Below are 254,286 nucleotides of genomic sequence, written 5' to 3'. Positions count from 1 at the left end.
CAGCATCTCACCAGCTGGTGACACCTGAGGCTTTCTTCTTTTTAAACTCTGCTTGCTGTTTTTGCATCTGCCAAAGGCAGATGATGCCAGCAAAGGGCAGCACTTTTCCTTGCCTTTAGGCCAGCTGCTGGGTACCAGTGGCCATCTGCATCAGGGGAGTCTTTGGGAGAGTGGTGCCAGGATTCGTTCTTGCAGGTGATCCAGTCCACTTTCAGCAGGGGAGCAGCAGTCCAGCAGGGATGGGTTGTGATGTCGGAGTTCCCTGTAGCTCTGGGCCTAATGGTGGTGTCTGAGTGGAGGTGCCCAGCCTTTGCTGTTGGTAGAAATTAAATACCCTTCTTGGCATTTTATGTTTAAGGTGTGCTGGCCCTTGCTGAGATGCCTGGGGGGAGGCAGAGCCAGCCCATCCATGTGAGGAAGTATGAAAGTGCCACCCATGAAAATCAGCAAGCAAAATAATCTCATTTCATGATTAGCCACAAAACCAGAGCGTTACACAGGTGATTGACTGGGCATTGGGCAAGCAGGGCATGCAACTGAAACAAAAGGTGCAACTCAGCATCTGAGATGCTTTTCAACATCCTCCCCTTTTTCTCAGTAGGAAGTCCCAAAGTTAAAGCCAAGATGGTGAACATTTCTCATCTCCCTGCTGTCATCCATATTCACCCACAGTTCTTGCTAGTTTTGCTACCAAAAAAATTTAAAAAGGCAAGTTCCCTCCTCTTCTCTTGTACAAACCTCACTTTGTGTGAACTTTAAAGATACTTGATGGTGCAAGAAAGAGGCACCACCACCCACAGTTACACCACCACTATGATTTCATGTAGTTATCTGAATATGTCTGCCCAATGGAGCAACACATCTTTATTCATCAATGACAAATTCCTTGTAAACCTGGGTCGCCTTACCCTACTTGACCAGGCACAAGATAACAAAGCAGTGCCTTTATATGAGTAAAACCAAGTTCTGAGAATCTCTTTTATTTTACAGCTGAATGGGTTTTGGACATGTACTTCTGCTGTGCTCGCTCTCGAGCAAACCTTTTTTCTGGCAGAGTGGTTCACAAAATTGGAAGTCCTAGGGATGAGTTTTCAGGAAAGTGGCCAGCTGAGAGCACATTCCACCCACACCATACAGCCGCTTGGGTTAAATCCTTGTCACTGGATTTAAACAAGACTGTGCAGTTGATTGGGCTGGTAGGGAGCGATTGCTGTCTGACATCTCAGAAAACACTGGCCGGCTTGTGCCCATCACTGGCTTTGAATGTGTCTCTTAAATATTTGGAGTCCTCTGCTGAGATGTGCTGGGCACTGAGGGGGTTAAAACTTGCAGCTCTCAATTAAATTTATCAGTTCTGTGTATGCTGCAGGAACCAAAAGCAAAATCATCTGGGGGCCCACTGTCTTCCACTTCTCCCTGGGGCTGCCCTGCGGTCCCATGAGGGGTCTGCCTTTTGGGGTGCAGAGCCAGTCCTGGTGTTTGGCTGGTCCTGCTGGAGACCTTTGCACCAGGAGAGAAACGATGATGCCAGGAAACTCCCAGCATGGGAGATGTGCTGAAGGGAAGGAAAACATGGGGTGCACCTTGGAGCACTTTGGGGTGAGTGCTGCCTTCCCAAGAGCTGCTTGTGTTTGTAAGGAGCACTGACAAACTTTTCACTTATGCAAAACCCCTTGAAGCAGGCAGGTGCTGAGTTCATCAAGATGCAACCCAGCCCTCATCTGCAGACTGAGCTTTGAGGATGGACCTTCCTGCCTCTGGTGGTGGGGAGCCTGGGGGAAAAGCATCCTCTGGAGGTCTTGGGCGGATGACAGGCATTTAGGGTCCTGCAGACTTTCCATGCCAGCACTGCCCTTTGTTAGGAAAAGAAAAAACCAGAATCTGATGGGTCTGTGCTACCACTATCAGTTTTTACCTGGTAATTGCTGCTTTAGGGTGAAGGGCCTTAAAAATGTGTATATACTGGGTTCAGCCTGACACTTAGCCAGCCCCATCTTGTGGAGGGAGCACTGGAGGGAGGTTGGTCCTGTCCTGGCTGGGTGGATCTTAAACAACATCGTGGTCTGGCATACTTATGGCCAGGATGCTGATGATAGTCAGGGCAAGAAGGGGCTGAGGACTCAGTGCTTTGGGTGAAAAGTGGGTTCACCTAATGAGGTTCAAAGTGGGAAGTGAAAATCACTGTCAGTTGGGGACAGCACTCTTGGCTGGGGCCAGTGCTCATTCTTTAATGAATTGAAGGATGTTAAGGGAAAAATGGGAAAGCAGTGCTGTACCAGTGTGGTGGGCTGACCTTGCCTGTATGCCAGGTGCCCACCAAAGCCACTCTATCACTCCCTCCTCAGCTGGACAGTGGAAAGAAAATATAATGAAAGGCTCATGGGTTGAGATAAGGAAGGGAGATCATCAGTTACCAATTACTCACCAATTACTGTCACAGGCAAACCAGCCTCAACTTGGGGAACTTATTGTCAGTCAAAAGTCAGAGTAGGATAATGAGAAATAGGAGCAAACCTTAAAACACCTTGCCCTCACCTCTTCCTTCTTCCCAGGCTCAACTTCACCCCCAATATTCTCTCCCTCCTCCCTCCCAGTGGCTCAGGAGGACAGGGAATGGGGTTTGTGGTCAGTTCACTACCTGTTCTTCGTGCCGCTCCTTCCTCCTCAGGGAGAGGACTCCTCACACTCTTCCCCTGCTCCAGCGTGGGGTCCCTCCCACAGGACAGTCCTCCATGAACTTCTCCAAGGTGGGTCCTTCCCACAGGCTGCAGTTCTTCATGAACTGCCCCAGCGTGGGTCCCTTCCCCGGGGTGCAGTCCCTCAGGAACAGACTGCTCCAGCGTGGGTCCCCCACGGGGTCACAAGTCCTGCCAGCAAACCTGCTCCAGCGTGGGCTCCTCTCTCCATGGGGCCACAGGTCCTGCCAGGAGCCTGCTCCAGCACGGGCTTCCCACGGGGTCACAGCCTCCTTCGGGCACATCCCCCTGCTCCGGGGTGGGCTCCTCCCCGGGCTGCAGGTGGAGATCTGCTCCACCATGGACCTCCATGGGTGCAGGGCACAGCTGCCTCACCATGGGCTGCACCACAGGCTGCGGGGGAATCTCTGCTCTGGTGCCTGGAGCACCTCCTCCCCCTCCTTCTGCACTGACTTTGGTGTCTGCAGAGCTGTTGCTCTCACATACTCTCACTCCTCTCTCCGGCTGCTGTACAGCATTTTTTACTCTTTCTTAAATGCAGTGGTCACAGGGGTGCTACTAATGTCTGTGATGGGCTCAGCTTTGGCCAGCATGGGTCCATCTTGGAGCTGGCTGTCACTGGCTCTGTTGTGGTGGCAGCTTCTGGTGTCTTCTCACAGGAGCCAGCCCTCTAGCCCCCCCGACTACCAGAACCTTGCCATGTAAACCCAATACACCAGGGAATCAGTCTAGTGCTTTCCATGCAGAGTTTGTCTGAAATGAGTTCCTGGAAATGACTAATGTATGTCTTTCACCCAAGATGAGGCTGCTCTTTGTTGTATGGGTAGGACCCAGTTCATCAGAGAGTTCCCAGGAAATCAGCAGGGCCCCCCAAGGACTGGCAGGTCTTGCTCAGCATCCGCCAGCAGTGCACAGGATCAGTGTCGTGCCTGGATGCTTTGTAAAGCAATGTAGAGAAGTTGCAAGCTGTAATTATGCTTAGCTGCCTTCTAAAAGCTCAGTAACAGCCCGAAAAAAATCCATATGCACTGGAGGTGTGCTCCTGTGGTTTCAGTAAGTGTTTGCTCTGGCTGTGACCATTCAGATGTCCTCACATCAAGCCTGAGTCTGATCTCCCGGGTGAATCTTACTGGTCTAAAGCCTTTTAGCAGCCTGCTGCAGCAGAGCACGCTGTGCTGTTTGTGGGAAGCAGTGTGTGAGAGTGGCATGGGGAAAATGGAGGTTCAGTTCTTCATTTTGCTTTGCATCACATTCACATTACACACTGGTGCCAGTGGCAAACTTTGCTTTTGACTACCTGACACTCAAAGCTGTTTGGTTTCTCACTCTTCAAACTTCCCCTCCTGCCCGCACGGCCTTGCTTTTTTCTTCATTCCTGACCTCTGCTGGGATTCTTTCCCCTTTCCTTATCATGCTCTGTTTCTCGTAATCTGGAAGTGGAATACTGAATTTCTGAGTAGTCTGAATCTGCTTCACACACCTCCACTTACTTGCACAACCTGCAGGCTGAGGGACGTAGATATTGGTCCTTCAGGGTTTTCTTCTGCACAAGACACAGAGAGAACTGGAGACTTTGACCTTCAGCAGCGATGCACTTGCCAGGTCTGATTGAGAAAAATATGATGTGGTTTGTATGCTGAGGCCAGACGGTTGTCCAGGACCTTATCAGGAGGATGTGGGGCTGACATCCTCCCTGTCCCTCCAGTGTTGAACACTCCCTGGGCTACTGGAGGGATTAATTTGGTCCCAGGGTCCCTAAGCTCAGAGGGCTGCTCCAGTGCTCTCTGTGGGAAATGGCAGCCCCAAAAACTCAGAACGGATGCTGGGCATTGGATCATCTTCACTAGCTTCAGAAGGGCAAGTGTGGTATCTCTCTTAGGAGCTCCATACAGCTCTTAACTTTCACGCTTCAGTTGGGACCCTGCAGTGGGCTGACCTGGTGTGTGGGGAGAGCTTAGCAGGTGCAGTAAGGAGATGCTGTTGCCCTTGCACAGTTTTTCCCCCTTCTTAAATATGTTATCACAGATTTTCTACAACCACCACTTGTGGGCTTAGCCTTGGCCAGTGGTGGGTCCATCTTGTAGCTGGCTGCCATTGGCTCTGTCAGACATGGGGGAAACTTCTGGCACCTCCTCACAGAAGCCACTCCTGTAGCCCCCCCACTACCAAAACCTTGCCATGCAAACCCAATACAACCAGCCAAAAGAGAGAGCAAAGGTGTATGAACCTTTCCTTCCACTCTGTCTAAGGAAGAGTTTGCTGAGTGGTGGTGTTGACCTGCTAAAAAGGCCATTCCACAAAAGTTTTTCCTTTCCCACTTGAGTATTTTGGTGGTACCACATGTCTGAAGTGCTTTTGCATGTCTGACATATATCAGAGCCATCCACTGAGCCTGACAGTCACATCCTGTCCTGCTTCATTAAACGTGTGTTGCAGGTTATTCCTGGAGTGTGCAATGACTGTGCCTTCTCTGCTAGATATGCAGTAGCATGATGGTTATGCTCCTGCCCTGCTTGTGTTGGGAAGTTTGTGAGTGCCAGTGCAGGAAGGCTAATGAAGCTCATGCTTGCAAGTTGTCTGGGGTAAAAAGTACCAGCAGGATATTCATGCATCGAGGGAGCATTGGTAAAGTGGTACCTCTTCCCAAACACACCATTTTGGTAAAGACTAAGGATTGTGTTTCGCAGCACCCTGTCCTTTCAGTATTGCCAGTGTAAGACACAAGGTCAGGCACTCTCATTCTCGTAAGTGAAGCCAGGCAGCTGAACTTCCTGCTAGATTACCTTGTTTGCAGTGGGCTGTTTTAATCACGTTGGGGGCAAATGCATGGAAATGGGGGAGAAGAGGCAGCTGAAACATGTCTGGAGTTTACTACCTGCACCTTCACTCAAGCAGAGTTTGCAAGCCTTCTATAGCAAAATGTATGTTCAAAGGATATGAACAAGCAGGTGGTGTTCCTCTTTTGAGGCTGTTTCATTGTGGAATGCCTTGGGCAGACCCAATACTTAAATTTGTGCTTTCTGTGCTATTTAGATGTTCATGTGCATGCCAAGAAATGACCAGTTTGTTGCTACTTGTTAGAAGTGTATTTTCCATAGAGAAAAACAATTTTAAAAAGAAGAGTGGAAGCTCTTTGTGTTTCTTTCCTGTCTTTTTTAATCATTCATACATGCATGATTTCAAATCCGCAGCCCAAGCAGATCCACTGCCAGTCCCAGTCAATATAGTGGTAGTGTCCTGTGAGACTCAAAGTGAAAAAAAAGTCAGAAGCTTTTGGCTCTGGAAGGGCCAAACTGGTTAATGCTGTATTTGCATCAGTCTTCATTTTGAGGTGCAGGCTGCATTTTTGAGCTAGGTGTTAAACAGCAATAGAAGCAATGAGATCTCAGCCAAGAGGAGGAGAGGAAGAACCCACAGCTGTTAGACATTTACAGGTTGTGATGGTCTGAACATATTAATCTTCAAACAGTGCAAGAGTTGGCTCGGTCAATCCCAGAACTATTTGAAATTATCACTGAAAATTTATAGAGGGCAGCCTCAAAAAATGCACCATGGCACCTGCACAGCAATCATGACAGGTTGTACTACACCAGTCTGATTTTCTCCTGTGATGAGGTAAGAGGTGATACTGACACACAGGACCAGGACACTTGGCACATTCCATGGCACTGCCAAGGCTTTTTACACCTTCTCTTATGCAGTTCTCCACGACATGGTTTAAATGAGATTACTAGAAGGTGGGTGCAGACTTTGTTGGATGATTGCATCTGGTGCCAATGGGTTTGTGGGCACATTGCAGAGATACTTCAAGAAAGGTTTAGGATTGTTTGTTGGGTTTTGTTTTGTTTTGTTTTTTTGTTTTTTTTCCCAGTCTGGTCCCATTTGGTATGTTTATAATTGACCTGAATGCTGGACTGTGACATGTGCTTCTGACCTCTGCAGGTGATGTTAAACTGGAAGGCACTGCCCTGGAGCACAGGAGTAGGCCTGAAAATGATCTTGGCAAACTGGAAAAGTGGTTTGGAAAATAAAAGGGATTACTCTGAAAAAGGACAGGCATGAACACTTGTTCGTACAAACAATGCCTTTGCATTCCTGCAGCATGTCTGGGAAACTTCTTCCCCTTCTGACGGCTGACAAGCTGCTCCTGGGCACATGGAGTAGAAAAGGAAGAAGATAAAAACCACCCTTTTCAGCACAGGACATGAAATAATGGTATCTCATACTGCTCGTATGCACTGGCTGGAGATGGCCTGGAGATGGCCTGGGGCAGGGGGCCAGGGGGAATGAGGGTGAACATTGTGGGTGCTCAACCATGAAAAGGCAAAACACAAGACTGCTTTTGGATGTTGAGTCCTTGGGTGCTGAGTGGCTCTGAGACCATCTGACTCTGGAGAGGTATACTTGAAGATGTTTGGACTCGGAGATGTTTCTCTTCTTCCTGCCTCTTTATCTCTTCTCCTTCCTTTCCACCCTCCTTGTTTCTGTGCACTTAAAATTAATACAAACAGGAACAAAAACACCCCAGGAGACCATGAACAGATGGGGTAAAGAGGAGGAATGTAACAAACATAGATTATTTTGGAAGGCAAGGGACCCTTGCTGTCCTCCTTCCTATGGAGACTGGAGCCCTGGGGGAGACTGGGGTTGGGGACTCTTTCCCCTGTGCTGTGCAGGGACACTGAGGCTTTTAAGTATAAAAGACTCCTGCGTGCTGCAGAAAAGAATAGTAGAAAGTGGAAAAGTGTGTTTACAGCTGTGTTTAAGGACAGGATGGCACATCTAAACCAGAGCTTGTGTGCTCTGGGCATGGCAGCCATGGGGGGATGCCAGCACTGCAGGCACTGTCAGGGGCAGCGGGAGGGATGGAGGGACAGACTGGGAGCATGGGTTAGGTTTTAGCCTTTAGCTGGGGCCCTGCTGCCAGCAAAGAAAAGGCTTTTCCTCCAGTGCAAGCCCTCACGCAACCCACGATTTGGTGTATGTCTGTCTGTGCCTGCCTGGCAAAGGCAACTTGTGTCCAAGGTCCACACAAGGTCTGCATGGAAACTGATGGGGATGAGGGGTTTGCCCAGGCACATGCCATGAGCCAAGAGCGGGGCTGGCAGGAGCCTTGGGAGCCCAGGTCCAACTTGCCAGACTGCATTACTGCCCTGAACAGTGGCTGCTGAAGCATTTAGTGGGGATGCACAACTGCTGATACCACAAGTAAAAAAGCTCTGGATGGATACAGTTGCTGGATCTCATGGGGAAAGAAAAGCAGAAGCAGGATAAAGGTAGAGGAAAAAAACCCAAAAAAGCTGTACGAGATGTTATTGAGATGAGGAGAAATGTACAGCTGAAGCTACACACATCACAGAGAAAGCCAAACCATGCCTTGGGCATTCCTTCCTCAGCTGCAAGTGCAGTTCAGCCCTGGCATGGACAGACCAAGGCAGTGGGGTGGGAAGGGGATGCTTCAGACAGTGGCAGGGCACAGGCAGCAATTTTGGGCTCCCAGGAGAGTCATTGCCCTACGGTGAAGGCGGAGTCCAGGAATGTGACCAGCTCACAGGAGCATTTTATTTGGACATATCAGTCAGACTGCATCAAATCCTGGCCTAAACATCACAGGGTTGGCAAGGAAACAGAGTCATCTTCATCTGACTCTTTTGGCCAAGCTGGAGGAGTGTGCAGCTGCTTTGCTCATATCATAAAAGCTCTCCTTCCTCCCAGAGGACACTTTGAAGGAAGAACATTGAGAATAGCCTATTCTAGGAAAAAACCAGTAGCTGAATGTCAGACTGTTTTCACCAAGGCCAGAGCAAACATCCTGCAGAAAAGGACCCTCAAAAGACTGTTTTACCCAAGGTAGCAAAGCTCCTCAGGTCCCCTTTCAGCCCAGGAGGACCCAGCCCAGCCCTGGTGTTCCTCTTTTGGCCTCTCTGGGGTTAGCCGCTGGGCTTGTAGGCAGCGGGGGTTTTGGTGTCTGCCCTTGGAATGCTGCTTTGCTGGTGCCAACACCAAAACTGCAAGCAACGGGCTCACACCTGGGGGCTGATGCAACCTGCTGTGACTGCAGCCTAGCAGCTCCCTGGGGAGCCTATTTGCCAACGGTGCCTAGGCGCAAGCCCTGCTTTTGGGGCAAAGGTAGAGGAGCCTTCCATTGGATGCTTCTGTTCCCTGCACTGACATGGGAGCAGTGCATTGCTTGGCACGGATGCAGGTTCCAATCCCGCACCAAAAATCTCCAGGAGCCATGTGGGGAGTCCTCTGTTGTGGGACTGCCAGGCTGGTTTGAGTCAGGAGCTGTGCCAAGCAGGCAAAACCCAGGCTTCTGGGACTCCCAGTAGTTGGATACGGGGTTGTGTGGTTCTGGGAAATGACAGCAGAGCTAAAAGCCTTTTCTCACGCCTGCCACTGTTTCTGTGCAGGGTGGGTGGGTGAGGGTAAGGGTGGCTGCTGCCTGAGCGCCTCCTCACAGCAAGTGGGAATATCCAGGTCTGACCTGGATCTTTTCAGACAAGCCTGAACATCGCCAAACTTCTGACGCAGCTGGCTTCCACTGAGGTTTTTTTTTTCCCTTGTTCATCTATTCTAATATGTGTTTTCTTCAGCAGCGGATATGCAATTGCAGTACTTCCTGTCTGCTGCATCAGTCTTGCAAACTGATCTGGTGGGCAGTGCTGCTGATGCAGTGACTAATAAGCAGGCCTGCCACTTTCCAGAAACTTTGCAAAGACCAAGCAGCTGAGAGCCTCCTCTGGCTGTCAGACTGCAGAGCTGTGCCAGGGGAGGGGCAGTAAGGAAACAGTAGGAAGGGAACAGTAAGCCTCAAAGCCTAAACCCACTGCGTCCCAAGACTCCAGTTTTTTACCCATTTCAGATCTTTTTAATTTTCCCTGCTTTCAGTTATTTGCTGCTTTTATGGTCCTGGTGATTCCTTGTGTGATCAGGCATGTGACTGTCCCAGGGTTTCTTGCATACTCCCCTGTCTGCCTTTGAGGCAGACGGTACCCTGGTAGTGGTGATGTGTGGGACTTTTCTCCTGAATTCTCACACATCCCACCACACCTCTGAGAGCCCCAGCAGCCATAGAGTGCAAGATCTGCTTGGCAGTCACGGTCTGGCAGCAGTACAGCCTGGGAGAGGAGCTGGAAAGTCTCAGCACCAGCCCAGACCGTATCTCTCCATCTCCAGTGCATGGCTGGGAAAATTACTCAGTGCCTGTGCTTTAGTTTCCCCATCTTTGTAGATGACATCAGTACCTGCAAGCTTTGCTATGAAAATTAATTACATGTGGTCGTGGTCTGCAAACAGGCCAAGGTCAAGCCCATCTGCAGAGGATCTGACTGGTAACTCTTGCAGCAGCAGCCTGGCATTGCAGTGAGCGACATCCACGTGTAGTGTTGACAGCAGGAGCATCAAACCAGCCCAGCTGCAGCAACGCATCAGTGTGGGCAGCACCAGAGAGCGGCAGCAGTACCTGTCTCATTTACACACCACATCTAGGCAGAGATGGCAGAGGAGCTGGAGCTCCTGGCACCCCTATGTAAAAGCCTGGGCTGCTGCACTGACAGCCAGCTCTGCCTTTGGATGTAGGGGGACCGAGAAGTGGTCCCAACATGGGACAACAGGATGCCACACAGGACATGCTCTTGGAGGCCAACCCTGGGTTTTGACATGACAGCTGCATGCTAGTTCAAGAAAGAGGGGTCAGTGTAGCTCCCTGTCAGTCTGCAGAGGGACGCCTGCTTTGTTGCCCAGGGAAGGCTCATGACTCTCCCCACTAGACCCATGAGGTTATCTCTCAGAGTCTCACTTGCCCCACTCCCCAACGGGTGCATGCCTGCAGACTGTGTGACACTCACTTTTGGCCCAAAACCACCTCTCTGGGAAGCTGGTTGCACGTGAGCACTATGGGGATATGCACCCTGTATACAGGTCCTCAAGGCAGCCGAGACAATGTGCTGGGCATTGCTTCTCCGTGTGGCTGCTGTGCGGAGCAGCACTGCCCCTGGAAGTGGTCCTGCCATGGGGCAGGGCACCGGCTGCCGTGGGTCTGACCCAGCGCTTTGAATCCCTGGAGATGCCTGTCTCTTTCACCATGTCTGCATTGCAGGGCACGACTAAGCCTCCCACCAACAGGTTTTCACTGTTTTTAAATCAGGAGGTTACTTTAACCATGGGCAGCTGATCTGGATCATCCCCTGCAGCCCACACTCCATCTATGCCTCGGTACAGAGCTGGGAGACATGGAGCCAGTACAAGTGCTGGTGCTGCTTCCCCACACACGGCAGACACTGCGCCTCTGTGTACACACACGTGCAGGAGGGAGGTATAGAAATAGCTCACAGGAGGGAGAATATCAGCCATGCAGATTTGCTCATAGCAGAGATTTTCTGGATTGACGCTCAAGTCTGATGGGAATTTTTGGGGTGTTGGACAATGTGGAAAATCCAGTTGTGCTTTGTTGTCCTTCAACAGGTATTCACCCCAGCTGTTATTTCCTGCTCTAGCCCACTGATACCTCAGATCCTGATGCTCAGTTTGATCTGAATTTCATTAAACTCCACAGAAGGGCTTTTGCCCAACTCTGAACATCAATTGCTGGGGATATCTGCAGCTACTTTTGGGTCCAACAGCACCCACTGGTGATGAGAACAGGGCCAAGGGAGATGGTGCACCCAAAGACGCCTCAAACATGACAGGGTCCTGAGCCTTTTTGGGTCACAGTGGGATCCTGAGTGTGGCACTAGTGAAGGAGAGCTCTTGTGCAAGCCTGCACCACCTGCACCTGAACAGAAAGCTTTGGCTGGAACTCAGGAAAAAAAGGAGAGTTTATGACCTTTGGAAGAAGGGGCAGGCAACTCAGGAGAACTGATGTCATAATGTTATACAGGGAGAAAATTAGAAGAGCCAAAGCCCAGCTAGAAGTTAATCTGGTGCCTGCCATAAAATGCAATAAAAAATTGTTTCTATAAATACATTAGCAACAAAAGGAGGGCTAAGGTGAATCTCCATCCTTTATTGGATGCATGGGGAGACATAATTACAAAGGATGAGGAAAAGGCTGAAGTAGTTAATGTCTTCTTTGCCTCAGCCTTTAATAGTATGACCAGTTGTTCTACGGGTACCCAGCCCCTTGAGCTGGAAGGCAGAGATGGGGAGCAGAACGAAGCCCTCATGATCCAAGGGGAAACAGTTAGCAACCTGCTACACCACTTAGATACACACAAGTCTATGGGGCCAGATGGGATCCGCCCAAGGGTACCGAGGAAGCTGGAGGAAGTGCTAGCATTTTCCATCATTTATCAGCAGTCCTGGCCAACTGGGGATGTCCTGGTTGACTGGAGGTCAGCAAATGTGATGCCCACCTACAAAAAGGGCTGGAAGAAGGATCTGGGAAACTACAGACCTGTCAGTGTGACCTCAGTGCCAGGAAAGGTTATGGAGGGGCTCATCTTGAGTGCTGTCACACAGCCTGTACAGGACAGGCAGGTGATCAGGCCCACTCAGGGTTTATGAAAGGCAGGTCCTGCTTGACTAACCTGATCTCCTTCTATGACAAGGTGACCTGCTTAGTGGATGAGGGAAAGACTGTGGATGTTGTTACCTGGACTTTAGTAAGGCCTTTGACACCATTTCCCACAGCATTCTCCTGGAGAAATTGGCTGCTCATGGCTTGGACAGTCATACTCTTTGCTGGGTTAAAACCTGCCTGGATGGCTGAGCCCAAAGAGTGGTGGTGAATGGAGTTAAATCCAGCTGACAGCCGGTCACAAGTGGGGTTACCCAGGGCTCAGTACTGGGACCAGTTCTGTTTAACATCTTTACTAATGGTCTGGATGAGGGGATCGAGTGCACTCTCAGTAAGTTTGCAGACAACACCAAGTTGGGTGGGAGTGTTGGTCTGCTTGAGGGCAGGAGGGCTCTACAGAGGGATCTGGACAGGCTGGAGTGATGGGCTAAGGCCAACTGTACAAGGTTCAACAAGACTCAGTGCCAGGTCCTGCACTTGGGTCAGAACAACCCCATGCAATGCCACAGGCTTGGGGAGGAGTGGCTGGAAACCTGCCCGGCACAAAAGGACCTGTGGGTGTTGGTTGACAGCCAGCTGAACATGAGCCAGCAGTGTGCCCAGGTGGCCAAGAAGGCCAATGGCATCCTGGCTTGTATCAGAAATAGCATAGCCAGCAGCACTAGGAGAGTGATCATCCCCCTGTACTCGGCACTGGTGAGGCTGCACCTCAGATACTGTGTTCAGTTTTGGGCCCCTCACTACAAGAAAGACATTGAGGTGCTGGATCATGTCCAAAGAAGAGCAATGCACTGGTGAAGGGTCTAGAGCACAAGTCTTATGAGGAGCAGCTGAGAGAACTGGCGTTGTTTAGCCTGGAGAAAAGGAGTCTCAGGGGAGACCTTATCGCTCTCTACAACTACCTGAAAGGAGGTTGTAGCGAGGTGGGTGTTGGTCTCCTTTCCCAAGTAGCAAGTGACAGGACAAGAGGAAACAGCCTCAAGTTGTGCCAGGGGAGGTTTCAATCGGATATTAGGAAACATTTCTTCACCCAAAGGGTTGTCAAGCATTGGAACAGGCTGCCCAGGGAAGCGATTGAGTCACCAAGCCTGGAGGTATTTAAAAGATGTGTAGAATGGCGTTTAGGGACATGGTTTAGTGGTGGACTTGGCAGTGTTAGGTTTACGGTTGGACTTGATGATCTTAAAGGTCTTTTCCAACCTAAATGATTCTATGGCTCTATGATTCACTTTTGCTGCTCAGCTTTTATCTCTGTTGCCCTAAGGCCCAATTACGGATTTTCTTGGAAATGTAGGTGGAGGGAGATGGCTCCTTCTTCTAATTCTTGGTGCTTAAGCATTTGATGTTTTCCAAAGTGCCAGTGTTGGTGCAGCCTGTCATGCACCCTCAGGCAGACTGTCTGCATTCTTTACTACTTTTGCATCTTTTCATGAATACCCTGAAAGACTCAAAAAAACACAATAGTTTTTTGAAAGCAGAAATATAAAAAGCTGTTGAAGTGAGCTCTCTGGACTGTAGTTTGTTTAGCATGCTGTATCATGCCTAGTTTTACACTAACTGAACTGATGAAGTCCAGGATTTTCTCAGAGGGAGCCCAGCCCACAGGTATCTTGAAAAGCCCGTATGCTTTTTGATGCAATGGGATATCTGCTCTACTTATCATTAGTCCTGTTTTTTTATATATCCCCAGAGTCACAGTCAGTGACTCCTCTCTGAAGCATCCTCAGACATGGTGTTTGTATGTGGCAGCCACTTGTGTCTGGCTTACGTAGCCCTGCCAGGGATGAAATCAGGAGCACCTCATACTTTTAGAACATGTAGGTTGCAAAGTCACACTCGGAGCAGGAGGGAAATGCTAGAGCCAAGGTTCCCAGCAGGAGCTGACTTTCCCAGCGTGCTGTGCAGTGTGATTGTTGGTGGCACGACCAGGGCGCGCTTCCCCTGCCTGGCTGTATTTATCTTCCCTTATTTATCTGCTGTTTCAGAGCCCTGCACCTCCAGCCCTTGCGACATTCCTGCTCTTTCCACGTGGACACCAGCTGCCAGAAGCCACTAGCTTCATATGCCAGCACACCCAGGAATGGCAGCAACATTATCTCTCTGGTGCTGGCCACAGAGAAATCATAACCTTGCTGGCTCTGGGTTGAACCAAAACAGAGATGAACCAAAAATCACACAGGCTGCATCACCGCTGTGCTGTGGGCTTCTCTATTTTGCTCTCCTCTCTCATGCCTAGGACTCTGCCAGTGTTGCTTCTTCCCGAGCAGGAAACCCACACCTGGTGTGTGTGGGAATACCCAGGACACCAGCATGCCTTCACACATCCCTCCCTCCCCAGGCGTTTTTTTTTCTCGGGAAGCACCAACTTGTCATTTCACGTCATTTCCCCTTAATATGATTACCCTTCCTGTATGTAATTTATTCCCACAGGTACTTAGAGCACCTCCCTGCATATTAGCAGCAGGATTAATTAATGAGCTGTTTATCCCTTACCCCAGATCGTTAACCAAGCTATTTAATAAAATCAGACCAGACATCTGGCCTAGCAATACCTGACTGGACAGCCACCTCTTTTATCAACCTTCTGCATTCAGCTGAGAGCAAATACCCAGTGCCAGGCACTTAGCAGCCATCTCACCAGTGTTTACAGGGCAGGCACAGTTTTTCATATTTATTATAATCCCATAATGACTAAGGCTGCAGTCCAGAAAAATGTTTAAGCTTGTTTTTAACTGCATAGGTGCAGCTAAGTGCCCTTAATGGTTGTATGACATGACCATATACTTAAGCGCTTTCTGAACTGCAGCTTTATGGAGATTTCCGTTCTTGTCATACCACACATACTCCCATTTTGTCATCCCTTTTTCCCAGCATGGAAAAAGGGCATTTGCAGGGTGTTCGCCTTACCAGAGTTCTCCAAATTATCCATGCTGGGTGAGTCGGGTCTGGAGATGAGCCCAGGCTCTCCCTGGGCAGAGTTGCAAGGCTGCCACTGTTCAACAACATCACAGATGACTACAGGCGTTTTTGCCCCTACCCCAGTCCCAGGGGTGGAAGACGGCCCTTCCTGGGCTCCTGGGCTGAGCCTGGTGCTCAGCGTTAGTGCCTGCCTTCACCCTCTTCTGGGGCGGACAGACAGCGGCAGATCCAGGACAAGGTTCCACTGCAAGGTTTTGGTTTCTGCAGAGGGTGCTGCCGGCCTGCCCTTTGCTTGGGCTCAGCCGAGGATGGTGGTGCAGCCTGGCTTTGGTGCTCTGTGTGACTTGGAGGCCCCCCAGCTGACATTGCAGACCTGCAGAAAGAGCCAAGAGCGGCAAATCCCTTTATAATTCCCTTGTCACTGAGCAGTATCTGGGACCTGCTCACTGTGCACACAGGAGGCAGACGGGGTCTCTGCACGTTGCTGGACTCCTCTGCCCACTCGCACCAGCCCAGGACCCTGCTCATGGCTCTGTCTATGAAGCAGCGGCCCTGTGCTCAGAGCTGCAGAAGCACAGGGGTACAGATATGTTGTGAGCCACACCGGTGGAGTGGGTGCCAGGGAAAAGGGAGATCCCAGGCTTCTATGGAGCAGGAGCAGAAGGGAGCAGCATCTTCTACCCACCTATTGCAGACTGATCTGGATATGCCTCTGCTCCATGCTGTAGGTGTCTGCCTGGCAATGCGTGCACCAGTCTCCACCCCAGGCAGCTGCAAGCATAGTCTGTATCTGTAAAACGAGGGACAGCAAGGCCAGGCAAGGCAGCAGCAGCTGGAAGAGTGCTCCTGTCCACAGGGCTGCCGCTGCGTGTCGCAGAGGCTGCCAGCCCTGCCTGCACCCGCAGTTGCACAGCAAGACCACCCTTCCCACTGCACCTCCCCTCCAGCCAGTGAGGCTGCTGGTTTCACGTTCAGTGAATCCTGGTCACTTCTGAGTTAGTTGCAAAAATCATGCCACTCCAAGAGCGATGGAAGTATTACAGCCAGGATATTGAAAATAAAGCAAAATAAATGGACCATGCTGAGGAAGCAGCTAGGAGGGGAAAGGAGGGGAAGGCATGACTAATAGCCAACAGGGAAAGCCCTGGATTTGTTTGCAGGGCATGGATGAGCAGGGAGTGGCAACTACAGTGATTGTTCTTTGTCACCCGGTTGCATAAGGACAGACTGATTTCCTGAGGCTGCTGGGATAAAGCACAGCACAATTATCGAGAAGAGTGCTGGGCAAGGGTGCAGAATCAGTCCTCACCATGCTCCCAGACTACTAGATGGTGCAGGCCAGGAGCATCACAAAGCCAACCTGTCCCTCCCCAGCAGCCTCTTTTTCTGGCTGTTGCCATGCAAGCAGGCTCTGGGTGCAGTCACAACTGGTGCTAGTCTGGGCTGGCTGACACTGTCATAGCCTCAAAGTTTCTGGAGATGAAGAAGGGACTTGACCTTCCAGGAGGATCTGCTCAGCAGCTGTTGCTTGCAAACCACAGTCTGAAGAAGGAAGACTGACACTGAGCAGAGACTAGACTGGGAAGATTGAGGTTAGTACTGGTCCACTGGGCTATCAGCAAGGTGTATGGATGGTATTTGCAGAAGGGCTACCATTAATAATGATGATAATTTTGCTTAGATCTCATCTGTCTGCTTTCATCTGCAGCACCCTGGAGGAGAAGGAAAGGCTCATCTGGCCTGTAAAATGGTAAGACTTGAAGTGACTTTCTTGTGGTGACACAGTCTGCCACTGGCTGGGGGAAACTCAGTGTCCTATCCACTAGGCCATGCATGGTGCTTCTTGTAGCACAAGGCAGCCACGCTGGTCCATCCACAAGAGCAACATCTGGCAGGATGGACCAGCCTGTGCCAAAGAACCACATCAATAAGCTTGTGAAGAGCACCAGATTTTATACTGCTTCGAGATCAGCTGGGAGAGGTGGCAAGCATGCAGACCTTGATATTGGCAGGCACTAGCAACATGTCTGCCTAGAAAGCAAGAGTAATGGAAATGCAGCCCTGGTTCTGCGAGAGGAGCTCGTCATAAATGGGACCATTTGTGAAGAAGTGCTCTGCTTCATGTGCGTGAGTGGAAATAACCTTAGAGAAAGAGATGGTGCTGCATATTCCACCCGGCCTGCCTCTGGGTACTGCAATGCTCGTCTCTCACTGCTGGAAATGCATGGTCAGGGCGCACTCTCCCAGAAAAGTATCTGCAGTGCAGTAAAAGCAGCAGGGATCCTCTCCAGAGTGAGGGTCCAAACTGCTGTAAGACGAGTCTGAGATGCACAAACTGTTCCTGCGCTGAGATGCAAGAGACTCAAACTGTCCTCACAGCAAAAAGGTAAATCTTCACGGTAACAACCACTGGCACACACTGACCCTGTCCAGTGCACCCGAGATCAGAGCTGACACTCATATCTTTCCCACTGTACTGCCACAAGCAGAGAGACACAGGTGTTAGCAGACTCCCTTCATCATTTCAGCTTGTTTGGTTTTCATGGCAAAGTGGACAGGGCGAGGGAGAGATCGTGATTCTTACACTTCCTTTTAAATAAGGTAGTGCTCTGTACCCTGTACAGCGTGCACAAGATCTGAGTCCATGTGCAAAGGCAGCCCAGCTGTTCCCACTCAGGATTATTACCAGGATCTGGAGGATTGTAAATTTGAGATGTAAACTTGCATCTTTTCTATCAGATGCACATCAAATTTCAGGGCTCCATTAACAACAATGCCTATAACCTCACACCACCTTTGGGCTGGTGGCTAGGAAACATTGACTGCCTTTTGCACTTCAAAGTCTCTACTTACACCTATGTAGCAAAACATTGAAAGGCTTACTAACGTTACCTTCAAAAACCCCACACCCTTAATCTTTTGACTGCTATGCCATATATGCTTGTTTGGAGGAGTAGTGTTTGAGTTATAAAGTTTTATTTCTGCTATAGTACATTTTTAACTCAACTGTCTTTGAATATGGGTATCTCCATAGCTTTAAAAATTCCAGTACTGGTGCAGAATAAAACAAGCCGTATCTCTATCTGGTATAAGTAGTGAGTGAAGCAGGTTTTAATGCATCTGTTTATGCCAGTGGTAAATCTGGCCCTTACAGATTTTAAAATATGCTCTAGCAGCAGAAAGGATTTGAAAAATTATGTGCTAACTGCATTGTTATTCAAAGATCAAACCTGGACCAATCCAGCACATCCTTTTAAGATTACTGGCAATTATTTTGTCTTTTCCCTTGAGTGGAGTTCCATTTCCCCAATACCTGGGCTTTGTCAGCAGGTCCTAAAGGGTAGGCCGATATTTTTGTTGTGAGGCATTAAGAGAAGAGCACAATGTTGCCTCTATATGGGTACTAAACAGGGTGCAACTTTATTTACAGTGTAAAGTGCATCACACAGAAGTCGTTTAAAACACACAACAAGCAGTGACATAAATGACAATACAGTACTGGGTAGGGAGGGGAAAGTGTTCCAGCAAGTATCAAAACATCAACAGCATTAATATAACAGCCTCTAGTTCCAGCTGCTCTGCCCTACCACCACGTCTCCTTATGAAACGTGTTGACTGGGTTGATCCCCGGACTCCGTGTACTAGTCACTAGTGTGAAGCTGTAGTGCTAAAAGCCATCCCACAGCCCTGAAGTCTCGAACAATGTCCTGCCAGCTCTATGCACTGTCCTCACCACTGCCGTTCTGCTCTGGAGATCACCAGGGCAGAGTCAGGGCACACACCAGAGAAGCACCCTGGAAAAGGGTGACATGTAAATAAAGATCTGCTTTTCTCAGCCATGCACTCTTTCCCTTGAGAAGCCCCATGTTGCTCGCTGCAGCTTCCATTGATACACTGTTGAGGCAGCCAGGAGGTCAAGGTAAAAAGCACCTACAAATGGTGGTGACTATGGGTTGAAATGCAGACATTATTTACCAACCACTAACTTCAGTCAAAGCTGTAAACATCAATGGCTGTGGAGCTGGGAGACAGAAGATTGTTGCTACGTGCTAGCAGAGTCCATTAGAAAAAGAAGGTTGTGGGAGCTGAAACAACAACTTTTCAGCTGGCTGCAGCTCCCACTGGGAAGGAATCTACATTCACATTAATCTGATCCCCTAATGACTCCTATTTTTTACCTATCTGTTTTTCTTTTAATTGGCTGAAAGCTCTTACTGGCTCACAACTTTACTTGTTTCTTTCTTTCCCATTTCTGGTCTTGGGCTAACAGCCATCAGTTGTCAGTATTTATTACTGTGAGCTTATTTTGGTGTCATATCACTTTTCTGTGTCCAAATTCATGCATTCATAAAAGGAAGGTAAATCTATAAATGGGGGAAGGGTGGGGCAGGTTGTGCACACTCTTAATCCAGGGGGTAACTAAGCAGGAATGCTACAGAAGGTAAAATTCATTTCTCATCCTTCTTTCCCAGTGCTGACTGCAAGTCACACTTTTCTGTTATTACTGGGAAAAATGGAGATTCTGATTAATGATGCTCAGGTTCTCACTCTAATGTCTTCTTTCACAGATCAGCCTCTTTGCTGACGATAAGTACCAATCACTGGACCTCAAAAAATGCATCTGATTTCCACCTTGTAATTCCACCACCCTGCTTAACCACAGGAAAATCTTACCATCTCAGTTCATTAGAGCATGACTTGATGGCATTCAGGTGTGTGTTATACTCAGATGCAGTGGGAACAACGGTGTGATAAAGAGAAACCTGACAGCAGGTGTGCTCTCAGTACTTCTCACTCAGCTGAGCATTTCTGCCTGTGTGCGTACTCAAGAGAGGCATTTTCCAGTTCTCTGAGGGTTCTGCATAACATAAATACAACCCTTCTGTAAGCAAAGTTTCACCTATAAACTTAACTGGTGCCTTCTCCCTCCATCTTAGGGGCAATCAAACTTTGGGACCCAAATCCCATGCATCAAAAGCATTCACCTAGCAGACAGCTGCTAGACATGTGTTTCACAATTTACACAGGAAAGGGATGGTGGTTACAGGCAGGTGCTGAGTCCCATGGCAAGTGGGAAGTGCAGGGTTCCATGGTTCGCCTGCTTCCCACTGCTGGATCCTGCATTATCCAGCTTTAGACCTGAACTGCTCACAAGCCAAAAAGTCTCAAAGGCTCTTGTTGACTAGACTCAATCCACCTTTCTCTGAATCACAATGTTTTCTCATGTCTTTTACATTTTTGACTACTTTACCGATACATCTCAGGTAAAATTCATGCTGATGCCTTCAGTGAAGTCACTCTCCAATGATGTTAATGTCACATAACATACATTACAGAATCTTCTTCTTATGCCCACCAGAAACTGTGGTTATAGCATGGACTTCATCACATGTACTTCTAATTTACATCAACATGAGTTCAGAAACAGGCCCAACACAAAGTTTAGCGGCTCTGTTAGCCTTGTGTAACTATTCTTTACTGTTGAGTTGCTGGAGAGCAGTATGCTTTGGCAGATGGTAAGTAAAATTGCCACATTCTGTTTAATCACAGTTGGCAGTATAGTATGGTTTAATTAGCTTACTCTATGTAAGAAATGGGAAGGACTTCACTTTACACAACCACTTCCTCAGTGGACAGTAGGAATCTTTACATTTGTATGTGTATGTGTGTATGGTGTGTGTGTAGCAGCATATATTTGATAATACTTTTGTAAATGAACAATACAGAGGATTTCTTTAAAAATTGAAAGGTATAGTAAAAATGTATCACAAAATAAAATATAAAACAAGGGAGCTGTGGGGGGAAGGGAAGCAATGGATTTGATTTACAATGCATTGGATTCCAAGCCCTGGTGCCTCGGCTGAAGAAAGGTATCTGAATGTAGAACTGCTGCTCTGATGTTAAAAGGGATAGAATCCAGTCTTCCGTTTCCTGTGTCAAAAAACCCAAACAAAATAAAATCAGTGCTGCACTGAACATACCAAACAAGATCAAGAGTGAGGCACAAGAGGGGGGTGTCTGAAAGTATACCAGGGATTAGAGAGCCACAGCTCAAGACGGCGTGTTGAGCGGGGCAGAGGGTGGGCCTGGGGAATAAAGGCATCTGGCATTTAATGCCTCATGACTCATCACAGAGTGGTTTGGAGCTAATCTTGTCCTGGATGCTGATAAAGCCTTTGACCCTTTTAGCTTCTCCTTGTAAATCACACCTAGTTAACCTGCAACAGAAAATCTTTGCTACTATGGCATTTACTCCTGTTCTGCCTGTACTGTTTTTGGGTCTTCAGACAGGACTGTACACTGTAAAGAGTCACCAATGGCTAAGGCCAAAGCTTAACAAAATCAGATTAACAGATCTCAATGCTTGTTTCTGTCCCCTTCCTTCCACCCTGACAGTTCTGTGTGGGAAACTTCCTCTCAAACAGCTCTTGAAGGGATGAGCTGCTAGACCACAAGCCTGTAGGGCTGATGATCCACCTTCCCTCAGACTTCATAATGCTGCACAGAGCTGTGGACTTGGACCAAAAAAAACAAACAAGGAGAGTGCAGTTTGGTAAGAGCCTGAAACTTTGCTCTGCTTCAGAAATAAACTCCATAAGTTTTGACTGCTAAATCCACTGGATTTGGGCTTCTCTGTTTCATGTCCTAAATGGAAATACTATCAGACTTTAGATGTGTAGCTTTCAGTCTAAAGCTGGATGCTGTTTGTTGGCAGTACATTTAAGTTGCTTCACTTAGGCATAAATAATCACAGCTGACAAATTAAAACTATTAATTTTGGACAATTTCTCAAACAAGCATCTTTTCTATAGCTTTAAGATAAACAGTGTATCAGAGAGACAGGGAGGAATGTCTGTCACTGCCTGTCCAGAAAGTACACAAAAAATGTACAATGTCACAGGCTTTGTCTGTATCCCAGAGAAAAATATTAATATTCAGCTGTTAATTTATTTAGCTCTCCAGGATAATGACCAATGTGTTCAGCAGGAGCCTATGTGAATTGAGGTATAAATATTTCTGCTAGCATGTGTTTCATGGCGCTCGTTAATATTCCATGCAGGAAGCAGGAGAACTCATGCTGCATGTTTTGTTACTGTATCTGATTCTTGACCACAACAACATCATTACCATTCCACCTGCCTTCCCTCTTCAGGGATGTAAATGGCTCTTAATGGCAGCATGAAATAAAACAGCTTTCCAATGAAAAACTGAGTCCTGTTCAGACTGCCCTCGAAGTCAAACACCCAAACTTCACAAGTTAACTTTAAAAAACAAAGCTACAACTAAGACTTGTACATGCTGCCTTGCATGGTGATGGGGCTCACTGATTTGAAAACCCAGTCCACTACTGGTCCCATTGGACAAGATCATCAAACCAAAACACAAGCACCGGTAAAACTCTCTAAAACAGAGCACAGGAGAACCAGATCCTTGGGGCTCTTGATACAGGGACCACACTGCCAGGTGATTTGAACTGGGACTTGACTCTGAGGCACTGTGTTGTACTCTTTAAATGATTACATCACTCAACACCACGTGCAAGAAGAGCTATTATTTATAACACCTGTTGCATGACCCTGGTCTTGAACCTGGAGCCAGCTGAGGTATATACAGTTCAAAATGAACACTTGTACACAGTAGGCCACCCAAATTTCCTGAAGAACATTCTGTATTACATCACAACAGACATTTCCATTCACATCATTAAAAATAAGGCTACTTAAAGAGGACTCTCTAAGGTCTTTCCAGATTGCCCATGTATCGTGAGGCATCCAATGACCACTGATTTTCAGGATCTAGAGATGCTCAGAATGTGCAAAACTAATTGCACGTTCTTCAGATTTAGTGTACAGTAGGGTGTGCTTTGGTGTAGCTGTGGGACTCAGCAACACTTACCTAGAGCAGTCATGTCCAGTCCACGATGAAGGACAATAGCACCGATTTGGACGTATGCACTTCCCACCATTTAAGCAAGGCAACTGGCAAACAGCTGCATACAAATACAAACACAGAGTTGCATTAATGAGCACACTTAGAACAAGCTGATTAAGGAACAGGGCATTGAAAATTCAGCCTGCATTATTCTGTTAAGAACAGACTACTCTCAAAGCGACAATATTAAACATCAGCTGTGAGTCTGTTGTGAAAGAAGGTTTGCTCTGAAAAGAGCAGCCTTAGAAGCACATCTGTGCTGAATGTGATTTGTCCCTCTCTACTACTTTTGCTATCTGCTGCAGTGTATGAGCTGCATGAAACAGCCAGTGTATTATTTTACGTTGCCTTAAAAATTCTCTTCTTTTTGCCTCAAGTTGAGGCAATAGAAGGAATGCTAGTGGAAGCAGGAGGAGAAACTAGAAGAGAAGAGGCAGAAGATCAACAGGAGAATAGGCCTTATTTCTAGGAAGAAAATGTGGGTGTTTAAATGTTGGTGTTTATTTGAAAGGAATATGACAGCTAGACAATAGCCAAGACAAGCAGACACCAGACGTGGTAAAAAAGTATAGAAAGAGACAGCATAAACAGAGGAAGTTAAAGGTCAGAAAGCCATTTACAGATCAACAGCAAGGAAGGAGTACTGTATGGAGGTAAGGAAAGGAAGCAGAGAGTAATACAAAGCTCCTGAAAGACACTGGATAGCCGTAAGAGTTGTGACTGGGTGATACAGGACATTTGAATTAGAGAACAAACACTAGCTTCCCTGATCACGTTGTGCTGGGATAAAGGTGAAATGGCTGCAACCTGCTTTTGTGTAACTGCCTAACTGAAGGACACCAAGTAACCAAACAAGAGTCAAAGCTTCAAGTTTTCCTATCAATTTTGAGACTAGATGATAAAGCAACATACAATTTACAGAACATATTTAGAGTCCTTCAAACGCAGGTCCTTCAAATGCAGATACTTATATCACAGGAAAGCTGAAAGACATAAAGTCTTTTAAGCCGGTAACACTAAATCTAGAGGACAGACCTAAAGATACCAATGACCACATCTGCGGAGTATTATTTTTGCAAGGAATATGCATCAGGAAACACTGATTAATATGGAATTACAGAAAATAGGAATAAGTAATCACAGAAATGCAAAAGGAGATGGAAATACACTCCTCCAATTTCTCTGGGCCAAATACAAACAAACAACAGAACGAGGTTATAGAGGTGGACCATCCCTGTGCAATTAAGTGCACCAAGCTTCTCATGTTGAAAATGACTTCTGATTCTGGAATAGAGCATATGAATGAAACATCTTTAGCTCTCCCTTTACGCACATAATTATTCCTCTGAGATCAGCAGTTAATCCAAGTATTTCTCATTTCACTTTGCTCTGTCATGGCAAAAGGTCAAGACCAGTAACTAAAATGAAGAGTGGTTTAATAACTTCATGAGCAGTGGTTATGAGCTTTTATGAATGGGTTTGGCACAGATGCAGTAGCTCACTAGAATTCTTTTTGTAGCTACTGAAAAACAAGTCAGTCCAAACAGATTTGAATTGCTGGCCCAAAAGTGAAAAAGCCATCTATCCTCCTGAACCACCTATGCTGTTGTAGCTGCAAAGTTTGTGAAATATGAGAAGGAATGATGCATTATATGCTAGGTAAGTGTCCCTTCAAAAGACAGTAGTTCTGAATTAAAATGTTCACTGTAATTTCAATTTGCTGCAGGATGACTGGGTTTGCAGTGTGTCACACAGCTTATCGCCCTGACTCACTATTCTTATCAGCTGAACAAGTAATATGAACATTCATTAAGAAAAGCACATATTCCTCCTCCAGTTCACGCTATCAGCCACTCCAGAGTCTTGCAGGAAGGCAAAACTGGGATTTCATGTTAAGGCCCTGTTAACAATCAGTTAAGGAGCACCTGGACAATAAAAACACAGTGAACAAACTGTAAAATAATTTTTAAAAACAGTTAACATTAGTGATTGAGATTTAATAATGATTTAAAGACATTTCAATGATCACTCAATTGCTCTAAGTTTTACTGACTATTTCCACAGAGACAAGCCTTTTGAAAACTGACATTTGTTTAGCTTTGATGTGGAATCATATAGCCCAAACTCGGGTTCAAGTAATTGCAAACCAGTCTCATCTGACAAAGGCTGACTTGCCAGGACATGGGTCTGGAGCCAAGAATCACTCCCCTCACTATTTTGGTGTGCTACATGCCCTTCAGCCTTGGTGAGGTGCAAGTAAGAGATCTAGTAAAATGCAGTGCACGTTAAATTTGTTCAAAGAACTTAAATGATACCTGAAGTAAGGTACCCAGGTACCATGTACATAGTACCTTACAGGAGTACCATGTACCCATTAAAATCAACCATCCTTAAACAAATCCTTGCTTTGCTCTGCCCTCCTGCCTAGCTCAGAACTCAGGCAGTAAGTGGGAATCTCCCAAATCATACAGCTATTTGGTGAAAAACCTCTGTTGTACCTGCGGCTTGTTTATGAGTTTAATGGTGACCTGCATGTGCTGAAGATGAAAATGAAATTCTAACTCTTCTTGAAATTGACAGTAGTTTTATTGTTCTCTTTGGAAATCCTCTCTCCTCTGCACCACTTTTTGCAGAGAGCGCTCCTGTGAATGCTGTCTGTCCTTTCTGTGAGCAAACTTTTCTGAGGATTTTGAAGACTCATCAGGGGCCACTCTGAAAATAGTTTGCAGCTGGGGACAGCAAATACTCCAGGAATACTATTGCAGGCCTGGGTTTTCCTGTGAGAAGCTTAGTAGTTCTACAGAGTCCTTATTGAACTGTGCTAGGTATTGATAGTAGAGTCACAAAAAGTGAGAAAAGAATGCAGGTGAAAGGAGTTTTACCCATATGGCAGCGCGATCCAGTCCATCCAGGGGGGCAGTCACACTGGTAAGGGGCTACACAGCGACCTCCATTGAGACACGGCAGAATGCATATTGCTAAGGAGAGGAGAAGAGAACCAGTGAAAGAATTATCTTCCATGAAAGCAAAGAACAAAGTGTGCAAGAAATGAACTTATGTTTAATTAGAAACTCTACTACCTCTCTAAGTGTTTGCATGCAGCATCAGCAGCGTTGAGTAGGATCTACCCAGAAGGCATGAGCAGCAAATATGACTGGCATGACAGCCAGAAATGAGGAGGAATGATGACAAACAAATGGACAGACTGGAGCAATTGCTAGAGTCCTTCAGATGCCTGTAGGCTCTGTGCTCACTGGAACTGAGCAGGGCTGTTTGCTTGTTTCTCACATGTCATATCCACAGACATTGCCCACTTCTGTGACAGTGGCTAACAAAATCAGTTCATGCTTTAATTACAAACAACTGCATTGATTGTGGATTGCCTGGGGTCCCACAATGTGACATCCAAAATAAGTTAATCTTTGCCCTGCCCATGGAAAAGCACTTGGTCTGGGCCAGTGAAAACATGCTCAAACAGGTGACACTACAAGCCCCCCACGGAAAGACAGCTTTGATACAACGCATTTTTGGTGCAACAGGCTGACTGTAGCTGGAAGCTTTGGGGATGAAACAAAGCAGTTGATGGCCTCTGGACTGAGAACCAATCAAACTGTAAGGCTCCTGTGAGCAGATCTGCAAAACTGTCCAAGGTGCATACTATTCATGACTCAAGTACCTTCACAAAACCACCATTTCCACTACCCTAACTGAATGGAATACTTGTGTGAACATGCTCTAATAAGAGCAAGAGTTGAGCTGGGTCTCAAACTGGGACCCCTGAGTGGCACTTCCAGTGAAGCTTTATACTGGAAGGGTGGATGTGGGCTGCAGAGGACTGATGCAGATGTTCTTCCTGTTCCGCTGCACAGCAGAGGTCAAGCTGAGCAGGTGCAGTCAGCCTGGATAAGAAAAGAATAGTGAACTTCTATGGAGCTCACAGTACTAACTCATACCACCAAGAATCACTTGTCTGTATCATTAAACTAGTAGTGCTCTGCACGTTTTTTAGGGTGGTCAGGCCCCGCTCAGGAAGATGACTCTGATTATCTGAAATGTATTGTGAACTACAAGGTGAGTGAATTCTGTCAGAGCTCTGTGGCCTTACCTGTGGCCTGATCCTGACAGATCAGTGCTCAATGCTAGCACTCAAAAATCACTTTGACTTCCAGAACAGGCCCTCAACTCCAAAGAGTAAACCTATCTTTTCTGTTCACCAGTGCACCTTGCTTGACAAGCAATGCTGAAAAATTGAGGTGGCACTAACCTGGCAATCCCCTTCCCCTCTCCCCACTACCTATGCCAAACTAAACAAGAAAAAAAAAAAAAAGAGAGCTAGTGCCTATATCTGCATGAAGTGTGATCTTGCTAGTCAGCTGCCTATTCATTTTCCTCATACAGGAAAACAGGGTCTGAATTGGGATGACAGACCAAAATGACTGGGGGCATAAAATCTGTCCTCTCATCCTGAAAAATGCATTAAATATCATTACTAATGGTAAGATAAGGAAGTCAGTTGTGGCATACCAAACACAACTCTGCCACACACAGGGCTCCGTCATCTTCTGCTGAAACTGTGAAACATACAGGGCTGAGTTTGCATGTCTGGCTATGGTGGTACTGACAGACAGAGGGACGGAACGGGGTTTGTGTGAATGCACCACATAGCTGGAGTTTCTCTAAATGCAGAAGGACAAAACTTCCTGAAAACCTCTTCTCCTCATTCTGTATCTCCAGCTAATATGTGCCCTGTGGAACTGACACTACCACAGAGAAGACCTCAAAGCTGCAAAGGCAGATTCAGAGGACCGTTTTAAGATGTGATACATTTACCTAGCAAAATGCTTGAACCACATTCCTCTTCATAAACTACAGGAGGAGGTGCCACATCTTTTTGTAGGTCTCCATGTATACTCAGAGCCAGGGACAGTGACACCACCTCGGCTGCAGGTGTTCTTGGACACATTAAAGCTTTGCATCAGGGCCATACAGAGTACTAAATACAGTAAGGGTACTTTCCTTTTCTATCCATGCAGACCCATGCCTAACTGTGTACAGTAATAAGGCTTCTCATGCAGCAGCTATGCCACCATGAAAGGGTTAACCCTCCCAAATTCCTTGTGCTAAGATCATCACGAAAAAAATGGGAAACATGGCAAAAACTGGCATTCCCAATGCCAACCAGGGAATCTCTGACAGACCCAAGAATCAGATTTAGCTCTTTTCAACCAGAACAGATCCAGTTCTCTAACTATTCAGAGATCCAGGCCAGCAAAAGCCAGCCCAGAATTTGCAGGGTACAGGTACACAGGTCAGGAAGGACAGCATGGAAAAGGTGACACAGTTGCATTATTTGAACATGTATTGATCAGGTTCATAATCACATACTATTAAAAGAGAAAGCAAAAAACCAGATGCAGCCACGATCAGAACACTCACATCTCTTCTGTTCTAACCCCTGCTCCTTCCCCCAAACTATCATGTTTTGCTATTAGAAACAGACTTTGGAGAACTGAAGCAGGTTGTTCTTCAATCATAATAAAAGAGCACCCACAAACAAAATTGCATCAATTAAAAAAGTGCTTGTTTTGGTTTGGAGATGTCAGGGGATGGTCATTTGTCTAGAAACAAGCAATCAGTTTTCTGTTCTCTCTAATTCATCAACCCGAATAAAGTAATGATTTTTATGTTTTTGTCTCTTATGCCTTTAATTTTCCCACCTGGTTCACTGCAGTAAATTCACTTGTCTTACCTAGAGCATCCTTAAAATTACACTTAGGGATGATATACATACGCTCTTCACAGAGACGACCCATCCAGCCATCTGGACATGAGCAGGCATTTGGTCGCTCACAGATGCCACCATTCTGACATGGGAACCGACAGACAGCTGAAAACAATACAATTCCATGACAAACTCAAGATGGTTATTTAGAAGCTTAGTAATCCAGCATCTTGCACAGATATTTGCAGTTGTAAAGTTTAGAGTAGAATAAAGTAAAGTTCAGAAACAGAAGTTTTGATTTCAAGGGCTGCATCGTTTTCTGGCTCTGTTGTGTCTGACTAGGTACTGTGAGCAAGAGCATGGGAACCATTTTCCATGGCAAGAATGAAAACTCAGAAGTTTTTAGTGTAGTTGAGTAAATTATTTGGACAATGTTTCAAGGCTGACAATATGCTTTGTTTTCTTCCCCCCCTGATCATTTTTGTAAAACAGACAAAGCAAAACACCCTTAAAAAAACTATTACTATTTCCCCCCCCCCCAAAATTAACTCCAAAATAAAATCATGCTTTCTTCTAACCTTGGTATGAAACACCAAGATAATGCTGTCTGGCATAATACAGGATTTGTCAAAAGTAAGATTAAACACTGTGGTAGAACAAGCAATTGTTTTTGTGCTATCATCCAGTGTAATGAGTGACCAACAAGGGTGCAGCAGTGGTACAGTGAAGTGTTTACATGTGGAACCCAAAGTGTGATTACAAACTTCACTTGGCATTCATGCTGACTGGTGCTCCTTGGCTCTCACACCTGTTAATAAGTACCTGATCATAAAAGTGAGGAATTTGAAGTGGGGTCTATCATGCTAGCCCATGGCTAGCATGGACAGACTTTGGACTTCATCATTGTTTCTATGACATTGCACCCTATCTTGGCTAACACATCCAGGGAAACCAGAACTGCTTTACAAAATTGGGTGGCAAGCTAAGTACAAACATGTTAGACTTAAAGATCATTAGAGGAAGTACACTCCTTGTCATGTTGGTGTACATACTACATAAGAAGATCAAAAATTGTGGCTTCAAGTCGATACGACAGAACAAATAAGTAATCAGACTAACTTCTAATTAGTGGTAGTTATGAGCACAGAGTAACCTCAGGAAACTCAGTCTGAACTGTTAATTGCATCCTATCTTTAATTAGTCACTAGGTGAGCAAAATATGAGTTTAGGCTCTGAGTGTTTCAGATCTTGTTCAATGTTACTATTAAATACAAACAGTGGTTTAGCACACTGAAACACTGTTCAGACCTGAGCTCCACACTGGAAAGAATGCAAATCTTCCCCTGATAGAGCCAAACTTGAGTCACTCATGCAGCTAAGCCATGCCAAACTGCAAACTACAGCTAGTAGTCTGTTGAAATGAGGCCAAAGCTTTTGCCATTTTAATTTTCAATCTCAGAAGCCTCCCTGTCAAATGTTAGGGAGATAATGATAATGAGAATGGGAAGAGTCCTTAGGCCCCGTCAGGTTCACAGAAGTTGCAGTATTTTAACAGGTATTTTGAATAATTTTTGTTGTAAAGATATCTACAACTACGCAGACAGCTTGTCTCTGCATGTTGACTAAAGCAGAATAGTGTGCCAAACAGATTTCCTTTGTGCAATGCAAAATTACGAAGTTGAATCAAAACCCATTTAAAGCTTTGTGTGATCCACACCACTTAAACAATATCCCATGAATGTGTAATGGGATGGGAGGTAAAAGGTTTGTGTATAAATGATATCCTACGTTAAATTCAAAGCCCATGAAAAATGGTCTCTGAAATGTATTTTCTCTCTGTCAATGGAGAACATGTGGATATTTCATGAGTTACAGAACTCGCTTTTGGATGGCAACTCCATTCTGCTCAGCGATCCAGGATCTCAGGCAGATAGGCTTTTTCTGCACTTCTGCCCAGGCCCTGCTTGTGCAACCGAATGAGTAAGACAGTATCATCCCTAGGTGTGCACTTGTTATATACCAACTTAGGCAGGCAGAGACTCTGTGTCTGTAGCTGTGGGGATTATTTTTCACTCAACAGTCAAGAACAGAGAAAGGCTTAGGGCAGGAAGTTAAGCTGGGATCTCATTCTCTTTTTCTGCTATTGTAAAAGCGAGCAGGGCAAATGCAGTCCTGATGTGCTGGGGAGAGAATGAGGACCATTAGCTGTGACTTCAGTTAGTGGCAGCAGCTCTCACATCCATGGTATCAATCTTAATCTTTGAGATCCCCTTGTTAATCCACACCTGAGAGTTATCTCCACAGGACACAAGAGCATTACACTGCTGCAAGACAAACCGGGGTAAGAAGGGGAAAAAATAACTTCTGGTATCTGTTCTCAGCTTTGCCAAAAAGCTTTTCTGTGGTTGCAAGTGAACAATTTCCTCCATGCTTCAGCTGTCCTCTCATAATGCTTGTTTGCTGACAGGGTATGAACTATTTGGTTGGCAGCGCCACACTGACCACTCCCAGTCTGCAAGATGTGGGCAGAGAGCAAACAGACAAAAAACCCACAGATTTTAGAGCATTTCAGAGAGAACAAATTGGGAGTCAGACAAGCTGTGTGCATCTGTGCAGCCTGCCGAGTCCTGCAAGTGTTTATGATCGGCAGATCCAGGCTAATACTTGTCACCCCTGAAACTCAGATCAGAATCTGGCCTGCAACCTCTAACCAGCAGTGATTCAGGCAAGTGCAGCTGTAGTGAGAGCTCTCCCAAAGAGGCTAATGACATCTGCTTTTTAATTATAATATTTACGCTAACGAACCTGTTCAACCGGGCCAGAACGTTTCAAGCAAGCTTAGGACACATTAATAATCAAATCACAGAGCCAAAAACAAGAAATACAGCATGAGTCATTACAAAGAGTGCTTTCATGTCACTTCTGATGTAGACCACAAAGGCTTGCGTCGTGTAGGTCTTTTGTTAGGCAAATCCCTCAAATGAATTATAAAGCAGTTTTGAAAGATTATTTTGACATGTGTCATGAAAACACAGGTTTGTGTTTTCACGTGTTTCTCAGAAACATCTTTGGGCCTTTTTAGTTCCCATTTTAGGTGAAAAGAGGAGGGGGAATTGTTATTCCTCTCCCTTAATACACCAAAAGACAGGTTATTCTGCTTTGTTTTGCTGTACTACACCCTGATCATCTGTCCGCCTCATCACTTCATTTTTTGAAAGAATTTTCCCTAATATTTATTCCTCTGAACAGTCCCAGTAGACTCCATGGTGTAGCAAACAGGACACATGTTTGACAGTGCTTTGTAAATCAGACCTTCCAGCTTTCTAGTAACCAGTAGCAAGAACCTCTCTTAGCAGAAAGCTAAAGCCCTTGGCATAGAGTAGGGTTCTGTGTAACAAATATTAAATAATAATAAAAAGTAAAGTTGGCAACCTTAAAGGGGCAGCTGAAGAATCTATATGTACACAAATCGTTTTGCTAATGAATTCTAGCTTAGGTAGAGTAGCTATTATGCAGCCATCCCTCGAATTCTCTAGCCACCACAGTTTAGAAAGAAATGATGAGATACTTGGCAAACTTTTCAGAAAGGGCTCAGTGCTTTGCAATTGTAAATTTCTAACAGGACTTTTGGATACCTCTTGACAGCTGAAGTAACTCATGTGCTTTTACTGTAAATCTCTACTTGGCTACTTGACAGGTGATTCTTCATGGCAATGGCAAGTCATGGTCACATAACCAGGAGAAACTGTTTTTTCAGGGGCAGCTTCTCTATTCCTGAAACATTCAGGAGTTACAAGCCCACTTGTCTGGCTTTGGGTCTCCTCAAAACGATCTACTGATCTGTGATTTTTAGGCAAGGCAATTATAACTATCAGATACAGAATTTTAACAGAGTGCCTGCTCTGAGGGCAAGTCATCTTGATTAGGTCTTAAAATTCAAGATATTTTGCTGCCAGAATACATATAAAGAAACTGATGGGGGTACCTTAATTAGTCAGGCTTGGCACAGTATAGAATCCTCCATCTCCGACGGGCTTCTGACCCAAACAGAAAATCCCCAAGGAGGGAAGTAGTATTGTTGCTTCTATTTTGGACACAAGGAGATGAGACTTGTAGGAGGAGAGGCAGACCTGAGAACTTTGATGATGGGTCTTATGTTCCTAGATGAGCGTTCTGGCACCTTCCCTCTTCTGTGGGAGTTCTCGAGCTTAGGGAATGCAGTGGCTTGTGACTGGTCACTGACGTGCCCTAAGGTTTTTTGCTTTTAATACTCATGTTTCTAAACGAAATATGTAAGGCTCAGTGTATAGTATGGTTGCTGTTATGCCATCTGAGATAAGACTTCAAGGTGCAGCTAAGTCATTGCTCTATAGCTACCCATCAGAAGGCTAGTCAAGCTTCTGACAGGGAAACGGCAGATGACAAGGTCTTTTCCATCAAAGCCCTCTTAACCCTTTTCCTATACCTCATCCCTGACTTTAAGTTAAGTGTTTGAAGATGCTTATATCTGTTTTTAACTGTTTTGTTTATCATCTCTTCTATGTTTTGTGTTGGTTTCTCCCATTTTCCATTTAAAACTTCAGTGTGAAAGAGTTAATTTTGTAAATTAAACAAGGGAATTTTTTAGCTCAACAAACCAAAAAGTGACATTTTCCTGCTGATATGCCAAGGGTGGAAAGGCTACACTTTATCTCTGGTATTTTGTTAAAACCATGAATTTCTGCAGTACTTAGTGTGTATTCTTTAGTGAGCTGTATCAACCTATCCTTAAGTATTTTATTGCAAAACAATTTTCAGGAGCTGCCAAGCTCTAAACACAGTGAAAGAATAAGCACCCATTGGATCTCTTACTTTTGTTTTCTGCAGTGCTTGATCTTTGACTGTGAAAAACTGTCTGGCAGTGCTTAAAACAGCACAGCATGTCAGAAAGATGACTGTCACTTTCTCACAAAAGATGCAAGAAGAGAGGAACTTAGGTGTGGGATACAACATTGTAGCAAAAGAAACTGTAAGATTAGCAAGGACTAAAGAGAAAAATTGTGGAAGCCCTCTCTTGCACCTGAAAATAAAGCAATACCCTGTACTTTATATGCCCCAGGTGAAACCATGATGGCACTAAAACTAGCAAAAACTTCACTTTAATTTTAATTGCAGCTAGGATGACACCTCCATGCTTATGGCAAGTTAAGATATGCTTCTGTTCATGGAAAAGACTCACCTTTGCAGGTAGGTGGTGTTGTCCATGTTCCATTTTCTAAGCAAATGCTTCGCAGTGGCCCCTCCAGCATGTACCCACTGTAGCATGAATAGGTGATCATGTCTCCATACTGATAGAAGCTACCACGAATCAGAGCATTCTCTGTGTGAGCTGGGGGGCCGCAAGATATCTCTAAAGAAAAGAAATGACCCAGAGGCTGGTGAGCTGCAATGCCTACACAATACAGTTTCTAACCCTGGACACAGTGCTTTGCACAAAGGACCTGGGAAGGGCCAGAGAGACACCTCTGATGGGAAATCAGGAAGTAGGGTTTCTTCATGGTGTAGACACTCACAGGGGGAACCTGTACATACACCCAGTGAGCAGGGAGATGGCCGGGAACATTAAGTAATGCAACAGTGGCTATATCCACCACACAGACCAGAAACTTTCAGATGGTCCCAGGATATACAGGAGACTGGGGTTGTACAGTGAGGTGATGTTTGTAGAGGGAGGTGATGCCATTGTCTAAACTAAACAATATTGCTTACAAGAAGCCAAAAAGCCTGCAAAAGGACACTATGCCTTCTGTCAATGTCAATAAATACACTAAAAGGCAGCACCTCTCCCTACAACCCTCATCTCATCACCTGTAATCTCATAGGAATCATTCTCAGGATATTTAGGGTATCCAACAACCAATCCCAGCTCCAGTGCTTGCAAAAGGTAAATCAAAAATAAAATTAGAGTAGGGCCTAGTACACAGTAGCATGAATGCTCCTGGGGCATCAACCCACATAGACATATTCTGGATCCTTTTAAAGAAACAACTCAGCTAGAAAGAAAGAAGAAATAGCTCTTCTGTAGAACTTCTTTGGTTGTCTTTATATGCCTGGATCTCTCAGAGTGACCGACCTCTCCAAACAGCAGTAGCAGACAAAAGCTCTCTTCTTCCAGAATACTTGCATCTAGGTGGAGAGCTCTGCTGACACGTCTGTGCTGTCACGCTCCTGTGTGGTACAGCTGAGGGTTCCAGCCCTCTGGTAAGTACCAAGCCCCTGCAGAACTCTACCTCATGTACTTACTTTCACACTTCGCTGTTGCTGGAGTCCAGGTCTCGTCAGCATTACAGGTGATCACAGACTGTCCTTTCAGCTGGTAGCCTTCCCTGCACCTGATGGATACGTTCTGACCAACATAAAAATCCACCTCGGATAGAAGGGCATTCTCTGGGATTATGAAAGGCACAGGACAAAGGTTTGCTGTTCAAAGAAAGGGTGTGAGGGAAAAGGAGAAGGGAGGAAAAATGGATGGAAGGAAGAGAATATTTTAGAATAGTTTCTGCAAATTTCAAAATCAAATAGTATGAAAAGCAATAGAAATGGATGCTGCACACAAGTCCAATTTGCAATTTGATGTAAAGTTGTCAGATTTGGGTCATAAAATAGTAATAAAAGGTTTGATTCTCTGTCGTCACATGGCTTGCTACCATACTCTACTAATGCCCACAGAAGACATACTAAGAGTTTAAGTGGGGAATATCCTACTTCTTACTATTAAACCATTCCCTCTTGTCCTTTCTGCTACCATAAACTTACTATAGCAAAGAGCCAGACCTACCCTACTTCTTGTTCTGAGGGGCTGGACCAATAAAGAGCAGCAAAAATCCAGGTTTTTGAGCAGAGACTTACAATAACAATCATTAGAATTTAGAATTTCTCTGATAATCTTATTTATTGTTGGCTGTAAGCTTGCTGAGCTATTGTTTGCATGGTCTATTGATCTCATCACAAATGTGGAAAAGTTTGGACTCTATACACAGCAGGGATTGATGCCAGTTTCCTGAAATCAAAATCCTATGAGTCCTTTGTAATACAGAAATTAAGTATCTCAATTAGCCACCCAAAGACTACAGTAGATCTTAAAATTAGTTACAGAGACATACAGCAACAAGGAAGGCTATTGTGTGTGCGTGTGTGTGTGCATGGTGCACATGTGTGTAAGGTGCATCTTTTGCAGAATCACAGAATAATTTATACAGTCATTTAAGTCCAACCTCCTTCCCAAAGCAGGGCCAAGTATGTCAGAGGTGGCTCTGGGACTTGACCAGCTGAAATTTGAGTATCTCCAATGATGGAGATTTCATGTCCTCTCTGGGGCCCCATTCCCGTGTTTGACTGCTACGATGATGAAAAGTTTCTTCAAATACTTAATAGGAATTTTCTTTGTTGCAGCTTGTGTCCATTGCCTCCCATCCTACCACTGTGCACCTCTGAGAAGAGTCTGGCTCTTTTTTCTTTACAACCTCCAAATAGTCAATTGTAAACAATAAAGTCTCCCTTTTGCCTTCTCCAAACTTTTCTCTCACCTGCTCCTCATACATCATGTGGTTCACTACAATTGGCTCCATTTTATGTCAGCTTTCCAACTAAAGGGAGCTATGCAGAACACAGCTCGTTCTTTTACTGTCACAAAAATACACTCAGACAAGTTAATGCTTTAACATGTCTCGGTAACTGCTCCCTTTGTTCCTCTGCAAAAATGGGATGCATGCCAACAAATCTCCCAATGTAAGCCAAAACAGTTTTTTAAACTACAAGTGACAAATTCTGCTCGTGCTACTCCAGAAGAAAATTAAAGTACATTTCCACAAAGATCTGCAGAAGTTGCTCTCGTTTACTGTCAGTTTAAATGAAGAGCAGCCTAGCTTTTAGTGCTTACAAATTGAGACCACTTTTTCATTACAAAGCAAACACACACGTTTACAGAGAGGCAAGGGATTACTCCATCTTCCATCTCTTGTGCACTCTGCTGTGGGTTCTCCTTCCAAGCTGTATCCCCTCTTGCAGAAATATGCTATTGTACTGCCAACTGTATTGTTTTCATAAATCGCCTTCCCATTCAGCAAGGAAACTGGAACTTTGCATCTGGTCTCTGCAAAGGAAGAGCTCTTATCAATTCAGCTTGATATTAGAGGTAAAGTAGCAGCCACAAACTAATAAATCATGAAGAGCATCCAGGGAGAGTTCAGTAGCCCTGGGAAGGAAATGTAGCCAAGCCAGGGAAGGAGCTCCTCCCAGCGATGGAGAAAAGCCACAGGTTTTTCAGGTCAGCAAAAAGTGGCAGTGCTGTACCGAAGAGGATGCATTTATGACTTCATACTGGTGTCAGTGGGCCATAACATGGAAATGGATCTTTCTTGCCACTGAGACATACCCCAGAACTTTGTAGCCCTTTGCACATTCCTTTTCACCTGACAAGAAATACCAGATGAGATGCAGGATGGGTTTGGTGCAGGATGACGACACTTATGTTACTAATTGCTCCCCTCAGGATTCTGACCTGTGTTTCTGAAGCCAGTAAGCAGACAGTCCAAGTAGGGTTACCATTGCTACCCAAGGGACTCTGTTCTGCATCACACTTTCCATTTGATTTTCCTAGGTGGTCTCTGTAATGGGATGACTGAAGATTAAACTTTCAGACAGACACAAGGCTGCCAGGCAAGACGAAGAGAGGAGCTGGTGAAGTGGCTGTGTTCAACCTTGTCCAAGATGATCTTCTTAACATCTGTTCAGCATTGCTAGTGTGTGACTTAAGTACCTGGCTAGGTACTAGAGATCTCCTCTCCGATGTGGATGTCCTCTGTCAACTTTCTAGATTGCTATTACAAGGTCTGCAAAGTGTTAGGGCACTGTAGTGCTGTGATCTGTGCATTGTGTGGTTGCCTAACACTGCCATCTGATGGTCCCTAGCCCTCATGAAGTTTTCATGGCTCTGGTGACAGGAACCTATCACTTGCCTTGAATGGAAGATCATTATCTGTCTTACTTCAGTGAAGCTGTCACAGCATGCTGCTCCACTCTGAATCTGTGCACGCAGCTGGGTGCGGAGTCATCAACATGTCAGCTCCATGTAAGAATACCAGGGGCAACTATGAAAAGTGAGCAGGATGCTGGGTCTATAGTCTAGCTTGGGAGACCTGATGTATATGCAGCAGGGACAAGAACAGCCTGAAAGGAAGTGTTATGGGCAAGAAATGAGCTAGTGTGTTTCTGAGAGGGAAAGTGTGAAGCCCAGACTTTGTCTTTCCACAGCAAAGAAGCCAGGAATGGAGAACACTCAAAAGTTTATGAAACTGCTTCTATATGTTTTATTTTTTGAACAGAGTCATCCAGCAATACTGGCTATCTGTTTGAACCTGGGATCTTAAGTTTTTATTCTCTTCCAGTGTTGACAGCCTTGTTTCCACCCATTACAGCTCAGTCCATATGACACAGACAGTTCTTGCTCAGCCCTCATTCTGCTTTGTGGCATGAGCAACAGGATCTACTGAGGGAACACCTGAAAGCAGTGATTTGCAAAATGGTACGCATCATGCATTTGTGGTGTTTATTCATGTGAGGAGTGTGGAGGTTAAAGGCTGAGCTGTTGAGACTGTCCTTGAGGCCCAAAGTTCAGAAAGAGAATATCAACTTAACAATTGACTACAGAAGGGTGCTGGGAGAAAAGTTACTTGTCCTTGCAGTCCATCACCTTTTGTTAGGGGTTTGATTTTCTGAAATGGCAAGGGACCTCATCTCTCATTAACCTTTTTAAACTGCAGATTAAAACCTTAGGAAAACTGCTGTCTAAGCTCTTTCTGGCTAGGTAACATGCAGTGCACCTTGTGGTGCATTTAATTTTCCAGGCACCATTTTCAATGCACATTACAGAATTGTTTCCTGAAAGCAGCTCAATCCCTGGACCATATGATACACAAGCATAAGGGAGGAGCTACTGCTCATCCCAGATCGGAATGTGTCAGGCCATGAAACCAAACAGTTACCTTCACACAACGGCAAGGGTTTACTCCAGCTCCCATTGGCAAGACACGTGATATTCTGGGGCCCAACAAGATGGTATCCAGAGGTGCACACAAAGGTTATATTACTTCTGTATGTGTTTCCTGTAGAAATGGCCTCTGCTTTTTCTATTGAGGGATGCAGCCCACAAGTAATTCCTAGGAGAGGAGAAAACTTTTTGGTTTTATACAGACAAAAAAGGCCATTCTGTCTGTCTGCTACACAGTCTGACAGCTCTGTTCACACACTGAATTATTGGAAAGATGGGAGGAAAGAAGCTGTGAAGTATTATACGGAGAAGTGTTATACAGTGCCTTGCCTGCTCTCTCTCCTGCGGTTCAGGCTGCAGACACCTGAGAGAGAATGTGTCCAAATGTATCTGATGGTGTTATAAACTATAAGGTGTGTTCAGAGTGATCCAGAATATTTCTTCTGAGCAGGCCAGAGGCTGCATTTGCAGTCTCCTTTGCTTCCTGTACAGTGCAAGGTGATCTCAAGATGTCCCCAGGAAAAATGACAGTAGTTAAGAAGGATCTTGTCCGCTGTCCCACGCTTACTGTGAAGACCAGGCAAACTGGTCAAAGGTGAGAGAGAAGAATGCAAGTGGTAGGACTGTGACACCACCATGAGAAGACGGGAAACGATTTATTGGTAAAGATTATAAACTCCTGGCATTTGATTTATAAGCTGTATGAAAGAAGTCATAAATCCTTCTTTCCATGCTCCCACAGTTAATCATCTTCTGCTGCACAGAGAGCCAAGATTTGATTCTGAGGAGCAGAGTCTTGATCTCCATACATACAGAGTGGCCAGGATATATTAGCCTTGGCATGGCAGAGATGAACCATCCCAGCACAGGATGTCCAAGGCCCTGCACACCACAATGCAAGGCAAATCAAACACAGCAGGCCACGCTCTGCCCCTACCGACCTGAGCATGATTCTATGCATGTGCCATTTTAATGTGTCAAAAGGAGCTCCCTTCAGATCAGAGAGGAACTGCCAATGACAACTTCTCTGATGGCTTTTCCTCTGGCTTCTCCTGTTACAGCCCTCCAGCTGGAGGGGGAGACTGGGAGGAAGCCAGCAAAAGCACTCTCTCAGTTTGTTCTCCAGCTGTCCTGAAAAACTGTCGCCATGTTGCTCTGCTTTCTACTTACGCTTGCATGAAGGGGCAGAGGGGCTCCACTTTTTGTCAACATGGCAAATCCTTCGGCTTGGTCCCTGCAGCTCAAAGCCAGGGTCACAGTTGTAAAACACCTCATTGCCAAACAGGAACTCCTCTCCCTGAACAGATCCATTTTCTATCATGTCTGGGGGTCCACATGATACTCCTGTAACATAAGGAATATGTTCCAATCAGACATAATGCATATGGCCTGTCCTGTTCACAGCTCCTCCATAGGTTTTACTCTGAGAAACAGGGAAAGAACATAGCATTCATCTGGGCATTCCCAGATATTTACTCCTGAGTAGCAACACAGTATCATGCTCGGTGCTTCCAGTTCCTGCTAAAAGATAAAATCTATTGCAGCTGTGCTGGCAGGGAAGCCTTGCGAAATTCCACTGTTGCCACTTACAGTCAATAGCTGAAGTCCATATAAGTATTTATGTAGACAACTCCTGTTTCCACACTGCAGTCAGTGAGCATCAGACATCTCACAGAAGTGAAGTCCCTTTGAGAATGAGTATCCCCAGAGTTTCATCTGAGGATGCTAAGTACCTGCAACTCCTGGCAGCTAGCATCTTCAGAAATCATGACTGCAAGTGTCAGAACTATTTAAACGTGGAAGCTGTCTGCACAGCTTTCTTAGGGATACAGGAGCAAGGCAGAAAGGTGTAGTGATTTCCTTCTCACTGTTACCTGCACACACCAGCAATTCAGCAAATCTTCCAGGCTGTTATCAGTGGTACTTACCAAAAATTTTTAGGCAAATGCAGACAGTATGAGTTATAAAGCAAAATGAGCATTAGTGTTTTCTGTTGTGTAAAATCACCCTTGACCAACATGAAGTGACAAACTCAGGTGGAACATACTTCTGCACACTGGCACTGTGCCACTCCAAAGCCTGTCTTCTTGGCAAGTCCGTTCTGCATCACCCTGTGAAACAAAAGAAAATGTTCAAAGAACAACTTTGCTTAGTCAACTCTTTTCTCCCATCAACTCTAGTATTCAGCAAGGCCAGGATGTTTTCCCTCCATGAGCAATGCACACAAAGAGACAGTTAAATGCTACAGCCCAAGTTTATTAGCAGAGTTTAGGGTAGAACTCCTTCCTGCAAAATGATGGGCATTGTTTAAAACCAAAAGTTTGTGGGGCCAGTTAGTGAGTTCTTCTGTCCTTCTCCCATGACTATCATCTTTCTTGTCAGTTTTATCATTCTTGTTCCCAGCAATGTGCTATGATGACAAATTTTCTCCTTCCAGGACACACTTAAGAGAAAATCTAACTAGCAATTTTTCAACAACAGTACAAGTTTGTGTTTTATAAACATAATGGACTGATTTTGACCACATCCCAAACACTCATTCTTTAAATCTGCCTATAAAGAATGTTATTTCTCTCTTACATACAGGCTTTATAGACAGTCTAATAGCCCAGGATTTATTTCTTATTTTATTCCAAGACATGAAGAACAACATCTAAATTTGTCCCTTGAAGTAATACTTTCATTACAAAGCAAACCCATTGACAAGGGCAGCTGTTTGACATGAGTGTTTTATGGCATCACACCCAATAGACATTGCTTCCCAAAGGAAAAAAGCAGGACTTCTCTTCAACAGCAGGGAGACAGATTGACGCTAGGTGGCGAAGCCGGAATACAAAGTCAGGAAGGACATTTTACTGTATGAAAGCACTGGTTTACTACCTCCAAAAATAACTTGAAACAGCAACTCTACCTATCTGTCGAAATACCAACCCACCCTTCTGTCTCCAGTGATATTACATACGTGGCAACATAATGCAAATTAAATCTATTTTTACCTAAGCATTCTCTAAACTCTCCTTACTTTTATACTGAGTGACTGAGTGAAATTCACTCCTGACTGGGTGAATTCACATGCATGAAGTTCTTAACGCATTACTGGTGTTACGACAGTACAAAGGAAGCATAATCCTGCATTCTGCTTGGTACTTACAAAACATGGTGTTAAGAGACAGCCTCTGTCCTGGAGATACCTCACCACCCCATGCCTCTAGACCCGACTGTGCCCTACTCTGCCATCCCCTGGGGATGGTGGAGGCCATGCTGTGCCTCAGCAACATATGTTCTTTTCTGTTAATTTCAAAAGCTGAGTGCAGCTCTGGAAAACATACCTGAAGCAACTATGAATTGGACAGCCTGAGTCCTGATAACGGGACAGCAGTGCTGCTCCAGAGCTCAGGTGGATAAAAGCTCAATATTCATAATAAGAAAAATGGACAGGAAAGAACTCTGTTTCCTCCTCCAGCAGGGAATAAAGCTGCCATTGAACAAACTGGAATCTCTCTACCTTACTAAAACAAGAGATACCAGTTCTATACCATCTAGCAGTATCACAGAAGTGAGGGCAGTGGGGTTTATCAGGACCTTTTGAGTCTGAAAGGCACAATACAGCAGACATAATGCTTGGGCCACCATGAAATCAAGGGAAGAATGCAATCTAACTCTGGCCAGAGAACCAGTTCAAAAGAGCAATACATGAAATTTAAGTCTTCCATGATTTAAGGTCACAAGCACATATAATGATGTTATTTGCAGAGGGCTGAAACAACCTTCTGTTAAAAGAAGTACAACACTGAAAGGTTATCTGCTGAACATGTATCTTGAACAGGATGCTTATATTTGCTTCAATTATATGCCCAAGTAATTCAAGGACTATTCTAGACATACCAGGAACATTCTACAGATAATAACAACAACAACAGCAGATGTCCAAATTCTGTGGCAGTTAAGGGAATATATCAATATGAACCAGACATAACATACTCTTACAGTCATCACATAATAAATGAAAATTGACAACTAAATGTTTAGAGTGCTGGAGATTTGAGCTTGCTTACTTGTAATTCATAGCCAGAATCACACTTATAAAGAACTATGTCTTTGTAATTGTATTTAGTGCCAACCATAAATCCATGCTCTGGAGACTCTGGGGTCCCACAGGACACAGGAATGCAGACGTCATCAGAAAATGGTGGCACCCAAATGCCACTCTCCTGAAAAAGAAATGTAATTATAACTGTGAAGGCACCACTTTATATGCTTAACCCCTATTTTAATGAAAAAGCTAGGAAAACCATAGTAGAAGCATACAATGGCTGTGGGTGTACAGATGTGGTTAATATAATATTATCTGTGCAATCCTTAATAAAACTCAGTAACTTAAGTAACACTTTTAAGATGTCAACATAGACTGGAACTCAGCTTTGGCAGGAATGTTCAGCTTAGACTTACAGGACAGAAGAAACACAAAGTAAACAGGGCAATAGAAGCTTGGAAAAGCAAGTTCACTTGTACAAGGTCACCTAATATTGCTCAGGGAACACATCAGGAGAAGAATAAGAACAGCTGTCTGACTGCATGTTCTGTACTTCTCTCCTGGCTGAATGTCTAACACCATGACTATGCTTCAGCTGCCTTCCCAGACTCTCTAAGGGAAGTCTGATACCTGAAGAGAGAGCTTTTCTCCTATGAGCAGACGTACTGACTTAAGGAGCCTAAGCTTAAGTCAAGGTTGTCCACACCTAATGTGACAAGAGGTTACTAGCAGAACTGATGAGGATGTTTACTCTTTAACATACAGAGGATTCAAGTTTCTACAGCTGCACAGTGGATTAAAATGTGTGCTGCCTGTTATTCTGCAGAAAAAGAGCTCTGCACACAATCCTCAAAATACATTAGAAATCTCGGGCATAATTTTTCTAAAATCTTGGACATGATTTATTCCCTAAAATGTGATAAAAGGAATGCTTTTCTAAAGGACAGCATTAGTTTTCAATGCAAGAAGGAGTCAAAAATTTCTAGATCTGAAAGTCTATACACAGAAAACTAATAATTGCTCTTACTGGGCAACAAGGAAGCATATTATATTTTTTAGTCCACGCTTTACTTCTTTTGTTACGTACAACTAAGGGCCAAAAGCTAACGAGGGCATGAGGAGGACTCTTCAATTCAAGAAAGCTGGCAAAATAAAACTGTGCAAATAACACTATACCTTGCATGTAGATGTGCTTGCTCCCAGCAGAGTATAGCCTTCTACACATGATAGTGTGATGTTTGTGTTCACAGTGAAGTTGTCCCCAAGTACGATTACATGGGTGGTATTTCCTGGGAGGGGACACTTTCTGGGGCAACAGGAAATACTTTGAGGAGACCACTGTCCATCTTCCTGGCAAATGCATACATCCACCTCTGTCACCATTGTGTAGCCTTCCAGGCATCTGCAACACAGCATGAAGACCTGACCACAGAGACACAGCTAGGGATGAGCTAACCCATTAATTACAGTCAGTCATTTTTCAGCATTAGTTTTTCATAAGCACACTTTGGGATTTCTCTATTATTTCAAGGCAACCCTGTAAGAAGCATGCCTGGACTGAATTTATTCTTTTGCAAGAGCTGGAAGCTTCAGACTTCATCTCCAGCTGCTTCATGCTGCTGCAGCACCACAATGGAAAGTGAGTTGGTGGCTTTAGTGCTTGGAGGGTACTGAACGCTTTACTGCAGTTCCTGCACTGCCCTTCCCTTTGGAAGGAGGGCTTTTGGTTAGGTAAACAGTGTGTGAGCACCAAGCAATTCTAAAGATGATCTCACTTTCTTCCAAGAACAAACCAACCCTTAGGCTGAGCACAGGCTTAGACATTTGCTTAGACATTTAAGGCTGATTCGCTCTGTTCCACATGGTGCTTCACCAAGAGCAACACAACTGGCTCGCACAAGTGGGTTCACTTGTAGAAAGGCAGACACAAACACTCCCTTGTTAAAGCTGCATGGAAATGACCTATACTGGTAAACTAATCCACATGCCATCTCCCAGTTCTGTCCCATACTATTATTTACTTTTACTGCCAAAAACTCATCTTCCCTTCTGACAAGGAACTCCTCACTTTGGAGAAGAGATTGCAGTGTGCACACTTCAGTAAAATAACAAAACCCCCTTTCTCTCATACCTGACAAAGGAGTAACTTTGCATCAGGAACACCTGCACTGTTGCAGTACAGAAAATGGGACAAGAGGGAGATCAGCCCTTTTGTATTACAACAGGCACCTGAAGCCAGAGGAAAATGTAAAATGGGGTATCAAAAGGCAAGAAAAATTGCACACCCTGCTGACTGTTGCTGCCACCTGCTAAGAAAACCTGAATGTCCAAGACCAGTGTTTCAGAGGTGGAGAAGAGAAATGCAAAGGGGAATGGGAAACTAAAAGCAGTGGAGGAGTGCAGCCCAACAGGCTGAAATACCTCGCTGGAGTTTTGACAGTGGTTCAAGTCATACTTTACAAGTGCATGGGAATGTGGGCTTTGCCAGTCTGACCATGTGATAGGGCATAACTTTTCTTCCAGGTTTTTTAAAAACTTGCACTAACTGAGGGTGTATAAACCCTTCCACCTTCATTCCTTCAGAGATTTTATGGAAACAGAATGGCAGCAGCATTCTTACCTGTACTGAACCTTGCTCCCATAGGTGTAAGTGTTTCCAAGAATCTCTGCATTTGGAACAGAAGGTGGTGGGCCACAGCTTAACAGCTCACAGCTTGGGTATGGCTTCTTCCAGACACCAGTCTCCACACAAGTCAGTTCTGGACTCCCCCGCATGACAAAACCCGTCAAGCAGGTATAGATGATGGTGTTCTCATCTGCAGAGCTGCTCCCATTGATAAATGTGTTGGGGATGATGGGTGGAGAGCCGCAAGAAATCTGCCCGCAGCGAGGAAACCCAGAACTCCACTTGCCAGCTGCCTCACAGGTGACTTCAGAAGGCCCTAGCAGTTTGAAGCCCTCCAGGCACTGAAACTGGGCAATTTTCCCACAGCTGAAATCTGTGCCAAGAATGACCCCGTTCTGAATCTGTGGTGTAGGACACAAACAAGGTACACAAGATGGAAGGCTTCCACTCCAGGAGCCATTGGACAAACATTGCCTTAAAGGATTGCCATGCAGCTCATAACCAGGGAAGCACACATACAGGGCAAATTCCCCATAGGTAAAGCCTGAGCCATTCAGAAAGCCATGGGAGATGTCTTCAGGAGGTCCACAAATGACTGGTTCACAGTGTGGAGCATCTGAATCCCAGGTACCATCACTCTGACAGGTAAGTGTAGACACTCCTTGCAGGCTATATCCTTCGTTGCAATGATAGTGCACTTCTTTCTTAAAGCCAAAGTCTGAGCCACTAGTTCTCCCATTGGAAAGAGGCAGTGGCGCAGGACAGGTCACAGCTTTGCAAACTGGAGCGATTCCACTCCAGGTTCCATTTGCAAGGCAGACTCTACTCCTGTCCCCATCTAACAGGAAACCTTCATTGCATTTGTACTCTGTATGTCTCTGGAACGTGTACTCCTCTCCAGTCACCTGACCATTCTCCAAAACTGGTGGTGGGCTGCAGGAAACAGGAATGCAAATCGGTTCACTGCCATCCCACTTCTGGTTCTCTTGGCATCTCCTCTCTGTGGGGCCATTTAACTGGTATCCAGGATCACACTCATAGTAGACAACACTCCCATATGTGTAGTTTTCCCCTCTTATGTTTCCATTCATAATATGGGTAGGTGAGCTGCATGTTATTGCGTTGCAGTATGGAGCAGTGTTACTCCACTGCCGACTTGGCAAACACAGACGTGTGTCGGAGCCCATGAGTATGAACCCTGGCTTACAGCTGTACTGCACAATACTACCAAGTGTGTTCTCAGTGAAATGTAAAAAACCGTTCTCTGGGGGTGACAACAAGGTGCACTCTATTGAGACGCAGGCAGGGGCAGTGCCGTTCCAAGTACCATCTTCTTGGCAAGCTATAACAGGGTTTCCCAGCAGCTCGTAGCCAGAGTAACATGTGTATAAAATTACAGTTCCAAATAAGAAAGTGGTGAGCTGCATTGCACTGTCCTCCTTCAGGGAACTTTTGAAGTCTTTCAAACTGTCAGCCAGTAACATATGCGAAAGGGAGGGGCTCTCTGTTACACTCTCCTGGTCAGAACGTCTTTCCCCGTGTCTCACCTGCACGTACTCCCCAAAGTCTATGTGAGGAGGCAGGCCACAATCTGTTGGGAGGCAGGTTGGTGTGGAGCTAGACCAGCCTGATTCTTCACAGGTCTGCATGGCAAGGCCAGACAGCTGGAAGCCTGGCACACAGCTGTAAATGACCATGGCCCCATAGCTATAATCTGCACCCTCCACAAAGCCATTCTCGATGGGCTGGGGGGGCAGGCAATTTATGGCTTTGCAGGAGGGAACATCTGTACTCCAATCCCCTGTCTCTAGGCATCTCAGCGTTTCCTCCCCTTGGAGCTGGAAACCTCTGTCACAGGAATACCTAACGGTCTGCCCATAATGGAAGTTTGTGAATGAGTATTTGCCATTGAGGATCTTCTTAGGCCTTGGGCATTGAATAGGTTTGCAAGATGGCCTTCCTCCAAGCCACTGGCCATCTTCTCCACAGAGGATAGTTGTGTTCCCCACCAGTTCGAAGCCTGGTTTACATGTATAGAGGGCTGTGCTAAGAAAGGTGAGGCCCTGCACATCAACAATGCCATTGTGAATTTCTTCTGGTTGGGGGCACTCCACGGGAATACATTCTGGCAAAGGCAAGCTCCATGTGCCATCAGCCTGGCACCTGATGGTAGACTCACCCTTCAGTAAAAACCCATCCACGCAGATGTATTTCACGGTGCTACCAAAATGTAGAGATGAAGTCAAGGGGTCACCAAAGGGGATGTATGGAGGTGCAGGACACTGTACAACCTTGCAGAAGGGAAAGGAATCATTCCACTGTTGTGAGGGCAAGCATTTCAGTATAGAGGAGCCATGCAAAACATAACCCTCCTTGCAGGAGAACTGTACAACACCAACTTGGTAAGACACTTCCCTCAAGACCAGCTGGTTTTCTGCCAAGGGTGGTTCTGGACATTTTGTTGGCACACACTTCGGGCTTTGCTTTTTGCTCCATCTCCCAGACTTCTGACATGTCCAGGAAACATCTCCAATTAGCTCATAGCCTTCATCACAGAAAAACTCAACTCTGGAGCCCATATCAAAAGTTTCTCCTTTGGAGTAGCCATGCTGGATGGGTGGTGGTTTTCCACAGCTGAGGGGAACACAGGAAGGAGGTGATTCACTGTACCATTGCCGATTGGCTTGGCAGATAAACACTGAGCTCCCAACCATCTGGTAGCCAGACTCACACTGATAATTTGCTTGATTCTCAAAGAAGCGTCCAGTTGTTTCCTGCAAAACAGGTAAGACAGGGACATGTCTGAAATGATGCATGGTTGGGGCAATAGGAGGCTGATTTTACTTCTTGTGTTCTTTTGGTCTAGCTTCTAGCTGAACCCACACAGCAGTGAAGGCTGTCTGCAAAGGAATGAATGCAAATAACTGACAGAGAATGTCTTGCCTCAAATGATGCCCCCTGCTGTCAGGAAATCTTGAGATCACTATCAAAAGAAAACAGAAAATTCAAGGCTTAAAAGGTAAAAGGTAGAAACTGTTTTCTCTGCTTTCCCCCTTCCTGACCCATGAGGCCAAAAGATGTGTAGACAGCAAGACAGAAAAGAAATGGGTCAGGAGAAGCTGCCATGAAATGGCCTATTGCTGTTATGATTCTTTAGCTCACAGGCATATTCAAGGCTGGAGCCCTCAGATGTACTACTAGTAGGAGACATTTATAAGCGCCACATATGCAGCTGCATGGTCTTGAGTTGCAGGCTGAGCTCTGACTGAGGTATTAAAAAATGGCTCTAACAGGAAGGAGTATCTGGAGGAGAGATCCTACCTAAGGAAGACAACACAGAGTGATATGCATTAATTAGAGGATGTACTTGTGTGGGAGTCTGAACAGAAATTGTTGCTATTACTGATGGAAGCCCATGTAGGAACTGGGATGCAAACCTTCCCTCCCCCCAATGATGTTTAGCAAATGCAGATTCCCTGGTGACTAGATTTAAGGAAGGAGGGGGGATATTCAGAAGAAAAATGCCTTAAAAATTTAAAGTTAAATCTTTACAATAGTGTTTTTGATCTTCCTTACCACAGTATTACCCTTGTGCATCAAAGCACAACACAGGTTAAGTAGTTGTTACAAGTCTGGGCTGACACATCTTCAGGCATTGTTGCAATGTAATTTGGTAACGAAAGGGAAGTTCTAACTTCAGTAAAGAAGTGTGCTTGCATTGAAAGGAGAGAAATTATCCCAAGGTGATTTATCTATTACAAATCAGTTTTTTTCATAACACTGAAAAGAGCAAGGTTTGTGAACTGACAACAGCACTTCATATGTCTCCAGATGGCACTGGAAACCACCCACGACCAAACAAATGAAGAGTTAAGACATTAAGGAAATCAACTGATTGTCACATGGCATCTTGAGTCTCCTAATTGAAAACCCACTTTAAGATAGGAAATCCCATGGAAGTGTCCATGCTTTTCAGACGTGATTCTCCTGCAAATCCTCCCATTTTTCCCTTTGCTTATTCCATCCAGTCACGTACTTCCTCAATTTTAACAGGAGAGCGAAACAGGAGAAAGAAAACCCCATTAGCGGCAATTGTGAAGACATACTCAGTTTGCTATAGTACCAGGCAGATGAGAAAACTCAGTCTGTACCTTAATAAAGCCATTCTCAAGCTGCGGAGGTTCTCCACAGGACACTGGGTGGCATGTGGGCAAACTGCCACTCCAGTTGCCAGTGGCCTCACAGGTCCGCTTCTTCTCTCCCTTGATGTAGAAGCCCTTGTTGCAGCTGTAAGCCACCACTGCTCCAAAGCTGTAGTTGGCCCCACTGGCATAGCCATTGCTAATGTGGGGAGGCTCTCCGCAGCGAATGGGGATGCACTGGATGCTCAAAGGAGAAGGATTCCACTGGCCCCCTCGAAGGCACTCGATCTTGGCTGAAGTGTTCAGAACAAAGCCTTCCATGCACTTGAAGCTCACGATGGAGCCAGCTGCGAACCTGGCTTTACTAATGGACTCCAGGATGCTGTATGAGACAGTGGATGGCTTTTCACAGAAATCAGCAATGCAGTGGGGCATCTCCCTGCCCTCTGGAGGCACCCACTTCCCTTCCGCATTGCAAAGCAGCTGAGAGTTATCAGCCAGGCTGTAGCCATCTGAGCAGAAGTAATAAGCTATATCACCAAAGAGGCGGTGGCCACTCTCTGGTGATGCATTTTCCACATGGGGTGGTTCATCACAGGATACTGCCAGGCACTGCTGGTGGCTCACACTCCACTCGCCGCTGGCTAAGCACTCTATGGTTGCAGGGCCAACTAACGTGTAACTGTGGATAAGGAAACCACATAGGAAGTCAAAAAGACAAGCATTGTCAAACACTGCCTACAGTTTCCTGAAGCCCCAGCAGCACAAGCTTGCTTGCTAACACCCTGGAAGAATAGGATTCTTTACAAAAGCTACGATCAACTTCAAAAGGAAAATCTTAAAGCCTACATGTACATGGGTGAGGTATCATAATGAGCGATATCCCAGCACACCTTGTGTATATTGCTTCTCTCTTGACTGTCCATCTGATTGCCATTCCTGAATTTCTTTTGGTTGAAATTATTACAACAGACCTAGTACTGTGCTGTGACAGTCCATACAAGCCTCAAAGAAATGATCCCACCAAGAAATTCTTTCCCTTTAGCAAAACTGAATGGAAAAGAAAGAGATGAAAAGCCCATAAAGACCTTTTGAGTTCCTGTATCAGTCACATCGATCTATTTTCACACTTGCAAACAGAGAGAAACCCAGAAATGCTCTTGCGAATAATGCACGTGGCAATTTTTAATTAATTGGCAATTAAATGGCAATTAAGAAACCACTGTAAAAATTGTTATAAAAGCCAATAAAAAAATTAATGCTGAGTTAAAAAAACCCCATCTTTTATGATGAAATTCTAACACATGATTACTGTTAGTGTAGCTGTATTTCTCTAATCTGTCTCTGGGATGTAGTGACAGGCATTATTCCATGCTGCTCATTACCCCACTTAAAACCCTGCTGCTTAAACATGCAACAGTATAGTCACAGTACCTGTGACTATCTTCTTCCTCAGTTTTGAAATCTCACAGAAAGCAAAAGAAACAATAACTACTGCAAACTTCCCAATGACTCTTTCCAGCTGTAGGCTGAAAACCGGTTGTTCAGATTTTGATGGCAATATTTGTAAAAGTGCTTTGTCTTGTTTGCAGGGTTTGTTTTCAAAGCCTCATGACTGGACTCCAGAAAAAAGAGCCTATCGTTCCAATGTTTAATATGATCCACTCTATTCATTGTCACAGACATCTGAGACCCTCTTTAAATGCTGCTATCCTATCCTATCCCATTTAAAATGCTTGCACAAGAAAGAGAAGCAGCTTTTAAAATCATAATACAGTCAAGAAAACAGAGAAAGGATGCTTTGCTTCAATTATGTTTCAAGTAATATTGCAAAACCAGTTTATAAGAAAAATGCTGGCTTATCAATCTACCTTTTTACATCAAGAAGGAGCAGAAAATCCTCCACTCACTTAGGGCCTGACCTGGCAAAAGCTCTGCATACATGCTCTGCCTTTTGGACAGAACAGTTGCAAGAAATTCAATGGGACTGCTCACAGGCTATAAAGATAAGCATGTGCAAAGGTTCTTGCAGGATCAGAGTCCAGCATTACACTCATGCTTGACATTATCAAAACGGAGCCTCATCTTTGGTGAAATACAGTCTGAAAAGGTTACTACACCAAATAGACAGAAATCAAATTAAAACAATGCACCTCAATAAACAAGGAGTCAGAGTTTTAAGGAAGCAGAATTTAGAGCACCAAAACAGACAGTTCTCAAAACACACCAAACCCGTTTCCTATAGCCTGAAAAGACATAGGGAATTCTTTATTATCAGGGCCTTGAGTTTACCACAGAAGTACTAGTTCTGTAGTAACTCCAAGGGGCAGGGCTTGAACTGGTCTATCATTCCCCATGACCCTTCTCCATTCTTCTTTTCCAGAGTGTATTCAGCTGCTGTGAAACTACTTTAAGAAATGCCTATGTGTCCCATACTAACTTGACTGCTGACAAAAAACTTCTATCACATTTAATTTCCAGACAGTTAAGACGGAAGCAGTAAAAATGAATTAGTGTGCAGTTTTAAAGGACTTGTGAAGCAGTGCATCAGATTTACTGATCCTGACTATTAGTCCAGTAGTGCTAATCTACATACCCTTCCTTACACGTGTAAGAGACAGTGTTTCCAAAAGTAAAGTTATTTCCATTGATGACGGCGTCTTTGATGGCAGGAGGGGATCCACAGGAGACAATGTTGCAAGCTGGAGGTGTGCTGTTCCAGTTCCCTGAAGATGCACAGACAAGTATAGAAGGACCCTGAAGACTAAGACACAAAGATCATTATTAAGGCTGCCATTTCAGTCCAGGTGAGGAACAGAGAGGGAAAGAGGTGTTTTGCTTCTCACTGACTTCCTGGCCCCAGTGAAACCAAGAGGAGTCTCTCTCACTGACTTCACTGGAGGCCACAGTCTCATCCTCTGTTCATGAAAAAGCACTGCTGATGCTGCCAGAAAAGCTGGTCTTCAGATGATTTTGAAGAGAGAGCTGGTGAAATTCAGGTGGGGCCTCAATGCGCTTCTGCTGTAGCTTTGCCCATCTTTGAGCCACAAAAGAAAGTTATGGGGTGCTTAAATATTTATTTAAGCTTAAAGATTTACTGATACACCATCAACATCACACCAATCCAGAGACTTGCAACCAGGCCTCAGTCTGAGACCTGATTCACTCAACGACTTAAACTTCACTCAGAAAACTGAAGGAAATGCTCCAGTTCAGGTTTGTTTACAGAAAGGCATTCAGTTCCTTCAGAAGGTAAAGGATTTTGCTTGAGTGAATGGCCACATACATTTGAAGTTGATGGTGTTTTTTGGTTTCCAGCAATGCATTGGTACAAAAAGTGTGACTCAGTTGTCTAAACAGAGGTATTCAACACCACCCTGAGATGCAGTGGATAAATCCCCTGGCCTCCAGCTGCTGTGTCAGCTGGCTATGGATTCCCAGTAGGTTCCATGTCACCTGAGAGCCCTACACATGTGTGTCTGATTCCTTACAATTTAGTCTCAGGAAGTATTAGACTCCCACATTCTGTTGACTGAAATGAGCTCAGGGGTTAATGGAAGAGAACAACATTGACCTGTAAAGCCCTTACAGATAGGCCACAGGCCCTTATCTGGGCAGTGGGCTCTGCCTACCTGTGGAAATACGTTTAAGAGAAAAAGCACGTAAGAGGTGCTTGAAGGAAGAGACTGGGTCCACACCTAGGTCCAGAAATAATGCATAAGAGGGGCACTGTTTGTGAGGGCTTCCTCTGAGTGGTGACCACAGGAGAGAGGGTTTCTCTCACCAAGTTATGCTAGACAGTTAAAGGGAAAGAGTCGCAACTGATGTGGTATTTCTTGGCTATACGTCCTAAGTCTGTGGTGAAAAACCTCACTGACACTGGTAAAAACACTGCCTGGTTTAGTGGGGTATAGATAAGCCCACACTCTGGATTTATGACTTAACTCTACACTGGACTGCAGCTGAGGTATCCATTTGTATTAACACGATTAAAACATTCACCAGACAAGCACACCTCACCTACCTGCCTGCACCTGGACAAGGAATGTTTGCAGCAGGAAAATACAGAAAAAATGCAGACCTAAACAGGTCCATTAAGACCGCTTATGTCAGAGTAAATCTGGTAGAGGTACAAGCAGATATCAGGAGAGGCAGAAACCTGCACTTAAAGCCACATCCTTGGATATAGCATTACTGGATATAGCATTATATTAAAAAAATGTTTCCAGTATAATTGCTTACAAACATAAACCAGAATAAAACCTGGAATAAATAACTACTACAAAGAGTTCAAGGAGTAAATTACTAACTTTTACAAGGTTCTTTCACCAAAGCCATTGTAAAACAATAACAAAAATAATATTGGCTATGTGCTAAAGCTGTAGGGGTGTGATAAGTAAGAACTTTCAAAAATAAAGACAACTATTTTTCTGAACATTCAAAATATGTCTTTGACCTTGATGGTAAAATGAAAGCATTGCATAGATATATATAGCAAATCTTGAATGACCTCCTTCAACTGCTCCAGTTTAGGATGAAATACAGAAAGAACCTTCAAGATATAAAGAAGCCTTTTTAAATTCTATTTCAGTATTTTATCTTTCAGAGCAATGACCCCAGCTTTGTCTCTTTCAGACAGAAGTTAGACCTTCTAGCAAGCATGCTGCCTGCATTTGGCTCAGGAACATTCCTGCACTTACCTGTATCCATTGTCACAGATGTATGATACAGAGGAAAGGTAGGTTGTGCCAGTGAGTGTGTATTTTCCATTGCTGATATCCTGTGGGCTAGGACAAGTCACCATTTCACAGGAAGGAGGAGGATGATTCCAAATGCCACTAGCAAGGCACAGAATTTCCTTTTCACCCACCAAATTGTATCCATCATTGCATCTGAGTTAGAAGAAAAGAAGTGCCATCAAACACAGAGCCTTTTATGCACAATGTATCAGTCATCCTTCTTCTCTCTTCATCCACACCTGCACACACCATCTTTCTCAGCAGGGCAAAGAGAGGTAGTACTGGAGTAAACATTCAGTTCTGCTAGTGCATAGCCACAGCTATAACCAAATGTCTTTCCACTACTTTAATCTCATCTTGCTCCTCTCCTTTATTTCAATCACTCTCTCAATTCAGCCATACTCTCATTTTTTGCCAGCTTCTCAGTCAATTAACATAGCACTTCAAACATACTGAATTCCTACCTGTACACCACCTTATTGTGGTATGTAAAATTTGAGCCCAAAATGGCACTGTTCTCTGGAATAACTGGACCACCACAGGATATAGCTTTAAAAAGACAGGATCACAAGAGAGGTTGATACAACACAAATAAAAAAGAAGTGAAAATCAGGATTTGCTTTGTTTTCTCTAAATAGGTTTGAAGAGGTGTAAAGCCCTAGGTAACACTGGGTTCTTGACTAAGGTATAACTGACATTTAGGGCTCTATCTGACTTCACCTTACTGAGAAATTGGATTAACTGGAAATAGGTAGTTGGAACTATTCTATGAACAACATGCTTGACTGTCAAGAGGACTCCATATCCGACCCTCCCTATGGACAAAGTAAGTGGGTTTTTGACATTGTCTTTGTCACCCCTTCACCTTACCCTGTTGCTTCACCTTACCCTGTTGCTTCACCTCACCCTGTTGCTTCACCTCATTAGTTCTGGTTTTCTAAAGAAACAATTCCTGCAATTACACCATATATATGTACGTGCACCAGGCTGTCCTCTCTGGTTGCTTTTTATCCACTGAAACACAGTTAATGATCTTTAAGATACTAAGTTCCCACAAGTTCCTTGAAAACGGGAGGCTGGGTGGAGGAGACACTTTTAATACTTGCATTAAAATGAGATGAGTCTGAACCTTTGACACTTTGGAGAATCTGCATAAAAGAGTACCACTATGAATATGACAACTGTCGGAAAAGCTTCAGTTGGTGCTTTCATCTCTTAAGACAACAGAAGATTCAACACTGAGACCCACGTCTGCTAAGACAGGGTTTCAATAGCTGCTGTGGTCTCTAAAGGCTCTACATTACTACTTCCCCCTTCCACCTCTCTAACAACACACATTACAATAAGCATTCTCCCTAGGAACCACACCTTCACAATATGGTATTGGGAAGCTCCACTCTCCAGACTCCATGCATGTAAGTTTAGTCACTCCTGTCAGCTGAAACCCTTCTTCACAGGAAAACGTCACTTCACTGCCAACACTGTAAGTGTCCCCATATAAATGACCATGCTCTGGACTTCCTGGATTATGGCACTTCACTGGTTCTGAGGAGGAAGAGAAAAATTAACAGTACCATAACTAAGTACCAGGTTTTATAAACAAGTTGCAGGAGATAGTCTTGGGAATTTTCTGAAAGTAGGAAGGCAAAGCACGTGGAAAACACTCATAAGTAGTTTACAGACTTACCAGCTTTTCTCTGTTCTGTATGTAAGTCACAGGCACTGAAGACTCCTGCAAGCAAGCTAATCTTGATATGGAAGAGCCCTCTGTAACTGAGTTTGCATTCGTGTCAGAAGCAAACACATCTCGCAATCATTTTTCCCCTCTGTGAGGGAAAGCCCATTCCAGCATGTCAAGCCTTGGACATGAAATCAGCTCAGCTACCTTTTATCCCAACCTATGCCACTGTCTTGTCATCTTCATGCAAAGTTACCCTGCTTAATGTTTCCACAGGCAGCTCAATGCTTGTATGCAGGCAGATGTCTGTATTAAAATATTTCTTCATTGCACAGCTCTGCTCTAAGAAGTGACACATTGCAGCATGCGGCCTTTCCATGTCTTCAGCACATGTGTTCCATGTTCAAGAGGATTCTGCATGTGTGTAAGTCTTGGAGCAGAATCCCAAGGACAGCTGTCTCCACAGTGAGAGGTGAGTTCTCAAGACACTTCATCACAGCCTCATTCAGGCCAAAGTGACCTGGAGATGAGAGCATGCCCGCCCTGTCCCTCCCTGTACATCAATTAGTGTCAACTGTTTTCCACAGTGGGAGGCAGTATACTGGCCTATACAGAACTTTGGAGAGGCTAGCCTGATATTTTTCTTTCCCATACCTGTGCATTTTTTACCATCTCCTGTGTAAGGAGGGATGCAAGTGCAAACATAGGATCCGTTTGTGTTGAGACAAGATGCATGTTCATCACAGTCTGATCCAACAGCGCATTCATCAACATCTACAAAAAAGAAACACAAAGAAGATGTCTCTAGGGTGTTATTTGTAACAAGCATCTGCTTTAAATTTCTGTCTCACTAACTGTCAAGAGGAATTGCTTTAATTAGTATAACTGAAAATCACTCTTACTTCAATTACATTTTTGATGCACTAGTAAAAATATGTAGTATTTAAATTAATATTTATGCTTTCTATGTAACTTACTATACAGCATTGTGAAACGTGAGAAAATCAGAGACAAATCCTACTAACCTTCAATCAATATTTCCACAAGAAGTATCTAGTTTCCAAGCAGTAAAAGAACAGAATCAGTACAGATGTACTGATTTACAGTAGTAAAAGAACAACACATTAGTAACATGTGCTGTTACTAATAGTATGGACAGAACCTATGAGGGAGGACTTCTGCATTAAACACTTGGTTGGGAAATCCTCTATATCTCACTTTCCACCAGAAGATGGGAAAACTTAGCCAAGAGGGGAAACACTCTGAACATAAAATATAATTAGAGCCCCATCTTTGCTGAAGAGAATTATATTGGTCTAGCAATGAGAAGTGCCTGCAGTTGCCAGAAAAGTTAAAATGAGTTAAAAATATATTAGTTATTATAATTAACTGTTTATACAATAGTAGTGCCTAGAAATGCCAATTGAAGATTTATGCTCCATGTGGCTTGGTATCATACAGTAAAAAAAAATCCCTTACTCCAGAATACTTCATATCAGCTTTCAAATCCTGACTGTACAGAAGCGTTCTTGGTATGTAAACAATGAGTCATAAATTGCAAAGGGTCAAAGTATCTAATTGAAAAACGCTGGCATCAGGGATTATTCTTTACATAAACCAGACTGTTAGAGAGAAAGAGAACAATTTTTCATTTAAAAGCCCTGCTACAGGACAGCTGTTGAACTAGGTATACCATGCAGACATATAGCTGCAGTTCTTTGCTCATTTCCAAGGCAAAAAACCAACTTGGTTAAAAAAGCAACAAAATTTACTGAATTGGTGTGTTTATTCTTCATTGCTGCATAAGTCTGGCCAGCATGAAAAGAACCCAACAATGTTCTGAAAAAAAAAAAAGAAGTTTCTTTCTGACATGCACATTAAAATCAAAACAGTTGCCAATTACACAAGCATCAGGAGAATGCAAAGTGCTACCACTGCAGAACTGGAATGACTGCTCCTCCTGTAATGTCTTATAAAGCAAGGAAGAGTGGAAGGACACTAACCATAACAGAGCAAAAAGAATGAAAGCCCCCCAGGGCCCAGGTGTACCAGGCTTTGTTAGCACCTGCCTGGAGCATGAATCAGAAAGGTAAAGGGTGGGTCAGGGTGCCAAAGACACTCTTATTTTCATTTTCCCATTAGTCTACTCCGCTTTATGAGAGACAAGGCAAGCTGGAAAGTGCCTTCACACCATCACGCTTCCTACTGCAGACATTGAACTATTTGGACAGCCTTGCAGCTTCTGCTCTGAGCCTGCTCATCATTGAGGCCTTCGTATAAAGTACAAAGGAAAAAGGCAAAGAGAGGAACAATGGACTGGATGGTCTGGAGGTTGTGAAGGAGTCCTGGTAGACAGGATGCTATGAAACCAGATGGATCCTACTCCAAAGTGAATTTTGGCAAGAGTAAAAGACTGCTGGCTTTTCTTTTGCTTGTCTTGACTGAAAAACTTATGTGCCATACCTACATAAAGAGTCTAATCAAATACAGATCTTGGCAGGTTGTTATCCTACAACTCTCATGTTAGGCATGACTTGACTAAGACAGCAGCAATCCAAGTGCTACTAGTACTGGATTGCAGCACCGATCTGCTGGAGACATGGCCCTACAAGAACAGTCACACCCAGTCCTCTGTACACAGTACAATGCTGGTCTGTCTCACCTTTCAACTCCTGCAGCTGCATCTGGTACATCAGACCCAGCTGACCAGGAAGTAGTTATGGTGTGGCAACTATGTGAACCTGTGGCCCTAAGTGCACTCTTAATGCTGCAGCTCCTTGCTGACAGGCGTGTGTGACAGACCAGTGAACCCCCACAATGGAAGAAGGCTCAGAGGAAATGGGCAAAGGTGATTTGCCCATGACTCTCAGGGAATAATGCAGGGTGTGGCTGATCACTGTTGCTACAAAGAAGCTGAATCAACACAAGGGGACAGGAAGGTGGCCTCTGGTTTAGGTAAACAGCTATCAACAGTTGAGTGGATCAACTGGTGGTGTAAATGCTTCTCCCCAGTTTGTTAGCCAAACCAGCATGGGGCGGAACTGAATACATGCCTCAGGCCAACACAGAGTATAAAAACCAGACAACTAGCAATGGACTTGTCCTGGCTTCAACCCACGTATCCATTCCCAGCTACTGGGGAGGCCCAGAGTCATGATGGTGAGCATATTGTAGAGACTGGTAATGGGAAACACATTGGTATTGTGATTGAACTTGCTATTATTTTGCCAAGTGTAACTTGTATTTATTTGTACTGTGCTATGCAGTATATTTTGTATCACTCTGCTAGATCAGAAATCCTGTGAGCATCAACTATCTTCAAGTAAGTACATTTGATATTAAACATCACAACCTCCAGATGTGGAACATCTAAAAGAACCTGGTCAGAGAGTATGGGACACTGACAGCATGCTGAAGCACAGGGAAATATGCAGGTTAGAAGCAGAGTGCAAGGACTCCAGGACTAAATGAACCTGGAAGGAGAGATGATGGGAGTGCAATGCAGGCTTATTATGTATACGGGGTGGGGCACACGAGAGGACTGACAGAGAAAGGTGCCAGAATACAGTTTTGGTTTCATATAATGCTGAGCATGGTATTTCAGAAATGTGAGTATTTTGGAGTGTGATTTCTGAGACTCTGGTCAGCCTTCACAATTTCAGAATGAAATCCCACCCAAACCCAAAGACACAGGAGAAGTGCAAGATTGGCAGCTCACGCTGACACACGTATAGGACATCTCACCAAGGCAAGATGGTGATATGCTGTTCCAGCTCCCATTGTCCAGACACAACATCCTGGAATCGCCCAACAAGTAGTAGCCATTGTTGCAGTGATAGGTAACGGTACTGCCAGCAAAAAAGTCCTCAGCTGAATAAAACCCATTTTCTAAAGGTGGAGGCAATCCACAGCTGATTCCTGCAACATGAGTGAAAAGAGTGCACAGACATTAGCAAAGCAGACACAGATCAACCTCAGAATAATTCCACATGAGAGTGACCACCAGAGATTTTTTCTCTGCAACTGTGGAATCCCATCTGCAAGAGGGGCCTGACCTTTTCTGAGGTAGCTAATTGATTCCAGGTCCAGTGGAGGGTCTTGTTTTGGGGGCACTTGTCAATCAGAGACTGAACAGGAGTCTCCAGCTCCGGCTATTCTGCTAGCTCTAGAGAAGACATCTGTGACTAAGATCTGAGCAGATGCCCTTCAGTCACAGGACACTTCCCCTGATAATTAATGATGCTTGGTGAGTTTTAAGGAAAAAGGAAAAGTAAGTTTGCCTCCATGGAGGTTCCTGTTACTTTCCTTCACTGAAAAACAATGTTACTGGGTTTGAACACTGCAAAACTAGCTAACAGATTACTGCTAAAATGGTTACAGTACTGGTCTGAGACCAGTGAGTGCATGAATGATGGAGATTGGAACTGACCTCACACACGACCTTGGGCATCACTTTAACTATAGTAAATAAGCCCTTCTGATCCTAGCTGTGCCAGCAGAAGGCATCACTGTACCTGCCTGCTGGAGGCTATTTATTCTAGCAGACCTGTTTCCGTGCATCTTCATTTCAATCAAGATGACATGAACTTATTCCAACAGCTACACAGCTCATCTTTGTAACTACATGGATTGTAGCAACCCCTTGCTCCCCAGCTGTGTGCAAGGATCACACAATAAGACATTGTGAAGTGTTTATAGAGTCTGTGGTAATGAAAGCCAAGTACTTGCTGTAGAGGGATAGAACTGAAGAGCCTGTAACAAAAACAGGCTGTCAGAGGATGGGGACCTGTGGTTTTTGAGGGTCTTTGGTAGCAGGAAAAGGATCCTGGTGGGTGAAGGCAGTGATTACAATGAGCCTGATTCAGTTCAGAAGAACCTCTTCTGTACCATACCTACTGCTATAAACCCTGCAGTTCCTTATGTAGGAAATAGCTATCTTCAACTTGCTCTCATTCATCAGTTACTTGTGAACAGCCCAAGAAAGGCCAGTGGGTGAGTCTGGCCCTCATTCACTCAGCATGTTTGTGGCAGGTCAACCCTGTTCCATCTGAGCTCTGTGTTCAGCAGGTAAAACTGCCTGGCCCAATACAGAGAAATCAGATGACAACACTAAGGGGATTCTGGTGGCTTGTCACTGATAACACACCAAGAAAGAGCAAAGCTGTCTCTACCAGTGAACTGCTCTGCCCAGCAGGACTTGCTTTTGGGTAAATCCTTATATACATGCTATCCTTTAGGCAGAAGAGGAGACAGATCCTGGATTTATGCCATGAAAAACTAAATAAACAGGAAGACATGAAAATTGCATCAAATCTAGACCAAACTATCTTTTAAAAAAATTTGATTAATTTCCCTAAACTACTGATCAATTTTGGGATCATGCAATACCTACTTCTGGAGATAATTTACTATTCTGCTGAAATGAAAAATATAGTCATCTCCAACAAATGCAACTGCAGTCACATGTGCAGCCACAGCAGAGGGGAACCAAAGGAAGGGAAAAGGCAGGAACAGGAAAAGAGGAATCAAAGAACCTGAATGCATACAGTCCAGTTTATTAGAAGAAATCATGTAAGTCTTGGAGCACTTCTAAGTCCTGACAGAAATATCCGCTGCCTCTAAAGAAATTACTCTGTAACACTAATGCCAAGGCTTTTACTTCAAGCCAGACACTCTTAGTGACACTTAAAAATCACAGAGATATTCCAGCATTTCTTGTGCATCTTCCACGCTCCTGGTGCCACTGGGGAGGAAAGTCTGGAGTATCAGATTGCTGGTCCAGATAGATTAATTTCTGCCATGGGCATTAGAAACTGACTGAAAAAGGTGGCAGAATCTGATCATGATGTAGTCCCTGCTCAGTAAAACATGAGTTTAGTTTTAAGCATATATGGATATGTTGTAATATGGATGGATTCAGGCGCATCATAGCGGCAGGGATAAACAGGCCATAAATAGTGATAGGGTCCAGATAAAAGCCAGGGCTTCCTAATCCTGCCAGCCCACTGAGATAACTCACTTTCACAGCGGGGAAACGGCCGTGTCCACTGTCCCAGGTTAAGGCAGTGCTGAACAGAGTTTCCCACTATCTGGAAGCCTGGGTCACAGGAAAGGCTCACTTTTGACCCTGGCTTTAAATCAGCAGACGAGGCCCGCAGATGTGGTATGGATCCTTGCAAAGATGGACAGTCTGTGGACAAAATATATGCATACAGTAAGAGATACAGCTATGTGCTGAAACAAATAAATTTGTTATCTGATTGATTGACCCTGTGTAAGTTTATCCAGGAGAAAGCTTTGGGAAGTGTTATGTATGCTACATCCTTGCTTGGGTTCAAAGGGTTTTGGGAATCACAGAATCACAGAATCAACTAGGTTGGAAAGGACCTTGAAGATCATCTAGTCCAACCATTAACCTAGCATTGCCAGTTCCCATCTACACCATATCTCTCAGCGCTATATCGACCCTACTCTTAAACACCTCCAGGGATGGGGACTCCACCACCTCCCTGGGCAATCCATTCCACTGCCTAATAACCCGTTCTGTAAAGAAATACTTCCTGACATCTAGTCTAAACCTTCCCTGGCGCAACTTGAGGCCATTCCCTCTTGTCCTATCACTTGTTACTTGGTTAAAGAGACTCATCCCCAGCTCTCTGCAACCTCCTTTCAGGTAGTTGTAAAATCATCAACATATAACATCAGAAAAGGAATCTGTAGGAAAAGAATTGAGGAGGCCGTAGGTATTTTAATACCATCCAATTATTTTTAGAATAAAAGACAAGAAAAACTTTCTGAGCCAACACCATCTTCACTCTTTCCCCATCTCAATTCAGGAAGCAATAAATCTCTGACAGAGATTCCAATGAACTTTTGTTACAAACCCCTGGAATTTGAGGAATGAAAGACTGAGCGTTCTAACTGTCAAATTATCAAAATAATTTATCCAAGGTTAGTAGGGCAAAGGCTGCAAGCTAGCATATTTGACCTCATAAATGAGTCTTATAATATTCTTCAGAAGAAAAGGGTTCTAGGAAATAAAGTTCTAACCAGCACAAAATATACTCTTGTAATCTATCTTCACTCTTCCAACAACTCCTGGCAGGAAATCTGGCCAGGCTAGTACATTTCCTTTTTGGAGTTCTTCTGGACAGGATGTAGCCAGAGATTTTACCTATGGATTTAAAACAGTTGATTAGGTGCTGTTTAAGGACCACGTAGGAAAAGAATGTAAAAAAAAATTCCTTCCATGTCCGCATGCAACACTAGAACAAATCATTGACTAAGCAATGTTCATCCTTTCTAGAACAAGAGGCTTCTGACTGAAATACTTGTTATTATGTACTCATAAAGCCAGTTACCTAGCTGTGGACGAGCATGTACTGAACCAGTATCTGAAGGAATACTTGTCATACAAGCAAAGTATAAAACATAGTTCTTGAAATACAATTGCATTTGTTAGCGTGAAAGAAAAATGTATTTATGTCACAGAAAAAGGCAGGTATGAGTATGCAACCCAAAGAGAAAACCTGATGTATTTCCAGAAAAATGTCAAATAGCAGCCAAAAGGAACCTAATGTTGAAGATCTGCATTCTGCAAACTCTGCTAGCACTGCACCATGTATAAGGAACAGTAACACAAAAAGGAGCAGTTTAATAAAGCAATTTGTTTTTTCTAGGACACGAGCTTTGTGAATTTAATGCACTATGATCTTCAAAACACTGCAGGCAAGGCCTACCCACACCAATAATAATAGCAGTATTGGAACTGACTTCAACCAAAGCAGGACAGGGCTACAACTAATCACCTACTGACATGGGAATTATACAGGCAAATTAAGGATAGGAGAAAGAAAGGAACACACTGTTAAATCAAAAGCAGATTAATATCTTGAGAGCAGATCTGGTCAAAAATCTTTGATGGAGAAGTTTTCCATTTAAAACATAATTCCTTTAATGGCACACTAGGTGTTTCTTTTGCATTCTTACTACAAGAAACTGAAATGCCAATCAGAATCCTTAAGCTGTTTTAATATTACATTTTAATGTAAAATAGTATTATTTCAATAAGGTAAAAATACTTTTACTTCTTCACTGTGACTTTGAGACTCTATTAAACATAGTAGCATTACTATATTTCTATCTGGCCACCAACAGATGGAACTTGGGGACCACAACTCCAGATGGCACAGCACTTTTAAGCTATTCAGACACCAGTGGAAATTATGTGCAATAGTGAGAATATGCAGACAGACTCTTAATGATGGGATGTCACATGAATATTCCACAGTGATCCCTTGGAAGAAGCTCAGATGTCCCAACTCCAACATATGTAAAAAAGAAGGCCATCTAGTCCCACTGGGTGCTCAGGGAAATTTCTGCTACATGGAAGTGTTTTAAAACTGCAAATGAAAGACAAGGGCTTTGGATTCACTCTGCATTGCCTCTGTTCACTATAACTTCAGGAACAGAAAGGAAACATAGTCCCAGAAAGTGACTGGGACTAAGGTGTATATTGCCACAGTACACCCCATTATGTTTCTCCCTATCAGGGCAGACACCATCATATCTCAGCCATTCAACTGCTGAAAAAAACATATGTGCCTTGAGGAGAATAAATGCACAGTAAAGGGATAATTAAGGATTTCCTCTTCAATTAAGATATCAGAGAGAGAAGTGGTCTATGGAGAAAAGATGGTTATGTAATTAAGAGAACATATCAGTAATTAGGCTACTGAGACTACTTCCTATTCTTTGGGTTCTCTGTGCTGGAGGGTCATTCCAGTAATTCCCTGGCAGGGAGCAAGGAATGTTCCCTTCAGCAGCATGAAAAAATGCATTAAGAACAGCAAAGATGAGCACCCCAGTGGGCTGTGTACATCTCAGCACAGCCAGCATACCCATACAACACATGCAGCATGGCTTCAGGGCACAGCTAGCTGGGTAGAAAGCACAGGTGTGCCTAGTTCATGCCCGAACAGTTGGGAAACTGCCTTTCTCAGGAGGGTGACTGGCTTCTGTCAAGTCTCCGGTGGATGAAATCGACTACCCAGAACAATGTGCTATACTGTCTGTCTTTGTGAGCGAGGAAGGTACACCACAAAACTCAGACTAGTTTATTCTCGCATTCCCCCTACACTGAACTCCAGGGAGGCAGATCAGACTCTATTCAGGAGTCAGCTGAAGAAGAGCAACCTGCTCTGTTTATTCTGATGTCATTTCAAAGATCTCACTTCAATAGGACATGCTGATGGAACTGCTTAGGCCAAGGGCTGCAAACAAACTGCAAGAAATCTGTAAGGAAAAATTTCCAGTGTGGGAAAGGCAAGTTTGGGAATCAGCCCTTCCAAGCCATATGATGGAGAATGGAGGGCCAGAAAGGACCTCACAGTCCCATATAGACAACTCATATTTCTACTGCTGTCTACTCAGCAACATAACAACCAGACTGCTGGTTTACCTGTACAAAATTAATGTGGAAGTGGATAAGCAGCTAAAGTACACAAAGAAGAATCTTAAGGAGTGGATTTCACCTCTATGTTATTCACTGGGCAACACATTCTGTCACCCTGCTTTCCTTTGTGGCTGAGAATAGAAAGGCAAGACTTACTGAGTAGTTCCAGCTAGCCACAACAAAACTGGTAACAACAGATAACGATAGTGATTTACTATCCCAAGGTCTGAAATGAATGAGGTGAAAATTTTATAGGAAGCTTACTTGGCTCAGCTCCCTGTCTGGTCTCACAACTGTCTTTTCAGATGAGTAATATGGATACCATAAATGAAGGGCAGGATTTTCTTCCTCGTCCTAACTGTATTTCATTCGAAGCAAATGGGAATTTAATCAAGCCTGTCATTAAAGACAGGCGACTACTGAGAATGACTCAGAAAATCGCACTTAACCTCTTCATCAGTGTGTCCTGTAAAATCACACGTATACTTATCAGCTTCAAAACTGCTAGTGAACAAAAACCTGAAGATTTGACTTAGCAATTCAACAACCGGTGACCCCAAAAGCCAAGAACACTAGCAGATTTCTGGGAAGTTGTGAACCTAGCAAAACGCCAAAGTAGCAAAGAAAAGGAGAAAGAAGCAGAGGAGACATTTGGATGCTGGAAGCACAGATTCTGCTTTACTTCTATTTTCTGTTAATTTTATTATTTCTTATTTGGATCATAAATAACAAACAGTGATAAACCACCAAATTGTGGTAAAAACTTAAAAAACCACCAGGAGTAGACCAAAACCTTTTAACCCAAAGACCCTTCCCCCAAGAAACGCTGCTGTTCAAGTGATACCAACAGATTTATCATTTCCAACCTTCAGGACTGAAATACTTATGACCAGGAAATGGTGATAGAGCACACTGTCATTGGGTTTGCAGGTGATATCAAACTGGGAGGCCCAGTCAGTATGCTCAAGGACAGAGCTGCATCCATAGGGACCTTGACAGACTGGAGGAATGGGCCAACACAGACTTGAAGAAATTCCACAGGAACAAATGGAAAGGAAAAACCTTTGAACGATGGAGGCTGGGGAAAGCTGGGAGAGGAAGCAGCTCTGCTGTAAAGGACCTAGGGACTCTGGCAGGCAGTGAGCTGAGTATCCACCAGCTGTGCACCCTGGCAATAATGAGGACCAACAGCATCCTTGGCTGTGCGAATAGGGTCACAACCAGAAAACCGAGGAAGGGATTATTCTCTCTTCTCAGTGCTTATTAGATGACATCTGGAGTATTGCATTCCATTTTGGGCTCCTCAGTACAAGAAACGCATTGACAAGCTGGAGCAAGTTCGGGGAGAGGCATCAAAAAGGTGATGTGCTGGAGCATTTGCGCTGTGAGGAGAGGCTGTTGGACTAAGGCTGGTTCAGCCTGGAGCACAGACAGCTTTGGGGACACCTAACAGCAGCCCCCAGTACCTATGGGGAGGTAATCAAGTATATAGTCAGGCTGTTCACAGCAGTGCATGGTGAGAGACAGAAACAGTAGTCATAAAAGGAAGTGGGACGTCCCAACTAGATAAAAAGGGAAAAAATTCACTCTGATAACTGAGCACTGAAGCTTGTCTCCCAGAGAAGTGGAGGGATCACTGTACTTGCAGACATCTTTTGATTTTTTAACTCTGTGAAAGTTTAAGTGTCAAACCTTTATTTTTGGTACCTGAATAAAAGTAGCCTATTAGTCATGCTGGCCATTCCGACTCTTCCTGGGACTACACAGCTCAGATTTTTCATAGTGTCTAATGCACTGACAGAATTCTGATGCCTCCCCTTTGAAGTTTTACTAGTGCCTTCACACAGCAGGACAAGGGAACCTTAGCTCATTTCACTGGGTTTTCTCTCTCTTCTAATGGAACTGCTAGCTTTTGTGTATGTCTTCATTTCTCTTTCAAAGCTACATAGAACAGGAAGGCTCAGTCAAAATAGAAGGTGACTCAGTGTTGATTCTAGCACACCTAGTTTTCAGTAAAGCTACTCTACTTACTACGCTAAGCTTATTACCCTAAGCCAAAGCTTCATTTGGTCTCCACTGACTTCTGTGGGAACAGAGGTCTAACCAATATGGTAACCTGGAATGCCTTTACAAATGTTCATCCTATGCTCATAGTCCTGCACTTACCTGCTGTGGAGACAGGACATGGTCCCAGATGTTGAGCTGGCTGATGGAGCCCACAAAAGATTCAGCTGGGTTGAAACCTTCTCCCTTCTGATCTTGCTCTTGACCCAGTACAAGTGCACCACCACCTAAACTCAGAGAGAATTAGAACAGGGATAGGAAACAAAGCCTTACAGCAGGGATCCCCCAGGAAGATTAAAAACTAAGCAAAACAAAACTTTTGCTACCCTATGTTACTAAGATTTTTGTAGTGCAGGAGCCCAGCCACCTTCAATAAATCCTCTCAGAAAACCTCTGGGAAGCCTTATGCTAGACTGAGGTAAGTGAGCATAACAATTTGGAAGTGACTCTCAAATAGGCATTAATACTAAACTCATGCTGATGAGAGCAGAAACTTTACATGGCTGCTTCAGGAATGGTATTGGCTCTAAGAGACCACTTCTAGCTCAGCATTTGAAGTCTATTACAGAGCAGTGCAAAACGCAGTTTTGAGCAGGTGGGGCCTATTTTACAATGCACTTCCTGATTTAAACAAAAGCTTAGAAAGTCAGACAGAACAAATTTGATTCCAAACCCTCAGAAACACATTGGTGATTAGACAGTCAATGTTCTCACATGCCATATAAGTTAAATTTCCTCTCTTCGACCAGTAGCACAGATGATGGGGACACGCATTTTGTATGTCCCAGGGTGTGTGGACCAGGGCAAAAAGTAATGAAGACTGCACACTTCCTTAGGTCCTGCCTCTGGAGATAACTCCAACGTAATTAGGAAAGACAGAGGCAAGCATAAGGTACACAGACTGAAATGCTTCATTATTTTATTTTATTTTTTAATATGATCTTTTGAAACTTTATGTAAATTCAGATGGTGGTAGTAAGAAAACACGATCAAAACCAAATCTCTTTGCAGCAATCTAATGTCAGGCCTTTGACAGCTCTTCAGTGCTGAAGGTATTTATTTTCATGTCTTCTGATATTGCTGGAAAGACTGCTGATCACAGGGAACAATGAAATAGCAAAACCCACCTTGTTAGGAAAGAATGCAAACGTAACTTTAAAAAGATGTCTGAAAGTAACAGGAGAAGGCTAAGACATTCAACTCTGAGCACCCATTTGTAAGGGAAATGACAGTTAAATTTAAGTTTGTTGTGTGAGAAACCTACTCTCACAAAACCATTCCAAAATCAGCTCAGCACAGGCTCCTTTGTGGACTAAACTCTGTCACCCCCAAAACAAGTTACCTGCTAGTTTACCCTAGAAATGTACACTTTGTCTTCAGTGAGGCTGAGTGAGGGAACTGTCCTCATGAACAGGAATAGCAAACGTGAGCACTACATATATGTTGAAAATGTGAAAACATATTAAAACCACCAAAATAAACATTTCCTTGCAGGCATAGAAAATCCTGCAGAAAAAATAGAACGAAGGCAACAGATCTGGTGTAATATAAATAAAGCATACCAGGGATTTTTGAGCCAACAGAGAGCCCGCTGCCTCCATCAGACAGTTTTCCATCGATGTACACTTTCCATGCCCCATCTGTGCATGTCCATGTGACTGCAATGTGATGCCAGTTACCATCGTTCACTGAAGGACAGTCTGTGATCCTCTCTTTGCCATTTACATAAAGAACCCAGCTGTGTGGAAGGAAGATGAAGGTTCAGTTGCCTGCAACAACTTCAGAAGCATGGCCTGTCCCACATGACTTAAAGAAATGTTATTTGCCAAATGAGGTAACTGTGTCTACATCACAGAAAAGAATCTCTCTCGAAAGATCATCATATAAGATACCTCTCAGAGAACTTGGAAATTACGGTTATCACATGCAAAGCAAGTGCTTCTGTACCAAAATATGAAGACTCAAGTCATGCCTGCATAGTGGATTCTTAAACTTGCCCCTTGGGTCCATCCCTGCTTTTGGAGTCACACTACAAGTACTCTGAGTGCTGAGGTCCATTTTATCCAATCATTGTTGCAATGTGTTGTTTAAATATGATATAAATGTAGTCCAGACAAAAAAAATAGCAGTTTTCACTGCTTTCTTGCCATTACTCTTTTATTTGGCAAAAAGTGAAGGAAATCAAGCAAGGAGAGAAACAAAACTAAAAGACATCTCCAGCTACGGAGTTTGGATACAGATTTTTCTCCCCCAAAGTAGGCAAAGCTGATATTCAGACTTCTGGTCTATGCTCTCCCTATCAATTCAAGACATCTGTAAGATGACATCATCTCTCACAGCTACAGAAAAGCAGAACTGTGATTTACCCATTGTAATCAGTCAGAAGAAATGCATTATCACTTCCATTCTCCACTGCGTAAGAAATGGGAGTCCCATAGTTTGTGGTGTCAGTGGATTTCATCCAGAATGTACAGGTGATGTCACCAAGAGATGGCAAAACACCATCAAGCATGACGTATCCATAGATACCAGAGACTTCAAAATCAAGATTGAAACCAGAGGACTGTTCTGCAACAAAGACAAAAAGTTTTCAGAGCTACATTTCTGAAAACCCAGAAATAGAATCAAATGGAATCTAAGCAAATGCAATAAAATGGAACGCAACCCATCTACAACAATTACCCACTTTAAATTGATCAGAGGTAGAAAGAACGTACAGCAATCTAACATCAGCCAGCATACAGAGCCTTCCAAGGCTAGAAAACACACAGAACTTGAAGACAAACGACTGGAAAAGAAGCTGATTATCTAACAAACCATGAACATGAACCTTGTTTTTCAATCCTCTGTCAATGAAATGATATATCCGTCTGCCATCCAACAGCCCAAAGACGTATGATCAGCTCGTTCCATTTTATTCACAAGAGTCAAGATTAAACAAAAAACCAAACCCACCAAGATTTTTTCTGTTCTGGACTTATTGAAATACACTGCACTGGTATGGAACAGCACTCCTGTGCTGCTCTTCAATGTAGAGTGACATGCTTTCAAGGATAGTGCATGTAAATGTATCAAGTGGAGCTCTCCTGAAAGTTGGGTGTTATTAAACTCTGACATAGGATGGTAGGTCTAAATGACTTGTATGTCCTCTACTGTCTCTGTAAAATCAACATGGCTTCTTCAGCTTCTGTTTTAAAGATTCATCAGCTACTGGTATAACTCTTTATAATTTTCATGGAGTGGCTAAAATACAAACTGATTTGAGTTTCATGATTGTGTGGCCTAACTTCAGCATCATCCAGGAAATTGCATTAGGTGTGACTCATTTTGCCCGATCACAGGGAACTTGATGCCCTTTTGCCCATATGGAACTTGATGCCTTTAGGACTTCTGAAGCTGAGACTACCACACACTAATCTCTAACCCTGTGATGCAAAGCCCTACATGAAGTACATGAAACAGAAAGAACTAAATAACTCAGATGTACAGAGCAAAGACCTATTAGGTATTAAAAAGATAGAGCTGTGCCTTAGAGAAGAGAAATATATAAATATGACATAGCACACATGCTGCTATTTGTCTGCAATTACACTTATTAACACTGCAGTCACACAGGCTCCACTCAGCCTCGCAGGAGTCCCACCACCCTAGCTGCTTTCTGGGGAAGCTGTATGAAACCATCCCAGCCAGCGCAAATCCTGCCCAGAGACAGAAAGGTGTCAAGCCACCTTTTTCTGACACTTGGTCCTGTGTACCTGTTTCACACCTGCTGCCTGTAAAGCCAGGGGGACATTTACAAACGTACGAGTTCAAGGCATCCACACAGGTGGCTTGGTTTAAGCAGGGACTGGAATCACAGTCATTGATGTTCACTTCACAGTTTAGTCCTGTGTACCCTGTCACACACAGACACCTACAGAGGAAAAGAGAAGCACACTTCAAAGATGGCTGCTGTCACGACAAAGAATCCTGGCCATGAGGCCAGATCTCTACAATGACCTTAGATATGACACTGCTATTGGTATTTATAACTTCTGATCTGAGTTCAGATACTCTAAAGCATAAAAACAAGTATTTGGAAGATTCCATCGGTGTTTGTATTTTAATCTCTACATTCTCAATATGTACACCTACTCTGTCTTCCGGGCTATAGAAATGTAATACTATCAGGTACATAACTGGTCATCACCTATTCTTCTACTAGAAAGCAAGACAAGCCCTTGAAGCTTCATGAAGTGGATTTCTTTTGGAAGATCAATATTAAAACCATGCTTATACGTCAAACTCTGCAAGTTTTCTTTGCTGTCTACCTTAGAAGTTTTTAAGAGTGAGGACACTGCAATTCATTTTCTTGCATTTTAAAATCTCCTTTAGGGTCCATAAAGGAATCATTTCTATTGGATCAAGCTGCCAAATGCCTTGCTGAAACCTAAGAAGGATGAAGCACCACAACATATCTGACTTTCCACACTGTATGACGTTAATAATCTGTTTTTCACCTGAAGCTGTTGATACCATCTCTGCATGTAGCTCCGTTTCTACACGGTCTGCTGAGACACTCATCGATGTTTCTTTCACACAAGATACCAGTAAAACCTGGGAGACACTTGCAGAAGAAACTGCCAACTCGATCTTCACAAATAGCCCTATTAAGACATGGGTTTGAAAGGCATTCATTGATCTCCATTTCACAGTGAGCACCTGAGAAGAAAAGAACAAAGTCACAACTCTGCTTTGAATTAACCTGAGAAAGAAGATTACTAACCCATCTCTGTTTTTCAAGGACTGTTGCCTATCTTCTGGGAAATGGCAAACACCAAGCTAGACATGCAGGTTTGGGATTTACTCCCTTAACTGAGGTTAAGTGGTCATAGAATAATTACAGGAAAAACCTTTGCAGTTGCAGAAATTAACACTCAGCAAAACATGTGGAATTTAACAGGATATTGCCCATCATGCAAGTAATTTGGGCTGAATAGGGAAATCACCTGAGAAACTACTCTGAGCAAGTAATAAAAAGCTGCTGCAAAAGACATTTAGCTGGACCTTAACTCTAAGGGGAAAGAAGAAAGCCAGAATCATGATTCTGGGATTTTTGCTATGAAAGAGGCCCTATGTTAAAAGCTCCGAAGAATGAAGAAACTGCATGTGATTTTACAGTGGAGCTCTTTGGCAACATGATAATCAACAGATAGGACTAACTGGTCTATGAAAGCAGTAGGAAGCCAACTATGAGGATGGGGAGTAGTTTTAATATAGACCATCTTGTCTACTGTTATAACACTTTTCTTTTTTAAATAAAATCAAAAATAACAATTTGCATCTGTGTGAATGTCCCTATTCTTTCCTCAACATCTCACAGTAAGTTCATGGCAAAATTTGCAGCAGACCGATCACTTAGTAAATCCTTCTGAAGCCATGCTTACACTACAGGGACTCTGAGAGATTAGATAGACCTAAGGAATCTAGTACATCCGTATCAACGTATAATGTAATACATAGCAATGAGGCTGAAATACTTTGGATGGGGTAGGAAGACATCTTTTTTGGTCAGAAAGACTGAACGCCAACTTAAACAGAAAAACGTGTACCTGTGAACCCTTTTGCACAAGTGCAGTGGTAACCATTCTTGCCATCAACACAGTGGGCTCCATTCAAACATGGATTGGAGCTACATTCATTTATGTCTTCCTCACACAAGAGACCTTCAAACAGCAAGGGTTACAAGACATAATCAAGACATAGTCAAGGTGTGCATGCTGCAGTGACTGAATGTGGAAGACAGAACAGCACCACACTGCTTGCGTAACAGAAGGCTACTGAGATCAGGTGAGAAAATTCCATGTTTGACTGCACAAATGCAAACATCTACAGAGATCATGTGTGTTATTTAGATGCTGGGATGTGAAAGATGTAAAGTCCATGGTTTGTCTTTAAGTTTAAAAAATATCCAGCAAGTGCTGCTGTCGATAAATGTATAGCCATAAACATGAAAAATGAGGAAGACCATTTCTGGTAGAAAACACAAGGCCTTTTTTTTAATCACACAAAATTATCTCCTCAATAGTTTATTTTAATATTCAGAAATTAGGTGCTGTTTTGGCAAAGTACTCAAGCATGTCAGTTTCCCCACAGATTTCAATACCTTCAACACGCATGCAGGTGAGAGTTAAAAACACTGAGAAAAAAGATAAGAAAAATCCCACTCACTCACTCATAGGGCTGCAGTAAAGCAACTGCATAAATGCTTTGTCTAGTCAGGCCATATTCAGTCTCACAGGCATTTTCCCTATGAGTATTTACTAATTCCCTAAACTTAATTTCTTTTTTTTTCAGACCAGAAATGTCACAAAACAGAAGCATACATGCACACACATGCACACAAGACTATCCTTGAATGCTCATTCTTTTATTTCAAAACCTGCTCACATACAGTAGAACCTTACTCTAACCTGTAGATCAAATTGCCTTCCTGTTATATATGGATGTGGAGTTATATAGCCCTTGTGTTTTGTGTTATCTACTTGGCACAGAAACAGAAGAGCTATGAAGTGAAACAAATTACCTGTATAGCCTGGTTGACAATGGCAAACAAAGGCCCCAATGCCATCTTTACACATTCCGTTATTGTGACAAGGAGATGATTTACACTCATCAACTTCTGTTTCACATTTCAAGCCTAGAATGCAAAATAAAGGACTGAGAACATGGAAACAAAAGTTTAAAATTGTTCAGAAACATAGAAGTCATGACTACTTGACATAGGAAAACATGATTGATTAATTACATACACTACCAGACACTCAGGTTTATTATCGTCTCTTTAGATCATGTTTTAACACAGACCTGAGACAAAATGATTTTAGAAAGGAATAATGCACATTGGGCAACAGACTAATCAGTTCCAGACAGTGGCACTTAACATCTATCATAAGTAACAGAGATCACTTCTTGATAATAGCTGAATAATAAGTCATCTGTTTGCTCTGAAGCAACTGGGGAGCCCACACTGAAGAGGAGTACAGGCAGATCTGGTGGAATCAGCTGTTTAGAGTGCAAATATCTGGCTTTGCTAATCATAAATATTGCCAGGTGATAGGATTGTCAAATCTAGTAACTCCACTAAAAGTAATCCCATTCAAAATCCATTTCTGCTAAACACAATATAATTCATCAAGAACATGAGGAACTATTTATTTTTTTAATACTTATGTATGGTAAATCTGTGATGGATATTTCAATGAGTTAAGCCATACTCTTGCACTGAAATGTTTTGCTCTTTTATGCCTGCTCATGTTAAGGGCATGGAGACATGTTAGCTCCTCCACCTGCTTCTCAATTTTTTACCTGTATACCCAAGTGGGCATATGCAAATATATCCACTTCCCAATTGTTTACATGTCCCATTGTTGCGGCACGGTTCCAGGAAACATTCATGAAAGACCTGCCAGAGGCAAGAATGATACAATTACAGTAAAGGTGTAAATACTGTGCAACAAAATATTCTAATTTTAAACCCCACAGTCACTTTGGAAAGCTGTGAAAAAAAAGTCACTGGCATTAACTTCTAGCTTTTCCTCCTTGTCCCCTCAGCATACCAACCATTCTTTTTTCTAGCGAACAATACCAGGAATCTGAATTATTATTTTAAAATGACCTTTTGCTTAGCAAAATGTGATCATCACAGTTGTTGCCTTAGAACTTTCTTAGCTATGACTCACAGGTGACATTTTCTATTATGCTATCTTACATGAGAGTTCTCCACTTTGCATCGTTTCACACTGGCTAATCACTTCCTGCCACTGGTCATCAGGTTAGCTAATGGAGAACTTCACTGTGTGACATCTTTTCTAATGTAGCAAACCTGAATTCAGCAAGCCCTTGAGTCGGGTCAACTAAAACCACAGATCAGTTTGTCACCTGTCCATATGTTATGTAATGGTTCAGGCCAAATTTATCATCAGTCATTTTTGCTCCTGTTTACACAATATTCTAACTTTAGATTCAAACAAAGCACTCTTGTCAGAGTCACAGAGTGGGAGGGAGATGGTAGGGGTAAGGAGGCATCTCTGGCAAACATTGTCACTAGAGCAGTTTCACATGAGGACTTGCCTGTATTTCAAAGGGGGTACTCACAGCAGAAGGGAGCTCTGCTGGCCTCCTCTCAAGTGTATCTATGTTGCAGTAAGTAAAACAAAGATTTAACAACTGGGACTTAAGATGCCTGGTAGCATTTTCTGGAATTCAGCATATGGAAGACATCAGATGACTGAGTATGGTCAAACTACTTTTTATAGATTGGCTGAATCTCCTCCACGGAGTTTACATTTCTTTTATAAGTGTGATAAATATTTCATACATCAGATGAAGGCTTCAAGTCCAGAACTTAAGACTACCAATAGCTGATGCAGCCTCCTTTGTTCAGCAAAAGTGCTTCTATGATTACAAAGTAAGTTTGAGTGTTCCCCTCATGACCATCACTCTCTGGAAATATAGTCAGCATAATAGTTACATTTAAAAAGGCCTTAGTCATTTACTGCTGCATAAGGCACTCTTTCATTTGAGATAAGATCGGAAAATATATCCTGTCCTTGCCTGACTGCTGGCTTTGTACTGCTTGCTGATATTTTCTGGAGAGGCTGGTACCATCATTACACTTTCCTCGGCTGCTGAAAACGTAGAGCCAAAACCTAAAGAGGAAAGATATGAAAGTGCTGTTAATAACACTGTATGGCAAGGTCCCTACTCCATGAGGGCATAATAACTGCATGTTAGTAACGCATCTGAAGATATGCTGAAAAAAGTGCATTTGAGGGAATAAAGAGTGAACTTTACAGTAACCACATAGATTTTATATAATTTTACACAAATATGTATTTGTAAGCACATACATTTCTGAAACACATATATGTGTGTGTACATATATCTTACGTGCATTTATACACACACATACATGCATAAATATATTTGTATATAAAACTCTCTCTCTAGTGTATATGTATATATAGTATACATATACAATGTATATGTGTGTGTGTGGATATATATACACGCACTCTGTATATGTATACTCTGTTATTGAGCTTTCGTATGTATTATACGTTCACTCCTTCTACATAACAAAGAGGCAACACCAGTAGGTAAAACTAGTTGTGAATTTCAGTGGTTGAAATGGAAGGTCTACATTTCTTAGGAGAGTAAGTGGGATGTTTTCTGTCAAGACTACTGCCAGTCATCCTTTCAATATTCCCTTTATTTACTTTCTCCAGCAGAGATGATTTGGCTTACTTGAACAATCTGTGATGGATCTGGCACCAATGACTGTTGTTGTTCCATAAAAGGGACAAGACAAGCAGTAGGACTTTCCTGGGTCTGGCTGATAGTAGTCTCTGGGACAAGGGTAGCAAGGTGTCAAACCTGTACGAGAGAACTCGCCTGCAAGACATGGTACTGCAAGGACAAAAGGACAGGTTTTTGAGTGATCACTTGTACCCCCAGCCTACCTCTCCCCACCTCTTTCCGATCATTTTCTCTTCTCCCTTCATAGGCTCCCCTCAAACTTAAAGGAATAGGATGAAACCTGCCAGGAATTCACAACTCTAGGAGATGCTTATTTAAATTTTAGTGCTGATAGGTGACATGTGGTTCTCAAAGGACTACAGAAATATCTGGGAAGTATTTCTATCTATTCCTTTTGCTGCTCTGGGGGCAGCTTTCAAATGCAACTTCCTTTCCCTTTTCTCTCTCACACCTGGTTTGGTTTTGTTTTGGTTTGTTTTGGTTTTTTTTCCTTCAAGGAGGAGTAAAGACAAAAGACAAGTCTTTTTTGTACCATTAATCCCTGCAGACTATTTCCCATGGGAATCTGTCTGGCAAAGCTTCCCAAAGACAGTTGAGGACAATTTCTTGAAAAATGTTATGGAAGAAACTGTGTTAAAATTCAGTATTTTTGTACAGAAGATGTGGAAACTGTTCCAGAGATAATAGTGACAAACATCCTGTCATTCCCTCTCTCTACTGTAAGGAAAAAGGTTTTATTTTCATGTAGGTAGCCATCACATATTTCATTTTATTAATCTTTAGATAAGAATCCATCTTGGAAATCAAAAGGAGGTCATTTTAAATAATCAGGGTATCAGGAAATGACCTATCATTTTGCTGGGAAATGTTGCTTGGTCCACACTTAACCAGAAACAGAATTCAATCTCAGGCAGATGAGTTGGATTACATTTAGACATTTTTAGAATTTAATTAAAAAAATTTCATAGCCTTTTTTGTTACAAACCTCCACAAGCTGAGGCATCCACTGCACCTCTTTTTACTGTTGATGTATTTTCCGGACAAGAGATGCAGTTCCTGGATCCAAATGCTGGTTGATATGTGCCAAGCGGACATGTTTCACAGGTCTCAAGACCATTAGGTGAATATGTTCCCTGCTTGCACTGAGCTATAAGGCAGAAGAATTCAAAAAGTTTAAGCAATGTCCAACAGGAAACATGTCTCCTGACCTCTGAAATCACAATACATATCACAGGGACTTTTATTTCTAGAGTTTACTCTACTCTGAAGGACTTCATTGGTACAAAGGGCAAAAAAAGGTAATTGTGGTGAGTTACTGATAGTGCATTGTGAATTATTAACCAGTTAATTCTCTTCCAATCAGCTTCACAGATGCTTTATTGCAACACAGTTACTCATTTTTAATCAACAAGATTAATGATAAGATTATAAATAGGAAATAAAACTAGCAACTTTTTTTTTTTTAACAAGTCATAAAGAGATAGTGGTGCTGAGGTGCTCAGCGCCACAGCACTGAAGTAGGATGCAGACATTTTATCTTTGACTATGGTAGGATGGAGAGGGGCTGGCAAGGACAAGAATGGCATTATTTTAAGTGTATTAGTCCCTGCAAAATCAGCTCCCAATCTCACAGAACGAAGACAGAAATGAAACAAAGCTTCAAAGGCCAGCTCTTCTTAAAACATCTGCCCAGGCATCCTGCGTGCCACAGCAATGGTGAAAACCTGGATTTTTCCTTTACATATGCATCAAGGGGCAGTTAGGACTGCTCCTCATTGCACAGGCTAACCTTATTCCAGTACTCCCACCACAGGGACCAAAAGGATGCCACCAGACATGCAGAAGCGGCTGTCTGAAGAAGACAAAGTTCTCACCTTTGCATTCAGAGATGCTTCGAGAGTGTAGATACTCAGTATAGCTACCAGATGGACAACTTTTGCATTCCAGCTGCCCTTCCTCATCTTGGTAGGATCCAGTCCAGCAGCTTTCACAGGTATGATGCTCCAGGGAGTAATAGGTACCCAAAGGGCAATTGACTGTAATGTTGGAAACATAAGGTTCCCCTCAGAGTGCACAATCATACATATTTGTCTTGCCTCTGGAGTTCCCATTTAGTCAAACCCTGTTTATGTGAAATGTGACTGTTCCTCAGCAAATGGGCTATCACTCTGAAATACTTCAGAAATCTCACTACGCACAGGAAATGGAATCCAATTCCATATCTTAGCTACACATCACCCACAAGACTAACAGGGTTAAAAGACTGCATACCAAGCACTGTTTTCCTGTGTATCACCAAGTGTGGATATGTCTGATTTCCCCATGGGATTGGAATCCTGGGTACAAAAGTGTCTTTTTTCCAAAGGCCTTGGTTAAGAACATAAACATTCTCTGGAAGTCAAACTGTGCAAAGCATTTTTGCAGTTTATTGTTCTGGGAGACCACAAGCACTGGACTGTGTCAAACCATAACCCTCTGCAAACATCCTCTAAAACCTTGCTTTTCAAAAGGATTCTAAATACATGTAAGGAACAAGTCATCTGGCTTACCACACATTCTTCCCCTCAGCACAGAACCGGGCCTGCAGAACAGAAAGGCCTTCTCAGTCTCCAGTGAGTTGCTGTCAGCTACAATGAGTTCAGATGCAAACTGAAAGGAATACATGGGTTCCTTATTGAGAGTCCGATTCAGCCTGTTCGTGATTGTCTCCAGAGTTTTAAGGAGCCGTCGCTGGTTTTCCAGTTCCAATGTATCATTCCTTTCATCAGGCAGTGGCACGCTAGCTGGGATATAAACAGAAAACACAAAAAGCGCAGAGATTTTACAGTCAGCACTTCCAGTGTACTCTGGAGTATACTAAGAGTGCAACACTCAAGCTTGCCTGTGCACTCAAGCAGGCCAGGTGCACAAGGCTCTCCGTGAACATGAGGCTGAGATCTTTTCCCCAAGCAGAAAGTCTGTGATGAAATGGGGATATGTCTCCAGAAAACTGTCATCTGCACCTCCAGCAGGCTTTGTGAACTGAAGGCTAAGTTTTAGTGAAGGTATTAGAAACATGTTTTTAAAAAGAAGGAACAGGAGAAGGATGATATTTTGCCTTTTCTCACCTGTGATGTTAAATATTAACTTGATTTTGTGGTCAGTCATTGGAACATTCAATTTATGCCTTTTGACTCGAGCAGGTGCTGCCTTTACAGAGGCAGAGAGATGCTTGGATAAGCTGTCTTCTTGAGCTGTATCAACAAAATCATCATAGGAATAATCCAGCTGGTTCGCTGCCCCCCAGCCAGCAGGTCCTGTGAGGCATTAAGAAAGAACAAAGGAAGCAACACCATGTGGAAAATAAGTGCTTGTACTTATTTCTAAAATACATCCCCAATAGAATGCAGCCTGTTTGAAGATCCAGATGATGCATGATGGCTTTGCCTCCACACAAGTGCCTATTGTACGAGCATTCTGACTGAAGAAGAAGGAAGAACCAATCTCACTCCTAACCAATATCCTGGAGATTCTGAATCTTATGCAGTTAGCCAAAACTTTAAAGAAATACTGCCATAAAAGAAGTTGCAATTCCTTCTCCTCCCCTGTGTTGAATGGACCCTCACCTGTCAGCAACATGTTCTTAAACAATTCCATATTGCTCTCTCTTCCTCTTCCTGCTCAATTACAGACAGCACGGCCTACACCACATGTCTCCATTGCATCTTCTCACAGCTCCTGAATAGTTCTACCATTGTCTGCCATCCCAGAAAAGGCTGGTAGCATTACCTTACACGTTTATTCACCCCAGACAGGCATCTCCTCTTAACACATAGTGATCAAATTCACCCCCTGCATAATGTCCTTCACCTATAACATGCTTCCAACCAGAAACAATTAAACAATTGTGTCTGTAAATAATCTACCTTTTCATAATGACTAAATCTAGAGGTGCGTGGTCTATATCATCAATCTAGCTCTTTTTTTAGAAACATGAAGATAGAAAAAAATTCTGCCCACTACCTGTTACCAGTCACCCAGATTACGCTTAATTTACAGTGGAAACTAGGACAAGATAACCCCACAGCTTTGTGGTTAATACCATGTGAGTACTCCACAACTAGTTTTCTACACTGCTGTTTCTTATGATTTGAGGAGAGTTCTCCTGCCTCCCCAGTGTAAAATCATGAGAAACTCCAGAAAAACAGCAACACAGTTACTCTGGTAAGAGGTTGACATGAACCAGAAGAGACTAGGACCCTACATCCCATGTCCTCAACACTGTTTCCAAGTGCCTTTACAAATTAGCTCCAGCTGTCATCAGTACTCATCCTTACCCTGATGACAACTGCAAACTGAACATGCAGCCCCTCCGCGTCTGATTACAAACAAATGTGCTCTCAAACTCAGTGAAGCATGTCTAGAAGGGGAGAATAAGCAGGAAGTTCTACCAAGTAACTCCACTACAAACCTGTAAAAGAGTCACAGTCCTATGATAGAGTACATATTCTGATGTTGATCTGCCAAAATGCCTCCTGCTAAGACAGGCAATGTAAGTTATCTGGTTTTAGCCCTTATGCTCTGAGCACTCCCATGGGACTCAGAAATGCCAAGGACAACAGCAGTACAACATGGACACTAACCTGTTTGAAAATGGACTGAAAATGATAATTTACTTGGCAGAAAGCAAAGTGGGAACGATCACTATGACTGTCACAGCTTTCATTCTGATATAGCTACAGTCATCCTGCAAAATCTGTCCTTGCACAGAGGAAGTAATTTCACAGCTAATGGGCGGACTTAAGCTTGTATAGCTTTACACTGTGAGGGTTCTGTGCTGATCTGAACCAGCACCAAGGATGCTCCTTGTTTTCTTAACAATCTCCAGAACCATCTATTGTACTTTTTCAGTATTTTGGTTTGAAACTGTATGTTACTCAAAAGTTGCTTTCTTCCAGGCTAACCAACCAGGTTTGTAGGATGCTGTGTGTGTGGGCTTTCCCCACCCCTCTCCACCCATCACGAGGCATCTCAGTAAACTTTTCCTCTATACTGTACAGGAAACTGTATCAAAACAAGACAGCAAACAGTTCCATAATATTGTTATAAAACAGTTCCATAATATTGTTATAATTGCTTACTATCTTCAAAGTTCTACAGTTATTTTAAAACAATGTTTCACACAACACAATGTGTACTTCAGACCAAAAGTAATCATGCTGCATTAAACCTGGACGGCTAAGAATCTATGCAATTGATAATTACCAATGGCAAATCCATTTTCATAATCATAATTATATTCCAAGCAATGCTTCTGTGTCTGATCTTCTAATCTGCAGTCAATATCATCAACATCATTACAGAATGATGGGACCTTCCAACATAAAGAAGAAAAACATTAAGTAAGTAAAACCACACAGCCCCCTCCCCAGACTTATAAAAACTTCTAGTTACAATGTAAAGCACTGGTCCTTGTCAGTGACACTAGATTTCCCCTTTCATGTCTCTTATACCCTAGCAAGGTCTGCTGAAAGAACTATGTTCTATTTATACAGCTGGGAAATAAGACGGCAACTTGTAGGCATACAAGCTCTTTGTTATAGAAGATCTTTTTTATACGAGAAGATGTCCATTCAGTTAACCCCTCTTGCATGTGAAATCCCAAAATACAGAAATAAGTTCATGACTGTTTCTCCCTGCTGAAGATGACAGGAGAACTTACACGTTTGAAAACACCTGCGTTTTTTCCGTCTATGTAACTTGTAATTCTGTCAGGTTTACAACAATGCTGACACTTTGTTTCTAGCTTTCAAACCTTATTTCTTCATACCCACCCACCTCTCCCTACCCATGGAAAGGGACTCATGAATTCCACTAAGAGACCTCAGAGGACAGAAAATCATCTGAGAAGGACAGAAACCACAGAACAGAAAACTCGACAGAAACATTTCTGGTATTATTACATTTCTTAATTTCACCAAAGCAGTGGAGATTAGATAAGAACAGATGAATGTGTGATTTTTGAGAAAATCTGTATTTCTTGCTTTTTCCAGAAAGGTTTCAAGCAAGTTGGGTCTAGGTCATGTTTTGGAATTGTTTTGCTTTTTCCACATGAATTTTCATTGGAAAGATGGCTCCTGCTGATTCCTCCCCCCTTTTCAGATCTCTGCTAGAATTTCAAATTCTTGGGAACAGGAATAGCCATATTCAAAACAGCCTTTTTGACTGTTTTCCCAGATTGTTGCATTTTTATGTAATTGCTTGGGCAGGTCACTAAGCATTTTTTCCCTATTATCTTTTGCTTGCCGATAGTAACGGTCTAAGCACTGGAACCTGGTGGGGTAGCTGGCTCTTGGGGGAAAGGAACCAGCCAAGATTTCTCCACTGGAAGAGAACAAACCTGGAGTAAGGTAAGAGAGTAACAGATATTTAGGTCCAAGTGTCAGAGATTGCCTGAAGCGTTATGTAAGTTTTCAGTCATTTGACATGGGCTAGTGACATATATTCCAAAGTTGCAGGTATTGCAGGAGCTTTTAAAATACGGGCCTTGCTTGTGCTGCAAAAAAACTGTAAATGCCCAGTGTTTTCTTCTGGGTCCCAAGGGAACTGGTGGATAAAGTGGCTAAGCCACTACCCATCATATCTGAGAAGTCGTGGCTGCCCAGTGAAGTTCCTGCTGACTGGAAGAGGGAAAACACAACCCTCATTATTAAAAAGGGAAAATAGGAACACCCAGGGAACTACAGGCCAGTGTTACCTCTGTGCCTGGAAAGATCATGGAGCAGATTCTCCTGGAAACTATCCTAGGGCACATGGAAAACAAAGAGGTGATTGGTGACAGCCAACATGGCTTCACTAAGGGCAAATTGTGCCTGACAAAATTGGTGGTCTTCTACGATGGGGTTACACTGTTGATGGATGAGGGAAGAGCAAATGACATCATCTGCTTGGACTTGTGAAAAGCTTTTGATGCTGTCCCACAAGACATCCTTGTCTTTAAATTGGAGAGACATGGATTTGATGGATGGACCACTTGGTGGATGAGGAACTGGATGGATGGTTGCACTCAAAGAGTTGCGGTCAACGGCTCAATGTCCAAGTGGAGAGCAGTGATATAAGAAGGACACAGACCTGTTGAAGCGAGTCCAGAGGAGGTCACGAAAATGCTCAGGGGGCTGGAGCACCTCCCTTATGAGGACAGGCTGAGAGAGTTGGGGGTGTTCAGCCTGGAGAAGAGAAGGCTCCAGGGAGACCTTATAGTGGCCTTCCAGTGGTTAAAGGGGGCTACAGGAAAGATGGGGAGGGACTCTAGGGATAGGATGAGGGGTAACGGTTTTAAACTGAAAGAGGGTAGAGTTAGATTAATATAAGGAAGAAATTCTTCACTGTGAGGGTGGTGAGACACTGGCACAGGTTGCCCAGAGAGGCTGTGGCTGCCCCCTCCTTGGAAGAGTTCAAGGTCAGGTTGGACAGGGCTTTGAGCAACCTGGTCTAGTGGAAGGTGTCCCTGTCCATGGCAGGGGGTTGGACTAGATGATCTTAAAGGTCCCTTCCAACCCAAACCATTCTATGATTCTAATGCTGTCACAGTAGGCCTGGACATGCACTCCTGAGACCACAACTCAAAGTCCTGCTGCTCCTGCTTTGCAGCTGGGGACAGACTCTTGGATTAAGAGGGGAGATTGTGGTATTGAAGTCAAAAGCAAGAGATGCAGTGAGAAGGAACATGGTACTCCTTTAAATTCAGTGCCATGCAGTTCTTAATGGTAAGAGTGAGAACTCAGAAACTCAAGAAACCTGAGCAAATTATTTAAATCATTACTACTGGATTTAAGTGCTTGGACTTACACACCAAGTGTGGAATTAATCTATTTGTATACATATATATTAATTTATATTATATGGGTATATGTTATACATATTCTATATAAGATACATATATTTTATAATCACACCCAACTTTCAAACTGCACAGGTTCTCTTCAGAGGCCTACTGAAAATCTGTTAGTAGCAGGTGCCTGAGCTACTTGGACACTTCTACAGATTCTGTCCTATATAACTCTACATTGAAGACTGAACTGAACTACATTAAAATGCCAGTGAATCACCTTTATTTTTAAAGGAGACTTGTCATCTTCTGAAAAAGCACAGATTTCATTTACGGGTTTCTGTTGTTTTTTCCTTGTATGAAATTAGTTAGCTTGGAGAAGTAACAATGAGGTACATTTTTTAAAAGGTATGTAAAAGGAAGGAGTATTTACTAACCTACCATTTTACCAAGCGCACTCTGGAATGCATCAGTAAAGCTATTCAGAAGATTGCTGTCATCACACTGTGTTGCTTTGTAGAACATCTCAAAGGATTTGAACCCATGATTTGCAAAACGATTTACTGAAAAATGTTGGAGAAATAAATTTTCACTGGTCAGTGCAAGAGTTTCAGAGGTAAAAGCAAGATCACTCAATCTAAAAATGGAATACACTAAGCTAAGAAGCATTGTCTTTAAATCAGCAAATCTAAATTCCTGGTGTTGTGTACATGAAACTGGATCACTCATACCTCCGCCAATACAGTTGAACATGACCCTTTGGCAGGCATCCAATTTATTGGGAAAGGTAACAGACACTAAAAAAAGGTCTGTTTTATCTATTTCAGCATTTTCTTAATGGAAGAAACCTGTGAGCTGTCAACTAAACTCCGTACTTACTTTTCACTGAGAGAGAGGTACTAAATATTAAGTCCTATCACTAACGCTGCTAGGCTAAATATGAAAAATTCTCATGCAGAATTTAAGCAAATTAAAGTTTCTAAGTGTCCAAGTTACAGCTTTTGAATTAATATGTTATCTCTGAAACGTTACTTTCACTTCCTCATAGGTGAAACAGTTGCTGAAACCAAGAATCCACTCTGACGGAAGTGGATGCAACATGGTGCCAAGAATGGCTTCATATGTAGCTCTAATACATTTATTAGTAGTGTCACTGAAGCTGGGAAATTCCACAGCTGAAGTTTTGCATGTGTCCATCTCAAAGAAAATACATAAGCGCTTCTGATGTGGTGATAATTAGATACGCAAGTACAGCATGCACTGTGCATTTGGATCAGTAAGTTGCAAATATTGTTGAAATTCCTATTGAAAAGACACTGTTAGTGTTTTTAAACAAACTGTGTCAAATACCAATTCAAAATAATGACAGACCTTGTCTACATCACCATCTTTGCTACTTCATGATTCCCAGGAATCAAATTCTCAGCTATTGTTGTGTTTTAGAAAGCTTCTGAAATAACACATTTAGGGACTTCTAGGCATTCTTTCACAATATTTGTAACGATTTGGAGGCAGAGGACAGAGAAGATTTGTCATCATTAAATAGAAGTAATAATTTCTGCAATATTTTCATGTGCTTCCTTGTTAAACATAGTGTTTGATGAGTTGCAGATTCATTTTAGTAACAATAAGACTTACAAGAGCAGCCAGGCCACTCTGGAGAGAAAGGCGGCTTCCAGACACCATCCTCATATGCACAATAGTAGTTTTCACTTGACCCTTCTGAAAAGCTATAACCCTCTGCACAGTGCAATGTGCAGTTAACTCCCACTTTATCTGATGTGCATGTAAAATCACCATTCACAGGCTCAAAGGAGACTTCACAGGGAGAACCTATGAAAAATGCAAAGATTTATAGATTGATGAATGTAGTGAAGTAAGTAGGCACACAGGAAAACAGCACTGATAGCATTTCCAAAAGTACCTAGTATCCACCTGATCTTGCCGCTGTTGAAGTCTGTGGAAGTATTATCGTTACTTCCATAAAGGCGAGGTCAGGCTACTGCTAAATTATTCTCAATATGACGCTGGAATTTGAAATCCAGAAACATGAAGACTTCAAAAATTTGTGATACATATAAGAAATTAAAAAAACCTCAGAAATGCAAGACCCAAACCCTTCTGTACTTCTGCAAAGGTGCATGCTCGAGCATATACTTACTAAAACAATACAAAATATTAATTAAATTTTTACATGAACTTTCATACAATGAATTCTAATGAATACAATGTAAACTATATTACATCTTGAATTCTGAAACTAAACTTTATCCATTCTGCACTACTACAACAACACATGGACTTGTCAGAATCATCTTAGGAGGGACTGACTGTAAACCCTCAGTTATGATTTATTTTACAGGTCAATTGTGAATGAGATTGTGAACGTCTGAAAACATTATGTCATAAACACTGAATGACAGAAAGTCTTTGGTGGTGCAGAACTTGAAATAATGCTAATTCTAAGAACTAGCTTGTTCTTGCCAAGATTTACAGCAAATCAGAAATGAGCACATCCATTTGCAACTTACCTTTTCTAAAAGCTATAACCAAAATTCCAGTTCACGTGATTTTAAATTTTCTCTTCACTAACAGATTTTTTAATACAGACATCCAACTGAGACATAAACACTAGAGATTAGAGATGAAGTAGAATTTTCATCCTTAATACTTGATCTGCCAAATTATTCTTTGGCCTTTAAAGAAGAAAGTGAACTGTGGGGAAAAGATGCTAATGCAATAAACACAAATGTACCAGTATATAGGTACACACAGCTTCTAAAATCTAGAGTGTTCTAGTATCTGTTACAATATTTGTAGGTAATATTTCCATAAAGTTTTTCTTTTTAACTACAGATTTGCCATAAGACTTCAGTAACGTGTATTATTTCATTTCACCTGGTATCTGTCACTGAGAAGAAAATGGATTACCGTTTTACTGCTGCATGAATCGTAACTTCAGTGCTTTTACACCTAATTTGAATTTATAGGACCAAATTCACTGCTGTGCTGCTTCAGTCTTAGACAATGTATTCATGGGTACTAACAAACATCCTGACTGCCTTGAAGTTACTCCAATATAAAATGGAAATAACTAAAAGAAAAAGTAGGGTAGCATTGTATCCTTTATTATATTCAGTTAAAACAATCCCATACACTCTTGACCAAAAAACTAAGACGACAAACCTTTGATGACAATGTGGATCTCACATGTCCTGTTATTGCCAGAGGGATCCATGGCTGTGTATTGAACTGTTGTCTCTCCTTTGGGAAAGAGATCTCCAGGTGCATGACTCCTAGTGACAGTCAGTGGAGCACCTAGAAGAGTTAAAAGACAACCTAAAACATCAATAAGTAAAAGAAGGTTGCTCACACCCAACCTTGTCAAATGGAGAAGGAAATGGCAGCATGTTTTCCAAATTATAATTCTAAAATAAATTATAAAATGTATAAATTACAAAACAAAAACTTAAAAATAAGTAAGAAAACCCTCAAAAAATCCTTAACTCCAAGGGACCAAGGGTGGACAGGCTGGAGTTCCCTAGCCTTCCACTGTTGCATGCATGGTTTTGGGTGCACTATCTCACCTGAATTGTCTGAAAACTGTGGTTCTTCCCATGTCGCTGGGTAATCATTCTCTACTGCTTGCATGGGTGGTGGAGATCTGCATTTGTCAATTACAGGAGGTTCTGCATCTGCAGAGTTTGAAGGGATGGCATGACATTAGCTTATGGAACTGTCACCACATTCAAATGAAATCTATAACGAGAAGCAGTCAGGTAAACAGCAGTTTTAAGTTCACATCAGAAAATACAACAAAGTTAGATGCACACTTGTAAACCGCTGCAACTGGTAGATGCTTAGGGATGAACAGGACTAGTTATTCTGCCGGACTCATGGTTTCTGCATTCTGTTTGCTTTCTACAGAGCAAACCTTGTTTAACAAGTCTGACAAATAACACAACAATCTCTGACAGAGCTACTTGAACAATGGTTTGCATCAGCAATGTGTGGGAACCTTGGAAATTTTGCTGGAGTCTTTAAAGAAGGAAAAAAAAAGATATATATGATGAAGGCAATAGGTGACAACACAATAAAGCACCTAATCTACCACTATGAGGAAAAACCTTAACATTCAGAATGAACAACAGTACAAAGAACAACCCAAATTGAGCATCTGGGAGCAACGATTGCACACCATGCAAACTATGACCCATGATCAGCAAAGCATTTATGGAGATGATATTACTCCTGGGCTTATACCTGCAAACATAAAGGCCACAGTGACTCACAGTCTCTTTCTGCACCAAATTAAGAGGTTTCAATCATGACAGACTCCTTCCCAGTGATTTTTACCAGCACTTACCAATAACCTTGACACTGAATGTACAGCTTGCCTCATTGCCTGACTTATCAGCTGCTGTGTAAGTAATGGCAACTTCACCAATTGGGAGAAGAAACGGTGGTATGAAAGCTGGGGTAACGTGAACTGAGACCTTTTATAGGAAAACACTTGTTATTTAAAAAACAAAGCTGGTTAGTAATCACAACACTCATGTTTCAAGAAATGACCACAAAATAGTATCCTTCAGTGTCGAGCCTACTTAATGCTACTTCTTAATGCAAACAGCCTCTTCAAGTAATGAGGACAGACTTCGTAACAGAGTGCTCTGCTCCCCTTCTCAAGACTGACTTCTTTAGAGTAACAGGGATTTACTCAGCATTTGGACCCTGACCTACTGCAGTTCACAGCACGGTGCATTAAGAAAACTCAGGACCAACTCTTGTTTGCCTCATTGCACTGAACACACACTATGTCAGCTCAGAACCTGCTTTGCCTGCAGTTCAGCTCTTCAGCTGCAGGGCAGCAGACCTGGGAGATGAGTGGAGCACAGTTGTGGGCTGTAAGTACTTACATACCCAGTTTTAATCTACATGTTTATGAGTCAATAACTCACAGATGCTTCAAAACATTCTGGCATGGCAAAGGAACCCTACATTTGGAGTAAATACACTTACACACCGTCTGCTGCTCTTTCATATGGGTTAGAACTCTCTTAAGGAACTTCTCTTTAAAAAAAAATGTTTTCATGTGAACACAGCAGTTTTCCTGACAACTGTGGCTTTGACAAACCAGCTACAACTAAGAGCTAAGGCACTTGGTTTCTAAGTTCAATGAATGACCCCGTGTCAACAAAGCTACAATACCTGACCATGGCTATGCTACAGCACAAAATGTGTGAACTTAAACCTCTTTTACTGGGATAGTCCACGGTTTCCAAGTGCAAAAATCTCCTGTGTTTGCAGCAAATTAAAAGCACACACAGAGTCACTGTTCCTCTGCTGACTCATGATAAAGCATGCAGTTGCTGTAACTTGATCACGTCTGAGCCTGTAGGGAATGTTACTCTTTATGAAACAGTTCTGGAGCAAGTTTTCCTTGTAACTCCATTTCCAGACCTCTGATATCCATAGCAGTCAAAGGCCCATGTCTGAACCTTTCATTGGATAAGAAAATGAGATTTTTCTTTCTCCCTTGGGAAGCTGAAGTGAGTTTTTACTTATCACAGTGTGTTCTTGTTAGCCTTTTAGATTAATGAACTGGTTTGCTTCCTTCTGAGAAGAGTTTATTAAACTTCTTCACATTCTAAGAGCTCATTTTTAAAGCAGCTGTCTCCATCTTAAAAACAAGGGCACATTCTTTCTTTGGACCACATAAATTAACTGTATGAGATTTCATGCACTTAAACACCATGCAGTGTCCTGTGACTGCATAACCCTAATGAAGACAGAAAATGCTGAATTCTTAAGATACAAGCTTTTCAGCACATTTTCCTTCTACTTCTGCTTCTCAAAAGAAAGAAATTCTAGTGGGTCATAAAATTAATTTGAAATAGCTAGCTATAGAAAGACTGCCTCCAGACAAATGTATAGATTTTAACTTGCCTCATCTCCAGAGTTATCCTCAGCTGTCGGTACCTGCCAGGTGATATTGGCAGAGTTATGATGTTCCAGAGTCTCAGTCTCAATATTTTCTGGACAGTGGATCCGAGGAGCTTCAATATCTGATCCAGAAAAAGACAAATTAGTTTTGTATGTGGGATTATAGAAATAAAACCTCTATAATGGTTAGACTGTAACTTGTTATAATCACTTTTTTTTTTTTGCGCTGCCTGGAATATAAATGCACATGTTTTTGCAAACTTCCTGTCTCTGATCTTTTTTAATTCTTGCCTACAGGCTCACACATAAACAGTAAATTCTCCTGGGGAAGGGACTATTTTTTGCTGTACTTTTGTACATCACTGAGCACAATGAGACTATGGTTTGTACATGCAACCATAAACCAAGGAGTAAAAAAGACAGAATGAATTTGTTTCTCTTATTATTCATCCATTCATTACACACATATGCTCATTAAGAAGGAATGGCTTCTCTAACCTTTCACTGCCCACACATGACACATAAAGACGAAAACACTTGTTTCTGATAATCAGTGACTTAAAAAAAAAAAGTATTTGTGACATGATATATGTACTATGAACAAGACAGTAGTGACTCTCAGATTCCCTGGACCATGGTGTGGAACTGACTTGAAAGAAACAATGGCAAGATTTCTGGCACCAGCTGCTGGAAATGTGCCTTAATAAACTCCTGCTACAAGGTATTGTATAGGACAAATGGAGTCTTCTTGTGACAATGTGACAATGCTGGATGGTTTCAAAGGACTGTGGTACAACATGGGTAACTTCACCACCAACATTTAAGCCTCAAGTTTCTCTGACAAACTTAAAAACAATTCTTCATTTTCCTGGCACAGGACCTCCCAAAACATTTGTGGTCCGGTTATTTTATTGCTATAGTATTGTTTGATAAATGGTCTCTAGACTCATGAGACAAGGACACATTCAGCTCTGAACTCATCTATGCCCAGGAGGCTTTAAAATAACTCAGAACTAATATCACTTGTATTTTTATTACTAAATAGTTCCAGTAAAGACATAACTCAGGCAATTAAACCTCTGCAATTAAGAGTGCAAAGCAATAAATACAAGTGATTTTGCCTTCCTCTGAACTCATTCTGAAGAAAATGTTATTAGAAATGCACTCTTTTAAATAACTACCAGTTATGGTTCACACTCCCCTGACCACAGCCTTCAGGCTGAGGCAAATTCCATTTGAAAGTGAAATTCTTAAAAAGAATAATAAATAAGTCAAAAAGAAAATGGCTATTTTGAACTGGCCAAATATGTTGGCAGAAAAACAGAGACAGAGCAATTGAAATGCAACTGTTCATTTTTACTAGAAAAGAATAACCCTCAGAGTTTCTTGGTGACTCTTATTTTAGGGTTTTATGTACTGGTAATACCTAAAAGCTTGAACCCAAGCCATGCTGCTTTATCTTGATCCAAACACTTCAGCTTGCAGCCTTATGCTGGGATCCCATCAAATATTAAAAACTGTGGTTTGGCACAGGTTTACACAAAAGATTCAGAAAAACAATGTGGTACATCACAGGGTGGGAAATAATATGTTTAAAGAGGGATAAAATCTTCCTGGCCATTACAGAGAAAAAAGTTCTACCTCCGTTTCTGTAGTGACCTGGCATGATGACTGCCATGACTGTTTTCTGTATTGTTCTTTAACCCAGTGGCTGGTAAGAGCCCCAGCTTGGGGTGGAAGCATTAGTTCTGGGAGCACAATAGTTCATGAAGAGGTGAATAGCATTTTTGCTTGTATCCTCCTATAATCCAAAGTCCAACTCCTTCAAACTCGGTGTGCCTGCGTGTAAGGGAATAAATAACCCTGAAGAGGTGGGTAAATATGGCAGAACCATATTAAAATGCACATGACCATCTTCTGTCCACCTTTATACTCCGCGCACCTTGTGCCAGCCAATTTTGGCCTTAACTCTTGTGCACTGTTGCTCAGGGCATGTCAACAGTCACAGTCAGTTCAAAGACAGATGAAATGAACCATCCCTCTATAGTCTATCAACCAGGGTTTACACAGTATTTACAGATTTGCTCCAGGGCTTACATAAACCTGTGCTAAACCAGTAATAGTATTATTATCATTGTTGTTTTACTAGGAGTGTGGGTTCCACTTTGACTATCTTTAAGCTAAGAGCTTTCACTTCTACTTTAAAATTTTGAATTTACCTGCACATCAGGCCTTTTAGCAGGCAGCTTCGCAACAACAGACTTATGAGATGGATACCAGGAGAGACAGTTCATGATGAACACTAAGATGGCACTCAAGGAACCTCTGAACTCCACACTTTTATTACAAACTACAAGTAAATCTAAAAGACAAGCTATAATGGTACAGGCCACACTTCTTGTAAACTGTGTAAATCACGTTTTCCCCAGTTCAAACGTGTCCTCACTCAGTTATTTGCTGTGTGCTTCCTTTCAATTCTGCACACGTGCACACAGGAATGATTTTGTGCTGGTCTCTACCTTTACACAGAGCCTCCTGGATGTTTGCACTCCATCTCCCAAACGAAATGCACCTCAGTTCTCTAGCTCCTGACAAGATGAATCCTTGGGAACAGCTCAGCTGGCACACAGTCCCAGAAACGGCAGGCTCCAGCCCACATCTGGGAGGGAGAACTGTTACACCTGCTGGTTTCTGGAGGATGGGACAACGCATTTCTACAAGAGACCAGTAGAATATGTCTTTTAACTGACATATACAAAGTATACAATCAAAAAAATCTGCAAATAAAGTTATACAGCAACTCAGAGGGAACACAAAATACACAGACTTTTTAAGAGTCTGCATGCACTATGAGTACATCAAAACAGTAAGACCTGCTGAAGCTCTGTACTCCAGTCCTGACTGAAGTAAGCAGCATCCAGGATACCAGGTCTTCTATTTTCTCATGCTTTCCACTGGGACAGAAAAACAGTATTTGTCACACAGCTCTACTGTATCTTACTCTCTCTGTTTTTCACTTTTCCTTTAAAACTTCATGGTTGCTTTGTAGCTGCATTCCCTTGCCTTCTATGGAAACCAGACTTACAGCAGGAGAGAGGTAATAGTCTTGTATCTGTTGCCTTCTTCAGCTTTTACACTGTCTCTTGAAATAAGAATGAGAGATGAAAAAGGACATCCTGCCATGAGCTCACTGTAGGTTATGGATATGGCATGTGATTTTGCCTACCACATTCCAAAAGGAATGAAATTTGGCTTGGTTTTGACTGTGCTCAAACCCAGATGCAAAGACTCAGGGTGACCGTAAGTGGCAGTGGACCTTCTCTGTAAGGCCAGGAAGGGCCAATGGTTGCCTTAAGGCTTAAAATGGAAGTTTTGAACTATTTTATTACTAGAATTTACTACAAATTCTGAAGACAATTTGCATCGAAGTGTAAACTTCCAAAAACCACAATGTGTATGAACAGGTTCAACTGTCATGAAAGCTTTGTTTCACTTCTGAGCTGTTGTTTTTACCATGTGAGGCAAGGAATGTCATTTTTACTTCAAACATGGAGGCATTAACAAACAGGGCAAAAGGGGTATGCTGTGAATGCAGTTCATAGATTTTCAGTAGTGTTCCTTGCAACAGATAATAGACAAACAATCAAGAAAAATGCTTCATTTTTTATAGCCAATGAGAAGACTTGTAACTCTTTAGCTAGTCAGCAAAGTAAGCAGACAGGTCTTTACACAAAGGGCACACAAAGAACAACCCAACCCAGCTACAGAATGGAAAGCTCTGTTCATCTCTTAGCAATGCTTTAATGACACAGAAGTGGTTCACATTCAGAATACTTCATATTCTTTTTCTCTCCTCTCCTAAAACATGCAGCAAATAACTGAAAACAGGTTTTACTGCATGAAACATAATTTAAAGATTGCAAGCGTTCTAAGTATTTCCTGCCCTTTAAACTCTCAATACTGAAATAATGTTTAAAGTCCAACCAATTAATAACTGCACTTCATTTCAACAGGATGCAAAGATCACAAATGTTAACACATTTGTTCACTTCAGGCAGACACTGTTGGCTATGAAATGTAAAACAACTCCATCAGAAAAAAAACCCCAAACCCTAACGTTTGGTTGCTTGCCACAGGAAGGTAATGGACAAATACCAGAAAGATCAGAAATTGCAGAAAACAATGCTTGAAAAGACAAGCTAAAAGCATTAAAATGTATACTGTTCAGGGAACAAGTAGAGGAAAAGCTGTGGAATGTGTACGCATGGAAACCTGCGAAAACTGCATCTCTTCGGGAAGCAGTAACAACCCTCCTGGGTGAGATGCTTCCAACTATATTAGCAAAATCCTACTAAAGCACAATCCTGAAACATCTGACAAACATTCAGGATAACCTTTGGTAGACGTAGCCCGAGGGAATCTCTTCTAAGAAGTGGGACAGATTTTTACCAGAAAAAAAAACCTGTAACAGTGTTATTGAGCCTTTTTATCTCTGCTCAATTCCAGAATTTGATCAAGATGACCCAGGAAGTCTGGACTTCATGAGGAGCAGAGTGATATCCATGATGTTAGACATATGGACAGGGAATTAATAGAGAGGAAAAAAGTACTTCTAAGGAGAGACAAGAGTCTGCTTTTGTTTGCAACTGCCTGGGATGAACCACAACACTGTATGATGATTCTTAACATCAAGAGGAACTTCAATATTGTAACAAAAGAAAAGACTACCAAGGAAATCATGCGTCCTTCCATCAATCCCTTTGCAAATACAGTGTTTCAGTGAAAGAATTGGCCAACTGCAATTACAAGTGTGGAGTAGTAATTCTTTCAACACTAGATGGCATCAACACGCTGGATGCCATCTGTACTTTCACCTTCACTAAACCTTGACCAAAGCAAGAACTATATCTTGCAAAATTAATTTTGCAAAATTCATTAATTTTAACATGCTGGATATTAACCTTTTGCCAATGGGGAAGAAAACACAAGAACATGACTGTGGAATTTTTTTTTTCAAATTGGACAAATGACAAAGATTCCCTTTTCAGCAGATACTTTGTTTGCAAACCATCTAATGTGTAACCTACTCAAAAGCAACTCAATGCTAACAGCATCCTTCATGAAAAATATAAAAATTTAAACATATGTAATAGCTGAACTTGCATTAACTTCCAGTCTCTTGGAAAAAGATGCATATGACAACAGACCTCACAAAAGTGACTGTAAACAATCCAGGCTATGTTATGGTACAGTGTCAGTTATGGTTACAGATGGTTGTAGTCTCAGTGATCTAACTTTTAAATATGGTAAACTTTGCACTGCTGCACATTCAAACTGAAAAGCATTCAGAAAAAGATCTAGGAAAGTACCCCGAGGTCCAAGAAATCTGTTTCAAGGTAAGAGACTGAACCCAATTCCACTTCATTTTTGTAATAGAGGGGTAAGAAATGAATAAATCATCACTTACAAATGTCTAAACACAGCAGGATTTCTGGTACCTTTTATGTAGTAGATGACAAATAATAGCTAGGAGCCGTTCAGACTAAAAATAAATGGAGAATACCTCCATGACAATGATGAACATTCAGAAAATGAGTACAAAAGGTAGTTTTTGAGGAGGACATGACATTAGTCTTCTCATCTGCATCCTTTCCTGAATAAAATTCCACACATCTATATTGAACAAGAATCTCAGCAAGCTTGTTCTGAACACCAGCCACAACAAGAAGCAGCAGAGACATTTTCCAGCTAGCACTCTTCCCTCTGTGACAATCAAAGTTAACTTTCATACTGGATATTCAGACTCAGCAGAAAGAAGCTATTGTCATGGGTAATCCAGGAATGGAGGCAATATTGCATGGTGTGAAGAAATCTTCTGCTACAGAGTGGAGCTGGATTTTAATAATCAAAATGCTAAGCTAGGAAGGATGAATTCAACTGATGAATACAGTTAATCTTCCAATTATAATCTTCCAACAGGATTTCAGGGTCCCTTCCTTTTGAAGTTAATTGAAGTTCTTCCACTGACTTCAACAGAATAAAGATCAGGATCCCTTAACAAACTGTCTTGATAAATTAATACTTGTGGATTATTTTCATCATTTTAGAGATATCTACAGTTAGAAATGTCTTCTTGTCTCATGCAAAGCCCATATTTTTAAGCCTGCAGTAGAACAGTAAAAAATAGTCACAGGTTCAAGCCAAGTCTGGACCCAGGTAACATATACTTCACCCTGACTTTAGTCAGCACTGGATCAGCTTCTGAATTGCTGGACTTTAAGCTTGTGCTTTTTTTTTTTTGCAGTCTACCCTTTGAAGTGTTTCAACTGTATTTCTTCCTCTTACCTTTCTAAGTTAATTTAACACCTGTCACTAGTCCTAAATGGGTACTTCTGAAATCTACAATCTTCTGTTTCTGAAACAGCAATGTATACTTACCTATATCTGCACAGCTGGTGTGATCTCTGAATCCTGCTTTAGAGGTACCTGGTCCCTAATTTGCCTAAACTCTTATTTCCTGCTGGGAGTTCAGCAAAAGTGACAACTACCACCTCTCTACTTGGCACTCACAGTGACTGGCTAACACACCTTAGTCTTTGTCTGGAGGTCATCTTTAGCTTTAAGATGGTAACCCAAAACCCTGGTTGCTCACATTTCATCTACAGTATAGACCCATAACTTGCATGTTTCCTACAACACATTGTGTGACAGTGTCTTAACACTCACCGGATGCAACAACCTTTTAGTTATCAGCTGTCTGTGCTGGATTTCAATGATAATCTGTCCACTCCCTCCACTTACAAATTCCTTTGTCCCTCCCTAACTTCTAAGACCTGTATAAAACATTCATAGACAAATCCTCATTCCTTCTTAGTACCACCAGATAACAAAATAGAGAGAGCTTCTCACTTGTGACGGCATGTCAGAGAAGGCTTCACTCTGACATGAACAGACAGCGTGTGATCATATACCTACCCACACACTTCGGCTCCTTTGAATCCCACTGTGAGGTTCCCTGGCAGGTGAGTTTGGTGTTTCCTTCTATTTCATAGCCCTCACTGCAGGTCACAAAACATACTGTCTTATAGGAGATATCAGCTGTTGAACAATTAATGTGTCCATTTTCAGGAGCCCGAAGTTTGGGACATGTTCGAACTGCAAAGGGAAAAAAACACCAGTTCACTCTGCAGCACTGAGAATAAGTGGAGTTACACTAGTTTGCCCAGGTTTTCAGGGGTGGGACAGGTACTGGCTTGTACACTAGTTACAGTAGTTTGTACAAATTTAGGGAATAGGGCTGGAACAGGGCTGATTTTTTCAAAGGCTTGATGCCTTCCTCTTCCTGAAACAGTCTTACATAGCATGTGTGAGCTTGAGCACACATTTCCAAGCTCACCTAAGTTCTGATGTAAGTCCAGGCTAGCAAACTAACTGTGCTCAGAAACATTCCTAGCCATTGAAGGCATCTGTCACAGTGTGTGGCTTGTGCTAGTAATGTCTATCAGCCTTCAAAACGGGACAGGAATCCTGTGGAAAAGTGTGTGTCTTTGGAAGTTTCTAATCCCCCAGCCGTGCCTGAGAGTTCTTTGGTGGATTTCCAACTGGCAGTCTGGTACGGGCTGAGTGCACGCCAGGAAAGAGACTAAGAGCTTATTAGCAGGGCAGATGACAGTGTCCCAGTGCTCAGGAATATTGTCAGGCACTCTGGAGTGTATTGATGTAGACACAGGCATGTGTGAGCCTCCACAAATCGGTAGACATTCACCATGGCTGGGGGGGAGAGAGGGAGAGGAAGAAGGAATACATGGGATTCATAGACAACAGGACAAGGAGAGATGAAAAGGAACAAATTATACTGTTGCTGAGACAAAAGAGACCCTTTCAGTTTCAGGTGTCAGGCTCCCCATAGAGGCAGCCCTGGCTGCTGCTTGGCACAGAGGCCTTTCTCCTGCTGTGTCTCATGAACACTGCAAGCAGTGTGGTGCCAAGGAGAAAGCAGTCCTGTGCAGGATGCATGTGCAGAAAGGGAAGTGGACCATGAAGGGTGATCCTCAGATTGTCTTATCGTTTTGTTACCAAATCTTGATGCTGCAATTTAACACAAAGCTACACTGTCATTAAGACTGATCCCAAAACAGCTGAATGATAGTAAGAAGAAAGAAGTAGTAGCACTGGTATGCCTGGATTTATGTTCTTTGTTTCAGTGTCATAACCTCAAGCTCTTCTACTAGGACCTCCTTCCTTTGCACTGCCTCCAGCTCTCTTGCTCTTCAGCCAGTATCTTCTGCATTTGTCCCCTTGCTCCTCTCTGGACAAGACTCTGAGCTACATACACACTGCCTAGTCTCTGGGCTCCTCAAACAGCTAAGCTGTACACACATACTGTCTGGCCATGACTATGTGATGATGATACATGTATGACAACTGGGTGGTATCAAGTCCAAATGTGTAGATGCCTGCTGTGGTCCTAGTGCACCTTTTCCTTCAATAATTCATGTCTCTCTTCAATAACCAGCTACTGATTTTCCAAAACTAGTAGCGGAAAACTCGTATGGTTGAAATCCCTGCTCTCAACTGAAGCTGGCAGATACTGTTCAGTATGTTCAATAGTTATTAGGAGGAGAAAAAATACACAAGTGTAAACAGTGTGACCGCTCAAAAACACAGTCAAGATGACTGCAGTTCCCTAAACTCTGTTCTCCCTGGATTGTTTTCCACAGCTTCTGCTGACCTTGCTGGCAGGTGGGCAAGTTCTGATGATGGCTGGCTTCAGAGATCTGGATGACTTCTCTGCTGTGGTTTGGGATGCCAGTTTTTACCAAGTAACCCATCCTTGCTGCCGCCAGGTAGGAGGCAAACCATGAGCTACTCTCCAAATGCACTTGGAAGTAAGCCAACTTGGCAGCTTCCTCTCCTTTTCCCAGTAGTTGTTCACTCTGCACACTGATGAGACAGGACACGCCTATATGGACTGAACAGATCACTAGACACCCTCAAACTAATGAATGGGCAGATACCGTGAGAGCTCCTTCAAATGAAAGACAGCTGTACAAATGCCAATAACTTACAAGACCCTCAAAGCTACAAAAATCACGCATTACGTAATGTCTTTTTAAAAAACAGCTATAGTGGTACTTGAGTGAAAAAAAAAGTAATAAAACCTATGTATATTGGATAGGAAATAAATAAAGGAAAAAAGCCACTCAGATACACTGGATATATCTTTGCATTACCACTGTCTCATGTTTACACTCTGAAATTACTATTCCTCTTGTGCTTGCACATACACAGGCATCCTCTACAAAGTGCTTTTAAGAGTATAAAAAAGATCCTGAAACTTCCATCTTGCGAGAGGCACTCAGAGATTCAGAGCAGCTGAATCTCTGTTGAGACACTGTGTCTCAACTGTAGTCAAGTGAGTAAGAAAGACATTTTTACAGCTGAATCACACATGTTTATACAGAAGAGAACAGTCTTTCTCTTAAGGTTTCTATGGAAGCCTTTAATACCTGATCTGTGGTAAAAGGAAGCAAATTCTACCAAACTCTAAGGCATTGTTGAGGAAGCCTGAATGAATTAAGAGCACTGAGGAGGCTCTCAACAATGTTAACGTGCTTACAGAGAAGGTACTCCCTTCCACTACCTGGTAAGTCTAGCCACCTCTTCTGGAAGGACTGCACAACGGTAGTGCTCCTGCCTCCTCAGTGTTTCAATGTTCACTCTTATGCAGTGTCTCCGTACGGCTCTGGCAGAAGCCTGTAAGTGAGCCCCTGTTATCCTGGTTATGGTTCCATGCATTAAACACAAAACCACCCACTTGTCAATAAGGCATTTTCCATGACCAAGAAATATTTCCATAAAGCCAGTGAAAACAACAACGGTATATTCTGCTTGCTCTGGGTTTTCTCCCAGTACATTTTTCTGGATTAAATACAAGCTTTGTAGTGGTTTTTTTCATCGGTCACTGTTAATTGCATGACACGTCTGGATTCATCACTTTCCAACAGCACAGCAGATTTTAGCTAGCAGAACAATTGATGAGTGTTTAATGTCAAAATCCAAAGCAGTGCAAAGGGATTTCCTTCAGTCTCCCTTCCTAATTTATGTGATAAAATACTCCTGGGATTAACAAGACAGCTATAAACTGTGCCTTTGATCTTGCTCCCTTTCATAGCTGAGTGAATCAAGACTAGCAGATCCGGCGCATGTAAAGGTAGGATTTTGTAATATACTTTTTAAGTAAGTCTTCAGTATGATGGAGAATGGCACAAGAAAAACAAAAATATATCCTTTCAATGCTTCAAAGGATATTAACTCAATATCAAGACAGTATCTCATGGCAGACTTTTCTCCCATCTTCTAGACAAATCCTCTGTTAAAGGAAGATCATGCAGCAACACCCAATAGATGAATATTTTTAAATGCCCCAGAAAGTTTTCCAAGTACTAGAATCTTCTACTTCTCTACAGACAGTGGAGATGAAGGATCCTTTCTTCGTGGCTGACTGCAGCTTTCCCCACATTTTTTGCACTGGACGATACTGGGTGACAGAAGATTTGACTGACAGGTGCTCTTTCCCAGTATTCCAGTCTACCTGAAGCAGCATGTATCTTTGGTCTATATTTTGACTGCTGGAAAGACAACAGCTCTAAGTCAGGCTTCTCAAGATACCCTCATGGTACTGGCCAGTAATTTATTTCTGTTGAAAGCTTTTCCTTTCTGCTTTCTGTCACTGGAAGCTATAAAGGAAGACTAAGTTTTCCAGGATTATCTGAAGAAGAGTCCTGCAATGTAAGCAGAAATGAACTGCTGTATAAGAATGTCCTGAAGAACTGATGTCTAGCTCAGATCTCTCTTTTCAGAACCACGACTTGCTGTTTCTTTAAGGGTTGCAGTGTTTGCTCTAGTGGCATAAAGTGCTAATGCCTTCAAGGATCTATCCTGTCTCTTTCCCTGAACTCAAGGCCGGGGCAAGAGTTACAGAAGGAACTGATGAGTTCTTATTTACTAGCTTCCAGTGTGGCATACTAATGTCAAGAGCACCCAACTCAAGTTAAACATGTTGAACTACAACCTGTGTCTGTTGAGGAGATGAGGGCTGCTACCTGTTTTTAAAAGCTCTCTTTGGAAGACATACGGGACAGGACTACATGGGGATGCAGCTCCCACCCTAAATCATCAAGAACCCAACCTCGGGCAGAGACAAGTGATAACAAAGCAAAACTGCATTCCTATGTAATTGTAAGAGCTCCAGGAAAAGCTTTTCAGGGTGCTCCTCCCCATGACTCCTCCCTTTCACACCTTGTTTGTTTCTTTTCCAGCTAACATTCTCTTACAGTGAACCTCTAGGATACTGCCAGGTCTTCCTAGTGAAACGTCACTCAAAATTCTTCTGAAGACTATGCTCAAGGCCCAAGCTTTCTTATTTTTCATGAGAAGGAAGTGTAAGAAAGCAAAATGGAATTCTTCCATGCTTGATGTCTCTCAAAGCCAACACATATCTACGCCAGAAGTCTGGTGGATATTCTAAAACACCCATGTCGCAAGGTCTTGTTATGTATTTGACTACTTGCTAGGTTCACTGGATCTACATAATGCGGATACAAAATTGTCCTGGTTTAGCCAGGATAGGGTTAAGTTTCCTCAGCAGCAGTGGGGGAGCTCTAGCCGGGTTGATACCATGCGGATGTCACATCCTGGCGTGGAAGCGGGACAGTCAGTTACCGCGTGTACTGTGGGATTTGCTCTGTTCTCACTGCTGTATTGGTAGATATTTCACTCTGTTCATTGTTATTACTGTTACTGTTATTGTTATTGCTGTTGTTTGTTGTGTTGCTATTGCACTGTTGTATTAAACCTTTCCTTATCTCAGCCCCGGGGCTTTGTATTTCACTTCCTTTGTGGGGGAGGGGCAGCGGCCACGTGGTCTCAGACCCCGGCAGGGGCTAAACCACCACAAAAATTCACAGACATTAGGTGGAGAGAGGTTTAAGGAAGGAGAGTGTAGATTCACTTGCAAAAGACTGTCTGTCTAGTAAATATTGCTCTGCATTCTCTATTGTAGATGTTCTCCTTCCATTTTAGGAAGGAGCGAAACAGTGACTGGAGTTGGAGTTTACCTTTGGAACATTATTTCACCCACGAGCTACCCGGATCAGATCTGCATGCCCAACTATGTAGTGAGCAGAGAAAACCACTGTTGAGAACAAACTAATCCAACAGAAAAAGACTTTCCAAACACATGACATCCATACCTCTGCAAGTAGCCTCTGATCCAGACCACTGGCCATTTGGCTGACAAAGGCGGATGCTGCTTCCCACAAGATCAAATCCTGCTTTGCATCGGATCCCGCAGGCAGCATTAAAGTAATTGTTGCAGACATTCTGGACAAAGTAACCATTTTCAGGGGGCTTCAGTTCAGGGCAGTGAACAACTAAATAATTAAACAACCACAACAGAGTTATGATGCTAGCTGGAGTACAACAGGCTACTGAAGGAATACAGTTTTTTTCATTTCCAACTTGACTTGCGTCTTGGTACTTCTGTTGTTTTGGAATGACACAGAAAATCCTGCATGCAATTTGACATGTTCTTCAGAGTGCAAACACAAATAGCAAAACTGTCCCAGCACTGCATTGTGCATTCCAAGGGTATTCTGCTCCTGGATGGAAACACTTACCTTCACAGGTTTGTCCTACAGCACGATATCCCTCCTGGCATGTACAATCCTCAACAGAGGTACTTCCTGGTGGAGAAGTATGATTCTCATCGGGACATGAGATGCAAGTGCTGATTCCACCTGGTGAACCTTCAGGCTTGTATGTTCCTGGTGGACAAGCTGTTGATCAAAAGAAAACATGGCAGCAAGGAGTTCAGGATATCCACCTTTCACAGCTAGCATAATTTTTCAGGTGTATTGCTTTGTCTTTTTACATTATTTTTTCTGCCTCATACATCCAGTGTCCCTTGGGGACACCTGGGGACTGACATTAAGTCCATGATTATTCTTGAAAGGAACCCCAGTCCCAATAGACACACCAGGTTTTCACTGTGCTTACCTCATGAAGACTTTCTTGATTTAGAGGTGTAAAAAATTAGTTCAGACAAAATCCTTGCCGTTCAAAACTACACTGAAGTTTAATGCATACACATTCTTAGTAATGAGCTAGCAAAAAATCCTGCCCTGAATTGACACATTATAGATGTTCTACACACTATACTTGCTAAAATGTATGAACCACGAACAATGAAGCAATCAATCAAAGCAACTGCTCCCTGAAGCTTTTGGACTCATTTATACCCCATTTAATCTTTTTAACTCTGTGCATCTACATGCACAAGCCTTAAAAGAGATTCAGATGTCTTCAGAGGCAGGGAAAATGCATTGGGAAAAGGCACCTCTCACGTAAGAACTTCCGACTGGTTGGATCAGTCTGAGGCAAAACTCCCCGCTCTAGTGAGACCCAAGGACTACTACCCTCTCCTGGTTTTTCAGGTAGGTAGTGACGACATTACTAGGAGAAGTCCTTAAGCAATGAAGAGAGATTTCAGGTCCTTGGGGAAAGTGATTAAGGGGTCGGGGGCACAAATTGTGTTCTCCTCCATCCCTTCAGTTGGGGGAATGGATGAAGAAGAATACCGGAGAACTCAACAGATGAACTTGTGGCTCCAAGACTGATGTTACCAGGAGGGCTTTGGAGTTTTCAATCATGGGTTGGCATACAGGGCACCAGACCTTTTGGCGTTAGATGGGATGCACCTGTCCCAGAGGGGGAAGAGGATCTTGGGGCAGGAGTTAGCTGGGCTCATTGACAGAGCTTTAAACTAGATCTGAAGGGGGAAGGAGGCAAAACATCAGCCCATCTGAAGTGCATGTAAACCAATGCACACAGCATGGGTAACAAACAGGAGGAGCTTGAAGCCATGATGAAACAGGAAAATTATGATGTCGTGGCTATTACAGAAACATGGTGGGATGTCTCCCATGACTGGAGTGCGCCTGTTGATGGCTACAAGCTCTTTAGGAGGGACAGACAAGGAAGGAGAGGTGGTGGGGTGGCGCTGTATGTTAGGGACTGTTATGATTGCTTTGAGCACAAGTGTAGTGAAGACAGGATAGAGTGTCTTTGCGTTAGAATCAGGGGGAAGGCCAACAGGGCAGATGTTGTAATAGGAGTCTACTATAGGCCATCCACCCAGGACAGAGAGGTGGATGAAATATTCTATAGGCATTTAGGAGAAATCTCATGATCGCTTGTCCTTGTTCTTGTGGGAGACTTTAACTTCCCAGACATCTGCTGGAAATACAACACAGCAGAGCGGGACCAGTCCTGGAGATTTCTGGAATGTGTGGGAGACAACTTCCTGACACAGCTGGTGAGAGAACCAACCAGAGAAGGTGCCCTGCTAGATCTCCTCTTTGTGAACAGAGAAGGACTTGGTGGACAGTGTGGCGGTCGGAGGACGACTAGGGCACAGCGATCATGAAATAATAGAGTTCTCTAGTCTTAGAGAGGCCAGGACAGGGGAAAGCAGAACTGACATCCTGGACTTCAAAAGGGCTGACTTTGTCTGGTTTAGGCACCTGTTTGAAAGGATCCCTTGGGAGACGATCCTGACGGGTATAGGGGTCCAGGAAGTCTGGGCGCTCTTTAAGAAGGAAGAGTTAATGGCTTAGGAACAGGCGGTCCCCAGGTGCTGTAAGAGAAGCTGGTGCCAGAGAAGACCACCCTGGCTAAACAGGGAGCTTTGGCTGGAACTCAGGGAGAAAAGGAGAGTTTAGAGTTTTTGGAAGAAGGGGCTAGCCACTCACAGTGATTACAAAGATGCTGTGAGGCTATGCAGGGCAGAAATCAGGAGGTCCAAAGCCCAGCTGGAAATTAATCTGGCTTCAGCAATCAAGGATAACAAGAAATGTTTCTATGTCAGTAGCAAAAGAAAGACCGGGGAGAGCCTCCATCCCCTGCTAGATGCAGGAGGAAACATGGTAACAAGTGATGAGGAGAAGGCTGAGGTCTTTAATGCCTTCTTTGCCTCAGTCTTTAATAACAAGACTAGTTGTATTGAGGGAATCCAGCCTGCTCAGACAGAGGACAGAGACTGGGAGAACAACCCCCTGCAATCCAGGAGACAGTCAGTGACCTACTGCATCACATAGACACACACAAGTCTACGGGACCAGACGGGATACACCCGAGGGTGCTGAAGGAGCTGGCTGGGGTGCTCGCCAAGACGCTTTCCATCATTTACCAGCAGTCCTGGCTGACCGGGGAGGTCCCGACAGATTGGAAATTGGCCAATGTGATGCGCAACTATAAGAAGGGTCAGAAGGATGATCCGGGAAATTACAGGCCTGTCAGCTTGACGTCGGTGCCTGGGAAGGTGATGGAGCAGCTCATCCTGAGTACCATCACACAACACATGCGGGACAACCAGATGATCAGGCCCAGCCAGCAGGGGTTTATGAAAGGCAGGTCCTGCTTGATAAACCTGATCTCCTTCTACGACAGGGTGACCTGCTTATTGGATGAGGGAAAGGCTGTGGATGGTGTTTACCTTGACTTCAGTAAGGCCTTTGACACCATTTCCCACAGCATTCTCCTGGTGAAACTGACTGCTCAAGGCTTGGATGGGCACACGCTTTGCTGGTTAAAAAACTGGCTGGATGGCCGGGCCCAAAGAGTTGTGGTGAACGGAGTTAAATCCAGTGGATGGCTGGTCACAAGGGGTGTCCCCCAGGGCTTGGTTTTGGGGCCACTCCTGTTTAACATCTTTATTGATGACCTAGACGAGGGGATCGAGTGCACCCTCAGAAAGTTTGCAGATGACACCAAGTTGGGTGGGAGCGTTGATCTGCTCGAGGGTAGGGAGACTCTGCAGAGAGACCTGGACAGGCTGGAGCGATGGGCTAAGGCCAACTGGAGGAGTTTCAATAAGGCCAAATGCCGGGTGCTGCACTTGGGCCACAACAACCCCAGCAGTGCTACAGGCTTGGGGAGGAGTGGCTGGAGAGCTGCCAGTCAGAGAGGGACCTGGGGGTGTTGATTGACAGCCGGCTGAACAGGAGCCAGCAGTGTGCCCAGGTGGCCAAGAAGGCCAATGGCATCCTGGCTTGTATCAGAAATAGCGTGGCCAGCAGGGACAGGGAAGGGATCTTGCCCCTGTACTTGGCACTGGTGAGGCCGCACCTCAATTACTGGGTTTAGTTTTGGGCCCCTCATTACAAAAAGACATTGAATTACTGGAGCATGTCCAGAGAAGGGCAACGAAGCTGGTGCAGGGTCTGGAGCACATGTCGTACGAGGAGCGGCTGAGGGAACTGGGGGTGTTTAGTCTGGAGAAGAGGAGGCTGAGGGGAGACCTCATCGCCCTCTACAACTACCTGAAAGGAGGTTGCAGAGAGCTGGGGATGAGTCTCCTGAACCAGGTAATAAGCGATAGGACAAGAGGGAATGGCCTCAAGTTGCACCAGGGAAGGTTTAGACTGGATATTAGGAAGTATTTCTTTACAGAATGGGTTGTTAGTCATTGGAATGGGCTGCCCAGGGCAGTGGTGGAGTCCCCATCCCTGGAGGTGTTTAAGAGTCACGCTGACATAGCGCTGAGGGATCTGGTGTAGTTGGGAACTGTCAGTGCTAGGTTAACAGTTGGACTAGATGATCTTCAAGGTCCTTTCCAACCTAGATGATTCTGTGATTCTGTGAGTCATATCTCTGCCTTGAATCCTATTCTTCAGGAAACCATCATAATTATTTATTTCAGAAGGATGATGTGAGAAACAGGGGAGTGACTAATCAACAGGTGCTAATAAAGTGAAGTATTGATTGATCTGATTACCATTTTAAACAGAACTCAAAGACACTTGTGCTGATAAACACACCTCTTGATGTAAAGTTCAGGAAATATTTTGAGAAGGTTAAGTAATATTAACACTGAAACTCAGCTAAAATAGCTCTCATGTCATTAATTTCACCGTCTACAAATTTTCCTAGTGGCCACACTCTCTTGCAGACTGCAAGTCAGCCTCTCATTTCCTCCCCTCAGTACAGTCATTTTGTAGCATCTGATGTAGCTCTAGATGGTACCCTCGAGTGCCTTCTACCTTACAGAGTCAGGTGTGCTCTGCTTCTGGAGCAAATCTCTCCTACTAAGGTATATTTCCTAGAGTTCAGGGATTCTGTCAGTATCAGTCCTTTCTTTGGTAGATATTGGGCCAACTCTGTTCTGTGAGTTAGGTGCTAAAATACTCTGACTTTTTTTAATAAAAACAATTTCCTTCTTTCTAGGCAACTGTGAAAAAAAACCTCCAACAAACAAACAAACAAAACACCTAAAAGAAACCCCAGCTTCCTTTTCCTTCATCTGTCATGGCAGAATTGAATTTCGTAAGCCAAATTTTACGGATTATACCTTAAAAAACCAACCCATATGAACAGTTAGCACTTATTCTTTCCAGAAGGAGCATGATCTTTTGAATAGCTTCCAGTCATAATATTTTTGTTTCCTCTTCAGAAAAATTTCAAGTTTTATTTTGAAGAAAGCAACCAAGTGGCTAGCAGTTAAGAGGTGATTTTGGGTGCTGTAAATTGGCTTCACAGATCTGTATTTTAAACACACTTTTAAAAATGTCTAAGCAGTTAAGGATGTAAGTACAAATCAAAGCATTTCAGGAAGGAAAAAGTGGAGAAAAATCCAAGCAGAATTAGAGCTGAGAATTTTTCATTTTTGTTTTGGGACTTTCAAAAAAGCTTTTGCAAAAAAAATCCCTTTCTTATAGGTCACCTGCTTTTTCCGTCTGAGACATTACTTTTGGACTACTGCTGCTTCTTTCCTCTCTTCTGTGCAGAAATCCCCTCCCTGGACATCAGGTCTTTCCGAAATATACTTTCATGCTTCAGATGACCACCTCCAAACTGACTAAGTATCAGAGGTATTACTCTCAAATCTCTGAAATACTTTCTTCTGGCACTTCATGGAAGTCTCTGTGCATCCTTGTTAAAACTAATCAGTATCCAGCAACAAAGTGATGACGTGCCTCCAAAAGGATACAGGAAAAAGTGCAAGTTAAGTACCACAGGGGACCTGCAGTATGACAAAGCTGCCCTCCATGTGCCAGTGAAAGTAAATTAGTCTCTACTGTTCTATGGGTGACATATAAAATTACTAAAATAAATGTTTCATTAAAAAAACAACAAAACAACAGAAACTCAACCTAACTTCTCTCTTTCTTGCAACCTCACCTTAGAGGAAGAAGCAGCAGCTCTTTTCTGTTTCTGTTTTGAGAACTATGGGATAAAAATAATCACCCATTTTATGACACCAGCATTTTTAACAACAAACCCAGTAATTTACTTAGGGCTTTGAATCAGTCTGGCTTTGACAAAAATTATTCATTCTGAAATTATACTTACAATTTGCTCTTTCCAGTGAAGCAGCAGGAGGTAAATAATAGTGTTAAAATGGTTATTATTGTCTCTACTGGGAAAGACAAATTTCCCCAAATGCCCTGATTCTTTTTGTATGCTTCAAATGCTTCCCACTGCCCTTCTAAAAAGTTGAACTATGTCTTATCCTGGCCTTTTACATAGAATCTTCTCCAAGCCTGAGTCCCTGAACTGCTCATTGACCCCACATCTCCCCTAGATGTATTCAGCTATGGAACTCCTCACAAGCTACATTCAAAATTTCCACAACGTAACACTACATTACAGAGCTATTTCCAAGCATGTGAGATCATGCAGTCTATCCTGTGATGACAAGAGATGGTTTAAGAATGGAGCATAAGCCTACTGATTGCTGTGACGTCCCTCTCAGACAAGGGGGACAAGTGACTCAGACTCACAAATCCCCAATGGAGCGGACAACAAGTCTCCAAGTCTAAACATTTATTAACTACTCACAATGTACTAATTGAACACACGATAGTTGGCTAAGTATATAGCAAGTTGTGGCAAGCAATATAATATGCCTTGCATTTCTTAATGGGAAAGGGAAAAGAGGGAGATAGAGGGAATGGGGAAATACAGATCACTGGTCTGGGTTTCTGCGCTGATCCTGCCAGCGAGGGTTCCAGGAGGCACAGGAGACATCTGTCTTTTTCGCTGGCATCCGTCTTCTTCGCTTCACTGCACTCTCTCTCAGGCCCCCCCCCACCCCGATTTATACCCACTTTCCTTGGGTCCGTCCCCTAGGTCAACCCACATACCTACGTATCCCATGTACGGGGAGGGGTAGGGTGTTTCATGGGATGATGTAATTAGCACGATCATGTTAGCCCTCATTAGCATATTGAGGGGTGTTAACTTTAATATGCATTTCATGGATAAAGAAGCAAAGGTCATTCACCGGACAGATGGCCCTTGAAGTTTTGGCCAGGTGCACCAGAGCAGAGCCGTCCTGTCTTCACAGGGCTCCCTCCTCCAGTCCCATCTTGTGTTATTGGGGCAGCCTTATCAGCTTCGACCTCCACAGAACGCACCTTGTGACTCATAGTTTTGTCTTGCGAGTGTTTGAGGCATTTCTTTGATCAGCCTCAACTTTTGCTTTCTCAGGCTGGTTTTCTTAGTTTCTTGCAGGCCTGGTTTCTCGTCTCTCACAATTGCTGTGCATTTCCATCACGGCCTTAGAGATTAGGCTGGCCACAGTTTAGTTTAAAACCCTTCAAAATCAGCTGTGGAAGTGCAGACTGGACTTGCCCATACGTGACCCAGCTAAACTGCAGACCCAGGAGGGACCCAACTGAGGACAGCACTACAGCATGGCCCAAGTCTACACACAGCAACACATTCAGAGGCAAGAGAGAACTTGCGGGGCAAGCAGATCTGGAGAGTACATGTGGCCCCATCCAAGACTGATCGTACAGGTGTCTCTCTGGGGTCGATTGTGAGAATCAAGCAGTGCCAAATTTTCATTGCATTCTAGTCACCAGTCTGCACTCACCAACGAGCCCCCTATACCTGCAAAAAGAACTGCAGGGAGAGATCATCTTCTCCAATGCTAATCTGTAAAAACAACTTGAATTTTTTTCCAAGGCTTGCTTCCCTTTGTCAACAGTGTGGTGGTATAAAAAGGCTCAAAATAGTGTGTGAATGAACCCCAGTGTAAATAAGCATCAATCTGACACTGGTCAAGAATGATAAAAAAGGCAAGAATTTTAAAACGGGGAAACAATTTTAACAGTATCAGCCTTTAAACAGAGGACACTTATGTGCACATTTGCATGTACGATCTTCTCATCAAAAGATTTAACTACTACTGACTATACGTGAACCATGTTGTTCTTTACCCAGAAGCAAGGGGAGAAGCGAGGAAATGCTTTTTGTTTAATGTAATTCTCCTCTTGAGACCAGAATAGTGAATACTGAGTTACACCAGAGGATTACCTCTTTGTTACGAGAATGAAAGGTTATCTGGAAGCAGGGATTAGTGTGCTAACTCAAACAAGCACAGGCCCCAAACTCCCCAGGCACGCAAAGATATCTCACATTGAAGTTGCCATCAACTACAATCTGCTTTCATAAAATGGTAGATATTCACCAACGATTCAAATTCAGATTCTACTGTCTGTGGTAATGACAGTGCAATAACCTTCTGATCAGAAATGGGAATGAATACATGCTTACTTCAGCATGCCTCTTGCATTTTCCTCCTCGGTTATGCTCTCCTAGGGTATATAACTAACTGAAAAAATGTAAGGAAATCCAGCATGTCTTTTCTGTTTTTGAACACTATAGGGCTTGATAACTTCTTAGGCCACCAATGGAACACACTTTCCTACTACTTTATCTATCAAAAAAAAAAAATGTGCACATAGAAAATAAATCACTAGAAAGGAAATATGACATAGGTTTGCTAGAAAAAAAGAGCCACCGGGTAGGCATAAAAACATTTCAGTCAATGCACATGTATTGACAACATAACTGTACATCAAGACACTGCCAGAAACTGAACAATGGACGTGGAAAGTCAGGAATGTCCATCAAAAAAATCAAAGGACAGACTTTCAAATTCAGTAGGAATTCTTCTGCTCTGCCTGTCTACAACAAATGTCAACTTTGATATTTTAACCTTCAAGCTAGAAGAATTTAACATTGCAGAAGTGACAACGTAAAACAAGGTATATTTCAGAGATTCACCACTCAACATGTATTAGCCAGTATGGCTTTTTTTAAACTGCAAACACTAAAGCCAGTGGCAAAGTTACGGTACTGAACCCACATGATGGGACAAAGACTCCAGTCTGGATTTAAACAGGTAGAGATCATGTATCAAAGGGTTCTACTCTGTGACACAGGGTCACGATTCTTCCTCTGAATGTACGAGTACAAATTTTAAGGATAAACAGCTCTGCCTTAAAAATGTAAATCTTTTAAAATCCTGGGAGAGCAGGCAAGCTCAATTTCCTCTCCAACTACACTAGTGTATCTAAGTCATTGAAATGGAATTATTCTTCATTTATCCCAGAGTAAGAGAGTGGAGAGTCAAACTCCATGTATTTCAGAGATTAATTTGAGGGATTTTGTATTTTCTTCAATGAATAATTTCTCCCACTAACTACATTTACTAAGTAATCCCTGGTATGATCTGTTTTTTCCACACTTGATGCTAATGAAGGATCCGATTAAGGGTTTATCTTTTGCAGGATATGACAGGAATCAGCTAGGCAATATCCTGCTCCCTCCTGCATCAACCTGAGCTCTATTCGTACACTGCCACTGTAACGATTGTAGTCTCTTAATTCTCATTTTTTCCCCATATGTGTAAAGCCTAAATGAAATGACACTTGATGCAAAATAGTCTTTATAACTCAATCCCCAAACTTCTTAAATGAGGAAAGAAAGCTAGTTTTCCATTTAATTGAACTGGTTTTATGCTACTGTAATTACTTTTATGACAGTGATTAAATGGATACTCATTCGACATAATGAAATAGTGAATCTGTCCCAGAATCAGAGTACACCATGAATACTATTCTTGTTTTGGTTTGCTGGTGCCTACTAAGAATGATGCAATTCATAGGCCACAGAATCTTTAAACAATGATCACTGGATGTTTGTATTCAATTCTTTCCCTGTCTCCTCAGGCTTTGTTACTGAATATACATGGACAGAAGATTGTCGGTTATGTGGATCTTTGACCTGGCATATGTGGTCTTGTACTTTTATTCATTTGTTGGAAGTTATGTGGATGATCCAGTGTGTGTCTAGAACTACTCTGAATTATAGTCCACAACATCTGGACAACCAAAACCTCAAATTAACTTACACCTATGCCCTTGGAGGAGAACTACAGCCTGAGATTCTTGAGCCTTGGCAACTGCTAAAAAAAAAGAAAATTCGAAAATATGTCACCCTGACCTTCATGTGCGTGAAACAAGTGCTGTGGTAGCTGTATTTGCCATCTGTCATGTTTTAAATTTGTCACCATGGGGCTGACTATAAAAAACCTTCATGAGGAAGGAAGTACAAAGAAGTTACAATACATTATCCTGTGCTACATCTTTCTACCCTGGCATGTGCATCTCTCATCGTGACAAGGTACTACACGACCAGATTTGACTAAGGGTCGGGCTAGGCGCAGCCTCTATTAGAAGAAACTCTGGGAACAAGGGTGTGTTATGTATTCCCTGTGACAATGGCCTGCCAAATAAAATATACTTTACAAGGATAATGCATGGTGTCACGGAGGAAATGGCAATCCCCATTCCACACCAAGCAGCCACCGACTTCCTGATGCCTTTCCACTTACTGCTGCAGCGGAAGAGTTTGGGATGCCTTGCAATATTAGTATGCAGTGCTGCCCAGCCCTTCCTCCTGCCTCCAAAAAACATTCTGCTTCTGCTGCACAGTTTGTTTGTAAGTGGCCTCTGCAAGGGAAGAACGTGAATAACATGGGAGCCATACTGATGGAAATCACGACTGCAGGAAACTCCTCAGTCCCCTGTCCTCTCCACGTATTTCACAGTGGTATCTCTTGGCTCTTGCTGTAACTATTGTATTCTGCAAACCTGGGGCACCAATGTGCTCCAGGATTCTGTAATTTTCAAGTATTCTACTAAACCAAACAATAAACCATGATTGTGGGTCTCTCTCCTGGTGTTTACAAGCCAAAAAATGCTCAGCTTGGGCCAGTGGAAAAACAGACTACCCTGGCCTCTGAAAAGTATCTCAGTGGACCTTCACATGAAGATCTTTAAGCCAGCTTCTCAAAGACCTTCCACACCCTGGGTCTCCACTATAGAGACTGCATCCAGAAGTTACAGCTTTTCCTGTCACATTTGAAGTTATCTGGGAAGATGGGTTTTTTAAAAATCTCCTATATGGTAGATTTGTCAAAACGGGCACTTTGTGCCTATGAAATGCCTTTGGAAAGCTAAGAAGAAAAAAATCTAAACCTCTGGCAGATACTGTAATCCACCTTTCTGCAGTTTGCAACATGTATGGTGCCATAAAAAAAACATGAGTTAGGAGCATGCTAGGATTACAAAAAATACTCAAGGAAGTGGCTTTAGTTAAACACATTTGACTTGTACACAGACTGCAAAAGAAAACTCTGAGCCTTCCTTTAAGTGTAGGGATCAGAGAAGGATTTTTGCTAAGTCCCACCATGTTCTCCAACTCTTTAATATCTCCTGTTATCCCCAGCATGTGCTCTGCATTAATTTCTGACAGCACTGAACCTGCTTATCCATCTGCTCTTTGTCAACATTCCTTAAGAACCTTCATGGCAACATGATTAGCAATTTAACAAGCTACATGTCTTCTCTGTTCCTATTTGGTATATTTTGCTCCATCTCCTTACTAGATTTACAACTTTCCTCTCACTGGGGAGAGCACGCTGAAACAAGTCAGAAGTTTAGCTACTTCCATACATGATATATTGGGGAGGGGTTCATGCACACTTTTTTATTCAGTTTATAGACATCAAAACTGCAATATTCCACTACCAAGTAGGCTGCAGCATTTGGAATGACACTTTTGAGATGATCTAGCTCTAGATTTTTAAGCACTTCAAACAGTCATAACAAACTTTCAGCAGAAATAATTTGTTCAAGACAAAAATGAAGATCTGGGATCCTCTGCCATGGGGCAAAAGAAACGGAAAGTTGCCTGGAAGGAGATGCAGTCCCTTGGGTGAACATACCATCTCAGTACCCCAAGCATACACAGTGTGGGGAACAATCTGCCTGCTGAAGAATATAAGCCCAAGAGCTCTCACAGTTTGTAAAACTTAGGATGCCCACAAGGACCTCCTTCCACAGGGAGGTCTGGATGTGAGCCACAACTCTGCTGAGCATCCCCAGGTAGGCTTGAAGCCAGCACATTTAGATAGGATTACTGCAAAGCAATGATTCTCACTGCAAAATATCCTCCTCAGTAATAGCAGCAGTATTGAGAATACGTAGAAAATCCATTTATGCCTGGTTTTAAAACTTTTTAAAAAGCAGACCAACTATTATATGTTAAAAACATGTTGAGTGCCTTAAACAGATTCATACTTGAACCACACATGTGCATTGCAAGACACAGAGCTTTTAAAAGTATTTTAAATGTTTTACAATCCTAAAGACTACTATATACACTTTTACAGAGGGTAACTTAAAGAGGAAAATCCTGATTCCATGTACTGTATTGTAACTTAAAAAGAAGCTTATTCATGCTTCATTCAAGCTACAAGTTCACAAAATACATCCTGACAACTTCTGCAATTTGTATACACAGAAATGGCATTCATGTATTGAAATGAAGCTCTTTTAGTTTAAATCTCAGTGGCATTTTAGACAGGTGGGGGGTTTGCTGTTTGCATAGAATCTTTGCCTTAATGATCAAGGCTAACCTTGGTGATACATTTGGAGGGCATATGCAAAACAAACATAAACATGTCTACTAACTACGGGTATCAGCTCATACCAGCACTTTTGGTACTTTGAGCCTATATACTAATTTATGCCCTCACCCCCCTGCATATTTCTAAAAGTGTACAACAAATTCTGAAATGACAAAAAGGTCTTTCTGGGAAATTAACTTTGTTGATTGTGCAAAGTTTGCCATGCAAATAGATTATTTATGAATTTATTTATGTGCAAGTGAAGGTTTTGTGTCCAAAACTTTGCATACCATCAGGCCCTTACTTGAAAGGGGAAATAAAACTAATTCTGAAAATACTTTGCTAAGACCAGAACTACTATACAGTAGGCTTCTCTGGACATGGTCCTCACCATAATCACAGACACGCACTCCTCAGTAAGTCCTGATTACTGTTGATGTGACAGCACATGCTACTCTCAATAGTACTGCTCTAAGTGCCCTGGATCTCTGGATAGCTTCCTTCAATTTAAATACATAAAAACTGAAAAGGAACCTCACCATCCTGTTCTTATTTGCCATTTTAATATACTTGCTGTGAAGTTATATCTTTTGCTTTTAGAAAACTGTAAAAAATACAGACAGGGTGAAGTAAAGAAATTCCATTAAAAAGAACTCCCAACATTTTGTGCCACTCACAGATGAGCAAATACCTGTTTCAGAGATCTAGTATCTGTCTCATCAGAAGGCACTGGAAGTCCAGTTTTCTCTAAGCCTGGTCCCACCATCATACCATGTATCAAATAACTCTTCCTTTAAGCTGACAGAAAGGGTTCTGGATTAAGAAGGAAAAGGGAGGGCCAAGGAAAGGACACATTTGCAGAGGGGGATTACAATCAGATGCAGGGAGCAAAGTCACTCCACATTTTTTCTTACTTTTTCATTACTCCTCACTGTACCAACAAATCCACCCCATCACTTCCCTAACAGGATGGACTAGTAAGCAGCTACTAGATGTCCAAAGGGCCAAAATTATTGCTAGACCAAATGCCAAGTGATGGCAGTTAGATATATCAGAAGAGTGAAAAAGCCCCATCTGGGCTGCACTATATGCTGCTTGGTTAACTTCTGCATGGGCTAGAGGCACACACTGGAAAGGAAGAAATAGCCTTCCTTTACCCACAACTGGAAAGAAGGACTACTTGGAAAGAGAGAAGTCTGAGCTGGGGCTTGGGAAAAAAAAAAATGGTTCCTTAACAACTTCTGATGTGCTACATCCAGAGAAAGCTGGACAGAAGTGAGAATCTACTCCACTGCCTGCAACTCTTGGGACACGCTGAAATCACAACTCAGTCAGTGCTTGTTCAGCACAGCCTACAGTTTCTTCCAGAAGCAGGGAGCAAGAGCCAGTGGCTAAATCAACAGATCACCTTCTCCTGGGATTCCTCAAAGGTAATTTTAACCAAAATAACAGATTTGGGTTTAGAAGTTAAGAAAGCATGCACCCCATGCATCACAGCACTGATAGGTTTCTGCAGTGAAGAACATGCCTGGTGGTTCAAGATCCATCTGCATTGTATTCACCTACTCAACAACATGAACACATTTTTGTGTTCAATGATTCTTGGGACCTGAGTGTAACTAAAAATGACTCTCTGGTCAAACTGAAGGAGTGAACTGGCTTTCCTGAAAGCAGCAAGTTGCATGAGGATTCCACGAGGACTCAGACTTCACATCCTCAGATTTTCTCCTTCACATTCAGGCAAAAATTGTGAATTTGTTCTCTGGCAAAATACTAACAGAACCCTGTATGGTCCTTAATTGTTTTACTAGTCTAACGTAAAACGCTCCCTTTCTGCTGTTGCCTCCAACACCTACTCCCAGCAGTTGTTGGTGCATAAGATCATGGAAGGGAAAAAAACCCCAAAACTTATTTCCGCCTCCTTTCTCTGCAGATCAGAGTAGTTCCAGTTGCTGAATCACAGATGGGGAATGCAGCAAGTAAAAGCTATTATAAACAGGAAAGTGAAGCCATTTCTGCCAGACCCTCAATAAACTGTCACTACTGCATTAGGTGCCAAACTTGGCCTCTTTTCCACATCCTTTATTTTTATCATTAAATATACTTTTCAACAACAGTGATTATATTCCTATTAAGTAACATTTCTGAGCACTGAAGATATAGCACATGACTGTGCAGATGGAGAACATATGTCACTATTTCCATGTTTATTTACTTAGCAGCCCAGGGAAGGAGTCAGACAGTTTTTGGTTAAGAGAACTGAAGCACATGCAATGGCTCAGGCCAGTAATCAGACAATAAGAAGTGGTTGTTTTGCCAACTATTTTTTTACATATTGTGAAACTATCCCAGCTATCCCTGTGTAGAGTTCAGAAAACTGCTGTAATCTCGATGTTATAGTTTCTACTTAATTCCTGGAATTGCTACTGATACCCAAGATTTATTGTGAAAAATCCCATAAATCCCATTCTCCATTCCTCATGCAAAGAAACTGACAGGATCTCCTGAATTCTTTTAAGATGATCTAAATACGTAGATCAAAATAGTCTCGTTTATGGAAAGCAAGAGCACTGAGAGAACAACTGGATCACTATGCTCACTCTTAACTGCTGCTTGCTCAAGAAACATTTGGAGAACTGACTACTTCTCACTTAATTTCCCCCATTTTCCCATGTCCTTCTCCCCTCTGATTTCTTTGCAAGACATAAAGGAAGTCCTTAAGGATGGATCTGACTCTTGCTAAAGCAATGTCAGCTGTAAGCAAGAGGGTCACCTCAGATTTGAGCTGAAGGCATGTGTTTTGAGTACAAAGTCCCATGACTGTCAGCAGTGAACTTTACTACCACAAAAGCTATGGTAAAAAAGGTTAAAGATGAAAAAGATTATGTTGTAGTACCACAACCAAATACACAGCCTTAGTCCTCAGTCTAACAAGGCTTCCTTCTGTGAAGAACCTCCATTAAAACATTTCTGAACAACACCTTTCCATCCCCCACCAGACACCATTCATCTGGTTTCCATCCCTTAGCCACTCTGCAAAGAGCTAACCTTCTGCAGTGTGGGAGTTCTCCCATAAAGCAGGAATCCCTAGTTAGTCACATGTTTGGAAGGCTCCTTCTTGCTATCAGTATTGACCAAACATGTGCTAAAGTAGCAAACATCCAAAGGCTTTACTGAAGTGCAGCTGTTTAAACTAGAATGAAATAGCTTGCTGCCCTGCCAGAAAGGAAGCAGGGAAACATCAGAGTGAGATTCTTTCAAGAACTGTCAGGTGTTCAGTCTCTCTGTACATCAAAGGGAAACTGTGCTCTGTAATCCACTTCTCCATCTTATTCTCAGGTTCAACAAGTATTTTTTTCACTTCGAAGAAGTAGAATCACTTGTCCTCTTTCTAAAGGGCAGCGAAATCCTTTGCATGTTTTGGGAGGAAAAAGGTCTGCCACATTTCTTGTCCTACCTTCTCTAAATGCATGCTTTTTTTCTGAGCTTTTGCCATAAACAAGGCCATCTACACCTGCAGAGATGGAGAATAAAAAGGAGACAACATACTTAAATGCAACCTGAAGAAAAAAAAAAAAAAAAAAGGTAAGCAGCAGTAATGATTAAATGACTGCTTAATGGACCTAAGACTTATGACTATTAAACCATTGATTTTTAGCTAAAAAAACCTATTCCTAAATAGCACTTGATTCCAATTAATTAGGTTCACAAAATAATTAATGCTCTCTAAAAATATCTGAGTTTTTCCTGAGTTGGAGCCAAGTTCTTGGCTAGTTTCTGGCACTTTTGCAGACTGCGAACCAGTGAGGGATGCAAGCGACAGATGATAAACTATCTCTCTGACGTAGGAATGTATGAGGCACTGCACTTTCTATTTCAATGTAGGAGGCCTCCCAAAAATGACCTTAGAAGTAGTGAGAATAAATCAATCTCTAACATCACTGGGAGTGAAATTTAAGATGTTACAGACAACTTTGTGAAGCATCACATTAACATACCTTGAACTTGTTACCTTTAATACTTGTCTGTGCTTCAGCCTTGAGGCAAAAAACCAGACAAGTAACAGAGGTAACACATCACCTGCATCTCGAATGATAGGTAGCTAAAAAGAAGTGGGGGAACTAGAAGGCAGTAAGGGGCTTCCCACATGTTCTCAGGGTGCAAGTTGCTTTCTTGTCTGTGACACAGTGGAAGTGCCCAGGCAGCTGCTAAAGAACTGCTGATGATGGTGAAGAACTACTAAGAGAGTGAAGACAGCAGAATTCCGGAGGCTGACAGAGCATGAGACTTGATTTCCTAACTGGAACTGAAGGCCATGCAAACTGTGGTCTTGGGGACACGGTACAGCTTAGTATTCCTTCTATGTCAAGCTCCTCTGGCACCTAGGCTAGGAGAGACATTATCATGGATGAATACTGAAAGAAGCATCACTGCCAAGCAGTGGAAAAGGTATGAATGAAGGTAACCCTCTGCTACTGTTACACTAAAGAGATACTGGCAGAAGGTGCTTCAGTGTCTGAGCCTGTTCTCAGTCCAATTTTTTGTGATCACATTATTTCTGTTCTCATGGGTTTGGACTGTGGGCACAAGGTGGTATACTGGTCCAACTGAAAAAGCCATATGCAAATACAGCTTGGCTACTCCCATTGCTGAAATCAAGTCACTAACGAAGAACAACTGTCCCTGTCTTTGTGTACTCCTATGCCATGACCTAATGCTGCCACCACCCCTGCACTGCCATTGGGACAGTTTTGTGGAGTGTTTTTGGCCAACCGGGAAGAATATGGGTGCTCACAGAAATGCCATGTTTTACATATAGTTTGTATTTTGTAAGGCATTGTATTTTGGATTTCCATTCAGAAATAAAAAAGAGCAAAATTTTGGTATACAAACTACTGCTTCTGTGAGATAGATAATAATGGAAGTCCAAAAGAAACACCAGCTTAACTACACGCAGCTCTTCTGGTATATAACCATGAGGTTTGGCAAGCATTCCTAACATTCTGTGTTGACACCAAGACTCCTCAGAATAAGCCTTTCACTTTCCTCCTTGTACTGAGAAAAACTCAGTCCCGTGAACTGAGTTACTTTTAAGAGTAATTTTTGCAGCACTTATATTCCTGCAGGCAAACCCCTCTTCCACATCCTCTGTCTTGAGACCTATCACACCTCTGTGCCACAGCGGTATAAAAGATGCAGAAGATTTAAATTTAGCTGTTGCATTTAAAGGTACTAGAGCACCTACACTGGCCTCGACTCACCCCAGAGTGAGGACACACTCTGTTGCTGCTGTAAGATGCACTGGGCTTGTCTCCTATGATGCCAAAGCTAGGGCAGCAGGCTTTAACAGACTGCCAATCCCAGGCCTATGTAGGCTTCACGGGATGCTCTGAGGGCAGAAGATGGGTGAAGCATGAAATGAGTGATAGAAAAAGAAAACATAGTAACAGGCCAACATTTTCCTCCAAAGCCCCAGGTGTTTTTACACAGACATTAAACTCAGAATATAAATATATGCCTTTAAATTAATGTGACTTAGAGTATTCCCAGCCCATGTACATGTAGGAGTTTCTGTGTTACACTAGAACACTGATGTTTTCTGTCTCTATCTCTAAACAGTTTTTAATACCACCTATGTGTACTTCCAGAGAAGAGTTTTTCTAGGGGAACACAGTCAGAATGTAGCAAGCACTCTTCTCTCATAAAACCATAAAAACTGGAGCTGAAGGGAAGTCTGACAATAGTAATAGGAACGTTATACTCTGGACTATTCTGCAAAGCCCTAACTAACAAACAGGCAGTAATTAACAGCAATAATCTATGAAAAAAACCCATGCAGCACTAGCACACACAATGTAGAAAAGTTCTTGTACTTTATCTTCTGGCATTCTTGTTTGAGGAACAAACTACACTCCACAAGGAGATGGAAACTTTGCCTGGATATTTACTATGGCATTTACAAGGGAACACCCTTTCTTTGAACTTTTTGGGCCAAAAATCCACTTATTTTTTTAGCTATCCTCAGAATGTTTCTTTTGCTCTCATGGAAAAAACCCCAGTAGATTTGCCTCATGGCCAGAAGAAGGAGCCAGATCTTAAGTTGTTACAATACGGTGCAGCTCTGCATAAAATCAGTACAGCTGCACACACCTAGACAGATGGAGATTCTGCCATTTCTCTATGCTTTACACTAATGAAAAACTGCAACTTAATGCTAAATTGTATTGGGTTTGGTTTCAAATCTGGTAGGTCCAAACTATAACTAAATGACGTGACTACAGTTAGACTGTATGATTATGTTATACTCACTTCTGTAAAATCAATCTTTCTGAAACTGCTCCCCCTCCCCACTCCCCCAAAGGTCCATTCATTCTTCCCATTCTTGTAGAGGAAAACATTTCATATTTAATAAATTTCAGACTAGAGAGAAAAAATTCAACTCCTCAAACTACCTTCAGATGTCAGCCCTACTGAAACATCTGCATTGGAAGTGAGAGTTGCTGGTCTGGCTTTGTTTTGCATGGTAACAAATTAAACCCTAGGGTTTCAGCCTGAAGAGGTTCCCATTTCTGTGCAGAGTCCTGATTTCTGTTTTCATCAAAACACCCAACAAAAACAGGAGAAACCAATTTCCTGTTTGATGAAACTGATCTGTGTTGCTGCTTTCTCATTTTCAAGGGAGCCGGTCATGCTCCACCATGCAGTCAACACTGTTTCTGGGTGAGAAGGTTGGGCCTTCTGGGTAGATTTTAAGAGTGACAGAAGAAAACAAGGCTGCTTTCAAGACAGAAGACCAAACTGCTCCCATCCATTTTGGTTGTTGAGTATCTGGCAGATAGCTTAGGCTCATCATAAACTGTTTGCAACCTATTTGCCCTAAATTCTGCCCCAAGTTGAGTGGGCTTTTGCCCCCTTTTTATCGTGCTGGTTTTTCCAGCATACTCTTCTTTCTGCCCACTGCCTTTGCTGGAGTGGTACCAGAGTCTGAAGTACCTCTGGACCCCTGTGGCTGAAGAAACAGAGAATGTGCACAGCGTGAAGAAGCCAGGAACATAGCTGCAAAGGACAGAGAGAGAGAGAGAGGGCTTCTTCTCTGGAAGTGATTATGAAATGATCTGATGAACCTGCCAGATGATTTTCCACAGAGAAGTCAGCTGGACAGGACTGAACAGGGGAGGCAACAGAAAAGCCATCTCACCCATTCTCCCTATTATCTCTCCTCTCTTATGATGGTGGTAGCCAAATGGACAGAAGGTAGTGGGAAAAACATCTATACTGCCTTTTAGGTAAATATCCCTTGAAAGACTGTTTAGGCCAAAATCTGCAAACAAATTACTTGTTTAGCTGTGAGTTATGACCTGATGAGCTACAGTTTCTTCTCCCTCTCAGCAAACCAGGGCAATTAACAGATGACTATCTCTGAACACTTGCAGAATGATGCAAACTGCATTTTATACAAAATACTTGCTTCATATTGGAAGAGAAGTAGACAATTTTGGTTAACATGTTGAAAGGAATAGTACTCATTCTTACAGAGAACACACTTCGCAACATTCACTGGCCTGGGTAGAGCGAGTATCACAGCATAAATCAGGACAAGAATTTAAAAATAAAATTAAAATATTCCTACACTCTGTGTTCAACTGGAAACTGATTCTGCCAAATTTTTTTGACCAAGTGACAAACACACCATGTACAATCCATCAAACTCCAAATGCAGAGACACAGTGACTGCCTGATTTTGTCACATTAAGAGTGCTATGCTCTGGTCTGGTTAAATGAATCTTTGACAAGACTCTGGGAACAACTTAACAATGTTCGGAAATCCTGATACCTATTCACAACCTCACAGGCACAGGGACTAAAGCTAAACCTTACAAGTTAATTGTGGCACAAATTACATCCTGGGAATGACTGAAGTACTTAAAGGTGATGCTTTGAAGCCTTAGAGAGCCACTAGGGACAAAATAGTTGATTAAAACAAGCTCTATGTCTCTTAACCTCTCTCCTAACTTCAATAATTAATGCTCTTTGCTGTATACTGCCATCTTATTTTATTTCTGATGCACTCTTTCAAGAATTTTAATTTTTTCTTCTCTAAGACAAAATCTACTTAAAGGCTCACAGAATGCTAAGATGTCTGCTTTTAATTTGTGAGACTGGCACAAGTTCAGGAATAATATGTTTGCATGTGTATCTATGAAAAAATCCTGGCTATGTGTCTCTGAAAAGGTAGTGAAGGCAAGATGATACCAGGTAATCCATAGGGGTAACCAAAGAATGTTGCAGAAAAAACCTTTTCATTAAGGGATTCAATGGACAAACAGTTATTCCAGTAAGTGCCTGGTATGATGCAACTCCCAATCCTGAAAATGATTTCAAATCTCCAAGACCAGTCAAAAGCTTACCAAAGGCCCATGCTAAAATGGTATGGGGAAAAAAAAAAAAAAAAGTTTAAAAATCTGTGACAATTGGCTGATGAATGTTTCAGGCAGTGAAGGAAGACATGTTCAGCACAAAGTTTGTGAACTCCCACTTCAACTGGGATTGCACAGCTGGAAAAGGATGTTTTCAAATCATGTCAAATCTCAACAAAGGTAAACCAGCCTGCTTTTTATCCTGTCTCAAGACTCAAGGCAAAGCCCAGTCTTAACAGTAAAGGTTTTTACAGTCATTTAACTAAAGGCTAAACCTAGCGGGTGCTGTATTTACACTTGGAGCCTTCTTCATTGTGACAACTGCCTGCAATGGTTATACTGTGGCCAAAGGACAGCTTGGGCACTCCAGGGAGAGCTAAGTCTGATAGGCACAGAAAGCTGGATACTATTTCTATGACATGTCTATTTCTATTCAGAGCATGGTTTCTGCTTCTCTCAAGCCCCCCAGATGGTTGATTTTTCTCCTCTAATTGCACATACGAACTTTGGCCAGAGGCTTTATTTTCATGACATTCTGAGGTGATCAGGAAAAGTCACTTCCAAGATAACGAAAAAAGGGTAACTTGTGCATCACTTTCCAACTTTCCATCAAATTTATTTCAGAAATAGCTCTGTACTTAACACAAAAGAAAAAGTCTGTTTTGGCACAGAAACTTATTTTCTAAAGCCTCAGATGACATCTAGTTGGAAAGGATGAGATGTTTTTCAATACTGTATAGAGACGTAAAATTACACCTCTGCTTTTCTGGTCCACACACATCAAAACTGAATCTGGATCTCACCTTCACCCGACAACTTCATTTTTAAAAAATCTCCTCAGAAGTGGTGCTGGTATACAGAGAAAACTTTTCTGTTGGTGGTTTTTCATTAGTTTTAGGATTTTCTTTCTCCTCTACAGTTCAGTTTTAAATGCACAGGAAACAAGCTACATGGTGCAGAGTTAGAAAAATTCTGAACTAGCGAAACATCATTATTCATATTAGCTATCATGTTACTTAGAACTTTTTTTTTTCCAACAGAAGATGTATATAAGCTGATACATAAGGCCTGGAGAGAAAAATGAGTCACTCAGTTCCAAGGACTTGATCCAAAACTCATTAACACTACTGGAAATACTCTTACTCACTTCAATAGGCTTATCAAAACTATGGATACGGTTAAAAAACAGTAGCTGCACACACCATTTGTTGAGGCGAAAAACCTGTACTAAATAAAAAAAGAGCTCCTTTTTTTTACAATTTTGCAAGCAAAGCCATTGGTTAGATGTTAAAACTTCTACAATTTCTATGACAGTGTGGAAAGCTCACTGTCTGACTCTAGATTTTTTTAAAGAGTTTTTTGATGGACTAAATCTGGATCAAAATTCTACTTTGGAAATTATGAAGTTCACATCATATTCAACAAAACAACAATCTTCCACCATAACAAAGGAAAACCCTCAAGCAAGTCTGCATGATCTGCCCCATCTGAGTTGTGAATACTTAGATCCCAAAAGAAAGAAATCCCAACTTCACCAGGTTTTTTTTTTCCTACTTACATTTATAAAATGTATACTTTAAAAAAATAAATTGTTTCCCTTCAAAGGCTTCACATGGGCAAAGCAGATCATAAAGGTTTTACACTACCATAAGAAACACTTCAGTAATTGACAAAACCTGTTATCACTTCATACACACTGTGCCTTAGTAACCTTTTTGGTATCACTCTGTGGGTACAAGCTCATAAGGCTTCAAGAAGTAAACTCAGCAAAAGAAGCTTCCACTGCCAGAAATGCCCCATCTTCATAAAGCAGGTTACAGGTTGGAAATGAGCTACTTTGGTGCCACAAGCCACTTAAAATGCAAGCAGAACCACTGCAGTATCATGCAAGCTACCATTAATCTCTGTCAGAGTCATTCCTACCAAAAAAACCCCCTCCTGACATTAAGAATTTACTGACATTACACTTTTAAATTACCACACCAAAGGAATTTATCTCTATTGTGTGCTCTGTTTTGAAAAATCTTGCAGCATCCAAATCCTTTTTTTTACTCAGCCTTTGCTTTGCTTCCTATAGCAACAAGCAGGAGAATCTCTACCTGAATTTCCCAAAGCAAAGCAGGAATTACTGGGCTTCAGGGGACAAATTTTTGAGAAGGCAGATTTCAATGTAAAAAAATCTGAGAAAGAATGCCTGCATGCTTCCAGATGTATTTATTTTCCACACAAAATATCTGTTAAAAGCCATTTTCTTCAGGTTTTATGCAAACAATAATTATGGTTTTGCATTATTAAGTCTTAAAAAGACTTTTTTCAAGGTAATCAACCTACTAAACTTCTATAGCCTTGTCTATAGCTCTTGCTTCCTATACCCACCTTCCTCATCCACTTGTCTTCCAGTACCCTCAGTGAAAAAACAGGTCGATTTACATTTCTTCTATACTTACCCATCATGATGTTACGGTAAGCTCACTAGAAAAACACACTCATTTGCATTTCTTCTGTATGTAACCATTACAATGTTATGCTCAAATTGTTACCCATAATGAGTTAAAGGAGTCTTGAAGAAAAGGAAAAAATACACAGAATGACAGCGAGAAATGTTTTTGCCAGTATTAATGAGGCATCAATTCACCGTTACTTAGTCATGGGTATTTTGCATCCTTCCTCTTGGTTCAGATCCCTGCTTTCTTGTTTTCTCTTCTCCTTACATGACAGCCAATCATTTTAACAGAGTATATTCACAGCAGAACCTCTGCATATTATCAGAGACAAAAAGCCAGTAACAGAAGGCAGCTCCACTTGGGAGAAACATTCTTAAAAATAAATAAATTAAAAGAGTAAATTATACAAAAGTATCTCATCCCACAAAAGGGGTTCATGATTATAGAGAGCTGTTTAGCACTTGACAGGTGCTGTACACAGAGTAAAGACTCTCCAGTCAAGCTTTTCTGTCTGTACAGTAGATGAGTCCGATTCCAAGTCTCTCCAAACTGCTCAGTTTTTGTAAGCATTAGTTAATGCTTAATTAAGCATGTACATTCAACTTCCTTGCCCAACTGTAATCCAAGGTTTTCCAACTCATCTTGTTTAAAATTTTTTATCTGCTTTCTTCTTTTTGGTTATCAAGATCTGCAGGTTTATGTGGCACAAGATAACACACTAGGAGCCATCTGACATTTTCCTCAAGGAGATGTTTCTTTTTCAATTTGCCATTTTTCAATGGCAGCAGGTCTCAGGAGAAGCCTTCTTTTAGTGAGAGCTAAGCTAGAACTGAAGAATATTTTTCTGATTTAGAAATTAAAAACCAAGGGGAAAAGAGGAACCAAAACAAACTCCTGTCCAGTTTTAAGATGCAGATTCAATAGATGAAAGCATGAAATGGCACTGCCTTGTGAGACAGCAAGAAACTAAGTCCTAAGAGCCTGAAAATCTGCAGGTCTGTGAACTAATTCAAACCTTCAGATTCAACAGGCATATTTAGCCTGAGGTCTTATTGTGGCTGGAGACATTTTGTACACTCTCTTTTTCACACTCCCTTTCCTGTTCTGTTTTCCCTCCCTGTCCATTACCAGTGGAATCTCAGAGTGCTGTTGGTGGTTCTCCTCCAGATTCATGACAGGCACCCACTGAAGAGTGTAGTCTATGCTATGATATGTGTTGTTAACTGGATGTTTTGGGGCTTGGAGGGATCTTGTAAACTTAATGAAAATTTCCACATACAGTATGACAAGTTCAAGATGGTTGGCAAAACTTCATTAAGCCAGTAACTCCTACAGGGTAGCTAAAGAAACAGCTTCCAAAAAGGAATACTGAGAAAGGCTGACCCAGCTTCTAGGGGGTACAAGCTCCTATCAAAAAGAAGGGAGGAAGGACACAGCATGGCAGAAGAAATGTTTAGCTTTCTTTGACTAGGCCATTGGAATCACCACTGGAATTAAAAGTTCTTCCTGTCTGACTAAAAAAAGAACTGCTAGTAATATACTAAACACAAATTATTTTTTTTTCCAACTAGAAAGCTATCCAACCCATGAACATCAGGTTTTGTTTTGCATTCTCAACAGGAAGAATCCTGAAAATCTGATGGAAAACAATGCTCAGCTGAAAATTGGGTCCAAAATCCAAGAAACCACAAAATGCAAATCTCTCCTGCCCTGCCGGACCTCCATTTCATCAAAGTTTAAAGTCTTTTCAGTGAATGTATTCTGAATTAAAATTTGTAAATAAAATTCAAAGTTTCCACATGATTTCAGGTTTCATTGGAAAGGCTCTTTACAGATCTAATCCATGTGCTGTTTTGTAGGCAAAACTGTTGCCCTAGTGGCTGTGCAGATGATAAATTATATGCTGCATACTCCTAAATCAAAGCCTAGGCAACCCATTGAATACTTATACATATGGTGAAATTCTACATTTCAATAATTATACTCAAGTAGTGGACCAAAAATAAACAAAAGAAGGAATAACTAGCATAGACTACAAGTATTTCATTTACTAGTTCTGCCAGGACAACTGGACATCATCTTCATGAATACCTTGTGCTGAAAAAATGGGGTCCACATGTTAGATAAAAGAAACTCCTGATTGTAAGACAACAGTTTCTGTTGTTAGTGACTTCACCAGTAACTGCTATTCTGCTTAGGAGGTAACTGATGAGATGAACATGATTGGTATCATTCTTTTGTTGCATCATCAATGAATCTAAAAGGTCATTCAACCCAAGAGCCCAGTTAAAAAAGAACTTCCTCTGGAGAGTCTTGCTGAAAAAAATGTGTAAAACGGGTGTGTTAAAGATATATTCCCTAACTTCCTAAGACAGAGAAGAAGATACAAACGGATTTTCCATGGAACAAGCAGTTGACTTTTAGCCTGGATATTAGGAAGTATTTCTTTCCAGAAGGGGTTGTTGGGCATTCGAATGGGCTGCCCAGGGCAGTGGTGGAGTCCCCATCCCTGGAGGTGTTTAAGAGTCGTGTTGACATAGTGCTGAGGGATATGGTGGAGCCAACTGTCAATGTTAGGTTAATGGTTGGACTACATGATCTTCAAGGTCTTTTCCAACCTACATGATTCTGTGAGTCTGTGACTTGAACAGCCCATCTTTTTATTGGTGGAATGGAAGACAGTCTTAGATATTGAAAATCACAGATATTTTTTTTTTCTGACCTCTGTATTTTTGTTTGGTTGTCCCTAATTTGAAACTCAATATTTGTAATCAAGGAAAGGAAGGAGAAAAAAAAGTGAAGCATTATTGAAGAGGAGGTGCTTAAACAGTCTACAACACTTGGGACTGGTTATGATACTGCCTCTGTTCTTCCTCCTTCTCCCTTCCTTCGTCACAATTGTCAAGATGTCACTGGCTGCATGAGGCTCCTAGTGCGGGCCAAGAAGCTTTTGTTTGGTTAGCTTTTTAAAGTAGAGAACAGTCAGTCTGTTCTTCTTTCTGTGGCACATCATCAACAATATTACAAAGAACAGGAGGAGGACATTGAAGCCAATTTCAGCTTTTCGGCACAAAGCATGTGGCTCCTAATTTATTTTATGGAAGCTTTCTAGAAAGTGTTTTCAGGTAATTAGGAAAGCAAAGAACTGTTAGGATTTTTACATAGTTATTCTGATGCCTCACATTTAAAACCTTATACAACAGTAAGGGCATACAATGCATAAGCACGAGAGCATACAGAAAATAACCACAGAAAATAACTAAAATAGCAAAAAGAACAGATAAGTCACAGAAGAACAATTTCCCATCTTAATGAAAACTCTTTAAAAAAAGCTGTACTGTATTAAGTAAACATAGGCTAGTGAAGTATCTGCAAGTTTAACCAATCAAAACCTAAAAGTAGTCTAATTAAAATGTAAGTCCTGTCACTGTAAACTTGCCAGAAGTCCTCCTGCACATTATACAGTGAAGAAAAGTTAAGATGCATTCTTAAGATTCCTTATGCTTTACAAATCCACAGCTACGCTCAGCTGGGAAACATTAAAAAAAAAAAGGTTGGAATCCTTTTCAGAATAAAAGATTTCAAAATATGCTGTTTTTCCTTTAAAGAACATGTTGCATTTTGTTTCTGTCTGTCTAAAAGAAGAATACAGTAGTTGAGCAGAGCAGACATATTTTAAAGAACAACTTTGAGTTACTGAGGTCAAATTCTCCCTAATGAATGCATCTTCAATTATCTTCACATATACAGCCGATGGCTGCAATCATCAGTTTATTTGCAGTGTATCTAATACTAACCCCTTTTTAAAAAGCTTATTTTTGAAGCACCTGCTAATGATGTCAAAATGAAACTTTTCTCTGCAGCTGCAAAGTACCCATTTAAAGGAATCAGACTTTTATAATTTTTGGTGACACTCAAAAAGTATGCTCACCCCATCAAAAGGTCCTTTCATGTAGAGAGGGTAACTCTAAAATGATAGATCCACTATCTTTAGGAATAGGTCAAAACAATATTTAATGATACAAGCTATTGATAGAGGCAGAAATGCTGCATTTATTTTGTTCAATAGGTTACTAGGGCACTTGAGGTGGAGGAAATTGACTTGAATTACAAAAGCAAAATTTAAGAGGAAAATTTCATTTTGTCTGAAACAAGCTAGAATTACAACTGAAAATAAGCAAAATGGAATAGTGTAACTTTGTTTAGAGTTAATTGAGCACACAAGGAAGCTGGACCCACTTACATAAAATAGGATTCTGATCCAATACGCCAGTGCTGATGTTGACTCTAACTAGATTCCTCTATTCGTGTTGCACTCAAAACCCAATGAGAATTCCTGCTGACCTATTTCTCTTAATACAGGACAAAGGAAAGATGCTCCAGAGGCACAAGGTGAATTACAAGGTGGTAACTGGCAGGGAGTATAATACAACTGATCAACTTTCCAACACAAACACTGGAGTATTTCAGTTCTTTCTTGCACTGCTGACAGACAATACCTTTCCCCCCATCATGTGCTTATGTATAGTCTGAATCCCTCAGTGTAACTTCCTCATGCAGGCATACAGCCATCACAGTCTTCATTAAACCTTCCCCTGAGGGAATCCTTTAGCTTCTAGCCACTAACCTGCCTGTGTCTCTTCTCTGAACAGAACTACCAACTCTTACAAGTTACACCAAGAGACTTTCTACATGTAAGTAAGTAATATCACATTTAAAAAAGCAGCATGGCCCTCACAAACTGCTATACAACCATGATCCATATATCCACTGCTCTTACTTCACATCTCATGAGGAAACACCTCATGAGAACTATGATATAGAGAGTGTAAGTGAGAATACGAGAACACAAACAAGATCAATATAAATATCATACAGTCGAGAAATATTTTATTATAACTACTCCTTTTGTCCAGGTCACAAAACACATATAACAGAATTCAGATGAACTCTGACAATTTTGAACCTTTTGTCCTAGAAAAATCAACGGAGTTGGATAAAACCAGCATACCCTCTCTGACAATAAAGAACTGTAAATTGATATTTCAACTGCAGACTCTGAATGCATACTGGTAAAAGGACTTGTCCAAAAAGCAGTAACAACAACAACAATAATCTTAGCAAAATGTGATGACAAGTTTCTGTTTAGTGACTCAAATGCCTTCTTCCTCTTTAGTAACTGAAAGTCAGCACGAGAGAATTAAAGAACATTTAAATGGCTGTAAGTTTCACCAAGGATTTATCCTGCAAAGATCCACATAAACAGCCCCTCTCCAAACAGGAAAGTTTATGAAAGTTCAAAAAGTGATCAGCAAAATTCATGAAAGAAAAATTTACTAAGAGCACTTGAGTGCAAAAGACATTTCCTCAGACTTGGTAAGCTCTAGTCAGAAATTGTTGGTGACCTGCATTTTAGGGAAGTTTTACTGTGTCAGGACATTGCCCTATTCTTACCTCTTTCCTGTGCATCTCTTTGGGCTATTGCTGGAGACAAGGCATGAGGTGAGTTTGACTGCTAGAGCTATTCTATGTCTTTAGCCAGAGAGAGTTTTCCATCAGCCTCAAATGCATTCTGATCAAAGATCACAGACATAATCCCAAACAGAGCTTTTTGCTCTCAACTAGACCAGCCATGTATTCAGGGCATACAGAGAAACCCAAGCACTGAGACATGAGACTCACCTGCGCATTCATGTTGTAGTCCTTTCCCGTAGTATCCTTTTTCACAGATGCACTCAAACTGGCCAGTGTGAGTGCCACATTTACAGCTTGCCATGATGTCGCAGCAGTTTTCATTTGCCTCACAGAGATACGAACAATGCGATATATCTTCTTGGATATAGCTGCCAGAGGGCAGGTCTGAAATGGTATCAATTTATTAACAAAAAATCCAAACAAAAGTTCCCCCACAGCCTCACATTATGCCATTAGTGAAATGTTTCTTAAAAACCCTAGGTTCCAGTTCTAAGCAGTAGCGATGGGAACATGAAGCAGAGCCTTGCTACACTTAGAATGTAAAAAAAAAAAAAAATTGGTGTTCTTATTCTGGAAAAAGGCTCACTGAAATCCATAGTGCAAAGATCCTCAAATTTTCTCACTTGGCTTCTTTTGAACCTATGACTGCCAGAATGCAGTCTCACTCCCAACAGAAGCTGCTGAAACAGCTTTTCCTGGCTTTGGTGGATGCCATCTTTGGCATCAGGAGAGCATTTGGTCATGGCATGTATAACCATTTGGTCATATTAAAAAAAATAAAATCTTTCCTTTGGCACATTCACAGAGACAAATTAAACCTTACCTGGAACAAACAGAATGGCAGTAAAGCACACTACTTATGTAAAAGCAGCACGCTTTTAAAAATTAAATGTAGCAAATAAATGCTAATGGCTAGTCCGATGCATGTTTTAAGCCTCAATCAACCAGCACTGGCTTACAAACAAAGGTCTAGTCATGTGTTCCCATTTGCTAGTCTAAACATTCTATTTTCATGAAGAACTTTTTTTTAGAATACAATAGATTAAAAAAGGATAAAAACACAGTCCCAACTCTCTTTCCACCCCTTGCTCTTTCCAATTTTACTGAATGCATAAGGTCATAAATGTGAATCATATTTACCCTTATACACAGAGATCTAAATCAGTTCTGAACAGGCTAGCTTTTGTTGCTGTTTAAAATACCAACAGGTATTAAGGCTACGTTTTTGCTTACAGTCCTAAGGTGTGTACTAGGTGCTCTTGGACAACCATGTATCTGACTACCAGGTTCACCTACTCAAGCATAAGTTACACTGGCCTAAGACCACAGTCTGCACTTTGTGGACAAAATGAAGAGTTGAATGGAGGTAAGTATGTATATACCAAGGAGAATTTGGCTCACATTTTGTTGTTGAAGAGTTAGTCAAACAGTTTATCCTTTTACCTGAGGAATGAACACCTCTGCTAGAAAGTAAGAGGAAAAAAAAAATCCCAAACAAAAAAAAGAAATAAATCAACAATACATGAAATGTAATTACAAGACAGTAATGAAGGTCCTTCTATTCAGACCTCTGCTCTCTGTAGACTTCTGAGGTTAGTAGGTTAATACCTTCATGAAGAGCCCTGCGTGCCAGAGCTTCAAACTCAGTAAAACTGTGAAGAAGGTAACAGTGATCTTCCTTTGGATGGGATGCCATGTCATTCAGTTCTCGGATATTCCCCTGCCATATCCCGAAGGTGAAGATCTCCACTCCAAATTCACGCAAGGATGCTGCAATGGGCCGTGGGTCTCCCCCATTGGAATATCCATCAGTAATGAGAAATATCACCTTTGTGGCATTTCCACGGGCATGCCGTAATATTTGCTGGAAGAGAAAATGAAATGGCACACCTCAAGAAATGGTTAGCAGTAGTTGATCTCTACACTACTTCCCCCATGATGTGGCTCCTTTTCTTTGAATTACACAGCTAGATTAAGTCCTTGCAAGACCATTCACTGTAATGAAGATCCACCATCTGCAAGTAGAGCCTGTTGTTAGACAAGGCCAGCCACTGAGTCACACTTCAGATGGTTAGTCTGCACAATCACAGAAATCATGACACCATCTGAAATGTGACACTTGTCACAGACTGATAAAGTCACCCATGCGTCAGACAGCAATGATCCTGACCAGTGCTTTAGCAGCTTTGTTCAGACTGCAGTTTGAATAGGTAATACAAACACTGAAAATCTAGTGCAAGACCCATGGGACCGAAGTTTAGATGCTGCCAACTGACTCAGTGCCATGGGAATGATGTGGATGTGTTATCAGCTGCCAGTTTGGTCCATGTTGCTTTTCCATTCAGCACATGCATGCCATTCAGTTCCAAACTCACTTGACCATTCAGGTAGATGAAAACTCACCAAAGTCCACTATGAAAATATGCTGAAAATGTGCCACAAATGGTGGCACACTCGTTCTCATTATCACGGCCTTCAGCATGTAATTTACGGACAAGAACGAGAAGTATTTTATTGGGGATTACTTTGCTCCAAAAAATCCTCAGATCTATTGGAAAAATTGTAGGGACTGACAGATCAACGGAAGGTGAAGAATCAGTCAAAATCATAGATACAAATGTTGAAAAGAGCTCTTACACACAGTATCAACTTTATAGAAGGAATCTATGAGTGGCTAAAGCTTCCACTGTGATTATCTGGCCACAGGCCCAGGAATTTTTTATTTCCACATGTTCCTTTCCACCTGCTCTGTACCATTTCCTTGTCTAGAAGTTGAAATCTACTGAACTTCTGGAAGACAAAACAGTGGCTGTGTCATTCTCTTCCCACATAAGGCAGATGGAAAAGAGCTATTTACCTGGTAAACCCACAAGAAATTTAGTATTGGATGCACAGACAGAGAACATGCCACATAGCATGTACATATATGTGCATGGGTATGAAGGAAAAGGTAGTGAGACAGTAACAATAGCCTTAAAAAAAAAAAGGCATCTCAGATATGTGATGTACAATGCAAAAATATAGCTGTGCCCAATGCGGCTTCATAAGCCTCTCTTTATAAAGGGAAGTTGAACAGGTTTTAGAAACAGAGGAGAACACGGGACTAGTTAGAAACAAGTTCCTACTCACTACCAGGCTAGTAAATTATAAATAAAAAGCAAAGAATTTGGGTCTATCTCCTACTAAACAAGCTTCAAAAGAGTGACCATGTACAGGGTGACTTGCTTCCCTAAATGCACCCTCAGCATGCCTCCTACAGTCAGCTACTGAATCTTCATTAACAGCACAACTGCACTAGGAAACCGGAACCTGGTAAAATAAGCAGTCCTCAAAACTGTAATTTTATGAATGGAAAACAAAACCTGAAGTGTGACAACAATCATTAGTTTCTTATGGCATCATGCTTTCAAGGATTGAATGTCAAGTCAGAGACAATAGTTACGAAGTTTAGCAGGTAACCTGTTGAAGACAAAGAAGTGACTTAAAGAACACTCGGTTTTCTTTATTCTGTGCAAACTGCTTGCTCCTAATACATTAAATCTTTCTATCTGTACCTCCCACCACGGTGAATTCTTTTCTGTTGGTGATACATTTGGTTTTCTTGCAAATCTGAGGTAACAAGTACAACATATTTTCATGTCATCTTATGTTTTGTCCCAGTAAATTATAAGGTCCACTTCTGAGTTATTGTTAGTCTTCTCCCAACAAACATCTGGATTATTGGTTATTTTAGCCCCAACACAGCATTCCCTATTTGTCCCTGTTGAATTGTGCTTTTCTTCCTTAAAACAGTTTGCCAGGCTCACTTTAGCTTGTCTGTCATGGCCTCAAAAATTGCCCATAGTCCCTTCCACCCCGCTGCCATCTACAGATTTAAGGACCATTCCTTCTAATACTTCAGACAAAACATTTGTGACAATACTCAGTAGTGTCTGGGCAGACTTTCAACTTAGTAGCATACAAATTACTACCACTTTTATTTCAATAGATTGTAACATGCTACAATCAATACAACAGACAACAACTGACAGACCGCCGGATGATACCTCAGAAATCATGTCATTGTATGATGAGCAGTACATGTATTTAAGTCACCCTTAACAAACACAAATTCCAAAACCAGAGATGAACTGAAATGAGTAGTTTTATTACAAAATCTTAAAGTAAGACTTAGAAAGTAAAATTGTCTGGCTTTTAGATCAATCAAAAGCTTACAAGTTAGGCCAGTCCAAAGAACCTGCAGAGATTTGTAACCTTTCTCTGTTAGGCCACATTTCAGGACAACTTGATTTTGATTTGGCAATTCATTGATTCCAGGTAGATACTAAACAAACACAAGCACATACACCACAAATCAAAGCACAGACTATTGGCACCGTGGTCTGAAAGACTGCCAAGCAATGTGTTGCTGTTGGGCTTGATTTTATTACTATTTGTATGCAAAACCCAAAGGGAGTGAAACCAAATTTTCTTGCAGATACAAATACTCTTCACAAACCAAACCTATTGTTCTTCATGTTGCTTAAGTCATAAGTGGAAAACCAGAATGAAGTGAAAAACCAGAATGAAGTGGAAAACTAGAATGAAGTGGAAAACTAGAATGAAGTGGAAAACTAGAATGAAGTGGAAAACTAGAATGAAAAGAACCAGGACGATAAGGCAATATGAAGACAAATAGTAGGAAAAAAATACTAATGCCTTATTTCAAAATGCATTCTGAAACGGATGCTCTAAGACAAGTGACACTGCAGGCAGAGAGGGTGGTGCTATTTATGATTAACACATATAATTAATACATTTAGCATTAACTATGCTATCTTAAAATAGCGTGTAAGCAACATAAACTTCTATCCAACTTCTGAAGTATTCAGGCTGAAATTTTCCACTCAGGATGTCTGTCTCAAGCTCTTTCAGTGAAAATGGCTTTTATTTCAAATAACAAGATGAGGAAAAACATATGTTGTCTATACTTATTTGTTTTTTGCAACCGTAGCATCTCTGAGCTTTGCAGAAGGAACTTTCAATCTGCAAATCACATTTATAATAAAAGTGGAAAAATACGCCCCAAATATATGCAAGTTGTGGAACTTGTGTAACTGAGGAAGAAATCACAACTTGCACAGGGTTAAGAGACATAATGGAGATTGCCAGTGCAATTCTCTAAAGATCCCACCTGCATGCAGCTTGCTGTAGCAGAATATGATTTCAACTCGTGATTATGTCATAAGACTTACAGAAGGGGGAACAAAGTTTAATTTTGGCAGGACGTGGCTTTGCAATTTCAGTAATATCCTTCCAGCACTGTTTTCCTCTGTGTCTACAACAAAGCTGCACAAACCTTGCAGATGAAGGTAATGGAAGGCATTACACATTGCCTTAGATTTTCAGCAAGTGATACTCATACTAGGTAGCAATCAAACTTCTGTATTTTCCCTAAATACAGGGACATGTCTGCATGGCCAATGAAAAAACTAGCTTGACCCCCAGTAGCCTAGCCAGGACAACACAGATCTCAGGAAGGACTATTTAATTCTGATTAGTAAATTAGCAGGGAGCTCTGCTTTACAAAACTAGACCACCACCAATGCCCTCTGAAACTGCTGTGTAGACTACACAAATGCTCCATGCCTTTCCACCCGATTAAGAAAGGTTCCCTGTCTGTAGGTCTTGTGAACAATAGTTTACCAAGCCCTCTTAAAATATGTGGGTCATCAGTTAGAGTAAGTGTGAAGCATCAGGAAAAGACCATTTTTGAGGGGCAAATATCCCTTAGCTACATGACCCTGAGATAAGGCAAGCAGCCAACAACTTTTCTGTCCTCTGCATCTGAAAGGACAACCTCCTCTTTGGGGCAACACTTCTGTCACACACAGACACAAATTGAGCTAACAGGCAGGAAAACTCTAAGCTGTCTGCCTGCTACTTGAGGGACTCGAATATTCAGGCACCAGTGAATCTGAGTAGAGAAACAGACAGGATTGCTACATACTGCCCCTAGAAATCAAAAGAAAAAAAAGCCACTGAACAGCTTGGCCCTCATATCTTGCAGCTGTAATTCTAGACACAGAATCCCTGCTGTATGACAGCAGAGGAAAAGAACAAGGGAAAGGAAGAAACATTCAACATTTGAGGGGGGAAGAAAAAAAAGAGACATAAGTCTATTTTTAAATCATCTGTATATGTCTGGTGGTCCAGTTAACATTTTGTTTCCTTCTGTGAAAGCACAGTGACATAAGGGACAGGCCACCATCCAAAGCTGTTGACAATCCAAGCAACAGTCTGCACTGCTCTGCCTCTTCTCTGCAATGTTTGTTGTGTGGCATTTCACAACATTTTTGTTTCCTTTACCCCTGACTCACATTCCTCTCTTCTGAGATGCCTCTCTCTTTCCCTCTCCAGAACATCATTTTGAAAGCCCTTTTTTTCCCCAACAGAAATTTCATATATTTTAAAATGTCTGTTCACTTAACCCCTAAACTTGTAAGCACACACAGAGGTGGCTCCATGTATTTAAACAGTCCCCATCAACTTAATGGACTGTATCTACATAAAGATGACTTTTTATCATGACAAGGCTATGCAGTCCTTTCATAAATTGTCAGGTTCTTCAGTAAAGCTTAAAAGCCCACTAAACAGTACTCGGAATTTAAAAGGATCCTGAGAACCTGTTTCTTTGGTATGAATATCCACATCTGCTTCTCATTTTACCATCAAATGAAACTGAGCACCAACCATAACTCAAAATATATAAGCTGCTGAATGACCTGTTTAATTGAGAACACAGTCCATTTGATCACTACAATAAATTAATAATAAGGGATAAGTACAAACAAAACAAAACAATTAATGCTCTTGATGATCGCAAAGAAAGGCATGGGGCCACTAGAAACACCTCGTCTTTGACCATTTCAGTACCTACTTTTTTGTCTACACTTCTTTCACAGGAATGATAGATCAGTAAGTTGCAGTAATCCTTCCAGATCTTTAACAAAACATTCTTTTCACATTAGCAAAAAGTTATTACCATCTGTATTGTATTCAGTCTTTGCTTAGTGTGTACAAACATCTGGCAGACTTGCCATTTTCTTTGTGCCAATAACAGTCCTTACAATTAAAAAATGAAGTCTTGTGCAACAAAAAACTTGTCATACAAAGTTCTCCTCTAGAAATTCACTACTGTAATGCAAAATGAAATCCTATCAGTACAGTCACAAAAACAGCTAAACCTCTGACTTCTGTGGTTTTAATATTAATATAGAGTTTGTAATACAAAATCAGGGGGTAAGTAGCATCCAAGACCAAAGACTTCTTCAGCCATTTGACAGCTACAGCAATGACATTGTCAAAGGTTCTTTGTTACTGCCTCAATTACAAGTTCTGCATCTAATCCGTAAACATTTGATCTTAGGCCTGATGTCTGTCCTTACTCAGTGTTTTGCTTTTAATGAAGATTTTGACCATACAGAACTGGCTATTAATATATCTGTCTAAAGGGAAACAAGCTGAAATGGGTTAACCTGTCTCACTTTACAAACTAAGCCTTAGATAGCATCAGACAGCCCCAGACTCCTTGCCAGCAGAAGCTTGTCTTAAAAGGTTTAAGTTGGAACCTCGTTTTCAAAACAACATTATCCAAGCATTCATCACAAAAATTACAGTGCTCCTTGTATACCTTGTAGGGAATACACTCCCTAAGGGCTGAAAGGAAATGTTATTTGTTACAGGTCGAGAAGGATCATCACCACACCTCAGAAGAGAAACAGAAAGCCCTCTATTAAAGAGCCATTCAGCTCTGCTATACCACTAGGCCACTTAACACTGAATTTGTTTTCACCCCAGGAATTACATAAAACCTACACACCATGGGATGAGTTCTGAATAGAATGACACGATTCTTTTTCCCAGAGGATCACTTACCCACTGTAACAGAAGTAATTCCCATTTTATAATATTACAGAATTAATATAACTATATATAATACAACATACTCACTATTAAACTTATATTAAAATGAACAAATTATAGTTCATTACAAAAAACACTGCATAGATTTGAGCTATATATTCAGCAGAATATTAAAACGGTATGTCTTAATTTCTCATGGATGGCTTCAGAAGCGGATCTGCATGTCATTCACAAAGGGAAATGGCAATGCTAAATCCTTCCGAGAAGCTCACCCTTTGTTTTATGGTTCCTTTGCTTTCATCCTTCCTGCAGGTAAAAATGTCCAAATCTGGCAGGAAGTTTTATATAAATAAATACTCTGGAAAGAAATATAGTATCAACACTGGAATCAACCATAGCTTTTAGTGGAGTTGAGGCATGTTAATCACTGAAGCCTGAGCAATTCTAAGGAAGTTGGTCATCTCACAAAAGTAATGCAAAGCTAGGAGGTGACAAATACTGTTCCCCTTAATCATGATACAAATGTTGTTATTCCTCCACATAAAAGAGCTGGCTATATCTCTGCTGTCCCCTCTCTAAAACAGCTGAGGTCTGATTTCACCGTCTTTTCTTTTGGTCACTGAACACTGCTACTTTCACTGCTCCACTCAAATAAATCTCATCCCCTCTCTAGGTTTTGTTGCCCCTTCAGGAGAGGAACTGAAACATATTCCACAGTTAGAGGTTTTGGTGTCTAACTGTTTACCTTTCACCACTTTCTTCTGCACTGCTACACAAGCTCTAGAGAATGAGTTGTTACCTATACAGAAGAAATAAAAGCTTTTCTTGAATATTCCCCTAACAGGAACTGCACTTATAATTTGGGGAAAGATACAGCTATAGAATTAATCTGGGTTTTAAATAGTGCTACAAGTCATAGGCTTTTGAAGGTAACAACTGGAAATAATTTTTTTAAAAAGTAAAAAAAAAGGTTATTTAAAATACAGTGATTTCATGCTGGCCAAGTTTTGCATTACAGTGATTTGCACTTCAGTTAAATAATGTACTAGCTCTACCAATTTTTTTTTCATGATTAATTTATGCAACAATGGGTGGGCCATCGAAATCACATCCTTAATCTATGCATGTATCTTTTCATCTTTCCTATCCTTCTCATCCCCTCTATCTTCAACCTTCATCTTTGCTTTCCACAGTGTCACCCTCTCTGCTTGCAGTCATCTACTTGTCTTTTATCCTTCCCAAACTTATATGTGTTTTTTGCATAATTGAGAATGAACTTTCCAATGTCTTATCAATAACAAAGTGCAAGAATACTAACTAAATTATCATTTTAGCTTAGCCACAACACTTATCTTCCAAGCATCTCTAAGTCACTGGCAGGTATGACCTGAGTAAGTCTTACAACTGAGTCAAACATTCTCACTCTACAGATCAAAGCACACAGGTAAAATAAGCCAGGCATGCTCACAGCCAGGAAATGTAGAGACATGTCATCTCAGGAAAGACCAACAGATCTAGTATTGTTCAGTCTGGAGAAGAGAGGGCTTGAGTCCTCTTATCCATGTATACAAATAGTTAATGAGGGGGGAGTGAAGAAGATGGATCCAGACTTTTCTAATTGGCAGCGTGAGGCAAGACACACAAACTGAAATACAGGAAATTCCACTTAAACAGAGGACCAATGTTTTTACTACAAGGGTGAGCAACCCTTGAAACAGGTTTCCCATAGAGGTTGTGGGATCTCCATCCTTGGAGGTATTCAAAACCCAACTGGACACAATCCTGAGCAACCTGATCTTGCAGACCCCACTCTGAGCCAGGGGTTGGACTAGATCATCTTCAGAGGTCACTTCCAAACACAACAATTCAGTGATTCTATGGTTTTGTGATAAGGGAGGAACATACTTGACTTCCAGTTCTTAGCATTTCTTCCTCTTTCTACAACATGGATTCTGCCTGTAATGACTGTGTTACATTTTCAACTCTTTAGGTACTGTTGCACAGTGAAAAAGTGGCATTTCATGCATTTTGTACAGTTTGAAAAATGAGTAAACCACTTTTACCTTGGAGAGCAAAGTTATGCACTCCAAGTCTAAAACAACCACCTTCACATCGCAAAAAGACTGTTTCTTCCCTGCACTATCAAAAAACAACCAACAAAACCACCACTGTCTTTACAATAACAGGAGCTACTACATAGAATTTTGACCTACACACTTGTTTTACACTTGAAATTGGGTGCCTTGAAGTTTTGAGCTCTGAATTAGAACGAACAGAATGCACCTAGTTTCCAGGAAACAACTAACCTATCAATCCTTCACCTTCTATCATTCTGAGGTCTTCTAAACGGGGCATTAAAAGACAAGGTACATTGTGTACATAGCTATTTCCTCAGCTCTTGGTGCTGTACAACCTTTTAACAAGTTTATCTGGACTTTGAAAAGTTGCCAGAAGTCTTATATGTTCCTATGGTGTGTGATATATTCAAAATACCATCTTGCTAATAGATCTCAGTTTGATTTGAAAAATGAAAAATCTTAGTTTTCTTTGTGCGTGAGCAATTTCCATCATTAATATAACCAAGATGTACTTGATTTCTCTAGCATTGCTCTGGTCTTTTGCTAATCACAAAGAAAGGACTAAAAAATATTTTCCTGAATACGTAATTAATCTTCATGTATTTTCAGACCAAGCATTCACACCACTATTGACTAGTGTATCTGCCAAATATTTGTTTCTTTTGTGTTTTAAACATTCATTACTTTAAAAAAGCAGGGAAAAAAGCTGAACAGAATAATTAATTCCAAAAGGACAAACAATTCACGACCTGGCCCATCTACTGCCAACTGTCACTGCTCAATTACGTTCTGAATACCTTCTTTTGCCCCAGGACTGCTAGAATTGAGCAACATGAACATGCAGTTATCACTGATAAAAGCTGTCCCAGCCCAACTGGGTGCGGGGGAGTGTTTGGGAGAGAAATAAGACAGACAATTGGACTCCCTGCTTCACTGTTTATACTGCATACGCTGAGCACCACAGCTCTGAATGCTAAAGCTTTTTACAGGCTGCCTGTCAGATTCAAGGAGGTTCTTCATCTTACTGGTGGAGGTTACAAGAGAAACCCTGAACCAGAGGGAACATTATAATTTTAACAGCAGCTTTTGTTTTGAATTGTGTTAACATCATTGAGCTAAAGTAAGTAGCTCAAAGATTTGAACAGGATCCTGGTCACCCAAAGAGCCTAGCTGTTGCTAAAGGCAACAGTGTTTTTAATTGTTGCAAAATCTAACTTTCAAATTCCAGTAACAAGTGGAACTGGAGGAAAAAGGCTAAAAATGTGTCATAGAACATGCAAAATGTATTACATACAGAATATTAATGCTCAGATTTGTGTCAGGAAATGCTGCTAAATATGATGTATTTTGCTGGAAAGGCCTCTCGTAAGTCCAGGAAATTAATTAAAAATAAAACAACTTACTTTGTCATGACTTCTTGAGAATTTTAACGCCTGGAGTTTTATTTCCTACTTTCAGAACAACTCAGTAACTTTTCTGGTTTGTCTTTGTATCTCTGGAGCAGAGCACATGGTAAGTCTGATTTCTCTGTGAAGGTACTAACTCTGAACGACTGGGGATCAGAAGGTACTTACTGTCAGACCCCTCCAGCAAAGGCTCTGAGACAAGAGGACAAAAAATTTTTTTCTCAGGAAAAGTAATTTCTATCGTGAAACATTTGTGAAAATTTCATCCAGATACCATACTGATGAAAGGTTTTCATTCACTGTGCTGTTAGTTCTGCTACTGTTTCAGCAAGATTTGTGCTAATTCCTGCAGCAATGTCTTGTGCTTCTCAACTTTCCTCTGCCTCTGTATGTTACACTGGAAAATGGCTTTGTGGTACTATGCTGTAAATAAAGGGTGTGTCTTCTAAGGTAGTCCTGTCTTGGCAGTGGATGCTGGCAGAATTCTCTCTTTGCATCCCTAAACCTCCTCTCATCCTTGCTTCACACATGCCTGGTTGGCGCAACACAGGTCAGGAAGGCCACTGTACACTGTGCAGGGCAGATCCATCCAGGCAGGGACATCCATCTCAGCTCTCAGAGCCAGAAGTTATGAAGATGTCAGGTGTGCTCTGATCATATGACCTTATAAGGCTTAGGGTCAGACCAGCCTCCTGTAGCCCATGGAAATGGGCTGAGATAGGTACATGATGGCAAGACAAGGAACTTCCACCCAGTAAGATGAGTTTCCTTGCTGGTAGTGCACAGCTTAGCAATAAGAGACACAGAACACCCTTCTTTGTGCTGAAAGAAGTACGTTCTCCTATGGTTACCCCCTTTTTTCCAGAAAGTTATAGTCTTTGCCTTTGTCTTTTTATGCTTAGCACATAACAACAATTCAAGAATATCAGAAACACTAGTGTATATTAACACAGGTGAAATGGATCAAAATGAAAGGGTCTTTCATACAAACAAAAAGCAGACTCCAGATGACTAATTTCCAAAACTTCAGTAAAATCCACACGATTACTAAAATATACTGGCCATTTGCACAATTCCTTGGGATCTCTCTTAAACACTGTAACAGCCTCTCTGCTTCTGAAAGGCCCCCAATGCACACGTAGCAACTCCTATTCAAAGCAGATGGGAAAGTCAGAAAATGTCAGTTCTGCACTGTATCGCTGAACTATGTCCTACACAGCATCCCCAACAGGTCCTCTTTACAGGTGGAAGTCATAAAGCACTCTATGCAGTTATGCGAGGCATCGAACAGTATACCCATAACGTTCATTTCAGCCTTAAAACTTCATGAAGGACAATCAGAAATCAGAAACAGTCAACTGGAAACTAATAAAACCTGATGCACTTTCCTTCGAACTTCAAGATTTTCATGGAGACCATGATTTAGATTAAATCTAGCATGTCATCAAAGTTCTTCCTTCTGCTGTCTAAAACCACAAGGATCTTTGAATACGACTGATCAAACTCACAGTAGGGCAACAAGCAATAAACAGTATGCCATAATGAGCATCTCAAAAATTTAAGAACAAAAAGAGAACTGTATCTTCAAGTTCTTTTGTGGGTTGATCTGACATTCTCAGAGCCTCCAAGTTGCACGAGCAAACTACTTGGCCAGGAGTTTTGCAAAAGTATAAGCATAGCTGGTAACTTGAATGCCTTTGAGCCAGGTTTTAGTAAGCCATAAACTCTGCATGAAAATACTGTAAACCATTCCATCCGATAACAATTCTTTTTATATAACATTTTGCATTGCTGCTACTTATCCCTAGTACTAGTATGAACATATTGTTGGAACATATTCAAAGGTATAAAAACTGTGGTTTGGGAGGGCATGTAGTCCAAAGTGTTAAAGAGAACTGACAAGTGACTTTTTCAAGCCATGAAAAACAATTCTTTAAAAAGCAATGAGGAATGGAATACTTACTAGCATTTTTTGCCTTTTTTTGATCAGAACTACCAAGTGTATTGCTTCTAGGGATACTGGAGAAGGGAAAACATGGAGAATAAGGGAGAGGAAGCAGGTGTTTAATGCAGGGTCTAGAGTGAGGTGATGTATCTGTCCATCTTCAGCTTCCTACATACTCAATGGAAAGGGAGACACTGAATAAAGGGCTTCAGGACACCCAATGCAGAACTGCCACACAGAGGTGCCACACATGGGGATGACCCTACTGTGGTCTCTACTGCATAGAGACTCCCAGGATGAAGCACTTCAGTCTGTGCCTGAAGCCAGGCTGTCTCTCTTCTGTACCTCGCACTGATGAACTCAGTTTGCCTCACTGAACCGACAAGGCAAAAGGGTACATAGCAGTATCCTTCAGTGCTTCTTGCAAGGCACGTATTTTGGCATTTAAAAACACATTACACGTAAGTTAAAGGGAAGATAACAAATGGGTAATCTGCTAAACACCAGACTTTCAAATCACACACATCTGCTTGGACCAAAATGCAGGGCACAATTTTGGGTGCATAAACAGGTCAATACGCAAAGAGCAGGTTTCCAACTGAAGAAAATCTTAACCTTGCTAAGCTCCATATATGATGCTAAATAGAGCACTTTTTGCCTGTCCTGGCTGAAAAGGCAGAGAAAAAATGAACTACTTAATAATTTCTTAAGGTAGCCCCATATCAGGCTAATCTAAAGACAATGAACAATGTGCAGATGTGTACCTTGTCTCTGACGCAGCTGTATTAATCTTGTGAACAAATCCTATGCAAGACTGCGGTATGCAGGACAAGTACTTTTCACAAACACTGTGCTGATTAGAAGTGGTGATTTAGAGCTGACACTAATGATGGCTGACAGAAACTCCACTCTCAATTTGCTCAATAATTGCTAACTACCAGCTCTGCAATTTCAAAGGTGACCATAGAGGTAGACCAGGCTGACTTCAGTTTTTTTCACCACAACCTTTAATATAGACTCTAAGGCCCTTACCAGAACTTAGAGGGGCTCACTGCTATCAACTAGTCAGTTAGCTCTAACTGACCTAAGCCATCACCAGATATTTAAAGCACAATGCCAGAGGTAGGCTAGAATCTGCTGCTCTCTCATTATTAGCTGCTGATTTTGCAGGTCACGTGAATAAAAATCCATAAATACATTCTTGATGAACAGACAACACACATGACTCCAAATGCTCATCTTCTCAAGTGACAGGGTACAACTTTTTTCAAATAAAAAAATGTAAACCATTTACATGGTAAGAAAAGATTTTCAACTTCCTTTGCTTCAACTATTTTTGTTTTAATTTCAAAATGAGATTCAGAATCTGAAAATGCATTGAAATTAAAAGCCAATTATCCCAGTGGGTAACAGTGCTCCATCTTGTACTTTCATGCTTTTGACATACAGAAGAAACAAAGCCACCATTACTTATTTAAACAAGCATTAAATAAGCATTAGAACTGTTTATCCTAAAATGATACCTGCTTACATTGTTTTGAGGGCCAGTTTTTTCATGTTTGTTAATTGGATGACAATAGAACACTGAATTTGACATGCTGGTTGACCATTCGTCACGCTCCCTCAAGATCAGGTTAGATTAAAAAAGCCAGATTTCAAAGACCAGATATTCAGAAAATGTGTCACCTGACTCTGTAGGTGCTGTGACAGACCTTCTGTTTACATACACCACTGACTTCAGTGGAGTGAAGATGCATTACAAAAGCAAAAAGCCCAGCTTTTTAATGCAACAATTATTACAATAATGCAGAGCAACTCCCAAAGCCTCCCTCAGCTACTGCTTTGCCAAGTTGCTTAGATCAACTGACTCGTCTGTTTAAGGCTGGCTGTGCACTACCGCTGACTTCAGCTCAAGAGCAGTGTACACCTACAACTTCCAAGTTCAGTTTTGAAGAGAGAGACTTCCCATTTTACTTGCACTGGAAGACAGAAACAAGTCTGTTTTCTTAGAAGCTGCTATTATTTTGTCAGGCTGCCACATGGAGTAGTTTAAATAATTTGTATTTTCAGCTTTTTTAGCCCACAACAAGCAGTGCAGCTTCAGGATGTTTAAACTGTCCATCAATAAAGATGGCACATATGTCACTGTGACTCTTGTGTGCTCAGACAAGAACACATCATTAAACTTCCACTGCTGTACAACAATTCCTTTCTTCTATTTCACAACAGATCTGGCAACAAATGCACATCCCTCCTACCAGGTGCAATGGGTGCTGTTAGCAGTGGTTACCTCTCAGGATCGGAAGCCCAACCCAGGTGCCTACAACTGGGAAATTCAGCACTTTGAACCAGGGAGCTTTTTGGGCTTTAGATGCATTCCTTAATCAGCAGCAGCAACACTTGCTCAAATCTGTTTGTACTTTCTTTAGTTCTGCCTCAGTTCCTCACTGTTACAACAGCTCTGCAGCTTTCCATAATGCAATAAGCAATCTGCTTAACATAAACTGCATGTATTGTGCTGTCCCACGGACTCGCTGCATGAAAAACTGAAGCCTAAGAGTTCTGAATGAGTGAGCTTAGTTTCTTCCCCTTTCTTAGACTGTTTACATGTGCCTTAAAAGAAGGACTGCTGAACTTGCTAGCTCAAGTGTGGCATGAAATCCCGAACAGGGCTGCAAAACCAAACATTGATAGCAGCTCAGCCTTCCTCAAGAGGGTGCTGCCTCTTGCCGCTGTCTCTTGTGGTACATCCTTCATATTTCTGTGTACCTCACAGAATTCATCTCTAGTTTGCTGGGTAGAAATGTCAAAGTGTGGTCCACGTGGCAAAGGTAAGCATGGACAGCTTTGACAAAACACAGAAACTCTGCAATAAACCTCTCTGCAAAGCACCTTTGGAGAGGAAGCAAAACTGCAGTGCCAAGAACTCCCTTATTTTTTGAAAGATGACATTATGCAGATATGCAACAGCTTGTCAAACTGAGTACCTCTGCTTTTAGGACGATCTTAAATGAACTGGTTTGCTGCCACAGGTTCTGAGACAGCTAACTGCTATGTAAATCTTGCCTCTGTTCGCTGATGTTCCCAGGCCAGCTACTGACTAGCCTGATGACCCTGCAGAATTCACTTATCTCCCTGCCTCCCTAGTTTCCGTAGAACTGTCACAGGCTTGAATTAATCACTTTGAGACCTACCAATGAGAAGTGCTACACAACCACGTAAATGCTGGGATTATTTTAACAATGCACTTTCCTTCATTTTCTGTGACTACAACACATAACTGATACTATTTTGGGGACTTTGCCATGCTTTGCAGACACTTTTGGTTTTGGAAAAGCAGCAGAGAATTCTGGTTAGAAGCAGAAGAAACCCCACATTAAAGTGTAAGAAGAAAAAAAGAGACATTTTAGGAAAGTGAAAGAAGAAATAATTACGGTTGTACCAAAAGACAGTTAAAACCAAAGGACAGCAGTGTAAGAGTCCTGAGGGAAGAACAATTTTGTTATGGTTAAAATACTTCTCTAGATTTATTCCAATAGTATTTTAAACTTAGAACAGTCATTTTCTGAAGAATCCCTAGAAAGGAGAGTATTCCCTGAAGCTGTAATTTGTCTCACATGAAGACATACTGAACAAAACCACAGTACAGTATCTTTAACCAAGAGCCAGCAAGAAGTCCAAAATTTAACTCTGGCATTTAATCACAATTCTCCCTGCCACCATGCAACTATTTTTCTTCCCACATTCTTATGAGACCACAGTGTAAGATGACAGCGATGCTGTTGTAGCCACAAGGTTTAGCTGGGCTCATAAAACTAAACTGTAGGTTTCTGAAGGGAATTTTTGTTTATTCCCTTTCAAGGGTATTAGTCAAGATGCCCTATCAGGAAAACAGACAGTATTCATTAAGCTTATGTTTTGTTTGTCATGGTTGTTTGTAACTTGTATCATTAACTTTTTCACACAGCACCCCTGGGATGGATCTACATCAAAACCTGACTTCACATGGAAGGTCTAACATAGGAGTATGTTTTCCTAAAGCAGGTTTTCCATGTGCAACTCTGGGCACATCGGAAAATGGTCTTCCTTTCTCCTGCCAAATGTGAAGATGAGAATAACCTTCGCCAATTTCATATGCCCAGCACTGATGCACCTCTTGCAGTCTCACTCATCAACTCTAAAGGAGAGTGTGTAATATGTTTCAAGAGAAGTACACCCAATGCTCAGTTACAGGACACTAGCAGAAAGTAGACACAAAAATAACAGAAAACTAGACTTGCTTTGGGAATGTTCCTGCACACAGAAGCCAAATGGCAAGGAGCAGCCCAGTCTAGCTTCATAAAAAAGATTCCAGAGTAGACTGGCTGTCCATGAGCCATCACCTACTGGGAGATGTCCCCAGCATGCTCAAGCACCAACACATGCCCAGGAGCTGCCTAGACCAAATTTGTGCCATGGGACTGTGTAACAACACCACTGATGATCGTGTTCCAGCGTCTGGACACATTCTGGATATGCTTCTATTTACTGGTATACTACACGCAGCTTAAGGGCACCTTAGTCATTAGCAATTAAAGTAGTCACCTGCCGACAGTACGGAGATATCTCTGATTGCTGACAGCTATCGGGCATCCAAGTCCCGCTGCCAAGAAACAAGGCAGACGTTTCAGCTGCCAGACTTGATTCACATATATCACTTCCGAAATCGGGACACTGGCTTCATGCTCCTTCAAAGAGTGAATTTCACACATTTGTTTGCAAGGGCAGCAGAGAACATGGGAGCGGCAGGCACAGCACGGGAAGATGGTGACTAGTTGCCATCAGGACCCGACTGTTCCCCGTCCCGCAGCACACCGTTCCACATCCCACCGCACAGCCTGACACCCCCTCGACCCTGGACGCCCTCGCACGGTGCGCAGAGCCACACTCCCACACCATACACACAGCGCACCCCGCGCCTCCTCACCCCCCGCTCCGCACCCCGCCACGCCCCGCCTCACCGCCCGGCGCTGGACACAGCGCACCCCGCACCTCGCCCCACCGGCCCTCGCCAACTCGCGCCGCTCCCCGCACACCTCACGGCCACACGGCACCGCTCACTCACCACACACACACACCCCACCGCTCCCCTCACTGTGTCCCCGCGGCCCTCCCCTCCCTGCCCGGCCACGCTCCCCAGCCCAGCGCCCAGCCCGGCGCCAGCCCCGCGCTCACCGCCGCCTGCTGGAAGGCGCCCTTGGTGTAGGTGCCGCCGCCGCGGTAGGCGATGGCGGGGATCTCGCGCCCCAGCAGCGCGCATTTGTGCTGCTGCGGCCGCCGCCGCGAGATGTAGTCCACGCGTGGCACCACGTTGCTGCGCGAGGAGAAGGTGACGATGGCGACGCGCGTGGCCGCGGGCACCACGGGGAAGTCGGAGAGCAGCTTCTTGACGAAGCGCAGCTCGCTGAGGAAGTTGGCCGGCCCCACGCTCGACGACTCGTCCACCAGGAAGACCAGCTCCAGCCGCCCGCTGCGCGCCCGCAGCCGCCGCACCTGGCGCTTGAAGGCGCGGCCCAGCTTCTCCACTTTGCTCTCCGTCGTGTCGGGCAGCGGCGGCGCCGCCAGCGCGGGCGACGCGAAGGTGGGGGCGCGGGAGAGGGCACCCGGCGGGCCGCCCGGCCGGCCCTGCGGCACCGACGGCGACAGCGACAGCGACAGCCCCCCCCAGCAGCAGAGGGCCACCAAGGGCCACATCGCGGGGCGTCGGACGCGGGGCGACGCCGGCAGCCGCGGGAGGAGAGCGGCTGCTCTCCCGGCGCCCCACCTCCGCGCTCCTCGGAGGGGCGGGCGGCCTGCCTGCCTGCCTGCCTGCCTGCCCGCCCGCCTCGCTACCCGCCTGCCTGCCTGCCCGCCTGCCTCGCCGCCCGCCTGCCTCGCCGTCTGCCTCCCCGCCGGCCCCCGCAGGTACCCGCGCCCTTTAATCCCGCCGCGGGCCTCCCCCGCGGCTGAGGCGCTGCCCCTTGCACGCCCCCCTCTCGGCTGCCTCCCCCCCCCGGCCCCTCGCCTTTCGGTAACGAATCCCCCGCACACTCGCTCCCTCCCCGCCCCCCCGCCGCCGCCCCGTCCCGCCCCGATGGGTCCCACACGGCTGGCGGGGGCCAGCCCGGCCGCGGGGGGGGGGCGGCGGTCACTGGAGATGCGCCCAGGCGAAGCGGCGCGGTGCCGGGCTCCGCAGAAGGGGAGGCGGCGGAAAACCCCCCAAAAGCGAGAAGCGCCTTTTCCGCTCCCCCGCCGCGAGAGCTGGAGCTGCTTCTCGCAGGGACGGAGCGAGGGCTTGCAGTGACACGTGCTGGATTAATCGTGGTTAATTTAGCCCTTTGTTTTGCGGGGAGGATGCGCTTGCGGCTGGGAGGTTTGACGGGGGTACCTCGGGTCCTGCTCCTGGCTCTGTCAGTCTCCTTCTCTCGTTCAAGGGGACACTTCATCCGGCCATGGAGACTCAGTTTTCCAACTTCGAAGATGTAGCAATGCCTAACAGACGTGCGTCTCACTGGAGGGATGGCGAGGTGTCTGGAAATGTGGGGTGAGGGTGCACAGGAGTGTGTGTGTGTGAAAGGCAGGGACAGCACCTGCATACGTACATCTACATTGTGTAAATATATATATGTGCATGGATGTACCAACAGTGACAGTAATCTTCCGTGCTTGTTACAAAAAATTGCTGGTAGCCAAGTGTGAGATTACAAGCTATTGCTTGGGAGGGTTCCCATGCTATCTTGCTGTCTGTGAATCACTTTGGGAGAGAGAAACACTCCCAGAGAGATGTCCTGCCCAAATTCAGAACCCACTCCCCCTTCAACCAGCCTCTGTACATATTTAATACTCTAGGCTGATATGAGGCAATAACTTGGGTTCCTTTTAACCACTAGTTTAGGATAACCAGTTCTCTAGCTAATCAACTCCATTTCCAGGAGTAACTGAGTCTCAGAAAAATTCCCTTGGGATAGATCAGCAATGTAAACTTGTTGATGGCAGCCCTTCATTAGTATTTTTCCTTCCTTTATTAATTTTCTAGTCCTCCTCTGCTTTAGCTTACTGTTGTTGGCATTTCACAGTGCCATGGCATACAAAGGTGCTTTGGTGCATTTGCAAGTCAAACCCCACATTTACATTTAATTGAATTATTTACTCTTTCTTCATTGGAGTGTCAGCTGATGGAAAACTGATCCAATACCGTCCCTTTGACTTTCCAGCAATACTCAAATTCCACTGCAAATAACAAGAGACTAAGTGACAGAAGATACTATTTAATTAGGGAAATGATGCATTTGATATACGGTTCCTACACGTTTTTACATTTAGGTGGTAGTCCAAGCACTTCACAAAAATCTGTTTCTTAGGTATACTTTTGCCACTCAGTGCTTGAAAAGAAGATAGCAGACACTCTTACAGAGGCATATGTGAAAAGTAGTTTTCGTTTTGAAGGATGTGCAGCTGATGGACTGGATCAGTTAAACTCTGCTCATGTGACAGAAATAAAGGCTGCAACATCATGCTTGGGCTACTCTGCTTTTCCTTTGTAGTAACAACCTTTTTGACTTGAAAGGAGTAGCTGAAAGTTGCTACAACTACCAAAATCCTCAGCAAATTGATTTGCACCATTGGTCTTTGGGGGATTAAAGAAATGATGCCGCAGGTGCATTCACTGTGGTCTGAGTCACACCACTGGTACACCTTACAGTGCTCTTCATCTACGTTGTACTGGGCTAGAGATCGTGTCAGTCATTGCACAGACCAGAACAAAAGAACAGAAGAGTATAGCCAAGAAGAGGAGGTGGAAATGGAAGAAATGCTTGGTATCTGTAAGGTGCTCCTAACTGAAGCAGATCATTGCAATTATGACATGCTGCTGTTACTCTTGAGTGTTCAGGTCATAACGGGTAATTTTCTTTTAACTCAGTTCAGTTTGTTGGAAAGCTGTCATTTCCTTTGTTTTCCCCATGTTTTTATAACACCAGATTCAGATTTATAAATGCTACATATTTTAGGACGCAGAAACAAAGGAAAGGAGGATGATTTAGAAACATTTTTAGCAAAGGAAGAACAATTCATGTTAATGGCCACTTTTCATATGTACCTCCTGTACTGCCAGCGTGGGAGACCGCAATCAGGTATGACTAACTGTGAGAACATAGAAGTTAATTTCAGTCTTAGCAATCTCATCAGAATTGTGAATGCAAAAAATAACAGGGAAATTATAAATTAGTCCTTAATGCATGCGCAATTTGTGAAAATACGTATTCTGCTAGGTCTCGCAGGTCACACAGGTCCTGCAGTCATGCTGCACAGAAGCTATCACTAGTTCAATGGAAAGCTGTATTTGTATGTGTAAGGGCAGCAGAATGAAGTAATCAGTTTAAGTCATAAATATATTTGTCACAGTAGAAGAGGAGTAAACAGGTGAACAGCTAAGATCTGGCTGTAGATGCAAGACTAGACCCTAGCATGGTACTGATGTGAAGCAAAATCTAGGAAAATTGAAGTGGTGAGGGAAAATTTCCTTTCAATCCATGGATAATTAGCTAGCAAAAGACTTCAAAAAGAATCAGTGACCTGTAGTGAATAACTCTCCTCATATATTCTCCCTTGAGTATAACACAGGTAACTCTTTAAAATCATTGGCATTCAGCACAGTCATTCAGAGAGGAGACAATAAAGCATTACAAGATACTATGAGCAGTTAGCGTCAGTATCTGTAATAAACATGATCTAATGGTCTGAGGGAAAGAGTGAGGGCATCCAGAGTATTCCAGTCTGCTCCTGACATGATTTGAGAAAACTATAGAATAATTTCTGGAATAAACTGTAACTTAAAAAGCTTTGAATCCTCAGGAGGGTATTTTATCCTTGGGGTTGTTGCTTGTGAGAGAAAAAGTCATCTTGCAGATGGTGGAGGAGGTTGTGTGTGAGTGTGTGTGTGTGTGTGTGTGTGTGTGTGTGTAAGCAGCAAGCATTCTGTTCACTATATGTTCACTAAGCTTTTCTGAAAGCACCATTTCCAGGGGAAATCTCTGTTGTAATGAAATTGCCTTCTCCAAGCCTGCCTGCCAGCTCCTTACAAATCCTTTCCATGTTGATGTGCTTAAGCCCTCTGCTTTTGATGGTCTTTTCCCTGTTGTATTCATGCATATTATTTGTGCTTTGGTTCATACTGATCTGTAGCAGATGGGGAAGTGGAGAGCAGGAGGAGTTTTTCCCAGTTTAAGCGTCCCCGAAGGTCAAAATATCTGCCCTGGGCTTCACTACTTGAAAAGGCAGTGCAGGTTTCATGTGGCTTCTGATGACAATGTGCACAAGAAGGTGGTGCTGGACTGTGAGTCTATTGCATTACAAAACAGCAGGTAACAAAAAACACTAGATCTTGTAAATAAACTAACTGCCTTTGTCATGTGACAGAAGAGGGCTGGCTGGTCCTGAAAAGGAAAGCTTAAGAGCAGCACTTCAACTGCTTTTACAATCTCATTCCTGTATCTCTTTAATTGTCTTATTAAAATCCACAGACTTCATGAATTCCAGTAATTCTTTACTGTCTCCCCGCAAGATCATATGGTCATTTAACACCGTCCTGCTTACTAAACAAAAGGGAAATCTTTACCCCTGGTTAAAAACCCTACTGCAAACAAACAGTCTGAGGATTGCTGTCCTTTAGCCAAATAGCTTTTTGGTTGAATTACTCAATGAAACATGGCCAAGCATCTTTCCAAATATGGAGAAGAAAAGCATTATATTCCTTCCCCTTCGTGTTCCCCCAAATACAGCTGGACAAAACACATCCTTGTACTTAACCCACACAGTATTTGTGCCTGCAGAGACAATGCCGCATTATCACATACCCTACAATTTTTGGAGGAATGCAGGTCATTTTTGTTTTTACAGTAAAGATGTTCTGTTAGCAACTTCGTGCCACAGTGGAAACATAGCTGCAGCTGAAACATTAAGTCTTCTGCAGGAATCCTGCAGCATTCTAAATTTTATCTAAACTAGAGATAAAATGACATCTTAAGAACAGAAATCAGAACCTGATGTTACTTAAGCTTGTTCTAAGCCTCTCTTTGTGCTCAAGCACCCAGCATCCATCTGGGGAAACCTCACATAATATGGAGCTAGCAGAGCCAGACTTCTTTCTTCCATTTAAGCCATTGGCAGGGTACAGGATTGCTCTGTGTTGTCCATTTCCCTTTGCAGATGTCAGGCAGTATTTCAGCTGGGGGTGTTTAAGACTCTGTATGAGGAGCAAAGCTTGCAGGAATAGTATTTATAGAGCAGGAGGAGACACACTTCCATTTTCAGAAAATGACCTCTCAAATCTGATAGCAGGGAGCTATTAATATGGTATCAGGGAAGAAGTGCCAGTACCTGGTAGGTGACATCCAAGGTCTTCATGGTTTAAATGAAGGCAGCAGAGCTATTCTAGGAGAGGGGGAGGAAGAGGGAGAAGGGGCTTTGGGAAGTTGCTTCTTCCTCTTTCCTCCTGTACATTTTGGGAGAAAGTGAGAACAGATTTAGCTCACAAATCCCGGAACACAAGTTCTTACTCCTGAGAGCCTTCACCTCCCAGTGCTGCCAGTGCCTTACCTGCCTACAGTTCTAGCTACGTTTTTCATTCACTGCCCCTAAACCATGACAAAGACCAGGCGGGAGGGCAGTTTTGCTGCAGAGCAGAGTCTGCCCTTGAGAGCTCTCTACTGTAGGATGTGTTGCTAGAACATGCTGCCTCAGCAGTTTCTGACTTGAGTATTTCCTTAGTGGCAGCAGTGAAAGGAGCATGGAGGATCAGGATGTATTTTACATTCAGTACTCAGATACCAAAGCAATCAAGATCTTAGGCATAAAAACTGAGTGGGATTTTTTTGACATTTTAAGCCTCAGCCCTTGGCTTAAACAGAACATGAAGCAACATGGATGGAGGAAATGAAGAATTTTCTGTAAAAATAAGAGTACTCTCAAAAAGGAGAAAAATAAGAGATTCATCTCTTAAATTATCACTTGTTTTATCATTAAAAAGTCAGGATAGATACTTCACAATCCTTTCAAAAAGCAATAATTCACTAGCTTTAATTATTTTAAGAGAAATTGTTCAGGGCTAGAAACTTGAAGTTCAGACTTCCCACATAAATTGTTTAAACAAACACAAATTGAGGGCAGTCAGTTTTGATTTATACATGCAAATCCTGTTGACACCTCTGGGAGTTCTGACACAGACTGAAGAGAGTACATAGCCCTTACATGAGGGCAAAATGTCTGTCCACATGACTTCGGAAAAAGATTATTACGTAGGAGGAGAAGGGTCAGTCTGCCAAAAGTGTCTCCTTTCAGGCAGAGGTCTGGGTGTTTTAGTCTTCAGCAGAGCAAACAAGCATTTGAATGATCCAAGCTATGGGTTATTAGTTCAAGCTATAAAAAAGAAAAACAAGATTCGTACTGCTTCGCAGTATTCAGACAATGACAAAGTTTAGTCATAGGAATTTCATCTTCACTTGTGGACAAGCCCAGTGCACACTAATAATATCATATGGCTAACTTCCAAGATAAAAAAAAGGTAGGCAAAATCAAAACATCTGACGGTCTCCGTCTGCACAACAGATGTTGAATAGACTTTTAAGTTAAGCTCACGAGAGTTCATGAAACATACTTTGTCCATAAGCACAAAGTCAGTGTCATTGGCCTAGTACATTCATGCTAAAGTGAGTATATTTTGCCATATTCTACACCCCAGAGCATGTGCTGTATGATTTTTGTAAAGTTCTAGGCAGACACTGAATATGAGAAAACCATGCATGGAAGGCTTTGTTGATCATAAAAGGCAGGTTCAAATATAGGGAAACTGGAGACTGAAAGCTCTGGTGTGGCAGGACAGAAGATACAAGCAAGGTCTGTAGGGTGAAGTCTGTTTAGGGCATTTTTTGCTCCTGAATATGCTGACACAGTTAAAAAAAATGGTTTTGGTAGACAGGCTATTCCAGTTTGCTTTTTCAAAACTTGATATGTATTGTAGCCTTGAAACACAAAATCACTGGAGTCTTTGACTCTGCTTGCTTGCGGTGCATGGGTACCACTGCTCATGAATGTCTGCTTTACAGGGTGTTCTGCGCTAACACAGCAAAGTAGGACAGTGCTCTGGAAGAATGAGAGTAAATTTCTAACCTCTCTTCCCTATATCAAAAGGATGCCAAAGAACCCAAGAAATGGTCTTGAAAAGTATGTTTAGAAAATGCTTTTCTGAAGGAGGACTTTAGTTCTGTTATTTCCAGAGGTATCAAAGTTTAAAGAGTCAAGGAGAGAAGGTTTGGGCCCTATGGAGCATTTCTTCCCTATTGCAACTAAAACTTACAAGCAGAAGAAGTGTGACTTTTCTCTGTGGATAAGAAAGGACTCCAGTCACCAGGGTTATAGCTTCCTCATTAAAATTCATACTGTTAGTATCACCCATGAATATCAAATATGTTAGAAGTGCATTTAGGATGCTATGATGAAAATACTGCTATCAGACAAGAAATTATCTTCAGCCTCAAAAAGAGATAACTGAAAGAGATGTGATAGGCAAAAGAATATTACAGATAGTAAGTCATGAGGAAAAACAGAGGTGATGAATAGGGAGTGACTTCACTGTTGATTCCAATGCAAAGATTACATGGCATTAAGTGAAAATGGCAGGGACCTCTTTCAAAAGGCGATGGTCAAACAACTGTGTACCTAAGCAATTGAACTCCAAGCCATATATAATGCAGTGGATACCAAAATTTGTGTGTGAAAAATCTGTGCAATGAAAATCCATGCAATGCTTTAAGACAGTACAAAGGTATCTCTTCCATCACTAAACATCTGGAGTTGCATATCCCAGATTTTAAGAGAGTATTGACTACACTTGCCTAGCTTTAAACTGTTCCTTAAAATGTGGAACTTAAAAAGAAGATTCAAACATAGACAGATCCTTAATTCTAGTCTGGTATGGCTCATACTCTATTCATACAACCTCACTCTCCCTCTGTATGAGAGTTCATATTCACGTTACTCAAAATATTATTTTGAAATTAAGCCAACCCAGGACTGAAGACATGAGAAATAGAAATGCTTTCAGAATTACTGTGATACACATCTAGGACAAAGAGCTTTTAAAAACACAGTGCCAAGAGATGGAAAATATACAAGGCTGGAGAGAGAACGTGCTCTCTTTTCTCCTACAGAGAAAAGTATGAATTCTGTCAGTAACTACAGGGACAGCAGGAATAATTAACACTGATCTCAATATGTTAAAATGGGAGCAGGAAAAAACTGAAGTGAGAGCTAGAGCAGTAGGAAGGTCCAGTTACTTCTTCCTTTACACATTAATGAGGACAGCATTGGGACATCCCAGCCAATCATCATCATGTCGCAATACAGGGTCTGCTGGAAGAGTGTCAGCCTCCATCCTCTCCTTTTCCAGACATCTGCTGCATCTTTTCTGTCCTAACAGCAGGTACACTCAGCACCTCAAGAGCTTGCAAATCCTTGTTTGAAATCATGCACACAACTCTGCCATGTCTATTTCAGCAGCCTATCAGAAGTTAAGGCAAACAGAAAGGAGGACGTGCTGTGTTCTGGGTTTGGCTCCTTCGCCCACTTCAAATCACACTAAAGGTATATGTGTTTGCAGCAGTTAAACCAAAAAAGTGTTTGGAGTAAACTTGGTACTTCTTTTAGCAGTCTGACCCATTTGGTTGAATGTGAATGTATAACATGAATGTTTCTGGTTGAAGTAACATTCGTGTTATACCCTCTTATTGTTAACAGTCAAAACTGTCTATTTTTCTGTCTGGTTAACAAAAGTTAGATAAGACTAAAATTTCAGCAAAACAGAAATAAACATCCGGGAACTCAAACTGAGACTGATGTTCTGGGCCTAATCCTTCCATGCGAATTCAAGCATAATTCCCATTTATTACTGATGGAAATTTTGCCAGAGTAAGGTCTAAGAAAGACCCCAAAATTTGGACTAACTCTGGAAATCAGTGAAACCTGTGGAGCCATGACAGTTGACACCATTTTAGAATCCCAGATTTGAGTCTGAAACAAATAATCTAAAAGTTATAGCTCTGTTCTGTTGTATAGAGTAAAGAGTTGTCTTTCTGTCTTCACGTACGTGTGTCCATGTAAGTGATGGCCCTAAGGTTGTCCGCCAGGTGCATGAAGACACATCTGCACCATGATAAGCTGTGTACTCCCCTCTCACGTTGTCTGGTCTCTGTACAGTTATCATGTCTGGCCCTATATCACAGAATCACAGAATTATCAAGGTTGGAAAAGACCTTGAAGATCATCCAGTCCAACCATTAACCTAACACTGACAGTTCCCAACTACACCATATCCCTCAGCGCTATGTCAACCCTACTCTTAAACACCTCCAGGGATGGGGACTCCACCACCTCCCTGGGCAATCCATTCCACTGCCTAATAACTCGTTCTGTAAAGAAATACTTCCTGACATCTAGTCTAAATCTTCCCTGGTGCAACTTGAGGCCATTCCCTCTTGTCCTATCGCTTATTACCTGGTTCAGGAGACTCATCCCCAGCTCTCTGCAACCTCCTTTCAGGTAGTTGTAGAGGGCGATGAGGTCTCCCCTCAGCCTCCTCTTCTCCAGACTAAACACCCCCAGTTCCCTCAGCCGCTCCTCGTACGACATGTGCTCCAGACCCTGCACCAGCTTCGTTGCTCTTCTCTGGACACACTCAATTAATTCAATGTCCTTTTTGTAATGAGGGGCCCAAAACTGAACACAGTAATCGAGGTGTGGCCTCACCAGTGCCAAGTACAGGGGCAAGATCCCTTCCCTGTCCCTGCTGGCCACGCTATTTCTGATACAAGCCAGGATGCCATTGGCCTTCTTGGCCACCTGGGCACACTGCTGGCTCCTGTTCAGCCGGCTGTCAATCAACACCCCCAGGTCCCTCTCTGACTGGCAGCTCTCCAGCCACTCCTCCCCAAGCCTGTAGCGCTGCTGGGGGTTGTTGTGGCCCAAGTGCAGCACCCGGCATTTGGCCTTATTGAAACTCCTCCAGTTGGCCTGAGCCCATCGCTCCAGCCTGTCCAGGTCTCTCTGCAGAGCCTCCCTACCCTCAAGCAGATCAACACTCCCACCCAACTTGGTGTCATCTGCAAGCTTTCTGAGGGTGCACTCGATCCCCTCGTCTAGATCATCAATAAAGATCTTAAACAGGAGTGGCGCCAAAATATCTTGCTATTTACCTTTTCTGTGGTCTTGTATTTTACCTACTTGTCACAAAGATTTGCTTGCGCATGTGTCAGCAGATCAGTATTGCATGACTGCAAAGGAAGAGGGAGTTAGATGAACCTAGTTCAGTCAACATACGCTTTCACTTCTATTGCTTTTAATGTTTGCCTTTAGATGAACTTTCTCAAGAAGTAAAGCATGATCCTCAACTGAAATAAAAGGAGAAACTGATAATTTTTTAATTTGGGTTCCATGTTTTTATACGCTATTACAAATACCTGTTTTTTTTTAGATTTTATTACCTATTCCTTTTTCATGAGCTCTTGTATAACTTGGAAATTAATTTTTAAGATTTTATTGCTTTTACAGTTTAATAAAAACATAAGGGGAAAATGTCTTCTAAAAGGTTGTACAGTGAGTTTCTCACACATTGTCTGTATTCACAATCTTCAGAGAAATATGTTCATGAATACTGTGATTAGTAAACCTGCCTACCTCTGCTTCTCGTAATTTCCATTAAAGGACATTCAGGTCTTTCTTTTCCTTCATGATCCCAGCTTGTCTTAATCCAAGAACTAGACTTCATCCTTTTTCATTATAGGGAATGAATCAAGGATAATTATGACCAGAAAAGAAAACAATGAAGTTAATTACTACCTCTTTACAGAGTGTATGGTAGAAGATGAGTTGTGCAGGTTTTGTCAATGGACAACTCATACTAAAAGCTCAGAAACTATTTTGAAAAAATTGCTGTATACTTCAGTACTATTACTATTTATAGTCAAATCTTTGGAACAAGACACAGAATAAATTCGTTGGGTATATTATACTGTATCTTTTACAAAGCCTATTTTTGTCATAAACGGGAATAAATTTTTTTTTTTTTTCTACTGAAACCACTAGAGGTATGCAAGAATTAAGTCATGTTGGAGAGTCGTCTCTAGTCGACTCAGTGCTAGTACTCTTCCATTTTATAAACCTGTTCTACTTATATGTACCTTGGTCCTCTGTTCTTGTTCTAGGCAGACTTAACTGAAACTATGTTTTAAAGAAATTATGATTTAATTTTGGCCTTCAGTCCTGTGTTCACTGAAGTTTATGTGACTGCAACCGCTGATTTACTTTGTATTAGATACCAAATTTTTGGATAGATTTGGTCTAAGGATCTCCATTCTCTTGCTGTGATGTAGACTTTGACAACAGTGAAGACAAAGGCCTTCTCTGTACCAAGTGCTGTGGGGAAGGAAAGAGACATTTAGGGAGGGAAGAGCCTTGTCTGAGGGTAGCCAGCAGAGTGAACCTTCATTCTGCTTCAGCAGTGCCTTATCCTCAGACATTTCAGGTTACAGAACTGTTACCGGGCCATGTGCTAAGTACCACTGCATGACCAAGCTCAGCTTCAACTAGAATTTACTGCTGTTTGCAACTTTCATCATCAGGGATGTTATAGCCTCATTTTCTAGATGAGTTATAATAGCCTGGTGGATCCTGACAAAAGTCTCACAGTTTATGGACTTGTAAGAGAATCAATCAAGTTGGCGTGGATCCAGCTTCTTAAAATCATAGTGAAACTTTAAGCATGTGTTTTTAACAGAAACATGGGATGGAATCACTTAGGTCAGTGTGGAGAAGTTGTTTATATCCAACAGGATATAAACAGCCTTTATAAATACCTACTCACATGTTGGGAGGGAAACACCGGGGTTTGTTAGCAGCCATTAGGTCGAAACTGAAAGTCCTGGATCACGCACTGTGTGTAGAGAGGTACTTTGTCTCTTTTTTGTTTTTTTCTTTCCTGCTCATTAGTGGTTTCAGTTCTCCTTACAAACTTATGTTTACATTTTCCCTCCTCATCATTTGTATGTACACACAGAACATATGCTTTTGATTTTGCCCCTTCTTTTGAACATACCCATGCAACACCCTGATATCAGTATTCAAAAACCAGATTGCATTCTGAACTTTCAAAGAGCTCCTTCAGGTCTACAGATGCCAGATGGCACCTGTACAAGCTTCTACTCAGAGTAGACCCAGACTATCCTTGTATATATACCAAACAAATGGGGATAATTTCCATTCATATCTTTAAGACACCATTGTTCACAGAAGGAGCCAACAAAACGACAGAATTCCTTGTTAGATACAATCCCTAAAATATCTTCCTTGACATCAGCAGAAGTGTCACAAGAGAACATAATTGGTTCAAAACCTCTTTGTGAATGAAAGCAATGGCTTATTTCACTTCAACTTAAACTATCTTTTACACTCAAAGCTTCTTGCTTATAAACACTGTTTGCCTATTTATTGACAATCAATTGCACATACTTGCAAAATTATTCCACAAGGAGCGCTTTTTTCTCCAGAACTAGAAGAATTGCTTCCCTTTTCATTGCTATGTTGTTTTGTTTGTGCGTGTGCAAGTGCCCACCCATGGATCACTCTTGTTTGATACAGCTGGTCAAAGTGTTTACAGGTTTTATTACATCGCAGCATTTCAAAAGGAAAGAGTGAGATTTTTAGGAACAATTATTTTTTTACTTAATAAGAATAACTCAACAGACAGTCTTCAATGTCATTATCTTCAAGAACGGACAGACTCCCAGCAGCGACTGTCCCCGCCCTTCCAAACTAACAGAGTATATGTAAACTCTTTAAGGATAATTGACAGAGTTGGTACCCATAGCAGCTAGCTATTTATGTAAACTAATCACCTTAAAGCATACCAGCTTCACAAGGGCCCAACCATAAAATAGTGCTTTTCGCTGAGGGCAAGATCACTTTTTTCCTCAGTTTCCATGTGCTAGAGCCACACTAGCAGAAGTTTACTTTCTCTCCCTTTCCTTTTCTCATCACTGCTGATGAGAATTTTAACTTCCAAGGAGACATGGTGATTTCGATAAAAAAATTCGGAACAAATCCCACTTAAAGGAACAAAGAAGTGGCAGTTGAGTGCCAAACATATTTCCAGAGCTTCTACCACAATTCCTGAAAAAAAATCTTTCTTTCCCTGGAGATTTCCTCTTGTTAGGTGATAATCCCTTCAAGAACTATAAAGAGCCAAAGTATTTTGTTCCCTCTGAGAATTTTCCAGTTTCCATGACCAGAAACTTTTGCAGGTTTTCGTGTTCCACTTGCAGAAATAAACTGATTGGCAGTGTACCATTATTGTATTTAAATAAATATAAGGAAAAAAAATACAGTATATCACAAATCTACATTGTGTATTACAGCTTGGGAAAGTTTTAAGGTTAAAAAATGAAGTGTAAAGTACATTCACATGTTTTTTTTAAAAGTTCCCTCAGTTTGTCAAACACTGAAATAAAAGGCAATATAGACAAGAGGAAAGAGGAAGCCTGCATGAACTCTAAAAGTGAGTTTTACTACTGTGGTGTCCTTAAAAAAATAATTAGTTATGGTACTGCACATGTTTCTTAAACTCCCATAGATTTATGAACACCAGAATTAGAAATTTCTCTTCTTTCCTTTGTTCTGCCCTATGCAATCTTGAGCTCACAGCTGCAGGAGTTGCCATCATGCCTACAGGAAATCATGAAGAAATTGATACACATACACGCATTTAATGCTCTAGTTCAGGTATGTAACCCTGGTCAGGAAAGACATGCATGATAAAAAGCTCAAAATCAAAGCCAAGTTCAGTGACAGCTCAAATTCACACTGAAGTCATTAAATAGTTGGGTTTAGAAAAAGAGTGGAAAGTTTCAACTCCCAAAGTAAAGTCTGCAGAACTGAAAGGGAGGTAATAATGGAAAATGCTTTTTGTCCTTAATGAAAAGGTAAAGGAATAAAAAAATGTTCCTTTCCACAAAATAGTAGTGTGAGGTTTAAAACTTGCTAATTTCATGTACGAAATTTTCTTAATTTATTACCAGCTGCATACGTTGCAGACAGCAAGCAAGAAACTTAAAATAACAAATGTAGGTAAGACCTAGTTGAGCATTAGGGTTTTTTTCCCCTGCATTAAATAGAAAGAATAAAGTTTCTTTTCTTCTTTGTTTCATCCCTTCCCCTTCAATATTTACTTCCGTGTCTTTCTCCTGCAAGCACATTTAAAAGTTTACAGTTAAAACCTAGGGGGGAAAAAAACCAAAGAGAACAGCTCAGAAAGATTCAGAGTAGAAGAAGGGTGATGAACTCTTGGAAATCTGTGAGGGGGAAGGGAAACAGTTGCCCTTAGGTATGGAGGCTAATTTTCTTACTCTGGATGATAGGGAAGAAGGGAGGGTGCCTTTCCAGTTTTAAAGGCTAGGACCAACCAACGTTTTTGAATGTACCATTATGCATGGATATGATTACTACCCATGAACTGTCCCACAGAAAACAGTAGGGCTGGAGGTACTTTCTAATGTAAACCCTGGAAAGGAAGAACATGAACTGAAGTATCTATTACAAAAATAAATACTGGAGCATTTAATCCTCTTCCTGTGTCTTTGGCATGGCTGCCTGCCTCAAGAAATCTCCCCAGTGCACAGCTGGAGTGAAGTGGACTGTCTACTGCTATACCTATGAGAAAAGCATGGTGTTTCCCTGCCATCTAACCAGTGCCTCACCTCGTAACCTCAGGGTGAAGAAGGACCTGTTGATTGCTCTTTGGATTGTTGCTTCTTAAGAATGGTCAAATATGGATGTCTATGTAAGGTCACTAATAAAGGTTAAGGTAAAGAGCATGAGAGCAGTTAGAAAACAGAAGGGACTAAAGATTCTTTTTTTTTTCAATGATGTAAACCTACTCATGGAGGCTACAGAGGCAAAAAACCCCAACCCACTACTCTAAGCTTAAGCAAAGTCAGATCAATTGCAAATAAAGACAGATGAACTTTATCTGAACAAAACAAGGAGGGATTTGAAGCTTATCAAGATAGATGGAATTTTGATGATAGAGCATAACTTTTCTCATGGGCATCATTTATTTTAATTATCCTACACATGGAAAAAAAAGGTTGCTTTGGGCAGAAGGAATTTTGCTCAGACATCTTGACCTAATTAAAAGTGCATTGACATTTTATATTTGAATTCTGTCACTAACATGCAGATGACCTTGGAAAGTCACATTGTTATTGTTTCATAAAACAATCTTGAACTGTCACATAAAGCAAATTGGGAAAGCTCATTTATTTTTCTGGGCTTTGAAAATAGAATGATTTGACCACTTATACTTTAAAATGCTAAGAACACTTCACAAGAATGAGTAGAAACTTTCACTTCTTTGGCCTGGGTTGTTTTGTCTGCATAGTTGTGGCAAAAGGTTAAATGGCAAGATGCTTAGTTCACCAGTAAAGGTTCTGTCATGGATGAAAACACAGAACATACAAAATGCATGTGTTATTCACTGTGCTCCTACACTTCAAGAACAAATAAAAGCAGCATGAAGAGCATATGTCTTTCTGGAAAGCTTATGGCTCTGCTCTTCTGACATAATATTTCTACATGTTCTCACCGCAGGATTTATTTGTTTGGGGTTTTTTGGCAAGAGAAACAGGAGGAATTGTATTCAGACAATAAATGTAGGACTAAGAAAGTAATATAACAAAAAATTTCATAGCCTAGAAAAATTATTAAGAGTGTTTCTACTGTCACCTTGGCCTTTGGGTCAGGGCTTATGTGGTGCAGCATTCAGCTTCTGTCAGATCTGCAAGGTGACACTTGGTTTAGAGCTGGTAGGCCCTCTAGATTTACGAAAGGCTTTAAAAATAAGAAAAATACTGTCCTCATTTAACAAAACATAATTTTTGATAAAGTCTTACATACAATTCAAGAGGATTCTTGAACAAAACATGACAGATTTGCTGCTGAGAGCTGGAAAGTGTGTGCGTTGGACTTCTGTGTCTGGGGAGAGCCATTTTGCCACAATTCCACTTCCTGAAAGCACTGGAAGAGCTATGTTTTTCCTCTAGCACACATTGAAAACAAGTTTTGAAACCTTGAGAGCTGTTGTGAAACAGTCATCCTCTGGCAAGCTCTGCTGCTTTTGCCTTCCAAATATTTTAAAATTTATATTGTGTCTATCACACCATTTTTCCAGAGAGCCATGGGAAACATGCAATCTCTGTCTGCTGCCTTAATCCTATATTTAAGACCACTTGAAAAGTTTGAGGGATACACTCAGGTTGCAAAAGTGGTTACTCTGAGGCTGGGAAACAACACAACTAGGTTGTCTTTTTGACCCTTCAGACACAACTCCTTGCACTGAGCAAGGCAGCAGTATCATGAATAAGGAGTGCTGACATAACTACTCTTGCTCCATACATGCACACCCAGATGAGTCTGAATGAAGGCTGTGCCTCTCACATGGCCAGCTACTCCATTCAAATATTGCTGGACTCTTTAAATAGACCAACAACTGTTCTTAGTAGCTTACCAAACACTTTAACAAGCATATCTGTTGATAGAAACAGGATCAAGGGGCTTGCAGGTCTATTGGCTTCATGCTGTTCTTCTGCCTTTGTTTATAAACTTATTCTTAGTGAAGACACAGCATTACCTGGATGTCCAGAGTCCTTTAAAGTTGGTTTAAGCTGAACATCAGCTTTACTGTCTTATACCAATTAAAAAAAGCATCAGACTTCAGCTCCAAATTAGAAAAGGGGTCAGCGTTTTTTGTCACGTAATTGTTTTGAAAAGAAAATCCAACAGGAATAGAAGACACATAGGGAGGAAGCATCTCATTGCCATTCCACAAATCTATGAATTTAGCAGTAATTGGTGCAGACAGGTGCATATATAATGCTACATGCTACTCAGATAAGTTCCATCATGCAAAGTAACGCACTCACCCTGCCTTCAGTAGGAACACGGCAGTCTCATTTGAGAACATGAGAACATGGCCTCCACTTCCATAGTTTATGCCAAATAACACACCACTCTGGTGTGCACCTGAAAAGTAGGTTTTCTTAATATATTGTCTACAGTTATTTACAGAAGAAATGCTAAACCTGGGGACAAAGTAGGACTGCTACTTCTGAGCATGATATGACACTCACAGCCATCAAAATTCCAGGACTGCTGCTTTTTCCTGGTAATCTCAATTTTGATTATGGGTTGAAAAGGTGAAATAACACACACTGCAGCTGACATAACTCTTGCAGGGTGTTTCTGGCAGAACCTCTTTTTTTGGCTGTGCTGGTTGTCCTTTTCCTGCTCACTTAGGAGCCTCATGAGCCCACTGACTCCGAAGAGACAATGCAGGAAATTGCGTGGATCAGTTTATTATTCTGAGCTGTTTGTTTAGTTATGTGGGGCTTTCACTATCTCTGGCATTCCAGAGCAGCCTTATTTTGAGGACTGTGCTGACGCTACTTAGCAAATAGGTGAATTAAGCTGTCTGTTCTGCTTGCTCTCTTTTACCTGAAATACATCTGAAAGAATCAAAACAAGGTGAAGCAGTTGCATTCCAGGTTGGAAGTCCAGCAGTTATTCATTAAAACTGAGTTTCAAAAGTTAATGAACCAGCAAATTTATGACACCTTTGTTAACAGGGTGCAGTCAGTTTAGTAGGATGGATGTAGAATTGGACTGGCTGCAATGTGTATTACAGAGAGCATTCCTGAATGGGTGAGTGAAGAAATGAGCCTGAGCTGCAGAAGAAATTAAAATCCAGACAACTCCCAGATTTGTATTTTTACTTCAAGTGACATTTCCCCATGCCTTCTGCTGTTGTGGTCCAGATGGAGGTCCAATCCAAATGAAGGAAAAACAGAAAAACAGAGCCCACTATGCATTATATTGTGACAGTATTCTTGCACTTAATGATTTTCAAGTCCCTGTACATGTTGAGGAAAAAAAACTGCAGAAAAACCCCAAAACAAACCAGGAATCCTTTCAGCTTCCTCTTACAGATACAAAGAGAGAACAGAATAAAAAGGGTTGCATCCCTATATAAACCTGTCATGTAGCCACATCAGTATTATTATATGCCTGTTCTCTTGCCTCATCTCAAAGTCGAACTAAACAAAAGAACAGAAAAATCATCAAATATGTGAAATAACTCTTGCTCCTGGGAACATGATGATTGAGAATGCAACTATACAAAGCATAAGTGCAGAGGATTGAGAATTACTGATGTTAATAATTCAAGGGCTAAAGGCAACAGACTTGAAACGTGAGGCAGACAATTTAAACCAACAAAAAAATATTCTTTTTGACTTCTCCACTATAAACAGTACACAAGTTAGACTCTGAAACTCACCTAGGATGGAATATTGTACAGGACTGAGATATAAATGGATTAAAATAGGATCAATAGATTCAAGGAAGAGAAATATATATGGCTATTAAACTCTATAGAACTCAGTACTTCAAGGCTGAAGAAGAAGAAGAAGAAGAAGAAGAAGAAGGAGAAGAAGAAAAGAAAAAGAAGAGGTTTTAACCCATCCTGTTTTACAGTTATCTTAAGCTGTCATTAGCAGCCACTGTTGGAAATGAATGCTGCTCAAAGCAGCATTTGGCCTCATCTGGCATTGCAGTTTTTACATCTTTTGGAAACGCATTTTAAAGCTGGTCAGTTGAAGTATTTTCAAAATCTTTTGCTGGCTTTTACAAGAATGCATTGAAACCCCTTGTTTCAGTGGTCGACAGCCTGTGCTTCTTAAGAAATCAATTTATGTGTGTGGAGGCAGCAGAGGGAACACCACACACAGAAGTTAAGTTATGGACTAAACTAAAGCCAGCTTACTCTAGGAATGCAGAGAAAAAAAAAATATTTCTCTGCTGTTTACATAACTGGAATATTTCCCTACTCGTAAGCAGGTCAATATGTTTATCATGGCTGTTCAACAGTGCCAAGATGGAAAATCTTGTTTCCTTCAGGTACCTCAAAGTACAACAAATGTGATAGAGCAGCTTCACAGTTTCTTAGAGAACATACCATTTACTAATGTAGCAGGATACGTTCTGTTGTAAGCCATATCTAGCTTGTCACTGCAGGGGTTGTCTTCTTGAGTGTGTTTGTGCATCCTGCTAACCTGGATAGAGTCAGCAAGAACAGAGCACAGTGCATATCTGAGAGCTGAAAGTCTGCTTCCCACCCATCTTAAAGACAGACAGAGAGGGAAAGCTCACTGCCAGAGGCGTTGTTTAAACATAACAATTATTAGGTCAGAACCTTGGAACAGCAGACAGACCTAGAGATACCACCCAAGAGATGGGATAGCCTGAGAGCCCTGTGCAGAAAGCAGAGAGATTTGGAAATGTCTGACAGAGGAGGAACCCCACCCAGCTTCCAAAAATAATGCAGAACAAGCCTCACTATGCAAACTTATGAAAGGCTTGTACAGACTGTATACAAGTTCACGGTAACTCAAAACTGTCATTGTTCATGTTTGCAGGGACATTTCTTAATCTGTTTCCCTTTGCTCCCACTTCCTTGATTGCAAAAAATGTCTTAAAGAAGCTCTCTGTTCAAGATGGGGAACAATGAAAAGTACATGCTAAGAGGATATTTAACATACATTTTGAAGAGATGAATTCTTATATATGCAATCCAGAGAACATTTCTGTTATGATGGCTCTTAGTTATGCTAGTACTTGCATCTGATAAGACAATGCACGTGCTTAGAGTGCACATTCACACTAAAGGCTTAGCTGGATCAAAGCCATGATACTTGACTTAGAGATTTTGAGGTGCCAGAGAACAAACAGATTTTCACCATACTAGTGTCAGTTAAATCATAAAGTATCTTTGCATAGAATTAGCTCTTTCTGTCAAACTGACAAGGATTTTTTAGACAAAGCATTAGCAGTGCTAAGGCAGAGGATGGCTGTGCAAAATCCTCTAGATTTTTAAGAATGTGATATAGTTAATCCTCATGATGAGAACCAAGGGCTACCATATGCAATCTATTCAGCCCCCTTCATTTGCAACCCAAACGAGGGAGTTGGTGGGCCAGTTGCTCGCTTTGGCTGTAAAAATGATCCAGCATCTATTGCAAATCTCTCCTTGAATCATGCCCATTTTCATCAACTTCAGACAGAGAAACTTCAGATATAGTGCAGTTGCAAACCTAAAATCAGGGTCTTATGTTAAAAGAACTCACCAGTCAGTTGATCTGCCTTCCCTGCACGCGTGTGTGCAGATTGCATGTTCCACCCTGGCCTACAACAGCAATAATCAGCTCTCCTGACCAACTTCTTGTATCATAAGCATCTTTGAAGATCAGGCTTTTGTTTTCACATGGATACATCTTACAGCTTTGGGAATGGAACTGCAGGCACTCTGGTTATAAACAAGTCAGTAACTAATACTGGTATATTTTTTATTGCCTTTTCAGCAAAAGGAAACTAAGTGCAGGTGAATACACAATGTGTGCATTCCACATAGTCTTTGAACCTGAGGACAACCTTTTATGACAGAGTATTAGAGAGTCTCAAAGACACTAACAGATACTGAGTTACTGTAAGCTTCATGGGAACAATGAGACGTTAGGAAGAGAGACACCTGAAGAAGGAAAGACAGCTGTACAAGCTTAACCTGTACTAGACATGAGGAAGCCAAACTGCACAGAAGGAACCCCCAGCAACACTAAGCACACAGTGTTTGCAGCAGGCATTTCTTAGGTGCTGGTGGTTCCCTCCAGAGGACATGGCTCATGGGGACAGTGGTTCTTCATCTCATGGAGCAACTTGTTCTATGCACTGTTGCAGTACTGCTACCAACACATCATTGACATGCAAAAGCAATAGCATAAAGGGTGTGATTTAATTGCAGGCAGACACATGCTGGTATTTCCCTTCTGTTTGCTCTGTATTATAGGAATTCCTTTTTGACCAGATACTCAGGAGCCTCTTCTACAGGTGTGCATGGTCTTGCTGACTGTAAGGACAAACCTGATGGAGAGGCAACGTTTCTGGCTCAGCGTGTTGGTTTATGAAGTTTCCTTGTTCCTTTCTGTTAAAGAGTCAGGCAGGTAGGGAAGGGACAGCACAGAGATGGTAACATCCTCCCCATAAGGGTCAAGTGGAGAGAGGCTTGGCACAAAGCTTTTGTCTCCTATCATTCATCCAGCCACAGACCTCTGTCCTGTAGAAAGCAGATGGGGGGATAAAGAGTGATGGTGCTTGACTAGGACATATGTAACCTACAGGGGAGACCAAGGGTTTCTTGAGCACTGCTTTGGCTGTTCATGTAGAAGCATCTGAGATCACCTGAACTTGCTAATCTTCTCCTGTTATGCTCACAGTTTTAAAATACTCTTTCTCCTTCCCATTTGTCAACAGTTTATCCAGGTAGCTCAAAGAAGGTGGTTCACTTTCACTTGAGTTCTTCACTTTTTGCAGCTGTGTGAATTGGAGCACCAAGAAGTCGTGTATTTTAGTCAAAATCAGAAAGAGTTTGTACATCATCAAGGATTATCAGGCAAGATCCTCACAGCTATAACCAGGTCCTGAAATTACAGTACTGACCATGTGACTTGGTCAAATATGGGTCTAACTTCTCCCTGTGAAGTACCTGTAAGGCCAAGGATAAATAAGACATCTTAACTTCTGTGTAAACACATTTGACTTAGTCTCAGATGTCTTCAGAAAAGAAGAGGAAACAAAAGCCACAGCCTGTGTTTCAGAGGGCAGTTATATTTTGTGACGTAAGTGTAAGTAAGTGTGGTAAGAATTAATTTGTAAAGGCAGAATAAATGCCACCAATACATACTGAACTGATGATAGTAGAAAAAGAAGGTGGTCACAGGATGAGAGACTGGGGACCCTTCTTCAAGAGTCCAGCTACTCCATGAATACACTGCATCAAAGCCTGTAACATTTTTTTTTTGATGCTGGAAATGAGCATCATTAATTTAATCTTGTATTCCACTCACTCATAGCTTTCTTGTCCACCAGTCTGGCTTCACGTGCCATCCCAAATTCATATCTATTGCAATCCAGGCTTGATTTCTCTCAGTCCTTAGCTGTGTGTGGCCAGTTTGGACTGAAGTAATATTCTTGCCTTATTTCTCTTTTGAACCTGATGGTAGTGCAGGACCAGCTTCACAGATGAGAAGTCTACAGAGCAAAGCCTTCTCCATGCCATGGCCATGTAACTGCATCCGTGTGAGGGCAGTAGGAGAGATCATGGGCTAAGATGGAGACTTGGCAAGGTATCTTTTATTTTTCAGATGTGGTACTGAAGCAGACTGCCTGATGGAGCCATTGGCAGGCTGTTTCTCGCACTTGGTCTGTGTGTCACTCAGCAAGCAGAGGAGAACAAGTCTCACTTTTAAGTCAAGTTGCTTGTGGTTAATTCAGACAGATCTGACAGCAAAAAGTAAACAGCATTTGGCAGAAGTCACTCTTAATGAGAATGTCATTGAGAAAGTCACTCCACAGACAACGTGCGCACAACTTCCCTCCCTCTCATTTTTCTCCCAACCACTGCAACATGAAAGATGACAATTCGGGTTTGTTTTCCTAAAATTATGATCCCCATTGCTACCACATCACAGATTTACCAGAAGAGTTGTTTCAGCTTCCAGCTAAATGAGGCAGGATTTTTGGACATAGGCCCTGCTTAGCTGCTGCAGACACATGCTGGAAATAGACCACCAAGGGCTGATGTTAGGATACCCTAGATAATGTCCCATGCAAAAGAAAGGAGGAGAGAGATAGAAGAGAGCTGGAACTGCAGGCTAGCACTAGCACTGGAAGTCTGCTGCCACCCAGGCTTGATTATCCTCAGTGTTAAGTAGCTGGGTGGTCATCTGGGCTGGAACATCTGTTGTCATATATGCAAAATACCTTGCTTAGAGTACCCTGAGGATAAGATCTGAGAGTAGGGTTTGGGTGTGAACTGATGAGCAGAAACAGTGCTTCAGCTAAATTTGCAGTTAAAATGGATTTTTTTTTTCTTTTTCTTTCCCCTGCTAACAGCAACAGCCTCTGTTCCCTGGAGTGGCTACAGCATCATCTAGTGGAAACTGATAAAAACTATTAGGTCATGGTTATATGGTCCAGCTGTCAAACATCAATTCATGCCCATACCATTTTTCACATGGGGCAGAAAATATCCCATTTCCTCCGGTGGGAGAAGGTTACTTAGGAAGAACAGCAGGACCAAGAACTTTGTCCAGCCAAGCCAGACACAGCCTGGTGTAGTAGCTGCTAGATCAGCTGAATATCTCCACCCAGGTTGGTCCTCTCTTTTGGCAGAGCTGTTCCGAGACACTCCCAAATTAAGCCTGCAAAAGCATCAGTGAAGAAAACCATGCCAGTGCACCTATGAACACTGTGGTTCTCTATCTCTGTGCCAATGAATGGAAAATGTTTTAAGTGCATTATGGTTCTTGGGGGATATACATGACTTTCTCTTTTGCTCACTTTCTTACTTTCTTGCAAAGAACCAGTTTGGTCCTAGCTGGGAAGCCCCCAAGACCATCAATGCTAAGAAGAAAACAAGTCTGCATTGTTGTGTAGAAGCATGCACCTTGGGTCTTGCAAGAACTCATGGCTAAGCAGCAACTGTACAAATCTCTGGCAAACTGCATCCTGGAAACTAGCATTTTAGCAACTGCTTTCCATAAAGGCAACTCTGAAATGTGTAGAAGACAGAATCCTACTTCAGTGATTTTGTTCTTGAAGCTATAAGGTCGGAGGACAGTAACTGCTATTGCTATTGTGTGAGATGAATGAGTCTAGTTTTCCCACTAAATCTGAGCAGTGATGCACAACTGCCACGCAAGAGGGACAACTAAAGCTCTTCTGGTGGGAATTCCAGTCCCAGTGTTCCGTGCTGTCTTTCAAAAAAAATAAAGACAGTAAATAACGTGTGCTGTTTCAGGAAATTAACATCTCTTGTACAAATGCTGGTCGAGGGGGTTCTATACAAGCTCAGCGCTGCAAAAGCATCCTCAAACCCCAGGAACAGTGATCGCAACAAAGCGTCCTGCTGCCCTCTGGTGATGCTCTGGTGAAACTGCAGACATCTCATAAGCAACAAGAGTTTCTTGGATGGTCAGAAACAAATTTGCTCTCTTAAAACATGATCCAAACCTGAAAAAGACCAATTTCTATGACTGCCCATCTGTTGCTGTTGAACAGAGTGTGCTTGAAGCTACTGGTGAAGACCATTAAAACTAAGGGGTAACTTCGCAATAGTAACTTTGCAAACAGTCAGAGCTGTACTTTGCAATATACCTAAAAAACCACCCCAAACCACTTTGAAGATAATGCTGCATGCTGTATGATCTTTTTGCATGTCCAGGACTCAAGGTGTGGAGATGGATACAAGGAAGGCTTAAAATTATGCAGGCTACAAATATTTACATACTATATATGTAATGACATTTGAAACTGCTCTAGTGCCCAAGGGCAGAATCTGAGCACCCACCAGTTACTGAGATTTTCAAACATTTTTATTCCACCCACAAGTGATTTGAAATAAGCAGCACAAATGAGGAAAAGGAAGTCAATATACCAAGCAGCCATCACTTCTGCCTGCAGGCATAATCTCCTGTCTCCTCATCATTTGGGAGGCAGGGAAAAGCCCTGCACTGCAGAGTAGGCAACATGAACTGGCAGTTACCCAATGAAGTATTTTGCAGAAAGATTTGTCTGTTTTGAGACTGCAAGAAAATAGATAGTTTAAAGCAACTTCCTCAGAAATGTGTGTTGTCTGAAATGCCAAACTGTGCCATTTCAACATTTCTAAAATTATGTTTATGCAAAGGTAGTCTGACTCCTTAAATACTCAGTTTCATTTAAAGATCAGTAAGATTTTGCTTCTGTTTCAGCCCAATACTGCTGTTTTTCAGAAGTTTGAGACCTTTTCCTCTCCGTTTCAGGATGGCAGAAGAATAAAGTCTTGTCATCTGAAGAAGCAGGAAAGTAATATTTTGTCCCTCTCTTTCCCCATCCCTCTTCTGTCTGCCTTGTTGCAGCATCTGTGATCACTTGCATTACAACTGAGCCACAAGAGCTGGCCCTGAAGTTGAGGCCCTGGTAGATGTGTGGGCAGAGATATCGATCAGAAATGGTGGTGTCACAACATTTTAGGTAAAGGGACAGAGAATGATGTTGAAAGCGATGAGGACAAAATCTAGTTATGAAGGGTTTTGAAGGGCTAATCCAAAATCCGTTGAAGTAGGTGAGATCTTTTCCCAGACCCAATTTTGTGTGACTTCTATTTGCTGCACTTATTTTCACCTTGTCAGGGACTTTATGACTTGAAACAACATTTTGTAGTAATTTTACTTTGATCTCTTCCCTGCCAGGCCTTTGAGATCATCTAGGGAAGGATGAGAAACTACATCACAGAGCTGGGGAGAGCACCTCAGAGATCTGTGAGAGGCCAAACCTGCAGGGTAGCCTTTCCACCCGGCTACGTGCTTTACTCCCCGCAAGGCTTATTTCTGGCCAGAGCTGACAGCTTGACATTTGCTTGTTGCTCCCTCTGTCACAAAGTCTGCCTGCCACCCAGATCAAAGGAGCCCACACATGGCAACCTTTGCTGTGGGTGGCCGTGCACTCTGCCAGAGCCTCTTCTGTGTGGGCATCATTAAGGTTCAGCCAAGCTGGGAAGGAAAGCCAGGAGGAGGGGCTGGTGTGGATTTTATGACACGTTATAAACACAGATTGTAAACAGTGAAATCTCACATGTTTTTGAGGGAAACCTTCCCATCCTCTAAAGGCTGCTCACATCTCTCCAAGCCTGCAAGTTCCTGGGCTCTTAGGAAAACCCGTCACAAAATAACTAAAATGCAGCAGACCTGGTATGAGCTGGGGCACTGTGCAGATCTTGCTGAGGAGTGCAGCATGAGTCTTCCTTGGAGTAAAGCACTTCACAGCTTCTGAAAGTCTGGAGTTGAGAGCAATACACCTAAGCATTAATCGGAATGACCAGAGGTACAATATCCAGCCTTTTCCTCTGGGATAAATACTTCGAGTTTTCCAGCCATGAATAGTTAATTTTAAATCTGTCCATCTGGAATACACTTTTCTGGGGAGGCAGGCAGTGTCCTCTGGCTAATGAAAGATGTAACTAATCATTCAATGCAGTATCGTCTGCGAGCTCATGTGAAAACTGGAATAGTCTCCCTCACAAGATCTCTGCTTTTTTTTTTTTTTTTTTAATTTTCAGGAGGCACTGAAGTGAGCAAACAACAGTTCTTCCTCTGTTGTGCCACACTGTACAACCACTCTGGCTTGTGCAGTTTGCATCCTGCACCATGTGCCCTATGGTAACAAGGGCCTCATTGGGGGAATTTTCTGCAGTAACAGGCATCACTACAGAGACCTGGATGACAATTATAGCCTGAGCCCCAGACTTATCCTCACCCCTAGCTATCCTCAAAGGTGAGCTTGGCTTTAGGCAAGACATTCCTATGTTTTTTGATGAACAGGGATGAATATTGGGCCTACTTCCCAGCATACTGACTGATCCCAGTGTCTCCAGGTTACTTTCCTCCTGTCTCAAGCAGAGAGACGGTTTAGAAACGTCATTCCATCCCTAGATGATCAATTTTTGGTCTTACGTGTTTTGGATGCTACTTCCCTGGGACCAGTGATGGAGGCCAGCCAGGGAAAGGGCAGGGCAGCTGCTGGTGCAGCAGTCTGCCAGTGTGCATGGGGGACCCCGGCCCACGAGGGAGGCACTGTGCTCCACAGCGAGCGGCTGTAGGCTCCCAGGGCTTGGCCTCTGCCAAGTGTTGTTGTTCAGCCACAAGCTCCGTGCATGGACACAGCAGCTGTTGTTATGTGATGTCTGCATGCATAATGTATGACTATTTTGTGAACACCTGATCCACTTTTCGCTGCTTGACAGAGCTGGAAATTGGTTACATAATCTTTGTTTGTGTTAGGAGCATCCCTGTTTCTTGTTTCCCCTGCTCCCTAGGAGTACCACTCTCATGGGGAAAAAGGTCTTTTTTCACGAAGCCTGCAAAAGACAACTTGCATGGCTGAGTTGGAGTAGCTCCATGACAATTCAGTTGTGTGTGAACAATTTCTGCAGCCAAGCATCATATCTGGGGGCTTTCCTCTTCGCATCCCTGTCATGACAGCTTCCACTGATGCTGGTGCTGTGTTGGCATGGGATTCCAATTCTGATTGGCATGGGAGTCCATCTCCTGCCAAGGGGTGAGGAAAGGGAAGCCTGGTCGTCCCCGTGGGCCTCCGCCTCAGGATCACTGCTCAGTGGGAGTGCCCCTCTCAGCACTAGGTCTAGAGGGGGTCAGCAATAACAGAGTGTGTCAGCTCCCAGGCTTGCTTCTTGTAGAGCCTTTTAGCCAGGCCTTCCTCTTCAGGTCTTTGGTGAAAAACCTCCACTCTGCTGCCTATAGTACAGCCTCAGAATCACTTCCTCCACCCTCCTCAGTCATCCACAGTGTCCCAGGTCTGCTTATTTCTGGTCTTGTGAAGGGAGCAGATATGGACATCTCAGTCTTCCATCATTCTCCACAAGGCACCAGCACCACTGGGACCCTAAGAGGGATAACACTCCCCCCTCAGACATATGGGACACAATCAGGGACTAGGTTAAATTTGCTTAAAACAGATTAATTAACTGAAGTTAGATGCCAGAAGATTTTCCACAGTGCCCTACACCGAGCAGGTGGTGAATATGCCTTGGTGAGCTCAGACTCAGCCCCCACTCCAGGCTTTTTATATCTTATGCAGAATGTCTGGGAACTAGATATATGAATGTGACTTACCCCTGTATGCAGAGAGGGTTTTTTTTTGTTTTTTAAATGACAGTTCTCACTTTCTTCTCACTGCCAGTATAATTGTTGCATAACATAATTTCATTGACTAGAAGCACAGAATCAACAAAGTCAGGCATAGTTAGAAGGTTTAGCTCTAAGCAATGCTTTACTAAGAAGCTGTGAGTATATTTACTGATCAAATAAAATCAATATAACAAAGCAGCTGAAAAGTCTGGACATTTTTCTTATCAGAAAAGCGGTTAAAGATCAGTAAGAGCTCTGCTGTGAAGAATGCAGCAAGAAAAGGAAGGACACAAAGTCAGACCATTTCCTTCCAGTATTTTTGAATAAAATATTTCAGGTGTTCACACTCAGGAGTTTGTTTCTGCTTGGAACCTCCTGAAACCAAAGCCACAATAAATTTGCATTTACATACCAAACACAGACTTTATTAAAGCTCCATGCATGGAGAAGTTGAGATTTTGAGTGCCAAAAGGGATAGTATGTGGCCTGAATTTCACATATCATTCATCTGTCCTTGGTCTTGATTTAGCCAGCTTTTTGGAAATGCTCTCTGGCATGAACAGAACTGATCTTCTAGGCATGCATGATCACACCAGTAGTCTGGGTCAGTGCACACGTGAGTGCCCCTGCAGGGGTCTCGGGAGAAGGACAAGTCTGGGTCACACTGAGTCACCATCCTCCAATCAATCATTTTACTTATTTTCATCTGAAGACAGTGAAGTGAGTGGTGGAAACAGATCTGAGTCTTGTCATTAGTGGCTCTGCCAGGAACTGTGAAACCCTGGACTGCACTGTTCCAGGCTTCAGAGCCTGTTCTGGCACTTTCGAAACATCTGGCTTAAAAAAGCCCCACCCTCCTACTTTTCAAATTTCACATCTAATTTTTTCCCCTCTCTGTGGTCGACCTTCCTGGAATCGGCCAAAACAATGCAATTTATGTAAATAATTGAAGTGTCCCTTGTAGGAACGAATCTTTTGTCCATAAGCTGGTCACAGTTTCAGATGCAACCAGGAGATGTCAGTATGCTCACAAAGAACAAACCGCTGGAGGTGGTTTTGAGCAGCGCAGACACTCTAAGGAACAGATGCTTAGTTTCCCTTGAGAAGTTAATATTTGGATGGTATCTTTTATACATGGCATGGCTTACGAGAAAGATTCTTCCCGAAGAATGAAAATTGTTCAATATTCGCATGGGAAAAGTACTAGCATGCCTACACCTGTGTTTTACTCATGGAAAAGGTCAGGCCAGAGACCATCTTATTTCTAAAATATAACAATTTGCTCCCCCTCCCATAGCTCATACTCCATGAAACGGCTGCAGATAAAGAGAAGCCAGGAGAAGAGCTGAAAATCAGAGCTGGTCTTTACTGAAAATGCTCATGACCTCTAAGTTTCTGGCTCACACCTGTTTCAGATTTTATTGGTTGGATAGTTAACATTTGACAAGCGTTTTGTGCCTTTGATTTAATGATCTCCATGTAATTACTCTTGAACAGCTATCCTCCATGTCATAAATCAGCGCTGCTAACAACACCCAAAACGAGTGCGTCAAAGAAACCAAGAAGTGCTGGTCACAAAGAACAAGCTGCTCTCTTACATGCAGTTTGAGGAAGCAATAGGGATAATCAGAGACCTAATTCATGTCTTAGGCCATTCTCCCATCCTCTCATCCTCTCTCACCCAGAAGAACATTTTCAAAGATGATAAGATCAAAGGTGACAAATGGGATTTGTTATTTGCCTATTCAAACTTGCAAGAGAGCTCTCCTTGAAAGGACGGCTTTCCATCTGTCATTCATGATAGCATCTAAGCACCCACAAAAAAGTAAAGCACCTCTGAAAAACAGCTGTCTCAAGAGCTATAGGAACTGTCTTGGGCTGAATGTGCTCAGCTCTACTGCTTAGGTCTGTACTCTCTATATTTGAAGGAGGCAAGATGATGTGTTCCTGAATAATCTATTAGGAGTCAAATCCTGTTAGTTTTAAAGCTCTTTGTTGCAGTCCATGCCAAGCCAACAGAAATAATCTGTGATCTACAAGAAGAACCCAGGTTTTCTCATTTTACTTAGTTAAGCAAATATTCATGTGTTCATGGAGACATACTGTTGGCTTCCATCGGCACTGCAGCATAGCATTTGAGATGTGGTAAATCAAGATACTAAAATGCAACATCTTCTGAAATAAATTTGTAGCTTGCCTCCACTTCTGCTATGTGTTGTTTTGCCAAATGATGAGATTATTAATTTAGGAAAAATATGTGGCTGTATGCTGTGAAAGTCATGGGTCGGAGACTGAAGGTCTGAGAGATCGAGGAAGAGATAGGAAACAGGCAAGATATGACACCTTTTCAAGTTTGCTGCCAACTGTTTGGCATCTTGTTCAGTCAATCTGAGAAAATGCCCTTCAGGTGGGTGCTGTGAAAGCTGTGGATAGCACACTGACATTGTGCTCTCACTTTTCTCAGGCAGTGGTTAGAGAAACTTTGTGCAGTTTTGGGAACAAACCCCCAGATCCAAGCATCTTCCAGTAGAACTGAATCAAATAAAGCTGCTAGTGGGATAGAAAGAAGTTACCCCAAGCTGTTCTAAACACCCAGGTGAGCAGCATGTTTGGTGTGTTCTAGTCTGTGTTCCCCTCCTCAGGTCCTCCTCTGATAAGACTGCTCTGCCTGATGCAAGAGAGAGCCTTGTTGTTGACCAATATACCATGCTGACTGTCAATGTTCTGGTTTTTCTCAAGTCTCAAATACACATCTGTATTGCTGCAGTGCTGAACACCAGACACCCATGGTGAAATGAGGAAAATGGTGTAGTTTACCCGTGTCATGGGGGGGGTATTGTATTGTTTCAGAACTTATGGAATATGCATCAGGCTCACAGAAAGCCCTTTGGAAGGAGTTGCACAATAGCATCTGGTTTCAAGAGCTGAAATTTCACCTGAAAAATGGAGTTTGCAGAAGGAAAGCCCACTGTTATTTCCTGTGTATTGTCAAAGCACATCCTGGGATAATGAAACTTTTAAGTATTAAACTGCATGTCTGAAGCAATGAAAAGAAGTCTGACATTTCCTATGTCCACAGGTCCTTTCATGGGTGGACGCACATGCCCTACGTGCAAGCTGCTGGGAGAGTATAGCATGGTGCTGAAAGTGAACTATCATCTTCCCACAGATGCTTGGGCTGTGGAGCAGTGCACCAGCCTGGGTGAAGGGGACAGATGGAGGTGTGTTGTGCACTCAGGTCTTACCCTTGAAGTACAAGGAAATCTATTGGCTATGGTTCATTGTCAGTCACAGCAAATAGACATACTTTCCCAAGGACAAAGCTGAATTCCTGCACATGTGGATGAGAGCCTCAGGCTTCCTCAGACCTCACTGCTGGAGTCTGTTTTCAAAAAAAGTTGTTTTTCATCATAAGTCTAATTTCTTCCAGCTTTTCTGACTGCGTCACTTTCGGACATTAAAACATCACAAAACCCCCCAAAGTATGCTCCTCCAACTTACAACAAATTCAAGTTTTAGTAAAGGTTAAATTTAATATATAAAATAAAATCACTTAAAAACAGAGAAAGGCTTCTCTGAGCTCTGAAATAAGAAAAACTCCTCAGTAGAAACAGTTTAGTATTAGCACTCCTACTTATTCACTCTTCAGAAAGAGAGTTTGGAAACAGATCTGGGGAGTGCCAGATGAAGTCAGCTAAGTTTGCATCTGGCTCGGTCATAATCTACACTAGGAAATGCAGGTTATGCCACTGGCTAAAGACTGAACAGGCTGCTGAAGTCTGGGTGTACTGCAGAAAGTGCTGAACATATCCACAGATAATGGCAAAATGGATGCATGGATAGAACAAATTACTGTTTCACCAGGCAAAGGAAAAGTGAAGAAGAATTTCCTCTTTAAATATTTTTGTTTAGGAATTTATCTATTAATTCCTATTGGATTTTTTAGAATTGAAAACCCTTATATGGAAAGATGGTCAAAGACTTACTTTGAAACACTGTGAGTTTGCTAAGTCCAAGGCAGAGAAACTAAACAGGGATTAGAAGACTGTTCTTCAGATGCAAAAACAAAACAACAAACTTTCCAAAGACTTCATTAACTCATTGAATAACTGAGGTAGGAAGAATGTCTGGCTGTCCAACCCCCTGCACAAAGCAGGACCTGTTATAGCAGGTTACTGTGTGCCTTGTGCAGTCAAAATTTGAGTATTTCCAAGGCTGGAGATACCACAACATCTCTAAGCCCCTCTTTTAGTGACTGACCGCTCTCATTACCTTAATAGGTAAACCAGAATGACCCTTTTTGCAAATCGTGTCCCCTTGCCTCTTGTGCACCACAGAATGGCTGGACATTAGGTCTGCCCTTCCTCTCCTCTTCTCCAGGCTGAACCAGCCCAGCACCCTCTACCTTCCCTCATATGCCCTATGCTCCAGCTCCAACTGTTGCAAGGACCTACTGTGGTCACCTTCTTGTATTTTGCTTATTCCTTACATAGCCTCACTGTATTTTAGTTTATTGTCAAGAAGCCTTTTTATCACAAGAAGGTGGCATCCTGGAAAGGATGCAAAGGAATGAAGAACTGCTGCTAGCTGCCAAGGGGACCATATGGGCCCCATGCATCACCATGCTGGCAGGTGAGTTTTAGCAGAGGACAGCTGGTGTTGCTGTGAATTTATAGAAAATGAGTTCCACTTTTGTGTAGGTGCAGCCTTTAGACCACAAAGTCCTCAGAAGCAAATTTCTTTGTGAAGACCATAAAAATATACCTTTTCAAAGGCTGAAGTAGTCCAGAGCCTTGCCGAGAATTTCAGAGGTGCTTTCTCCAGGGCCTCAGTTTTCACACGACTGTTCCATTACCTAAGCAAAATGACATTTAAAATGCCTTGGACACAGAGGAGGCAGCACGTACAAGGAAGTTCAAGCATGTTTTTGGTTTATTAGTTCTATTACAGACACTCAAGCAGATGAATGTAAGAGGAGAAACTGGCTTTATAGTAAAGAGACCTACAGCAGTGACAAATTAATTTCCATCCTGTCATGACTCATGAGACAGCGCTACAGTAACATTAACAAAACGTCAGTTAAAGCGGTAGTAATTATTTCCATTGCTAATACTGAGTCTGGCTTAACAACATTTACAGGCTTCGTTACACTGTCATAAAATAAACAGCAATATAGAAACAAAACAGATTCTCTGCTTTTGAAAGAATGGACTTTTTCTCCATTTGTGTCCATAACAGAATCATGCCTTGTGAAGGAAATAAGAGACGTAGGCATGAAAGAAGCTCGTGAAAAATCCCCATGAAGACTTGCACAAGGTTTTCAGCAGCATTATATGCAGTGTCAGAAAGGCCATGATCTTGTTTTGCCAGGCACACCGCAGATGGACACTGTAGAAGTAGGACTCAAAGTCCCATCCAGTCCAAGTCAACTCTGCATTCTTTTCTGTGTGTTTTTATAATGGCAGACTGGGAGGAACTGGTGCCCCAACAGTCAAGATTTTCTTTCTTCTTTAGACATGTTGAATTGTGTTACTTTCTCACAGTTTTGTGTGCTATCAGTGCCTTGGCTCTTCAGACATGAGGAACAGCATTATCTGCCACAGGCTGTGGATGGATTTCCATGTAGTTTCATACCAGAGTATTCAGCATCATCCAGCAAGAAATTAAACAGAACATGCCCTGACAAAGAAATTGTCATAGGAAAACAGATTTTCTTCATGAAATTTCATAATAATAACCAAGACAAAAGGGCCCCAGACCAATTACCTTAATAGTTTTAATTTAATCCTTGTATTGTGGATGTCCAGTTGCTGGTTTCGAGGACTACTGAAGGGTCTTAAGACTGCATGTTCAAAACAGAGATTTATAGCACCCACCAGACTGTATGTAATTCTACATCACAGAACAATATTTCTAAAGAGCTGTGATCCTCAACACAGGGCAAAAATGTGACCAAGTCTGAGCTTTCCCCATGAAAAGTCTTCAGCCAGCTCAAGCTTGACTCTTTTGGAAATGGATGTCTTGTTCTCTGGAAGTTTAAGGAATATCAAATAGTATCCAAGGCCTATTCCTGTCCTTTTAGTGGAGGGTGTGTGAAAAGGAAGCAGATTATTCTGTATCTGTGTCTTCAGTCAGCACCGGAGCAGGAGAGAACTAACACAGCAATGGTTCTTTTTGAATATAGACAGAATTCTGCTTCCAAAATGACCTTATTGCACAATTAAACTTCTCACCTGCTTTTGACTTGGTAGTAACCTCCCAAGCTCATACTCAAAGTTTCTTAAAATTGACTTTAGTTTAGCAACTTGCATATCCCCCCTTATGAGCCTCTGTCCCTGGAAATTCAAATACTGTGAACCACAGAAGTTTTTTGGCTGAAAGAGCGAGCTTGCTGGAGGTAAATAAGGTGCACAATTTAAGATATGTGCCTGAAGTGCTGCCTCATTGTGATGCACAGAGTGAGTCACTTCAGTCTTTGCACTTGCCATTGCCAGGGACTAAGTTTTAAAACCAAACCACAAGGGATGTTGCATTTTGTGCCAAGTGAGGGTATTATTTGTATCAGCAAATGAACACTGCACCACAGAATCCCATTTATGTTGCCTTTCCTCAAACCTGAAAACCCCCTGCAGATGTTTTAGTAGTCCAAACTGTTACATTTGAACTACCATGAATCAGATGATAATTCAATCAAAGGAAGATTATCCATGGCCTATTCCTATGAATTATCAGTACTTTGAATTTAATAGAGGCTTTGTATGCCAAAAATCTCCTGGGAATTAGTCCCAGACTGCATTTTTCTTTTTAAGACCTCATTTATTTTTCTGAGAGTTTAACTTGGCAATGTTCAATGATCCCCACTAACTGACTTGAAAAAAGTAACAGCTTTTACATAAAATCAGACACTTCACACAGTATTAAAGAAGATTGGATAGGAATCCATCTAAAAATCAGGAGACTTTCCTTACATTTTCATTCATTGCCAGTTCTTTATATGAAGATCTATAGGACCAATATTCAATGCACAGAAGAACTTATGTAGGACAACCTTCTCTAGCTGACTTCCAGTTGTAATTCAAAGCCTTTTGAAATTAATGCATATCTCTGCAAAGTAAGTGGAACAGATCTCTGCAAGCCACTTTTGAACAACTTATCTTTTTTTTATTACAGTCATTACTTAACTTTTTCAACATGCTTGTAATGAATAAAGACATCAAAATTGAGGTGCATCACTAGAACAAAAATTTGGTCACCTTGACAGCCACTTTAGGACTATCCCTTTGTCCAGGTGCCAGGGTTTGCTTGCTACACGTGCTTTGTATGGGATATAGCTCCTCCCATGCTAGGTAGCACTGCAGAGCTTCATGTCCTTATGGCCACACTGCTGGGGGGAAGGGTGTCCCCTGGAAAATTCTGGAAAAGGCACAAGCTGCTCACACTGGCTCCCAGGTCACCAGTTAACTCCAACAGGGTTGAAAGCGCCTGGACCTGTTCACTGCTGCTCTATCCTCCCACCAGCATTGCCTGAGCCTTGTGTGATGGGTAATCTCCATGCCCTCTGGTTCTTCTGTCTCACAGTGCTGGCTACCACTAGGGAAATGGTCTCATCCCTTAGGCTTCAGCAGTCAGGGATTTTCTGGCTAGATTTCTTATTTCACACTTTCTATCTCTGAAATGATTTCTCAAAAGGTAACTCACAGGACAGCAGCTAATAAATGGAGAAGCTATTATTCTGGCAGGATTTAATCACTGCCTCTTTGGCTGGTTGCACAGTCACTTGGCTGCTGCTGGTGCTCAGCAGTTGGTGTGGATACTTGCAGATTAAGGCCTCCATACTGGAGCAAGGGTTTAAAGAGCATTGCTGGCAGCAGATTCAGACTGCCAGCACAAGGATGGCAAGAAAGGCACAAAGTGTGTTGTAGTTTGTGCTCTAACAGACTTTCTACTGACTTCAAGCACCCTTGGTTCATCCTTAGTTTCTCAGTTTGAGATCCCCAGGTTATGCTTTTTTGACTGTGTGCAGCAAAGAAGGGGAGTGTCTCCATCTCCCTCTGGACTTTTGCTAAGAAGAAATGAAGCTGCTCTTTTTGTGGTGGTGTTCAGCATGGGTTTCTGACCTCTCCTAGTGCAGGCAGCATTGGAAATGTGCAATGTGCAGCTACTCAGTGAGAAAGTCTAGGTGAGCCTGCTTGCGTTGCAGGGGTGCCATTTCTGAACAGAGCAGGCAGGTTGCATGCATTGGTGAGGTCAAGGTAACCACACCAAGTGTCATTTAGCCAGACATTACCAAGTGTTGATCCTCTCCACTAGCACAATCCTCTGTGGTCTGTGAGACCTACTTCCAGCTCACAAAGTGCCTTCATCTCTCAAGGCCAACCTCTGCTTCTTTCCACACCCCTGCCCAACTCTACATCTCTGAGGCTCCATCATTTCCCCTTCTCTGTCTGCTGTGGCTGGCCTTGTTTCTCACTTGCTTTCTTTACTGCTGCCTGTGCTAACTCCTTCCTTGCCACGTATAACCTGTGTTGTGCCACTGCGAGTAGCAGTAGCTACTATCATACCCCGCTTCATCTCTGGTTACACGTCCCTGTTTCTTTTCCCCAACACTGAGGTTAAGGTCAAGTAGGTGCAGGACGGAGGCAAAGAAGTGTTTCCCATCCCACCTGGTCATCAGTGAAGGCTGTGCATTGTCACAGACAGGTAGTACAGCCTCAGAGAGAACAGCAGGGTCATTGCCACAACATGGAAGATCTTCATTAGCCCTTGCACCAACTTGTCTTACCTACCTGAACGTGAAGTATTGTATGAGACAGCCTAAATCCTACTATGCTGGAGGACAGGACTGATGGATGTAAGTTCTTGGCTGGCACACAAGAAGGGCCGCAGATCTTTTATCAAGCCTTGTAGGAGCTTGGACTGCGTCAAAGTCTGTGTCTGTGATCCTTCTGAGCTCATGCAAGAGAGAGGAGAGTCTAGACATTACCACAGTTGCTCAAATACCAGCTGCACAGAAAGGATTGTGTAATTTTGTGCTTCTGACAGGCAGGGAGCAGCAGATGTGGATGGCTTCAGCATCTTTGCTGGCACATATACTGGCAGCCCCTTTGCTTTTAAGGGCAAAGTCAGATGGGGAAGAGCTGCATCCCTTTTCTTAGCAAATGAATATGGTACTCTGTCTTTTGTAACACAGCCACGGCCAGATGCACCATCACTTGGCAAAGAAATTGTAATGAAGTGCACTTGCTGGAAATGTTGATACACACTTTCTGAAAAATATGCTGTATGTTTTGTCACCGTGTGATGTATGGTAACAAACTGAGGGTGGGTGGATCTGAGGGGGTGAATGAAAGGTCTGGTAGAAGATTGTTGTTACCTGTGTTTCAGAAAAAAAAAAATAAAATGGGAGGATGTGATGTTCAGGGTGAATCTGTGCTTCTGGAATTGTTTCTAAATGCAGATTGCCCCCAGTCAAATATTGGAATTGTTTCTCCCTGTGTAAGGTGCATGGTGACATCCTTAAAGACTGGGAACTCATCTCAGGTCCATCCTCAGTGTGATGGTGGAGACCCAGGGCTCCCAGGTCATCTCCCAGCATGAGGGGCTGATTGATGGGAAGAGCTCTATTCTGTGCTAGGAGAGGCTAGGCATCTGCAAGGGCTTGTGGAAGTGTCAGAAGCTGAGACTTTTTCTTGCTTTTGAACCAAACTTTAACTGCCTTAAAAGCCAAGTTTTCAGCAAATAAATAAATGTATTTTAGTCAAACCTAGATGCTACTACAATGTGATACACAGGGGACAAGTTTTAGAGGAACTCAGTGCATCTAATGAAATACAATAGGTCTCATTATTCCCGAGTAAAGCCCCTAAAACCTCAGAAGGTCCTTTGAAACTCTATATTTTGTTGTGCTAGTTAATTTGTCACTGCAGAAGTCAGTGCAGAAGCCCTCAGGGGCTTTTCTTTTCTCCTATTCAGAGAGACTTTTTCCATTGGAACAGGGCTATCATGTAATTTCTCTCAGCCACCACTGGAAAACTGCAGCATGGAAAAATTATGGCTGTGAATCACTCTACCAGAGCACACTACTCCTGTGGATGTGGGTTCTTGAACTAGGTCCCAAACCTATTGCCAGAGCTACACAAGTCAGTTTTGCTCCAGCATTTCCAGCCATTGGGATTTTATCACATTATCTGATGTTCTGCTTAATGCCTCAGTCCCTAGAGCTATAAGATTATGTAAGAAACTGTGCTTTTATTACAAAATAAAGTTCATTTTCTATTTTTTCCAGAAGAACTTAGAAATGTGACCCTTAATAGTGCAGACAACGCAAGGTTACTAACCCCCCCAACTATTATGTTTAAGCCAGCTATGATTTTTTTAAGACCTGACTCATGATTTTTGAATGCCTGAGGGACCCTAGCGTATTTTCAAAAATACAACTATTGTTCAGCTTTTCAGCTTGATTTCTTATTTCCTCAGTCTGACAGCATTGCCTAATTCAGGACTTTTTGTTTCTCTGAATGTTTTGAACATTAGCTCTGTAATGCATTTCTGACATTTCAGAAGCAAGCCCCCAGGAGCCTCTGTCATGCATCTGTCATTGGAGGTGCCTTAACAAATGTCCTACAGCACGTTTACAGTTTCAAAATCATACTTGTCCACAGAAAATTGTCGTTGCTAGATATATCACTTTTGGCACCATTTCCATGATGAAACTTTCTTCAGGATGCAAATTCCATCAAGGATAGCAGGGATCTTTCTTTTTCCAATGTCTGAAAGCACAGACACAACTGCTGTGAAGTACCCACATGTGCACCTTGACTCTGTGCAGCCATTCCATGTGCTTTTGTAACTTTACAGGTGCAATTGATTCTTTCTTTTGCTGGTCCAATATCTGGGGAGATGAATTTGTCTGTTGCACCAAGAACGTGTTCTCCTCACCCTGCGGTGGCTCCTGGAAGAAAAAGCATCCCCTGTTGTCTGACCCCTGACAACGCTGTTGGGTGGTGTTGCCACTTGCAATCACTGATGGACTGTGTAATGCTTTTCCCTGCTCGTAGAAGGCAAAGGAGAAAACTTGGTAGGAAGAAGACAATGCCTTCATCAAAGTGTGACACCATGAATTATTGTGCTATATCTCTGGGCTACAGGGGATAGGCAGCAGTGTTTGGGAGGGGTTTACTGGGATGAGCGCATGACATTGGACAAGCATTGCTAGCTGGCACTGTTGACAACAACCCTCAGAGCTAGGGCTTGGCTCTCTAGAGAGAGCTGTAGACAGTTGCCTAATAACTGCCCAACTCAGCTGGGCATAGAAAAGAAAGTGATTGTTGTTTGTGGAAGGCTGTCCAGATTGCAACTGCTGGTGTAAAAAGCACACTGGCATGAGTGGGGAGAGCAGCTCTGGAGTCCACGTACGCCAGGGAAGAGCCAAACACCCAGATACCCCAAAGACATTTTTTTTGCCTGGACTAAAATGCTAGGCTGTCCTTGTGGCACAAAAAAGGGGTCCCTGACTTCAGTTGGGTGTTGTAGCCCTGTGCATACCTGTAGATTGCACAGCAGCAGAAAATTCTCCCAGCGCTGGAAACCCAAGGTCCGCATTATTCGGTGGTTTCTGGGCTCTTTGGCATGGTTTTGGGCCATGTTAAAACAATTCTCAGGGGTGGCTCGGATTTTAGGATGGGCCCTTGCCAGCAGGCAGTGGGGAGACTGTCCATCTTGTGTGGTTCAACATCATGGATGTAGGCTGGTGGGTGGTGGTTGCTGTTGTAGACAGAACCTTCTCACTTCTTCTAGGCCTGGAGAAAAGAAACTGTATTTTGTCTTACACATGAGATTATCATGTTATAAAAGACTCAGACTTTTAACAGAAAATTCACATTCAAAATGCAGAATCTGGCTCCTGGTATGATTTGGTTATAGTAGGAAGGTACATCCACTGAAGTCATAATTTAGATGCTCTACAGTCTCTGTGGCCCAAGTCTTCACAGAGACTTAATTTAAAATGTTTCCAAAACTTATTTTTCATCTGGAGATAAGGCATGGGAGAGCAGAGCAGTTTCCAGAGCATAGCAGCTGCACAGGGAACCTCTGATGTGCAGATAAGACAAACAGCTGAAGTCTCAGTGATGTTAATCAAATATGAAGTACAGACCCAGTTCTCCAGCAAGGGCACACTGACCTAACTCCACTATTGCCAAGGGAATGACAACAATTTACACCAGCTGGATATCTGCAGATGTTTTGTGGAAATTCAAGTCCATCCTGCTTTTTCTGTCTTCCATCTTCAACTGGCTTATCGACACCGGTAGGAATTGAGGCCCTGGTGTCAGTAAAAGTGGGATTTCCAGCCCCTGCTGCAGGAGGAGTAAGTCTTTGTGCATCCCTCATGGACCATCTCATGCGTTCCCAAATGGGTGGGGAAGAGTCATGTATTTTAGGATGTGATGATCCATCCCTTGATGTAGGGCAGGGAGGGCCCCAGAGCACAACAGATGGTACCCCATGGAGCTGCGTGGCCTGTCTGAGCATGCGTGAATGGGATTGCAGTTTGGTGGACCTGGTCTGCACTGAGATGAGGAGCCTGATGTGGGAAAGTCCCTGGCTCTCCAGACGTGCCGGCAGGCCATGCTTGGCAGATGTGGCCCATTAAGTGTGGTGTTGGGAAGGGGGAAATCCAGCCCTGCTGCATGCCTGCTGCAGTCAGGGGAGACACACTGGAGATAAATTTGGCCCAGTGCATTTTTTGTTCATCCAGACGCTCCAGAGCTGCCAGTGATACTTATGGAAAAAAGGCAAATACTATGAAAATGCCCCAGACAAAAGCTTTCCGTGGAAGCACTGGCACAACTGACTGATTGCAAGCTGTTTTGGGGACTGGAGCCTGGTGCTGCTTGCCAAGTGTGATGTCTGGGACAGGGTGAAGTTTTGGCCACAGCCACAAAGATGCTCAGGTATCTTACCACTCCTGGGGAATGTCTGCATCGCTTAACCCATGCAGGTTTCCTTAAAGTGGTCTCCTCTCCCAGAAACTACTCACCTGCAGCAAATCTGCCACTGGTGAGGGAAGAAGGTCCAAGGTGGAAATGTGTTGAAGTCGTGACCAGAAACCTCCTCTCTATCTAGGGTGGGATGGAGGAAGCGGAGAGGAGAAAGGACCCTCACCCGGCAAACATCTCCCCTTGGCAGCAGCAGCTGTGGCTCTTGGGAAGAGCTCTAAGCCCATCTTCTGAGTCTGAGCCTCTTGCAGACTTACCCAGGGTGGCTTCTGCCTTGTACAGTTTTTGAGACAAAGTGTTTTGCTTTATGACCATCTTTTCAGAGCATAAGGTGAATTCTGTCCTTTGCCACTCCCTCCTCAACAGATGGATATCAAATAGTGAAGCGGTTAGCCACAAGGCTGTTTCAATTTAGGTTTTGGTACAACCCCTTGACTCCTATTTGTATTATTTCCTGACCAGCTGTATTGCTGACCCACCATTCCTTAATTATTTACAGTATCTTAAGTGACAGAAGCACACTGTGCTGGCCAAACGCTTGGGCTGTAGGGCTAGGCCCACAAACTGTGGACATCACTCTTGCTTCAAACAGGTTTAATGATGCTATGTATACAACAGGAAGGGATAGGACTCTCAGACCAGGTCCACTGAGGTTAAAGGACTAATCCTGTGGATATGCCAGTGTTTTGGATCAGATCTTTTATGCTTTAGCTCTTTTTCAGGACTAAACCAACTCCTAAGGAAAAATACTGGACAGTGCTTATAAATATGGGGCAGGAGAACATAACATCTCATGGATGGTCGTAAATGCCACATGTTATGCAGAGCCTGCAGAAGTTTCTTCTCACTGTCTAGTCTTCTTCCCTAGGCTCATGAGGCATGTACAAAATCTCATACCTATGCCCCTATTGTAGCATCCTAAGGGCTCCTGGACTCACACCTCTCAACACCCTGTGTGCCTCATAGGCTTTTTTGCAGGGCTGCAAAACCTGTGGAGGGGTGTGTGAGCATGGTTGTGCTGCTGGGGCACAGAAGTGCCCTGTGGTTATGCAGAAAGCAGTGCCACAGCTGCAGTCCCCTGCAGTTGGTACAGGGGCCCATAGTCCAGTGGGAACTGTGCATTGCTAAAGACATTTTCCTGAGGCTTGGGTTTTTGAGTCTGCTCTCATTTCTTGTCTAACATCAGTCATCCAGGTGCATATCACTATTGCAGCATTTGCTGTTAAATGTGCTGAATGTGCTGGATGCATCTTTCAGCTAAGGACCCACCATTTGACTAAGGAGACATATCCACACATATTGCCATGCTAACTGTGGTGCTTCCAAATAACTGGCAGCAGAGTTTAAATAGCAGCCATGAGACTGTTGTAGCAGGTAGATGTTGTGGTGGTCTAAAATACTATAGCCAAGAACGCCACATTGAGTGAAGTTCACACTGGGACCTGATCTCTGCCGTGCAAGCCTCTCTCTCATAGAAATGACTGGGATGTCACCAAGGATTATGGCTTCAAATGAGCAGCAGGTGAACTCTTAAGAAATAAAGATCACAGGCAACCTTCTGCTCTCAGTTACACTCCATTGACGTCAGTGGGGTTGCCTGGGGTTAACTCAGAGCAGAATTTAGTTCCTCGTTTTTAATGTATACAGCTGAACCACCCCCAAAATGTTTTTCAGCATATGGTACATTGTCTAAAAGTGCCACCAGTTACTCTTGGGCTACACATGCTGCAAAGTTCTTCCTATCACGGCAACAAAAAAACCCCCTATCTCGTCCAGAAAAAGCTTGTGGAACCCTTTCGTGTGTTGCAGCACGTTGCGCACAGTTCAGTGAAATGAAAGGGGATAGGATGCCCCTGGGACTTATGTGTTGCACACCTCCTGCAACTGGTTGTGGCAACCCGCCATCAGCTGGCAGGATGTGGCAGCTGCATTTCAGGTGTCCTGTTCCACTGGCAGACATGTTATTGCATGGGTGCAGGTACTTGTGAAACTTGAGTGTTTCCTCATATCACCGCCGTATGTTGTAACACCTCCCAGATCCTGTTTGGCTCCAAGGAGATGTTGCGGCATTTCAGAGATGCCATAGTGATGGATTGGAAAGGTATTTACAGGCTTATGAATACAAATCACTTAGGAAAGCTAATTTCTACACTGGTACAGGGCCACAATCTTCCACAGAAGACAGTTGTGCTCTATGTTTGAAACTACACTGGTTGGTTGCTTGTGGCATGCCTATAAACTCCTGTGTCTTGGCTTTTGTTCCTCCACACTCTAGAACACCAATCAAGAGCAACAAATAATGACAACCAAAAATTGAAAATCGAACTTTTTTTAATTTGACACATGAGGCATTACAGTAGATAGATTTATTGCTTTGTGCTTTTCCTTGGCTTTAGTTTTGCTTGTTTTAAAGAGGTGCTGACAATAATTAAAATATTACTCCCTGGAGTTCTGGTACGAAATAACCAGATTCTATTTCACAGTGTGTGTATTCATGCAGTAATTGCTATTATTACCTCAGATCAAGCTGAGGTTGAATTTACTTCTTGGTGAGAGTGAGATTTTACAAGGTGAAGTATTCTGGGATTGAAGTTAAAGGGATGTTATATCCCTAATGCATTCCTGTCCTGAAGCACCTCCTCATTTCTGCAGAAAGGGATTCTGTAGGGACATGTTCTCCTTTGCATGGTCCCCATGGCCTGAAAATCCTCACTGAGTCCCTCCTTCCCCTGCTTCCTTAGGTATTTCTCTCAGGGATCTGCTATAACAATTTCTAAATGCAAGTCTTGTTTCTCACTTGTTGGGTTGTGGTACCGTGTGATGGAGAGCAGGTTTTGTCCATCAGCAGCCACCCTGGCCCCACAGCCTGCACTTTTCTGATGGTATCCAGAACATGAAGGACTGAAATCAGAGGCTGGGGAACAAGGGTGTGCTCACCCGTGGCATCCTGTTTGGGAAAACACAGGCATCTTCGACTCCCCCGAGCTCAGCACAGTGACAGCATTATCTTCACAGAGAGGAAGGAGAGGCTTATCAAGGGGGGCAACTTTTCCCATGTTACAGTGTGAGGCTGGCTGCTGTGGGTAGCAAGGTGAAATACGGGGCAGGTCTCCCAGCAGAGAAATTAATTTCCTATATTATGAAAAACCTGCATTCATCTCATTGTCTGTCCTATATACACCGGTGCACAGTTAACTAGCTGCATGACAAGGGATCTTCCTCTTTCATTACAGTATTTACACTATTTCACTACAGTGATTACATCTCATAACACTACATAATTTTGCCCCACCACAAAATATAGGACAGCAGATTAGGTTGGCCTTAGTCAATACTGGCAGATCCTATGAGCTGAAAAATTACAGGAAAGTTTATAGCAAGGTGATAGTAAGAAATTAATGCAAATCTTAGGTTTCCCAATACCCACAAAATCTCAAGAGAAGGAAAGAGGACCATTTTAGATTCAGGCATCAGAGCTCAGTAAATGTTGAAATATTAGTAGGGGATCAGAGACTGGTCCAGATGGCTGAGGACAGAGGCCAAGGCAAGTGCACCTGAAAGCCTGCAACTTAAACACAGTAAGTGGGGTTTTGGGATGGGTCTGTTTCTTAAATGACTTTAGAGAAAAATCTTTCCTTAATTTTGACAATTTAAAAAACCCAAACGCCAAACAAAAAACCCACAAATGCAGGGCAAAGAACAGCAGTAACATAGCTTATTCCCTCACATGTTACACTGAATACAGCGTTTGCTATTACTGACACAAGCAATGGTACCTTACTGGCCATATGTGTGTTGCAGGTTGGGTTAAATCCCTTGGAGCCTGTGGCTGTAACAGCTGCTTCCACTTAGGATCACTGTAAAGAAGCAAGTTGCAATGTGTAGTAAAAGAGCTAAACCAATGTTTATCTCCTCCCCTAAAACGATGTTTACCTCCTCCCCAAATGCTGGCATGCATTGTCAGAGATGCCCTTGCCATGCCACACATGCAGGAGTGTGTGTTGCATTTAGCTACTGCTGGCAATGTGGGCAGGGTGGACTGGGAGGACTGGTGTGCCCATAACCCTATGTCAATGTGACCTTGATTAATTTCTGTGTAGGAAGGTACATGTGCAGGCCCAGGTGTCAGATGGGTTTCGCTGTCAAATGTTTTGTGAGGACACCCATATACGAGAGGCCAGCAGCTTTGAGAAGGGAAGCGGCACAGGCACACCAGGCACAGGGTTAGTGCGTGCAGGGATATGTACATGCATGCCTCTCAGGGAAAGACCACATAGCATATGTCCTTTTGGGCGCTGTGCTGACTGGAAGAGGTTTGAAGCCATGACATGGGAGCTTGGGGTTTGAATAACACTTGACTTTTGTGTCTGTACTCATCTGTTACCTTGGCATGTTAGGGCTCCCTCTTTTTCTTGCTTGAATGTTACATATATGAATAGAGCTGAATACTAGTGACATAGTCATTTTTAGGGATCCTTGTTGCTGCTGAAAAGCAAGTAAAACAGCCTGACCTGTGTATAAGACCTCAGATCTGGCATCATGCTTCAGACTGAGACTACATCTGTGTTGCATTCAAAAGGGTGACTGCAGGACCAACAGCTCCAAAGCTGAAGACCAATGGCTTGTATTTACTCAGGTATGTTGCCAGCACCAACATTCATGACATTGCATTAAAATGGACACCAGTCAGGCTGCGTTAGTGCTGACTTGTGTATTTCCGTGTGAATCACCAGATGCTGGGTGACTGGGGCTATTGCCAAAGCAACTCCATTGTGTCCCTCCATAGAAGGAGTTTGTTACCTGGCTGGACACTTTCTGCTGGAAACACCTACCATAGCCTGTCTACTTGGGTGAACATCTGCGACTACCTATGGAGAAGACATCCCTGATGGTGATACGGGGCAAAAGGCAGTTTTCAAAGTATTCAGTGATCAAATCATGTTGCATTAGCATGTAAAAATGTCAGCGTCCAGCAGAGCACTTGGAAGAAGGAGGGAGAGAAGAGGTATGCAGAGAAAAGGTCCAAAATGGTCCTGTCCTGCAAACAGTAAAAAGCAAATTTCCCCTCATCTTGGTGGGGAGATGCCAAGCAACTAATTAACTGGAAGACAGTTATCTGAATTATTCAGCAAACTCTCAAAACTTCCTTTGTATTTATGCATTTACTAAAAAATATTGTATTTATTAAAAGTCACTCTGCAAACAATTTGAAAGGGGAAAAAATGGGAGATAGATGAAGGAACGCTCCAGCACTCCTTGTCTTTGTGCACTAAACTTCATGAACTGACTCCTGTGGAGGTGTTTGCAGTGCAGAGAGCTAAACTGGTGCACAAATCTTTGTGGGAACAAAGCGTTGCCTGCAATGCCTGAAAGCAAGGGACTGCTTCTTGTTATTAGTTGTGTAGGCTGCTGGGACCTCATCTTGACAGAGGCCTTGGGGCATGACTACAAATAACATCAGCTGTAAATAACAATTATCTGTAAACTGTATGTGTCTCGGCTTTGTTAGAAAAAAAACCCCAACAACCAACGAACAGCAAACTCATAACTACTGTGAGTAAAAATTAAAGGAACATTTCACTTTTATAAAGTAAGCCTTGAGAATGCTTGGAAGCAAAGAAAATTTGGTGTCACCAGTATTTCCACAGATTTCGCTCTATACAGAAACATCTTTCCATGATGGACACAGATGATCACCAGCTTCCCAGGTATATTGTTTGCTAGCTGTATGACATGTCTAGCTGGAGAACAAAATAACTCCACCTTGTACATGTGAATCCTCTCTACTCCCATTTATAATGTAAATTTACATCCTTTCAGTTTAGAGCAGTGGAGCTCACTGTGGTGCTTAATAAAAATTCATAAAGCAGAGGAAATGAGAGGTTAGGAGCAGTTTGGTAATCCTAAAGTTGCAAAGGCATTATTAACAGTTAACAGCCATCACTGTCAGTGTCTTTTATAAATGCTGTAACTGGTAAGTAAAGGGGAAAGATTAATTTTTGGACTCGTGCAGGATGGTGCTGTTTCAAAGGCCTTGTAACACAGTCCAGACAGAAATCCAGTGATGTAGAGGTCTCTGGTAAAGTCCCTCCATGAAGAGAATTTTACCCTAAAACACCAAGTTGCTTTTCTATGGAGCAGATTAATTGGATGTGATTGGACTTAAACAAAACAAAACAAATATTTGTAAATTCAGCCATAAATTAGGATTTCTCTGTTCTCTGGTAGGATTATTGTTGTTTCATTGTTGTCTTGTTGTTTTGCTTTGTTGTTGTTGCTAGCTCCAGAATCCTTGGAAGGTCTTTAATGCATGTTCGGTGAGTGTTTTTGCCTTTATTCATCTTCAGAGGAGCATTTGTCCAGGGATCTTTGCTCCTAATCAGCAGTTGCATGTCCCCAAAGTAACGCTGTTGTTATCATGCCATGCCAAACCATTGGGATTCACACACACGCAGCTCTGGCCAGCTTTACTCCATCTGCCTTTCAGAGGAAGTCCTGCTGAACTGTGTAAGTTCATCGCAGAAAGACTGTTAAGAAGTGTTTGAAACTGAGAGGTTCAGCAAATAAGGGAAATTCCAGAGATCTCAAAGTACCTTTTACTGTGATATGTTATGACTATGCATTCCCTTTCCTCTAACCATGTCTTTTAGTGCAAAGTTCACATCCACTTTGCTGATAACATGATGAAAAGTATCTGGAGTCATGTTCCCAGGGCATCATCATCAATTAGATTATCCCCAGCCTGATTATTCATCTTTTTCTCTTCTGCTCATACAGATGTTGCCCCCACATCAGCCTTTCCACAGTGGTAAGACTGATTGCACTCTTCATATAAATATTTATGCTGGAAAAACAAGGAGTACAAATGACTTAACAGTTTTGAAAAAGACAATGTCATGTGGACCACTGTGCTAGAATGGGGCAAGATGGAATTAGTCAGGAGATAGCCTCAGGTCTGATGCTCCTCTAAAGCTTCCTAGAAAATGAGCTCTGATTTTCAGTCTTTCACTTTAGGCAGAGACTTGGTGGATAATAAGATGTTTTTGAGAGATTAATAGTAACAGTACCCAACAGTCACATTTCCTTAGAGCAATGCCTCTACCTGTGCCCAAACCCCCTGGACTGCTGCTGATGTTGAAATGAAATGCTCCTTTTCTCCCAGGGTATAAATGCCACTTCTGCTATGGATATTCACTTTTCTGGGGGGCTGTTTCCAGGACAAAGCTCTGCTTTTTCAGTGTGCTGCAATGGTTCTCAAACAGTGACAACCTCCTTGTCAAAGAAGGGAACTTTCAGCCTCCAGTGCCAACCTCTCCTGCTCCAGCGAATACATCTGTTAAGAAAAGAAATGCTATCAGCAGGGCAACAGGTGCCATATTGCAGCCAATCATGAAAGGTTATAATAAGACAGAGGGAGCACTTGCGAGAGAGAGAGGAGAAAAAATGAAAAGAGGGGGACTAAGCTGAAGTAAAATCCAGTGGCATGCATTTTTTCCACTACTGCACTTACACAGTGCTGAAATAAAGGCCTAGTGACTTTGCAGCGCTGGGGTAGGGTACTGCCCTGGAAATGCATTTGCCTATTGTCCTCCTCTCTGTTTGCTTAGAAGGAATTCAGAAGGGATTTGCTTTCTCTTGTTTCACGAGCTCCACGCTTTCACACCGACCGAAGTGGATACGCACCAGCTGGCCACGTCCATCACCACTGCCGGGTGGGAGAATTCCTGATTATACTTAGATCCCGCAGACCCTACTCCGTCATTAGCGGAGAAGCTCTGCTTGTGCACTGCCATCCGAAATGCAGCCGGCTGGGAGCTCCACACGCCTCGCCTGAAGGAGCCGGATGCCTTCTGGATCAAACATGAATGACCTGCTGAAGGTGCACCTGGTGCATGTCCTCACCCTGGCAGCCCTCAGCTTGGCCGAGACTCTCCCAAAAGGTTTGCTTGGAGGGGCTTTTACCCTGGTCTACTTCTGTCTCTTACTGAAGGAGGTTTTGCAAAGGGGAAGACATCTCTGGTAACAGTGGGGCGGGTGGTGAGGTAATATTCCAGAAAAAGGACAAAAATGTTCTGCTTTCGGTGATCAGTTCACTGCTTCTAGAAGGATAGCAGTGAAAATAATCTCGTATTTGTGTCTGGGATTGAAGGTTCTTTGTCTAGGAAGAGCACGTAGTCCTGTTGTAATGGGCAGGGGAGACATTTGGATTCAGCCTGGGTGGGATGGACATTTCTCATGTCAAAGGAAGCTTACAGATTTTGATGGCTAGTAGCACCCGTTGCTGCAGAGCCCAAGAATTGTGGTGTTCTGCATGCCTGTGTATGCTTATAAATATATAAAACTCAAAGAAAATGTAAATGGCTATAATGTCTTTACACAGTGTATGTTTATAAATAAAAATATGCATGGTTTGTATTGTATATAACATAAAAATTATTATACCTTCTTCCTTTCTTGTGTGCACACACGCACATGGACACATGCTCACAGACTTTTATCCAACACAAGAACTGAAAAAATTCTGTTTAGAAAAGCCTTTGAGGTACAAAATGCAACAGTGGTCTTCTGGATGTACCTTCTGGTAACCATGTGGACAAAAGGTTTTGCTGCATGGTGATTGTCAGGACCCATCCAAAGCACACCAGAAACTTTGCGGCTTCAGGAAAACAAAAAAAAACCTCAAGGAAGATGCCAGTATTAAGCTGTTAGGCCAACATGGCTGCTCTCGCAGGGCTGTGCTCTTACAATTGTTAGTCAGGTTGACCTCAAAATGGAAAAGAAATGGTCTCTTTACAAAAAACTTTTGAAATAAAAATGCTAATTTTTTCCTAAGGCACTAAAGTAAGTTGGTGAACCCTGGTCTTTTTGAAAGCTGTGGTAAAAATGGGATTAGAGAGACAAGAAAAACAAAGAGGAAAGGGATTGATTCTTTCTGGTGACATAGTACAGTGTAGAGATATGCATCGTTTCCTAAAATGTCTCAGGTGGCTGAATTGCCTTGGTCCCTGAGAGAGGCTGAAATGAGACTATAGGCCAGCAGTGCCCTGTAGAGCTTTTGCAGCATTAGCTGGAAACACGATTGGGCAGTTAAATGTCCAGAGGAACTGCAGTATCTCTAGGCGTCTGCAATGCTGCAGAGGGGACTGGCTCCATTTTCTGCTTTGTTTTGTCTGCCTGGCTTGTCTTGTTTCAAAAGTGTGAATCCAAAACCAAAGCCAAGCAATCTGGGAGCTTCTGGTGGGCTGGGGATAGGAGGGGATTTGGCTTTCTCATGGGCCCTGTGACTGACCTTGGGTCATTTTGCTATCTCGGGAAACTACAGCTGACATCCAGAAAAATGGCACCTGTGTGGATTTATGGATATGTAAGTTAATTGATTTTCAATGTTATTTAAAGCCATAGGGCTACCTAAAAAATGTCAGACAGCCCCAATGGATGCGCACGGAAAGCTCTGGGATCTATGATAAATATCTCTTAAGTTGTTTGGATTTTAATTTCCCATGTTAAAATCTGATAATGAAGACATCATAAGTTTTGATTGCTTTTGTGAGGAAACATGGACTGACACCAACATCTGAGCTTTTTGGATGGCTTTTAGAAGCAGGCACCATTGCAGCCATTTTGGGTCTCTCTTGCCGCCTCATGATAAAATGGCGGTGTGCTCCACCTCTTGCTGTCCTCTGCGGACACACGGTGTGTCCTCCGGCCTCTGCCCCCTCATCCTGGCTGCAGGAGCACTGACTTCACCCCCTCACTGGCCCATCACTTGGTTTTAATATCAGAAAGGTAAAAAAGAGCATACGAGAAAATGACACATAGCTGTTGTTGTCACAGTTGCTCTTCGAGGATGTAGAGTTTGGGGAGGCAGCCGTAAAAAAATGTTCCCTTCCTGCTTTGGCCATAGTAAAGTGCTGTCATTTTGGACATATTTTCTATGAGTATGGGCTTGATTCTGCCCTAAGAGCTGTGTGCTGGCTCTCAGGGGGTGACAGATCAGACCCTGGTACTGCCTTTCAGGAGATGCTAGATTAGACGCGGTGTAGGTAATATTGCTAAGGATAATTCTGTCATCTGTTGAATTAAAGAGATACCACAAAAGACACAAAAGTCTGTGATAATAAGCATAACTTTTGCTAGAGAATTTATTTAATATATTAAACTGACAGGGCTTGTTTGCCCAAAGAATAAAACACTGTTGTTATGCATACTGGCTCTTGGTACATATAGAACTTTATTCTTTGTGAGAATAGACATGCTTATTGTGACAACATAGTTATACAACTAGTTGCTTTGAATTTTGGTCACTGTAGAAATTTACATTTCTCAAGGTTAAAGAAGCATCCTTCCAGAGATCAAGGCATGTGGACAACAGCAATAAAAACATACTATATAAATTAGATCGTAAAACTCCATTTCAGCCAGACTTAATGCCATCAAAACCCAATAAACTCTGTCACGAAATAGCAACATCCCCTTTGAAGTAGACAGGATAGCCATCGGTAGAGGTTATTCTCCTAAAACAACCTTCAGTAGCAAAGAAATTAGGCTTTGTGAAAATCTTCCATTTGGTTTTACTGGTGTGGGATTTATCTGGGGTGCAATATGAATGATTACTTCTACCTGGTGTGACCCAAAATGACCCAATAAATTGAAGCCTGTTTGAAGCAGTGATCTTAAACAACAAGTCTGAGACACATGTGTTTTAACTAAAGTTTAGTTAATATAATCTTTAGTGCTACCCTAGCTGTAGCTTTAAGACCTTTTTATAGAAGTACAGTCATTACCAATTATGCAATCTGAAGTCATATAATCTAGAAATATTATTGAGGCAGATTTATTCTAATGACATTTCAAAAGCGTTAGGACTTTTATATAAACCTGATAGTGGAAGCCGATCCTTTCTTCCTCTAGCTTCATTCCAGCTGAACTCCAATGACATTTTAATTTTTACTCCCATGTAAATTGAAAAAAACATTAAGGTAAAGGCTTTCTATTATTCTCAGTCACTTAAATTGGAGCACCTTGTATTTTGCTTTTTTGTTTAGGAGAGAGGGGTAAATTTGATGCTTATTTGTTGCCTGAATTTAAATCTTCTTGGGAAGGCCAGCAGATATGGTGCAGTCAGGATTTTCCTGTGAAAAGACACACAGTGTGCCAGATACTGCTACAGTCAGCGAGGAACAGGAAGATGCCTGCATCCGCTGTACATTTTCAAGGTGGTGTTTCAGGAACATGGTATGAAACTAATTCCTCTCAGCACAGCTGTCAATGAAATCCAGTCCAACAAATATTGGATGTGTGTCCCTTGCAGTTATAGATTAAAAGTCATTCAAGCGTCTTTGGAGGCAATGGCTGCAATGCATACCATGCGGAGGAGAAGTGATTCACTAGGCGTATCCTTTGATCCTTCTAGCCATGCTTCAAGTCTTTTACCAGGGTGATGGAAAATGTTTCTAAAGATGATACACTCAGATAATGTATGATGACAGGTCTGTGATAATAAGCATCAGACACAGCTATTAGACTTCTAACCCTGGTGCCATTTGGTTAGAAAAGGTGAGAAAAAGACAACATGTACTAGTCCTGCCACAAATCTGGAAGACCTGAAGGGCCTTTACGAGCCTGGCTTTGAAAAATATAGTGCTATATAGCAAGTTTAAAAAAAAGGAGAAATAGTTGAGTGGAACAAATCCTGTATTAATGATGATGAAGTCCAAATCTCATGCATTATATGTTAATAAGGAGGCCCTGTGCCCACTCCAGGGGCAGGTCAGCTTGGCTTCAATTTGTGTGCTGTTCCTTGCACTTCCAGCCCATGAAATGTCACCCCCATAGCAGAGGAACAGCCTCACCTGTGTCCTTGCAGTATGCCACCCATTGCTGTGCACCCTGGGAGGAGAGGAGGGTCAGAAACACGAGATGCACCGAGCTTGTTGGAGCTGCCCCATGCTTGGGTGACTCTGTTTTGCACCCTATAGAGTGAGCACAAGAGAAAATGCAAAGCCTGCATCAGATAACAGAAGGCTGCAGATACAAATACGGAGGAACCTGTGTTACAATGAACGAGTGGAGGGTGTGCAAAGCACCTCTGTGCTGGGGAAAAAGTCACAGAGGACTCTGAAGACACACAGCTGTCTCTGCCAGAGGGGTCTGGCAGGCTTCATGCCACTCTCCAGGAGGTACCGGGAGATTTTCTCATCTTCTCTTCCTTCACACAGCTCCCTTGATCAGCACTCCTCTGGAAACTGTGGATGCGCTGGTAGAGGATGTCGCCAAGTTTGTCTGTGTGGTGGAGTCATACCCTGAGCCGGAGATTACATGGACGCGCAACAGCATTCCCATCAGGTAGGGAGCAGCCCCAGCCCTCTCCAGCATCCCCTGCCAAAACCATCAGTGCCTTCCCTCATGATAAAGGAGATATCTGGAAACATCAAAATGGATCTGTGGCAGGGAAAAGGGTGAATGGCTGTAATTATATAGGAATCTGTGTTCCTTAGGAAGTGATAGGAGCACCTGGGGGGTTCTTTTGCAGCTTCATACACTTGAGCTTGGAGACAATTGATTTCTGCTGCAAGCAGTGCAAGGAGTTTTCTCTCCAGCTTCAGACAATGAAGTGTGCTCTGTTCCTCAGCTTAAGCGTTTATGAAGGATGAGGATGCTGTATCATATTTAAAAGGAGCATTGCCAGACTTGTTGCCCTAGTGTCTGCAGTGTGCTTGGAAACTTTGCATGGAAGAGGTCATATCATGCCATTCTTGTTTTCTTCTAGTTCTGGATCTGACTGTAGGAAACTGTCTTCTCATTGTCATGTGCCGTCAGACATTCACCACCAGGTAGCAAGGTGCTGCCAATGAAGGCAGTCTTAGAAACACGTTACAGAAGTTGTTACCATTGATTTAGCTCTGTTGCTGTAGACAGGCTCTTGAAAAGAAAACTGTACCTGATTTTACAACTCTGAAATCATATTACGTTTGCCACATGACTTCACATCAGTTTCTCATTCTAGGTCACTGTTAGTGATTCCCACTGTAAGGGAAAATTAGAGAACAATCTCTGTGTAACACAATTAAGGCCCATTTTCCACAAAAGATGCCCATGTTTGGCAGATGGTCACCTGAAGCATGGTTCCTACTACCAGGGTCAAGCATCCAAAGAACCCTTGGACCATTGGCTCAGGAGACTCCAAATTAGTCAGCAGCAGAAGGAGATCTTACTGCTAGAAAGACTATTTTAGAACAGGGGAAAAGCAGAATGCTACACATATGCATACTGGCCTTCAGAAATCTTTTTTTCATTGCCTTCAACAGAACCTCAGTAAAACCCCGGTCCTAACCCTCTGACCCAGGACTTGTTGCAAGATGGAAGTCTGAATATCCACAGATGTTATTTCCAAATCAGGTCACCTTTCTCCTAATTCCTTCCACATCAGTGACACCATGTCTGAAAATCAGAGCTGGAAGAGGAAGCCATTCATGCAGGACCACGGAGATTACATGCCTTTCTCTCCCATAGTTTTTAAAATTTTACTCTCTCTGTTATAAGATCATATGAAAACCAGATTGTTTCTCACCCCAATCTATGTTTCCACACTTTCCTAAAAGCCATCCCACTCTCTCTGAGACACAGGGTCTTTTTCACAGCATTGACCAAAAAGGAAAATACCAATCAAAAATGCTCTGCTGGTCAGGCTGAAGAGCTCAGGTGTTTTGTTCCTTTACTGGAGCTTCTGGAGCAACATTAATAGCAGCAACTATTTCACTTTCCCAAAGCTGTGTTGGCATTAGTAGTCAGTGCTTGCTGGATACAAAACCTCAGACCAAAGACAGGGAAATAGATAAGCTGAAAAAGATTTCTGTTATTTTCCAAGAACATATCTGAAAGTATTTGCACAATTAAAAAGGATCAGATCAATGGATTTTTTTTTTCTGAGAAAAACATATAAATATATTTATGTGCCTGTGGGTGTTATGTATCAAACTTCAAAGGGTCTAGTTGTCACCAGTAATAAATATCAATTATTTTATTTACAAAATTTTCTGCTCTTTACAAGGTCTCAGCACCCTGAATAGATGGCTAAGCTAACCTTCAAAACAAAACAGTATGTAAACATTCAGCTTCTATGGGAATAGCACCAGGACAGATGCTCTTGTCAGCACTAGTCTTCTGGAAGCACCTTTCCTTTTGGTGTCAAAACCTGTGCAAGTAGACTGGCAGGTTCCCTGTGCCCAGTGAAATGGTTACCTGCTCCATCTCCCAGAACAAGGCTGCCTGGGGTGAGCCTTCCTCAGGAAAAGAAGGGAATGGACTTGCATGTCTTTTACACGATGGATGAGTTCATTGTACTTCCCAGGGTGAAAAGAGGAGGGAAGTACAAGACTGAAAGGTGAAAGGCTGTTGAAAGGAAATATGCGCCTGTAATACTGTAAATGGCACACTGAGATTACTTGGTGACTGCTGTACGATTTTTAACAGTAAAGGACAAAATGGTACATAATTAGTCATCAGATATTTGTGGTAGCTTGGGAGCCAATCCTCAGGTCAGATCCCTTTTGCTACTGTTCTTCAGAATCAAAGGCCAATTTCATGAAAGTGTTTCCAAAAAGCATAAATGAAGGTGTGAAAATCCAACATGGAGTAATTTATGAAATGTTATGCAAATCTTGTTCCACTGAAGTTTTATGATACTTTTACAGTTTTGCAATGAAAATAAGAGATCAGTCCTCCACTTTCTCACTACCTTTCTTTCTGTCTCTTCCTTGATCTCACACATGCGCACACACATACATATGCACACCCCATGCTCACATATAGAATTGGTCTTTGCTCCACAGACTTTGTTACAATATCCTGTACCTTTGTTGCTCCAACTTCAGGGCTTTTCTTGACTTCTCTGAAGTCTCCAGGTTAAAGCCTGCTGTCATTAAACTATAGCTCTCCTTGCATCCTCTAATCTTTAGATGGCTTCTTTTCTTCAGCACATTTCTTTGCTTGTTTGTGTGGTTTCTTTTTTCTTTTTCCAAAAAAAAGAGAGAAAACCACTCCTGGATGCAGACACAAAAATACTTGGGTTTTGGTTTGCGTTTTTTGTTCACAACAGTAAAAATCTTTCCATAACATTATCTGGTTAGTGAAATTTTTTTTTTTTTTAATCTGAAGAAAGTTTCTTTAAAAAAATTTAGCCCATTACAGGTACTATATAGGCAGTCCTTCCCTTGCACTGAGCGACTATACCTAAACCAGAACACAGCTGGGTAAGATTACTTGTGCTCCTGCCTGTCCTTGGCCAGACAGAAACCCAGCTAGGGTACCTACTTACTTTACCAATACCTGTCTGGAGGAAGAATTGCCACCATGCTGGTGGCAGTCAAGAACTGCATGGTCTAGTGAGGACCAAATCGAATCTTAAGGCCCAATTCAACACTTCCAGAGCCTTTCTTTCTGTTTTCAGGTTGGAAATAAAAAGTAAAACATATTGCTATTTGTAGTGCTGTCAGCAGTCTGCAGACACAAATGCAATTCCCTCTCTCTGTCCCCGGCTGTCCCCCCACCCCTGACAATCTGTGCTGTGCCCTGCAGGCTGTTTGACACCCGGTACAGCATACAGAGGAACGGGCAGCTCCTGACCATTTTGAGCGTGGAGGACACTGATGATGGGGTGTACTGCTGCACAGCGGATAATGGGATTGGAGCAGCTGCACAGAGCTGTGGGGCTCTCCAAGTGAAAATGCGTAAGTGGAAATGTAATTTCTTCCTGACACTATGTGAGCATGTAATTGAGAGACTGAACAGACACCCAGGTATGGCCCCTGGGTGTCCATGTTCAGGGCAGACCCATGTTCCTGTGGGGCTGGGTGAAGTCCCTTGAGGCAGAGACATGGCATATTGTATCATATCTTAACTAAAACCAGTTGTGCTTATTCACTTTGAATAACACACACTTGTGCTAGGATCAGAGGAACTGTATGCATAGCAGAGGATAAAAAATGATGCTTTGAAGAATGCCCTTTGTACAAAACTTCATAAAAGCAACACAATTTGATAGATTAGACTGCCATAGCAATACTGCATAAATCCCTTGTGGATTTTAAACATAGGATTTCACTAATCAGATTTATGCCTGAGGATGGCAAAAGCAAGTAAATGCTGTTCAGATGTTCTTAATAGCAGTCTTGAAAGGTCTGGAGCATGGCAACCTAAATCTCATCATCTCACATGGAAGGCAGAGGATTGGTTCTTGCAAAGGGCTATACATGTGCTGAGCTTGGAGAAGCTGAACTCTTTGAACTCTGGCTGCAGTTATTTACACAAACACTTAAAAGGGCAGCTGAGACACATCCTGACTAAAGCATCTGTTTGTAGGAAAGGATTTGTTTGCTCTAATGAGCATGACCCTCCTGTCTGGTAATTCTGGGGCTCTCCAGCATCCCAGTCGCCTGCAGGTGGGGGCCATGAGGTGATGCTCTCTGAAGGTCATTTTTCTGCTGGTTCAGTATCACACAGGGGAGGCAAAACTTCAGGTCTCCCAAGACAGAGATGATCTTTTTTTTACTCCCAGCTCAGAGTAAGCTAAGCCATGTTTTTCTTTGGGTAAAATTAATTTAAATTTGTCCCATATTAACTTCAAAGGAGTTTGAATGTTTGTTTCTTTAAGAATGTTTTCTCCTTTTTACTAACATAGTTATAAATCCTTCAATTAGGGACATTAATTGAGTTTACATGCCCTTCTTGTTGAGCTAGAGACAAGCCTGGGTTACAACTATTTCAAAACCAATTCACTCCAGATCTGAGCTTTCACACAAGACACTGTTTATGCAGTGAAGAATGTCAAAACCTGGAATGCAAACATTCTTCAATATTGGAAATACTCTTATCTGGATTTGGATTTTAGCCCAGGCCCTAATTCAAATGGCTGTCAAACTCCACTCCTGAAAACAAATAACCCATGCAAGTTAGCTGCTTTTGCACCCATAAACTGAAACTCTGAATGCTGTGCTTAAGGAAGTTTTTTCTTTCAGAGGCAGCTCATGACCTACTAAGACCTCTCTGTCTTTCAGCAATGTACACAAAAAACATCAGAGATTTTGTTGTCATTTCTGAACTTGTCTTGTTCCAGTATCTCATAGCTTCAGTTCAGCTTTAATTTCTGAGTTTTCAAATTTTAGGACCCAAAATAACCCGACCGCCTATAAATGTGGAAATAATAGAAGGGTTAAAGGCTGTTCTTCCATGCACTACAATGGGGAATCCAAAACCTTCTGTTTCATGGATCAAAGGAGAAACAGTTGTAAAGGTGAGTAGAGAATAAAATGTAAGTAACGCTAGCTATTCGCTAAAGGTACTGTATTAAAATATTAACATCAATTACAGCAATTTTAAATTCTAGTTTCTAGGAAGTAAGCATTTGGAAAATACAGGGCTCATCTCATAAATATCTGCATCTGCAATAATTCTGTTTATAAACCAAATATTCTCTGTGTATCTATATTTTATATTATATATATTTATTACTACTAAGCATGGCCAAATGCTGCTGAATGCACTTGTGAGTGTTCTTATAAATAAGAGCTTCTGAGATGCTTACATAAGATTCAGGGCTCTTTTGTAACTATAATTCACTGATCTGCAATAAGAGGGATAGGTGAGTGTGCCATGGCAATGCTGAGCAGGAAGAGCTGGCCTTAAATCCTTCAGTGTAGTACAACACAAATAATTTTCATGTGTGTAAGCCCAGTCTTTGTAAGCAGGTGTTTGGTGCTACTTGTGTGCAGCCTGCATGTAGAGCCCTCACCTTGATTGCTCCTTCCTCTGGCAGGAGAATGCTCGCATTGCTGTTCTCGATTCAGGGAATTTAAGGATCCACAATGTTCAGAGAGAAGATGCAGGACAGTATCGATGCGTAGCCAAGAACAGCCTGGGCACAGCCTATTCAAAACCTGCAATGGTGGTAGTGGAAGGTGAGTAACCCTTGCACCAGGCTCAAGCTCTATATGCCAGCTCCTCACGCATATCCAGTTAACTTGAACTAACCTGCAGTGTCCCATTGATGCTGACAAAAACATCCTAGGGGGTGACCCAAAAGGCAGAAGAAGGGGAAGGAAAAGAAAGCAGAGTGCGAAAGAGAAAGTTTGTCCACACCTGCTCTCATTGCTGGCTGATGGTGAAAGGAACTATCTGTGGACTGTCCTTGTCTACAGCTGCTGCAGATCTGGTGGGATACTTGTCTGAGTAACCACTCCCAAATATGTTTTTCTTTCTGACTGATGGTTTCCAAGATGCCAACTTGTGTCTTGCTTGAAAAGTCACACCAGACCTGTGGATTATACACTATGGCTTGTGCAGACAGACAAGTAGAAAGCTGATGGCCCTGGAAACTCACTGCAAAGAGTCTGATCAGAGAGAGCTGCATCTGCAAACAGTCAAGCATTTTGCAGCATTAAGTGTATGTCCCCCTTCCTTTCCTCTGATTTTCCATCTGAATTGGTTGATTTTTCAGGTAAACAGAGCTTTTTTCTCTGAGGACTTAAACATTTTCTGCTCACTAAACTGAACATTGGATTGATTTTTCAGTTTCTGGTCTTTATGTGCTCAGTGTCTGTCTCTTATTTACAGAAGGTGTTTGCTTTATGGTATAAATGATCACCCTTTTCAGAGTGCTGAGATCAGTGGACTGCAAGGGAACCCAAATGTAGGCAACGAGGCATTCACTGTTCCTGAATCCTGTAAGAGAAGTTGGGTTATGCTAGGTTTTGCGAAGTGGGAGGAGGAATGACTGACTCAGTAGATGAACTAATTTTTATTTTTTTATTCAGAATGAGTGTACTGTAGAAAGTGGAGAAGGGTCTCCATTGAAGCCTAGCAAGCTTCAAAAGATTGTTGTAGGTTACATTTGGCCTGGGATGATCAGAGGCTACTTAGGGTGCAATCCTGTTTCTAAGAGGGCCATTGACTTTCTTCTGAGAGCAGGATCAGGTATATTAGATCCAACTACAAATTACTGTAGATCTACTGTTTCCCTAAAAACTGCACTAATTTTCCTCTTTTTTTTTTTTTTTTTTTTTAATATTTACATGGACAGGCTTCAAATATGACAGGAATTCCTTAACTAGTTTTAAAACAGGAAGGCAGCTATTTCTAATCTAGATTCACAGCTGTACTTCTCCCAAGCTGAAAGAGATGGGACAAACTGAAGACACTTGGATCTGGCTGTGAACGTCTTGGGTCCTGGGTTTTGGTTTGGCCCTATCATTGAGACAGTGGCCAGAGGCTTGTCAAGAATTAATTGTGAACGACAAATACGTGGTGCCATGCATACAATCCCCCCCTTCCATGCTGAAGTGCCTCACGCACTGAGATTTTATTACTCTGAATCTACCAGAGCCAGTTAGGGAATCTAAAAGCGGGCTGGAACTGCACCAAAATCCAGGCTGTTAAGGTTGATATCTTGTTTTGTCCCTGTCTCCAGAATTATGCAGCTGCCTGTTAATTCAGGGAATGGCAAAATAATCCACAAATACTCTACTTGCAAAGGAGAGCCTGTGTGTGCTCTTTTATTAAAACGAGAAAAATTAGTTCTTAATTAGTCAATGGGACCTCAGTCCTCCCACACAAACTATCCCCTCATGTTCCATTCATGTGTTGGGTGAACAAAGCAATGCTGTTCTCCAGGCTTGCCTTGGTTTCTCTGGTAGGGCACCCATATAACATACCTCATTTCAGGCTGCCACCCAAACTAGGCCGATGCATGTTTGTTTTATTTTTTGGGTAAAAATCCTGACTGCAACTTGCGCTGTATACAGATCCCTTCCCTCCCAGTATGTGATATTAATTCTCATGGATATTTAGCATACATACATATGCACATACCTGTGTATGCACACAGGTATGTGCACACACATACATCCCCCTCACACACTTCTTTGATCATAATTTTTAGTAACTCTTCCTTCCTAACTCTTCTACCCCCTTAGTATCAGCATTTTAAAATAACTCCAAGTAAATAATAATCTAAAATTACTCGATGCAGTCAAATCACACTTCAGTCAGTTTTCTCTGAGCATTTGCTTTGTTCAGAAAACTTATGAAAATATGTTGTTTGTTGCTTCTCTGTAATACCACTACAATATTTTTTCTTAAATCTTGGTGCTACTATTGACTGGAGTTACAGCACTGCATAGTGTGGTTTAATAATAAAATAAAATGACTAAGCATGGCTGGTTAACTATGAATATTTAATCCTGAAGCAAATGCCCATTCAAAGAACAGTGCAAATATTTATGACTAGCTAAATCTAGATCAGGCAGGTCCTGATTTCTGAAAGAGGTTTTAATTTTCTGTTGTGAGCTTCCATTTTAATGGGTTCAGCATTAGTCCTGCAATTAGTTTCAGGCATTGTTCAAAGTACAGGGTTGTCTAACTTGACAGATTGACCCTCTACCTCCTGCATGTGGTCAGGCGCCTTAATGCATGTAAGACCAGGGACATACTTAAATGACTTGCTGAAGCTGGGCCCAGAAACTACAGCAATTCTCAAATATGTAAAATTATCTATGCTGGATCCACTCATTTAAACTGATGAGAATCTTGGCCCAAGCATTTACACCACTGAGGTGCCTTACAATTCTACTTCTTGTCTGGTTTCAGGGTAAAACAGTTTGAAAAAAGCTGCTATTTTGATTTTCCAAATAATTTTTCTCTGTTCATTGTTGGCTTTCCTCAACATTTATAATACTGGACTCCTTTTATTGCTTTTAAAACACAGCTTTAATATTTATAAAGCTTTATTATTTTTAAAGCAAAGCCAAAATCATTTGACCAACAATTTTAAATTAATATTCAGGTGCAGTTCTTGTCAAGAAAAAGAAAGCAATGGAGGCCTTTCTTAGTGGAACTGATTTTTCAGTTGTTCCTGATTTTCATCAGTGAATGGTGGGAAGGAGACAAGGATCCTCTGGGTGCTGCTCCCTGCACAGACTGGTCCCTAGCTAGGGCAGCCTGCTTCCTTTCCTGGGGCACGTTTCAGGCACCAGAGTTCAGGTGATGAACTAGTGAACTCTAATCAGTTAATGAGCTTTAGTGTCCAGAACAGGGTCAGCATTTTTATTAAAAGGGTTGAAAAAAGCCTGTCCTTTTTGACTGTGTTTTTCCCCAAGTTTGGGAAAACCCACATGAATTTGGACACATGATGGTGAAACAGATTTTCTTCTTAAAAGATATAATCCATTAGGGGTTGCAACACAATCATAATGGACCTGGCTGCTGGGTCCATGGGAAGACCCAGGATCTTCTTTGGGAATGATGCTGAGCCCACGGACAGCACTGCTCTCACTGAAAGGAGGGTGTTAGGAGGAGAAACAAAGCATGGGACATCCCCTTGATTTGTCACTGGGGAGCAGGCACAGAAGTGGGGAACAGGGAAGGGACAGAAGAAGCAAACATTGGCTGAGGAGAGTCCAAGTGAGCCACCATGCAAGGTAGGCAGTCTTCCTACTGAAGGAAAGTTGCATGCTATTTTTACAATATTTGTGTGTCCCATAGCAATAAAATGACACACACTTCTTGTTTAGCTCTGAGGGGACACCTTGGAGGAACAGTGTTTGATCTTCCCAACATGTGCTGGGGTCACTATGAAGTGATCCTGCACCAAAGCAGTGGTTTCCAGATGTGCAGAAGCTGCATGGGTTTATTGAGTCATCTTTCTCCGTGTTCAGTTCCTTTGTCAAATTAGTTACAGCCTGTGCAATTTATGCAAAAAAGGACTAGTAGAAGTACTGGCATGAGGCATAAGTGCAATAGACAGAAACAAGCCTTCTCCACACAGCTCTGCAAAGCAAAACAAATGAGCAATGATAAGTTTGCTGGTTCTGTGAAAATTATGGTGTGAAGATGACTTCTTGTTACACATGTATCCAGAGATGGCTACAGGAGGTAACATCTGCACTGAGATAAAGGAACAGTATTATACAAGAAACGTGTTTTTGATTTCCTGGAGGGAACATTTCTGACCTGCAGTTTTGCATTAATTTTCTATCATCTTAAGCATTTTGCTAACTAGCTGTTTAATCTCTACATTATCAGCTTTGATAATGAACACTTCTTCTAACCCTAGATGAGAAGAGCACTCAGAAGCAGTACCTTGCCAAAAGATTTATACAAATTTGCTGTTGATTGCTGTACAGATGCTGAAAGTGAATCTGTGGCTGAATGATTCCTGGATGAAGCCAGGATCCAGGACTATGGTAGAATAGAAGCATTTCCTTTGCCTACCTGTTCACACAGATGTCTGAAGGCTGAAATTTATTGACAAGATGTTGCCTGAGATGGCTAAGATGTTCCATCCAGTTTTATCTGAAGATCACTTCTTTGGAAATAAACAGGAGAGCAGCTATTGCCTACAGTAATGTTGATAGTTGTCCTCAAATGCAGAAATTCCCATTTATGTCATTGAAAACTGAGGGCAAGGTATAGACTTTTAGGCTGTGCCAAGAATGCTTTTCTTGACCCTTGTCTGAGCATTTGAAATCTGTAGGGTTTGCATGATAGGCAGCATTAGTGAGACATTGATCTGTTTTTTCCTTCATGCATTGGACAGCTGTTTATGCAACATGGACTGTAGAACAGGAGGAATTTCAGTTTTCATTGCTATTTACAGTGACATTGATCCAGTCCATTAATAGGACCAGTTCAGCAAAAGCTATGCAAGAGCTCATCAAGTTCAGTTTCTGGGCCTGCTGCCTAAAACTGTACACCCTCTGTGGTCCTTATGGCTTGACGTGTAACAATGATATACTCTATACCCATTATAAATAAATTGTATGACATTGAAAGAATAAATTAAAAGCCACGAGCTCTTGTCTGGTAAGAGGTATGGGAATATTCCTGTTATGAGCATGCTTGTCATTCAGACTCAGAGAGAAGCTGCCTGGTAGGTTTTTTTTAATGTGCAAAATAAATTCTACTGGATGGCTTTGCTTTAATCTCTCGCTATCTTTTTCAGATGTGGTGCTTATAACCAATATTCAAAGTATATATAATTTCTATACCAAATAAGAAGCATCTATTGCAAAACAGCAGTAAAACAACATGTTTTGCAATGATTTACAGGCTTAATTGCCTGAGCTGGGCTCTGTGTTCTGGCAGAGCTTTTTTGCTGTTTTGGAGAATGTTTCCTTCTCTCCTTGAGGGAAGGAATTTATGAATTGGTAGAATGGGTTCATGTCCTATATGTTCTTCATTCTTCAAAACAAAAAAGTTACAGAGAAATTGGAAAATTGTCCATGAATTGCTTACAGTTAAAAAGTAGCAACTGTTTATAGATGAGGCATAAAGTTATAAACCATCTGTTTTTTTATCAGCCTAAATTTTAGCTTCAGCTATGGAAAGAGCATTTTCTGGAGATGAATGGAGTTATTGCCATTTAAATGTACAAAGGGTTGTGGTGCATTAGGCACTAACACAACTGAAGGTAGAATGTTCGTTTGAGAGGTGTCTTTCCATTCCAACAGAAGCATGTGCGTGGAAGTTCTCTGCTGTAGGAAGACAGTCTGAACTGTCTACTGTGCTTTTCACCTTTGCATAATGGGACTCTGTGTGCAGAAATCCTGAAAAAAAGTTTTTTCTTCCCCTGAGGATGAAGAACAACCTTCCTGTTTTGCATTTCTAGGTGTTGCACCCAGCCAGTGAAACCTCTGATGTTCCCAGTTTGCCCAGTGATGCATTTTTAATATTGAACAAGAAGGAAAAAGGCCATAAATACATGGACTGTAATGAGAAAGGAAAGAGTACACAGACGGTCCTGTTGGTTGTGTATCGAGTTAGATGAACCTCCATCTTGTGATTTATATGAAGTTGAGCTTGATCTCCAGCCTGTGGCACCAGAGAGTTGTGGAATTCGGGAGTTTTGGAGTATATTGTGTATAGGTTTAGTTTTGTGTATAGGTTTAGTTTTGATGTCATCACTGTACAAAGGCATGGCTGGAAATTAACAATCATAAATCTTTCAGGAAACAAATTATCTAGGACAAGTGCTGGAAGATCCAGCGTGCTTGTCAAGAAACTAACTGGATTCTCCATGGATTTAATAACATTTTTGGATTAATCTTCTCTACAGTTTCAAATTGGCTGAATGGGGCATTGGTTGAGGGCTACTGATCCTTTCTTTAGCCAGGCAGCTTCATTCATCTCTCTGTCCAAGTGTGGCTGCTCCACTTCCTCCTGTGCTACTATGTGACAGCACACAAAGCAAACAAATCGAAACAAGGGTAGAAGCAATGCTCCTCACGCTCTTCTGACTTAGATGTTGTTTGTTTTTGCGTTCCAACCCTGGTAGATAGAAGTCTTTTCCTGTCCACAGTTTATTGCTTATTACTAGCTACTAAAATAATACCCTGCCACAGGCCACAAAAATGTTCCCCTATAAGACACTTGTGAGAACTGCCTTAGCCTTAAAAATAGGAAGGTTTTCCTTGGAGAATCATCCCTTCAGAGGGAAGGATCTGCCAAAACATGGGTAAACTCAGTTTAGATTTTTTTTTTTTAATTGTTTTGTCTAAATCTTGGAGGCAGTGAGGGGACAGCAGACCAGATGACAATAAAAAGCTAGAAAGCAGTGCCTTGGCTATTTAGTTAACAGCCTGCTCACAAAGTGTAAAGCACTAGCTTCCTTCAGCTGTTTTGTGGACCTCTTATGTAGTCTTGGGACAAATCTGCAACACAGATAAATCAAAAGACAAGAAAGTGACACCATAATTCAAGTAACAAGAATTAAAGTATGTATTTAGTCCAGTTAATCTATCAGTTTGCATGGCCCACATTCCAGAGATGCACCCTATTTCAAATGAAAACTGACTTCAGTTGTACCATCCAGAAAGTTTTCTACAGTTTCACATAAACATGTCTGTACTTGGTGTAGACAAAATAGGAAAGGGAGATACCAAGAGACCACCAAGGCAGCCAGTCAGCACTGTTACCCTGATTCTTGCTGCCTTGCCCATAGATCAGCTATCAACATGAAATCTGAATTTTTATCTGTGCCATCTTCTGAGGTAGGATGTTTTGGGTGAGATGGATTGCAAAATAGCAGACTGACAAGGAAGTGTGCAGCTTTGCATTTAAGTGCTGGGCAACATTTCCTCAGGGAAATTCTGATACTGACACTGAGGAAGAGTGGCTCTCCCATGAGCAGAGACAGAAACCCTGGGAAAGGATTGCCTTCTCTGTCCACAGTGATATTGGTGTATGTACCTGCAGGCAGTGTCCTGTGGCAGTAAATGGTGAATACTGCAGTTTGCTGTTAAAAATTGCAATTGGTTTGGGGGGAGGAAGCATTACAGGGAAAGAAAATAGTACAGAGCTTGCCTGTAATTACCCCAAAGTAATTGACTGGCCTCAGCGGGGTGGCATGGGTGTAACTGAAAGCCCAGAATATCTCATTAAATCTCCTCCTACCTTCTGCATTCACCATAGTTATCCCGAGGTTCTCAGATGCCTCAGATATGACCATAGCCCTAATTACAGGGTAGCAGAGCAAGCCACAGGAGAAAGAAAACAGCCCCAGACCTTCAGCAAATGAACAAACAAGTGTGATCTATTCAATTTATTCCTGAGGCTTGCTCTGCTGTGACACAAACATGAGGTACACGCTGCCTTCAAGTGATTGTTTCGCAGTGGCCTTCTGCACCAAGTAGCTGGCATGAGATTTCTGACAAGACATATATGAGCAATTCTTCTTGGGTATTGGAGCCTGCTATTTCCTTTTGCAAAAACCTTAGGCACTTAAAAAAATGTATTAATTTCTCACATCATTGCATGAGTTGCAGTTTTAAGAAAAAAAATAGATACTGCGGACAAAATCCATCTGGCTTATAAACTGTGCTGGGTAGCTAGGAAGCATGTGCTTCCTGCACAACAACAAATTGTTGAGGGTAGAGAATACCCATAGCTATCAGATAAAGGGAGCCAGAGTAAACTGAGACAGCTATCCTGAAGTGACTGCCTTTTCATACTGAGAAACCAAGATAGAGCTGGGCCTGAAGATACAGCAAGGAGGGTTTTGAAGGCAACCTGGAAATTTTATAGAATCTATTTAAAAATCCACTTTTGGTAAGTTGTTGGTCAACCAATACCATTTTCCTGAGGCTAATGCCTTCTGTCTTCAAGGACCTCTTTCGTATTTCTCATTTAGGTAGCCTTAGTGAAGGTGAAAGCCCTGCTCTTATTTTCCACTGTAACTGACTCTTCCAGACTGTACAAGTCTAGATTTTACTTCTAGCACTAATGCCAGCTCTAGTATCATACAGTATTTCTAGGGTGTGTGTGCCTATACTATGGAACAGAAGGTGTCTGCTGTTGTGCTGCTTCTGTGTAGGAATCTCACATCTCTGAAACTGAATGCAGCCTCAGGCAGCCCTTCACAAAAAAGGCATCTCAAACTAGGAGTTAAGAATAGGGAACGAAGATGGATCACTGTGTTAGGAGAGACTAGCAGAGTTTTCAGCACTGAAAATCAAGCATGCATGGTGGATAAGGTGAGCGAGGAACAGGCTAATTGCTATCACCCCAAAACAAGAAACATCCTTGCAGCTACTGCTGGCAGCACTTTAAAATAGATGAAAGGAAGTACTTTTCATATGGCATGTAATTAAATTTATGGCATGCTCTTACCCATTGGTGGAGACCAGATGTCAGGATGCTGCAGGGCTTATATCAGTTTTGGGTATCCCATTGATTCCCATAATTGCCTGCTCCATTTCTGAGAGTGGAAGAGGGGGAAACTTGTGTGCAGCTGTGAAGGTTTCAGTATACAACAGGCAGACTGGCAGCCTCAGCAGTGGTTGTGATGGACTGTCCACGGCCCCTCACATCCACTGCCAAGGCTGCCAGTCTGTCTGTGTGTACCGATCTCTTTCCCTCTGGTTGTCAAACACACAACTGGAATGAACAAGTGTTGCTCTTTGCCTCAAGAGACTGGGAACTTCTTTTCCAGTTTCACATGCAGTAATGGGTAATGGCAGAGTTGAATGGTGCACGGTGTGTCTCTGTACTGTAGGAAAGCCTGGGGAGGTTTAGAAGGGTCTTTTCTTCAAAGAAACCAAACACATATATAAGACCAGTACTGACATGAAAAGAATCTCCTTATTCATTTCCTTGGGAAGTAATTTGAACACGTTATCCTCGCTTGTCCTTGAATCTGGTGTTTGCTCTGTATATAGAAATGAACACTTGTACAGAACAGGTTTTATATAGTTACACAGGATATAAGCTATCTATTTACATTTTACTCCTGGTTATTATAGCTTTGCATATTTGCAGGGCCTGCTTTTAGGATTCCAGAGACATCTACATGCAATGCAAAGTCTTCCACAGCTGAGAAGTTCCTGTGCTGGCTGGTGCATTTAACGATGCCTTCTGCTGATGCAAAATTGTCCTACCACCCATAAATCTTGGAGCTCACCCTAGAATAAGGTTACCTTGAAAAGCTATTGCCTTGCTAAGAAAAACTTGCTTTGATATTAGATACCAGATCTTAGAATCTGAAGGCATATGCTTTAGGATGGAGATGTTGTGGTTTCCTCCATCTCCTTTCCACACAGATCTTGAATTGTCCCTCCTGTACATCTCACAGCCTCAGGCTCCAGGTTGAGTGCCTGTGTACTGCTGTGCTGTCTGGCCTGTGTTGCATGAGGTGTTAGAACTACTGCAAACCCCAAACCTCCCAAATCATGTATCAGGAGCCAGAAGAGCTGGGAGGTTTTGAGATTTTGTACAAAACGCTGATATTTCAAAGCATTGGGGGGTTCTCCCAGACTACCATGATAACGGGGTGAGGGACAGGTGAGTCATGAAGTACTGCTTGATTACAGTGCTTCTGCAGCTTGCTCTTCTGGGGCCCACACCTAATAGTGCTGTTCCTTGAGAAATAATACAGTGGTTGTGTGCATTTCCTACTGCATTAGTACATTTTTTTTTCTTTTGATAATCTGTATACATGTGGTTCTCTGGCAATAAGCATATTTGGACAAGGATTAAATAAAAATAGGTAAGCAATTTGATAGAGATAAATGGAAGTGTCTCATATCAGCTTTGCCTGTGGCATTTTGCTCCTCTTTGTGATTACTCAGTAGGCTTGCAAAAAGATATATATTGCAGTTTTGATAAGAAATACTTAGAGATCAAAGCAAAACTGACCTTGCAGTTATCTCAGGATTTAATTATTAACCCAGCAGTTTTGGAAGTGGGTGGGAGGGTGGCAGCACACGTTGAGCAGTGGCAAAGGTACAACGTGAGTTGTTCCCATACAGAGGCATGTGGGGAGCCATGCGCAGAGCCCATCGCTGCTGCTGCGAGAGGAGTTGCTGACCATGCTTACCGAAGAATTTGTTTGTTCTCCGAGCTGGGATTCGGTCCCATCATGTCAGCTGCAGAGACTGTGCCTCGCTTGTTCAGCCCTGGCTCTTGGCATGCAATTAGCTGCTGCACACAGCTCAGCACGGCTGTCTCTGTGACCGCTGATCCATGAGCATGATGAGCAGCCTGTTCTCAGCCCTGGTATTTCAAGAATTGTTGGGATTTTACACGGATTAATTTGAAATGTCAGAAAACACAAATGCTGTGGCTTTTTATGTTTATAAATGTATTTATCAGACCTCCCCTCATCTCCCATCAGTGGGAAGGAAATTGTAGCCCCTCTGTTTGTTACCTCTCCTTGACTGCCTGGTTCAGACTTGTCAGGAAGAATGAATGGATGTGAGATGAATGAATCTGAATGGGAATTTAGATGACCAGACTTCTCACTGGCAAAAGACTGCAAACACACTAGCACAAGTTTATGGTTCTTCAGAGCATATAGGTGGCAAACATAAATGATTTTTTATGGATTAGTAAGCAAAGTTCAAGCCCAGAGAACTCTTCTGTAGAGAAGGAGTCATTTCAATCTGTCATGCTTCAGGTACAAAAGCACTATGGGAACATTGGCAAATGCGAACAAAAAAATGCTTGCAGTTTAGCTCCTAAATGCTTACATATGAATAGTATGCAGTGCAAAGGCTTTGCCAGGGTATTAATATCAGGAAAGTTTCCGAGGTGATGTGTAGTTTACCAATTCTCCCAGCAACGTAGACACATTGGTTCTCAACATGGCACCAGCTGTACCAGAGGAAAACACCTTTTACATGTAGGAGATGCCTTTACCACAGTGTTTTGCAGCTTAGCTAGAAAAAATTTTCAGTGTAAGACCTGGCTGTAATCACCCAAAAGGCCCTTTCTCATGACAAAAGCAAAACAATCAGAGAAACTGGAGCAGGTTGAGATACCAGATCTGGCAGTATGGACACACCAGGTCTGGCTCACATGTTAGTCCAGGCTCAGGCTGTGATGGGAAGGGAACATGCACCCACTGTCACCAGGTGGTTGCTAACACCTTGGTGGCCTTATCTCAGTTTGGACTATCAGGCATGCTTTACAGTAAGCCAGGACCAGCAACAAACTCTTGGATGTGAATATGTGCAGATGTTGACAGTCTGGGTTAATGCATGTACATTGGCAAATGTTGCTCATGTTCTCTGAAAGCTGAGGTTCACCAAAGCCAGTAGAGGGTCTGGAAAAAAAAAACCAAACACCCCACACCCCAAAACCAGTGCTTGACTGAGACTGGTGTGTCAAAGCCAGCATTAAGTCTTATGAAACCCCAGCTAAAAGGGGTCTCTTCCTGCAGCAGGGCTGTGTGCATGAGGGTTTCCTGTGAACTCTGGGCATCACTTTGTGCTTTCCGGAAAGCAGCAGCATGGCCCCAGGCCACCCAGGCTGCTGCCTGGATGTGGCTGGCCCAATCCAGCCTGCTTTAACAAAAAAACAGGCCTTACCCAGTCAGGGGGCAGGCATCTGCCAGGACTGCAGGATTGGGCCCCAAACCATGGAAATGAAACACAACTCAGTCAAAGGCGACGGGAAAAAAAGTCACCTGGAAAGAGTTAGTTGTTCAAACCGGGGGCTGACTGGGACCTTGATTTAATCTTTTTATAGAATAAAAGTTTTGTGACTGAATTAAAGCCCTACTGTTTGGACTGGATGATGTTACCTAATTCTCAGAAATGGGAGCAGCTGGCTGCAGTGCAGATACCTCCTAGCAAGCCTTGCAGTGCACAGCACATCATTTAGCAGGGCTATAAAAGAAAGGACATTTATTAGGGGGCTTGGGAGTGAAACTTAACGTGCTGGCTTGGCTTTTAGCTGGCTGGATTTCATTTCCAGCTTCTCTGTTTTATTTTCCACTTAAATAAATAAATAAATAAAGCCCTTTTCTCCCACCTTCCCTAACTGCTTTTTGTAATGCCTTTGGGTATGTCCTGTGCTGAAAGCCTGGGAGTCTTGATGTAAATGTTGTTAACCTTTTGGTCACGTAGCTAAACAGACAAAGGTCCTGGCAAAACCCACTTTTGGGAGGATCTGGAAGAGGGCAAGTAACAGAGGTGTTAAAAATCACCTGATGATTGGGAATTTTTACTCTGAGGCAAAATGAAAACAAAACAATGTCCTAAGCCCACCAGATAATGTGAATTTTACAAACTTTTATTGTCATTTCCTCTCCTCTTCCTGCATTTCACCCACCTCTACCCCACAGTAGCTTATGTTGGCACTATCAGAGTCACCATTCCTTCCTCACCTTTGCCTCTTTTCTTTCTTTGTGTAATGTGGTGAGGGAAAAAAAAGTCATATTTTTGGGGGCTGGGTTCCTCCATTTGGCTACAAGACAGATTTCCTTGCTGATGTGGTTGCCAAAATGGACCTCAAGATCATCCTAGTAGTCTTGCCCCACTTTGCACTGGTGGAAGGTGACACTGGCTGCTCTCACACAACCTGTCCTAGCTTTCTCACAGCACCCGAGTCTGATGGCAACAGTGGTGTGTCGATCATCCACCCGTAGATGATGGGGCTAAGAAATTGCTGATGCTGTTTTTTTTAATGCTGTTTCCCAAAGCGATGAAGATCCCTTTAGAAAATGTGTTCCTAGGTGTGCCAGTCAGTGGCGCTTCAAAGCCTGTCAGGTCCTGAGGAGTTCAGCCCTTATTCCAGGGAATTTCTCACTTAAAAATAAAATAATGTAAAAAAATCCCAGGTTATTTAGTTCACAGTATCTAAAGCTAAGTACTTAAGTTAAATAGATAAACTTTAAGTAAAATACTTTTAAAAAGCATGTAAACGTAAGTACTTGAAATGTTAAAGCATTAAATCTGTAACTTCAATTTTGAAAGTCCTGGAAACACACATGGTGGCACTGGGGTAGCAGGAGCTTCCATTCTTCCACACTTTGGAAATCAGCTTATTTCCTTATAGGCTCACTTTTATTTAGCCATCCCTCCCTGTGCTAGATAATACACCTGCGGCACTTTCCACAAGAAACATGTGAATACTTAGCAGCTGTTGCTGAAATTTTTATCCCTGTATTTGGTGTTTTAAGCTTGAATGGCCTGACCCTTTGCCTTCCCTATGCTGGCAGATGAGCGCTCACACCAGCAGAGTGCTGGGCTACTAAAGCAAGTGCTGTGATCAGTGCTGGCGGGAGAACCCCAGGGAGTGGGATGCAGTTTTCTGGCCTCCCTGCCACGTTCACTGTGGCTTTGCTCCCTTCCTGTACAACTTCATCACTTTCAAAGCATGCTTTTTTTCCTCCTGGCTGACAGAGCCTCACAGATTTTGGGAGAGCAGCAGGTACAGAGGAGGGCATACGCACCTGTGTCTGGCACCAGTTAATGTGGTGCAGTTAATTCATCACTTCAGTATTAATTAAGATGGGCAGGATCTGAATAGCAGAGTTGTCAGGCAGGCAGAGTCCCAGCAGCATACTGGGAAACCAACAGCAGCATGAGAAAAGCACCAGGGGCCGTATTCCGGCTCTGGGAGCTAACTGCTGGCTTCAGCAGGAGCCATAACTGAACGTAACTGCTGCCAGGGGACAGACCCAAAAGTTTAGTATTTCTCCGAACGAACTAATTATGAGCTTGGCCTGGGGCACTTGGGGCTGAATTCGTAACCATCTGGTGTTAATGGCCTGAAGTGAAACTTCAGGCAAAGGTTTCATTTTGCTTATTATTTGTCAGGAAAGTCCCTGGCCACTGACTGAAGCTTTCCTCATTAGTGGTGGAGCTTCATACCTGCTGCCTTGCTGAGGGACAGGGTGTTGCAGCAGCCCTGATGCTGCTCTGCTTTGACTTTAAGAAAGTGACATAAAACATCAGTAGTGAGGGTCTGCTTGGAGATCATAGAGGAATTAAGAAGCTGAATATAATACATATCCTCACACCCTTTTCACTTCACTGACATTAAATTTAGTCTTCTTAAAACCCCCTGCCCAGGAGCTTATTGAATGGCTGTGCTCCTAACACAAAAAAGTTTTTACTCTGAAATGTACGCCTAGTGTTACCTATTCATGAGCAAAAGCTGGTTTTAGGCTCATTGTTAACAAAAATCTCAGCCCCTTCTAAGTCCAGGATTGGGTGGAGAAACTATGTGGAAAGCATACACTTTTAAAATTCCAGCTGAAATTTTGCAGTTGAAGTCTTCTCATCCTAAATAGTGGGGACAGAGAGTCAGTTTCTTAAAGGATCCTCACTGGTCTCCTAATTGCTCTGCATTGGAGCTCTCCATCTGGGAGCAACCATTCGCCAGTGCTGAGGTGCATTGGGCAAACAGAGACACAGAAAACCATGACATGATCAGATATGTTAGTAAGAGGAACCATGAAGATAGCAAAAGTGGCAAAGAAGATATCAGGCTTGTCTGAGAACTCCAAGAGAAACTCCCCCGCTTACTAAAATTTCTGATGGAGACTTTTAGTCATTGCTGTGCAGCCCAGAAGGTACAGAGTGAGCGTTACTCAGTAAGTATGAGAAGTTGGAGTAAGAAATGTCACTGAGCTATTCAGCCTGCTTTTGCACAGACATTCAGGCATCTTCATTAAAAATTTTGGGTCAAAACTCAAATGTTCCACAGGGGAAATGTCTCTCTTCTCTGCTTTCCTCTATGTGATCCAAGTACAGCAGCTGAAATACAGCTTGTGAAGGCTGTCAGAGTTGTGTTTCTGGCTCAAAATAAGTTTTCAACACAAATACTTCTGTTCTTCTTTCACCAGAAAAAATATAAATTCTTGGGGCAGGGAGGCTCTTATCTTGCTTATCTTCAAACTACCCAGTAACCACATTGCCAAAAAAGAAGCAAGAGCAGTAGAGATGAAAAGTCACTTTACAAAAACTACCTTCTGCCTGGAATCTCATCTTCCTAAAGTCTTTTCCAGTCATTCCCCCATAATCTGAGGTTAGAGTCTCTCCCCTTAGGGCAGGTTGTTGTGACATGGAAAATGCTGGGGTTTGCAGCTCTCCATGGTAAGTCCTAATCACTATGATCACACTGAGGAGCTTATCTGATCCTTAACCTTCATGGTATGTGACAGTGCTGGTGGTCGCCTTGATGGTTTTGAACAGGTTTCTTATGAAGTCACCCTTAGCAGGACACTTTCTTTCACTTCCTCATCCCTATCCCAAGACCATCACTCACCAGGAAGCCCATGCTACACTCCGTTTTTATTCCTGGGGCTGTGGCTTTTTTCAAGACCTACTGGGGAGGAAGCATCCCCATGCCAGTACAGCCTCAGCTTTTCATTGCTGTTCAACTAGCACTTTTGTCTTCTCCTGCAGTTTTTGCCAGAATCCTGAAGGCTCCTGAATCCCAAAATATCACCTTTGGGTCTGTGGTGACATTACGATGCGCAGCGACCGGCCTTCCAGTCCCCACCGTCACCTGGCTGGAAAATGGGAAAGCCGTAAGTGCCTCTTTTTTTCATGCTTTTGGCCCAGGTGAGCTGTTAGCATCTGGAAGTGCAGCCCAGGGATTAAAAAGTGGGGCTGGGAACCCGTGCCCATGGTTTCTATTCCTGCCTTACTTAGCGCCTCACTGTGCCATCAAGTTGAGCCTGACTTGGCTCCCTGCTGCAGTTTTCTCTTCTGCAGAACACTCTCACCCTTCTCCAGGGTGTTGCATGGGTTAATTTGTAAGGGTCTGGAAAGCCTGAGATGAAGGATGCTTTAGACGCTTACAACCTTCCTCTGAGCCAGGGTTTCTAGGACTTCATCATGAGTTTATGTATTTCTGCAGGCCATCTTTCCTCTCCTTTCTCTTAATGTGGTAACAATAACATGGTAAAATTGTTTATTTGACAAAATAATACAAACTGAGGTAGTAGGGTAGAACAAACCATCTTGAGGCAAAATACCTGTGGGACAGCATACACGTACAGCATATTTGGAGATGAATAGATCTGAAATTTTCTAGACTGACCTAAGTGACACGCTGACGTATGTCACTAATTTATTCCTGGCTAGAAGCACGTCCTCAAGAGAGGCACACTCTCTTCAGTGGCAGGCACCAAGAGATGCAAATCCACCACTTCTCACAGGAAATTGTTCTGTAGTCTAATTATCCTTACCATTTAAAATAGGTGCCTGCTTTGAATTCGTCTGGCTTTCATGTCCATGTGTAGGCTATTGCAATGCCTTCCCTTCAGCTGAACTGAAGACCTGCTTGACACCCGATATTGCCTCCCTGGGAGTGAGCGGTGCACTACAGTCACAGCAGCTCTGCAGCCTGAGTCTGCCATGGGTTTCCTCCAGTCTTCATATGGTTATGGTGGACATGTTTTATACTCTCTGTGGTCTTTCAACAGCTTTTTTAAGGATGTGAGCCCCAGGGTGTGATGCTGTGGAGGCAGGTGGGGCTGCTGCTGCGTGCAGGCTGGCAATTTGCTTCCACTCTTTCTCCCTGTCTGCCCCAAATCCTTCTGGCCACTATCTGGCCATGGCCATTCCTGTGGACTTGCTTGTCCAACAGGGCCAATAAATCTTCTTGCTCAACTTCCTTACTTCAGGAAGCTATCCCCATCCTGGTCTGTATCCCTTCTTTCCATGTATTAAGATACATTATTAAGGACCCTGGGCTACTCTGAAAGCTGTCTTGCCTTCCTTATCTTCTCTAAACCTTATTGTGTCCTCCAGTTTGATTAGGGCTAATTTTCTATATTCCATCCTAGGGAGAACAGCAAAGGGATCAGATCAGCCTCTGAAGAGCCCCATGGGTCCGCTGTAGTTTCTGGTGATAATTATTTTGAGACAACTGTGGGTGTTCATTCAAGATTTCTTCCCCATTGAGGAAGAAATCTTTCAGGGGGTCTGGAGTCTCTGTCAAGGGCAGAGTATTTCCAGACTGCAGACTCCTGCTCTGCCAAGGTCCCACAGAGAGCTGTGTGCGAGATGTAGTGTGAGATGATGCTCAGCCCCTGCCCAGGGCAACTGCCTGGCTGGTCAGATCTATTCTGCCCCATTCCTGTCTGCAAGGCAAAGCCCAGTTCCAGGAGGGTGGTGCTCCAGACTGCCTCATTTTAAATATGGCAAGGAGACCTTAACAAGAGACCATCTCTGAGAAAGTCGGGCCAGGAAGCGGGTGGATAGAAACATGTCTATTTGAGGGCTGACTCACGAGCAAGCAACAGTGAGTCACTTGAAGATGCAACGTGCCTGTGGCATTATGGTCTCTGAACACCAACCTGTAATTGTCCTGAGGTTTAAAGAGTGGGAATCTGCTGAGGTTACTGAGCTGCCTTTGAAGAGGAGGATGGAAACTCCTCTGAGCATCAGCTGCCTTGCGTACCTAAACAGAAACACAATTTCTCTTCCTTCTGCTATGCACCATGAGGCATCATGGGCCTCAAACTGTCTGCACCGCAAAGTGAGCGATGTGGGAAGATGTGAGGAGGTCTCTGCTTTGGTGGTGGCTGAGGTGTCATTTTAAAGGCTGAAAAAGGACCTGCTCGAAACAAAATCTCAGGGAACATATTTGAAAAGGGAAGGGAATCAATTAACACAAGGGAATGGCTTGAGGTTTCCAGTAGAGGAAACAACAGCTGGCTCGTGTGAAAGTCCTACGCACAGATACCTGATACTTTCACCTGTGATTTTCCACTGTGCATGTGACCGTGTGTACTGCTGTACTGCTCCTACTGCTCGCAGCTACCTGAGCACCCTTTCCCTCCCATGGCCCAAGCCTGGAGGAGCAATCCTGGCTTTCCATGCTCACCAGGTGTGGTCCAGTGCTGCTGGGAGTGGAGCTAACAGGATGGGGTATGCCTGAGGGGTAAGCAGGGAGACAGGACCCGATCAGCACAAGCTTCTCAGGCTGAGCAGCTGCCTCTCCCAGGTGGATGCTGGGAGGGAAGGGCAGCCTGTAAAGAAATTCCTTCTTTCCACCAGGAATATCCCAGGAGTGTCTTAGTGCTGAGTGGTTTCTGGGGAGAAAAAAAATCTAAAACCAAATCTGACCAGCACTGTAACAAAAGAGAAAGTTGTGAAAAACATCCCCTCGTCTCCCATCCACCTAAACTAACTTCACAGCATAAGGCCAAAAAATATCCCTGGTCCCTGCATTTACACAGTGACCGGCATACCAGCCATCCCTGATGCAATAGTTAGAATAACTGTGTTGGTCTGGTTATTTGGTGATTTCTTCCCATGCATGTTCCCTCACCACAACTCCAAGTTGAGCTTCAGCAAGACAAAACAAATATATTATTCTCAGCATTTTCTTTTCAGAGAGAAAACAATCTTTACTAAAGATGTGATACAACACTGATGCATCCCTGCTTGCTTTTTCAATGATCACTGTTAATACCTTTGGGAACAGACACAGATCCTGTTGAAATCATGTTTCTGCTAATGTCCAGGGAGGTCAGATTGATCTCTCTAACCTCCCAGGTAGATGCATAGATAGAATGCTTTGCTGGGATGGATCCAGGGAGACAACTCTCACTGCCCTCAGGGCCAGGTAGCACCAGTGGGAACCACAGGCAATCACATCTTACTTGAATTGCACTTGATGCTTCCTATCAGTATGAAGGGTAGAGTGAGCAATGCTGCTCCTTCCTACTGCCTTTGCAAAGTAGAGTCTTGGTGTACCTTGTCCTCCTACTTTAATGAATACCATATAAGCGGGAAAGACTTGAGGATAAAATCAAGCCCAGCTGGCCAAAATCAGCAAGCTCCAAGCTAATTTACCTCGGAATTTCTGACCTGGGAAAAGAGCTGGCCAAAATCACCACATTTGCAGCCACTTCCATATTTCCAGGTGTGAGATAAGAAAATCTATCGGCTCTCTGCCGAAGTGTCAGAGTCAGAGTGCTTGCTTTGCTCACGATTGCTTTCGAAGTGTGGCAGTGCTTATATTAATCCAGAATCAATGACTTCCAAACCATTTTCTTTTCTCCCTTAATGTAGTCAGGGTCCACAAAGACACCTTGTACCCTTCCTTGCTAAGGCATGAATAGACAATCTACTAGAAGAGGTCCTGGAGTTATTAGCCAGCTCAATTCCATGAGCAAAACTGAGACTACAGCCCTCTGGAACTGAAAATTAATTGCAAAAGTATTGCTGAAGTGTGAAATAGGAGAGGTCTTGAACATTTGCTTTTGTCTGTGAAGTCAGCCGCTATGAAAGGGCTAAAATAACACCAGCAGTTTTAGCTCTCTGCCACTTCTGTCTCTTGCTACATCTTTCTCTGCCAATCTGGACATTTGGGGATGGGTCTCTTAGGTTTTTCCTTGTTTTGTTTGTTTGTCTTTGTTGGAAATATCACTGCACTGGGCTTTTCACTCTCTTAGGTTTCTGCAGGATCTATAGTGGAAAGTGTCAAGGACAGAGTGGTTGACTCCAGACTGCAGGTATATGTCACCCGACCTGGCTTGTTCACTTGCCTTGCCACGAACAAACACAGCAAAACTTTTGGAGCCGCAAAAGCCGCAGCAACCATCAGCATTTCAGGTATCCTGGGAAAAAAGGGGTAATTAATTTTTTATCCTTGCAATTGCAGTCCTATCTTCCCTGCTGGGGGAGAAGAAATGGGTGTGAAGTACTCTGGAGGAGAAGGAAAAGCCTTGGAGATCGATAGTGTGCAGGGGGCTAAATTTGAGTGCAAATGCATCCTCACCAGGCTATTTCCTCATATATTCTTACACTTTGGAGACTGGCACAGCTGTCATTTCCTGAATATTTGATTCTGTCTTGTACTTTGTGTCCCAGAACTTGGTAAGTTCATCCATGCAGAGGAAGTCGTGGCCATGACCCAGCGTTGGTATTGGTATCACCTAACAGCAAAGTGAAAATAGCTTTCATGAGCAGTTTGTCTTCTCAGGGAGTTGCATCCAGAAAGCAGGGAGGTTGCTGTCAGAGAAGTACCCCACCATGCCTGGGGTAACCTCTGCTCCCAGGGACATCTCCCAAGTGGGGACAGGATGATCCAAAGAGGAGAAATACCCATGGTCTGAGCTACCTGACAGCATTTGCCACACCAAGAGAAAGGTAGCAGCTTGTGCCTTCCCTCCTGGGACAGGCAGGGGTATTTAGTTAGAGAAAAGAGGAATCACCCAGGACTCCAGGCACGGGGTGGTAGCCCTGGTCGTGCTGTTAACCAGGCATGCACCTGCCCCTTTCTCTGTGCCTCAGCTTCTGTTCTGTTGAGAAAATAACCATGCCTTTTCTTACAATGGGCATTAAGACTAGCAGCAAGCTCTGCCCTGTAGGAGACTCAGCACTTCGTACTGTATTTCACATTCCCACTCCTGCTTTTACCCCAGGCAAAGCTCTGCCCCATGAAGCAGAGCTCCAAATGGAGCGGGAGGGTTGGTGCAGCTACCTGCACCTACAGCAGGGAGAAGCAGTGCAGCTTCTCTCACCAGTCTGCATGTGCAGATCTGAGCAAGACCCCAGATCTGAGCAGGAGCCCTCCTTGGCCTTGTCCTAGCTCCCAAGGGTCTCAGGGCAGAGGTGTCCCAGTCCTTGGCTGATGCTTAGCACCTCCTCCCTGTGACAGTGCAGCCCAGCTCCCACGATGTGCAAATAGGGGCATGGTCATGCCCATGCTGCTTCTCCAGCCCTGGTTTCTCCCACCTGTTATAGCTGCTGCCTGCAGGAGTGGGTGCAGGAGTGGCTTAAACAGAGGGTGCTACCTGCCAGTTATGTAGGACCCAAAGGGTAAGGGTAAAGGTCTGGGTTTAGGGTGCAACAGTCCAGCTCAGCAAGAACCGTGGTCAACAATCCACTTCCTCCTCCTCATTCCCTCTCCCTGTACAGCATTCAGTGTTGCCCAGCTCTTCTTCCCCACAGAAAGATGCAAAATAAGGATAGAATTTAGCTGCACCCTTTTCAGATAGCTTACAGCTCTCAGACAGATTTCTTAGCATGGAAATCTTAACTCCCACATCTCAGAGCGTGCAGTGAAGCGTCACTGATGTCTTTTCCATTTCTTCTTTCTCCTGCTCATGACAATTCTGGGATCCGGTGCCTCTCGGCAGAGTGGAGGTAAGAATGACTTTCTGTGGCTGCCTGGGGGTTTTCTCTTGGCCAGGGAGAAGAGGAATGATGAACCAAGGGGCTTTGGTTAATTTGGCTTAAATTAAGGGAGTGGGTTTCTGGATGCCAAGCATGCAGGTGAAGTTCACCTGAAGAGAACACTGAGCTCCTGCATACAAGTATAATTGGAGTCTGGGCCCAGGTAGATAAGGATGCTTCTGTATCAAACAAGCAGTGGATCACACATCAGTAAGGGTGTTTAAAATATAGACATGTTCAGAATATTCTGGAGCAAATTCTGCTCACAGTTACACATCTGCAACTTCACTGACCTTACAAATTTACAGGCAAAAGCTTAATTGCAAATTAAACTCTTGTCTGCATACAGCCAATAAATGTATTTTTGCTTGATGATCACCAGATAAGGGCAAGAGAAGTTTAGATATTTGTTCCAAGAAGAATTATGGATAGGTAAAGTCACTTCTATGTGATCAGACATGCACTTTTGCTTAGTATTTTTGGGAGTACTGAACAGTTCGGCTGGCTTTTTCTTTTTAGAGTCTTAGCATATTTCTGCATGTTGTACTGACAGATCAGTCTGGAAGGAAAATGAGAGGGTTAGCCTGGGAAGAGTGCTGGGAGCTACTGGCCCTTAGAGAAAAGAGAAGAGCCTGAGAAAGTCTGAGCAAATGGCTTTGACACTCTGCTGACACAGGCTCCCTGTGAAGGCCCTTGCCTCCCTCACAGGCGCTTGCAAGATTGATTCAGGAATTTTGTAAGTGATTTAGTGACCATCCGATGATGATGGCAGACTTATGCCTTACACCTGCACCCATGTAGGTGTGACAGGTGTGTGAACAGTGATCAAATGCTCAGCCCTTCTGTTCTGCAGTTGTTCTCAACATTTGCTGCACGAAATTCCCTTTCTGTGACAAGGCACTGTGAGAAATACGTTGTTGCTGCTTCTCTGTTGCAGCCTGGTCCGTGTCTGCCTGCAGGTTTTAAAAAAGTGAGGAAACACAATATTAGCACTGGTGGCTCTTGTAAGGGTGCTTCTACAGCCCACTGAAGTCAGCAGCACAGCTGCCCCATGCACACCTGTGCCCTCTTTTGCCCCTTGGGGCACAGGAAGGACACACCTTTCAGATCAAGCACAGTGGGCATCAACAGGAAAACATGAATAATGTGACCCCTGCCAAGTCAAGGACAGCTCTAGGAGAGTTCTTGGTGCAGTGTGGTGCTGTGGGGAAACCTGCTCTGTGCCTGGCACATGTCACAGGCTGTGGGACTGGAACAGGATGTTGGGGGGGGCCTGTGTCACATGAAGGGGTGTCTGTGGCACCTGGGGTGATGCAGGGTGTCACAGCATCATGGCTGTTTTAGTACTATCTCAAGGAATTGTTGCTTTCTTGTATTTTTTAGCCAATGTGACATACAGGAAAAAAACAATAATTAAAAAAAATTGTCATGGACCCCAAAGTAGTGAAGCTAAACCAAGGTCAGAGAGTGTCATCTGTAGAGAGTGGCATTTGAAAAGCAGAAATTTGGGTATCCTGTATAATCCCTTGTCCATGTACTCGCAGCTTTTTGAAGAAAAACAGCAAGAACCCCCAGGGTTGACAATGGGTGATTATTTGGACAGGGTAAAGAAATAAAAGGCAAAGATACAAATAGCTCTGCTGGCTACTGCAAATGGTTGGCATGTTGTGAATTGAACTCCCTGACCCCAGTTACACTGACCGAATGAGCAGTGGGGACAGCTGTACCCAGCCCTTCTCCCTCCCCGATTCGACTGTTCCCCCCCCACAGAGAAGGCTGTTTTCCCAGGTTCCCCCCGCCCCAGTGGCACTGCATCCTGCAGCACGGGCTGCCTGAGTGGAGGGCACATCCTCACCTGCAGACCTTGCTGCTGTGGGGTGGCTGTGGGAGCTGCTGGGAGCATGGGTGACCTGTGTGTGCCCTCGCCTTGCTGGTCCCTTTTGATGGCCATGGGGAAGAAAGGAGGGAGGGATGACAGCTGTCTCCTGCTAGATGCGAAAAAACACAGGAAAGATAAATAAACGTCCCACAAAGGAGCCAACCCTGCTGTGCTTTTTATTGCTCCGGCATAGCTCTGGCCCCATGCTTTGCGGCAGGAGTTTGCAAACTGGGAGATACGGTGAAGATTGGAGAGGATGGACCTTGCAGAGAAGCACCAGAAGGAAAACTGCAGAGGCTTGTACACTCCTTTTCCCAGTGTATCCCACGTAAACCTGTGTGGAAGAGAGGCAGGGTCAGGATGGGTGCAGGAGCTGAGGAGGGGCAGGCAGGAGCTTTGCTGGTCTGATCTCATGAAAAACTTCCTGGCGTGTTCAGTAGGACTCACCTGGCTCCTGCTCATCGAGTCCATCCAAAATTAAACTTGCTAGTCAGCAGAGCAAAAAATCCCAAGTTATCACAGGTGTGCAGCAAACAGCATGGCTGATCTCTACTGCAGGGAATCAGGAAAAAAACACTTTTTCCCATTAGGGCCGGGGGGCAGGGTGAGAGGCTATGCTAGTTCATGGTTGTACATGATTGTTCAGTCTTTTAGTCCACTTACAATGCTAGCAACCCTCAGCCAGAACCTCAGCCTTCGAGCTTGCCAGGAGGGCCCTGTGTTTACACCGAGGTTCCTTGCAGAAGTTTGGATGGTATTAGCTGTTTTTAGTGTTTATAAGTGTCTACCCTCTCCTCCACCCTCTGTTAGCCTTACAGATGCCACTTTATTCAGAAACAGAGCCTAGGCATCCTGCTTCTACATGTGTTTAGGGCTGTGAGCTTACTGTGTGTGCTCTTGTCCTCAACAGCAAGCTGTACAAGGGTGATGCAGGATACTGCAGCACATACAGAGGTGAGGTGTGTAGTGCTATCTTGGCGAAGAATGCTCTTGTTTTCTTCAACTCCTCCTATGCTGACCCAGAGGAGACCCAAGAGCTGCTTGTGCACACTGCCTGGACTGAACTGGAAATGGTGAGTTCATTCTGCCAACCGGCCGCTGAGTCTCTGCTGTGTAACTACATCTTCCAGGAGTGCAATCCCTCAGGAGCTGGGCCAGCTCCAAAACCAGTGTGCAGGTAAATGAAAAAAAAGTGCTCATCTTTCACTTTCATTTCATGGGAATGTGTAGGCAGCAAGGGAGTGGTGAGGGTCTGTCCAGACCTGCAGTATTGTTGAGTGAAAATGGGCCCTCTAGGTTTGCATGGGTTTTCCCTTTGCTCTCTCCTCCGTATGCACAAAGATGACCTGATCCAGCTCTCTCTGTGCTTTTTGCTCGGGTACGGACTGGCCCAGATGTCTGTGTTATATCAGCCTTTTAGTGAACAGTGTTGAAAAGAAATATCCTATTGAATGACATAATTGATTTAAAAAATTAACATATTGCTATCTGCTAAATCTTACTAGGTCAGTATGTACTCATTATTACTACAAAAGTAATTGCTTGTTTGGAATTTTGACTGAATATGGTCACAGTGCATTCAACAAATGTGGCCAAGGCGATACACTAATCATTCAGCACTTCCCACCACAATGAAGATGACCAGAGACACTGCCAGTGTAATTGTACCTGCTAAACCAAACCTCCCATCTGGCTCTTGTATCCTCCCATATGCACAGAAATGTGCATTGAAACAGGGCTGGCAGGGACCCCAAGGAGTCCAAAGCATCTCCCACTACAGCTAATCCACTGCTGACAGGTGTTTGTGCAACATGTCCCAGCGACAGAGACACTGCTCCCTCCCTGTGCAACCTCCTGAGCAGACCTTTCCTCACTGATCCGTGTCATCCCACCATGGCCATGGAGACAAGTTTCTTCCCTTCCTCTTTGCAGCAAGATTTTATGTTTTCGCCAAGTTCTCAGACTAGAATAAAGCATCTTTTTCCAAGCTCTGCTCATAGTTCTTTCTTTTCTGGCCTCTGAAGCTTCTACTCCTCATTTTCCCTTAAGTGCTAAATATATATAGCCTCTAGCCCAGGTTTTGTTAGTGTTAACTATAATGAAATGATTGCTTGGTGTGCCCTGCAGAGGACAGCTCCATGCAGATATCTCAGGGTCAATCTTTCTTTTTCCCTAACACAACTGTTAGCCACAACTGATTCATATCCATTTTCAGCCCCCAGAGGACTGTTGTCTGGTTATTATCCATTCTGTGTTTGGGCAGCTGGCATCCCTGCCTAAGTGCAGTACTTTGCTCTTGTCCTCCTTGAACTGCATTTTAAAACAGATTTTTCAGATTTGTGTTTACTGGGAGAGCAGCCCCAACTCTAGTGTCTCAACTAAAATACAATTCTTCCCTGCAGACATGGCAAGCACGCTGCCAGCTGGATTTGGGCCAGATGTAGTCTACCGACAATTATATTTCCAGTTATATAGGGACCTTTTAGGACAATTAGCAGCATGATGTCTTTGTAATCTGGACACTTCTGATTGCTCCTCCTGTAATATCTCTAAAAGAAAGGGACTGAGGAAAATCCCAGTACAAAGCTTGACAACCCATTGTGTTCTCTGTTTGGTGCCTATGCTGTTCAGTATTCCTCTACCAGCACAGTAGTGGCATATATCCTGCGAAAGAAGTGTTATGTGCAAGTATCCACAGATAATCATGCAGCCAAGTACTGAAACTTTTTTTTTGCTGGCAGACTCCTCCCTGCTGCCTTGTTGTTCTGCTCTTTGTCATTGTGCCGTTTAGTATATGATCCCTCTGCTTTTTTTCAAGATTTGTGACAGTATTTATATCTGAGCCACATGTGCACAGCACATTTGTCAGCCAAGGATTTTGCACAGCACTCCATGAGGCTTTTCAGTGAGATCTGGATCTCACATCATTTACCCCTGCTCATGAGTGGCCCTGCAGGACCAGAACTCGTGGTGATTCGAGCGAAGACCTACACTTCTGGGGCATTTCTGAATTCAGACTGATATAAATCAGCATAAATCTGCACTTGATCTTGAGCTAACAGGCACAGCATTTGAAAATATGTCTAAATCTTAATGGCTTGCCTGGCATATCTTTCTTCAAATCCATGAATCAATGTTATGTTTTCTTCCCTTTAATGATTTTTCCTGGTGATTTTAATGCAGATTTAAATGCAGCTTTCCTCATGACAAGAGACCTGGAAGAGCATCCTTACTGTTTCCTGTTCCCAGAGCACATCAGCTGGACAACAGTTCTTCCAAAGCCCTAACCCAATGTTCCTTTTGATAACTCAGACATCTAATATGTACTTCTGAACAGCTGAGACCTCTGGGGGCTCTTGAACATATTTCACATGGTCTTGGTTACTTTCCAATTGTCTTACCTGCTTTTTACTGACAACTTTATACTTCTGCAAAAACTAGCTAGACCTCACCAGTTTTCAGGTGAAATACTTCATGAGTGAGAATTTAGCTATCTCAGGCTGGAGAATTCTCATAGTTTTTGAGGAACATATTTCCTTTGACATATTTCCCTGTGTTTTTGTCTTGCTATATATTCTCTGCATCATTTTTTCTCTCCCCATGTAATCTTATATGTTCATTTTAGTTTAGAAGCTAGCTAGCAAGAATAACAACTTGCAAACAGACTGAGTAAAGCTGTTATAAAAATAATCAGGGGGTAAAACATGATGAAGTGAAATGGAAGAAAACTACATGGGAAAAATTTCACTTCAGATAAATTAAGATGCAATTTGATTAAAATTAGAGTTTTCCTGTTTTTAAGGGAAAGTGATATCTCATCTTATAATTCTTGATTACATCTGCCTTTTACCACCAACTGCTTCTGTGATAGCAAAAGAAAATCCCTCAGTTTCTGTTTCAACCACTGCTGATATAAAGTGACCAGGCTGCAGGGATCAGTCTCATGTTGGGAAATGTCTCACTTCGGTCAGGTCTGTGTGTCCCTACCTCCTCTTTAAACAGTCCTTAAACAGTCCTTTGTGGTCCCTAAAATGTTACTGGCCCACTTGTCCTCTTCTGCTGCTACTGTTCTTTGCACATCTGTCATTTACATGACATAAAATTTCTAATAATAATCTGAAGTAATCTTTGCATATGATCTCATCAAACTCTCGCTGCTCAGGATTAAGTGTTATAACAATGTTATGAACCAGCTCGAGGAGACTGACCATCCTCCCTCTGGCTGCCTAACCATGCTCCTGGAGCGACTTAGTGGGTGAAGATAACTTGCCTTTAATGCTGGAGTGAACAGGATTGCAGAGGAACAGTCTTGCATTTTGCAGTTGCACACCGAATAAGGGGCTTGTTTTAAGGATGCTGAAGCTTCAGGAGTGAAGGCAGCTAATGCTATCCAGCTCTCCCAAGTGTCTGCCAGTGCTTCAAATGCAAGATTTTCTCATTTCTCTAGCTAAACATTTCTTTACTTCAGAAGGTCATTCCTGTTCCACATGTTGTTTAACATATAAAAGAGAAATTATGCCATCTGGCTGCATTCTGTTTTAATGGAAGTGAGGAAGGAATAGACCAGCACTGGCTAAAACCAAGTACGGGGCAGCTTGGCTTCGATGGCTTTAGCCTAGAGACTTGAAGGGCATCCATTGCTGTTGCAGAAAAGCTGCTGCCTTGATAGAATTCCCAATGTCCTCCATCCTTCAGGTGCTTTAGAGGGTTTGCAGTGTTGGTAGTCATCACCAAAACTCATGGCCGTCTGCTCTTGCCAAAACTGCTCTAAGTAAAGAGACTGCATCAGCCCAGCAGGTGATGAATTTGGCTAAAACCTTCACCACAGACCCCATGCAGACCCTTTCTGCATTGCTGTGTGATAGTTGGGAAGGATGTGGATCCACAAAGGACTCCAGCTGCGCTCAGCAAAGTAATCTCTGAACATGCCCTCAAAGCTGGTTTTGCAACTCAGGTTCTCAAGAATGAGTACATAAATAAACAAATCACTGATAAATTGACTAATGCCACAAATCTTCAAACTTTCCAGTATGATACAGTTGTTTTTGGTTTTTTTTTTTTTTGGTAAAGCAGATATTGCTGCCTTGGCCTCCCTCATAGTTTCTGATCTAAGGAACATTTAAACATCTAAAGCACTTCTCATCAGCAAATGTTATGCAAGTAATACACTAGGTAGGACACAGTTAGGTCTCTTCTTTTACCAGGCACTGTAAAGGTTTTGCTGCAGACAGCTGACAGATAAAAAAGGGACTTAAAGTTGTCTGTGGAGAAAAGAAGAAAATTGTGTGGGTGATTCTGTGAGGTTAAAAATACAGACAAATATTTATTTAAGATGATTAAGAATTGCAGCTCACCTGTCTTTGATAGATGACACTTTAATGTACAATTTACAGAAGACAGGTGAGATTTTTAGAATGTACTGATAAATGCTAAGATAACTTCCAGACATGATGTTTATTAGTAGAAGATGGCAATAAATCTGTAGAAAAGGATGGGAATGAACTCCTTACAGACTGTGATGTGTGCTGTGTTTTGACCATAACCCTGCTTCATTAAGAAGGTAGCTTTGTGGGTTTCCTAAAGGAAGCCGTTACATTTTATACAGTTTCCTTTATGGTTTATGAGCCAGACAGGCTGACTTAAGGAAGCATAGGCCAGTAAACGGATTTCTGTCAGCCTGCATAACCCCTGCACACCACTGCTAAGAGCAGCCATTGTTGTCAAGCCATTGACTGCTGTATTTCACTGTTTTTTACAAAATAATGTAGAGAGAATTGCCTTGCTGTAAAGGATCTCTACTGCTTTAAGGAATGGCTCTCAATGGAGGATAACTCTCAGAAGGGGATTTACAAGCCAGGGTTGATGCTGCTCACTCTTCCTGAATGCAACAGGCTGCCCAGCCTGCACCAGGACCCCAGCGCCTGCACCCGCATCCCTTTCTTTGGTAAGGTGGCACATGCTGCCCATTGTCCGGAGACCTGTGCTGCTGGTGAGGGAGGGTGGAAGGATGTGATCCGTAATTTACAACTAAAGTAAAGGCTGATGGTGGGTACCACCCTGTCAGCGCTTGTGCACAGGACTGTCATAGCTGCATTGGCTGTTTGCTTGTCTTGTCCAACTGGGGTTCAGGAAAAATCCCTCAAGTAAATAAATCCTGTCTCTTTATTGAGAGGGTCATAACAATCTCATTGCCAAAATCAGTCTTAATGATGGCAAAATTGCCATTCAGGTGCCATTGCAAAGAAACAAGCTGCTTAAGCACTGCTGGGAGAGAACTTTTTCCCATGGCGTGCTCCTAAGCAAGCACCCAGTTATATCACGTTCTGGACAACTTCTCCTTTTGTCTTGTCTTGTCTTTTTACAGATTTTAAGAAGGAAAATATAACAAGTAAGTAGACTGCTCCAGGCTCTATGTTTCTAGCAATGGGCATGATATTCTTTGTTGAAGATGCAGCTTGTACAGCACTTCTGTGTTTTGCTTTGGTCCTGGCTGGCTGGATTCAGGTCATTGCCAGGGAATGCCTGAGCTTCCACATCTAAGGCATGGGGAAACACATTTCCAGCTCTTCAGAGCTTGGGGAGAATGTGGGCTGGTATCTGTTGAAGGCGATTAGAGGGGTGTGACGCTTTTAGCTGGTACCCTCCCTGCCAGCTGTTTCTCCTTCTTAATACCCATTACTTCTAGTTTTGCTTTACCCATATTTGGTATTTCTGATACGGCTACCAAGGTCATCCCAGCCTTATATGCTGTTACTGACATGATTATTTATGTCACGCTGGCCCTTATTACCCAAAAGGCACCAGCACTTTCCTCCAATCATGTCTGAAGTCTGGCTCTTTTGTGCATGACCCTCCATGACCAATGGTGAGACCCAGTCATCCCCTGCGGCGCTACTGTGACTTCTGTCAGCCTCCTGCCCTGTTGCTGCTCATGGCTGAAACATGCACATTCAGCTCTTCCAGCTGACATCTAGCTGCAGTTTGAAGCTCAGTCACTGAACTTGTCCTGTTGGGAAAAGGAAGAACCTCCCTCCTGCCATGGTTCTGACCAGGCGAGGTCTGCAGATTTGGCAGTGGCAGGCACCATGGTCTGCATGGAGGGAGAAAGTGAAATCAAGAATTTTGGGGAATTTTCTTTCATTAGAATGCCTTGGCTTCAACTGGCCATCCAAGCCCCAGGTGCCCGGTGCTGCACACCTGGAAGACAAGTGCTTTAGCACCCTATGGGCACTCCAGCATCAGTGCCCAACGCTTACAGCCCACGGCTGCAGCCATCCCCTCTCTGGGGAAAGAAGTATGAGGGAGGGATGGCAGCAAATGAGTGGGATATTCATGGGATGGTTCCAGCCTCCCCTTGGATATCTGCAAGTTTGGGACATGCTCTCTGTCTCCCTTGTAAATGTGTGACCTTTTTGTTCAGCTTTCACAGTATTTTCCCAGGGTGGCATTGCACAGATATGCATTATTTGGCCATGAATCAGGGAGACATAACAATAACATTTTAGTGATATTTCCCCCTCTTTTTTACTTTAGAGTCATTGTTATGTGCACAAAGGTTTGAGGAGCATGAACCAAACCATTTTCTAGCTTGCCCATCAAAGTTATTAATTAAAACCCAGTTGGATCACCTTTATTATTCCCTCTATCTTCATTGTAGCAAGACCATATATAAGAGCATCTGCATTTTCCAGGCCACCAAGGGCTCAGGGGTGCTTCCTTAGCGTTGCTGTTGCCCCTAAAACTCTCCACAGTGCTCCTCTAAGGTGTCACACTGATGTTTATTTCAGATCTTTGCAAAAGTTTTTTTCACGTTGGTTACTAGCTCAGTCATGAGGCAGGATTCAGGTATTGCTTTCCTTGCCTTTGAATGTGAGACATTTAAAATGCTGGGCTCAGACACACAGATATGTTCTAGGGCAGCTTAACAAGATTTTACACAGCTGCAGAGCTACAGGTGCTGGCCATGTGGGGGCTGCTAGCTTGTTGCAGATGTGAATCATAACATGGTAGCTTACATATCAGTCAAAGAAGTCCAAGTTAGAGCATTTCACTTTATATTTGTGATGGATTAAGTGTACTCATGAAGTCCACAGCCATTCCTATACTGAGGTGGTTGCATGCCTTGTACTACAAGAACTTGATCCTGTGTTTGAGCTCACTCACCTGGAGCAAACATTGTCGTGGAGGTGTTGCTACCTACCTGTGTGTACTGCCTGGTGCCTGGTGAAAGTTCAGAAAGCTAAGGGTCTATAAAAGACCCATAACTGTAATGCTGAGTGCAGTGGGTGATGCACGAAGAAAAGAGCAGATAGTCATCATGATGCATTTACTCTGTTCCTCCTACAGGAGAAACAGGACAATCTGTGAGGATAAATTAAAACACATAGCCTTTGTCTCAAACTTGGATCAAAACTTATACAAAGCTTTCATGAAGCTGAAAAAGATCTGCTTAAAAATATCTATTTTAGAACAGGTCAGGTTTCCTCCTGGTTTTCTTTTTCTGAGCTGCAAGTTTAAAAATGCAATAGAAAATAAAATTATGACAACAGTGTTTGCTGGCTTGTTAATTCTAACAAGGTTAATATTGGAGTGGACTTTAATGCATGCTATCAACCATAGTGTTAGTCCCTGGTCAGCAGAGTTTACACAAGATTAACTAGCATGTGTTAAAGTGTGTAAGGCTGCATCTCCTCTGTTTTCCTGCTTTCTAGATTATGCCAGCATGCATTAAAGTCTCTTATGAGGACAGGTGTTTTGGGAACATACTCTTGCAGTAAAATTCTCTCAAGATTTTCTGCTTAATTTTTCTGCAGCCAGAGTAAGCCTTCACTTATGGAAAGTGAACTACACATTCTTCATGATAAAGAACATTATTTTATACTGATACTATTCTTTCAGATCTGTAGTTGGCCTTCAGTCTGTGACTTCCACACATGCTGAAAACCATGGTCTATTTCCAAACATTCAGTTGAAGAGGACAAGCACTGTACAGAGGCAGGGAGGAGGGATACCACTGTGGGACTTAATGAATTCCATTTGTCTACTACCTGCCCCAGGCTGTTAGAGCCACTGTAAGAGTGCAGGCTGGGAATCATACAACCAGTGCTGCAATTTGCTTTCTGCGTTGGTTTGGCATGGGCAACTTTACTGTGGTTCTGCTCTGCACTTTCCGTGTGGAAGAGTTGTGAACTGTGTAGATGCAGTGCAACCATTGCACGCGCATGACCCTTTTTCTCAATCTGAAAGAGCTCCAGGTCTCTCTTTGGAGTTTTACCAGATTTGATCTTATGTATTGAGCTCAAAATCCATTTAAGTATGAACAGATGACGAAGCAGTTCCCTGCCTGCAGTTGTCTGGTCTTTTTATGCGCTTCAAATCTGTTGTGAATTGCCACATGCTCTTGTGTAACGACATGAAATTTACTATTGTGAGTGCTGGCTGCACAACATGGTCTGAGATGCCTTGACCCCATGTGGTTTTTTTATCCCTAGGGACTTGCTACAATGGCAATGGCCAGTTTTACCAGGGCTGGGTCAATGTGACAGCCTCCGGCATTCCCTGCCAGAAGTGGAGCGACCAGGTGTGCATCAGTGTGAGACCCATTGAATGGAGAGCCATGCTCGAGGTCTGCTTTTCCAAAGAGTTTTCTGGAGCCAGGCAGCCTAGTCCCAGTGGGAGGGCTGAGCAGGGGACAGGTTGCCTTCATTCTTGAGTTCACTGGTGTTTCACACCCTCTTTGTATTTCAACCAGCAAGTTTCCCTTCCTGTGGCAAGATGCATTCTCTGTCATTCTGGCAGGCTACTGAAAGGCTGGTTTACCTCTGCCTTTCTTTACTCCTTTGTTTTATTTGGTTTTGTTTTGCTAATAAGAGCAGGAAAAAATATACTGAAACACTAATGCAATTTATTTCCTCCCCCAAGGCTCCCCACTTGCACAGGAGGACTCCTCAGGTTTTCCCTGAGCTGTCTGATGCCGAGAATTACTGCCGCAATCCAGGAGGTGAGAATGAACGTCCCTGGTGCTACACAAAAGACCCATCTGTGACCTGGGAATACTGCAGCGTGTCTCCCTGTGGAGATGGTAGGCAACTGCAATTTATGATTTCTGCTACTGTGGTTGCTTTGGGGCCATGCAAGGTGTTTGCATCCTGAGTGCTCATGGCCACACCGATCTGTTCCATCTTCTGGATGCAACCACTCCTGGTTCTTCTCATAGATTCACTCAGCATCTTTAACCAGAAGGTGTAACATGCACCTTAAAGATGGGAATATCACAATAGACAAATTGAGCACCTTGCCCCAGATTATATTAAGGGCAAAGGATGAAATCAAATTGCCTGTGGTATTATGAAAAATGGATTTACCACACCATGTTTTGAGGAGAAGCTAGGGTTTTTGGGCTATTTTCCAAAGCTGTTTAGCTTCTGGCAAGCTTCTCAATAATAAAAACCAGTTCTAATTAAAACAAACCTTAAAAAGATGGAAGTATCTTTGCCCTGTGATGTTGAAACTAAGTATTTCTGTTATTTCTTGTTCAAAGAATGCAATGATTTTTGAAATGTATCTCTTCCAAGATGCACAGTTTCTGGATCTCAGTGTTTGGAAATAAGCCTGCTTGTACAAAGAACAGAGGTGCTGTCGACTTAAAGGAACACAAGACAGTATCAGTTTAGCTGGCCTTAAAAAGAATGGTTTAAATTTCTTTCTGTTCTCAATCATTGCCTGTACAGATTAGCATTTTCTAGAATGTCTCAGAAAGTACTCATCAGGTAGCTAGCTACCTGAATATTATTTTTTTTTTCCTAGCAGTACAGCCAAATATATTTTACACTAGTTTACAATATTTGCCCCATAAACATACTGAGATGCAAATTGTTGGAGGGCAGAGTTTATTTCAGGAAAGTATCACTGTGTACTTACTTGGTCTTACAGTCCTGTCTGCACATTCCTTTTAGGACACACGATACATTGTGGTCCACATTGTAGACCATTGATCTTTCCCACTGCAGACATTACTATATTTGAATACTGTTGAGACCATCAGATGTGATCTCCCATCTGTAAGTCCTGCAACCATTCCTTACCAAAACTGTGTTCCCAGCTTAATGGGAACTGTGTCTTGGTCTTTACCAGATCCTGGGTTTTCACATTTGGCAAGAACAAATGGATTTTACTTCCTGCAAACCAAGCTTTCCAAGTGTGTTCCTCTCATGCAGTCATATGCTTGTATCTGTAATATCAGTAATTCCCAGGACATCAGGCTGACTCTGTAAATACCTCTTAGAGAAAGCCCTATAAACTAACAGAGGTGTAATGTTCTGATTTTGTTTGCATTACAGCATCGTTATCACTAGGAACCAGAAAACCAAATGGAGAGACTCCAAATCTCCCCCCTCCTCCTCCCTTTTCCCCTACGTACTCCATGACTGTTATCATCTCGATCATCTCCAGCTTTGCTCTGGTCGTCATCCTTGGCATTGTTACCCTGGTTTGCTGCCGTCGGCGAAAACAGTGGAAAAACAAAAAAAGGTAAAGCTTGTGACTTAATTCAAGGCAACAAATGTTGCTTTGAAAGAAGGCTTGCCTGTTTCTGAGAGCATAATCCTGCAAACACCTTGTTGGGGGGACCAGCCCTCCCTTTGCTTGTGGCAGCCCAGCGCAAGCTCTGGTGAGTCCCTGTGCCAGAGCAGAAGGTGGCCTGGTGACTGTTCTGTGGACACGGCATGACACCTTGCAGCAAGGGTCTTTCAACAGCCCTGCTGCATCTGTCTCTTCCATCCTGGAAGAAAGCACCCCCAGAGGAGATGCAAATAGTTATCTTCTGGTTGAGGGCTGTGCACACACTGACTGAAAACTGCTCCATTGTTTCAGAGAGTCAGAGACACCGACACTCACCACTCTGCCCTCTGAACTCCTCCTGGACCGGCTGCACCCCAACCCGATGTACCAGCGGATGCCCCTTCTCCTCAATCCGAAATTGCTCAGCCTGGAGTATCCCAGGAACAATATTGAATACGTGAGAGACATTGGAGAAGGAGCATTTGGGAGAGTCTTTCAAGCAAGGTAAGTGGCCTGTGTGTGAGTCCTCTTTATCTGGAGGTACCTGGGAAAAATTGGCAGTCAGGCAACTGCTTAGCTGGGCACTGGAAATCATTCATTCATTCACTCAAGCAAAACCAAATGCATGTGTACCACATGGTACACTCATGCCTGAATAATTGTTTCTGTTGTCCACTGCATTCTGTTGATACTTGTTAAACTTTTGTCACAAATGACTCTCTTGTTCTTCTCTCCAGTAGATGTCTTACTGACATACAAAAGTCTGGTATAAAAGCTTAGCTAAATTTATCATCACTGTTTTTGCCAAGAGCATTGCCTGTGACGTGTCCTATTGTGAAATTCTTGCATTTCCCAGTATTTGCAAAGTGTTGGTGTATGGTGTCCTCCATTATAACACCAACACTGGCCAGTAATTACCACAGAGGGCAATGTCGAATGCTACAGTTAGGTCCTGACCCAGTGTTCATTTGATTCAGTGGCAAAACCAAACCAAACCAAAAATCCCCTAAAAACCCAAGCCACTTAGGCCAACATTGGTTTTTTTGTTTGTTTTTTTTTGTATTTCCCCTTTAGTTACTCATTTTTTATACTTGGAATTTGCAGCCATTGTTGCCTGTTTTAAATTTAAGGTATCAGATGAGCTCCCAGATCTGTTAAATCTCATGGGAGGTGAGATCATGCACTTCTTCAAATGTGAAAAATGTTTAATTGAAAAACCCAAAGATGAACTTAGACTGAGGTGGATGGAGGGTGTCTTGTTAGCCTTGACAGAGTCCATAATTTTTCCAGCTCAGTCTTTGGCCAGTACTGGTCTCGGAAAATCCCATCTCCAAATTCCTGAAAGAAAGTGGACAGACTGTCCGGTTCCATGTTTACTCAGGATGGTATTTTTTGTCTTTTACAGTTAATAAGTCTGGCACATGGCTGATTTTGTAGCTGTGTCTGGAGTAGTGTGTCATGACCTCGAAAGAAACTAGGGGAGTATCAGAGTCCCACCACGGGCCAAGACCTGCCTGGTGGAGCTGCTCCCATTCCATTGATTTCAAAGACAAAGGAATCTCCTTGCAAAACGTAGTCATGATTGCAGATACTTTTAACGTTTGTAGTTGTGCTGTTGATGTATCTGCTAGGAAAAGTTACACGCAGGTTAGATGTGTTAGAGTGGGGAAATAGTGTCAATATCTGTATGGATATTTTTTACAATGAAGGGATACATTTTTTCTGATGGAAGAAATGCAGGCACACTTTAATACAGAGAGAGCTAAAAATAACAAAGTTTGAAGGGCACGCAGTGGGAAAATCACAGATGCTTAGCCTATGATTGATTGTTAGCCTGGATGGCAAAGTCAAACGCATGTGAGCTTGAAATGAGAACAAAGCTACAGGAACTGTGCCACAGCTGTGCTCAGGGCACTGCACGCCAGCCAGCACAGGGGCACAGGGCAGTCCTTGTCCCAGTCTCAGTGCAGTGCTCAGGATGCCCTGCGGAGAGTCGCCTTCCTGCTCACATGGCGGGGGTCTTCACCATGCTGCAGGTGCTCAGACAGGGTAGGCAATCTTCCTGCCGAGTGCTGCTTCTGCCCTGCGCTGGAAGCTTCAATATCGTAAGTGCTGCACAGACCTTTCTGAGCGGGAAGTGACTCTCACCCACATGGAGCAGGACCTCTCAAAGGGTATTCAAATGTCACTAAAGCCTGGGTTAAGCAAGTGCTGAAGTGGCGTAGAGGACTTTTCTGTGGATTTCGTCCACCCCAGTGCTGCAATTTCTTTTAAGTAAACCTTTTTGCTATTGTCAGTGGAAACTGGGAGAAAAAGAGAAGAAAAGAAAGCGCAACACATCTTCTTAGCCAGCTTTTGCAAAGTGCAGAGTACCATACCCTCAGAAACACCTTGCTCTCTGTGGCTCAGAGAAGGAGCCACAGAAATATTGCTTCCGAGGGACTTCCTTACTTTTGTTAGTATCTCTATCAAAAGTCCCTCCAAGGCCTTATATTTCCAGGGAACATTTAAGCCACTGGTATATCTGTGCACCGCTGGCAGCGCAGCGCAGACTGCTGATCCAGTAGTGCCCGCCGTGCATCCCTCCAGGTTACTGAAGCTATAACAGCTCAAATCATTGCCTTTCCATCTCAGATGGATAAAATGTACTTGTCTACGTGTGTTAAATGGACATCTTGAGCTAAGTTTAGCAGGCCCCTTACTTTTCCTGGTCTCATGTTTCTCCCTCTCCTGTAAACACAGCTCTGTGAACCGTGCCAGCAGTGCCTTTGCCAGTTGGCTTGCTGCGAATCCTGATTCAGTGTTTACTCACTCCTGGGTCAAGCAACATGTTAGGACAGGAAGCGTTTGGCTATCATTTACTAGCTTCTCCTGAAAGGCTGCCGTCTTCACTGGGGGCAGCTTCACACTGAAAAGGATGAGGAAGTAACCAGTGACCCTAATAGATGTCCTTAAAACAAGATTCAGTACCTGGCTCAGGCCTGTCCTGACTGGGTTGTGATGTCCGACTGAGGATCCTCTGCCCCTGGAAGGACCCTGCTGGCCCCACATGCCACCAGTCCCATGCAGTTCAGCGCAGACCAGCATGCAAGTTTCCTCCCAGAGCTGGGGCTTTATGGTCCATGCTAAGCCTAGAGCTCAGAATTGCCTAGAAGTCTGGATGTGGGGTCTTTTCTAGCAGACCCCCACTGCAAAGGCACAGTTTGCCATCTGTACAACAAACAAGGCTGTCCCTAAAGTTGGAGTTTCTCTGACAGAAGTCTCCTCATGTTTCTTCCAAGTGCAAAGGGTGTTTCTCTGACCTGCTGTCTCAAATATGGCTGAAAAAGAGTGTGGATGTTAATTTAAAAAAAAAAAAAAAAAAAAAAAGGCAACAAAACGAGCCCCTGTCAATTCAGAGCACTCTCCTGCCCACATACAAATTTCTCCAAAAACTGGGGTAAAGCTAAGTCTCCACCAGCCTCAGTAGATGTTAAGTGCATCATTTAATGATCTAGCAGAAGCTACCCAACTGTCATGTTAAGGAAGATGGGGGACAGGACACAATCTCAAATACAGGTTAAAGCTGCTCCTCAGTTTTTTCTGTTACTGCTCTGGAAAGAAAACCTGACTGGAAACTTAAGTCAGGCACTCTCTGTAGGTGGGCTCAGGGCAAAATCCCTACTTGCACCGCTGGTCAGTTCTTTGAATGGCAGGTAACTAAAAGCCAGATGCTCCCAGTGTTACACAAATCCATTGATAGTGAAGAAGGCAAGGACAGCTGCTGTCCATCCCATGTGTGAACAGTGGACATTTCTCCTAAGAGTTTAGATAATCATGAGAGAGGAAGCCCAAGGTAATTTCTGTTGATGCTTCCCAGTTTTAGAAGAAGTTTACCTGTTTTCTAGAAAACACTCTATGTTCTGGTCTGCTGCATGAATTCTCCTGATTAATTTCAGAAGCAGCAGCTTCCCATTGCTCACCTGCAGATATGCTCATATCCCTTTGTTCAAAGACTGTCTTTTGGGCACCAAAGGGGTCGACTTCAACAGCTCTCTGCCAAGACTGCAAACAGTCTGTCTCTGTTCCAGATCAGTGTGATTTTCCCAGGTCTGCTGAACTGGGCTGAATTAGCTCATGGTTTACCAAGGGTGAAATTTCTTGCTGTTGCCTGAAGGCCCATTAAAAGGCTTTGTGCAGCTTAATCTCACTTAAGCTGCATTCAGGTTAGTTTACATTACAGGATTTCAGTGAAGATGGGTGTACTTCAGGCTTTAGCCAGGGGTGAGTTTCTCTGAAGCATGCAAGATGGAGCTGTGCCTGCTCCTGCTTTGGCACTGCACTAGGTTTGCACTAGGTCTGCTAGCCAGTGATGAGTCGTAATCTACATTGAGGCTGTTTGGGAGAGATAAAGGCTCTCTTTTTACTTTTAAATGCTCTGCTCATTTCTTCAGGCTGTTGCTGCTGACTTTCTCCAGCACTGAGATTATACAGCAGCTGGTAGGTGCTGGTACTTCTCTGCTCCTACTAGACTAGACTCACTGCCAGCACAGGGGAAACAAAAGAAGACATTTTGCTGTAATGGAGGCAGTACCAGACAAGTGTGGACTCTGCTCCTTTGCTCCGGGGTGCCAGATCTACTTGTCCAAGTGTCTCAGCTGTGATCTGGCCAACTGTGAGATTCCTTTCTCAATGGGCACCCTGCCATCTTCTGGCATTTGACATTTACAGCATCCAAGTGCAACTGTTGCAACTGCCATATGTCTGGAGTAGATGACAAGGAAATTGGAAGTTTGCTTTGGAAATCGGAACCACCTCTTGGGGTTACTGAGCAGTAAAATAACCTGGTATTTGAGCAATGGGAGGGCAGTCGGGCCAGCGTAGTAACACGACACGTAAATGGATGTCACTCTCCATGGGCTCTGGCTGGATACCTGTAAGGAGCGTGTTTTAGCTGCAGGACCCTTGGGAAGAATGTTCATGGGAACAAAATGCACATCTGAGGTTTGACGCATGTTTGAAGAGTGGAAAGTTACTCTTCTTTGGCAACAGCTATCCGTAAATCTTTGGCAAGCCCATCTAATTAAACTTGTTGAGGGCACAGTGACCTGTGCATAAGAAAACAAAATGAGTCTGTGATTGCTCTAAGTCAGGAAGCTCTGTTTCCTATGGATTTGTGTCTCTAAGCTCTAACTGAATATTCACCACTGTCTTAACATGCGTGTATTCATGCATTAACTTGTTCTTCAGAAAGGGCACATGTACGGTTTGTCCCTTCTGTCCTGTCATCTGTTTCCACAAAACTTGCAGGAGCATAACTATTTCCTAGACCTCAGCTCTAACACATTAATTTCAGCTGAATTTAGCTAATTGGTTTATGACTTGTTGATTTACAAGCACACATACAGAACAGTGGCAGAAGGATATTTTCCTTACAAAACCAGAGGAACATACTGTAATTGTTACTTTCACTCTAATAATAGCCAGATGTACCAATGCCACCATTGTGCCAGGTATGGGACAAGACACAGTGAAAAGAGACTCTTTCAATATTTTCATATAAGATAGTTTATGTTTAACTCTGGTGAGCTCAGTCATTATACCCCAAAAGTGAATTGTTTGGATTGAAGAGTCTCACCCTGCTCTCCATGAAGTTTTTGATGTGACCTCCAACCCAAGGAGAGGTTATTGCTTACCAACCTGTTATTTATTTATCTCTTTACCAGTCATGGTAAAGAGTCTGTAAGCAGAAAGAGCATTGATCAAAAAAAGCTATACTGGACTCAGTCCTCCCTGACCTAAATTAAGTATCTCTGTACTCTTCAATGCAGACATGCCCAAGAGGTGAAGATGCTCTTTCATGTTCCTTCGGTTGGTGCTGAGGCCTTGCAGCTTTTTTGTCTTTTCTTTTTTTTCTGTCAGCCTATCCTTTTGCACCACAAACAAAGCCTACATTTAGTGTGCATGCATCCATCACTGATGGTTTCCTTTCTTCCCTCTCCCTTCAGGGCCCCAGGACTGCTGCCTTATGAGCCATTCACAATGGTGGCAGTGAAAATGCTGAAGGAGGAAGCGTCCGCAGACATGCAGGCTGACTTTCAGAGGGAGGCAGCCCTCATGGCGGAGTTTGACAATCCGAATATTGTCAAACTTTTAGGTATGTGAATGAGGCACGCATGTACAGGGTACCACCTTCTGCAAATATGCTGTGGGGTTGTTGGGGGTGCAGGAGCGAATACACATCCATGACCAGCACTTAATGCAAATGGCAGTGATGGTCTCTCTTGCAAGAGAAAATGCCTCTTGCAAAAGAAGTGAGCTTTTTTATGTGCCACTGCATGCTCTGTTAAATCATCCACCAGAACAACTCCAAAATGTAGGTTTGATGCTCTTGCCTTAACAGGATGTTGCGTTGTAATAAACCTTCTCACTCTGCGTTGAATATACTGTTGACCATCATGTTGCCTAGCTCTGCTTCCAGTTTAGTAACACTGGCACAGATGTCTTACGGGGAAGGCAGGAACTTCCTGGAGCTGTGATTTATTTTGCGGGTACTTAAAAAAACCCAGGCACAAGTGTTGTTAGTTTTATGGGTCCCACTTACTATTGAGATGTCTCAACACTCACCAGCATTAAGAAAACAAAAAAAGGCAACCGCAAAAATGGTCTCTTCCTTCCTTTTTCAGCTGAAAGGAAACATGGTTTATTGGGTTTTTTAGAAAGTCTCAATGCCACAGCTTGGCTAATAGGGCATTCCGCTGTGAAGAAGGCTGCTGAACAAATTTTACTTCAATAAATTCTCAGGTTTTGACTAAAGTAGATATAGCTAGCCACATTCACCTGACAGTCCTGCTCTAAGATCCTTGTGAACAGGCAGCTGAGATCTTCATTTATTTCAATGGGAAGCTCCACAAAATTTGGAAATAGATAAATCCCAGTTTTGGGAAAGCTGGGTTGATATGAGTACTTTCGCTACAGAAAAGAAAAGCAGGAAATGCCCCAAATTCAAATAAACATTTGTTTAGTGTAAACACATTTTAGGTCAGGAAAGGGCAAAGGTACAGGAACAGACTAGTTTCACATTGTGGGGGTGTGGAGAAAACAGCCACATTGTTGAAGACAGCTTAGATGATAAAGCTCTCACATACACTCCTCATGCTTGTCAGATCCTGATTTTATCACACTGGGAACAGCTATCTGTTTTTCCTCAAAGATTCAAGTGTTAGGTCGTCGACAAGAATTTCAGATTTCACAATAAGTTGGATCACCAATTGCTAAATAATGGTCCTAAGAAAGCAAAACACATACATTTTAAAAGCTGGCTTTTGCTGGTTGACAATTTAATAATAGGCACGCAAATATTTTAATCATATCACTGTATGCTCAGTAAAACTGGTGTGAGTGGGGTCCTGTGCTGATGCTGGCCGCCAGTAAAACTGGTGTAGGGCCAAGCACGTGCCCTTCATCAGGACTAGATTCTGCATCTATCATATGTGGCAAATCTCTCCTTTCTGATGTCTGTTTTTCCTTTGTCTTTCTTTCATTTTTGAGTGTCTGTCATGCCAAAAGTAATGTCTGCAACCAACATTTTTTGCATGAGCTGTTAAAAAAAAAAAATCCAGAAGAAGTGGTAGTGGGAGTGTCTTTGCATTTCAAGCATCCCACTGAACCTTTGAACAAGCCTCTTGTGATTACTCCTGAAGTCTTCCTTCATATGTGTAGCCCCTACACCCATATCAGTATAGGAAAATAATTACAACAAACAAATATTTAAAAATACCATGATCAGAATTATAAAGGTTACTTTCTGAAAGTATGTCCTTCCAGCTGCAACTGGGAAGAGGCAATACTTCTGTTAATACCAGCTTAAGCAGGGTTGTGCTCTTAATTAAAAATAGCTCCAAAAGTGTATCTTTTTCCTGGGGTGTCCAGACAAGTCAGGCAACTGCATGACTTGTTAGCACCTCCCACAAAGCTCAGCATTAGATTGCTGTTGACGGAGCTTCAAAGACACAAAGGGATGCATGAAAACTTGATGGTATTTTCATGCTTCACCTTTCTCTCTGTCCCTTTATGCATTGTTGAAAGTCTCCCCTTTGTGTAAGTATTTTTGGATTTTCCTTGTTTTACAAAACAGAACCCTCTTTGCTCCCCAAATAACCCGCATGGTGTCTCTATATTCTTCCAGGCGTGTGTGCTGTTGGGAAACCGATGTGCCTGCTGTTTGAGTACATGGCCTACGGGGATCTCAACGAGTACCTGCGTGACCGCTCGCCCCGCAACCTCTGCAGCCTGGTGCACAGTAGCCTGGACACGCGGATCCGCCTCCCCAACCCCCTGGCGCTGTGCTGCACCAGCCAGCTCTGCATCGCCAAGCAGGTGGCTGCGGGCATGGCGTACCTCTCTGAGCGCAAGTTTGTCCACCGGGATTTGGCTACCAGGAACTGTCTGGTGGGGGAGAACATGGTGGTCAAAATCGCTGACTTTGGTCTCTCGAGGAACATGTATTCTGCTGACTATTACAAAGCGAATGAGAACGATGCCATCCCCATCCGCTGGATGCCCCCTGAGTCCATTTTCTACAACCGCTACACCACAGAGTCTGACGTGTGGGCCTACGGGGTGGTGCTGTGGGAGATCTTCTCTTACGGCATGCAGCCTTACTACGGGATGGCTCACGAGGAGGTCATCTACTATGTGAGGGATGGGAATGTCCTCTCCTGCCCGGACAATTGCCCCCTGGAGCTCTACAACCTGATGCGCCTCTGCTGGAGCAAGATGCCTGCTGACCGGCCAGGCTTTGCCAGCATCCACCGCATCTTGGAGCGCATGTACGAGAGGGCTGTGGCCACCCCGTCAGTCTGAGGTATGCACGTGGGGGTCCCCCATGTCCAACCATCTATACTGTCTTGGACCGGCCCATATATCCTGAGTGGCAGCACCCTGAAAAGCCCCACTTTAGGGGAAGGAGAAACAGCCTGTTCCTCTGCCAAGAAAGAAGTGTGGACTGCATCCCCCTACGGCGGGTACACTTCCTGGAGAGGGACTATACCTCCCAAACAACAGGGCTGACCCCTGGCCACCAAGCCTGGACCCCCTGGATTGGTGAGGGTGCTGGCCATGCTAACTCAGTACCTATATTAGGCATTTCCAGGAGCACAGAGTTCCCCAGGGAAAGCAAACCAGTGTTTTGCTGGCAGCACTTCCCTTCCTAACAGGTCTCTTCATGTCCTTCTGTATTTACGCTCTTGGCTTTTACTTTTTTCTTCCCTTCCTCATATATTTTTAAGTATTATTTAAAAAAAAAAAAGATTGCAGAATTCAATCTTTTTGGGGATACTGTTTACTGTTTTATTTTTGCATACTCAATTCCTTTTGTAGAAAAAGGATGTTTTCAAAGCCATAGGCCACTTTCTTTTTCCTTTTAACTTCCACCTCCTCTTTGACACTCATGAATATTAACACTGAAAAACAGGAGCCTGCAGGACCACTGACAGTTGCCCACATCTCATGTTACATGGATGGGCAAACTCCTGTCAAGCATGGAGCCTTACATTTTCAAAAGTGGGAAATCCACACTAGGGTTCATATGATGTTTGTTAAGATCTCATCCAAAAGCTTGACTCAAGCATTGCAGACCATCTTTCCTGCCTTCCCCTGCATCAAAGTCATTTGGTGTTAAGGGAGAAACTCAGCCCAAAAGCCAGGTCCTGCACCTGGTAGGTCTCTGAGGTATACTTACTTGCCTCTGCCTGCAGTATGTCCTCACTGTGCTGAAATCAGGGAGAGATGGAGCCCCTCTTGCACAAATGTGGCAGGTTATGTTGCTTATTTCGCTCCTTTTCCCTTCCAACCTTTGCCTCCTGTTTCTGGTTTTCCTTTCCTGACAGCAGCTTCTAACCCCTGTAAGCCCCACTGCAACATTTGCTGGCCACCTTCCTTTGTGCTGAAGTTTACAGGCACAGAAGGAAGGTGGATGCCTGCCATCAGTGGCCTTCAGAGACAACCTGCCAGTTAGGAGAAGGTGGAAAAAAGGGGAGTTCTCACTCCACAGAAGAAGTGTTGCAGAAGGTCCATCTGCAGGGCAAAGCTGAGACAGCCTCAGTTACACATGGTCCACAGCCCACCTCCAAACACCAAATGTTGTTTCTCTGCTAAAAGTTCTCCAAGCTGTAACAGAAACTTCAGTGCTAGAGAAACTTGTGTTCCTCTGAGGGCAGATTTCACCTTTTAGTTCCTTGGGCAGTGAGAAGCAGTTGTCCCAGACCCTCATCGCTGATATGAAGTATAGCTGGAGGCAGGGATGTGCATTATCCCCACAGATCAGGAGCACCAGTGAGTCAGTGGTTGGTGTGGCTTCCGTAACTGGGACACACTGATTGAGTCTATCCAAGAAACAGCAGTAGGGAGCAGCTGTCTGTAGGGATACCAGGAGTAGCCTTGCT

The 254,286-nt window shown here is 42.8% G+C and overlaps 2 protein-coding genes across 4 annotated transcripts; one reads left to right on the top strand and one right to left on the bottom strand.

The window, feature by feature from the left end:
* Positions 1-18,530: 18,530 nt before the first annotated feature.
* Positions 18,531-150,837, bottom strand: SVEP1 (sushi, von Willebrand factor type A, EGF and pentraxin domain containing 1). The gene is made up of 50 exons (XM_074812946.1): positions 150,313-150,837; positions 133,373-133,628; positions 131,972-132,148; positions 103,283-103,441; positions 102,857-103,036; positions 97,578-97,757; positions 93,122-93,316; positions 90,606-90,724; positions 89,026-89,155; positions 88,247-88,354; positions 87,846-87,977; positions 86,298-86,492; positions 85,101-85,222; positions 82,097-82,205; positions 79,960-80,148; positions 79,402-79,635; positions 78,727-78,888; positions 77,838-77,999; positions 76,841-77,002; positions 76,148-76,242; positions 74,900-74,996; positions 74,118-74,231; positions 73,144-73,257; positions 72,052-72,253; positions 71,308-71,465; positions 69,919-70,120; positions 69,115-69,290; positions 67,655-67,779; positions 63,085-63,208; positions 62,054-62,224; positions 59,779-59,952; positions 56,689-56,808; positions 55,725-55,901; positions 54,821-54,905; positions 54,318-54,509; positions 52,214-52,381; positions 49,627-50,299; positions 45,470-48,249; positions 44,026-44,251; positions 42,872-43,027; positions 40,864-40,927; positions 39,987-40,160; positions 38,812-38,985; positions 36,747-36,920; positions 35,072-35,248; positions 34,008-34,178; positions 28,859-28,954; positions 25,950-26,045; positions 23,032-23,125; positions 18,531-21,066 (listed from the first exon to the last, which is right to left on the bottom strand). Exons 1-50 carry the CDS (start codon positions 150,829-150,831, stop codon positions 21,036-21,038), a joined length of 11,070 nt encoding a protein of 3,689 aa, XP_074669047.1. The 5' UTR covers positions 150,832-150,837; the 3' UTR covers positions 18,531-21,035.
* A 48,032-nt stretch (positions 150,838-198,869) lies between these two features.
* On the top strand, positions 198,870-252,706 carry MUSK (muscle associated receptor tyrosine kinase). 3 transcript variants are annotated; one of them, XM_074812694.1, is made up of 17 exons: positions 198,870-198,948; positions 203,227-203,353; positions 206,585-206,736; positions 208,171-208,298; positions 208,821-208,962; positions 224,692-224,816; positions 228,699-228,858; positions 230,388-230,394; positions 233,214-233,480; positions 238,072-238,247; positions 238,668-238,691; positions 241,795-241,883; positions 242,225-242,384; positions 243,643-243,832; positions 244,175-244,366; positions 249,850-249,998; positions 252,030-252,706. In XM_074812694.1, exons 1-17 carry the CDS (start codon positions 198,870-198,872, stop codon positions 252,704-252,706), a joined length of 2,844 nt encoding a protein of 947 aa, XP_074668795.1. The 3 variants fall into 3 exon arrangements, with proteins under 3 accessions (XP_074668795.1, XP_074668796.1, XP_074668797.1); XM_074812695.1 differs by lacking the exons at positions 241,795-241,883; positions 242,225-242,384; XM_074812696.1 differs by lacking the exons at positions 233,214-233,480; positions 238,668-238,691; positions 241,795-241,883; positions 242,225-242,384.
* Positions 252,707-254,286: the final 1,580 nt, after the last annotated feature.

This window comes from Strix aluco, chromosome Z (genome assembly GCF_031877795.1).
Source record: "Strix aluco isolate bStrAlu1 chromosome Z, bStrAlu1.hap1, whole genome shotgun sequence".
Classification (NCBI taxonomy): Eukaryota; Metazoa; Chordata; class Aves; order Strigiformes; family Strigidae; genus Strix; species Strix aluco.
The sequence above is the reverse complement of the archived record's forward strand: the minus strand, read 5'-3'. Positions and strand labels throughout refer to the sequence as shown.

Coding starts and splice junctions, on each gene's coding strand:
- SVEP1 (XM_074812946.1), bottom strand. CDS start 150,831: ATGTGGCCCTTGGTGGCCCTCTGCTGCTGGGGGGGGCTGTCGCTGTCG. Junction 87,978..88,246: donor ACAGTTTTCAGACAATTCAG/GTGAGATAGTGC, acceptor TAACTCTTCTAG/GTGCTCCACTGACTGTCACT. Junction 77,003..77,837: donor GGATGCCTCAGCTTGTGGAG/GTTTGTAACAAA, acceptor TTGTCCTTGCAG/TACCATGTCTTGCAGGCGAG.
- MUSK (XM_074812694.1), top strand. CDS start 198,870: ATGAATGACCTGCTGAAGGTGCACCTGGTGCATGTCCTCACCCTGGCA. Junction 206,737..208,170: donor GGCTCTCCAAGTGAAAATGC/GTAAGTGGAAAT, acceptor TTCAAATTTTAG/GACCCAAAATAACCCGACCG. Junction 242,385..243,642: donor CGTGTCTCCCTGTGGAGATG/GTAGGCAACTGC, acceptor TTTGCATTACAG/CATCGTTATCACTAGGAACC.